The 225,127-nt window shown below is 43.2% G+C and overlaps 1 protein-coding gene across 9 annotated transcripts; it reads left to right on the top strand.

Moving 5' to 3' along the window:
* Positions 1 to 11,691: 11,691 nt before the first annotated feature.
* Positions 11,692 to 221,590, top strand: EVL (Enah/Vasp-like). Of its 9 annotated transcripts, XM_075926578.1 has the most exons (16): positions 11,692 to 12,085; positions 96,755 to 96,939; positions 134,378 to 134,546; positions 142,887 to 143,064; positions 192,091 to 192,154; positions 196,891 to 196,958; positions 200,868 to 201,755; positions 203,741 to 203,970; positions 205,030 to 205,151; positions 209,101 to 209,161; positions 211,541 to 211,604; positions 212,977 to 213,043; positions 213,150 to 213,209; positions 216,922 to 216,988; positions 218,388 to 218,445; positions 220,995 to 221,590. In XM_075926578.1, exons 3-16 carry the CDS (start codon positions 134,412 to 134,414, stop codon positions 221,030 to 221,032), a joined length of 2,100 nt encoding a protein of 699 aa, XP_075782693.1. In that variant the 5' UTR covers positions 11,692 to 12,085; positions 96,755 to 96,939; positions 134,378 to 134,411; the 3' UTR covers positions 221,033 to 221,590. The 9 variants fall into 9 exon arrangements, with proteins under 9 accessions (XP_075782693.1, XP_075782692.1, XP_075782696.1 ...); XM_075926577.1 differs by lacking the exon at positions 96,755 to 96,939; XM_075926575.1 differs by lacking the exons at positions 11,692 to 12,085; positions 96,755 to 96,939 and adding an exon at positions 52,533 to 52,718.
* Positions 221,591 to 225,127: the final 3,537 nt, after the last annotated feature.

The following is a 225,127-nucleotide window of genomic DNA, read 5'->3' as shown; positions in this document are numbered from 1 at the left end:
GACGTCGGATTGCTACTAATTTTTTTGGTGAAAACCGGCATAAAAAGCCATTTAACACATCTACCATTTCCACCTTTTCTGTTTTTGTCTTTCCCCCCACATTGGGTAATGGGTCTACCCTGTCTGTCCTTGGTCTTCCTCTTTCTACAAAAACATGAGAAGCAAGTTTCTTGTTATCCTTTATATCTCTAGCTAGTTTCATCTCATTTTGTGCCTTTGCCTTTCCAACTTTTGTCCTTACATGCTTGTGTTATTTTTTATATTAATCCTTTGTAATTTGACCTAGCTTCCACTTTTTGTAGGACTCTCTTTTGAATTTCATATAATTGAAGATCTCCTGATTAACCAGGGTGGTTTCTTGTCATAATGCCTATCTTTCACAAGCAGCAAGATAATGTGTACTGGTGTCCATAATAAAGTCTGTTTGAAAAACCGCCACCTCTCTCAAACTCTCTTTCTCCTTAGACTTACTTCCCATGGGATCTTACCTACCAACTCCTGAGTTTGCTAAAGTCTGTCTTCTTGAAATCCATTTATCTTTAGACAGCTGTTTTTCCTTCCTACCATTCCCTAGAATCATGAACTCTGTCATTTTATGATCATTTTCACCCAAGCTACCTTCCACTTTCAAATTCTCAAATAGTTCTTCCCTATTTGTCAAAATTAAATCTAGAACAGCCTCTCCTCTTATAGATTTCTCCAACTTCTGGGTGGGAGAAAAGGTCTCTGGTGCATTTCAGGAATTTGTTGGCTAAACTGTGCCCTACTGTATTATTTTTCCAACAGGTGACTGAGTAGTTGATGTCTCGTGTCACCACTAAAAGTGTTGTGATTTGGATAATTTTTTGGTTAGTTGTTTAAAAAGTAGCCTCAGCCACCTTTTCTTCCTGGTTAGATAGTCTACAGTAGACCCCCTACCATGACATCAGCTTTGGGTTTCTTTTGTCCCTTTTCTCCTTACCCAAAGACTTTCAACAAGTCTGTCTCTGATTTACATCTCAACCTCTACACATATATATTTCTCTGATGTACAATGCTACACCTCCTCCCTTTTCCTCTGCCTGTTCTTCCTGAGCAAACTGTACCCTTCTGTACCAATATTTTAGTCATACGTATTATCCCATCATGTCTCTGTGATGCCAACTGTCTCATAGTTGTGTTTATTCATTAGTAGTTCTAGTTCTTCATGTTTATTCCCATGTAGGAAGGTTGTCTAAGTGTAAACATATCATAGGGGTTCTTAAACTGATGGTCATGACCCCTCAGGGGATCTCAAAATTATCACTGTGAATTTTCAGTTGAGGACGTGCAGATACCACTGTGCATCGTGGGGGACACAGCCTACCCCTTATGCCATGGCTAATGAAACCCTATACTGGCCACCTGGACTCCAGCAGGGACCAATTTAATGGCCGCCTGAACTGGGCCCAGATTCAGGTGGAGTGCATCTTTGGCCGCATGAAGACACATTTCAGGTGCCTGCTGACCCACTTCGACGTGGGGGAGTACAGCATCCCCGAGGTAGTCGCACCATGTTATGGCCTCCACAATGTTGTGGAGAGGAAGGGGGAGGCTTTTCTCCTGGGCTACGTCCACACTGGCCCCTTTTCCAGAAGGGGCATGTTAATTTCAGCTATCGTAATAGGGAAATCCGCGGGGGATATTTAAATTCCAAAGTAGGAATAAGATCCTCCGGAAAAGGGCGCTTTTTCCGGAGGATCGGGGCCAGTGTAGACGCTCTTTTCCGGCTTTTCTAAAAGCCGGAAAAAAGCGGCGGACATATTTATTTAAATGCCGCGGGGGATATTTAAATCCCCCGCGGATTTCCCTATTACGATAGCTGAAATTAACATGCCCCTTCCGGAAAAGGGGCCAGTGTAGACGTAGCCCCCTGGTGTGGGAAGCAGACACTAGCCGGGAGGGATGAGTCTTCCAGCAGCCACGGACAGCTGCCTTCTGTCAGGCCCAGTAGGCCGGGGCGCGCATCCAGGAGGCCCTGAGGGAAAGGGTCTCTCAAGGACCCCAGTAACTCTCCCCAGGCCCTCCCCAGTAGGGGCTTTTGGCTTGCTGCCTTATCCATTCCCCACCACAACCCCTCCCTTAGCCCCTTCCCTGACCTCACGTTAAAAATACCTGTTTGATTTTTAACACAAGGAAGTCTGTATTGATATAACACTAAACAAAGGTGTGCACAGGGAGGGGTCTCATAACCTGGAGTGGGAAGGGGGCAACTAGATGCCCCACCTTGGGTGTGGGGACATTGTCAGAGTTGGGGCTGCGTGGGTCCAGGGACCACAGGGGAGTGGGCAAGAGTGAGGAGGGGCTGGCGCGGGGGAAAGGAGGGCATGGGCATCACCTGGGGAGGAAGCACAGGCATGACATGGGGGGCAGACAGAGGAGGAATGGGCATAGCAGAGGGGGCAGGAGGATGGAAGCCAGGAGCAGCGGCATCAGGCTGGTGTGCTAACATATGCGACATGACGGCACACATGTCACACCGCTGCATGAGCTGGTCCCATGCTGTGGTACCCTGTATGAAATGAATTTAGTGAATTCTCGCTAGATATGTGTACTCAAAAACTGCCATCTAATTGTAAGTCTTGCTGGCAATCTTGACATAATAGCCAGTGAGGGAGTAGGTCATGAAGACTCCCTCGTGGGATGGTTCCTCCAGGTAGGATTGAAGCATATGCCAGCAGGAAGAGTAGAGTGAGAAATGGTAGAACATTGTGTGCTGTCAACTCTACTCTGAACAAATAGATTTTTCAACTTAGCGCATTTCACAAGCACTAAAGACAAAAAAGAAAATATTAAAAAAGAAAAGTCCAATAAGCAGGCCCTTTCTTTTAGCAGGGTCTCTCTTTTCACTGTGTATTCTGTACAGTGACTTGTATGTATTATTAATAACGTGTGCCCCTCAAGTTAGGCTACTAATCAGAACAGAGTTTTGAAGAACTGTAAATTGGGCCATCCTGCTCATATTGGGATCCTATTTGCACTGTTGTAGAGGGAGATTTTCAATAGTCCCAATTCCTGTTGCATTTCAATGGGACTTGGGTGTCTAGCTCTTAGGACACATCTACACTGCAATTAGATACTTAGAACAGGCCCAGGCCAGCTGATTTGGACTTGCAGGGCTATTGAATTGCAAGGTGGGAGGGTCCCAGAGCATGGGCTGTAGTCTGAGCTAGAATGTCCATGCTGCAATTAAACAGCCCCTTAGCCCAAGCTCTGCAAGAATCAGCCGGCAAAGGCCAGACACAGGTGTCTAATTGCAGTGTAGTCATATCCTTAGAGTCCTTTGAAAATCTCAGCTATAGATACCAGTTTTCAAAAGCCTGTTTTTTTAGCCTGAAGCACTTAAGTCCTGATTTTCAGAAGAGCTCCCTCACATTTAGGCATCTTTACAAGTAGCCAGATTTCTACTAGGAACTGCCTGGTACTGAACAATTCTGAAAATCTAGCCACCAATGTAGGTACCTCACTGAGAGCTGAACTTCTTGTGAAACTCTCTCTGACAGGTTTAACTAGAATAAAATAGTCATTCCAAGAGAGAACAAACCTACTGTTCCGTGGGATTTGACTGTCAAGGACTACACAAGCTGCATTGTTCCACGCTGGCTGAAGGCTTCCTCACCAGGCTGTTGGACGTTATTGTCAGAAGGCAGAGTTAAAATATTGGCTTTGTTTCCCAGCTGTGTTAGATTACTGTAATCTATCTGTCCTTTGCATTGCTGTCTCACTCAGACATTTTCAATATGGACTTTCATTCTGGCAATAACCTGAAGAGCATACACTGATACAAGCATAATTTACTTGGCTGTTTGTTCACTGTTCCCGTTTTTTGTCAAAACAGATGTCATTGTTTTTAATATGGGCTCTTTCCTTCCTTGCCCAGGCTCTCCTCTAGATACAGCTTTCAGTGAAATCTTCTGGATGATGACAATGTGTTTCCATAGAAATTATTGTTCTGTCACAAATTCAAGCATTGTGGTCTCACAATAGTACCTAAATGAGCAGAAGGTATGCTCTACGAGACTCTGGATGGACCACTCTCTGAGTAGCTGGAAAGAAAGTGACTGGAGGCTCAGTTTAAGTACAAGTTTCCTCTGGCATTTCCAGTTCCTGTTTAGAAAAGCAGAGGAGCCACATGAAGTACACTCCAAACTATGTGTGAAAAAACAAGCACAGCACCTCCTCTGTATCCAGTAAGCTTGGACTGGCTTCTGATTGGGAAACCTGTTTTCCCATGTGGTTATTAGCCACATCCCCAGCCTGGTTCAGCTCTGCTTGACCTGCCAGCTGGGATCTTGAAAAGCACTGCTAGGATTTAATGTAAAACAATTAATAAACCATAGCTCAGTTGATACCTCTTCCTTTGGAAACAACAGAGATGCAGCCCCCTGGCACAGAGGCCCCAATCATTTGCATACCCCTTGTTCACATGTACACCGGCTTTGGTTAGTCTCCAACATACATGGGCCTCAGTCACATGTTGAAACCCCATTTTTTTTCAAGGAAAATGGTTATTTATAGAAAGAAGAACCGTGTTTGTCCAATGCATTTTCCTACCTTCTGATATGAAAACGTCTCTGGGAATGCTGCTGGACCTGTGGGTGTCTTAGCAATACAGCTGGTCAGAAGTGTGCATGATGCACCTACAATTACCAGTTTGGTGTCTTACAAAATGAATTTCTACATTCCCATAGTTTAATGATGAGTGTGAGCTGCCCTGCTTTCATCTCCTTTTCCTTGAGTTATGTGTAAAAATCTTTAAAGGAAGCCATCAGTGGCCTTGGATAAGTAAGTCTCAGACTCACACCAAGTTGGTTTCCTTCCAAGTCCCTGAAAGACTTTGCATCTTGAGCTTTTTTAATGATTATAACCAGGGCTCGCCAAGTGGCGGCAAGCCTCGCTTGCCAGCTGCACGGTTCTGCACGCTGCGCATGTGCAGATCTCGCTGTGCGGCTGTACCGGCTTGTAATCTACTCGCCACGCGCGAGTAGATTACACTAATTGTCGAGCCCTGATTATACCAAACTGGGAGGGGTTGCGACTAATCTGGAGGATAGGGTCATAATTCAAAATGACCTGGACAAATTGGAGAAATGGTCTGAGATAAACAGGATGAAGTTTAATAAAGATAAATGCAAAGTGCTCCACTTAGGAAGGAACAATCAGTTTCATACATATAGATTATTCCCCTTTATTCGTCTCTGGTGAGGCCACACCTGGAGTATTGTGTCCAGTTCTGGGCCCCCCACTATAGAAAGGATGTGGATGCATTGGAGAAGGTCCAGCAGAAGGCAACCAAAATGATTAGGAAGCTGGAGCGCGTGACCTTTGAGGAGAGACTGAGGGATTTGGGTTTGTTTAGTCTGCAGAAGAGAAGAGTGAGGGGGGATTTGATAGCAGCCTTCAACTTCCTGAAGGGAGGTTCCAAAGAGGCTGGATAAAGGCTGTTCACAGTCGTGAGGGATGGCAGAACAAGGAGCAATGGGCTCAAGTTACAGTGGGGGAGGTCTAGGTTGGATATTAGGAAAAACTATTTCACTAGGAGGGTGGTGAAGTACTAGAATGGGTTACATAGAGAGGGGGAGGAATCTCCATCCCTAAGTCCCTGCTTGACAAAGCCCTGGCTGGGTTGATTTAGTTGGGATTGGTCCTGCCTTGGGCAGGGGGCTGGACTTGATGACCTCCTGAGGTCTCTTCCAGCCCTATGATTCTATGTTTGTCTTGTTTTTCCCCTCTTATTATTTTTGTCTTTTCTTGTTCCCATTTGTTCCCATCAGGCCCCTTCCCTTCTCCTTTCTTTTACTCTCTATTCCCATTATTTAATCCCATTTTTTCCAGTTTTGTTTTTCCTCTAACCTTACCACTCTTCTACTTTCTGCCTCGATGACGATTATCCCTTCCTCACCAATAGCAGGCTGTGTTAGTAAGGGACTCTCTAGGCTTCCGTTTTCCTCTTTGGCTACAGCTCCTGTCCCATCTCATTTTACTGCAGCACAGGTCTGCTTGTGAGTCTGCACTATGCTTAGTGTTTGGCCCACTTTAACACTAGCCTGTAGGCCCCCTGTTTCTCATTAGTCAAATCTTCCAGACTATTGCAAGGCAGGGGCAGGACCTTAGCTGTTGCCATGAGATAATACAGCAGAAATCAGTGAGAATGCAACTGCTAGTGGAGGTACAGCAAGACCAGCATAAATCTGTGGTGATGCATGCTGTAAATGGGCCTAAATCCAATCCTCACATTGAAATACCATTTCATTTGGGGAAAGCTTGGATATGACTGCATCTAAACTTTGTGGCTTCCCCACTCTATATTGAGCCAAGGCAAAACCCCTGCACTTTATATCCTCCCGTAGCTTTAGGGAAGTTTGGAGTCAAACTCTGCCATTCAGTAGAGCATTTCTTAGACATAAATATCTAAACATGACTTGGAGCACTGCCACATCTTCCCCATCCAGGCCAAGCCATTTCCTAGCTGGAAGGTGTTCTGAAGACATACTGTAGTGAAGTAATGTCCAACACCCTTTGGCAAAATTCTTCAGAGGAAGTACGCAAATCCACATGATGGGAAAACCTGACATCTCTGAAAAGAATCAGGCTTTATACAAGAGTGTGAGCCTAAGGAAAACATGGAAGCTTCATGTCACAGGGTTTACTTACTCCTGTGATGCCCCTTGTTTCTGTTTCTGGGGATTAGCTCTGCCTGATCTAATATGCCATGGCCCCATTTGCTCACTAGGAATCACAGTGCTTTTCTTCCTGCTTTGGCCCTTGGGCCGGGTTATTATCCAGTGTTCTCCTTCTGGGGTAAACAAGTTGTACACAGCCAGCCTGCCTGTGTGCCATCTCAGGCAGTCTTCTGTAAGTCCTGGCCTGTGCCAGTTTCCCTGAGCTTCTTACTACGCACTTAATTTGTATAATGGAGGCTGCCGCTTTTTTTTTTTAAATGGGGCTTTTCGGAAAAAAAAATCTCGACAGTTTAGACAGGGCATTTTCGACAGAAATGCCCCGTTTTGAAAGATCCTGTACTCATGTTTTGCCATCATTTTTTGAGGAGTACAGGATCTTTCTAAACAGGGCATTTCTGTCAAAAATGCCCCGTCTAAACTGCTGGGGTTTTTTCGAAAAGCCCCATTTCAAAAAAAGTGGCAGCCGCCATTATGCAATTGAAGTGTGGGATATATAAATCCTGGCTTCATTTGCATTTTTGATACATCTAATTTACATCCCTCTGCCGACACAGGGGTGTAGTTTAGACGTTCTCAGCGTGTCAGATGTGGAAGGGGTTATTAGTGCTCTGGTCCTTGTGAGAAAAGATTACATCCAAACCACTGGGCTTCTAAGAGCATTTCTACACTAGGAAATTATTTCCAAATAACTTATTCTGAATAATAACTCCCCAAGAAGTGAAAAAATAGATTGACAGAGCCAAATAAAGTACCTAGACATGAACTACTTCAAGACAGACCCAAAAGAGAAAAATAACAGAATTCCACTTATTACATATAGTCCACAGCTCAAACCCCTCCAATGCATTATACACAATCTGTATTCCAACTTGGAAAATGATCCCTCACTCGCAGACGCCTTGGGAGAAAAGACTATTCTCACTTACAGACAACCTCTCCCCCCAACCTGAAATGAATTCTTTCCAGTAACCCTGCTCCACAACCACATCATAAGCATCCAGGAACCCAGCCCTGCAATCAGCCATGGTGCCAACTCTGCCCACATAGCTATAAAAGTGAATTCATTACTGGAGCCAACAACATAAACCACCAAATCAGGGGATCATTGAGCTGCACATCCAGTAATTTGATATATGCCATCAAATGCCAGCAATGCCTCACTGCAATATATATTGGACAAACTGGACAGTCCCTACAGAAAAGAATCAATGGACACAAATCAGATATCCGTAAAGGGAACATACAGAAACCTGTCGGGGAACACTTCAATCTACCTAATCATTCTTTAAAAGATCTCCAGGTGTCTGTCTTGTCACAAACCAGTTCTACTAGTCAAATACACAGGGAGGCATTGGAATTACAATTCATCCACAAATTCAATTCTCACTCTGATCATCATCTCCTCAGTCTGGACAATGGATGCCTGGGACAATACCAAACTAACATTTAATAAAGGTGCCAACAGCTCTCTATGAGGATTCTTGTGTTAGTTCCCTTTGATCCTTATCTGCTTCCTTTTAACTATCCAATCTTCAGATCCTTATAGGCACCAGCTCTGCCTACTTGTTTTTCCCTTTGATATTTTCATTCCCTCTGCTCCTTGTTTCCCGCCCTGTCTCCCCTATTTATTTTGGGTCTGCAAATCCTAAACTCATAACTCATCTGAAGAAGTGGGCTGTGCCCACGAAAGCTCATGATACCATCTACATGTTTTGTTAGTCTCTAAAGTGCTACCAGACCTTTTGTTGTTTTTTAAGTTTCCTTTGAATAGCATGTCCACACTACAGGGAAGCCTCAAAATTAGTCTGAGGCAGGCTCCCTTGATGTGGACGCACTACCTCGACTTAGAGCTGCAAGAAGCACTGAGAAGTAATTAAAGGTTGAACCTCGCTGGTCCTGAACAAGGAGATTTGCCAGACCAGGGGAGGTCCCTTCCCTCCTGGCCCGTACTGATGCCGAGTTAGGGCTCCAGCCTGCCCTTGCTACTGCCCCAGCCGGGATCTCTAGATACTACGGGCCCCGCTGCTGCTGGAGCTGGAGCACCATGACCGGAGCTCCACAGCCATCTGGCTCTGCAGCTGGGCCTGCAGCTCAACAACCACTTGGCTCTGCGGCCAGGGCCAGAGCTTCCATGCGCTGCTGGAGCTCCCTTCTATGCTGCATGTTGCCTCCCCCACACATACACACACTGGGCTCCCGGATGAGTTGATGGTGCCTCCGTGGTACTCCTGGCCCACTGCCAGACTTCCCTGATCCTGGGCTCTGACACACAGGCAGAATGGGATTGGGAGGTGGGGGAAGGGAAGCGATTAGTCGACCTGACTACCTGATAAGCATATGCTTATAGGATAGTCAACTACTCCCTTACATCCCTAATCTGTACTTTGAATGACTCTAGAGCAGGGCTACTCAGCTTTGGAAGCTCCAGGGACCACAATGATACTCGCAGCACATGCCGAGGGCCGCAACTTGAGTGTGGTTGCAAATATATGCAAATAGTTTCTTTCACACTGACGAGTATGAATACAAAGAGTAAGGCAAGAGTACACAACATTCAGGCCCCATTTAAGTCAGTTCTGCTGATATTAATAAAATGCAATGTTTACCTGATTTCCACCCATATGACAGAACTTTTAATGAGCAATGACAGTTCAGGAATTTAACTACTAAAATGCATATCAACAGAAGACCATTATATTGATTACTTTTTTGTTTTGGCTCCCACTCATGGGCTGTGTGTTGAGCCCCAAGTAAACCCAAACTGCACCATGGGCTGTAAGCAAACGGGCCATGAGTAGCCATGCTCTAGGGAGTAGTTATTTCAAAATAGCAGCAGTGGAGCATCCATGCTATTGCTATTTTGAAATAAATAAGCATTATTCCTCCTGGGAAGCAGGAGTAAGTATTTTGAAATAACCAGCCCATTATTATGGAATAACAGGGTTGATAGCGTGGATGCTCCACTTGTTGTTAAAAAACTTCCTAGTGTAGACCAGGACTAAGAGAAAACCCTGAACCAAGACCTCTTACATAGACTGGGCCCAAAATACAAGATTGAGCCCCATGACAAAGATATTGCATGGGATGGATCTAAGTGAAGGTTGCTTTGTGGTTTCCAGTGGACCAGGATTTGACTTGTAATGTAAGATGCTAATTTGTAGTCTGCAGCATGAGAAACCTAAAAGGTAGGTTGTGCGTTTATGGCAATACATGAAATGCCAGTGGAAGGGGGTGGAGGTTATACAAGAATCTTATCACATGAAAATATTTGATCATTGTGTCCCCTTTCTGCAGTTCTATATCACCGTTCATCCCAGAGTCTCAAACCCTGATGCTGTTAATCTCACATCACCTTAGAGAGTAGGTAATGTATACATGTTATAGTTGGGGAAACTCAGGCATTGAAAGGTTGCAATCTGACTCTGGGTAATATCTAATAAGAGCTAAGATTTGAAGCCAGGAACCCTAACATCCCACCAATGGCATACAGTCTGTCCTCATGTACAACTGTATGGCTGTGTCTACACTGGTGCGATCTTGTGCAAAAGCGGCCGCTCTTGCGCAAAATCTTGCTGCCTGTCTACCCTGACCGCATGTTCTTGCGCAAGTAAACTGACGTTCTAATGTATGAAATAGGGCTTCTTGCGCCAGAACTCTGACGCTCCCGCTCAGGAATAAGCCCTTTTGCGCAACTGTTCTTGTGCAAGAGGCCAGTGTAGACAGGTAACATGAATTTCTTGTGCAAGAAAGCCCTATGGTTAAAATGGCCATCAGAGCTTTCTTGCGTAAGAGAGCATCTACACTAGATGCTCTTGTGCAAAAGCACATGCCAGTGTAGACGCTCTCTTCTGGAAGAGTTTTTGCAGAAGAACTCTTCCGCAAAAGGGTTTTGCGTGAGAACACACCAGTGTAGATGTAGCCTTATGTGAATAGATGTATCATTATTTTGGCAAGCATCTCCTGTAGACTTTTGTTTAAAGAAATTATTTTATTTTAAAATACAAATTAACCTCACATAGAATTACAATTGTATTAATAGTTCAGAAGAAATTAAAATTGCCATGAAACTCTATACATTAATAAATGTCTTTATTCTCTTGTACTATCTGCCATAGACCCATATGGCGCACAGGCTGCTTAATGACCAGTGCTTTGAAGGGTTTTCTACAGATAAGCCAAAGAAAATAGGCTTTATTTTTTTCTCATCATTTCTAGATAAGCTTATTACCTTCCAGGAACCTCCTCACCCCCACATGATTTTGATGAGTTAATGCAGGTAAATATAACGGAAGGGGCACCTTTGAGTATCATGGCTTATTTCTGACAGGTTCTTCTCTTTCTTATTCAAGTAAATGTGTTTGTGCTTTCTTGGGACTCTCTAGGAGAGGACTATGTAAATAATCAAGGGAAGATAATTCTCACTTTCCAATTGTTAAAGTTACACATTTCTGACAAATTGTGTGAATGTAAGGGTTTACTTTGGAATAAATAAATAGGACTATTGGTCATTTCCAATGGTTTCTTATTTATTAAGCTGGTCCTCCAGTCTTTAACGCACAACAACAGCTGTTACTTCATAGGGTACCTTATTAGCCTCTGAACACCTAAATGAAATCTGAAAAATAGCAATTACCAGCAGCCAATGAGAGCACAAGCCCCAGCACCAGTGTAAAATGCATACAGCGTTCTTACACTATCGTGTGTGCATGATGTTGTAGATCCAGATTGTTGTGTGTGGAGGGGGGTGCATGTTGTGTGTGTGTGTGTGTGGATCATCCTATCTGTGTACATGTTTACGATGGTGTCTGTAAGCATACTCTGTTGTCTGCATGCCTGGATTATTTGGGAGGTACATAACCAGGGGGCAGGGGTGTTTGTGTCCCGGCTGCGTGCGCCTTCTCTGCTCCTGTGTGCCTGCTCTCCTGCGCACGGCTTGGCTGGCTGCCGTGGGAAAAGCCGAGCTCGGCGCGGGGCTGGCGGAAGTGTTTCTCAGCAGCAGTGGGCAGCAGAGCTCCGCCGGCTTTGTGTGCTGGGTCCCTCTCTCACACGCGCCCGGGGAGCGCGGAAGATGGCAGGGCCCCGGGAACAGCTGTCAGCCGCCGCGGACCATCCCCACAGCTAGCGCCCTCGGCACAGGAAGATGCGCTGGCAGGGGCCGCGGGACCAGAGCAGGAGCCCAGCCAGGCGAGCGAGCCGCGGAGCCGCAGGGAGCCCCCGCCCCGCTTCTGGCAGCCGATGCAGCAGCAGCCGCCGCGCCTCCCTGGCTTTCAGCGCGCTCGGGGGGGCCCTGCATTGATCAGCCGGCCGCGGCGCGCCGGACACACGGACAAACTTCCCGGGGGCGGGCGGACGGAGCGAGTCCCCTGAACCGCAGGGAAGATGAGGTGAGCGCGGCCGGGGCCCGGCGATGGATCCTCCGCCCGGCGGGACCCAGCAGCCGCGGGCTCGCGTGGGGAGGCGGCCCCGCGGCCGATCGACAGGGCAGCAGCGTCCCGTCCGGCGAGCTCCCCCGCTCGGTTGCCGGGCGCGTGTTTCCCAAGGGCCGGGTGTTCCTGGCCCCGCGGCGCTGCCATGGCTGCCTGGGTCCTCCCACCTGGCTGCCGGCGCGGCTCTCCGGGCGGGTCTGGGCTCGCCGCGCCGCCTTCCCCGCCCCCGGACGCGCACCTGGCTGGGGGCGGACGGGCTGCCGGATCCACGCGGGTCAATTCGTTGGATTTATGGAGCAGGGGGCGGGGTTGCGGGGGCGTTGTGCTGGGCGAGTCCTCGGGGGGCTGGATCCCCCCCAAACCTCCCGGGTAACACAGCTGCTTCCACTCACTGCACTGGCCTGGCTCAGTGTGCGCAGGGGGAGGGGCAGCGCCCCCTTGCCCCCGTTTGGGGCTGGATTTCCAGCGGATGCCTTTTTTGTTGTGGCTGGTTAGCTGGCAGCCTCTCCAGGGGTGGTGGGATTCGGTGCCCCTTGGGGGGAGGACATTAAACTGCGCCTCCTGGTCCTTCCCCGGATAGGTAATTCTAGTGGGTGGAGACATGTTTGGCATGTTGGCCTGTCGTGACTTGAAATCCGTAGGAGGGATTATGTCAGTGGCTATAAAAGGCAGCAGGCAGGTTTGAAATTAGTTCTGCAGCGCAGAGCCGGGTATCTCCAAGGCTGATGTTGTTTGGGTAGCACACTCCCTGCAGCTTCTGCCAGTCTCCTCTTCCCTGGCCCTTGGGCTGTGGGCCAGCATGTAAGGTTGTAATAGGTTCAGGGGAGCAGAGAAGGTGTTCCCCTTGCAAGGTTTCAGTGTAGATCCATCCAGATCATTCAAAGGCCACCTTCTAGCAGTGGGCCTGGTTGCTGTAGGGATGTCCAGGGCAGTTTGGCTATCATGGCTCTTAGGAGCAGCCAGCATAGATTGCATGTAATCAGACCAGAGCTGGAAGGAAGGAAGTCATCTATTTCTGGACCATAATTTCCCGCCTCTGCTGCAGACAGTGCAGGACTTCGATCCCCTTGTAAATGTCTCAAAGCAACATGGGTTTCCCTGCCTCTCTGCCCCCAACCATTGCTGGTTCCTTCCTTCCACTTCATCATCTTTGTAAAGCACACTGGCTGCCTCAGGAATAGAAAGAAATCACAGTCAAAGACCAAATTTGTCTTTTGTTCTATATCTTTGGTGACTTATTAGCAATTCAGAAGTATTGCAAGAAGAAAGACAGTAGAATTTGAAAAACCTTAGAGCACTCCTGATTTCATATTGTCTGTCTTTAAAACTTTTTTTCTTTGGGGCAGAAATTTGTTTTGCCTTCTCAAGTGGGTAATTTGATTTTGAATTTTTAAAGGAGTCCATTGTAGGGATGTTAAATTGCATTTAATCAGCTCATCGACTACTCAATTAGTCAGTAAGGGGGGAAACTGCAGAGCCACAATGGCTAACCTCGCTGCGGGTCTGCTTTTTAAATGTATTAAGACCTGCCAAGCTTTTAATAGTAGGAGAATCAGGCATAGTAGGAGAATCAGGCACGAGCTGGGAATCAGCTGATTCCCGGCTGGTGCTTGGTCCCAGATGCTGCACCTCTGCTTTTTAAATGTATTAAGAGTCTGGTGGATTCCTGTGGATTCCTGGCTAGTGCCCAGTCCCCTTGCTATGCCTCTGCCTCCCTGACCTGCCTGTGGAGACAGTGCTGGGGGGAACCGGCTTTTAAGCTGGCTCCCTCCAGCACCAGCTCCTGCTCCCCTGCCTTGCTGCCTCTCTTTGATAGAGGCAGCAGAGGAGTGGGGAGCGACTGGTTGAGTCACTAATTGACTACCCGATAAGTATATGCTTATTGGGTAGTCAACTAGTCGCTTACATCCCTAGTCCATTGTTGACGTTTTGCATACAAATCACTTTAACACATACCATAGATATTAGTTCAATATACATGCTGAGCTGGTTAAATCTGATAGATAGAACCTTGCTAGTAAATGTGTGCTTTCAAAATGGAAGGAAAGCACACTTAAAATACAGTTAAGTATAAAATTCTCTAATAATATAGGTTGTATGACTTCAAGAGATCCTGACAGATTATGCAATCATTTAATAAAAAACCTTCTTAAAATATTTTTCTGTATGTGTGTATTTATTGCTTTTCAATGGGGAATAATCACACTACCTTGCTTTGCACTGTTTGAAGTATAACTTTAATTGTATATAAATTTTTCCATCATGTCTCCAGTTTTGTGTCTCTTTTGAAAGAGATGAGTTTGAACATCGTAATGTATGAGTAGCAAGCATGTTGTGTGTCATGATTGACCTATTAGAACTTATTTTCTCATGGTTGGTTAAAAGTGCTTTGAGATCCTCCAAAGATGCTATATAATTGCAATGTATTATTGTTACTTATTAGTACTTAAAGATAAGAAATATTACATCACGCTCTACAGGGAATACTGCTAGTTATTTAACAGCAGATTTTATTTATTTTTGCAAGCATCATGTAGTTCTATCATTTTACAGAAATATATCTATAAACATAGTATTTTCATGTTCTGGCAGTCTCTACATAGTTTCCTGCCTAAAGGATGTTCCGATGTGATTATCTGGCTAATCCTATAGTTGACACAATTTGTATCGACTAGACAGTTAGTTGATAAGCGCCTCTGCAGAGCCGTAGCGATAGTAGCTCCTGAGGAGCCGACTTGAGCCGGGACTGAGCAGTCCTGGCTCGTGCTGGCGCCAGAGCCACCTGCACTGTGGCTCTGCATTTTAAATTTAGTAAGAGTCTCTGGGCTCTTACTGCATTTAAAATGCAGAGGCGCAGTGATCAGTGCAAGCCGAGACTGCTGGTGCCAGAGCAGCCCTTGTTCATGGTGGCCAGGGTTGGCTGCGGATAGAAGCTGTTCAGGCAGCAGCCCCTGCCCATGGGCTCTGGCTGCCACAAACGGGTTGCTTGGCGGCAACAGCCCTTGTCTGCAGGAAAGCTTAGCTCCTGCTGGGACCCCTTTGGACAAGGGCTACTTTGCAGCAGCTTCCTCTTCCTCCCCCCTCATGCTACCTCTCATAAAGGTAGCAGGGGGGCAGGCAGCACCCCAGAGATGGTGCTGGAGGGGACTGGCTTTTAAGCTGACGCCCCCCAGCACTGACTCCTGTCCCTTCCTTGCTGCCTCTTATAGAGACAGCAAAGGGGGGTGGTGGTGCAGAGAGTATAGGGTGAGTGAGGACTGCTTGAGTCCCTGTTTGCCCCTTGCTCCCTGTGGCACTTCTGCTTTTGAAATGTACAAGAGCTTACTGGGCTCTTGTACATTTCAGAAGCAGAAGCACTGTCAGTGGGAACCAGCGCAAGCTGGGACTGAAGCCATCTCTGCATGTGCCATTTCCCGCTGTGCCTCTGCCTCCCCTGTTCCCCACAGAGACAGCGCTGTGGGGAACCAGCTTTACCGGTTCCACCCAGCACCAACTCCTGCTCCCTGCCCCTTGTTGCCTTTCTCTGATAGAGGCAGCAAGGGGTAGGGCAAGCAACTAGTCAAGTCAACTATTTGATGAGCATTTTCTTATTGGATAATCGACTAGCTGCTTACATCCCTATTCCTGCCTATTAATTTCCTGTATGGCTTTAAAACACCTTGGCTATGTCTACACTGAAGGCTTTTTGCACAAGAGTTCTTGTGCAAAAAGTTCTTGCACAAAAGCGCAACCACACTGCCATGTGCTTTTGCTCAAGAGCGTCCATGGCAGTGTGAACGCTCTTTTGCGCAAGAAAGCTCTGATGGCCATTTTAGCCATGGGGGTTTCTTGAGCAAGAGACCCATGTTCCCGTCCAAACTAGCCTTTCTGCACAAGAGCTCTTGCGCAAAAAGACTTATTCCTCGTAGGGACAGGAGTAACTCTTGCGCAAAAAGCCCTCTCTTCTGACAATCTACTGTAAACTTTCTTGTGCAAGAATAGGCAAGTTTTTGCGTAAGAGTGGTCGTTCTTGCGCAAGAAGCCTGTAGCGTACACATAGCCCTTGTGTGTAAGAGGCATCCACAGCAGCAATACATGGATTCTATAACATTTTGAGGTGGGTCTGTGAAACAATTATTCACTTTTGCCCTCCCTTCCAAATAGCTAGCTTATATATCCACCTCTATCATGCCACTGTACACACAGCTGCCTACACCCTATACACCAGTTGATAGGGCTAGCCCTGTCAGCCTTCATAATTAGTTTTATCCAAAAATGGGAACTGAGAAGCTGGACCTTCGTTTAACAGTGAGGTTGAGTTAGCTATTGGAACACACTGCTGAGGGAAGTGGTAGACCTGTCGTCACTTGAATTCCTCAAATCAGGACTAGATGCCTTTCTGGAAGGCACATGCACGTTAGTCAAGAAAAAGTTATTAGCTGCAGTACGGAGGTAACTGGCTGAAATTCTGTGACTTGTTTTAGGAGGTCAAACTACATGATCTACAGATTTCTTTTGGCCTTGAAATCTATGAATATCTCCAGAGTTCTTTGCAGGCTTATGTTCAGTCTATGTATAGAGGAAAACTTAAAAAAAGTGCCTGGAAGATGCCATATCTAGGTACAGAGCTCAAAGTGAAATAACATGAAATAAAACAAACTATTCACCCTGTAGTGATGGCTTCTAGCCACAGGGCCATTCACGTGGCCTGGCCACCCCTTTGTCATGATGGAGGGGTGGCCAGGCCAAATTTGAGTGAGTGGCATTCTGATCTATTGACTGAAATCTCACTGTTTCTCCACCCTTGCCAAGGGCTTGGTACCCTGGGAAGTGGAAGGGGGAAGGGTTGTAGCCATGCTCTAGGGCAGACCCCTTCCCCCAATAAAACAAAATAACACGACATTCTGAAAAATAAAAAAAATACCACAGGGCTCTATCTGTTTGCATTGCTAATGTGAAGGGATGAAATCAACCCACTGCCCTGGGACAAATGGAGCCAAATATGCCTACTGTAACTATGTGCAGTGGTAATACAGAGCTTTTTAACCCAGTAGTTTTGATTTAAAGACTTTTGTAAGCAAAGTCTTTAATTTGTTGCGATTATCCCAGCATTTCAATTATCTGAGTGCCCTCTCATTTCTACTCATTTAGCAGGTCACGTGGCAGCATATTTACTTGCTAGCACTTTTAGTTTGTCATGGAGAAAATTGGCACTGCACATGCAGCTTCATCTGTAATGTTTGCTTTATTTATTTATATGTTTATTGTCAATTCCTTTCTGTTTTCCTTACATGACAATCAGGATTATAATTACCGAAAAGCCACGTGTGCTGGTCTTTGTATAGCATCTCATTTTTAATTGCCTTATTTGATCCAACCAGCAGGTCCTTCTAGTCTTTTCTCTGTCAGTGTCTAGCTTGTACCCCAGGCTTCAAAGGAAGGAGCAAAAAACCCCAAAGTGGGTAACTGTGTAACAACCTGCCTGTAGAATAAGTTTCTTCTATCCCAATTCATTAATAATTGACTTAACCTCCAGAGCATGAGGTATGTAGCTTTTCCAAACGTAGTTTTAATCATATTTACAGTAACTGGGGTGTTCTCACTGTCTATATAAACAGATCTCCCTCCTTTTTTTTTTTTTTTTTTTTTTTGAAGTCTTGTTAAGGTTTTTACTTCAATATCTTGTGAAAAATTAATTCCACTAGCTAATGATGAGCGTGGGTGAGTGGCAGACAGTGGTATTTTCTTTTTATTAGTTTTAGATTTGCTTCCTTTCAGTTTAATAGCATGTTCTCTTATTAGAGTAAGGATGAGCAAAAGAGCAAAAACTTTTCTATGCTTGTTTTTCTTCCCCCTCCTCTCTTCTCTAAATTAAATACTTCTAGTCTTTTAAATCTCTCTTTACATAGTCTCCCTCCCATACTACTAATTATTTACATAGCTTGTCTCTGAAATCCTATTTCTGACATAACCTTTTTTTGAACTACCATGTTCAGAACTGAACACTGTTTCAAGTGGCAATATAACACTGTTGGATGTACTGGTATTATCATATTTCATTCCATTCCTTATACACCATAATGTGGTTTTTTTTTTTTTTTGCTTAACTGCTGCTGCTTACTGTGCAGTGTTTGTAGTAGAGTTGCCCATGGCTTTTTTGGAGTTGTTAGTGAATGTAGATTGTGTTATCAACGACTAAAATTATTTCTTCCATTGTTCACTGCTTTGCACTTATTAATATTGAATTTCATCTGCCATCATGTTACTGGTTGACCTGGCTTTATTCAGTCCTGCTGGAGTTCCTCACAGTTTTCTCTAGTTCCGACTAACTTTAATAAGGTTATGTCAGTTGTGTTTCCAGATCATGAATGAACATTTTAAACAACACTGGCTCTGGCCCAGAATCTTGGCATATCAGTTAATACTGTGCCACAAAGAAAGTTCACTATTTTCTCCTCTTAGGCTGTGTCCAGACTCAGGGGTTTTTTCGGGAAAAGTAGCCTTTTTCCGAAAAAACTTCACCTGCGTCTAGACTGCAGCCGCATTCTTTCGAAATTAAATCGAAAGAACGCGGCTTTTCTTTCGACGGCGGTAAACCTCATTTCACGAGGAAGAACGCCTTCTTTTGAAAGTGCTTCTTTCGAAAGAAGGCGTTCTTGAATGTAAATAGGGCTTCTTCGAAAGAGAGCATCCAGACTCACTGGATGCTTTCTTTCGAAAAAGCGGCTTGCTCTTTCGAAAGTTCCGCGTGCAGTCTAGACGCTCTCTTTCGAAAGAGGCTTGCAGTCTAGACATAGCCTTAGTTTTTGTTCCATGACTTTATAGTACCTCTCTCCCTTTCTGATATTTAATTTGCCTTAATAGCCTCTTGAGAGGAACCTTGTCAAGAGGAAGAATTTTCAACCCATTCTCTTATTCTCTATTTAGTTTCATGCTCAAAGAATTCTAGCAGGCCAGAGGGACATGGTTCTCCTTTTGCAGAAACTGCTGTTAGTCCTATCACATGGTGATCACCCAGATGTTTTATAATCCTATTTTTAGTTGTTGCTTCAGCTGGTTTCCTTGTTAGTGAAATAGGTCTTGTCCTTCCTAGATCACTCCCTAGTGGTCCAGCAGATGGATTGATTCTCTTGCAGATTTCCTGCTTTTGGTATACATAAGAGATTTCTTGTTGTTTGGCCTTTTCTTTAACTATTTGTTCTTCAGATTCTACCTTGACTCTTGTAATTTACATCATACACCTTGCCTATTGTAGCTGCTTCACTGTGGTTAGTTTTCCATTTTTGAAAGTATTCTCGTTTGGCTCTTGAACCTTGCCACTTAGTTATTTTTCCATTTCTTGTTTTCTTGCTTGCTGCTCTTGGTACTATTTCTGTGTGCTGGCGGCTGTGTGTGATAAACAGTATTGAACTTCAGTTTTTGTCTAAAGTCTGAAGTATTTAGGGAATTTATTAAGCTCCTTCCAAATGAAATGGATTCTCCTTAAGGGTGAGCCCACAAATTAACTACAAAAAATTCATTCCTGAATCTATTTCTGAGGAAATCCTGGTAACAACCTGATGATTCCTTCAGCAATTGGGATATGAAGATAAACATTCAGCTCTCCAATTTACTATTCCGGTTCCTTTGATCAGAGCTTTAGAAAATTTAGGTTGTACCTCAGTGTCAGTCTTCATTGGTGTAGATCTGATTTCCATGGTCTCCACTCACTTAAGCATTGGCTTTATACCTGTAGGAGTAGTTTGAGTTCTGAAAGATGTCCAGTATTTTCTTTGAAATCATTTCAGAGCTGCCAGTGATCCATAAATCTTTTCTCTTATCCCACCCCACACCTAGGAGCTCAAGGGTACCCGAGGTAAGGTTGAAGTAACTGCCATTGTTTCCTTGCCTGAGCTGACACATAGGCCAGGTAAATAAATACTCCTTGTCCTTTCTCTTACCCCTAAACAGATTTAATCAACAATCATCTGCCCATGATTTACATTTCATCTACTCTCCTGATCTAATGTGTTATAATGGAGGTAGTAGCTAGCTCCACTCTAGCTCAGAGCTCCATAGAGATGTCTAAGCTATTCATTGACAAAGCTCCCCACTTCCACTCCCCTGCTGAAGTTTTAGAAACTTACTTACTAATAAAAACACAGTTCTCTTAGGAACCACAAGCATGACCTAGTGAAGAACAAATCAATCTGATAGCTTTCTTTAATAGGATAACGAGTCTTGTGGATAAGGGAGAAGCGGTGGATGTGGTGTACCTAGACTTTAGTAAGGCATTTGATATGGTCTCGCATGATATTCTTATCAATAAACTAGGTAAATACAACTTAGATGGGGCTACTATAAGGAGGGTGCATAACTGGCTGGATAACCGTACTCAGAGAGTAGTTATTAATGGTTCACAATCCTGCTGGAAAGGCATAACAAGTAGGGTTCCGCAGGGGTCTGTTTTGGGACCGGCTCTGTTCAATATCTTCATCAACGATTTAGATATTGGTATAGAAAGTACGCTTATTAAGTTTGCAGATGATACCAAGCTGGGAGGGGTTGCGACTAATCTGGAGGGTAGGGTCATAATTCAAAATGTCCTGGACAAACTGGAGAAATGGTCTGAGGTAAATAGGATGAAGTTTAATAAAGACAAATGCAAAGTGCTCCACTTAGGAAGGAACGATCAATTTCATACATACAGAATGGGAAGCGACTGTCTAAGAAGGAGTACGGCAGAAAGGGATCTAGGGGTTATAGTGGACCACAAGTTTAATATGAGTCAGCAGTGTGATGCTGTTGCAAAGAAAGCAAACATGATTCTGGGATGCATTAACAGGTGTGTTGTGAGCAAGACACGAGAAGTCATTCTTCCTCTCTACTCTGCGTTGGTTAGGCCTCAGTTGGAGTATTGTGTCCAGTTCTGGGCATCACATTTCAAGAAAGATGTGGAGAAGTTGGAGAGGGTCCAGAGAAGAGCAATGAGAATGATTAAAGGTCTAGAGAAGATGACCTATGAGGGAAAGCTGAAGGAATTGGGTTTGTTTAGTTTAGAAAAGAGAAGATTGAGGGGGGGACATGATAGCCGTTTTCAGGTATCTAAAAGAGTGTCATAAGGAGGAGGGAGAAAACTTGTTCATCTTGGCCTCTGAGGATAGAACAAGAAGCAATGGGCTTAAACTGTAGCAAGGGAGGTTTAGGTTGGACATTAGGAAAATGTTCCTAACTGTCAGGGTAGTTAAACACGGAATAAATTGCCCAGGGAGGTTAAATCTCCATCTGTGGAGATATTTAAGAGTAGGTTAGATAAATGTCTATCAGGGATGGTCTAGACAGTATTTGGTTCTGCCATGAGGGCAGGGGACTGGACTCGATGACCTCTCGAAGTCCCTTCCAGTCCTAGTATTCTATGATTCTATGATCTGAGTCTGGGTGTGTGGAAATCTTACTGGGAATAATATGACACTGTGACACATAATCATAAATATAAATATCACGAGACTCACAATTCATTATATGCTCACTGCCAGAAACTAGAAGTGGGTGGAAAAATGTGGTTGTTTTGTGTTGGGAACACCCTCTTGCCCCCTGCATACATGGATTTTGCCATTCACAGTGATCTCAAGAACATATCCCTGCAACTGGTGCGGGGTTCCTGGGTGTCTTCACTATTGATACTTGGGTGTTGGCCTAAACACTGCTCCTGTCCTCTCACACAGCCCAATGGCTATGTCTGCACTGCCCCCTCTTGTGCAAAAAAAATGCAAATGAGGCGAAGCATGGAATATTGCCATGCCTCATTTGCATAATTAATTAGGCTCCGTTTTTGCACAAGAAGCTTTTGCACAAAAAGGAGCTGTCTACACAAATCCTTTTTGTGCAAAAGACCCCTCCTGCGCAAGACCTATTCTTCCTCTTTTTTTCAGGAAGAATGGCTCTTGTGCAAAAACGGAGCCTAATAAATTACGCAAACGAGGCATGGCGATATTCCACGCTTCACCTCATTTGCATATTTTTTTTGCACAAGAAGGGGCAGGGTAGATATAGCCGAAGTGTTTGGAAGTTGCTTTCATGTAGGCCACTGACCACGCAGTGAGGAATGGACACAAGCTAAATCACTTGAATGTTGATAGACTTCCCAAAGATTTGTGTCCAGAAGGGCAGACTAAATCTCCCACAGTTCACTTGCAAATAAAGTGTCTCAACTTACTGCCACGCCTGAAACCATGTGCTACACCCCCAGAAGCGCCAGTGGCACAGCTGGGGCAGTGCAGCACCTGTAAGGTTTTGGTTTTCCATTGTGGCCATTCACACCCTGCTGGGTGCTGATCACTTCTTTGAAGCAAAATGCAGGACAATGTAGTCCTACATTGTCCTGCATTTTGCTTCAACTACCCCAGACTAACACGGCTACATTTCTATCACTTCTTTAGCTCTGTTACCCTATCGGCAGAATGAGCATGATGCATCTTAACACTTCATCAGTAGGTACTATTAGTTAGGTCCAAATCCAGGAAAGGATTTAAGCACAGCAGTAATTGGAACCTCAATGTTTGCAAAGTATTTTGAGGATGAAAAGACACACATGCTGAGTTTTATAATATTTTGTATTCCCTGCACTCCATGCCCCTCTCTCTCTGTCTGTCCTTCCTTCTCCCATGTGCTCTTCTATCCCTCCTTGTCAGAGTCTCTGTTCCTTTCTTCCCCTGACTCTCATGCCTCTGTACCCCACTACTGCCCCAGTAATAAACAAACCTAAAAAAGAATGAGAGAATGAAAGTATACAGCTACGCTTGAGCTAGGAGATGTGATTTTCAGTGCTGCTCTTATTAGCATTCTAAAATAATAGCTTAACCAGTGCTTGCGTGGGTACTAGTGCACTAAAAATAGTAGTGTAGTAAGCGTAGCCCAGGTGATGGCTCAGGCTAACCCTCCTCCCCCTCCCAGTACATGTATCTGCTGGTCCCCTGGGCACATACCCTGGTGGCTAGCCCAAGCTGCCACTCAAATTACCCATGCTACCTTACTGTTTTTAGCATACTAATAAGAGCGGAGCTTGCACAGGTACATCTCTGTGAGCTGGGAATTGCATCTCCAAGCTCAAAGCATAGATATACCCTAAGACAACAGGGATCATAAATACCTCAATACCTTTTTATTGGCTTGCCCTCCCCTTTTCCTTCAGCCTTTGACAGCTTGTCTTTATTTTTAATTGTTGGGCACTAACAGCGTGGCATGTGTATAAATAGCTTCTAGGACAGTTGGGCCCCGATCCTGCCTGGGAACTGCCACAATATACAGTATAAATAAAGAATGAATACTGAATTCTGCTATAGAAATAAGTAGTTCCAGGGGGTAGCTGAGTTAGACTGTATAGGATAAACTTAAAAAAACAACCAATAGTCTGGTAGCACTTTATAGACTAACAAAACATGTAGATGGAATTATGAGCTTTCGTGGGTAGAGCCCACTTCTTCAGATGACCGGAGTATTGGATGTCCAGGACCAAGATAAAGAGGGGAGAAGGGAGGAGGGTGGAAGAAGGAAAAAATGGGAGGGTGGGGGACCAAAAAGAGGCAGTGTGTAAAAATAGCAAGGGGAAAGCGGAGCTGGAATGCAATAGGAAAAACAAATAGTTTCTAAGTACCTAAAGGCTGGATAGTCAAAAGAGGCAGATAAGAACCATTAATTAGCAAACAACAAATGGTCAGGTAGCACTTAAAGACTGAGAAAACATGTAGATGATATCCTGAGATTCTACATAGACAAAGAACCATTGTTTTCTTTATTGTTTGGTAGGTTGATAATGACCCAGCCATCCAGTATCTTTATTCAGTCCATGGGTGTGAGAATCGAATTTGTGAATGAGTTGTAGTTCCAGGCCTTCCCTGTCTGTTTGGCTTGTGGAATTGGTTTGTAACAAAACAGCTACTTGAAGACCTGTTAATGAATGCTCAGGGAGATTAAAGATAGAAATGTAGCCGTGTTAGTCTGGGGTAGTTGAAGCAAAATGCAGGACAATGTAGCACTTTAAAGACTAACAAGATGGTTTATTTTAATTGTATCCTTTGGTATATATGGTTGTGACTACTTTCTTCCACTATTTGATCTGAGGAAGTGGGTCTGGCCCACGAAAGCTCATCATCTAATAAACCATCTTGTTAGTCTTTAAAGTGCTACATTGTCCTGCATTTTGCTTCAGGGAGATTAAAGTGTTCTTCAACAGGTTTTTCTATGTTCCCTTCACGGATATCTGATTTGTGTCCATTGATTCTTTCCCGTAGGGACTGTTCAGTTTGTCCAATATATATTGCAGTGGGGCATTGCTGGAATTTGATGGCATAGATCAAATTATTGGATGTGCAGTTAAATGAACCTCTGATTTGGTTGGTGGCTTATGTGGTTGGCTCCAGTAATGAATTCACTTGTATAGATATATGGACAGAGTTGGCACCGCCCAACCATGGCTGATTGCAGGGCTGGGTTCCTGGATGTTTATGATGTAGTTGTGTAGCATGGTTACTGGAAAGAATTTGTTTCAGGTTGGGGGGTTGTCTGTAAGTGAAAATGGGTCTTTCCCCCAAGGCCTCTGAGTGAGGGATCATTTTCCAAGATTGGTTGTAGATTGCGGATAATGCGTTGGAGGGGTTTGACTTGTGGACTGTAGGTAATGACAAGTGGAATTCTGTTGTTTTCTCTGTTGGGTCTGTCTTAAAGTAGTTCGTGTGTGGGTACTTTTTTGGCTCTATCAGTCTGTTTTTTCACTTCTCCAGGTGGATATTTCAGTTTTAGGTATGCTCTATAAAGATCCTGTAGGTGTTTGTCTGTCTCTGTGGGATTGGAGCAAATCCGGTTGTATCTTAGGGCTTGGCTGTATACAGTAGACTGAGAAATTGTCTGGGATAGAAGCTGAAGGCATGATGGTGAGTGTAGCAGTCGGTGGGTTCCTGGTATAGCGTGTCTATGTAGAATCTCATGATACCACATACGTGCTTTGTAGGTCTTTAAGTGCTACCTGACCATTTGTTGTTTGCTAATTAATGGCTCTTATCTGCCTCTTTTGACTATCCAGCCTTTAGATATTTGTTTTTTCCTATTACATTCCAGCCCACTTTCCCCTTACTGTTTTTTACCCACTGCCTCTTCTTGCTCGCCCCCCCCCGCCCCCCCGTTTTTTACTTCTTCCACCCCTCTCCCTTCTCCTCTATTTTTTTTGGTCCTGGACATCCAACACTGGTCATCTGAAGAAGTGGGCTGTGCCCACAAAAGCTCATGATACCAGCTACATGTTTTGTTAGTCTATAAAGTGCTACCAGACCATTTTTTTGTTTTTTTAAGTTTATAGAAATAAGTATTTTGGGTTTGTTTATTTATAGTTCAGTTTTATTTGGTTAATTGATTTCAGTTTTAGTGTAGTGCTAAAGTTTCTACTTACCTATCTCATACAGTAGTTTTCAAACTTTTTTTACCCCTCATGGCCCAGTTGAAGAAAATTATTGATGCCTGTAACCCAACATAATTCTATTTTTTGACTAGAGTGTGGGCTCTGAGGGGGCTCCGGCCTTAATCCTACACCATAATCTCCTGCCTAGCTCTGTGTTCTCTCTAATCTTTTCTATCCATGTGTGGATTTTTTCCATTCATGTGTGGAATACATTTTTAATCTGTAGAGAGGCAAGTGCAAATGTGCACCACTAGTAGAAGGAAAAAACCTATCTGTGAGCAGTATTTGAATCTCTCCTTAGCGTTCACACAAGTGCACAGTTTACAGAGAACATTACTTGGGGCATAGGCTTACCTCTGGCAGCTCCTAGTCTGTGGCACTGCAGTGGTGCTAATGCAGGCTTCCTGCCTCTCCTGGTACCCCAGACTGTGCTGTGCCCCAGAAGCAGTCATTAGCAGGTCCGGCTCCTAGGTGGAGACACACAAGTGGCTCTGTGCACTGCTCTTCCCCACCTAGCTCTCACTGGCTGGTTCCCAGGCAGTGGAAATGTAGGGCCAAGGCAAGGGCAGTGCATGGAGCCCTGTGGCCCCTCAGTTCAGGAGCAGGACCAGCTGGTTGCTGCTTCTGGTGTGCAGCGCGGTCCACAGCACCAGCACAGGCAGGAAGCCTGCCTTAGCACCATTGCTGGTCACTTTACAGCAAAGCAACCCAGTGCCTGACATACTGGGTTGTGACCCATAGTTTGAAAACCACTGATCTAATAACGTAATTGGGATAATTTTAGTAACCTACCATGACTTTACTGTATTATGATTTTGCTTGAAAGCTGCAATTTTGTTTATATGCTAATCTCTATCTAGACAGATGGCATCTTCTGGGTTGATTCAGATGTACTCCTGATCTCAAAAAACATTGTCTTAAGAAACAAAAGTTTATGGGCCACTAAATAAACTGTGCTTGCTTTCCTTAGGCAACTAGTCCCATTGAAGAATGTGTAACCCAATCAAGTAAATCAAATAGAAATTGGCATGTCACAAATGCATAACATTTACTTTAGAGTTTTAAATGTAGCCTGGATACAGAGTCACTTTCTTTTTCCCATCTTTGTGGCTTTTTCATTTTCCTCAAGATAAGAACGGTCTGTGATTGAATAAATGAATTGAATAAATGGATTGAAGAGTTGGGTAGCTTCTTTGTAGCTTCTGTTAAGCATAGTACTTCAGGAACATTAGCTGAAATGCTCCTTTTGCAGGCAGTTACAGAAATAGTGGCTCCCAAATAGCCCACACCCTGCCTCAGTAACCTTGTATGGCAGTAAGCATCCTCCCTTTTTCTCGTGCAATGGGGTGAAAGCAAACTTTTAAACTAGAACACTGGCTAATGGGTTTTGTATTCAGACTGAAGACTGAGGAAAGCAAGATATAAACATCAGCTGTTCTTGATCACACCTGTTTGTGAGTAGATTATCAACATGACAAACTTCCCTCACTCCCAGATGAAATGTTTTCACATGGAGGAAACATTTTAAGGAAGCATTTAAAAGTTATTTTAATTAAAAAGAAAAGAAAAGAGGAAATTCTGTCATCCAGAGAGTTTGGAGAGTAGGAATGTGTGCATGTGGCTGTAACAGAGTGGAGATTAGTGTGTCAGATATAGATTAAGAGCCAAACTGTGCCTTAGGATATGTGTATAAAACTCCCATTGAAGTCCAAAGGGATTAAGCATATGTACTGGATTCCAGAGCAATATGTACTTAGCCAAATGGGAAAGTGAAGAGGCTTTCTGGAGTCTGAATTGCTAGCAAGGCTCTAGCAGCATCTGTCACCCTGACTGCGTGTTCTGATGTGAAATATTAAATACTGCAAAAGTACCTATGGAGGTGTTACAGAGACACCATACGAAGACCTCGAATCACCAGCAGTCAAACTAAATCACACCCTTCTTTCTTCACAACCCTTGTCAGATTTGGGCTCTGGTGGAGTCTGGAGCCTTCAACTCTTTGCTGATTTGAACTGCTCCAACATAGAATAAGATTGGTAAAGCCCTGCAAATCCATGGATATCTGCTTTATATTTGCAGATATTTGCATGTGCAGATGTCAGTGCAACTACCTGAAGCTCGTTCTTGCGGATACAGATGTGGATGCACATTTTGTATTTGTGCAGGACTTTGAAGACTGGAGGCAGCAAAGGGGCTGACTGATGCCAGGCAATAAGATCCTGAACCTGCAAACACCCACCCACTAGGGTTGCCAGGTGTCCGATTTTGAACCAGACAGTCCAGTATCTGAGCTTTCTGTTCGGGAAACAAATTGAAGAAATATAAATGAGAAAATATTAATGTCCGGTATTTTCTAAATAAGATGTAATGTAGATTGTGATGTAATGTCAAGTGTGTCTGGTATTTTTGTTGAAACCATCTGGCAAGGCTACCACTCACATGCTTAAGTTTATTACAGTGGGAAGTTTAATTGAAGTCAATGAGTGAAGCTTATGCTTAAGAGTTTGCAAGATTGGGGACTAATGCAGGAGATGAAAATACTGTTCTGAACTCAATATACCTGAATTAAAAAACAAAACTGCTACAAATATTTTTCTTTGAATTTACTGGGATATGTTAAAGAACATGACTCAGTAGGGGAAATTTATATAATCTAAGGGAAAGAACACTACATTTATTCTTGATGTGCTACCCAACTCCTCAGTCCACCTCAGCTACTATCCAGGACGCACCCTGAATTATATTTTCATGTTGTTCATAGATCCTGGCTGTACACTGCTATCTGAACTCACTGGGCAATGAATAAACATATACCCCTGCATGTACACCTTGTTTCTTATGGGACATTGCTGCCCAAAGTCAAACTCAGGGAATATGTGACTATTCCTGTCCCAAGGGCCTTGGAAAAGAGTAGATAACCTGGTTGTGTAACGGTGGGTTGTTATTTATACTGCATCTTGGTTATGTATTGTGCTTTACAAGGTGTTCTGAGAGGGTTACAATCTGGCATTAAAGCAACGTCGTAACAAATGGGTAAAAGGAGCAGTAAATAAAGGAACCGGATATGTTCCTAGTAAGATATAGTTTCTTGCACTGAACAAGAAATGAGAGGTTGCATCATGGATTTCTAATTACACATGAACCTCCAGGAACACCTGTGGTACAGATCCTGGCAGGCAGAAAAGGAAGCGGCTGTGTGCAGAACCGCTCCTCCTCCCACTCCCTCCAATTGGGGGAACAAACGTGTGGCAACCTGCTTCCCCTGAGGCTTTTTCCCACCACTCCTATAGTGGCGGGGGATGATACCCAGAAGTGTGAAGACATGTCTTCTCCCTTCACCCCCCGGGAGTTGGGTGCCAGCTAATCACCCCACCCTCATCCCTCTCACGTCCAGATCCCACAGCACCTCTCTTGCCTGGCAAATTTTTTATTCCGGCATATCCTGTTTCCAAGGATTGCTGGATTAAAGAGGTTCAAGAGTCTTTCCTTTTTTAAATATATAATAGATTTAAGGAAGTAACTAGTTATGGTACAGCAGAGAGTCACTCACTAGGCCTCACAGAAGTGAACAAGGAGGGGTATTCATGACCAAGTGATGGGCAGTCGGGGGTTAGGCCAGGTCCAATAGCAGGAGGTCAGATGCTAAGCCCATGGACCAGAGGGCAAACCAAAGTCAGGTGTCAGGAGGCAGGTGGGGTCAGGTTACCAGATCAGCAGTAGGAGCAAGTGTGTTGGGGAAAGTCGTCCAAAGCAGAGAGCACCCAGCTGCATGGGCAGCTCCCTGTTCCTATGCTTTGTTTAGAACAACATTTCTCAAAATGTGGTCAGTGTAGCCACATGTGGCCACCAGGGTCTTTTCTTGGGCCACAGCCTCCTGGGTTGAGATGGGGAGGCAAAGTAGTGCCCTCTTCCCCCTCCCTGTTGCTCCTGGATGTACCACACTGGTGTTGGTTGCTGGAGCCAGTAGAAGGGTTTGGGCCATCACCTGGAGCACAAAGCAATAGGAGCAGGCAGCTAGTGAGTTCCCCTCCTCCCTGCGGTGGTGGGGCTCAGGCTTTCGGCTTCATCTCTGAGCTCGTGGGGTAGAAAGCTCTGGCCATGGGGCTTTGGGTTTTAGCCCTGGGCTCTCACTTCACAACAGCAGGCTCCAGGGTTTGTCCACAGGGGCTTTGGGTTTCATCCCTGGACCCCATCCTCCCACCATGGGGTTTGGGCTGTGGCCATGGGGATTTGGGCTCCGTCCCTGGACCCCATCCTCCAGCTGTGGGCATTTGGGCTCTGGCCACAGGGCTTCAGGCCCCCACTATCTTACCCACCCCTGAACCCTTATCTCTCCTGGCTCCCACTTCTTCACCCAACCCTCCATTCAGGCTGAATTTGTCCCCAGGCTTAGCAGGGCTGATTAAGTCTGCTGTGAAAAGCGATATTTGTTTGTATGTTAATATTCCTTTTCAAAACAGACTTGCTGGCCAGCAGTAAATAAGTTACTATGATTTGGACACATGTATGTAAATTTTTGTTTTCCTAAAGCTAATTAAGTATTTTAGGCACAAGTGAGAGCAGCCACCAATAACGTGTCCTGTGAACCCCTGGTTTGGAACTTTGTGAATCCATCGGGACACCCAGCATTCTGCCAATCAGTTTCCAGGGCTGGGGTCCTCTATTAGAATTCAGCTTCTGTTCTGACGAAAGTTTGTAGGTCACTGGGTGGCAAGTTAGAGCTTACTAGCTCCGAAGAACCCTGTGCAAAGCCAGATCAGTGCCTCCGAGGGTGGGAGCGGAGGAGAAAGGGGAAAAATGACCCGGTATTGGACCAGTTTCATGACTGCCCTAAGTGACAGGGGAGCTGCTTCACTGTCTGAGGATGAGAAACACAGTCAGGGTCATAGATCTGTGCCAAGTTGAAGTCCCCTAATTTTGTTCCTTGAACAAACAGGAAGGTGTAACTAAGAGACACCAAAATAGGTTGCTTGTGTTGAACCAGGGGCCCTCTCCCTTGTCTAAAGAAGAGGTAGTCAATTATTTTATCAAGGTCCGAATTTCTTGCTCAAAGTATAGTCAAAGTCCAGACTCCAGAGAAAATAATAGTAGTACAGGCAGTCCCCGACTTACGCGGATCCGACTTATGTCGGATCCGCAGTTACGAACGGGGCTCGCCCTGGAGGACATGGACTGCGGGACCTCGCGGTCCTGCCGCCCGTGTACTCCGGGGCTTTCTCCGCGTCTCCCTGGTCTGCAGACCAGGAAGACGCGGAGCAAAGCCACGGAGGGGCTCGGGCAGCGAGGCAGCCCAGGCGCGCCTGGGCTGCTCCGCTGCCGGCTTCCCCAAGGCTTTGCTAAGCCTTGGGGGAAGCCGGCAGCGGGACAGCCCAGACGCCCCGCGGCTGTCCCGCTGCTGGCGTCCTCAGAGGCTTTGCTCCCCGTCTCCCTGGTCTGCTGGTCTCCAGCAGACCAGGGAGACGGGGAGCAAAGCCACGGAGGACCCAGGCGGCGGGACCGCGGTGCATCTCGGTCCGCCGCCCGCGTCTTCCTGGTCTGCTGGAGTGCGGGGGGCGCAGCTAGTACGCCCCCCCCAGCAGACTAGGCTTTTCTCCAGACGCCTGTGGCAGAGCAGCTGGGGCGCTGCCGGTTGGTCCCACAGCGCCGCTCTGGGCGCTACTGGACCAACCCGGCAGCACCCCAGCTGCTGGTCAGTTTCAGCAGCGGCTGAATCAGGACGCCTGGGGCAGAGCAGATTGGGTGCTGCTGGGTTGGTCCAGTAGCGCCGAGGAGCGGCGCTACTGGAGCAACCCAACAGCACCCCAGCTGCTCTGCCCCAGGCGTCCCCAAGTCAGCTGCTGCTGAAACTGACCAGCGCTGACTACAGGAAGCCCAGGGCAGAGTTGCTCTGCCCCGGGCTTCCTGTAGTCAGCCGCTGGTCAGTTTCAGCAGCGGCTGAATCTGGACGCCAGTTCCGACTTACATACAGATTCAACTTAGGAACAAACCTACAGTCCCTATCTTGTACGTAACCCGGGGACTGCCTGTAGTAGTAGTAAGTAAATAAAAGATTTTAGGGACAATGAAAAAGTGTCTAGTGGTCTGTAGTTGGCCCGCGGTCTGCCTATTGACTACTTTGTCTTAAAGTAGGGATGTGAATGGTTAACTGGTAAGCCGCACCCTTAGTAGGTAAGACTTACCAGTGAAGATTAACCGGTGGGGGTTAACCTCTGTACATGACTCTGGGATACCATAAGCAGGGCTGCTCCAGCAAAGTGTGAAATCTGTGCTGGATACTGGTTGTATAACTGATGGTTTTTAAGCACTGCCTCCGTTCTGGAAGGAGAGAACATGGAAAGAATTGTTTGTAGTGTGTATGGCTGAAGGCCTAAATTTTCTAAAGGAGCTAGTTTCGGGTACAATCAATTTGTCAGTATCTATTTGAGACACTATCAGGTCACAGATTGTTTTGAGTGGATAAAGTCCTTTGTAACAATTGCTGGAAAGCCACAGATCTTGGCTCCACTCCCAGGCAATTTATTCTGCTAACATTTGGTCAGATGATGGAAACCTTTCTGCCTCTTCTTGTATGGGCACCAATGAGAAAAGCCAGTCATTGTAGATGCTATATATAAATAGCTCCCAGATGCTTTGTAGAAACACCCTAGCAGTAAGGTCAGTCCCTGCCATTGTGGTCCATGAATACTTATTTAACTGCTAATTTAATTCAGAGGTCAGATTGACAAATCAATTTGAAGAGAATTAGATGTGTAGACATGCACAAGGCTTCCAACCTCAGGTGCTAAACAGTGTCTTGGTTTTTTTTGTTTGTTTTTAATTTAATGTATTCTCATTATTTGCTTCAGCACCTTGTTCTTGATATTAGTCTGTTCTTTTCGTCTCCATCTCATGTTGGCCAAGAGCTGTGTCTGCAAATCCAATTACGGTCTGATCCTGTGAACTTTTTGAGCAGAACTCCCATGGCCATTGCTCACAAAGTGGTAGTATGGGAAGTCCTGCAAACTCCAAGTGTGAAGATTCTGCATTGACTAAACACACAAACGAGAGCAGAGCATTCCCTGAGAGAGCTTAAAAATTAGTGATGTCATTAGCTTCTAGAGGCGATAGTCCAAATGTGATTCTCTTGGAAGCCTGGCCTACGCCTCCCTGTGAGTGAGGTGGGGCAAGAGGGTTGAGGACAAAATCTTAGTGAAATTGAGTACCATAGAACAAACATGTACATTAGGAGGATGCTTTTCTGAACTTGCACCACTGACAATTGGAAGTGACTCTGTGAAAGTCAGTAAAGCATATGCAGTGTAAATAAGGTGCGAATTAGTCTATAGACTGAATACATATGAAAAGTGCATTTCACATTTATCTTCTGTTGGAAGTGAGCCCTTATGATTACTTTGTGGTATTAAAACCTGGACAGTTATAGTGCTGCTTTTTTATTTTGTTTTATTTTTTACAGTGCAGGTGTTTCAAATATGGATTAGTAACCTGTTATTTTTAAAAATAGTCATACCAAATGCTTCCTCTGTTTCTAGGATTTTGTTTTTCAGTACATCTCATGATAATGTCCCATTAAGATTTCTTAGGATATTATCAACATTGAAGCATTGAGAAATGAAGATTTCCAATTGCTAATTCCAATTTCCAATTTTTTCAGTAGACTTAAATTAGTTTTAATAAAGCTGAAAAACAAGAGGAAAAATTTTATATGCAGGGAATCGGCTGATCCCATAACTGAACTCAACAGAGCACACAGACCCTGAGAGAGAGTGTCCAAACCTTACCCCGGGGAATGAATTCTTTTGTATCTCAAGCCACTATCAGCAAACTTGGCTATTCCTGGGGGTTTCTCCACAATTTCATTTGTCCTAGTTTCCTGCAGCCCAGTAGGATCAAATATTTGTCCTGTGTATAGCTCACCTAGGCTACAGAGTCAATAGAATCTAAGGCAGTTTCTAACCCTTTTGATTGGAAAGATAATCTTCCAAATTTAATGGCTGTATTGCTCAGTGGGTGATGACTTTTTCAGTGTGAAGAGAGCCTAAAACAATGGCAGCTAATGGCTGTCCGAAACCCATAGGTAACAACATCTAAGACAGCAGAGACTCTGGTTGAGCCAGACAACCTGTCACCCACAGAAATAATTATTATTGAAATTTGGAGTAGGTTCAGAAAACTAGAAGAACGATTCAAGGTCTGAAAGCATGCCTTATAATGAGAGCTCAATCTGTTGATCTTAACAAATACCTACATTTAGAGGAACAAACTCTACTGACATAAGCACTTACATCAATATGTAAGGTAATGCACATCGGGAAAAATAACCCCAACTATACATACAGTATGATGGGGGCTAATTTGGCTATGACAAATCAGGAAAGAGATCTTGGAGTTATCGTGAATAGTTCTCTGAAAACTTCCACACAGTGTGCAGCAGCGGTCAAAAAGACAAATAGGATGCTAGGAATTATTAAGAAATTATTAAGAAATTATTAAGAAAGGGATAGAAAATAAGACACAGAGTATCTTACTGCCCCTGTATAAAACTATGGTATACCCACATCTTGAATACTGTGTACAGATGTGGTCTCCTCACCTCAAAAAAGATATTTTGGCCTTGGAAAGGGTTCAGAAAAGGGCAACTGAAATGATTAAGGATTTGGAACGGGTCCCATATGAAGAGAGGTTAAAGTGACTGGGACTTTTCAGTTTAGAAAAGAGGAGACTGAGGGGGGATATGATAGAGGTATATAAAATCATGAGTAGTGTGGAGAGGGCGAATAAAGAAAAGTTATTTATTAGTTCCCATAATAGAAGAACTAGAGGACACCAAATGAAATTAATGGGTAGCAGGTTTTAAACTAATAAAAGAAAGTTCTTCTTCATATAGCATGTAGTCAACCTGTGGAACTCCTTGCCAGAGGAAGCTGTGAAAGCTAGGACTATAACAGAGTTTAAAGAGAAGCTAGATAATTTCATGGAGGTTAGGTCCATAAAAGGAGGTTAGAAATGGTGTCCCTGGCCTCTGTTCGTCAGAGGCTGGAGAAGGATGGCAGGAGACAAATCGCTTGATCATTGTCTTCGGTCCACCCTCTCTGGGGCACCTGGTGCTGGCCACTGTCGGCAGACAGGCTACTGGGCTAGATGGACCTTTGGTTTGACCTAGTACGGCCGTTCTTATGTTCTTACGTTATGTAATATGTACTACAGATCCACACCTAAGGAGTTGTGCCACTTGAACTATATCTGTTTCTAATGTATGTAATTAAAACAGTGTAAACCAAGTCAAAGAGAAGGTTCAACATTGACTTCATGATCCATAAGTGCCTGTACGGGAAGGTGATGTCTGATACTGAAGAGATTTCTGCCTAACAGAAAATAATATAACCAGATCTAATGTCTGGAAATGGAAGACAGATGAATTCAAACTCTAAATAAAGTGCAATATTTAACCATAAGGGTAGATAACCATAGAAATGTTTTACCAAGGGCATGTGGCAGTTTTGTCATCACTTGAAATCTTTTAAAATGAGACTGGATAGCTTTCTAAAAGATATGAACTAGTTCAGACACAAGTTATGGGCTTGATGCAGGAATTATTGGGTGAAATTCTGTGTTTTCTGTGTGGAAGGTCAGTCCAGGTAAATTATTCCTTCTGGTCTTTTGAAATCAATGCATCAATAATCATAGTTAATATAATTTTACTCTTTAATATCTTCTGACTAGTTACCACCAGTGTTTTGGTCCACTCCACACAGTGTGTACAGGTTCTCTTACCTAGTTTTGTTTGTTTTTCCATTTTATCTTCCTTTTATCCTCCGTGATGTACTGGTGATTTGGCCTTATGCATACAGTAATTCAAAGTGCAACAGAAATACAAATACAAAATACAAAGATAAATCTGTGAATGGCACAGACGTTTTTTCCCCAAGAATAGTTACTTCCATTTTTGTACTTCAAAATTGTCCGTGTTGGATAACTGTAAGAGTTTCTAATCAAAAGCACCCCTTTAGGGGTACATCTACACTACAGCGTTATTTCGAAATATCTAATTTCGAAATAGTTAATTCAAAATAAGATATTTCGAAATAACACGTCTACAGACAAAATGCATTTCAAAATAGCATTTTGCTATTTCGAAATAGCGCGTCCACACTGAGTGGATGCTGAATCTCATTTAAGGCCGGTCGGAACCAGTTCAAGCAGGGCATCAGGTCAGGAGTTATTTGTGTGGCTGCTGCCTGAGGTTATCTGAGGCCTGTGCTTAAAGGGACTCCCCCCGGACAGCCGGTTCTCAGGTTTCCCTGCTTGCTTGCTTACCTTGATGTGGGTGGGACAAGCAAAGCATTTTTGTCTCTGTGTGCTCTGGTTTCCCTCACTCGGGACACCACAGCACTCGGCAACATGGAGCCAGAGCTGCCCCGGGCACTCTGGTGCTTCTCTTGGATGCGTTGCTGTGAGCCTGGCTGCACTTTCTGCAGGCTGCAATCCGGGAGGTCCATCGGGGGGCTGTCAGTATCCAGGAGGCCCCGCGGGAGAGCTTCCATCCTGAGGAGCACTAACAGTCTTCATGGTCTGCCCCACTCATGCCTCATTCCTCCCTCACGTCCTTCCACTTACCCCTCCCTAGCCCCACTTCCTGATGTCAAATAAAATACATGTGTTTTCATGAACACAAACTCTCTTTATTTAACAAAACTGTGGGGAGGGGGTTAATGAAACTCTGGTGAGACTGGGGAAAGGAGGCAGGGGAAGAGAGGAGAGAGGGGAGGAGGAAACCTGGGAGGAGGGAGCTGGAAGGGGGAAGCAAGGGGAACAAGGGGGAGGGGAAGCTCAGGGTTGGGGGTCTCGCCTGGCCAACTGTCTACCAGCACCGCAGGTGCAGGGGCCTTGGTGTCCCCAGGGGGATGGGGAGGGGGTGGAGGGAGAGTGGGAGGAGGAGAAAAAGTGAGAGGAGGAGCGGTAGCTGGTGGGGCAGCAGGCGCTGGAGCGGCAGGAGGTGGCACGCTCTGCACCAGGGTCTGCAGGTGTTGGCAGATGGCATGGCCCTGGGCAAGCTGCTCCCACCGGAGCTGCAGGTCGTCTTGCACCCATTGCTGGAGGGTGCGGTGCAGGGCTTGCAGTGCCCCCAGGTGCTGCTGTTGGTACCCCTCCATTGCACGGGTGGTCCTGCGGAGCCTTTGGGTGCAGGAGCATGTCTCGGGCGGGGTGATGTACCTTGCACGCACAGCTGGTGCGGCTGTGGAGAAACAAGAGAAGTGGTCAGTTATCCCTGGGGACACAGTGGGTGAAGCCCAGCCCCCTCTGCAAGGTGAGGATGACCGTGCCCTGCACCATCAGAGCTGCTGTGCTTGCACAGAGGCCATGTTCGGAATGTCCTGCTATCCCTGGGAATGGGAGCTGCCCCGAGACTGCACCCATGCCCCTGTGCTGTGTACAGTGTGGGTGGGTGGGGGAGCGAGGATATGTCCCCTGCCTCTATGTAGAGGGAGGGTGTCCTGCTGTGTCCCATCCCGGAGTCAGGAGAATGTCATGCCTCCCCACACACGCATGTGGTTACCAGTGTAAGGCCCCTGTGTGGCAGCCAGCTGGGGCCACATACCCGGGGCGGCATAGCACATGCTTGTACATGCGCACGTTGCTGCGTGATCCGTGGACAGGAAGGCCCACACGCACAGTCCCTGGTTTCCGCCCCTCTCTCCCCCCCCCGCATAAGGGGACAGTGATGGCACTCTCCTGTTGTTGCCTCCCTGGCCTCGGATGACACCGGCGACAGGTCCGCTGGGGCGGCTTGGGGGGTCCTGGCTGCTTAGCACGCGCGGTCTGGTCTGCTGAGGCTCCTGGCTCTCTTCCTCCTCCTCCTCAATGCTCTGGTCAGGGCTCTCTGCCCCAGGGTTGACGACCACCTGGGGGGTACAGACTGTCCTGCCCCCCAGGATGCGGACCAGGGCGTTGAAATAGGGGCAGCTTGGTGTGTGTGCACCTGGTTGGGAGCTGCCCCCTGTGGCCTTTGCATATGCCTGCTGAAGCTCTTTTATTTTCATCCGCACCTGCTCCTGGGTGAGAACGTGGCCTCTGCTGGCCATGCTGGCAGCTATCCTGCCATAGACAGCGGCATTCCTCCATCTAGTGCGGAGATCATGGACATTGGAGGATTCCCTCAAACCTGAATGAGGTCCATGATCTCCGCGCTGGACCAGGAAGACGCCCGCCTTTTCTGGCACCTGTCAGGCTCCTGGGAGCTGGAAGACTGCTCCTGGGGAGCGGTGGAGGGCTGGCTGCCAGTGGCTTGCTGGATCATATTGGGGCCACTGGGTCAGCGGCAGGACAGACTGTTTGTTGGGCTGGCAGGCTTGGAGCTGGCACAGGCACTGTGGCCAGACTCTACCCCTTTAAGGGCTCCAGGGATGGGGGGAGGGAGAGGAGTTTTCTTGGTTGAGGCCAGAGTGGCCAGCAGGGCACCCTGGGAAGTGCTGGAGGCCATCTATTTCGAAATAAGCATCTACACAGCGCTTATTTCGAAATAGGAATTTCAAAATGGGCATTATTCCTCATGGAATGAGGTTTACCAATTTGGAATTAAGCCCTCCGCTATTTTGAATTAATTTTGAAATAGTGGTTGGCTTGCGTAGACGCTAGTAAAGTTATTTTGAAATAACTTTGCTGTGTAGACATACCCTAAGATTTTATCAATACAGTAAACTTCCAATAATCTGGCACCTTTAGGACCCAGGAGGTGCTGGATTATCAGATATGCTGGACTATCAGAAGGGGGGCTATGAGGAGTCTGGGGTGGGGTGGGGGGATGCTACCCCAGACCCCCTTATAGCCCTCCCTTCTGATAGTCCGGCTCTGCCCCAGGAGTCCCTGATTCAGCCGCTGCTGGTCAGTTTCAGCAGCGGCTGAATCGGGGACGCCTGCAGCAGAGCAGCTGGAGTGCTGCCGGGTTGGTCCATTAGTGCTGACCCTTGGTGCCGCGAGACCAACCCGTCAGCACCCCAGCTGCTCTTGGGGACACGGGTTGGTCCTGCAGCGCTGCTCCTCGGCGCTACTGGACCAACCCGGCAGCACCCCAGCTTCTCTGCCCCAGGTGTCCCCAAGTCAGCCGCTGCGGAAACTGATCAGCGGCTGACTCCAGAAAGTCAGCCCTGGTCAGTTTCAGCAGCGGCTGAATGGGGACGCCTGGGACAGAGCAGCTGGGGCGCTGCTGGGTTGGTCTGGTAGCGCCAAACCTCGGCGCTGCGGGGACCAACCCAGCAGCACCCCAGCTTCTCTGTCCCAGGTGTACTCAAGTCAGCTGCTGCTGAAACTGACCAGCGGCTGATTCGAGGAAGCTGGGGCAGAGCAGCTCTGTCTCGGGCTTCCTGGAGTCAGCCGCTGGTCAATTTCAGCAGCGGCTGAATCCAGGACAGCTGGGGTGCTGCCGGGTTGGTCCTGCAGCCCCGAGGGGCAGCGCTACTGGACCACCCGGCAGCACTCCAGCTGTTCTGCCCCCTGCTTCCCGGATTCAGCGCTGGTCAGTTTTAGCAGCGGCTGAATCGGGGAAGCTGGGGGCAGAGAAATTCCAATGGTCCGGCTGCCCGGAGCACTTCCAGGTTCCTGATGGTGCCAGACCATCAGGAGTGCCAGACCGTCAGATGCCGGACCATTGGAGTTTTACTGTATTAAGAAAAATTGCTATTAAAAATCATATGTATACACTTTTATTAGAAGAACATACAAATATGAGAAATTACAACAATTTCTCACAATATTTAGTAAGATTTAATAGAAATAGAATTATATTATTATCCGAAACAGTAATTTTGAAAGACTCTATCTATACAGTTGTGATGATATAAATTGTACATGTGATTTAGTTAAGGCCTTTACAAATATGAAGGAAAGTATAGAAATATTAGCCCTATAAATATGCACATGCATAATTTTAAATAAGTAATCTAGTTTGCACTACTCACCTGAGTAAAATTGCATAGGAGATGCAGTTTTTGCAGGATCATAGACGAGCTTGGTTTTGATCTCTCACTGGTATAATTCAGGGGTAAGTGAATGGAATCAGTGGTGCTGGGACCGAGTATGCGTTAGTTTTGTTATCTGGAAAGCAGCTCTGTAATTTTGCATATGAGGGACTTCTCAGCATTATCTTAAAGATAATGTATAAATACAACTTAAATGTATCAAAATGATACAGCAGCCTTGGTAGTGGTGGTGGTGGTGGTTAGAGATGGGGAAGCCAAGGCTGAGTAAATAAAGAACTTTGTTCCAAATTTAACATGAATCAGAATTCCGATACTAAAGCTATGGGGCTTGTAAGCACACAGTGTGAAGATTTTGAAACAGATTTAGGAGCGTCATGATCCTAGATCCCCGTGGAAATCTCTTCCCATGATCAGTGGTGTCCAAACTTTTCTCGTCCCGTCCCCACCCCTTACAAATAATGAAATGTGTCTGCACACCTCCCCCTCCAATTACTACACGCTTTGCCTCTCAGAGGGGGAAAACTGGGTTTGGGGGAGTAGCTAGGAGTTAGAGGTGGAGTTGGCCTGAGAGAGAATGAGAGCAGAGCAGGGTGGAGTGAAACTGTGGCTGAAGCTGGAGTTGGGCTGGGTGGTGTTGCCTTCCCACTTCCTGTGGTGGCTGGCCCACGCCCCACTGAGTGCCCCCCTTATGTTCTAAGGGCGTGTCCCACAGCTGGCGACCAACGGTTTTAATTTTGCAGACTATACGCTTCCTGACATCAAGTAGGTAGGAAAAATGCCAAAATACTGAACAAAAGGCTGGTCTCACTAGCTGGGAAGTTCAAAAAATCTTATAGGACTTCCAGCCCAATTTGATTTGAAACCAGCCCATCTCACCCCATTGCATATCAGCAAGTCAGACATTTATAAACAATATGATTCTTCATTAGGCGATGATGATTAGTAAGACTTTGAAGAAGAGCTGTTTAAACTTATCACCTTGTAGGAAAAGTTGCTCCGAAGTTGGCTGTCACCACAAAATACTTTCGCTCTGAAACAATTTCCTTTATATGTGTCTTCAGTAAAGAAGACCCAGTGTTTGGATCATGATGGTTAACAGGAGATGTTCACACCTCCACATCAGCTTTGTGTTCACACCTCCACATCAGCTGCTAGAAGTAGGCCATATCCTCCCTAACTGAATTGATCTCGTTATCTCTGGCCTTCCTCTTGATTGGTACTCCTTTCTTTTCATTTGCCTGTATATTTATACCTGCCTCTGGAATTTCCACTACATGCATCTGACGAAGTGGGTCTTTGCCCACGAAAGCTTATGCTCCAATACATCTGTTAGTCTATAAGGTGCCACAGGACTTCTTTTTCATGCAGATTCAGACTAATACATCTGCCTTTCTGATATGAGTTAAATAATTAATTATGATAGAGTGCTTTGGACATGGAATGCAAGCATGGATACAAGGGCGAAGGTGAACTGCAAAGTGATGAAAAAATGGGCTTGTGAACTTTTTTTGTTGCTTGATTATATGTGAAAACTACCTATTGTTTCTCTGTTTGTTTAATATATTAAAAAATCAGATCCTGTCTGTGATCAACACAGGCCTACTGAGATTTAAAATTGAGCACTTTGGAGGGCAAATGATTTTTTAGTCTAATTTGTGTGTTTGTTTAACCTGCATTTAACTCCAATGCTTAATGTGCAGCTGTGGACAGGATGCCTTTGTTAAGGTTTCAACACCTCTCTTCCCTAATGTGTGTGAATTGATGGTAGTACATTGAAGACTTCCACCTTTCCTTTCAAATAACACCAGGACAGAGCAGATGTGGCAATTTTTCTTTATATTAAAAAAATGAATAAAAAAAGGGAAAGAACCACAGTTTAAAAGGAAACCATTTATAGGTCATTCCATACTTGTATATCAGTTTTGGCATGTGACATCTTGGGGCTACTGCCATTTCTTTTTGATACTTGACTTTGAAAGAAGTTCATAGTGCTGGCAAAAAACCACATCCATTTCCTCTGGCAACCTCTTTCACAGCTCTTCTGATATATTGATGACCATGATGGTCTTTGTAGAAGAGAGGGATGAAGTCTCAAAGTTGTATTCTAATCCTACTGAAATTCTTCCGTCCCTGCTTGAGCTGTAGAGTGTCCTTTGTACATGTGCACTGTGGCAGTTACAAAATTCTAAAGCCAGATTTTGACTAGCATTGTGCGCCTGTGCTTGGAGTCGGTACCTTCTCTCTTGAGCCTTCCCCTTACATCCTTGTCTTCATGCCGCTCAGGGAGCACAGTTGATGTTTTCTCCATTTGCATCAAGGGATACAGATCACCACAAAGGGAAGACCCTGATCAGGACCCTGATCCTGCCCCCAGCCCCTGTTCTTGCAGAGGAATCTCAGAAACAGCCAGGTATTCGGGGGAGCAGACTGCCCTGTATCTCAGAGGAACCCTCATGATCATCTAGTCCAGTGGCTACCAACCAGTGATTGGGATCTACTGCTAGATCTTGGAGCCTCTGACAGGTGATATCAACTGGTTTGGCCAAGAGGCTCTCAAGTGCCGGCAGTTCAGCTACCCCTTCCCCCCACTGCTGTGCATCTCCTGCCCTTTGGCTTAGAGCTGCCCTTCCCCCTGGGAGCCTCTTGCTTTCTGTGCAGGGCAGGGGAGGGGGAGTGCTATGTCAGGGTGCCCCCATCCCACTCTGTTTCCTTTCTCCCCAGAGAGAGAGGGGGCACAGCAGGATTTGGGATGGAGTTTGCTGGCTGCTTTAGGGAGAGGGCCAGGGCAGGGGGGGAGCCTGCCTTAGCCCCACTGCATCACCACCCTGGAGCCACCAGCAGTGCCCAGCTGGAGCCCACTTCCCAAACTCTTATCCTAGTCATGAACCCCCTCCTGCAGCCCAAGCCCTTGTCCTAGCCCCAAGCCCCCCTGCATCCAAACGCCATCCCAGAGTCTGCACCTAGAACTCCCTCCTACATCCCAACTGCCTGCCCCAAGAACAGCTCAGAGCCCGTCTCATACTCCAGATCCCTTAATCCAACCCTCTGCCCCAGCCTGTTGAAAGTGAGTGAGGATGGGCAAGAGAGGGAGGATGGAGTGAGCAGGAGCGAGCCTTGGAGAAGGGGTAGGAAGGAGGCAGGGCAAGGGAATTTATATTTGAGGTAGATCTTGAATTGCACCTAAATTCAAAAAGTGATCTTGTGCTCAAAAAGGTTGGAAACCACTGATCTAGTCTGACCTTTTCCACATTGCAGGCCAGAGAATCTCACCCACCAACTCCAGTAACTCAGACAGAAATTAGGGGTCTATTACAGAAGTCCTCAAATCATTGTTTAGAAGACTTCAAGTTACAGAGAATCCACAACTTACTCTCTCATAAAGATGCAAGTGACCTTGCCTCATGCTGCAGAGGAAGGTGAAACTGTCCAGAGTCTCTGTCACTCTGACCCGGGCAAAAATTCCTGACCCCAAATATAACAGCAGTGGGTTAGACTCTAAGTATGTGGGCAGGAACTACCAGCCAGACATCTGGGAAAGAATTCGCTGTAGTAACTCAGGGTACGTCTAGATTACATGCCTCTGCCAACAGGCATATAAAATAGGCTACCCAACATAGTCAATGAAGTGGGGATTTAAATATCCACGGATTCATTAAAATTAAAATGGCCACCATGATGTGCCAGCTCAGCTGATCGTCGGCACAGCACGCGAGTCAAGACGCGGATCAGTTGACAAGGGAAGCCTTTGTCGACCGCTCCTGTAAACCTCGCTTCACGAGGCATAAGGGAGCAGTCAACAAAGGCTTCCCTTGTCGACTGATTCACGTCTTGACTCGCGCTGTGCTGACGATCAGCTGAGCCGCCACAGCGCAGTGGCCATTTTTATTTTAATGAATCTGGGGATATTTAAATCCCCGCTTCATTGACTATGTCGGGTAGCCTATTTTATATGCCTGTTGGCAGAGGTATGTAATCTAAACATACCCTCAGAGCCCTCCCCATTTAGTGTTCCATCACTGGCTGTTGGAGATGTTTACTGCTAGCAGCCATGGATCAGCGGTGTGTCATTTTAGGCAATCTCATGATACTATCCTCTCCATAGACTTATCAAGCTCTGTCTTGAAGCCAGTTAGGTTCCCTCCCCCCCAAATCCTCCTCGGAAAACTGTTCAGAACTTTATTCCTCTGATGGTTAGAAACCTTTGTGTGATTTCAAGCCTAAGCTTGTTGATGGCTAGTTTATAGCCATTTGTTCTTATGTCCGCTTTGGACCTTAAATAATTCCTCTCCCATCCTGGCATTTATCCCTCTGTATTTATGGAGAGCAATTATATCTCCCATCATCCTTCTTTTGTTTGTGCTAAATAAGCCAACCTCTTTTGGTCTCCTCTCATAAGGTAGGTTTTCCATTCCTTGTATTCTCCTAATAGCCCTTCTCTGAACCTGTTCCAGTTGAAATTCATCTTTCATAAACATTGTGGACCAGAATTGCATGTAGTACCCCAGATGTGGTCTCCCCACTGCCTTGTATAATAATGCTTCCCTGACTCTATTGGAAACACCTTGCCTGATGCACCCTTGAATTGCATTAGCCTTTTTCATAGCTTCATCATATAGTGGCTCATCGACATCCTATGATCAACCCAGATCTTTCTCCTCCTCTGTCACTTCCAACTATGGTGCAGTCTATGGTCTCTTCCTGTTCATTGGGGAGCTCTAGAAGATATAGTGCCTATAGGGTGATGCACTACATATTGTAAGCCAGAGGCTAAACAGCATGACATGGCCCTAAACTTTCATAGATCCAGTAATGGAGACCACTGATTTCACTTACCTTTCTGCAAAGTTATCTGACACACAGAGCTCAAAGACAATCTTCCTAGCAGATGAGTAACAGAAATTAAAACTTTCATAAACTTCCCCTGCTCAATATTTTGCTGATTGAAGTAAATACTGGTCTCAGATCTCCAAAGCATTGGGTTTTGCTGTTGATGTTGATTTATAATAAATAATTCCACAGTGTGTTCTTGTCAGGAAATGGCACTGATATCTTTTGTGTCAGTTATCAGGCAAAAATTATTTCTGAATATAAAAGATCCCTGGTAGTGAGGCTGTAGATATCTTAACTAAAGCACTACCACATCATATTGAAGGGCAAAAACACCCTTAAATCTAGCAGTGTAATGATTTCAGGCCATCTGCAAAGAAAAAGAGTATATAACTTTCCAATATAAAAGGTCTGATACAACTAGTACTCTATGATGGATGATTGTGATATATAGAGAGAGTGGGTGAAATTCACTCCCTTTCACAGAGCCAGTCTAAAGCATATCTCCCATTCCAGTTCCACTTAGAGCTCACCAGGGGCTTAAGTGGGTCATTGGCTTTGTGTTAGAGAAACATAGAATCACAGAATTCTAGGACTGGAAGTGACCTTGGGAGTCATTGAGTCCAAGCAGGACCAAAGAGAATCCTAGAATCCTAGGGATGGATCACCTAACAAATCAAATTGCACTCTTGTTTACAACTCTGCAGTTTCATTGACAGCAATGGGATTTCATTGGTGTAAATGAAAGTAGAATTAAGCACTAAGAAAAAATACTTTGTAATTGAAAAGTTAATTTCTCAAGTGCATGCTGCATCCTACCATGCCATTAGGGAATTCAGTACTAAATACCTAAGGTTTGTTCTTCTTCCTATGTTTATTCAGGTAGATGTCAAGGAATGCATGGCAATCTTTTCATAGGGTAAGACTAATTCATGTGCTGACACTGAGATAATGACACTGAGATTTAATAGGCATTAATATGCTCAGCTGTGTGTGGGAAGTTGCTTAGTACATGTTGGCTGCCACTTTTGACTGTAAACACTCCACCATGTAATTAAATGCTTTAGAAGATCCTCTGGGCCATGTGGTTACTTGAAAACTATTGCAGATATCCAGAGTATTTTTGGTGTCATGTGAATAACCTTCTTTGTATTCATATAACAGCTTTTAAATACATGTCCAGTGTTTACCCACCTTTGCGTGGCACATTTTCAGTATGTCAAACAGATTTTCGGCATCCATTGAAGCAGCATGGCTACTGGTGGTATCCATATATTCTTTTAATTTGTGCTGAATATTCATTTGGTGGTGATTATATTACAATATCAACCTTCCCTCCGCCAAAAAAAAAGTTGGCTTACCTTTTTATGGCTAGTTTGAGGGACGTTTCCATGGTAAATTGACATCTGTGGTTCATTTTATTTACTCACATAGTGCCGTTCTGTCTGCTGTTCAGTTTTCAAATAGGTTATTAGGATACTAATCAGAAGTGGTATAACTACTACAAGATATTATGGGTGTTTTCTTCTGAATTTTGATGTGGCATACTTCTTAATTGCTAGGGCAACTTTTATGCTGTATGAGTCAAATTAAACTTTATTGCTTTAAAAAGCTGTTGTTTAGCATTTTAAAAAAAATCTAGGAATAAATAATACATTACAGCCTTTGATTTCAAATTCATGCCATCCTGTATCTTTTCTTGGTATGGATTTTATAGTACATTAAATCATTTTCTGTATTCAGGCAAAAATCCAGGTCAGGCATATAATTTGAAGGTTTTGATCATATAGTAGTGTTTCAAACAACATGTCTGAAAACCATGAATCTTGTTAATTTTTGGTGAGGCAATAATGTGAAAGCATTGGTTTCCTCATTGCATTGACATTCAGAGCAAATGCCTTCCCTTTATTACTGTTTTGCCATCTCATGTCTATTTAAGCTGTCTGCTCTTTGGGGCAGGAACCATGTCTGTCTAGATATTTATATGGCATCCAGCACAATGGGGCTCCAAAACAGTCTGAGTTCTTTGAGCACGACCCCAAATGTAAATGATAAAGAATGTAATTGATTGTGGTCAACTTTCTGTTTTAATGCATTGCTTTAAAAGTGAATCAGTTCTATGTGAAGTGGTATCAGATTCTTCAATAACTCCAGTGGTTAGAAAGACACTGGGAATTGTGTTCTTTCTACCTGGTCCCTCCACTCTTCAAAGATGAAGTATTAAAGCAAATGGAAGTGTTGAAAGCAAGTCCACTTTGGTGCTGTGATGTGTTCCTGCTGTGTGCTCAATAGTACTTTGGATTCTAGCTCAGTGTTTGAGCATTGGCCTGCTTAAACCCAGGCTTGTGAGTTCAGTCCTTGAGGGGGACATTTAGGGATCTGGGGCAAATCTGTCAGGGATGGTACTTGGTTCTGCTGTGACAGCAGGGGACTGGGCTCCATGACCTTTCAAGGTCTCTTCCAGTTCTAGGAGATAGGTACTGTATATCTCCATTCATTTTAGGACAAGTGAGCTGGAGGAGGAGAAAACATGCTCATTAATGCACTACGGCTATGTTATCTTTTTCACAGACCAGTTGTGTTTACGTTTAATACTGAAAGCGTTTAAAGTGCATGTCTGTGTGTGTCTGTCTGAGTAATCTGTCACGAGAAATACTCATGCAACCTTCCTGCAGTAGTGCAGGTGGTGGAGCTGGGTCCTGTGAATTTGTATCCTTTTGCCATCTGAGCAATTTTCTCCTTTTTGACCCTGCCCCCACCCTCCAATTCAAGCTTCTTTTGCCAGAATAACCTCCATGCTGGTCAAAACTAAGACCACAGAAAGAGGGAAATGAGGAATTTCTCAGTCAAGAGAGTCATTCAGATGAACAAGAATAGTTTTCTTGTCTCATCACACCATGTCACTACCGCATGACAAAACATGTTATAAATACCATAGCTGCAAATGGAACATGTGATTTAATTTCTTTTCTCCTTCAGTAGCTGGAGGTTTGATGATTGTTGTAACTAGTACCATACTATTGACTCAATACTGTCACCAAAGGTGCATAAATGCCATCATTCAGTAAAGTCTCTAGCGCTATTGGAATTGTTTCAGGTATTCTCCCAATATCTCTCTATTTTAATTTGCTAAACCCAGGAAAGACTGTTGAACTCAAAGTAAGCCCTACTGATGGAAATCTTTAAGCAATATTCTTGGTTGTTGTCTAACCCTTGTGCAGAAAAGATAGTGCTGATAAAATGTATCAATACTACTCAATGTGCTTCCTTGTCTTTATTTTCCTCTCCATTTCCACTCTGTGTTTGCTTCTTCTCCATCTGAAATTAATTCTGGGCCATTCCACCAAGTTCCTTTTTCGAAATGATAAAATCCACATCACCAAAACGATAACCCCAGCCAATGACAGATGCAAACATAATGGACTTCTTTCCCCCTGCCTAGATAAATAGGCACTTTATGCAAATGTTTCAATCTTGTGTGATAAGACCAATGAGCATTTGGATTGGTATGGCAGCACTGGGAACTTGAGTCAACAGAGTGACTGCTCAGGCAAAGAGACTGCTCCTTCTCAGAGGCCATGAGGTATTTAGCCGCCATGGAAGCCTCCTTTGCCCCGGAACACCACAGGGAGGGTGGGTGGCAAGGCTCCTAGCCCCCGAGCATCAAGGTGAGGGCAGGCAGCGCCCAGTCCAAGCCTCCCCAGTAATGTTCCCGCTAATCTTTTCCATCAATGTGCAGACTTTTTACATCCACGTGCGGGATAAATTTTTATGTGCACCAAGGCATGTACATGTGCACCGATGTACATGTATGCCACCTGTAAAAACAAAAACCCAGCTGTGGGCGCTCTGCTAACCTGCTGGGCAGCATTTAAATTTCTTTTGAGCAGCCACGTAAGTACCCAGCTTAGAGGGAACACTATTCCCAGCCCCAGAGCACAGGGAGAGTGGGCGACGTGCAGCCCCAGTGTCTGCAGCCTCACAATGGCCAAAGCCCAAGGGGCAGCAACACTCCACCCCAAAACGCCTACTGCTTCAGCACTGCTGTTGGCAGGAGCCCTGCCGAAGCAATAGGTGTTTTGGAGGTGGGCGGGGCCATGCCTGGCTATTTGGGAAGGCATTGCCTTCCCCCCTTATACCCACCACCCATGCACATTCTTATACAAAGGTCTTGTCCACACTAACCCCCACCATCGATCTAATCTAGGTGGCTTCAGCTATGCAAGGAGCAGCATAGCTGAAGTTAATGTACTTACCACAGCGTCTTCTGTGCAGGAAGATCAGCAGGGGCTGCTCTCCTTTCGACTCTAGCTATACTTCTCACCATGGTGGAGTACCAGAGTCGACTCAGGGAGAGCACTCAGAGAGCGATTTATTGCATTTAAGTAGACACTCTAAAGTTTGATCACTGCAGCATCAATCCACTGCATAGTGGAGACGAGCCCTGCGTAGATGGCTAACACAAGGCCTTTATACAACTTGTTCCCATTTAAGGGGGGGGGGGTGTGAGTGTGAGTGAGAGAGAGAGAGAGAGAGAGAGAATGAAAATGAATTTCCTCCACAGCCTCTAGCAAAATGCCCCTTTAATCATTTTCTCCTGTTTGTGAAGATTTCCAACAGAAATGACAGATTTTGTCATGTGAAAACCTGTCTAGTAGGAACTAGACTGAGACCACCAACTGTTTTTAAGCCACTGAACTGCTGTCAAATGGTAATTAATTATAGTAACTAGAATGGCTCTAACATGGGCCAGATAAGAAGTGCAAAGTGAAAGGCTGGGTTTACCATTACTTAACTGTCCAGTCACTGACATACATTTATGTTCTAGTTTGTATGTTTCTGTTCCATAGTAGCAGTTTTTGGTGCAATGTGTGTCTTTTCCCCCAAGTGATTTGAGCTAGGTACCCAAGCAGAAAATGAATGATTTTGTCATTGAATGATTCTTTGTTTTTTGGTGATTCTGATGTACATGACTCTTAATTGTCTCCTTTTGACACATTGACGCACTAGCTCAGAACATGAGAAGTTGCAACACTTGCATCTTTATTCCATCTTTATGATGTGCTGTATGATTGTTGCAGGGTCTTCCAATTTAATTAGGAGGCCTCTGGCAGGATTATTCCATTCACGTTTAAATCTTGTATGATGATGGCATTGGATCAATAAGGCTTTGGCATTTCTTTGCCCCTTTATGTCTTCATTAGATATTTCAGTCATACAAGTTCTGTCAGGAAATCACATGCTGATCTTCATTCATGTGAACATTGTGACGTTCTCTATATTGTCCAATCGAATAGGAGTCTTAATATCAGAAATTACACCATTAATTCCCTCATAGGCTAACAACCATGCAGTGGAGAAAAACACTGGACAAAAATTAAGTTTTTAGTTTCTCAGTAAGATCTTTCAGCATTTGGCCTTTAGTAATTGTAAATGCTTTCTGAAAGCCATTACTTTCTGCAGACTTCAGAGCGGCTATTGATAAGGGTGTTATGGTTTGAACACCTGACAGTTTCTTTAGTTTAGAAGGAGTTGCAACAATCAGAAGGCATGGCAGCGGTTCAGTGAATGCAAATGCAAGGTGAATGGATTTGTTTTTAACTAGTGTACTATTTAAAGAGGGTATAAAAAAATCCAAATATTGCACACACAGACAACCTCTGTCGGAACTTAGCCAGTCTTCAGTCAGGTCGGGGTGGACTAAAAGGAGGACAAAAGAGAGTGTTTCACATTTTCTTCCCTTATTACTGTGGGACTCTCCAGACTTAATCTTGACTCTCAGGGTGAAATCCTGGCCTTAGCGAAGTCAGTAGCAAATTTCTTTATCTTTAGTGTCGTCAGAATTTCACCCTCAGCGCTAATATCTCTTGTACAGACAGTCCCTGGGTTACGTACAAGATAGGGACTGTAGGTTTGTTCTTAAGTTGAATTTGTATGTAAGTCGGAACTGGCGTCCAGATTCAGCCGCTGCTGAAACTGACCAGCGGCTGACTACAGGAAGCCCGAGGCAGAGTTGCTCTGCCCTGGGCTTCCTGGAATCAGCCGCTGATCAGTTTCAACAGAGGCTGAATCTGGATGCCTGGGACAGACCAACCCGGCAGCACCCCAGCTGCTCTACCCCAGGCGTCCCCAAGTCAGCCGCTGTTGAAACTGATCAGCGGCTGATTCCAGGAAGCCCGGGGCAGAGCAACTCTGCCTCGGGCTTCCTGTAGTCAGCCGCTGGTCAGTTTCAGCAGCGGCTGACTTGGGGATGCCTGGGGCAGAGCAGCTGGGGTGCTGCCGGGTTGGTTCAGTAGCGCCGAGGAGCGGTGCTGCGGGACCAACTAGCTGTGCCCCCCCCCACCAGCAGACCAGGGAGACGCGGGACCGCCGAGACGCGCTGCGGTCCTGCCCGCATCCTCCGTGGCTTTGCTCCGCATCTCCCTGGTCTCCCCTGTAGACCAGGGAGACGTGGAGCAAAGATGTGGAGAACACGGGCGGCGGGACCGCAGCGTAAGTCGGGGACTGCCTGTACATTCATTGGACCCTCTCTTGAAGAAGCAAGGTGGTTTTCTGATGTCTTTGTTCCTCTTTCCCCTGATAGTCTGGAACTCTTCTTCTTTTTTTAAATAGGATACTCAGAAGCGCCTACTTTTAATTTCACCTCTCCATTTTAATGAGGATAAGGAATACTCTGGTGGCCAAATTCACCCTTCATTTACATCAGGCATTGGATGGTGTAACTAAGATTAGAAAGTGGCCAGTTATATTTTTCTATTAGTACAATATGCATTTATTCCTTTTTTCCCCATAACGTATTGCCTTTTAAACAACTGAGGCAATGCTACCAAAATGCAATGTTCTCACTGTTCAAAAAAATGTTCTTGGCCTAAATGAATTCAATACATATTTTCTTTGTCTCCAGTGTCACGTCTTTCCCCTGAGTGCCTTTTTCCTCTCCCACCAGCCTCTCTGCTCTCCAACACATTTCTAGGATTCAGAGTTAGGATTGTTGGAATCTTCAATGAAATGTCCTGGGGAACAAGGTGGCTGCTTTACTTAAATGACTATTTTATGACATAGTCCTACATTTTTTTGCACTCCCAAAATGTCACTGAGGACAATAGAACAGGGAACATGGATTTATGCTCTTAGTGATTTCTTTGTTATTTTTCCCAGACATGTTTATAAAACACAAAGTCTCTAAAACCTCTCTGGGTTGTTTTGGAAGAACATATGCTTTTACTTTTGAAGTATTCTAGGAATGTTGCTCTGGTGTCTGTCTTACTCCAGTGTTCTGATTGTTTGTTTTTCCGTATCTACATACAGTACATGTAACTTTTTTGGCCTTTGTAACCTGAGCTTGAGTTCTCTTCTGTGTCCCTGTTGTTTCTTGTCATATACCACTTTGGTAACTTCCTACCTTTGCTCTTTGAAGCATGGTTTTTAATCATGAGGCATGCAAGGAAGTCCTTTTATTCACATTTTAAAGAAGCTTCCCATGTGATTGAATCCCTGTCTTTGCCTTAGAACTTTCCATGTTGCTTCGGAGATTGCATTGCTCTGTTGCTAGGCAGCTGAAGCATCTTCAATTCCATGCCACAATTTGTGAAATTCTTAACTTATCTCATTCTTATTTCCCTTCTTTTATTTTGAAATAGGACTATTTGGCTTTCATCCCTCTTCATTCAGTTGCACTGATGTGATTTGTTAGCATTAACCCCTTGAATTCCTAAGAGCCACATAAGCAGGGGCAGGTATAATGTGATAGCAAAGAAATCAGGAATAGCTTACAGTAGGTGATGACATCTTATAGATAAATTAGTTAATGTGTTTCGGTACCCATGAAAAGGATGGATTATGGCTGTAATCTTTTGAAATGTTGACAGTTTGTGTGAATAAAAACACTACCTGATATTAAAGTATCACTGCAAAGTAAGAGAGTCAGTTTAGTCTACCAGGTTGTAACATTAATACCATATTCTGGTCTGTTTCTTCCTTATCCTCTATATTAATTTAGTGTTTTATGTTTTTTAAATATGAACAATAATTTAACTGCTGAGCCTGTCATGTGTAGTATTGGACTTATTTGGCTTGAATAATAAAGATACCAGCCTTGAATTCTTGGAGTGTACTGCATTAATCAGACTTGCAGGAATGATCACATGGTACTCTATGCCTTTCCCTGTTAGCTGCTGCTTGTCAGCAGCTGGCTGAGCTGTAGGCTGCAGGCCAGTATCTGCATACCCTTTCTCTTCAGAATATTTCAAATAGACTGCCTCTCAATTATGCATTTTGCTGCAGTTTGACAAACTAAATGGTTCTCCTGCACGTTAAGAAGATTATTTTAAATTTCAGAGAATTTGTCTAGTTACTAGGCCATGTATGCATTTGAAGAATTCAGGTAGGCTCTCTATTTTATACATCAGTGTGCTTGGTTTTTGTTCTCACCAGGTTTTTGCTGTGTAATGTCAGACAGCTCCACAGTTAGTTCTCCAAAATGTAAACGTTTCTTGCATTTTAAAATATCTACCCTGTGCATTAGGCGAAGTGTGTAGAAGGATGAGCTGCAGGTAAATGATCGCTAACTGCATGATGAAGAGTAAAGCTGGATAATTGATTATATCTTGCACAGATTTTATAGACATGTAGCCAGAAGCTGCAAGTACAGTATAGAGTTATAAAACAGAAAGTGTTCTGCTGAAAAGGATCTTTGCTATTTTTGGTTCATGAGAACCTGACAGATGCTTCTAAAGAATGCTGATTATGATAGTTAAGGGGAAATATTGATGCTTAGATCATAGCTAGGATTAGATTTTTGTGCTGCAGTACAGTCTATATGCTTGATTTTCATAATCCTGTAGCTGCAGAATTTCATATGTTATTTCTAAATGTGATTCATGTGGTTAGATTGGGTTGCAAACATTTGAACAGCTGTACTTGCTAAAGTACAAAATTAGCACCTTTTTATTTAATATTAGTGCTGCTCAATATTGGCTTGTATCTCCCTTCCCTTTATAACTCTGTCCCTATGCAGATTCCTGGTCTATTTAAAAAAGGTTTTTGAAGATAGCTGAAATACAACAGACAGACATTCTAATATGATTAATGTTTTTTCACCTGCACCAAAATTGTACTCTATGAAAAATTCTGATCTTCATTGGGCCTTTCACTTTGTTTTAAGGTTTATTCACTGTATCTTGTAGGTCATGTTATAATATTGGCTAAATAAAAATGGTGATAGTATCATGACAACATCAAGATAATCTCTTGGTATATTTTCTATTCTATATGCCATTTCTATAATATAATCTTGAAAAAATCCCTTTGATTTATTTAGTTGTAAAAAGGATGGTTTAACTTAAGTATGTAACTAGACATAAAGGATACACAGTCAGTACCTGATTTTTTTTTCCTATTAAACTTTTTTTAATGCCAGACAAAATATTGATTACATTTTGTTAATCGGTGCTTTGCCAGATGAGGGGTGTGTGCATACACATAGTCTGATGCTGAGAAGTAGTACAAATGAGTAACTGGAAAAATAATAATAATAATAATAATAAACTACCATATTCTAGGATGCGGCCATATATGATGAAGTACAGATTAAGCAGAATTTATACTGCTTATGAAATGCCATAGGTTACTGCCTCAATAAAAATATTTTACTGGAATACTTTGTAATGCTGTGTAACTGCAGTTGTCATAGGATTGTCAAGAGATGCTCACAAATCTTTATGTAGCCAATTGTTGGTAATAAGTTAAATTGCAAACAGGCACACAGCCTACTATATCATTATTTGATTTGGTAGTTCTTTATATTGCACCCAAGAGTTAAACACATTATTAATACAGCCATATTCTGATCAGATTTGTCACTAGAAAACAAATTAATTTGAAAAGTGTACTTAAATAGATCTAGCTAATTTCCAATGGAGGCCCCATTCATGGGAAGACAAGGAAGACATTTACTTAGTTCTGCAGCAGAGAGGTTCAGATTCAGGTCTATACCCTTCATCAGGCTTGTGAATGTACTATACTAGCCTTCCCCTCTGAGGCTTGCTTTGAAAATTACATTGAACTTTATATGCATGGACTACCGGTGCATTCCAAAATCCTCCAAGCTGACAGGACTGCGGCATTCTTCTAGTCACATTTAGAATTACATTTATTTGATTAGGCATTTCAATGGTATTCCATTAAAGTTCTATCTTCCTTGATGGTCTTCTTCGTGAGTTTATTATTCACTCATATTCCTATAGCTGTATTTGCTTGTGATGGGATCACTGTGTATCTCTCAAACTAAAAAGGGCTGGTCTGTTTCAATATTTAGATGGAGGATCTATACCTAGGCGCTCTAAGCTATGTAGCTGATGATTCAGTAGGTGCTGCTGCTCCCCGAATTAAAGATTTAGTATGATGTTAAGGGCAGTATGCTGTTGAAGGTGCCATCTTTTTGGCTAAAATAAAGCACTGAAGTCATGGCCTTTACTCGGGACCTGACTTCCATTTACAAAGTAGGTGCTCACTTGCATGCACCAAAACATACATCCAGTTTAATGCTCAGATTTGTCCATGTATAAATTTAGATCAGTGTCTCTCTAGCCAAGTGTGAGCTCACCTTCCCTTTGTGCATGCCTGTACAATTGTGCACATGCAAAACAGAATTTCTGTAGTTGACATCTACATTCCAACTTGACATGGGCCCTAAGGAATCCATAACTCTCTCTGAGAAGGTGCACAGCCATGGTGCCTTGGACAAATTCCAGATACAGTAGTGATTACATTCTGGATCCCCAAGTTCCCTCTGCAGTTTCAATTTGATGTAGTGACCTTCACTTCCTGGGCCAAATGGTTTGGTATTATTAAGCAGCTGCTGGTTTCTCTGCAGAAGCATCTCACTTCTGCATGGGATGAAGAAAGCAGCCCTGGTGGGCTGTTTATAAAGCAATTATTTGTAAAGCACTCTGGGATGAAAAGCACTAGATAAATATAGCTAGTGTGGTTGAGTGGATGAGCCAAGAGTAGAACCTCAGAGGAAACAAAGGAGCTAAGGTCCACTGTGAATTTAATTCCATGTGCTAGCCAAGGGGAGTTTTTTTCCTGACAGGACATTACCCTCTCGGCCAGGGGTTCTCAAACTTTGTGATACTGTGACCCCCCTCTAAGTTGCTACCCACAGTTTGAGAAACATGGCTCTAGGCAATGTTTTTTTTCTTTTTAACTGAGAGTCACAGAAACTTAAACAGCAAGGTCCTCAGTCTGTGATGTCATTGGACTTTTGCCTCATGACATCAGCTGAGGATCTGGTCCCTTATATTTACTAAGTCTGGTCTATCTACGTTCAGTAGCTTACCATTCATTTTATATGTAAAATGAAGTAAGTTTTCTCACCAGCTGGATTTTCTCAACCTCTCACTTCACTGTGCTAGGTTGTTGTGCTTTATGTTAAGAGAAGAGGATGTGCTTTTGGCCAAGAATGCACTATACTTTTATGTCCAATTCAGATCCGTCTTTGTAGCAACAGAAAGCTTTGTTAAAAAGAGTGCAGATTTTCCTCTTGTTGCATGAAGTATATTAGCATGGGATATTACTTAGCATACTCCCTAATGAACTAGTGTCTGTGTGTTTCTAATGCACCTTCACCGTCACATTTCAGTATTTTTAGCTCTGAACTTTCTACTCCCCTATGCACTGAGCAAAACTAGTAACAATACACAAAGGAAAATTTTAGTCTCCTCCAAGAAAATGGCAAATATGGTTGTTCTTTCAAAAACTAATATGCATTTTGAAACAGAATGAGACTATATTTTGTGCACATATAGCACTTATCTTAGGATCTCAACGTGCTCAGAAACATTAATAAAGATTTATAATAACTCTCTGGAGAAGATATTATGTCACTTCTATAGATGGACAAACTGAGGTACAGAGTGATTAAGTGTCTTACCAAAGGCTGCACAAATGAATTTTGTTGTAAAATTGGAATAGGATCCAGGAGTCCTCATTCCCAGTCCTCTGCTTTAATCACTTTCAAATTTAAAATATAAATGCCCCAAAGTAGAAGAGAATTCACTATTTTGAGTACTGTACTGTTTAACCAAAGCAAACTCCAGTGCTATATTTACTTGTTGGCTGCAGTTTTCCTATGCTATTAGCAGCATTTCAACTACCTCTGGTTGGCAGCTTCAGTGGAGTAAGTTTAATAAAGAATAAATTAAAGTTGTTTGTCTTACTTTGTGAAGATAGAAATGATATTGAAATTTGAAGTGGAGCAGGTAGATAAATGTTCAGAAAGGAATAATAGAAAGATCTCCAGGCAGATAAATACAAGTGTTCTAGGTGGTTGAGGGCTTACTTTTCCAAATGTGACGAGTGACAGTGGAAACATCAATCATTAATAATTGACATTAATAATTATCAAGAGATAGCAAAGGCTGATACGTTCTTTGAACTTCTCCTTTCTAAGGGCACGTCTACACATCAGGGCAAAAGTCAAATCAATCTACACAACTTCAGCTACGTCAATTGTAGGGATGTGAATGACTAGTCGACTAGTTACTTCCCCCTCCCCCTTGCTGCCTAAGAAAGCGACAGCAAGGGTGGGGAAGGCAGGGGTACTTCAAAGTGGCAGCACCACATAGAGCCTGGGGCCAGACCCTGGGCTCCATGCAGTGCTGCTGCTTTGAAACACTACGTGCAGCCCAGGGCCAGCTGGGGTGACCCCAGGCTGCACGCAGCATTTCAAAGTGGCAGTGCCGCGTGGAGCCTGGGATCAGTGGGGGAGTCCCCAGCTGACCTCGGGTTCCATGCAGCACTGCCACTTTGAACTGCTGTGGGGAGCACAGGGCCAGCAGGGGACTCCCCACGGGCCCTGTACTCCCCATAGCACTTTCGCCTAGAGCTGTTGCTACACTTCAAAGGTGGAGGTGCCCTATCGACGAATCGAATAGTCAATGCAAATTACATCGACTATTTGATTAGTCAGTTATGCAAAATTTAGCATCCCTAGTCAATTGTATAGCTTAAGTTGAAATAGCGTAATTTGGCTTTTGACACTGTCTACACAACAGGAAGTCTTCCATTACTCCTTGTGAAATGAGGGTTACAGGAGTTGGAGTAAGAAGTCCTCCAGCTCAATATTATTTTGAAATAATGGCTTGCTGTGTTGATGTGCTCTTTATTATTTCAAAATAACGTTATTCTGAAATAATGCTGCTATGTCGACATACAGTAAGAATGTAATTTTTGAGTGTAGCAGTGGTATTGTAATTGTTAAGGATGGCTGAAGCAACTCATTCTGAATCTAAGGGATTGTGATTTCACAGGTAAAATGAAGGGACTAGTGGGAAAAATTTATGAAGTGGGAGTAGTTCTTGTCTGACAAGAAAACAAGGAAGTTTAGGAAAGTAAGGCAATAAAACTGATGAGGTGAAATGGTGTTAAAACAGATAAAGCAGGAGAGAATGTTTAAAACAGAGTGTCGAGGGTTTTGCAGATTCAGATGCTATTTCTGAGCAACATTTGACAGACAGTCTCTCAAATGGATGTAACGTGCAGCACTGAATTTACTGCAATTGCAACATCACAAACAAAACTTTTGTGAGCTATTTAACCAATAGCAATTAAGAATTTTTGCGAGCTGAAGTTTAAAACAGACATTTCTATGGCAGTGGACCAAATCCAGTTATTGTAGAGATGGTGCTTTTGTTCTGAGTCCTTAGTGGCTTAAACCTTCCAACAGACCAACCAGTGCCCTAGTTTTTATTCCTTCTTTACAAAGAGGGAAATTAAATGTAAAAACTCACATAAATGTAATGTCAAGGTTGAAGATTTTAATTGCACATCAGAGTAAGAAAATCCAGTTATAATTCCATAGCAAATGTAACTCTGCCACATTATGTATCTCGAAGTCAGTAAGAGAAAACGGCGCATGTGCATAAAGAGGCTAACTTACGGTTGCTGTGAAAACCATTCCACTGACTCCTGCATCTTGTGACATTAAATCTCAGTTTTAGTGTTACAATTAACTTAAGGCCAAATTCTATGGGTTCTCCTGAAGGAAAACTTCCATTGCAGTCAAAAAGTGGAAGCCAATCAGAATTTTGCTCAAGTAAGTCCTATAAAATGTGGCCCTCCAGAGTTTTATATTTAACTGTGTGAATGTTTAAATCATTTAAAAAATATGTGAAACCTTTCTTTTGGATAGCCAATACAGTTATTCAGTCATTCTACCAGCATATAGCTCCTGAGAAAATGTTAATTCCTCATGGGAATGTTGAATTCCCTTCCATCAGCTGATTAGTGTATCAGTGAAAGTTTTCAGCTACATACATAATATTTTCTTGATTTGTCATTGGCTTAGCAATTTGATGTTTGAAGAAAAGGACTTGCATTTTTTCTAAGGAGAAGTAGCATGAGAGAGCATTCCTGGTGTACATATGACTGAATACACTTGCTGAGAAATGAAGATAGATATAGTCATGAGGATAATATATTACTGGCAGGATGTAATAATTCTCTTAAACTTTATCCCAGTGATAAAGGTACTGGGCAGTATGCTTGTTTAGGAATATTTTTATTAGGGAGTATACAATTCCTATGAATAGGATGGAATCCCCTTATCCTAGAGATCCAAATACTAAATATGTCCACCTACGGTATGTCTAGACTACATGGCTCCATCGACAGAGCCATGTAAACTGGTTTACCCGGCATTGGCAAAGAAGCGGGGATTTAAATAATCCCCGCTTCATTAAAATAAACATGGCTGCCGCACTGTGCTGACGATCAGCTGATCCGGCACAGCACGGCAGTCTAGACGTGAATCTGTCGGCTGGGGAAGCCTTTGCCAACCGATCCCTTATGCCTTATGAAACAAGGCTTAAAGGATCGGTCAGCAAAGACTTCCCCAGCCGACAGAACCGCATCTAGACTGCTGCGCTGTGCCGGATCAGCTGATCGTCGGCACAGCGTGGCGGCCATGTTTATTTTAATGAAGCAGGGATTATTTAAATTATTTAAATCCCCGCTTCATTGACTATGCCGGGTAAACTAGTTTACATGGCTCCATCAATGGAGCCATGTAGTCTAGACATACCCCTATAGTGTAGTTACAGAGAGGTAGCCATGCTACTCTGATCTTGGTAAAACAAAAAAGCAGTCATGTAGCACTTTAAAGACTAACAAAATAGTTTATTAGGTGATGAGCGTTTGTGGGGCAGACCCACTTCTTCAGATCATATTCTGAAAGTGAGTAGGCATGACCATTTTATAACAGAGGGATACAGTGAAAGAAAGTAAAACATCTATAGTGTGTTTGTGTAGTATCTAATGCACTGTGGCTCCAATCCTTACTGGGACATCCGAGAGCTACTACAATATTAATACTTTGAATGGATAGATATTTCAGTGGTGGGAGGGTTGCTATAGGTTCTACTAGTCTTCCAGCTATCTGGTCCTTGGAGAATATTTATCAAGTGTCCGTATTGTAATAGCCATGAACAAAATTTGACAGTCTGTAGGCAAGACCCAGCTGCTTGAGTCTTGCAAGACTAATATGTGTTATCAGAGATGTATGGAAACGTATGTCTGACTTTTAAATAAAAAGAAGACCCTGAATCCTATCTTTCTTGTAAGGAAGGAAGCACCTTAATCTACATAATGCAGTGATTTTTTAAAAGCCCATCCGTATCCAAGAGGGAAGGATGCACCACTCTTAGCCTGATCTGCCTTTGCACATCCTTGTATTAAAATTCAATAAAGTTTTGAAAAAGTTTGGTTAAGATACCTCCCCCCCACACACACACAACCCCTTTCCATTAATTCTTACATGTAGTGACATATCCTTTTGGATGAAGTACTGGTTTCCCGTCTGGTCCAGCGTCACTAGGACCTAATAGGCCCTGAACAAGAGAATTTGCCAGACCAGGGAAGTCTCCTGCCACCAGCCCCCTAGACCATCATCCGCTGCTGGTAGGCTGCCCCTGCAGGCAACCCTGCGTCACCCTTCCCCCACCCCCCCCCCACACACCTGGCTGGGATGCTTGCTCGGCTAGTGCTGGCTCCCTGGGCAGCACAGGCTCCAGCTTCTACTGTGGGGCTCGGTTCTTATGCAGCCAGGAGCATTCGCGGGGCTGGGACTGCATGGGGCCGGAGGTCAGAGCCCCAGCTGGGGAAAGCCACGCAGCTCCGACCTTGGGGCCCTGCCCAGCTGGGGGAAGGCATGGGGCTCTGGTCCTGTCCCTGCATAGCTCCAGCCCAGCCTCACGCAGCTGGGGGAAACTGCAGGGGTCTAAGTCCGGTCTGGCGTTCCTGGGGCTGCTGTCGGGCTACAGTCCTGGTCCCGCGCAGCTCCCAGCTGGGCTGCCGACTCTCATGTTCCACTTGCCTCACCCTCCTGCCCTTAGGCTCCTGGACTCTGCTCCAGGAGCATCTGTGGTCCTGCCAGAGCACAGATGTTGCCGGACCAGAGTGTCCCGGATTTTGGAGGTACAGCCTGTAGCATTGCATCTTCTTCAAGAGGTAGTCAGTTTCTCCCCCTCCTGCCCCAACTCCAGCAATTCATCTTTAAGGCAGGCCAGTTACCCACTTACTTGTTCCAGAAAAGTGTGGTCAAGTATACCTGCTGCAGGATCTCCTGTTTCCAACACCTGTGACACATATGTATTGTACTTTGTAGCTTCACTACAACTTACTCTTCACAGCCTGACCTGAGAATCTTTCTCCTGACTTCAGTGATTGGATTGGTTCCATACTCCTTATCTTGTTCTTAATAAAGTCAATGTAAGATCCTGTTGATATCAATGGGAGCAGGAATATGGAGCCCAATCCAAAGTCAGAGCATGGATGATCCACGCTTTTCTCCCGTCTCGTAAGAAGAGTGGTTGATTGTTGCATATGCCTAAACAAAAACTGAATAAGTACCTCACAATTTGTCACCAGAGACATTAAATTTAAGAGACATATTTGCAGTTGGGAAAACCATACCTTATGAGCACTGCATCAATATACGGGGAGAGGGGAGAAATACATGGTAGTAATGTCAGAAAAGGAATAACAGGAAGAATAATTTGTGTATGGCTATCTCACCTTCCATATGAAAGCCTCAGAATACTTTACATACATTAATGCTGTGGTTCCCAATCTTTTTGATACTGGGGACCAGTAAATCCATTCACAAGCTTTTGGAGGACCGGTAACATTTATTTTCATATTTGCATATTTATTAAGCAAATGATGAATATGCAAATAATTGTGACTGGCCCTACCGGTTCAGCGGGTTGTTCCACCCTCCCTCCTGGCCCCAATCCTGGCCGCTTTATCAGCTGGCGCCGGCTCTCCTGGCTGTGTCCGGTGCTGGGCGTTCTGCATTGGTGCGCACGGCCTTCTCCCTGGGTCCTAGCTGGATCTAGCCCCATCGCTTGGGAGCATGCCCGGCAGAGACACCACAGCAGCAGGCTCTCTTCCCAACAGGGCCGTGCTACCGCGCTCGGCAGTGCGGGATGCTGCTAACCCGTCACACGAATTAATAGGATCATGTGTGATAATTTTTCTAAGGGCCAGTATTTTTTTTTCTAAGGACCAGTACTGGGCCGTGGACCACACTTTGGGAAATGCTGCATTAATGAATTAAGCTCACAATATCCCTTTGAGGCTGGTGTACATAACTATGGGAAGACAGAGGTTCAGGGAGGGACTTAATCCAAGTCACACAAAAGAAAAACCTGTAGCAGAACCCAGAATAGAATCCAGATAGGGTGACCAGATGTCCTGATTATTTAGGGACAGTCCAGATATTTAGGACTTTGTCTTGTATAGGCACCTATTTCCCCCATCCTGACTTTTCACACTTGCTGTCTGGTCACCCTAAATCAAAATCACTTGTCTGTCCTCTCCTTTAAACACAAGAGGTATCACTAACCTGTGTGCAGTAACAAATCCCAGCACAGGGAGGCAGAATGGTGCAGTTATTGTAGCGAATGGGGTGGGAGTCAGGCGTTTTGGGTTCTAGTCCCAAAGCTAGCACCCCCTTGCTATGCGACCTTGACCTCAGCTGTCAGAAGGGTCTAATAGCAATACTTATTTTACAGGGTTATTGAGAAGCTTCATTAATGTTTGTAAAGAGATTTGTGAGAGTCAGAAAAGAGATACCTTGTAGAGGAAGTGGATTGTTGTTTTATTAAAATATTAATTAGCATGAAGCAAGGTGAGGAGCAGGCAGGACCTGTGGAAAATCACATTTAAAACCAAACAAAAGAGGAAAAGCCGATGACCCTCCACTCAGAGACTAATTTATTAAAGTCCGAGACTAAAGGGTTACTGCCTCTTCAAAAGGACACGTGCGGCTACAGACTGGTGAAGAGCTGCACAGCTAAGCTGTAGCTGAAGGACTTCAACCACATCACACATCAGGGTTAGAGAGCTCAGGCTTTGATCTAAATTCTGGACCAAAGTGCACTCTTACATTACAGGCCATGTTTTCTACTGAAGTCAAGGGAGTTGTGCCCGATGGTGGCAGTGCTTACTTTGGCTCTACTCTTCAGTTAATGGGAAGCACTTGGTGGGAGAGGAAAATGTGACCTCTTGTATATTGCAAAGTTATTGGATAAATATCCAGGTATGGATAGCACCTATACCAGGTGATCTATACAACCACATAAAACAAAAACAGATACATTGTTCTTTTTGGAGAGGAGGCAACACTGGGAGGTAAAAAGTAAGAATTCCAGGGATGCAAGGGCTTTAACGCCCCCCCCCCCCCATTTCCTGCCAGTCTAGGCAATAATGAGAGTGAAGTCTCCCTCTACAAATAGGGAAGCAGAAAACTCCTCTTTGGGAAAAGAGGAGGAAGGAACATGGAGCATAAACTTTCCAAAGTGCCTTGACTCCAGATGGTGTGTTTCTCAGACTGCAGTGCTGAGTAATGTTAATATTTAAGGGTATCAAGGATTCCTGAAAGACAGCAGCCCAAAGTAAGCAATCATTAGAACAGACCAGAGGATAATGATGCTGTGTTATGGCAACTTTCAAGGTTTTGTAATTTGGTTAATTCTGCATTGGAACAAAAATTAACTCTTTTTGAATGTTCCCATAAAAATGGAATTGGGCCATAGCGGAACTGGCACTAGCACCCAGGAGGCAACATACAGCTGCTGAGTCAGCCCCGCTGTGCCAATGGTTCTCTCCCGTATGGCTTCCCTCTGCTTCCTTGACATTTTCTGCGTGGCAGCACAAGGATTCTAGGAAGTAGGGGTGTTTTCTGCAGGCTCACAGTCATTCAGCATCCCTCCCGCAAGTAAGATCTGAGCTTTTTGACTGTGAATGTGGGGGGGGGGGGGGGGGAAGCATAGCTTGGTGGGTTGGGCACTGGCCTATTGGAGACCAAAGTTTAAGTCCTTGCTCTGCCTAATTCCAAGCAGAGTTTTTCATCCCATGTCACTTGGAATCAGACGGAGCAAGGATTTGAAGCAAGGTCTCCCATGTTCATGCCCTATCTAGCAGTCATGAGGCTATGAGAAAGTCCTGCTCTTTTAGCTGAAACTGAGCCATCACCATGAAATCTTTCAGCTTTGACAAAACAGCATATTTCAACTAACTTTAATTTAGTCAAAATTGTTCTGACTAGCTCTAGCAATCACTCCCTTGCTGCTTTTTGGCTGGAGACTGTTTATAGAAGGCAGAGTTAGCAGGGCTGAAGAGTATGGCTATGTCTACACTGCCCCCATTTTGCTCAAAAAAATGTAAATGAGGCGAAGCGTGGAATATTGCTGCACCTCATTTGCATAATTAATTAGGCTCAGTTTCTGCGCAAAAACCCCTCTTGTGCAAGAGCTGTTCTTCCGCATTTTTTTAGGAAGAACAGCTCTTGTGGCGGAGGGGTTTTTTGGGCAAAACCGGAGCCTCTATTAATTATGCAAATGAGGCACTTTGATAGTCCACGCCTCACCTCATTTGCATATTTTTGGCGCTAACCGGGGGCAGTGTAGACATAGCCTAACAGTTAACACAGAAGCTTCAGGGGGTAGCCAAGTTAGTCTGTACAGGATAAACTTAAAAAATAACAAATGGTATGGTAGCAGTTTATAGACTAACAAAACATGTACAGCCGGTCCCTGGCTTGTGAACCGAGTTACGTACCAAACACTAGGTCGTAACTCGATCTCTTCGTAAGTTGGATTAAATTCACTTACATTATGGCTGCGCTATTTGTAAGTGTGGATTTCGTTTGTAACTCAGGTTCCGGCTGTTTAGGAGGTTGGTCGTAAATACAAACGGTCATAAGTCGATGTGTTCGTAACTCAGGGACCGGCTGTAGATGATAAGCTTTCGTGGGCACAGCCCTCTTCTTCAGATGACTGGAGTTTTTAACACAGTTCAGGTTCAAGAGTATCTATCTTTCTGTCTAGGCTCTTATTTGGCTTCATATTATCTGGGATTCAAGTGAAACTTTTATTTTTACAGGAGGACAAAAAAACAAAAAACAAACAAACAACCTAAGGACCAGATTTTTCAGAAGTCGACCTAACACTTCAGGTTAGGTGTTTTGGTAGGCATGGCCAGACTTTCAAAAGCTGCCCTGCACCTAATTTCTGCTGCTGTTCTCTGTAGGAGCAGCTGAATGCTAAGCACTAAATCTAGCCATCATATTTAGGAGCCTAACTTGGAGTTGAATAGTCTAGTTCTTTTTGAGAATATGGCCCAATTGTGAGCGCTAAACATTTTTTTTTAAAAAGAATCTGGCTCTAAACATGTCTCTGTCTAGAAGGAGCAGGTGAGGTAGAGTCTTAGGCTGCAGAAAATAGGCCAAAATGTAGAAAGTGCTTAAAATTGCAGAATTTGCTGTTTTGTTGCCTCTTATTTTTCTAATCTGTCCAGTTATAGGTTATTTGTAAGTAAATAAGATTATAGAAGAGTGCACTTGTGAGAAAACACTATAACTTGGCATGCAGATCTTACAGTTTCCTGCTAATTATTTTTTATGGTGAGCAAAATGTTTGGCGGGGTTGGGATTTGTTTTGTTTTAAATATAATTTTTTTTTATACTTCTTGTTTTAGGTGATAACCTGCTGTTAGTAGTAAATGGTCGATTAAAACATTTTCTGATACCAAAACAAGGCAGGGCTACTGTCAAGAAGGTCCACCTTAACTCCTAGAAAAATTAGCTTCAGGTGAATGCAATGTACTGTGTATGACCTTGTCACCATGAAAAGCTTCCGGCAGTAGCATCTATGCCTAAACTTGCGTGTGAACAACAGTTACAGCACCTCTTGGGAATAAATAAATGTATGTCCCAGTTATGCCAAGTGATTGCAGCATCAATACATGTGCTTTGAAAACAAAGCATACAGCTCAACCTTAATCATACGCTAGAGCAAAAGAAACAAGCCCTGCAAGCCAAATGAGCGCTGAAATGTTATGACATTATAAATGCAGTATAGTACCATTGGACACATCATCCCCATGTGGACATTGGGCAATCTGATTGCAAGGGGCAGCCTGATTACAAGGACAGCGTATAATATATACTTGATGTCACAGGGAGAAAAAACCCCAATTGTCAGACTGGAAAAAGATGTGTCAAAACATAAAGATGAAACATCAAAGATTTTTCTTGCAAGTTGTGTATATTACTAGCACTGGGTAATAAATTCACTGAACCAGATTGTTGGCTGTTGTAAATCAGAGTAGCTCTATTGAATTCACTTTAGCTGTTCCAGTTTTCATCAGCTAAGGACTGAATGCATTGCATCTATCTCCGAATTCTCTTTGTTTAATGATCTGCTTATGAGGGGCAATGTAAAAGAAGGAGCAAAAGGAAAACTCAAAAATAGGGTAAAAAGTGGTGCAGGGAGTAAAGAGAGTTCAACTTGTATACAGAGAGATGGCATGTGTGTGGTGGTGGTGTGAGGGGCGGAAGATGAGGGGGAATTCCACCAATAAATAATACCATGGGCTACATTATTGACTGGCACAACTTCACAGAGCTCCATCGTATCAGTCTTTCAGTGGTGCCATCCTGGTTTACACCAGCTGATAGTCTGGCCCATTGTTATAGATCATGTTACACTGAAGGGGAAAGAAACTGAAACTTGGGGCCTGATTCAGAGGGAGACTAAGCACCCACTGAAGTCAGTGGTCCCAATTGCACTTTACAGTGGTCTCTTATGCTGCTTCAGGTGGCAAAAAGAGGATTTTGTTGGCATCTGCAGAATATCCTAATACAGGGCGATTCTCTCTGTCTATCAAAGAACCAGGATAATGGTCCTATACCAGCCCCATTTCCCTGTCCCTGGCATAAGGGGTATGACAGAGGAGGTGGGACATGGAAAGAGTTAGCTAATCTCTGTTGGCATAACTGCTCAGAAGGCCACTGCAAGCCAACACAATTTAGTGCATCCTTGAGGCTGCTCTAAATTGCAATGGGGCAGAAATTGGGGAACTGCAAAGGGTAAAGTCAGGTCCATTTTCCAGGGTCCTGTCCTGCATCCAAACAGGGAAGGAGTAAAGCAAGACCTTGCCATCTATGGTTTCACCTATTCATGGTGTGCTGCACTGCACCGGCACAAGCACATGATACAGCAGGCTGACACCTTCTCAGTTCATTCTAGTAAAAAAATTACAATCACTAAAGTAATGCCTAGCCTTAATTTTGGCACCAAAAAGAAAAGCAAGTGATGCAGACAGTGTTTAAGCAGCTAAGAAGTGGGGTAAGGAGATTACTTTAAACCAAACCATCGAAATTATTGGATAAGCTTGCACGTGATCGGAATGCGGCCTCAGTAGCTAGAATGTATGGCATTAAGGAGTTCTACTGTGTGTTTTATTTTTAAAAAAAAGCAAAACATAAGGAACTTGCTGCAGGTGCGCCAGCTTGCACGAAGGTGTCATTAGTGAGTCGTGATCCCATAAGTGAAAAAAAGGAAGAAGCATTAAGCATTTGAATTGATGACATGGCTCAGAAATGAGCACCCATGAATGGTAATTTGAGAAAATGCTTTAAGCTTGTGGAATCATTTTGTGCAAGGATCATGTGGTGAAGGGGGTAGTCATGACAGTGCAGTGTCATTCACCGCAAGCAGGGGGTAGTTTGACAAATTTAAAAAGCGGTACAGTGTACGTAATGTGCAGTTAAGGGGGGGATCACCGTCAGCAGACCATAAAGCACCACGGGATTATCTCTTGCAATTTCCCATCACACTGTTCCTTTGTGAACTAGGGATGTGAATGAGTAATTGACTAGTTAATTAACTGATAAGCCTAGGCTTATCGGTTAATCAAGTCGACTATTTGTATTCCCCTCTCCCCCTGCTTGCTGCCTCTGTATCAGAGGTGGTGAGCGGGGGGAGAGAGCAGGAACTGGTGCTGGGAGGGGCCAGCTTAAAGGCCAGTTTCCCCCCCAGCACTTGCTCTGTGGTGCTGCCTGCCCCCCCTTCATACAGCGGTTGGGGGGCTGGGCCAGGAGAGGCTTCCGCAAAGCAGTCTCTGTCCACAGCAAGCTGCTGCCTTGGGACAGCTTCCCTTGTCCTCCTCCCCTCAAGCAGCCTCTGGCTGTGGGGAGTTCGGACCCCTTGTGGACAGGGACTGCTGCCACCCTGCGCTGTTGCTTCTGTATTGGAGGCAGCAGCGCGGGGCAGCAGGCAGCCGGTCTGTGAGAGGAGCTGGCTTTTGGACTGGCTCCCGTCTGGCACCTCACGCTGCTGCCTCTGACAGAGCATCAGCAGCACGAGGTGGCAGAGGTCTCCCAGGGAGTGGGGCTGGATTGCACTGGCTGCCGGCCCCACCCCTGTGGACCATCGAGTAGTCGACTAACCACTAAGAATTCATGCAGTTATTCGACTATTCAATTAACTGATAGCTAACATCCTTATTGTGAACCCACCCCTGCTAACTCCCCCCTTCCATCCTGGAGGAACTATAAGATTTGCCGGGAGTGAGTTCAAAGAACTGTTTTGGGTGATTTGTTTTGAAGTTGTTTGTTGACTATACAGTATTATCTTTGTGTTCGAGTTTGGTTGGAGATCAACTGCTTTGAAGTTAAAGTTGTTTGTTTGACTGAAACAGCAGGCAATTAAAGGCTTGTTTTGGACAGTGTGTTGTTTTTGTGTCACAACCCCGTCCCCCATATTCACAGATTTTGGCATTTGTGGGTATCTCTAGAACATAGCCCTGTGAATATGGAGGGCTTCCTGTATTGCAAAATGAGGCTTAGTGAGTGTAGTGGGTGCCCAGCACTTCTGAGGATTTAAGAACGATGATTGTTTGGAAACTCCCAAGGGAATTGCTCTGGAAAGAAAGCCATTTATGAAACTAGAACCCACTCAATGCCTGTGTACGACAGCAACTTAAGGGAGAAGGGATGTCATGTCCTTTTGAGAGAAGATCTGTACAGCATAAACAGGCATGGGGATTTCAGGTAAGCATGCTCAAGCCCCAAATACTGCATGCTTAACCTGGTGGAAAAAAGCGGTTAAGAAGAGTTGACAAACCAGCGTAATTCCTCCATTGCTGTGCTGTAGTATAGGAAGTCACATGCATACTGCAGCTAGGCACTCTTGCTAGCTAGATGAAGAAGACGAGCAGGAAAGCTGTACTCCAGAGCTCTCTGTATCCAGCGGATTAACCAGAGATTTCCTCAACTGCATGATGTGCTCAGCTGCAGAAGCATTAAATAAAAAAATCAGAAACTCTATTAAGACTGCTCAGCGGGGCGGATAGAGGGCAGGGCGAGCGGGGCGGCTGCCCTGGGCCCCGTGTTTCAAGAAGCCCCATGCATGTGCCATGGCGCCATCGCGCATGTGTGTGGCGCCACCGCGCATGCGCCGTGTCAAAGGAGTGGGAGGGCCCCACGAAATTGTGCTGCCCTGGGCCCCGCAAAATCCTCATCTGCCCCTGCTGCTCAGTGAAACCAATACTAGACCACAACCAATGAATAAAGCAATGCTTAGGTGTGGCTGGGCATGGAAAACTCTGGGAAGAGGTGCTGTTCGTCACCTTAGGCCCTGCTTCTCTGTAAGAGCAAACTCGGAAAGGCAGTAGTGAAGATGGAGGGCTAGAGTCTTAGCAGCTGGGAATAGGCACAGATCCATGGACTTTGCTGGAGCTACCACCATTACATGGACAGAAGTTCTGGCCCACAATCATTAACATTTACTCTAGACCAGAGAAACCTTGGTTAACAGAACCTCTGTTATAGGTCTGGTCACACTGAGAAAGTCTAGTCAGATTATTTAGTCTGCAGACTTGAGAGACACGTGCTCCTTGACAGTGGGGTAAATATCAGAATGACACTTGGCAAGGGACTGAGAGTTTGTCTTGGATACCCAGGTTATTTGCAGACACTGCCAGACATAATGTTTGAGTGACCACATGCTAACAGTGACCCCCGTGCTTCAAAACACAAGCACTCAAACTTGGTAGCAGTTGGTCAGATGTTCTTGCTTACTCAGAATAATATTGCAGTGGAAGTGGATTACTTGCAAGTCTGAGGGGCACAAGTCCTTATGATGGTGTGTGAGGGTCTTCATAAAGAATCATAGAACACTAGAACTGGAAGGGACCTCGAGAGGTCATCGAGTTCAGTCCCCTGCCCTCATGGCAGGACCCAGTACCATCTAGATGATCCCTGATAGATGTCTATCTAACCTGCTCTTAAATATCTCCAAAAGTGGAGATTCCACAACCTCCCTAGCAACTTATTCTAGCGTTTAACCACTCTGACAGGAAGTTTTTCGTAATGTCCAACCTAAACCTCCCTTGCTGCAGTGTAAGCCCATTGCTTCTTGTCCTATCCTCAGAGGCTAAGGAGAACAATTTTTCTCCCTCCTCCTTGTGACACCCTCTTAGATACCTGAAAACCTCTATCATGTCCCCTCTCAATCTTCTCCTTTCCAAACTAAACAAGCCCAATTCTTTCAGTCTTCCTTCATAAGTCATGTTCTCTAGACCTTTATTCATTCTTGTTGCTCTTCTCTGGACCTTTTCCAATTTCTTCACATCTTTCTTGAAATGTGGTGCCCAGAACTGGATGCAGTATTCCAATTGAAGCCTAATCAGCGCAGAGTAGAGCGGAAGAATGACTTCTCGTGTCTTGCTCACAACATTCCTGTTGTGAAAGAATTGTGAAATGACCTTAGCAGCTGGGGGACAGATTAGAATCCACACGTTACACTATATGTGGAATCGGTCTAATGAAAAACAGCCTTTGTAGCTTTCAATGGAATATTTTTTATAATGGTAGGTAGGTAGGCTCTGCTGTGCTTGCATAGCTGTGTAAGCGCTCTGTGCCAATGATTCAGCGCATTTCATTCACCGAAAGGTTTTACTCACTCTCTCTTCACTGAACTTTCATTCCTTTTCTCTCCTCTGCCTCTCTCCCTCCCCCGATAATTTCTATCCTTACGCCCTACTCCCCCCCCCCCTCCTTTCTATCAATAGCTACGCTTTTCCCCTCAGGCCTGGGAGGACACACTGCTAGAGGCTGTGCAAGCATAATGCACTTTATTCCTTCTCTCTAAGTGACTGTGGGATACATATCCCAGTCCTGTTTGGTATAGAATGCCCATGCGGGATGCTGAGCACCTTGAATGTTGAACAAAATGAGCGGGAGTTGAGAGCGTGCATTGCTTCACAGGAGATGCTCGGTGCCTTGTTGTCTTATGCACACTGTTGTTTTTTTCTCTCGATGCATTGACACAGAGAATAGTACACAGAGTAATAGCATTTACCTAGAGCTTTTAATTCATAGCCCTGAAAGCAGGAGGGTATCGTTATCTGTATTGCAAAGATGAAGAAATGAGGACTGAGAGTGTGACTACCATCACTGCCGGTGCTGGCAAGAGAACCAAGAGATGATATCCTGGCTCCTCCAAAGTCAGTGACAAAACTCCTATTGACTTCAGTGGGGTCAGACTTTCAATTCAGGTTCCCTAGCCCAGTGATTCTCAACCAGCGGTGCGTTTGCCCCCTGTGAATATGCAAAAGTCATCCAGGGAGGGGTTACGTCTAGATGTTTGCCTGCTTTTACAGCAAGCTACATAAAAAGCATTAGTGAAGTTAGTACAAATGAAAATTTCATACAAAGACTTGTTTATACTGCTGCTATATTTCTAGCAGATTTGGCCAACATTAAGTCAGTTAAGTTGTAACATCAACTGTAATTCAGTTAAGTTGTGATTTTTTTTTAATAAAAGGAAAATGTATATGCTTTATTAAAATGCTTGTATTTTTTCAAAAATAATGTTTTATGAAGTTAATTTTTATTTCATACTTCTTTTAAAAAGGGATTGTTAGTATTTTTCCACTGAATTACTTTTAATAATTTTTATAATGGGAATTCCATCAAGTGTGGGTTTTTTTGTTCACCCCATGAACTCTTATCATTCGCTATGCTTTAACAAAGAAGGGATATAGTCAATTTGGTTTCCAAGAACATTTTCTTCTAATTTTCAAAACTTAAGTACTGAGTTGGCTGTGCAAAAACAGAGCACTACTCCAAATTTTTCTGTTTTAGCTTTTCTGTAAGGTTGATTGAGAAACAATTCTGTTCCAGGTTCATCCTATTTTTCTAAATCATCTTGGTTCAGTCTCTTTCAACATTCACTCAATTTTGAGGATTATACTTGCTTTGGTGATTCTTTCTCATTTCTGTTTGGTTTTATGAGAAGCAATCCAATTCCGGGAACATGTGTTTTCCTGGCACAGCCAACCCCTTACACTGCTTTAAATTATGACAAGAGGAAGCTGTATGCCGAATTTGTTGATCTTAGATCTGACTGTTTAGGAGAAATTATTGATCAGACAGACAAACTCTCTAAAATATATACAGCCTCTCTCCGAGTTACGAACGAGTTATGGACCAAACACTTGGCTGTAACTAGATCTGTTTGTAACTGGGACCCCATTGAGTTACATGCGACCACGCTGTTCGTAAGCGCGGGTTGCGTTCGTGACTCGGGGACCGCCTTTACGACCGCTCCATGGAAGCTTTGGTCGTAAGTGCGAATGGTCATAACTCGACCGTTTGCAACTTGGGGAGCGGCTGTAGTAGATGCACTGAAATGTAAGTACTATATTTATATTCCAATTGATTTATTTTATAATTATAGATTTAAATAAAGCAATTTGTCTGGAATAGTGTCTTTTGAGACTTGAATTTTTAAATATGATTTTGTAAGCAAGTACTTTTTAAGTGAGATGTAACTTGGGGGTACGCAAGAACGATCAAACTCCTGAAAGGAATATAGTGGTCTGGAAAAATTGAGATACTGCCCTAGCCCCTTGGATTGCATTGCCTCCATGAGGTACACTCATACAGTGACAGGGATACATACACATAATAATACAGTGTAATTATGTTCCCATGTTCCCCAGCCTCAGTTAGCTCAGAGATCAAATGCCCTTCAGTTTGTCTCAACCCAAGTCTCTTCAGACAGTACTTGTAGAAGCTGCTGACAGTTTTTATTAGGAAAAAAATATCAACAGGTCTAGCTCTGAGTGATACCCATTGTATTCTTGTGTGACTGTATGTCTACATTTCTGTCTACTGCTGTAAGTGAATCCATTTCCCTGATTACAACATGCTGTATCCTAAGCTGTGTGACCATTTTCCACACTTGATTATATGTTGATAGGGTGGCAAAAGTGTAAGATGAAGGCAGAGGGATTTGGTTTCCTTTTTCCAATCCAAGTTGTTGTGTACAGTGACAAATGTGGTTTCTAGACTGGAATTATTAATGGATTAGTCCATTAGACTTGGCAAAGGCCAGCAGATTTGCTATGTTGCTGAAATTCAAAATCTATTTGTCTGTACTTACTGGTAGAGTGCTTTTAAAAAAATCAACCCAACCCCCAAATATCTTTCTCATCACTTCTCAGCAGACAGAAAGAAATAAATGAAAGTGCATGAATACATGCTTTAATGCAGGTAACTGCAAAGATGGGATCTTGGTCGGTTTGCAAAGCATCTGAAAACAATATGTGAAACTGTGAGGAAATATGGATAGGAACATTAAGGATGAGTAATCCAGAGTAGTAGCCTATCGCTATGTATTCAGGTCTACATAAAAGAAAAATTACAAGGTGGTTTATTCCTGTAAACTCAATGGATAGTAATACTTCTGTATACATAAGTTAATAGCTCTTTGGACTTCATTAGCTACTCCAACCAAGAATTCCAGAGCATTTTAAAGACATGAATGAATTTAAACTCTCAGTATCCCTGTGGGAGTGTTTTTATGGCTACTTCACATTTAATGGAAAAAATTAGATAAGTGCCTTGCCCACGATGTCAAGTTAGTAGAAGTACAAGGATTATAAATTATAGTTCTAGATTCCTCCAAGGGACTAGACTGTACTTCTAACACCTGGGCTGGAATGTCTTGGTTTGGGTTAAAATTTCAGGCCAACCTTTTTGGAAGGGCACAACCCAGTTCTTCAGATGTGTGGAGCAAGAGGCACATGATACCATCTATATTTTTTGTTAATCTCGAAGGTGCTACAGGACCACTTGTTTTTTTAGGATAGGTAGTGAACACACATTTTAAGGGTATTTAACCCACATTCTAAGGGACCATTCCAGGTGAAGTAGCCCATTAATATCTCTGCACTCATGAAACAAAAAGTGGGGATTGGCAGATTACAATTCTTGTTAGCTACTTCTGTGAAACAATTTGTTCCACCTTGAATGTAGCTGAGAGACTCTGGGTTTTGTTCAACATCTTCAATCATGGTATGGATGATGGGATGGATTGTCCTCTCAGAAAGTCTGCAGATGATGCTACGCTGTGGGAAGAGTTAGATTCACTAGAAAGTAGGGATAGGGTCCAGAGTGACCTAAACAAATTAGGGTATTGGGCTAAAAGAAATCTGATGAGGTTCAACAAAGACCAGTGCAGAGTCCTGTACTTAGGACAGAAAAATCCCATGCACTGCTAGAGTCTGGGGACCGATTGTCTAAACAGTAGCTCTGCAGAAAAGGGCCTGGGCATTACAATGGGTGAGAAGCTGGACATGAGTCAACAGTGTGTCCTTTGTTGCCAAGAAGGCTAATGTCATTTTGGGCTGCATTAGTAGTAATATTGACAACAGAAAGAGGGAAATGATTATAGTCCTCTATCTGGCTCTCCATATCAGGAGTATTGCATCTAGTTTTGGGTCCCTCACTATAAAAAGGATGAGGACAAGTTTGGACAGTCCAGCAGAGGGCAACAAAAATGACTGGGGTACATGACTTGAGAGACTGAGAAACTGGACTTATTTAGTCTGCAGAAAAGAAGAATGAGGAGGGATTTGATAGCAGCCTTCAACTGCCTGAAGCGGGGGGGAGGGTTCCAAAAAGGGTGTAGCTAGGCTGTTCTCAGTGGTGGCGGATGACGGAATAAGGAGCAGTGGTCTCAAGATGCAGTGGGAAAGATCTGGCTTGTATAGAGAAAAATCTATTTCACTAGGAGGGTAGTGAAGCACAGAAATGGGTTGCCTAGGGAAGTGGTGGAATCTCTGTATCCTTAGAGGTTTTTAAGGTCAGTCTTGACAAAGCTCTGGCTGGGATGATTTAGCTGGTGTTGGTCCTCCTTTAAGTATGGGGTTGGACTAGATGACTTATTGAGATCTTTTCCTACCCTAGTCTTCTATGATTCTGTGTCTACACCTCAACTAGACACTCATGGCACTGACCCATGCCAGCCAACTCGGGCTTACAGGGGACTGCAAAGCTGTTTCATTGCTGTGTAGACTTCTGTGTCCTACCTCCTGGGATCCTCCCATCTTACAGGGTCCTAGAGCCTGGCTCTAGTCCAGGCCCAGAAATCTACGCTGCAGCGAAATAGCCCCACAAGCTGAGTCGGCTGTCATGAGCCAGAATTCACTAGCTGCGTATTAGTGCACACGTGCAGTTAAATAACCATGTAACTGCTAAAAAGCAAAGCGATTATATGCACTGTGGGCTCAGGTGCGGGGTCCAGGGCTGCTGCTGGCCTCACTCTGCCTCCTAGGGAGCAGGACCAGCAGAGGCTATTGCCAGCTGTGCTCCCGGTGAGGCGTTGCTGTGGGCTCTGCAGCTGGGGCACCAGAGTGTAATCTGCAGGGGGTAGTGGGAGGCCAGCTGGGCCCAGGCTGCCATGGACAGGGGCTGCTCTGGCAGGCCCTGCAGGACTGGAGCAGCCGCCTTCCTGGAGCAGGCAGGGAGCTATTCCGTCCCCTGTGGTTAACTGGAACCAGTGAGCCTCGAGGCTTATGGGTTAACCGATTATCCTTTTACATCCCTACTATGCACTGTCAGGCAGACGAGTATGTAAATCACACGTTCTTATCATTGCTGTGCTGACATCTTCATTGCAATCATAAAATACTAGTTGTGCCAACCCTTCAGCGAGAGAACTTCTTACATTTGAATATTCCTCTTGTCATGGGGGTTACCATACATCTGTTTTTCCTGGATATGTTCTCCTTTTCGGTCCTTCAGTCTCTGGCTGGCTGGCTTTATTAAATATCTAAAAATGTCCAGGATTTTGCCCTGCTCGTTCTTTCTCAAATGCCGCCTGCCCCGAGTGTTACCGTTGAGCTGGGAGCCCGGAGCCCCACAGAGGAGCCCGCCATCTGGTGAGCTGCCTCGGCGAGTGAGGGGGAAGCATGAAACCCCCTGGAGCTCCCTCCCACAGGCCTTCTCCCCTGCCACAGACTCCGCTTTCCTGAGCTCCATGCCCCTCATCTGACCCAGCCCCTTTGCATGGCCCTCCCTAAGCAAATCTGGGCTCATCCCTGACACCCCTTTGGCTCCTCACCACTCACCGTGGTTGCCACACGTGGCCATCCCCGGCCCTTACTCATGAACCGCCCCTTCTGACTACTGACACCTCACTTCTCCTGACTGCCTTCAGGCCCCTGACTCCTCCCTACATGCAACTGATCCCTTTCTGACCTTTCCTCCAACTCACCTGTCCCCTTCCAGTCTGCTTCTCTCTCAACCTACCCCCGAAAGCCCTTTGCCTCCAATTATTCATCCCACTTTTCCAAACATTGCTCTTCAAGTCCACTCCAGACTGGCCCAGCCAGTCCCCCATGCTTTTCCTTCAGCCTGACTCTACTCAGCACTTCTAATCCTGACTTCCTTTCTGTCTCCCTAAATACCAAATAATCCTTAAACCCGTGTTTCCCCAAATTTGACCATATCTGTTCCAAAACCTGGACCTTGTTTTTAACAGACCCAATAACCTAACTGGTCCTTCTTCTAAAATCAGTAACCACCCTCTCAAATCTTCCTGGAAATCAGCCCTCTCCTCATTGAATTTGATGTAGTGGTGAAATTCCTTCACCTTCTGGATTATCCTCCTGGGTGACTGAAGAAACTTTTGCAGCTATTGCTTCCTCATTTTTTTTTTTTTTTTTTGCCTGAATATTTTTCTGAGTGGCATATAGGATGAAAGGACATTTTGGATGTTTGATTCCACCGTTTGGATACTGTAGAAGCAAAGGGGAAATGCCCTAGAGGAATTGAGCTCCACCTAATTGAGGAAATCAATTATTTGCCAATTTCGTTGGAATTGCTAAAAAGATAACACAAGACTGACACTAAGTTTATATCCAAATTCAGGGAAGATTGAAAGGGGCTGAAAAAGAAGTCTTCAACAAAATCTAAACTTGGAATTTCCATTGCTTTCCTTTTGACTTCATCTCCCCTGCCTTCCAAGTTATAAACTAGTTTTGTGGAATTCAGAACTGGAGAATTAAAGTAGTAGAGTGACCTCTCTTGTGGATCCCAAGATTAATCAGGCTTTGTGGAAAAAAACTTCAGAAAGGACTCGAGGTAATGGATTTGAAATTTACTTTTTACTTGTTTCTTTTCTATACTCATGTTGTATACTCACTGTTACTCATTGAACATGCTCACGGTGTATTAATGTATTTTATATAGTATATATAAACATTAATGCAACGTGAGTTGATAGATACTGATACAGATACACTCCCTCTCAAAAGTGTCCTCTATTTTGAAAGTTCATATATGGTAACCCTAGTCAGCTAAGTCAAACGGGGAAAATTAACTACACAAAGAAATGTGACTTGTAGTAAAAGCCATCATCTATTTGACCTAGTTCAAAAGAAGGCACTTGTTTAAAGCAGCTGGCTAAGTAAGCAGATGTTCTAGCTGAGGTTAATCCAGTCATAAAACAGCATACAGCAGCCAAAAACTCTCCATTTAAAATGAATGACCACTTAAAAAAATTATGTAGTAGCAAGCATATTGTACCTTATATGGCAGGTATTTTGCTTCTAGAAATAAATGTACCTGAGACACTGAACAGTGTTCTGCAGCATCATAATTTCAAAAAGAAAAGGTCTTGTATTGTCCCTATTTGTCAGGGGTGGCCCGTGACTATAGGCTGAGTTGGCCGTTGCCTGGGGTGCTGCCTTCAACAGGGCGCCCGGGGCATCCGATGATGTCACGGGGCACCCAATGATGACGTCACTCCATTGACAGCCATGCAGGCGGGGGTGCCGATCGCGCGTTCTGCCTGGGGCGCCAGCTGCCGCAGCCCGCCTCAGGCCACTCCTGCTACTCGTAGAATAAAAGGTGCATCTTGTCTTAGCAGATTTAGATTCTCTGTGGTGAATCTGCTTTTTAGATTGTATAGGTGAAGTGTCAGCCAGCTGAAAGTGTATTTTACAAGTAGGTAAGAAGGTATGTTCATTCACAGAGGTGGGAGGGCAGAAAAATGATGCAAGGAGATAAAGAATAAATTACAAGCACACAGCAGTGAAGACCCTTCTGCTGTTAGAGGGTCTGTGAAGACAAACCCTTATACCATCATGGTGTCCAGTTGAATTCAGTGTTCTCATGTGAGCAAACCCCATTTGAGAACCAGGTTCTTAGTGTTCTGTATTTTAAATACATGGCTGTGAATTAGTGCCCAGCAAAGAGTGAAAATTGTTTTTCTTTCTCTTTTTCACCCCCGATAAAGTGGCAGAAATATTCATTGTCATCTCAGTGTATTTCTCTGAGACCAGGTCTATAATAGACCTGGCTTATGGTATGCATTTCCAGCTATGTAAATAATGTAGCTGGAGTCGACATATCTTAAGCTAAGCTTGGTGCCATCTTCGCACTAGGTGGCTCCTGTTGGCTTTTAGGAGTTCTGGTGCTGACTGGGGGCACCCTCAACATTCAATTTAGTGAGTCTTTACTAGACCTGTTAAATCAAACACCAGAAGATCAATCTCCTGCACTGTAAGTGCAGATGTGGTCTACGAGTTTATAGTGCTGGCCTTTGGGGGTCTGCAAGGCCCCTTGCTCACAGGCCCTGCTGGTTTTGGGAAACAACAAATTGTAAAACTAATCTGATCCTTCATTGTTTGCCATGATATGCTGGAAAATGCAAAGTGAATGCTAGTACTGAAAGTTTGGAACTCATGGGTGTCTGGGTTTTTTTTAGGGGGGAAGCAATTATTCATTTTATTTTTTTCTTTGTAGAAATAAAAAGGGGGCATATCTAGACACTTGTGGCAGGTGTGGCCTGAAGCTTAAGCCTCATCATCTTTCTGCTTTCATTTCCCCAGCTGTAAAACAGAGAATAGAGTGTATGTCTATCACAAAAGATTGTGATAGTTTATTCGTTGAGTGTTTATTCATTGAGTGTATGTTACACTCACTAGAACAAAAAAAGTCTAGTAGGTGAGGTCATTAATCAATAGCTGACTTTTAATCTGTCTTCTTATTTGAAGAAGCTAACTTTGAGGAAGATCCTTGTAGTTAGCTTGTTGAGGCCTCTGGAGAGAGCAAGGAATGATTTTCAGCAGGAACCTTTCCTTCAGCTGGAAGAATTGAGGTAAAAAAAAATGGATTTGGATGACGATGTTTTACACTCTAGTTAGAACAGTGAGAGGAGCAGTCTTGTTTTCTCCTGTTTCCTGAGAGATAGGATAATGACCGATTCTAAAAGGAGGCAGTGTGGTGCAATGCATGAACGTAGATACTTAGAATCTAGTTCTGGCTTTGCCACGGAGCAGGTCATTTCACCTCTCTGTGCCTCACTTTTCCCATCTGTAAAATGGAGATAATGATCCTGACGACCTTTATAAAGTGCTTCAAGATCTACTGATGAAAAGTGCTATAGAAGAGGCAGATGTTGTTCTTAAAATCTGCTCTGGTTTAAACCCCAGTGGTGTTTGTTCACAGAGCCGCCCCATCCATGTAGGGTTTCCAGATGGTTTCAACAAAAATGCTGGACACACTTGACATTACATCGCAATCTACATTACATCTTATTTAGAAAATACTGGACATTTATATTTTCTCAATTTGTTTCCCGAACAGAAAGCTCAAATATTGGACTGACAGGTTCAAAACCGGGCACTTGGCAACCCTGTATCCATGGGATGATTCGGAGCAGCTGAGCCAGGCCCTGCAGCCACCCCCATCCTCAAACTGTCCTGTGGTCACTGTACATGTTGCCTCTACCTCATCCACAGAATCCAGAGTGGCTTGAGGGATTACTGGGAGGGCCCCTGGGGTCAGGTTTCCCCCTGAAATCACTGGGCTGGGAAGAGGCGGTGGGAGTGTGGCTTTGAGGAAGGGGTGGAGAGGGGTGGGGCAGAGCAGGGTGAGAAGAGGTGGGGGAGGGCAGGCCTTGGGCAGATGCGGGGGTTGTCCCACAACCCCTAAGGACGGCTCTATTTGTTTAGAAGGCATTTCACTGACTATTTTCTCTTACGTTAACATATCGTATTGCATCTGACTTCCCAAAATAGCTCTTTTGTGTTGGCCAGGGGAGCTTATACATTTATTCATATTTAGCCTGATTGCCAGGAAAATACTTAACACTGCTTTCTTCGAATATAAAGCTTTCTGTTCCTAGATATCTTGAAACATTACATGCTACTCTCAGGGAAAATGTATCCTGAGGTACTTGTTTTAAAACTTCTGCCTTAGAAAATGATAATTCTTGTTGAGGGTCCCATTAGTCTCCTCTGAGGTCTGATAGGTAGGCAAATACATGAATCATGTGAAATCTTGTTTGTCTCCACAAGTTTGGAAACCTATTTTTAATCAATCTGCTGTATTCTGCACTCTCAGGATTGAGATAAAATAATGACAGCTATATAATAATTAAAATAAAAAGCATCTCCAGATAAAATGATCCAGGAAAACAAATTCTCCTTTAGTCTCTTGTGGATCTACATCCATAGAATCATAGAGCTGAAAGAGTCCTCAGGAGGTCATCAAGTCCAGTTCCCTGCCTAAGGCAGGACAAATCCCAACTAAATCAACCCAGCCAGGGCCCTCTCAAGCTGAGACTTAAAAACCTCCAGGGATGGAGATTCCACCACCTCCCTAGGTAACCCATTCCAGTACTTCACCACTGTCCTAGTGAAATAGTTTTTCCTGATGTCCAAACTAGACCTCTCCCACTGTAACTTGAGACCATTGCTCCTTGTTCTGCCATCCGTCACTACTATGTACAGCCTCTCTCCATCCTCTTTGGAACCTCCCTTAGGGACATTGAAGGCTGCTATTAAATCCCCCCTCACTCTTCTCTTCTGCAGACTAAACAGACCCAAATCCCTCAGTCTCTTCTCATAGGTCATGCACTACAGCCCCCTAATCATTTTGGTCGCCCTCTGCTGGACCTTGTCCAATGCGTCCACATCCTTTCTATAGTGGGGGGCCTAGAAATGGACACACTACTCCAGGTGTGGCCTCACCAGAGCCAAATAAAGGGCAATAATCACTTCTCTAGATCTGCTGGCAACGCTCTTCCTAATGCAACCTAATATGCCATTAGACTTCTTGGCTATAAGGGCACACTGTTGACTCATATCCAGCTTCTCATCCCCTGTAATCCCCAGATCTTTTTCTGCAGAACTGCTACTTAGCTAGTTGAGCCCTAGCCTGTAACAATGCTTGGGATTCTTCCGTCCCAAGTGCAGGACACTACACTTGTCCTTGTTGAACCTCATCAGATTTCTTTTGGCCAATCCTCTAATCTATTTAGGTCACTTTGGATCCTATCCCTGCCTTCCAATGTATCCACCTCTCCCCCTAGCTTAGTGTCATGCACAAACTTGCTGAGGGTGCAATCCATCCCCTCATCCAGGTCATTAATAAAAATGTTGAACAAAACCAGCCCTAGAACTGATCCTTGAAGACAGACGCAAAGAAAGCATTGAGTACTTCAGCTTTTCCTACATCATCTGTCAGTAAGTTACCTCCCTCATCCAGTAAGGTCCCCACATCCTCTCTGATCACTCTCTTATTGTTAACATGCCTGGAGAAACCTGTCTTGTTACTCTTCACATCCCTTGCTAGCTGCCATTCCAATTGCACTTTCACCTTCCTGATAACTCCCCTGCATTCTTGAAAAATATATTTATACTCCTCCCTTGTCATCTGTCCAAGTTTCCACTTCTGCCACAAGGAAGACATGTAAGCTTCCTTTTTGTGTTTAAGCTTACATGTCCCCGGTAAGCCAGTCTGGTCACCTACCATATTTGCTTTTCTTGCTGTGCATTGGGAATGGTTTCTTCCTGAGCCTTTAATAAGGCTTCTTTAAAATACTGCCAGCTCTCCTGGACTCCTTTCCCCATCATGTAAGCATCCCAAGGAATCCTGCCCATCAATTCTCTGAGGGAGTCAAAGTCTGCTTTTCTGAAGTCCAGGGTGTGTATTTTCTTTCTTTCTTCCTTTGGTCAGGATCTTGAAATCTACCATCTCATGATTACTGCTTCCCAGGTTGTCACCCACCTCTACTTCCCCTACTAGTTCCTCCCTGTTTGTGAGCAGCAGGTCAAGCTGCGCATGGCCCTGGTCAGTTCCTTCAACACTTGTACCAAGAAGTTATCTCCAACATTCTCCAAAACCTTCCTGGATTGTCTGTGTACTGCTGTATTGGTCTCCCAACAGATGTCAGGGTGATTCAAGTCCCTCATAAGAACCAGGGCCTGCGATCTAGAAGCTTCTCTCAGTTGTCTGAAGAAAGCCTCATCTACCTCATCCACCTGATCCGGTGGTCTATAGCAGACACCAACCACAACATCACCCCTGTTGCTTCCACCTCTAAACTTTACCCATAGATTCTCAACAGGCTTTTCACCCTCTATATATTGGAGCTCCGAGCAATCATACTGCTATCTTACATACTGTGCAACTCCTCCTGCTTTTCTCCCCTTCCTGTTCTTCCTGAACAATTTATACCCTTCCATGACAGTGCTCCAGTCATGCGAGTCATCCCACTAAGTCTCCGTTATTCCAATCAAATCATAGTTCTTTGACTGGGCCAGGGCTTTTAATTCTTCCTGTTTGTTTCCCAGGCTTCTCGCATTTGTGTACAAACACCTTAGATAACCCGTTGCTCATCCTACTTTCTTCATTTGAGTCAGGGGTCCTCCTTTGTTGCTCGTTCCTCTTTGTGTTTCTTTCTGGTAGCCAACTTCCTCACTTACTTCAGGGCTTTGGTCACCATCTCCCAACCAACTTAGTTTAAAGCCTTCCTCACTAGGTTTGCAAGCCTGCTCACAAAGATTCTCTTTCCTCTCTTGGTTAGGTGGATCCCATCTCTTCCTAGAAATCCCTGTGCCTGGAACAGTATCCGATGGTCGAAGAAACCAAAGCCCTCTCTGACACTACCTGCACTACCACGCTTTTACTTCCTCAATTCGATGATCCCTACCTTTTCCTTCAACCGGAAGGATGGATGAGAACACCACTTGCGCTTCAAATTCCTTGATCCTTTTTCCCAGCACTACATAATCTGCAGTGACCCACTCAAGGTCATTTTTGGCCGTATCGTTAGTTCCTACATGGAGAAGCAGGAAGGGGTAGTGAATGTGAGGTCCCGGGAAGCAGCACACTTCTCGAGATTGCAGGTCTGGACGGCAGATGGATGACTCAGTCCCTTTTAGGAGAGAGTCCCCGACCACCACCACCCGTCTTCTTCTTTTGGGGGTGGTGGTTGTGGAACCCCTATCCCTAGGACTATGTATCCCATGCCTTCTGGTAGATGGTGCTCCCTTCTGATTTCTTCCCTGAGATTTCTTCCCTGCCAAAGCATTCTCCACTGCAGTGCTTGTGGAGAGAGCCTGAAAGCAGATACTTACCTCTACAGGAATGGTGAATACCTGAGTTGGCTTTCTTCTTCTTCTAGAGGTTACAAGCTGCCAGTTCTCTTCCTTGTCCTATACTGCCTTCACTGGCTCTTCAGCCTGCTGTGCCTGCAGGATTAAATGCTGCCTTATATCGAGGAAGTATTCATCCTCTCTGATGGAACCCAGTCACAGGGTCATGAAATAATAGACTAAGGTTTTCATAAACAGGTGTACAACGGCTTCTAAGTTCTTTCTTAGGAAAGATTCCCATGGATTTCAGCCCGTCTTGCATTGTATGGGTAAATTGTTGCTTGCTATTCCCCATGTATCTGTATTCTCAAAGGATAATAGTGCCACTGATTTTAACATTTGATTATTGTATGTCTGCTGATGCAACTTTCGTAGCTCACCATCAGCTGAGCCAGAAAAATGAGTGTGGTGTCAACCGCATCCTGTTAGCTATAATTATTGTTTATAAATAGGCTTTTATGTGATGTCCATCACTTTAACGTCTGAGTATTTACAGTGCAAAGTCCCCACTCTCACAAGTTGTCTTTCTGAAGTCATGAATGATGCCAGAAAAGCGAGCAGGATTGGGTTCCATTTCTCTCCAGTTCAGTTCAGAGCAGGGGAAATCCCATGTGCTTAACCTGAAGAATGTGCTTAGTTCTCATTAACTTTACTGGGACTTAGGCAGGGGCTCAGTCTCAGATTTTTAAGTGTGTGTAGCAGAGGTGGGCAATAATTTTTGGTGGGGGACTGCTCCAAGATACTGGAAAGTGGTCAAGGGCCGCACATTTCTGCGGAGGAGATGCGGAGTCTCGGGTAGAGGGGGGTGCAGAAGGGTGCACTGGGTAAGGGACAAAAGGGCAGGAGACGGTGTGAGGTCTGAGAGGGAGTTTGGGTGAAGGAGGTAGTTGTGACCTGGGTTTGGGGGTGTAGGGTCAGGGAGGGAGTAGGGGTGGAGGAGAGGATTCTGGCCTGGGGGAGGGACTCTAGGAGGAGGTGCAAAGTTTGGGGGAGAATTGTGACCTGGGAGAAGGGGAAAAGGGGGTGCAGACTGCTGAGGGTTTGGGTGTGACCTGGGTCAAAGGATTGGGGTTCAGGGTCTGGGAGGGTGTAGGGGAGTATTCTGGCCGCGGGATAGAAAGGGGTACAGGATCTGGGAGAGAGTTGTGATATGGGGTAGGAGGGTGCAAAGGGTTTGGACAGTGACCTGGGAGAGGGAGTTGGGTGTTGGAGGGGCAGGGGTGCCAGAGGCAGGCTCTGACTGGGAGGTGCTTACCTAAGCTAGCAGCCCTGCAGCACCCCAATGGCAGGCTGGGCTCCCTGCCTGCTGTAGCCCCAGATTAATTTAAACTGTAGGCTGTTCCCTCCATATGGCTTTCAGCTCCTGGAGGGAAAAGGGGCTTGTACTGTCCCCATCCCCCAGGCCAATCTTTCAGCTCCTATAGGAACAGAGGCTTGGGCTGGGGAACGGGAGATCACATGAAGCCACCCCCTCCCTGCAGAACAGAGAGCTGCACAGTCTGCGCTTTAAACCATGGCAGCTGCATGCCTGAGGGTCCCGGCACAGTGGTCCGTGAGCTGCATCCTGTGGCGTGGTGGGCCGGATCCTGTCCCAGGGCCATGTTTTGCCCAGCCCTGGTGTGTAGGCATTGTAGTGCTCAGTGTTTCATCATCTAACTGACGACAGAGCTTACATCAAATTTTCAGAAGGGATTTGGGCATTTGTAACGAACAGTCACTTGGATGTTGGCTCCTAATCCCTTTTGAAAATGAGATTTACGCTCATATATTAGTTAGACATGTGATGCTTTATTCAGCAACATCTACATGCTTTAAACATTTAGGCCTAAGCAATTTGTTGAATTGGGGATTTAACCAAACGCTTAAAGTTAGGCATGTGCTTGAGTGTCTTGTTGACTAATTCAGGGCCTTATTCCTTACATCAGACTAGAATATGAATTGATTTCCAATGATCTAAGAGAGAAAATTCAAGGAATGCTAGTCTGATTTCTGTTATCTGCCACAAGAGTAGCTAAGATACATTTAGACACGGGACAGACACATTTAAAAGTATCCATACAGTCCATGGTGTACACAGTCTTAAGTAGTTTGGTTTAACTTCAACAGCTCCATCTGAAATAGCAGCAGACTTGTAAGTAAGAAAGAACCCATGGGATTTCCAATCCTATGGAGAATAGGCAGGAGGACGATGAATGGGCAGATGTTACAAAAAAGTTGCTTGCAGAAAAATAAAGCTAATAGGACTCATGATGGAAGTAGAGCCTATGTCCCTATATGGCATTTCAACTAGGCACTTAGATCTGGAAAGGTAATATGAAACTGATGCACTTGGCAAATGGACTGTAAAGGTCTATCTCTAATGCAATTGCAATGTTTTTTTCTCCAGTATTAGTTACTTTTGATTGGATTTGCTCAGTGTATTAGACCAAAATACAGTCTATATTTAACACAGTTTTTTCCTGAACAGCGAAGTTATAGAGTGTCCATTTCTATGGTGTTTTATGTCATGATCACATATGTCATGCAGTGTCATATCCTAAAGATATCAATAGTCTGTTCTTTCCCCTGTGATGTGCCTTCAAGGCTTTTATCAGAAAAGATTCTGTTCTTTTAAGTATTCCCGAGATGTTTCTATTGGAAACTGGGTGCAGATGGGAGCAGCATCTCATGATCTGAATGGTATATCATATGAAGGCAAAAGACACAAAACAGTGTGTTACAATTTCTTCTACCTGAATATACAGTACAGGAAATTCTTTCCTGCCTTTTAGTCAGCATTCAAGATATTTTCAAGGATATCCCTGTTTGGATAGCTAGAATCTATGCCCCTGAAATTGATGGTGTTATTTTAAAGGGCCAGGATTTAAGAAAAAGAATATTTGTATTTTTAAATAATGATTACACGTTTTTTAATGTGGGTTGACTGGGCCTATGTACAACTAATCAGGCGTTGTCTTTCCTTGAGTGCGGATCTTGTTTAAAATCTCTGCCTCACACAGGAGGAATTGATCAAAAAGTGCAACTAACCGTTTAACCCTAGAGCCTGAAAGGACCATGTGTCCAGGTGCTACCAAATTTTAATTTTTTTGTAATTAAGCCAATCGCAATCCATCAGTGAATTTTATCAGAATTGTTGATTTTGATTCCTGTCTCTGCTTGTACTAAACTTTGTTCCGGATGATTGTTTGAGAGAGTTGCATGATGCAAGTGATTTAGCTTCCCCTTAAGAAATGTGTTGGGTGAGTTGTAGATCATGGAAAAGACTCTTTATTTGAGTTTTGGTCAGCTGCAGCATCTAGGAAATTGTGAATTAACAGGGAAGTGGAAGCTAGAAACCAGCAGCGCTGTAAATCAGTTTTTGATCCAGCTTTTATTGGTGAGAGAAACAAGCTTTGGAGCCACACAGAGCTCTTCTTCAGGGCTGGGAAAAGAATTCCCAGCCCTGAAGAGCAAAATGCAAGATGGAACAAATTGTTTAGGCTGACTTAATTAGCTTCATTAACACTGCTCCTGCAATTGACAGGAAACGTCTTTTGCTGTTATATATGTATTCTTGATTCTGTTATTTCCACTCCAACCCATCTGATGAAGTGGGTTTTAGCCACGAAAGCTCATGACCATATCTGTTTGTAAGTCTCTAAGGTGCTACAGGACTGCACACTGTTTTTAAAGTTACAGATTAACACGGCTACCCCGCTGAGACTTTTTAGGATAAATAGCACATATTGTAAGGTACCATTCAAGGCAGAGTGACCCATGCCAATCTCTGCTAATTACTTATGTAAACAATCTATTCCATCTTGCATTTTGCTCTGTTGCTGGGAGTTCCTTTCCCAGACCTGAAGCAGAGTTCTTTATGGCTTGAAAGCTTGTCTCTGTCACCAACAAAGTTGATACAATAAAATATATTACCTCACTCACTTTGTCTTGCTAATATTTTCTTGTATCATGGAATACAGATATAAGTGAAATTAATGCATGCAGCAACTTAGAAGTGTTTCATAGGCTAGACTGCACTCTAAAATAGAAAAAAGATACTCAACTTGCGCTACACAAATTGTGTGTCTTTTTTTTTATTTAATTTCGAAAGAGGCTGTTTTATAAATGTTGGCGTGTCTACACGGTGCCAGATTTTGAAATAAAGTGCTCCTTGGAGTCATTCCTCATTCTTCGTAGAACGAGGTTTACAGGGATGGCGAAAGAGCATGTCTGTTATTTCGAAAAAAAAAATCGGAATAGCAGATGTGTTCATTGAATGTGGTGTCACTATTTCAGGATACTCCTGGTATCCTGAAATAGCAATGCAGTCTAGACGTAACCATAGAGACTAAATGCTTTGTTCTAAGACTAATATTGATTTTGAGCAAAACTAAGGCTGTGTCTGTGGCACTGCCGTACTGATGCAGCCATGAGAGCACTTCTTTAGCCATTCTGTAATGAAAGGAGAGAGCTCTCCTGTTGGCATAGTTGAACCATCCCCACTGAGCACTGGTAGGCAAGTCAGCGGGAGAAGTTCTCCTACCGACATAGCGCTGTGCACACTTATACCAGCGTAACTTTGTCAGAGTTGTGGATTTTTTTTCACACTCCTGAGTAACGTAAGTTTTGCTAATGTAAGTGGTAGTGTAGACATGACTTAACATACATGTGAACTGGTTTGGTCCCCAGCTATGTTCTTGTCCATTTTTAACTAATGCTTGCAGTCTTGGCATGAGCTGGCATCTGGCCTGTAAGTGTCACACCCACTGCTTGACACGTGGAAGTCTAGTAAAATAGTCCACTACACTCTCTTCCTTAGTTCCTATGGGTTACGGAGTTTGTACATTGTTTTGAAGAATTTTGCTCATTGTGAGTTTGGCTAGTCCATCCAAATAACAGGCAGCCTTAATGGGAAATCACTTGAACCTCTAGGTCACTATAAGTGGGACTTTCATTTCTTCAAAATCTCTTTCTGAACAGCAGTTTGCATTTCTAGTAGGAAGTGACTTTCTGCTAAAATAACTAGAAGGCAGGGCTCTGTTTTGCTAAGCACCTTACATACACATTTCATTGCTCCAGAGAAAACAGACAAATAATTGTTGCCTGCTATACAATCACATAGTCCCATAAAGGCCCTGTAGTCCAATGTTTCTGCATAAGGAAAGATTGGGTTTTGTGTACAGGGATGCTTGCTGGGGAGGAACACAAGAGCTAGTTTAAACCAAGAACAAAGAACTGCTAAAATCTTCAGCACTTCCTTGTTCATATGCAAAGCATGTTTCTTGAACCCAGATTCCCCAAGTAAGAACACATAGCAGATAGCACATCAGTGAAGAAACCATTTAATTAAAAACAATCATGCACATGCAGTCTGTCCCCTTGAGACAGGAACAGAGAGAAGACCCACTTGATATATGTTATCTCTGTTTTATTGCTTTAATTGTGGAAGGCAGTTGGATACCACAATTACGACCAGCATTTAATAATCAAAACAGAACAGCGTTTGCCTCCTGTGTGAGGGGGGGAAAACCCACTTTGTGCAGCATCAAATGCATTTTGAGAAGGCCTTAGAAAAGACCATACATGGAGAAGGAAATTAAAAGTTTTATAGCATGGGATACACAGCTCAGGTGGGAATGTGCTCAATTGAGTTATACAATTAATTGTGTGTGTGTGTGTGTGTGTGTGTGTGTGTTAGTGTTAGAACAGTGGTTCTCAAACTGTGGGTCAGAACTCCAAAGTGTGTCACAGACCCATTTTTATGGGATCACCAGGTCTGGCTTACACTTGCTGGGATCTGGGGGCTTCAGCCCCGTCTGTCAGGGCTAAGGTGACAGGCCCCCTTCCTGGGACTAACAAAAATTATTAAAGGTCTTGACAACATGACCTATGAGAGAAATTGGAAAAAATTGGATTTTTTTAGCTTGGAGAAAAAAAGACTGAGTTGGGGACATGATAATAATTTTCAAGTACATTAAAGGTTACAAGGAAGAGGGTGAAAAATTGTTCTCCTTAGCCTCTGATGATAAAACAAGGAGCATTGGACTTGAATGGCAGAAAGGGGGTTTTAGGTTGGACATTAGGAAAATCTCCCTGTCAAGGTAGTTAAGCACTGGATCAAAATGCCTAGAGAGGTTGTGGAATCTCCACCATTGAAGATTTTTTAAGAACAGGTTAGACAAACACCTGTAAGGAATGGTCTAGGTCAGTGATACTTAGACCTCAGGAACCAAATTAGCAGCCAACATTATCCAAAAGAGTCACAGTATTATGAATGACAGGGGAAATAGAGTAAGTGTGTGTGTGTGTGTGTGTGTGTGTGTGTGTGTGTGTGTGCAAATTCTTACAGTAAATAAGCTAATAATTTAGGGCAAGTTTATAACTTAATTAGTAAACTACATTTTAATTTATCAGGATGCTTTTACTAACTCTGGTTGGTTGACAATTAAAGCACAGTGATTTAATATTACAGTATATTCTGCAGACTCATAAGGGATACATTAAAGAGTCACTTGTGGCTTGATCCACCATCTTGAGTATCACTAGTCTGTTAATACTTAGTCCTGCCTTGAGTGCTGGGTACTGGACTAGATGACCTTATTGAGGTTCTTTGTAGTCCTACACTTTTATGATTCTGTGATCATAGTGGAAAAGAGCTGGGATTTATTGGGAATTTGTGCCATGGGAACAGAGCATAAAATCTCCAAGGAATGCAAAGAATGAGGAGAAATGTGTGGGGTTGTCTATTCAATTCCCAGAACTTATGAGTTGTTCACTGCTACTGCCCTATTACAAACAGGAAGCCACAAATCCAAACTCACACGCGCACGCACACACACGAACACAGAGAATTAACTTACAAATGAGTGGCAATAATTCTCCTCTAAACTGAATATAAAAATAAGAATCAGAGAGGTAGCCATGTTAGTCTGTATCTACAAAAACAGTAAGGATTCCATGGCACCTTAAAGACTAAGATTTATCTGGGCATAAGCTTTCATGTGCAAAACCCCACTTCATTATGAAGGCTTATGCCCAGATAAATCTTAGTCTTTAAGGTGCCACAGAACTCACTGTTGTTATAAAAAAGATGTTCTATTTGATTGGGCTGCATTAGTTTTTTTTCATATTCTCTATGTATTTACCTCAAAATTCCTAAACGGTTCAAAGCATTTTAGATGTAATGATATAAATCGCAGAGGGATTAGTAAACAGTAATGTGTGTTGTTTAACCTTGTACCTTAGCAAATTGCCAAACCTCCAGTGAAATCTGGTAGCTGAAGAATTTGTGTAAACAATCAGTGGGGTAGCCATGTTAGTCTATAACTGAAAAACTAAAAAACAACAAATAGTTCTGCAGCACTTTTTTGTTAGTGTCTAAGGTACTGCAGAACTATTTGTTGTTTAAGTGTGTAAGGAATGACATAGACTTGACTTCAGACATGGAACACAAAATCCTCATAGCATTTCAAGGGGGAGATCTGCATTTGTAGGGAGACCAGTGCACAGGATTCCCTCCATGGGATCTTAATGAGATCCGATTTTGCCCTTAAGTTTTTTTTTTTTAACAAATAAATGAAGAGCCCTGTAGAGCCTCAGTGGTTTTTCTCAAGTTTCTCCATCCCTTTTTACAGTCAGAGCAGTGTTTTAATGTCTTTCAGTGCAAGTCTTTGAAAATAAAATTACTGCTGCTAAAGATTTTTTTCAAGAAAATTAAAAAAACGGCAGCAGCAATGCAATGAGCACAACAATTATGTATTTAACGATCATTACTAAAGTCAGGATGGAGGAATGCAAACATTAAACCTATGTTTACTTTATTACCTTTCACTTTCAACTTCTGGTTATCTGTTTGTTTTCTCATATAGACACTGTAAAGGATCCGCGCATGATTGTGGAATCAGTTTATAGCTACAGATATAATCTAAAACATTTTAATGGTAATGACATGTATGAATCATGTTGTATTACATGGGAAATAGCGTGATGATTTGACAATTTGTCACCATCAGGAAGGCGATCAGAGTTGTGTTTTACAATTCTTTCAGACATTTTATACAGCAGCTTTTTAAAAATGCTGTTTTCTCAGTGTGGCATATTTGCTATTACTGCCACACTAATTCAAACAAAGAAAAATATAGGCCCAAATTTCACACTGATTTATACTCCACTCAACTTCAGTGAAATCAAGGTAGTCAGTACACAGTTTGACCTAGCATTTTCATTGTAAAGTATAGGTCAGAAGAATATTTTAACCTAACTGGCATTTGAAAATTATTTTCAAAAATCAGTATTCTGTTCTCCCTAAAATTAATGGAATATTTTCAGCACTTTAAAAAAAATGTTGATTGCTTCTTACTTGCGAGGGGAATGTATCTAGCTTTCTCTCAGGAATAGTGTTACAAATATACTGTGGCCCACATTATCCTTGTTAAAACAATGAGGAATCCTATGGCACGTTAGAGACAGGACCCCTGGTTGTTTTTGCAGATACAGGCTAACATGGCTACCCCTCTGAGATAATCTGTATTATCATGCTGATATCTTTGGTGTTACACCAGGGTTGAACTTGTTTCTATGTGTATTAGGTCATATGTGCATGGAAATATAAGCGGGCTGGTGTAGTGACTTTGCACATGCCCGAAAGCTTGCTGGCAGCAAAGAAACAGATGGTAGAAGTTAATTGCCCTGATTCTGTCTTCAGAAAGTCACAGGAAGACCAATTCAAGCATCCTCCAGAATTGTCATTGCAGAGGTGAGCATGAGGCATATCTGTGTAGTCTTCTTGCAACTGAATATATCAAGTCAACAGTCCACACATATAGCCATCACTCTTACATATTATTTCTACTCTTAGTAGGAATGGGATGAGTGCAGATACCAAGGAGGGCATGATAACACTTCTCTTTCACTGTACAGGTTTCTTTCTCCCGTTCTAATATTTCAGTAAACACAACTGTTCATGGTAGGAATTCATTGCTACAATAAAAGTCAGATACACCACAGCTCTACTCCTTTTTGTCATATGGCCCAACAACGTAAAGCCAAACCAAGTTGAAACTGATAGTCTAAGAAAAACTGAAAAGCAAACCTTGTAGATTAAAGAACAGAGATATACATCTACTTCTACAGCAACCTCAACTTGAAAGCTAGAGCAACCAAATATTGCTGCTGCTTCCAATGAATTATCATAAGAATAGTTATTGTCTTTCTTTGCTTCTTCATCCTTTTTTTTCCAGTGCCTGGCACCCCTGAACTGTGTGCCAAAAACACTTTCTGCTTTGTTAGTGCCACATGTGCTTTGGCATAGTTGGCATTCTCCTTGTGGAGATTATAGGCATCAATTTCCAGGCACTCTGAGCATCTACAACACCACCCTGGGAACTGAAACTTCAGTCAGTTCCTGAATGAATTGGGTTTCTGAGTGGTAGCACACAGCCAGACCCTTAAGCATCAGTCATAGAAAGATGTTATCAGAATTGGAGTCAGCATTCTTTTACAAATCTGGAATTTCCTTACTTCATTCACATTACCATATTCAGGGCTGTCCTTAGGATTTTTCGGACCCCATGCAGTACTATTAGACTGGTGCCCCTATGTCCGATGGTAGCCGGCAGGGGATGACAATTTTTTAGAGATGTGATTTTATAGTTTTCAGCAACACACTAATGAAATATTTTTAAAATAAATTTTAAACTGAGGTCCTGTAGACCAGCAGTAAATTTAGAGATTGACAGGGGTTGGCAAATGCCTGTTAAATGGCTTGATTACCACTTGAACGTCTCTTACACAGGTTCCACTAATAGCTCTGGCAGGCTTTTTTACTTTTAAGTTAACTAGATCCTCTCCAGAGGGAGCAAAGCCACAGAACAGGGATAGGAAAAGGTAGGTGGGTGGACATAAAGAAATTAAGACCCAGTGGTGCACCAAATCATTGGGTGCCCTACACAACTATGTATTCTGCACATGGATTAGAGACATAAAATCCTGTTTTAATTAGTTAACTGTTGAAATGTTATGGGCTAGAGTGGGTGCTACTGGAAGAGCCTCCCCAGGTACCCGTTAACCATTAAGGGTGATGCTTACTAAGTAACTGGTTTATCATTCGTAGTACAGATGAGGACAGCTCTGACTGCATTCAACTAGTACCCATATTTGATAGCCGGAAAGTGTTATTGATGCCTTTTATTTTCTATGGTGAAAACTTCCTCCTCTTTTGATGGTGAATGAGAAGAGTTCTTCCTGCAGTATGTCTTCTGAAAATAGTTAAGGCTTGAGCATTTGAATTTCTAATCTTGGCCCAAGCCAGCCCTGAAAGTAGAAGAACATAATGCATCAAGAGTATCCATTTGTGCACATTTATGGTCAGATCCTCCACTGGTGGAAAATAGCTTGCTAGGTTAGCACATGCAAATATGGGCATCTGGTATTCTAGGTGGGGGAAGGCTTTGCCTTCCCAAACTGCCAGGCAGAGCCCCGCCTGCATTCCACCCCAGAATGCCTGCTGTAGGTGTTCGGGGGGGGGGGGGGGAGGAGGAGGCGCAGCGCATTGCTGCCCCCAGCACTTGCACTTCCCTGTGCTCTGGGGGCCGGACAGGCTCATGCCACACGGCCTTCTCCCACCCTAGTGCTCTGGGATCCAGGGAGGCTTGGGGCAGCTCCGGCCACACAATCTCTTCCTTCGCCAGTGCTGGGGCACACGCACTCTTCCCCTCCCCATTGTGGGGAGGATGCTCCCCTGCCTCCTCCGCTCCCCATGGCACAGGCGGGGCCTCAGCGGAGGGTCAGGGCTGTAGGTGGAGCTGGGGGCTTGCCTCCCTCAGTCCTGGCTGCACTCATCACCCATGCATGCAAAATATATTGTCCGTAGATAAAGCTTGGAGACCTTTTGAAATTTTTGGCCTGGAATGTCTCTTACCCTGTGTAAACGTCTCGGGCCCTGGGGGTTGCGCCCCCCCCCCCCCCCGTTCTTTTATGTGGGTCCCACCACCTTCACCCACTCGGCGGACATGAGAGTCGGGTCTGCTGTAAGTCCTGGTTCCTGCTGTGCCCGCCTCGCCGATCGCGCAGGGCCGGTTGCAAGTGAAGGGGAGATGGGGGTCCGGGCCCTCCCTCTCTCACGGACCCCAGCCCAGGGCCCTAAGGATGCGGACTCTGCGTGGTCCATTCCGGTCCAGCTGGTGGGGCATCCCGCTGTAACACGCCAGCCCACGGGCTATTTAGGGAGCCCTGTCCTGGGCTGCTTCCTCTCCCTTTACCTAGTCCTCTTCTCCCCCGGTGTCCCTGACGCTCGCCGTGCCTCCACATGTGCCTGCCGGGTGGTCAAGACCCCACTCCGTCTCCTCCCCCCTTTGCTGGAGGTCTGCGACCCTTTTTAAGTCCAGGCACCGGGGTGTTACATCACACCCTGAGCACTGTGCATCTCCGGCTCCTCCCCGCCCCCTCCATCTCCTAACCGCCTGGGAGCACGTTGCGCACTCTCCCTTGCAGCTTCCCCTCGGCCCGCACCAGGAGGTAAGTGAGTCAGGGACGCTCCGCTCTGCCCCTGGGGGGGGGGCCGACTCACCACGCCGGCTCCTTTCCTGTCGGGCCGCGCCACACCCTGATATTTTGTTCATCAAATACCAACCCTAGTTCACAAAGGAGTCTAGCTCTGAGTGATGATAACCCTAGAATATTTAAATAAGTCCTAACCCAGAACAAGAACTCGGTCACTCAGAGCTTCTCCACGTAACTCAATATGTGGCAGGTCATGTATTCATGATGAAGGCTAGGCCTTCTCCAGTCCCATTAGGCTGGTTTGTTTCTCTTAGCATATTTTATAGAGAGCCTATCAGTTTCTGGCCTGGTCTGTACTTGAAATGTATATTAGCCTATCTATGTCGGTCAGAGTCTGAAAAAAATATCCTCTAGTGATATAACTATGCTAGTGCAGATGCAGCTATACTGACAGAAGAGTATAGCTAGTGTCATTTGAGAGGTGTTCTGATACCACCTGATTGAACTTTCTGTTGGCACACACACTGCCTCTGCACTGGGGGCTATGGCATATCAGCGCAGATATAGCTATGCCAGCATGTGTGCCTTAGTGTAGACATGCTTCAGAGAGATAACTGTGTTAGTCTGTTTCAGCAAAAATTATGTTTCACGAGGCATAAAGGATCTGCCGATGAAGGGTTCTGGGGTTGGCAGATCCCCGTCTAGACTGCTGGGCTGTGCCGACAATCAGCTGATCGGCACAGCGTGGTGGCCATTTTGATTAAAATGAAGTGGTGATTATTTAAATTTCCGCTTCATTTCCCTTTGCCATCCTGCCTAATCTACGAGTGTTTCTCTTGTGTGGTGTGTAGCTGGTGGTGAGCATTTGCATCAGGACGTTAACTCTAGAAAAGACTCCAAAGAGGGGTGATAGAAACTCCATCTCTAGGGACATTTAAAATTAAGAGCTCCCTGAACTGGTAGATTTTCAGATGGAAATCATAATAGAGGTGAGTGCTGCTGCTAGACATAGCATGTGACTGAGTGTGTGTCTATATCACACAGCTTTTAGAGACAGGGCCATGTTGATACAGCCGTGTCACTAAAAGTCAGACAGCATAAATGCTCTTTGTTGGTACTTTTGCCAACAAAAAATATGTCCATCCACTACCAGCAATGTCTGCTTTGTGGGTAAGAGAGGGCTCCTGTTGACAAGGCACTATGTACAATAGTACTAGCCATGGCAAAGCTTTTTTTCATTGCGGGAAGGAGAGTTAAACATCTGTGAATGACAAAAGCTTTGTCGCTCAATTGCTAGTGTAGACACTGCCTGAGCACAAATTTGTCTGAACGAATGGCTTGGATCTGAAACTTCAAACTCTGCCCTCCCAACCTGAACCCAAATATAGATTTGGCTCCAAAGCTTGCATATGATCCTGCCTTTATAACTAAGCCAATCAAACACTTGCAAACTTTGTGAATAGTGATTGTTGATATGAAATCCCAATCTTAGGTTTAGGTCCATTAACTCTTCTGAGGGAGCCTTGCCACTAGGGGGAAGAGGTAGGCTGAGGAGCATTGCAGAAGAGAAAGCATGCTATGCACACAGCTTGGGAAATGTGGGGCTGACACCAGATTCCTTGTTAGAGTTCTGAGATTCTGTAAGCAGTTCCACTGCCCCCATGCAGCCATTCTTCCCCACATTCAGTAATTCTGATAAACCTTGCAAAGATTTTCAATGACTGTTAGTCCCACAATTTTGGTATGACAATGAAAGGTGTTACCATGATTATTCCAGAAACCACAGCCAAGATATTTTAACCACAAAAAAGTATAGTAATAAATTAATTTACATGTAATTACATTTATTTACAGCAGCCTTGAGTTCTGCAGTGCACAGCTTCTTAGTCTTCAACGGCTTCCCTTGAAAGCAGCAGTAGCGCTGGCTCCAAAGACATCTAATCCTCAATCCTATTTGGAGAAAAATTGTTTAATAGCAGTTACTGGAAAGGCAATTGCAAGAGTGGCCTGCACAGAGGGAAATAAAAGAAATAAAACATGTAAGTTAGTAACAATTAATGTTGAAAACTTGTTGACCAAATTCCTAAATTCACTTGAGCCTCATAGAATCCTAGAACTGGAAGGGACCTTGAGAGATCATCAAGTCCTGTGCCCTGCCCTCATGGCAGGACCAAGCACCATCTAGATCATCCCTGATAGGGGATCTATCTAACCTGCTCTTAAATATCTCCAGAGATGGAGATTCCACAGCCTCCCTAGGTGATGAAGAGCTTGATTCTCCATTCCCTTGTGTGGTAATTTTATCCTTGTGCAAAGTGGATATAAAACACTATCACATCAGCTTTTTACACCCACTTTAAAATGGCAATACAAGCTGTAGAGTAGCAGAGATGGAGGCCTAAAGATTCTTCTGCCATGAAGCTTTGTAAAGACACCAAGATTTTCAATCTTCCTAGCAAAAATAATTTTCCACAGTGCTTAATTTGGGCACCTTGGTGTAGTGTGGCATTTCCTCCATGGTGCCATTGTGATCGACAGACTGCAATCATAGCTCTGGATCACTTATTTAACAGAAGATGTCCAACAGGTCAGAGCAGCCATGCCACAACAGCACTGGATGGGGAAACAGAAACACTTCTAATACCTAGAATGTAGATGTTTGTTTTTCAGAGACCCTTTCAAGCTATTTATGTCCTAAATCTGTCGTACCTTTCAAGTTGCGTTTTGAAATGGGAATTCTGCTCTTTATTCTACCTGTGCCTGGGTCTTGAGAGGGTGTTGGACACATGAGGTTCTGCTACCCAAGGAGAGTCTGAGAGAAAACCCTTGTGCTATCTGGCAGGATTCAGGCAGGAAAGAAAAGGGGTTTAGGAGCTGAAGTGATCAGGCAGTGGTGTGCATCAGGCAGTGGTGTGTATGGCAGAAAGGAAGCTCAGAACAAGGTCTTGGTGTTTGTGCTCTAGAAAGGAAGAACTTTTATTCTGGAGCTGTTTATCTTGGCACTGGGGAGAAATGTGTGCCTGAAAGAGCTCTGCTGTGACACCACTCTTGTGGAGTGTTGTTTTTTAGATTAAGAATTCTATTAATTACGTCCTGTCCACATGCTAAAGAAAACTGCAGGTGCCATGATCCTGCCATGTGGACCATATTTGTCTCCTCTTTAGAGACTGCTCTTTAAAAATATTCACAGCATTGGGGAAAGTGATCTTAACTTGCCCTTCCACGGGAGGGTGTTTTTAAAAGATGTTTACATCCTCCTTCCTTTCTGCTGTTAAAGTGCTCTGTTCTTTCCCTTCAGAATGCTTATGGCCTTGGAACACTAATGCATGTTCATTCATTCTATAAACAGCTGCTGTTTGGCCCCACCTCCAATTTCCTGGTCTCACAACTCTTTGGGGCCATCCTCTCAAAACACAGGAGATGAATGACTCCTGTTAAATCAGTGGGACTCCAGGTACATTTTTGCATTCTCCCCTGCCATCCTCTGTGTGTGCAAGGAGCTCTCCAAATCACCACTTTGTCCTTTAAATCCCTTAAACTGTCTGATGCTATGACAACCTGCTTTGCCCACAGCTAAGCAATGTACCCAGAGGCCTCTCATTGCTGCCTTTTGATCTTCCCCTCCCCTCATCATAACTGTTGGTCGTTTCCACCTATTCTCTCCCACCTTGCATTTAGATTGTTACATCCTTGGGGTAAAGTGGCAGCTTTTTGTATAGTGCTTTTGTATAGTGCTTATGCTTAGCACAGTATGGAGCCTGGTCTCTGATTAGAGTTCTTAGTATTTTTATTGAAGGAGAAACTAAGTGTAACTAGTAATAAATCCTGAGAGATTAATATAGCTGTTTTGACTAGGGATGTAGTAGTATAGTTGATTAACCAATAAGCAAAAGCTTATAGGTTTAATGCTATATAGACTACATGCATCCCCTTTCTCCTCCCCTTCCCCCCCCCCCCTACGCTTGCCAGTACATTTTTTTAGCAGGCTGGCCAGCAGCCCAGCTCAGTCCCAGCTTGCACTGGGTCCTGGAACTACCCCCGCTGTGGCCCGCATTTTAAAGTGTATTAGGAGCCAGGCAGGCAGGCAGTCTGGCTTAGTGCTGGGTCCAGGAGCTCAGACCCCTCCCCCAGACAGGAGCTGCCTGGGGACTATAGACTAGTTGACTAACCGACAAGAATTCAAGAGGTTAATCGACTATTGAATTAACCGATATTTATCATCCCTAGTTTTGACCTGATTCACTTCTCATGCAAGTGTAAATCACAAAGGACTCTACCAAAGTTAGTGGAGTTCTACCCCTCTAAGGCAGACAGGAGAAGAGAATCAGACCTCCTATTTTCAAGCCACTCTAATTGTCACACTGGCCCCTGAAAATCCTGCCTTTTGGATGCAACAGTCCTTTGGGGTTACTTGCTGTTAGTTTAGTGATCAATAGAAGGTCACATAGTTACTGTGCTAGGGGGAACAGACCAGTCAGTTCCATCACTCCATGGAAGCATGGGTGCTGGAACTAGGGGTGCTGAGGTTATATACAGGTTGGTTCAGTGGCTCTCACTATAAAAATGGTGCCAGCACCGCTGCATGGAAGTGAAAGTTTCACTGCATGGAAGTGAAAGTTTCATTACGGTACAGCTGTGCTTCCTTATCCCTCGGCTTTAAGATCTTCTAGCTATGCTCTATATTCCATATATCTGTTTTGAGTTCTCTGATCCCCATCCCCTAACAGCTCTCAGCTTCCACCCAGCCCCTAGCCACCCAATATTTCCCTCATATCTCCTCATGAACCCTGCTCTCCAAAACTTCTTCTCTGAGCTACCCAACCATGGGCACCCCAACAATCCTATCTACTCCTCCAGCCATCTCTCACCTAGCTAGCCTCTAGAAGCCCTGTCAATACCTCACAAACTTTTTCCCTCATAGATGGGCTTAAGGTTTTCTCATCACCCTGCATATTCATATATCTATTTGGTTTCTCTGCGGGCAGCAAGGAATTTTTCACAGAGACGTGTGCCCTTTGGGAGGGAGTGCTGTCGATGCATTGAACCTATCACCTTAAGAGACTTTTGGGAAGCTAATATTTACTGTGTCACATACCTCGTCAGTGAATCCAAGGGAAAACAGCTGGAGTTTCAGGGACATTCTGGAGGTACAAAATCTGTAGTGGATTTCCAAAACTCTTTAGAGTTTAGGGACCTCACAGTGATGTCAGGAATGCAGGATTGGGCCCCAGGAGAGAATCACAGAAACACCACCTATTGAAACAAAACAGATTAGCTACTATCCATGTGCAATGGTAAACACACTCAGTAAGCATGAAGTAGATCGGCACTGGAAAGAGAATATTCTGCAATAACTTTATTTAATTTTGACTTGTACATTTGAAGTGCCCATTTGTCACCCTGGGTACTTAAACTCTGCTTAAAACATTCAATAGCAAATGTATCCATCAAGGGAATAAAATAAAATACAATAAAACGAGCTGCATATTTATAAATGGCCAGCAGTAATTGGTTTCATGCTTAGGTCTGGTCTGTCTGACATGCATCACTACACTAACCCGTACACTCTGAATACTCGTGGTCATTTTTAAAAATTGTTTTCTTTGTTCTAAACCCAATGGTAAAGAACATTGTTTACATTTATCCACCCTAAAATTGGACTGTATCTAAGGTGGGAGGAATTGCTACACTCAGCAGCATAAATTGAGTTCCTGTATTGCGGGTTGGTCTTGCTGAATGATCTGTCTGTGGTTTTGGTTATCAGTAAAATAAATTACACTCTGAATCGATGAGCACTTGAATATTTAAAGGCCACAGGGTGCAATGTGGGGATGCTGTGATCTTTAGAAGGACTGACAGCTTTCCCTCTGGCTATTTACATGTCTGCTTTGTATGACATAAATGTCAGAATTGCTACTAGCTAATTAGAGCAGTAGGTCAACCACTGTCTTTCTGTGTATAGGAGCCTGGGCCATTAGTGACATTAAAGAGAGCTCTTTTGCTGATTTTTCATTTTGTACTAGAACTGACTTAAAATGTTGCATTTCAGAGTGTGGCATCACTGAGTATAGCAAAAAGGGCTCCTATAGGGGATTGCACTGTAAAAGACAGTTCTTCCACCCTCTATCCCCATTTCTGAAAATGTGAACAATAATGTATGGACCTGCTGTGATAATTACAGGCCTTTGCATGGCCCTTAGGTTTGACCTACATGGGCGAAGAGCATTGATTCATTTTGGTTCCAAAGCAAAATGTACATTCAAAATGACAGTTTAAGCAATAGCAGCATTATGGATCCCAAGACCTATATAGATAGACAAACTTGATTTCCTTTCAACTTACTGAAGGTTTAGTCTAGCTGTTTCTAACTATTTTCTGATAATTTACAAGCAAACTAAAATTGCCATAATTCTATTCTGGTCTTGTATTGGAGAAATTGATTTGGTGGTTTTGGTTTTTTAGTTGTAGTTTTTTCCATTTAAAATTCAAGGGTGCTCCTTGAATGTATAAAATATGTGATCGCTGTTTTCAGTTTTAAACCATTATTTTTCTGATGGTTTCTTTAGGGTTTTTTCCAATGTTAGTACAGTGTTCGTCTTCATAAGTGAAATGGCAAGTGAAGTTAGGGGAACAGACCGCAAATTATGTAAAGCCAGCTTCAGCTTTTAACTAGGGATGTTAAATCCTGTTTAATTGGCTAACCGGTTAAACATATTGTTTAACCAATTAAAGGGGGTGAGCAGAGGACTGCTCCAGCTGGTTAATCTTAACCAGTAAGCATCACTCCTTAAGAAGATCATTCTACTTAACCCAATGTCTTGAGTTGCAGCTACAGATTAAGGACACCAGGAGCAGCTTCTGATACAGAGACTTTTGGCCTGTGTAATGGTTCATCCATTGGCTGCTCCATACACCACCCCTCCAGTTTGAGAGACAGCAAAGCTCTGTGGCAGACAGCATGTGGGGAGGCCTGCAGCCACTGAGTGGCTTCTTTGTGGCATGCCCACCTTTGCAGTAGAACTGTAGCATTTCCACTTAGGCCTCATTTGGGAGCTTAGATGCCTACACTAGGAATGTGAAGGAGAATGGGATGGCAGCAACCTTTGATGAACAGCAGTTTTCCCCAAGACTTAGCCCATTCATATTAGCTGTTTGCCGCAAAGTAACCTTCTCCTGCATGTAGCTCAGGGTGCTCTGACTCATGTTCATGCACTCTAGCGGCTTATTGCTTTCCTGATATCCCCCCCCCTTATACTTACATATACTATTCATTTCAGTGTTATGCTTGGGAAAAAATTAACCCTGATCCTCTGTGTGTGTGGGGGGGGAGGGGGTTGCTAAAGTCACAAGCAGTGTCATAAAAGAGGGATCTTCATTTCCCTTCCTGCCTCTCCATCCGCCCCCAAGCTAGCACTTTTCTGCAGTGCTGATTCTGTAGAAATTGAAAATCATATGAAGAGATGTTTTCCATTTATAGGAAAGATTCATGGCTTGCTGCTGTGTTCTTTTATGTGCATGGTGATTGTCATTCCATGGAAAATGAAAGCTCTTTATTCCCCCAGACGTATGGTATAGTTGCAGATTTACGTTGCCCTTTTTGGAAAAGATGGGCTGATCCTGCCAAATTAGCTGTGGCGGATGTGCGGGCAGGGGCTGCTCTTCAATGGGAATGGAATTAAAACCACTGCTCTCATCTCCAATGGGAACTGCATCTACATGTTCAGTCTGAGATTTTCAAAGAAGTCTAAGGGTATGTCTACACTACAGCACTAATTCTAACTAACTTAATTCAAATTAGTTAATTCGAACTAAGCTAATTCGAACTAGTGCATCTAGACCTAAAAACTAGTTCGAATTAGCGTTTTGCTAATTCGAACTAGCATGTCCACATTGAGTGGACCCTAAACCGAGGTTAAGGATGGCCGGAAGCAGTGCCGGCAGGGCATCAGATTAGGACTTAGAGCGTGGAAATGCTGTCTCAGGCTAGCCGAGGGCTGTGCTTAAAGGGACCCGACCGCCACCCCGGACAGACAGTTCTCAGGGTTCCCCGCTTGCTTGTCTACCTCGATGAGGGACAGCTAAGCAGTCCTGTCTTGGAGTGCTCTGAGTGCCCACACTCGGCACATCACAGCACTCGGCCATCAGCCCGGCTGCACTTGCTGCAGGCTGCCATCCGGGGGAGTCAATTGGGGGGCTGCAGGAGAGCTTCCACCCTGAGGAGCCCGCAGAGCCACCCCAGTCCTCCCCATCGGGGGCTCGTACCCCACTCCTCCCTCACCTCCTTCCACTTACCCTTCCCTAGCCCCCCTTCCTGATGTACAAAATAAAGGACACGTGTGCTCAAAAATAGAAACTCTCTTTATTTAACAAAACTGGGGGGGGGGGGTTAACCTCTGGGGAGACTGGGAAAAGGAGGTGGGAGAGGGGAAGAGAGAGGGTGGGAGAGGGGAAGGGGAAACCTGGGAGGAGGGAGCTGGAAGGGGGAAGCCAGGGGAAGAAGGAGGAGGGGAAGTATCAAACTATGGTATGCCATATCTTCAGTACTGTATACAGATGTGGTCTTCTTACCCCAGAAAAGATGTTTTGGCCTTGGAAAAAGTTCAGAAAATGGCAACAAAAATGATCAGGGGTTTGGAACAGGTCCCATATGTCCCATATGAAGAGAGGCTAAAGAGACTGGGACTTTTCAGCTTAGAAAAGACGAGACTGAGGGGGGATATGATAGAGGTCTATGAAAGCATGAGTGGTGTAGAGAGGGTGCATAAAGAAAAGTTCTTCATTAGTTCCCATAATAGAAGGACTAGAGAACACCAAATAAAATGAATGGGTAGCAGGCTTCAAACTAATAACAGAAAGTTCTTCTTCACAAAGCAAATAGTCAACCTGTGGAACTCCTTGCTGCAGGAGGCTGTAAAGGCTAGAACTAGAACAGAGTTTAAAGAGAAGTTAGATAAAGTCATGGAGGTTGGGTCCATGGAGTGCTATTAGCTAGGGGGTAGAAATGGTGTCCCTGGCCTCTGTTTGTGGAAGGCTGGAGATGGATGGCACAAGACAAATGGCTTGGTCATTGTCTTCGGTCCATCCCCTCCAGGGTACCTAGTGTGGGCCGCTGTCGGCAGACAGGCTACTGGGCTAGACGGACCTTTGGTCTGACCCAGTATGGCCGTTCTTATGTTTTTATGTTCTAAGCTCAGGGCTCAGGGTCGGGGGTCTCACTGGACCACCTTGATTTTCATGCAGACCTGCTCCTGGGTGGCCAGGCTGGCAGCTATCCTGCCCTAGACGGCCACTTTCCTGTGCGTAGGGCGGAGGTCGTGGATGAGGTCCACGATGTCCGCACTAGACCAGGCGGGTGCCCGCCTCTTGCAGCCCCAGGCAGGATGCTGGGAGTGGCCAGACTGGTCCCGGGAAGAGGCGGAGGGCTGGGTGGCAGCGGGTGGCTGGCTCGTGCCGTGCCAGGTGCAGGGTCTGTTGGCTTGGTGCTGGCAGGCTTGCACCTGGCACTGGCACCATAGCTAGACCGTGTCCCTTTAAGGGCTCCGGGGCCGGGAGGGGGGCAGACAAGTTTCCCTGGTGGTGCCCAGAGTGGCCACCAGGGCAAGCTGGGGAGGGCTAGCCTCCCACTAGTTCGAATTAAGTGGCTACACAGCCCTTAATTCGAACTACTTAATTCAAACTAGGTGTTAGTCCTCGTAGAATGAGGTTTACCTAGTTCGAATTAAGCGCTCCACTAGTTCGAATTAAGTTCGAACTAGCGGTTTGTATGTGTAGCGCCTATTAAAGTTAATTCGAACTAACATCTGTTAGTTTGAATTAACTTTGTACTGCAGACGTTAGGCCCCAAACTCCCAATGAATGTCAAAGGGGTTGGAGCACCTAAACCCCATTGGCCTTTTTGAAAATCCCAACCACACAATAAAGGCTTCTCTGCACACTACTCTGAAACAACTGCATCTGGTTTAACTCAGACCATTCATTATTCTCTGCAGGTCTGTGTCTGGACACTTTTACTTCAGTATTAGTATCATGATTTGATTTGATTTCAGGCAATACAAAACATTGCTCTTAATTTGGATTTTGTGCTTATTCACAGGCTTGCTCCAAAATAACATAAAGGTGTGAATTAAAACGGGCTTCATTATTTTGGTGCCAGTTTGTGTGTAGAACAGCCCTTAGGAGGAGAAGCATGCAAGAGGCAAAGATTATAATCAGCTTCTTGATGTATCCCATCAAATGGCAATATTTCTTTCTGGGCCAGAGTGCAGTGAGCATTTACTCATGTGAGTGAATAACTAAGGGCTTCACAGTCACCATTAAGTAGGTCATCTTCACAATAGTTCCCACCCACTAAAACAGAATTGCACAGCTGGCTATGTGCATCACTGTTTTCTTTTCACATCCTTCTCACTACCCACCCAGTAGCATTCCATCCCTCTGAATTATTGTAAAGCTACTATGGGAAATGCAGTGCCAGCCTAGGCGGATCTGTGAGACTGGCTGGTATTCTGCTTCTTGATTGTACAGGCAGATTTTGTACAGCAATTACATTTCTAATTTCTCTAGTGCCTGTAGCAAGGTACCATTAGAAATACTGATATGCAGTGTAGTTGTAGACCTGAATATTAGAGAGACAAGGTTTTTAAGTCTCGGCTTGACAAAGCCCTGGCTGGGTTGATTTAGTTGGAATTGGTCCTGCCTTGGGCAGTGGAGGCTGGACTTGATGACCTCCTGAGGTCTCTTCCAGCTCTATGATTCTATAAGGTGTGTAGGCGAATATCTTTTATGGGACCAACTCTTTCTCCAGTGGAATTGGTCCCATAAAAGATACTGCTCTCTCCCCTGGTCTCTATCAATATAGCTGCACCTGCATTGAGGAAGTGGGGGGGGCGGATATAACAACTTTGATGTACATTGTAATGGACTGCACTGCTGGGGGCAAGGACTGTCTAGACATAGCTGGGAGTATGCTTTGTGGGGCACAAACTTACAGGCAAATGCTGGAGGTCCTCCGAGCACAAGGCCACAATAAGAATTAGCGTGGGGTGAATTACCATTAAAATACTCCTAGACTTGACACATGAAGGAGGGTGCTTTTCATAGGCTGGCAGGATGGCACAGTGGCTTAAGCTAGTTACAATGAAGGCTCATCATTGGATGTTTTTAACTCATGGCTCCACTGAAATCAAGAGGAGCAAGATCAAGTTCTCAGCACCTGTGGTGGCTCCACTACTCGATCATAAAGGTGATCAGCCACCACTGGGGCTCCTCCAGTCTAAGAATAAGTCTGAAGTCTCAAAGAGTTTAATAAAACAACAGCAAGCTTTATTGTTAGTTTTATTTGAAAATTGTGTGAATGTAATTCTAAAATCGAGTGACTGACTGAGAGCAGTGGGCCCATATAATACATCTGAATAACTTCGGTTTTGAGTTTCTCTTTTTGTGGAGAAGAGGGGATTGTTGAAGACCCACTTTTTTAAACAACTGTGCTGGTCAACTGATCAATTGGCACTGGTACACAGCACTATACAGGTGGGACATGGGAGGCCATAAGCAATCTTGAAAACAACTTGAGATGTCAGTTCTGAACCTACACATTCCATGTAAAACTAAGGTACAAAGGTCCACAAAAGATATCCTAGGGAAAATAAGAGATTCCATGAACTGCTTAATGCAGAGTTATAAGCTGGAAAACATTCCACACTCAAAGCTAAGATAATCTTCAGTGTGAGGGAGGAAAGTTGTTTTTTCCCCTCCATTTATCATGTATTTCACAAAGGTGTTCTCAAAATCCACTGCCTGATTTCCAGCAATGGTTGTATTATTAAGTAAATAAGGGCCATTGTTTGGGTGTTAGAATCCAGTCATTCTAAAATGAGAAAGAGATGAAACAGAGAAGAGAAGGAAGACAGAAATATCGAAGAGAAAAGGCTTATGGCAAAAATGCAGACAATACTTTAGAAAAAGGGTCATTTGAAACTAATGCTCTCTAACCCAGTTCCACCGCCTGTCATGAGACTGCAAGCTGGATTTTTAAAGGGAGTTTCAGAGGTCAGTGTTTTATCCATTAAGCTGTAACTGCCTAAACTGAGAGTGCTGCCCAAGAGACGATACAAACTCTTGCCTGATTTGTATTTTGTTTGCACGTTGGGGAGTTGGCTTTAACAGACCAAATAACAATAAGACATTCCTCAGATGATAACAGACCAATTATAAAGTTCACCAAATGTTTCATGCAGTCTCTTTAGTTTGGGTAGCTTCATTGGGAAGCATCAATAACCCAATTCAGACCTAAGCAGTGGAGTAATAACACGTGAGAGAATATCAATTCAGTCAGCCTTTCAAAAACCTGTTTCTAACTTAAGAGTCTAATTATAATTTGGCTTTGGACTCTTAATTTCTAAGTGGCTTTTTATTTGTTTGAGTTGAGAAGTGCTGTTGTCTGCATTTGAACAAAAAAAATCTACCTTCCCCACCTACTTAGACTGTGACTCAGCATATCTTCAGAAGCATTTAGGCAGTTTTAACATTTTGGCTTAAAAAGCTGAATTGAGAGCTGTTTAGCCATGGATGATGTAGAACTCATACATGAGTGTATATCTTGGTATCCTATTGGGTTGCCTCTGTCACATCCTATTCACACTCCCAATTCAGTTTCTTAAGGGAGAGCAAAGGTTTAAAAGTCAGCGTCTGAGTGATATGAGTTAGGGGGCCTTTACACTAGAATACTATGCTGAAAGTGGTTCTTGGTCTGCCCATTGCTGCTGCAAAAGAGTGAGAAGGATGCTCAAAGAGTCATGGCAACGTTAGAAGCAAGTCAGGCAAATAAAATTGTAAAATATTTCAATACAATCAATTAATGGGGCCTAATCATTTCTTGCTGTGAACCTGGTGTGGTTGTTGACACATGGGCAAAGTGGGCAGATGCTGATTTTGCAAATCCTACCATTCCCAATATTTGGTAGCATCTTACAACTCTTTTGCAGAGGATAATACGACTGCTTTGGCTCAGAATGTTGAGTGAACATTTTGTTTAATCCTGTTCCTACAAGCTATAGGCCTGATTCTACACACACACACTTGTTTGTGTAGAATTAGGTAATATTTTTCACAGCTGGTGTATATCTGCATGCACCAAGGCCAGACTCAAAGCCCACTGAACTGTCAGCAGTGCCAGATTTATGCACATGCTAAATAAACTACATCTTAGGGCCTCCGATTATAAGCGGTTCTAAAAAAAATAAGTATTAGTTTTTCTTTACATCTTCACTTATGTAGCGGTATATATGCAAATATAAAACTTTGTTTCCTTTTTCATTGTCATATTCTTATGATGATTCTGTGGGGCCTCTTAAACGTGAAACATCTTAAGGCTTCAGCATGTCTTAATTTAGCACTGCCTGTGGGAATGTTTCAGTTTAGTTTTGTGCATTTGGGATCAGGCTCCAATTGCCCAGAGCTACTCACTTTTGTTTTGCTAATTTACTGGGGAGTTTTGTGTTTACTTGTTATGAAACACAGAAAAGTGGCAGAATTTCAGCAGTTGCACGTTTACCTGAATGCACACGTGTTTTAACATCCCTACCCTTTACACAATACATGAATCTTACACATTAAATAAAACATGATATGCAGGTTGTGCTGTTCAGAAGTTTTGCTTCTGGTGATGGATAGCATTGGCAGTAAGTTTTATTTAAAAATGAGCAACTATAAAACTTTCTGTAAGAGGTTCCTAGTCTGATTTTCTGTGATAGTGAAATTAATACCTTTCTTAGGTATTTAAAATTCAAAAATAGATAGAATCTCTTTAAAATAAAAGGAAGGAAGGAATTAACATATAAAGTGTGTCTTTCCTTTTCCATGTGTGACAATCTCTCTACTGAGATAAAAGGAAGTGTACAGGGTAGAAGTGAAAGTAACTGTTCTAGACCAGATGTCCATTGACAGTCGGTATTTGGCTCACTGTAGGTGAGAATCTCACTTCCATACACCTATAATTAGAAATGAGTATAAGCCAACATTCAGACCATTAGTAGCTGCTCTTTAAACCTAGATCGTTGTCTTCCTTTTACATGAAATGTTCTAAGGGAGAAAATTAAGTAAACCTCTTACAGAAATTCAAAGCAACAGTACAGAGCCAGACATAAAACACTCTGTACATTCTCAACATCTAATTCGAAAAGTCAGGAAAAAGAATCAGACGTAAGCCAAAGCCCAATGAAGCGAATGGGAGATTTTGTTGACTTCAGTTGGTTTTGGATCAGAACCCTAGTGTATGGTTGTTTCTAAATAGAAATATGGAGCCTACGCATTTTTATCCTTAACTTCCAAGCTCCTACACTTGGAACTGCAATTGGCTATAATGCCAGTTCTGACAGACAGTTTGGACTCTTTCTTTGTATCACTGGCTAATGTGTAAATGGCAATGTTTGTTTTATATCAACTGTAAAACATCTCAGGCAATCAGAATCCCAAGTCCTTTCATATTTTCAGGGGAACATTTTCTGTATCATATTAAACAAACTGCCATTACATTGTGGGGCTCCAGTTGTTATGAAATTGCTGATTAGTGGTTATTAAATTAGCTGACTTCAACATAAATGACATATTCTTTACATGAAGTGGGAGATTATGTATCTCCATGTGGTCTATGAATTCTTCCATTGCTGCTTAGTGTGGGGTCTTGGCTCACATGAAACAAGCTATTTGTGCCATCAAACAAAATGGGCTGACCCTGTGAAAGCTGATAAGGCCTACTCCTGTAGTGAAGATGGTGAGAGTTTTGTTGACGACATGTACAATGGCGCTCCATTGGGCCTTTCATTAAGTCTTTACTTAGTGGATTTAGAAAACTTTTTTTTCAGGATGTATAGTGGGTTTCCATGTTGAAGTGATTAGAGAAGAAAAAGGCCACCTACAACATATTTTCATCCCGGCTGGACAAAGATCAAAGGCAGCAAATGCATTTTTGATTATTTAACTAGGTGTTGTTTATAATGCTGTAAGGTTGGGAGAAGGAATGGGAATTTTGGGGTGTAAAAAGAGAGACATTTGTTAAAAGTGTTACTAATAGTCTCTGGATTATATTGATTATCTCAAATATCCTTCCTGACAATATATTTGTTGTAACTGAAGCCCCCATTTCTCTCCAAGTGCACAGCTATTCCCTGCAGAGTTCCTCCAGAACTGGAGATTGCAAGTATGTCCCCATTCTGCAGAGAGGAACTCTCCATGCATTTTGCTGTTGCCTCTGGGCACTGGTTGTGCCTGTCCCACCATTTAGTCGTGAGGGATGAACAATGCACAGAGAGAGACCTCCACCTGCCTTTTCCTGGCTTTGCCCCCATGTCCCCACTATATGCTAGTTTTGTGAGTGTGTGTCATACCTTGTCCACCTCTCTCTATCCTGCCCGGTCTTGTGCAATGGGACTGTGAATCATGTTGTTGTCTTCTTGTCCCCTGCGAATCATGCCAGGCAATGAAATTCAAGGATGAATATGGTTCTTTGTGAAGGTTTGATCTAAAGAGCGCCACTTTCCTTATAATACTGCATTCGGAAGAGGGGGTTAGGTGTTGAAGCCTGCTCCTACACAACCGGCAGCAGGGCTATAGCTCAGTCCTATCTCTGTTGATTTGCATTCCTGTGGGGTGCCCTCTCCACAGTTTCACAATTGTAGATGTTATTTTCTGACATGCTTGGTGATCAGAGGATTTTTTTTCTGTTAACCATTTATTTCAGCTAATATTTTCCATGATAGGTTGGGCTCTACCAAATTTACAGCCATGAAAAAAGTATCATGGACCATGAAATCTGATCTTTTGTGTGCTTTTACCCTATACTGTACAGATTTCATAGAGGAGACCAGCATACCTCAATCCCACCTCCATCAGCATAGAAGTAAGGGTGGCAATACCACACCATGCAACCCTTACTCATGTGCTGCTGCCTTCAGAGTTGGGCAGTTGGAGAGTGGTGACAGCTGACCGAGGGCCCAACTCTGAAGGCAGCAGTGCAGAAACTTAGGGTGGCAATAGCACAGCATGCCGTCCTTACTACTATGCTGCTGCTGGCGGCGGCTTTGCCTTTATAGCTGTGGTCCTGGCCAGCAGCAGCAGAGAATCAAGGGAATAAGGATATCAGTACAACAACCCACACAAGCTGGTGACCCTCACAAGCTTTTTTTATGGTCAGGACACCTGCAGTTACAACACTGTGAAATTTTTGATTCAAATAGCTGAAATAATGACATTTTGATTTTTTTTTCATAACCGTATGATCATGAAATTGACCAGAATGGCCCATGAATTTGCTAGGGCCATAATGATATGCACTCAATTTTTATGATTAGGGGTTTGGAACGGGTGCCATGAGAAGAGAGATTAAGAAGACTAGGACTTTTCGGCTTAGAAAAGAGGAGACTAAAAGGGGGAGGGGATATGATAGAGGTCTATAAAATCATGACTGGTGTTGAGAAAGAAAATAAAAGAAAAGTAATTTATTTGTTCCCATAACAAGAACTAATGGTCACCAAATGAAATGAATAGGTAGTAGATTTAAAACAAACAAAAGGAAGTATTTCTTCATACAATGTACAGTCAACCTGTGAAACTCCTTGCCAGAGGATGTTGTGAAGACCAGGACTTTAACAGGGTTCCAAAAAGGAGCTAGATAAATACATCGAGGGTAGATCCATCAATGGCTATTAGCCAGGATGAGTAGGAATGGTGTCCCTAGCCTCTGTTTGTCAGTAGCTGGCAATGGGCAATAGGGGATGGACCGCTTGTTGGTTTCCTGTTTTGTTCATTCCTTCTGGGGCATCTGGCATTGGCCACTGTCAGAAGACAGGTTACTGACCTAGATGGACCTTGGTCTGACCCAGTATGATTGTTCTTATGTTCTTATTGCTTTACAGCTCCCTTTAAAATGAAATGATGGTTCTATGCAACGTGGGAAGACTAGAGCCCTAAAAGATTGTGCATTTTTACATATAGGACTAATGGTTAGTGGACAAAGAATTTTTGACCCATCAGCACATGTAATGGATGCAAATCTGGTAAAATGGTCTTATCATACTATATATTTTAGAAATGTGTGTCTGTCCGTCAGTGTGTGAGTTCATTTATTCAAGGACTCCTCCAAAATGGTAAGAGATTAAGACCGCCAAATTTGGTATGCAGCTTGCTCTTATAACATAAAGCGTTGGCAGGAGAGACCGTTATACTGCAGAATAACCATAGGGGACAGCAAGGGGACAGAGATAGGGACTAGGACAACAATAACCCCATTGGGCCAGCAGGGAGCAGAGGTGGAGAAAAGGGCGGATATCTATTATGTGTTTCAGAGAATCTGTCTGTTGTGTGTGTTTGTCTGTGTGTCTGTCCCCCAGCTGGGAGACATGCACCCCTTCTCCAGTAGTGCCTGCTGCAGCTGCAATATTCATGGATAGATGCTTTTCACCGGGCCCCCAGAGGGAAGCGGGGCTGTGTTTTCCCCTCTCCTTAGGGCAGCCTGCATAGTGAACCCCTCAGTCCCACTCCAGATTTAAATGAAGAAAAACAAAACTTATTTGAGTTAAGGACATAAGCAATGCTGAGTAATTCTTCTGGTATTCTTATATAATACAAACAGCTGTGAATTGAATTTTGCAAATCTGGATTTATCATAAAATCATAGTGTTGGAAAAGACCTCAGGAGGTCGTGGAGCCCAGCCTTCTGCCCAAAGCAGGACTAACCCCAACTAAATCATCCCAGCCAGGGCTTTGTCGCATATTTACAGTTTTTTTCTTACTGATTTTTCGAAGTTTATTAGTGTGTTATTTCAGTAGTGCATTCTAATGCCTATTAATCATGCTCTCTGTAAATGAAAAGTCATTAGTTTATGTAAATACTTCCTTTACATAGAACTTTGTAGTGTTTACTTATTGTAATGGGTTTCTTTTTAAGGTAATATAATAAACCTAAATATGAAACAGCAAATGTACATGTATAAAAAGTAATTCAGATTGTCTGTCTGAAATATTGTGTTAATTATTGAAAAATCATGTTTTCAGCTTGTCTGCTTTCAATAGCTTGTAGACAGTAAAGTTTATTTTGGATGATTGAGTAAAGAGTCTTGTTGTTCATTCAAACCCATGACATCTTATAGTGCTTCTTTTCATTCGTAAGGATGAAAGGTTTTCATGTCTTGACGTGATGTATCATTTTGAGGCTCAGTCAGTGATCTATCTGTTTCAATCGATAGCTCCTAGACCTGAGAGCATATTATACATGTCATCCAAAAATCATGCATGCCTTGCTCATGCACCTTTCTTTCAAAAGGAGCACAAATACAGTACCTCGTCCACCTTATAATAGTATCCCTCAGTTAATATATTCTGTAGGCGTGATGGTAAAAAGGGTCCAGTGATATTTACACCACTGCAGTTAAGGGCTGGCTCTTCCATGCAATAAATTCTGATCTTCCTGCAGAGATCTAAACCAACTGTTTTAGCCCTGTGTTTATTTAGCACTCAGTCCTTGTTGGGTCCCTATACACCCATGGTGTCCAACCAGTTCTGAAACAGTAGCCGTTATAGTGGCTACTGCTATAGCAAATTAGCTAACCTCAACTAGCCACACTCAACTGGCTAAATAGCCACATGTGGCTCGCGGCTAGCATGTTGGACACCATGGCCATAAATCTGCATTCCTGTTTGTACTTTGTCCCAAGATGATATATTCTTCAACAAACTCGTTTTCTAGTCCAAACCTATCAAGGCATTTTAGCACCACTGGGAGTCAGCAGTGGGTTTTATTCCATGGGCTGTCACTACTGTGTGACTGTGGACAAATTACTTAAGGCCTGTTTTTGTTGTTGCTAATGGGTTTTTTTGTTTGCTTGTTTGTTGTTTGTATGAGGAACTGAACACCTACAACTTCAGCTGAAGTTAGCTTGGCACCTTGGAAAATCACACTTTCCAAGTGTAGCTATGGTCAGAAAAAACTGCTTTCCATTACTCAATGGACCCAGTGACTATGTATATTAAGAGACAAAACTGTTTATTTTTAGCAGGAAATTAAATGAAGACTCTTTCCCTCTAATCCCAGGCACTGGCAGATGGCTTAAAATAACTTTGCTGGGAACCAGGCCTTGCCTGTAGGATGAGAGAGATGGAAAAAAGGTGGATTAGAGCCATCTTTGTTCCAGTCCCCTCCTGGCTTATATTGAGTTCAGCATAGGCACTTTGGTGACTTTGGCACAGTTGTTTTGTGATTTGGGTCACTAATTAATTTAGACACACATTTTTGAACCATGCCCCTTCTCCCCCTAGAACATACAGTGGAATGCAGTTCATGCAGTGACAAATTTTATAGCAATGATATGAACTATGTTTACTTTTGAGGAGCTTCTACTTGTTTCTAAATTGAATAAATGTTCTTAAATTTTTGACCAACAGGATTTTCAGTTTAGACCAGGGCTGGGCAAAGTATGATCTGTGGGCCGGATTCGGCCCAACAAGCCATGGGCTCCGGCCTGCGAGAGACCCAGCAGGCTGCCTGCCTACCCCACCCCTCAGTGAGGCCGGCTGCTGCAGGGCCATGTGTTTCTGTGAATGTTGTTGTTGTTGTTCGTCCATTGTATTCGAAGAGGACCTTGACATCTAACGGGTTGTGGACTGTCCACGGTGTGTCCGCAAATGGCTGATAAGGCTGATACGGGCACGGAATGTTCTGCCACATGTCGGGCAGACGTGTGGGCACCACTGTTGCAGCTTTTGCAACTCTGGCTTTACAGAGTGCTCGCTTCTCTTGTGCTATGGTTGTCCTTCTGGCTTCAGATGTTTGACAGCCTTGGTAGATCAGCATGTGCCATGTCGATCGGTCTTGTGCCAGGGTCTCCCAGGAGGTGGTGTCAATATCCAGGGACTTGAGAGAGGCTTTAAGCGTATCTTTGTATCGCTTCTTTTGCCCCCGTGCGATTGCTTCCCTTGAAACAGCTCACCATAGAAGAGCTGTTTAGGGATGCGATGATCTGGCATCCTTGCAACATGGCCTGCCCAGCGTGTCTGGGCTTTCATCAGCAGGGTGTAAACTGACGGCAGGCTTGCTCTAGGAAGGACTTCTGTGTCTGGCACCTTATCCTGCCACCGGATCCTCAGAAGTCTGTGGAGGTAAATCGTGTGGAAGTGGTTCAGTTGCCTAGCGTGCCTCCTGTGTACAGTCCAAGTCTCACTGGCGTACATCAGGGTAGTTAACACTACTGCTCGATAGACTTTAAGCTTTGTAGCAAGGCTTATTCCACGGTGGTCCCACACTTTGGTCAGCAGTCTGCCGAATGCAGAGCTTGCCTTGGCGACTCTGCAGTTGACCTCGATGTCAATTGTCACTGCACGGGAGAGGGTGCTGCCAAGATATGTAAATTGGTCCACTGCTTGCAGCTTTTGTCCCTTCACTGTGATGGTGGGCTCTTGATGTTGAGCTTTCGGAGCTGGCTGGTGCATCACTTCGGTTTTCTTTGTGTTGATGAGAAGGCTGAAGTTGTCGCATGCTGCTGCGAATTTGTCCATGCTGGCTTGCATTTCCTGCTCTGATCCAGCATTCAGGGCGCAGTCGTCAGCAAAAAGGAGGTCTCGTAGCAGTCTCCTTTATCTTGGTGACAGCCTGGAGTCTTCGCAGGTTAAACAGTTTCCCATCGGTCCTGTATCTCAGTCTGATTCCCAAGGAACTGTTCTGGAAGGCGTCTGACAGCATGGCTGAAAACATTATGCTGAACAGGGTCGGTGCCAGCACGCACCCTTGCTTGACGCCGTTTGTGACGGGAAAGGCCTCTGAAGCTTCTCCATCGTCCAGAACACGAGCCATCATGCCGTCATGGAACTGACGTACCATCAGGATCTGATGTACCATCAGAATCTGTCAGGGCACCCAAACTTCGACATGATGCGCCACAGACCTTCACGACTGACAGTGTCAAAAGCCTTGGTGAGATCCACGAAGATGGTGTACAGTTCACGATTCTGCTCTTGACACTTCTCTTGGAGCTGTCGGGCTGCGAAGATCATATCCACTGTGCCACGCTCTTTGCGGAAGCCGCACTGTGTCTCGGGTAATAAACCCTGTTCCAGGTTGTCAATCAGGCGATTCAGCAACACTCGTGCAAGGATCTTACCTGCGATGGAAAGCAGTGATATTCCTCTATGATTATCGCAAACTTGTCGATTTCCTTTCCTCTTGTAGAGGTGTACGATGGACGCGTCTTTCAGTTCCTGAGGAATAGATCCTTGATTCCAGAAGGACTGGATCAGCTGAGTGAGTTTGTCGACAAGCACTGCACCACCACCCTTATAGACTTCCGCTGGGATCGCATCAGATCCTGGGGCCTTGCCACTGGACAGCTGGCTGATGGCCTGTAAGGTTTCAGTCTCTGATGGTGAGACATCCAGGCTGTGGTTGATATCCGCCTGGGGCATTCTATCAATCGCCTCGTTATTGATGGAAGATGGGCGGTTCAGTACGGATTGGAAGTGCTCAGCCCAACGCTGTAAAATCAGAGTCTTCTCAGTAATGAGAGTTGTACCATCTGAGTCCAGTAGAGGGGAACTCCCTGAGGGCTGAGGTCCGTACAAGGATCTAAGGACTTCGTAGAACCGTTTGGCATCGTTTCTATCAGCAAACTTCTGGATTTCATCTGCTTTGGCACTCAACCAGGAGTCCTGCATCTTGCAAAGCTTGCTCTGTGCGATCCTGCGAATGTTGTTGAAGGCATTTTTCTTAGCTGTTGACGACGGGTCATTCTGATGAGCACGGTGAAGGCGATGCTTTGCGAATACTGTGAATACTGAGAGCCTGAAGGGAGGGGGCAAAGGCTTCTCACGCTGTCCTTGCCCCCAATAGCTTCCATTGGCCAGTTTCTGGCCAATAGCAGCTGCCTATTTGCAGGACAGGCAACATGTGAAGTGCCCCTCCCTTCATATCCCCTGGGCTCACATGGCCCCTGTAGCTGCTGTGAGCAGTACAGGGGCATGGAAGGCAGGGACCCTGATTAAGGAACTTGCTGGGCAGCTGGCTGGGAGCCACCCAGATAAGGTCTCCCAGCCAGAGCCTGCCTCTGGCACCAAAGTCCCTCCTTCCCCCAACTCTCTATCCCCTCCTGCACTCCTACCCTATGTAACTCAAACCTTATCTTCCCAGACACTGCATCCCCTCCTATGCCCCTCCTCAAGTCAAAACCCCCTCCCAGACCTGGCACCCTAATCTGCTATCCCGGGTCACAGACCAAAACCCTGAATTCCCCCCCCCCCCCCCCCCACACACACACTCCTGCCCCAGGTCATAAACCCCTCCCAGACCCTGTAATCCAGGGGTGGACAAAGGGGCCTCCGTGGTCTGGATCTGGCCCACCAAGCCCTTTGATCCAGCCCATGGCCACTCTGCTGCTTTCCTGCCTCCAGGTCAATAGAGAGCTGGGGATGGGGGAGCGCACGAAGTCTCCTCTCCCCCAGGGTGCGCAGCACCAGAGGCACCAGGCACTTTTTAATACATTTAAAAGGCAGAGCTGCAGTGGGGTTAGCTCCTGGGAGCTAACACCGCTGCAGCTCTGCAGTTCCCCTTTATCAGCTAATCAAGCAGTCGATGGAAATTCCATCAATTACTCGATTAGCTGATTACCCACTTTTAAAACCCTACCGTTGGCTGTGGAGCTCTATTCCCAGCCAATGGGAGTTGTGGGAAGTGGCGCGGATTGGGCATCGCTTCCCACAGCTCCCACTGGCCAGGAACAGCAATCTGCAGCCAATAGGGGCTGCAATCACCAGTACTTGTGGAGGCGCAGGTGAATACAGCAGGAGCAGCCCACCGGAGACTATCCCTAGCAGACTGGATCCAGCCCGTGGGCCAGTATTTGTCCTCCCCAGCCTTACCAAGTTTATAACCCAGACATTGCAGCATTGTGCTAGTATAATGCATGAGAATCAGAAAATGAAACTCAATAGACATTGACTGAAAATAAATGTGAAACTGTGTAAATTATTTTAATTGTTCTGTTGGCTAACGTGCAGAAAATAATCAAAATAAATGGCGAAAAAGAACAGCTATATTCTATACATGTTCTTACGGCAGTGAATAAGAGCCAGGGAAGCATTATTGTGCTAGGCACTGTACAAACACAGAATAGTATATGGCCCATTCCCTGAAGAGCTTACAGTTTAAATATATAAGATGGGCACCAGGTGGGGAAGGGATAGAACACACAAGCAAAGTGAACAATGCGATGACATCATGTTGCTATTTTGGCAGGGCAGGTTTACTTAAGAGGGGAACAATTTAATGTAAAGAGACAGGAGGAGAAAGGGATAAGAAGATAGGAAGCACAGTGAAGTGAATATGAGGTGAAGAGACTGAAAAAGATGGGAGAGAGCAGATTGCAGCAAACAGCCAATGAGGTCAGATCAAAGAAAGTCCAATAAAAAATGTGGGTGTAATAATCTGTTATTAGAGACACGGGTTGGGCCATAAAAACCACACTTCATATACTACACTCTTCATATACTAATCTAGTTGTACAAGTGTCCTTTGCTGAACTTGGTGACAGAAACACCTGCTGCAGTGAGGCATTTATACACAGAAGCTTAGTCTATACTTGAAATTGAACAACAAAAACATTTGTGTTCACGGATGCTTAAAAAAACCTCTCCCTGGCCCCACCCCAAATGACAAAAGTTTTGCTGGGGCAAGTGTAAATGGTGCTTTATCAGCAGGAATGCTCTTCAGCCAACAAAGCGAAAGCTAGCTCCAATGAGTGAAAGTTTTTTGTCAGCAAAAGTGCTGAGAAACAGCATTTACAGCACATGTGCTGACTTCTAGTGACCAGGCTTTGTTGACACAGCCTTGTCAATAAAAGCTGTGTAGTGTAGACATATCCTAAGTAGCTGATATCTCATGCTATGCTGACTTGGTTGTTTAAATCTCATGTATTTGTTGCACACCTTAGGCAGCTGAGTGGACTGGAACAACTCTGCTGGGGACCCAGGGCTAGTAGATCTTGTGGGAGCCCCCTAAGTTCTGAGGTAGGGCCAAAAATGAGGGGTTCAGTGTGAGGGAGGGGGCTGCTGGGGAGCAGGGTTTGGGTGTGGGCAGGAGGTAGAGTGCAGAAGTTGGTTGGGGGTGCAAATCTGGCCAGGAGTTAGGGTGCTAAAGTAGGGTGAGGGAGGGGGTCTGAGCAGGAGATCAAGTGCAGGAGCAGGGTGGGGGTACAGAGACTGAGTGGGAGAAAGATTGCAGGAGGGGACAGGGGATTGGAGCACTTAACTGTAGCAGCTCCTGCGGGGTGGGGGACGGGTAGTGATGCCGCATGGACCTGTGCTTGCAGGCACTGCCCCTCTCCGCTCCCATTTGCTGCAGACTCCAAAGTGCTGAATTCCACAGTCACCCTCCATGTACTGTTCGTACTCATGTTGGTTACATACTGACATAGTGATAATGCCAAGGATGTCTGCTGTGTTCCCTATGAGCTTTAAAGCCCTTTGGAGCAGTACAGTTTGTAGTCATGATTTATAAAGTTACCCTGACACAATGCCAGAATTATCCAGAAGAGGGGGAAAGCTGATCAGAATATGTAGGCAAGGTAAAGTTTAGTTTTATGAGGCTGTGTCTGTGTAGAGCAGGGGAATAATTCATTAGCAATATGACACTATGGGTTGTGCATATCTTGCAGGAATTGCTCTGTGAGTCTATCATGGAATTTGAAATTTTGCAGTTGGCTGAGACACATCTCCTGATGTTTTACTGCAATCACAATTTGGGACAGTTCAACTGTTTTTTAAAATCAGTTCTGTGATATCAAGACAAAATAAATTATAATAAAATGAAAACGTCATGAAATAGCTCATTCTTTATTGTCATCTAGAAGCACTTTTGTTTCTTTGCTCTTGACACTCCCAAAAGTCAGCTTCATTTTTTAAAAGTTTCTGGAGTGTTACCTGGGATAGTACTTATATCAGGACAGATTCTCTGCTGCTTTTTGCAGGAGGGAAAAGGAAGAGGTGGCTGACTCCAACCTTTGCCCTCTCTGAATTTTGAGCTGGCTGAGGGCCTGCTTGGTTCCTAGTGCAACTTAGACCATCCTAGGTTACCCACCCAGCACTAAATAAGTACTATTCAACATGAATAAGGGTGCTTTGATTATAGACTCTTTGGAGCAGATAAGGTCCACCAGTACAAATGGTGACTTTCCTTGCCTTCACTGATGGTTAGCACTTACATTCTCAGTGCTGACATTAGAGGCAGCCCTCAGTACAGGCAGTCCCCGGGTTACGTACAAGATAGGGACTGTAGGTTTGTTCTTAAGTTGAATTTGTATGTAAGTCGGAACTGGTACATATTGTAGGGGAAACTCTAGCCAAACATTTCTCCAGAGCTCAGTTTTATTCTCCCACACCTCACTTCCCTCAGTCCTTTATTCTCAAGCTGAGGTGTCTGCTGAGAAAAGCTGCTCCGCGTCTCCCTGGTCTGCTTGGGGGGACGCTAGCTTCGCATCTCCCTGGTCTGCTGGGGGGAAGCAGCTAGTGCGGGGTTGCCTCACCCCGTTTGTAAGTAGGGATCCGATGTAAGTCGGATCCATGTAACCCGGGGACTGCCTGTATAGACAAGGTCTCTGTGTTTTGTACAAAACCAAGAACACTGACTGTGTTGACAAATGATAGTAATTCTGTTGTCACTGAACCCATGTCATGAAAAACTAATTAAATGCTTTAAATATCAACTATCAGTGAAACAAATGGCAGTTGATCTGATCCTAATCTGTTTTCTTGGTCTTGGATTATTTCTTCTTTTCATCTTTTTATATTGAACAAGATTTATTTCTTTCTCTCTCTTTTTTTTTAAACCAAGTGTTATTTCCTGCTCTCTTTTTTTGGTAAAGCTTCCGTTTTCCTGTTTGGTTATAACTTTATGCATAGACAGTCATGCTGCATTACTGCCAAGTTTATGTTCCTCTCCATAAATTGGAGGAACAGAATTATCTGATTTAGCACAAATTACGTGTGACAGATTGATAATACATTGTTCCTGAATCTTTTCCTAAATTCTTTCCTCAATGGCAAGCTGGTAAGTACCTGGGGATTCTACTGTGAATATATAAGGATGTTGTTGAACAAAACTCATAATGGTATAATATAAAGAATAGCATGTCCTATTTAACAACACAAAAGGGTTGTGTTTCAGTTACGAATGAATAATTCAATTTTTGTGGTAATAATTGCTTTGATTTAGCTTCCAGTACTGTACTTGATTCACTGGGCCAAATTCATCTCTGGTGCAAGTAAAATTATTTCAGTGGAGTTATCAGAGATTCATTTGTCCCATTGAGAACAGTGGAAATCAGAGGTTCCCATTGAAGGATCGAGACCATATATAGTTTGTTGTGTTATGTTTCCTTATTTATGTGTCTGTGTCCTCATTAGTAGTGTTATGTTTGTAATTTGCATATGTTTGAACTTTTGAAAACCTTTTGTTTAAAATGTTCTACTAACATACTCAAGTGGCTTGAGAGTGTTTGAAAGCATTAGTTGGTGTCTACAAATCTGCATTTTCCGTTCACTGTGGTTTCTGATGGTGCATGTTGTCTCAGTATTTTCCAAAATACTTGTTCTTATTTCTGTAAAAAGGGAAGTAGTTCACATTAGTGTAATGGCCTGATCTCATATGTCTTATATCCTAGCATGTGTAATGGACTAATTGAGTCTGTCGGTTTTTCCTCTGCATTTACCATACTCATACATACTTCTCAAAACTTGGTGTATGTAGTGGAGGTTGTTTGCAAGATGGCTTGTAGGACGCTATAAAATGCCACACTTTATTACAGGAAGAAACAGTGAGTGGATTAAAGTGTTAATAGATTAGGAAACTGCTGTAGAAGGCGAAGGAGCATACATTGCTTAAAAAGCTTGAAGGTCAAGGGAAAGCTTCCGGTTTGGAGTGTGGCATGTTCTTTTCTATGTGACTGTTTTGATAGGAATGGTGTTTTTTAATCTTCAAATTGCTGAGTATGAAATGCCTTTTGTACAACAGCTGTTTATTTTTTAAGATGCTGAGCTGACATGTTTCCAAGTGGAGTTTGCCTTGAAACACTTTTCCCTTAAATTAATTGTTCTATTTCGCAAGAATGTATCAGTACAGGAAACAGACGAGTTAAAATGAATCCACCATTTAGTACCCAAAATCTTCGCAGTATAAACTCACTGTGGGGGTCAGAGTCTGCTGTCAGTTTCATTGGTATAATACAGAACAACTCCATCAGCCCTGATCTGATTCTCTAGGGACTGGCAACTCATAGGTCATTTATGTGTAGGTACCAGACACTTATCAAATCAGAATTCTCTGTTCATTCACACAAGGGGCACAACAGGATAGAATTGGTAGGAGATTACTATCAGACCTCCATGAATCAAATGTTATTCCATGGTGTCTCTTTATATATGTTATTCTTCCATCCCTGGTTATCTGTAATTTGCTGCATCAAAACACTTTGGGTATGTCTACACTGCACAGAAATTTCAGAAGTATCCCAAAATAGCTATCTCCGTCTGTTGCAGCAGCCCATTATTTCAAAATAGATTTAACGGGCAACTTATTCCGACATCCCGGTAACTCTCATTCCATGAGGGTTAGTGGCACTTCAGAATAGCAAGTTATTTCGTAATACACTGGAAATTGGCGCTATTTCAAAATACACTGGAAATTGCGTAGCTTATTTCGAACTAAGGGTGCTATGTAGACACACCCTTATACATGACAGTGAGATTCACAAATGTGAGCCTTTCTTATTGAGCATGGCTACACAATCTGAATTTTCACATTGAAGTAACTAATCCCCCGAAGTCCTGCCTTATCAGGACTGGACTCTCAAGAGGAAAACGTGGATTCTCTGTGACTTTTCTCTTCTTTGGTGTCCAATTCACAAGTCTGGGATGTATGTGCTCACACAATGCAGTTGCTGAATGTAGTGTGGTAAAGATTGCTGTAATTTTTGTTAGTGTATCTTTGGATTTACAATATTTTATAAAGACATTGGAGTTTTACCAAAGAAACAATTTAAGGCCCAGGCTTTGAATGGCTATAGGCAGGTGCACAGTATGAATGGATACTCCCCCTTTGACAGCTCATCCAAGGCCCAGCCACATTTATAGTTCCTCCAAGCATATCAAAGGAGGTGGAGAGGAGCCTGGTGCATGGCTTCCCTTCTGTGCACAAGACTTCAGAATGCATTAGAGAAGGGAGAATAAAAGGTGGCATCACCTGAGCAGATCCTTCTATGCATTGTGTGATGGACAGGGGATAGGAGACTGCGTTTCCCTCACTGAGCAGCCCTTTAGTCGGGCCAGTGGCTAAATACAACAGTTTTGATCAAGGGAGTTTTCTACTTTTTCTACTGCTGCTCTAATGCAGGGGTAGAGTCCAGCTTCACTTGGTTTCTGGTGGAGGATCTTCCAGAAGTGATACTGACTTCAGATGGGAGCTACGGTAGACTCTATGGTAGGAAAGATTAATGACCTAGCCAGTCACATGTGTCAAGATGCCAGATGTGGAAAGTGTTTTCTTGTAGTAACTTGACTGAATGCTTTTTCACACTGTAGTTTCTAAAGGCTACCAGTATTTTAAGCTCCATTTGAATAGGTAGTTTGGCTAAAAACTGCAAATAGAGTGCCATTCCATTTCTTTAAATCTTAAATATAATTAAAGAAACATTTTCCCCACCCTAATCATTACTTCATTTGGTGTGATGAAAATAATTGAAATAATTCTTTTTAGCAGATTAGTCCATTACTTTGCAGCTGACCGCTTGTGCTGCAGGAAAGTGGTCTGCAGCTTTGTGTCTTTTTTAACCTTTGAGGTTAATGTTCTTATATCAAGCTAATCATACTTCTTGTTATATACGATTTCTTATGCATGTAGGTTTTTTAAAGCTAATGTTGGCTGAAGTATATCTGCATGTTAAGCTAGCCATTTCTTGCACGGCAGGTTTAACCACATAAATGTGACTTCCTGTAAGAAGTGTGATATGTTAAAAACATATTATAGGGGTTTTTTGTAATGTTTCATTATGAAGTGGATTTGTTGCAGGTAGAACAAGTCCTTGATCAAGCAAATAACTTCTGATATCAATAACAATCAGATTGGTGAGAAGAAAAGTAGTTCAAACCTGGATGGAATTATGTAGTTCTAGTGTTCTTAGACTGGATATCTGGGCTTTATCTCCCCTGTGTACCAGTTAGCATGACAGCTCCAGCTGGGTTTGGCACCTGAGAGTACAAACCATATGACATGAAAACAAAAAGGTTAGGAAAAAGTTCACTAACTAGCAGTTTGCAACTTCAAAGAACTTTACCAGTGGCACCTTAGTTAATGAAAATAACTAAGGATATGTCTACACTAGCCCCCTCATTCGAACTAGGGAAGCTAATGTAGGCATTCGAAATTGCAAATGAAGCCCGGGATTTAAATATCCCGGGCTTCATTTGCATCTTCCCGGGCGCCGCCATTTTTAAATCCCCCTTAATCCGAACTCCGTGCCCGCAGATACACGCGGCACGGAGTAGGTCGTTCGAATTAGGATCCACGAGGAGTAACGGTAGTTCGAATTAGAGATCCTAATTTGAACGACCTACTCCATGCCACGTGTAGCTGCGGGCACGGAGTTCGGACTAAGGGACATTTAAAAATGGCGGCTCCCGGGAAGATGCAAATGAAGCCCGGGATATTTAAATCCTGGGCTTCATTTGCAACTTCGAATGCCTACATTAGCCTCCCTAGTTTGAACTAGGGGGCTAGTGTAGACATACCCTAAGTGATCACTAGATTCCTCATTTTAAAAAGAGTGAGGCATATTCTCTGCTTTTGTGAAATGTCAAGTCAGTGGAGTTACAACCATTCCCACCAGCTGAGGATCTGCCTCAGGAAACCGAGATAGTTTCGGGTAAAGGTGAGAGCCAGTATGGACTTCCATGGTACTGCTCACATGCTCTAGTACTATAGTTCCAGGGTCCCTGTAATCTTTTGTGGGAATGAGTTCCATGGTCCAATAAAGGCTGTGATAAGTTGTCATGGTAACAGAGCAAGCTGTGCTGAAACTCCTTTTAATCCTCAAGTGCACATCTCCTGGGTGGACTTATGTGGTCCTAGTGTTCTTAGTCTGGATATCTGGGCTCCATCCCCCCTGTGAACCAGTTAGTATGACAGCCCCCACTGGGTTTGGCACCTCAGAGCCTCTGAGCAGTTGCTGATTAAAGTGACTCAAAAACAACTTTTAAAAGCCAGAGATTGTTTATTTACCCAGAAGTACACAGCAAGCAGATAAAGGGGCTAAAACAACAGAAGGCCTCTCCACCTGGTCTTACCTAACTGTATTCTTTGCTCTCAAGCTCTACTAAGTTCCACTCAGTCCTGCTTCTGAGCTTGGAGAGAAGGACACCCCTGCAGCATTCTCTCATTGTCTCTGAGAAAGAGGCAGCTCCAGCCGCTGCTGCCTACTCATCTCTCTTCCTTTCTATGCAGGTGTCTTAAATGGTATAGGGCTCCTTTGATCTCACCTTCCAGCCTGGGAAAAGTACCCCTGCTATCCTAGTTGGAGCCCAGCAGATGAGCTTTTTCCATTTTGTAGCTTAATGACAGTTCCCTCATGATACCTTATCTCTCCCATCCTTTCATTTCCTTTTTGTTTCCCTTTAACAGCCTCCTTCATTGCCACGCAATCATTCAGTAAAATATCTCACAGGTACATTGAAGTGCAGCTGATATTCATAAAAAATAATAGATACTGCCCTCAATCTCCACATAAGCATTTTATATTCTTTCTTTACATATCTTTGGTAACATTTACAGTGAGTATTGTTCTAACTGCTGCTATTAAGGATATGGTCCATTAGAAAGGGCACTGAACTGGAAGTCAAGAGATATGGGTTGTGATTATTATTAGTTGTCTTCCTTATGATAGTTTTTAGGAGCCAAGGAGGAACAAGGCTCCATTGTGCTAGACACTGTACAAACAAAGAATAAGAGACGGAAGAGCTTACCACCTAAGGGCTTGTCTTCTCTGCAGTATTAACTCAAGGAAATTCAAGTGTTGCCTCTAACTCAACTGTCAGGTTACTACCCATTCTTTATTTCTTTATCTTTTATTTCTTTGATTTGTCCCTTAAGGTGAAATGTATTAAAACCAATAAGTACCATTTTAAACCTTAATTTGAAGCCTATAATAACTGCATTGTATGTCTATGGGCAGTAGAAATATTCACTTAAGAGAAATATACATTTCAAGAGAAAGTGCTTCCCTAAAACGTCCCTTACAATAAAGCATTCTTTTATTTTTACAATGGTTTTCTTTATTTTCATCCGATAAAGGTGCTTATGTTATTGCCATTCACAGTTCTCTCCCTCAAGTTAGGTGGTGCTTTAAACTCAAGGTAGCTGGCCCCAGAAGAGGTTGGGGTTGCTGCTCCCATGTGACTGATAGTTGAGCTAGTAATGCAATGGGAATTCAAGCTTCTCTGTGCTGTTAATTCAATCATTCAGTGCAGCTGCTCTCCCTTAAGTGTCAGAGATCTGACCATGGGCAATTGGTATAGTGATTGGATCAAGAGCTGGTAGCCAGGAATAGGAGCCCAGGATCATATAGCTCAGCGATTCCCAACCTTTTTCCAGATGGAGACCCATTTTGACAATTCAGGAAGACTCGGTGACCCAAGGCAATTGAAAAACAGGGGAAGGAGGAGAGGCAGAGCCACCTGGGGAGACACTTGGCAACCCTGTTGAAATGTAATGGCGACCCATATTTGGGTCCCGACCCATAGGTTGGGAAACCCTGATATAGCTGGAGTCGGAGACCAGATGCCAGAGCCAAGTGTCAGGGCTGAAGTCTGAGCTGATGTTTAAAGCCAGGTCACTTGGAGTATGGCAAGGTAGTGGAACAGCTGGGTGAGGGGCAGGAGTGGAGCTGGAATGAGCCTAGGAACAAGTAGATGCAGTAGCAAATGCAACCATGGGCAGCTTGTGCAGCCACTCAGGAGAGATTAAAATGCCACCCAGTTGATTAGCAGAGCACCCACAGCTAGGTTTTTTGTTTCTACTAGTGAGTGGTTCATATGTGTACTTGTCTCTGTACACATAACATTTAGTCTGCACATGGATGGAAAAAATCCACACGTGGATGGAAGAGATTAGAGGGACCATTGGTGAATACTTTGAGCTGCCATTGGCCTCACACCATTGCTGGGCTTAAGAGCATACCTGTTGGTTCTTCCAACTAATCGCGTGGCTTGGTTAATCAGGTGATTCTGCTACAAGCTAACTCTTGTTCCGCTCTCAATTCTCTGTTGATCACTAAGTAGATGGAAGTAGGTGGTTTCAGATTCAGCTACAAGCCTTAATTCATGACATCAAACTAGGCCAATTCAAGAAGTTAACTTGAGTGTGGCTAATTCAAGCTAACTCTTCAGTGAAGACGAGGCCAAAGTAGACAAGACAGACAAGTGAACAGTGCACTGGCAGCAAATATCATATTCTGCATTTTTGTGAGATGGGGATTTAAATCTTTCAAGGAGGAGTTATGTGAGGAGGGGAATCTGTTCCTGGCCTATCACTGACCTTTACCTTCCTATACCTCCAGTCCTCCAGTGTTAACGATGATAATTATATTCCCCATTCTGAAGTGCTTTGAGATCTCTGGATGAAAAGTGTAGCTGACCTGGCTTAACTGGTGTCCATAAATGCTTTTGTTGAAATAATTGTGTTATTTTTGTATTAAATTAAATATTATTGTTAAAAACAGTTCAGCACAGTAGTTATTGAAATAACCATATATTTTGGAGATTAATTTTTCCTTGTTACTGTTTTTTAAATAGAAAAGGATAATCTGAGCCTAAGTAATTCTGAGATTAAATTATTTCCTTTTCAAGATTGTCCCTTTAAAAAACACTACAGTTTTGTACAGTAATGACCTAATACACTACAGTATCTCTAATAAAAGTTGCAGAGGTTTAGACCATTACATAGAATAGAAGAAAGTATTTTTATTCAGCCATGATCCTTAAGAGAAATGCATTTGATTGACTCAGCTCAGTGCATAGTAAATTATGGCTCTGCGTTAAAACCACAACTGAAGGGCAGAACTACACAAAATGGAATGAAATGACTTCCCCAAAGGATAATGCATGTTGGAGACAAACTCATTTTGCCTTCTCAAATTCTTCCCTGTGAATCAATAAAACATTTTATTTTTCAGCTTTCTCAAAAAGTGACATATTTCACATGCATTTTTGCTGCCATTGATGTTTTCTGGGTTATTGCTTTTTTTTAATTGTGAAGGGTAATTCTACAATAGCCAGACTTCAGATTAACAGTTAAAACCATGGCATCAATAAAATATGTTCAGTGGATTTCATTAATGTTACATCTCAAGGAAACAGCCATGCCATTAAAATAGTTTTTATTACTGCCCCTAGAATTCTTTTGTTCTTTCGTCTTAGATGGCATTTTATAAAGTGGCTTTGCAAATATGTTCTGTTGTTGCTTTACTGATGCGAAAGTACTCAGATTTTAAGTAAGTGTAGGCCATGTTCTGATAACCTTACTCAAGTTGAATAATTTGACAAATATGGCAATTTCCTGCAATATCCTTGGGAAACTTTATTGAATTAACTTTTGATGCCCTTTACTGTAATATATAGAAGCTTAATGAACAAATGAGACCTTTGAAATTAGTATTTCTTGAGTAGTAAGAAGCTACTATCCAGTGTTCTCTCTAATTTTTGTATGTCCATGTGCGGAAACATATCACCTATCCTACAGTAGGGAAGATGCTACCATTGTTGGCAAATGAACTTTTATCCTTCATTGTTCCAGACTACATGTGTTGATTTTCAGGAAAGTCTAAATATTTATTCCCCATGTAGTTATTTACAGACTGTAGCCAAGTCACCTCATAACAAACAGAAGGTTAAGCTACCCAGAGCTGTCAGCCACAAGACAAAAAAGCCAGATAAGTTCATCATAATTGTGTTTATAACATTGTAACAAATATGAAATTACTCACAGGAAAAAACTTTTATTAACAAAAAGTAACATGTTTTCAGAAACAAAAACTATAGGACGTAGCCATAAATCTAGAGGAAGCTGACCATTTTTTTAAACATAAATTAAACATGAAATTTACTGCTATTTGTCAGATTTATCATTTCACTTGCAAATAATAAAAAATAAGCATTAGGCATATAAATCCCAGCAGAGGGAAACAAACTGCTGTGCAGTGAGCCAAGAAGAATATGAGACTGAGACTTCAGTGACACTAGCTATCATTTAGGAATCTTAAGTAGATAAGCAGTGAATGGCCATGCTGCTTTTACATAGCGGGGTCTACTAGCATGGGCTATGCAGAGACGTGCATTTGCTTTAACTTTTGAATAAGTTGGTTATCTTGTATGTTATAGAGCTTTATTATGTCAGAGACATACTGTGCTTGGAAGGCAGTAGTTCAGGAATGGCTAACTATGGATAATATAACGGTTCAGTTTCAAACTGATGTCTTAGTGGGAAAAGACCAATTTAATTGGATGTCTCTAGTCTGGTCCAAAATTATATTCCAGTGTATGGGAAACCTTAAAATGTGTGTGAGAGCTCTGAGAAGGTCAGTTGAAGAATTATCCATTTTTATTAGGTTAATCACACAACTATTCAAAACTAGTCTGGACAACATGTGTGGTCTGTTGTGCTGTAACATATTGTATTTACTGTTACTATAGTGTACAAGTCAGAGGTCTCCTAAGCATGTATGGCTTTGACATTAGGCTCATGTTTTATCTTGTTTTAGCCTCCTCATGTTCACTCAACTCTGAGGGAACTCCAGGCTGGCAATAGACTGTTAATGTTAATGAAATGTAATATAATTAAAAAATCAATCTGACAATTAATTGCATTTTGAGTGTTTTGTGTAATGAAATAGCATAATGGATCTGCCACAGAATATTCTGCTCTCAGTAATCGTATTTTTAGATGCATAAGGAAATTTATGTAAAAGTTTCAAAGCAGCTCCATGACTAAATACAAATGCTGATATGAACCATAGTGTCCTAAGAGAGAAAGAGCATAGGCTATTCATAGTCATATGACAGAAGGAGTTAGTATTTGCCTGCAGTGCAATCCCCTACCTCACGACAAGAGCAGCACTATATGGCCCAGAAAAATAGCTGGGGAAACTTCCCTGGTAGTTCCATGAGACTGTCATTTTTTGGTTTAGGTTTAAAACAATGTAATGACCCATTCCAGTTTCCATTGAGATGAGTAAAAAGACTCCTTTTGATTTCAGTGGGAATTGGATTGGACACCTTGGTATTTGGAAATAACTATAGCAGCAGAAAGGGTAAAGTAAAGAGAAAACAGATTTTAGGAGTATAGAAGTGCTCCTTAGCTCAAGGTAAGAGGCTGTAGGCTAGAATCAGATTGTAAAGTTTGCAAGACAATGAAGGACTTTGCAAAGAGTAAATTTTCCTTGTATTGTGTCACTTGTTTTATGTTGCTTTCTGTTATTTTACGTAGAGGCCATGTAATCAGCCTAATCCTGTTCCTATAGAAGCTAATGGTTAAAAATGCCCAGTGATTTAGGGGGAAGTAGAAATGGGGCCTGATACTTTGTGTTATAGGAGAATTAATTAAAATGCCTCTGCTAATATATCTGATGTGGGGAAATGGTCCTTTAATGCTCCTGCCCACCTTTATGAAGAACAGTGCAAACATTTCAGATTTGGTTTAGTCACACAATGTCAAAGTCAGAGCTGTGTGGAGGGCAGAAGTTACATTTCATGGAGGATTTTGCAGTTTTGAAATTTAGCTTTATTCCAAATCCGAATGAAAACCAAAAATTGATACATTGTTTGTTAAATAATACAAATAAATTCATTTTTGAAAAAGCATAATGTTTTGACATAATTGTTTTGTTTTTAACATCTTAAAATGTGTTTCTTATACTATATAGCATATAATATAGAACAAACTTTCAAAATGAAAACTCTTTTCCTAAAGAATAAATCAAAATATTTCAATCTGAAAAGGTCAAAACTGTATTTTTTCAGTCTTATCCAAACTTTTCTCCCTAGTTTTCTTCCAAAAGGAAATTCCAGAAAATCTACTTGATTTTTAATTTGGATGGAATATGGTTTGGTCAAAGTGTCTCTGACCAACTCTCATAAATATAAATAAGGGTGCAGATGTGCAACAGACATTGTGAAGGACACTGCATTTGGCTGCAGAAATCGGATGTGCTTTACTCTGTGGCTTGTTGTTGATGTCCTAAACACTCAGTGACTCCAGGGAGAGTTGCTTACGGGAATGTTCAGCAGGTACTCGGCCCTGACTTGGTTTGGCCTGTAGTTAATCAAACAGCTGTTTTTTGTTTGTTTTTTGTTTTTCAAAAGCAAACATCATTATAATGAGAAAGCGGGGTGGGAGCAGGCCCATGAGCTCAATTTTGTAGCATGAACTACTGTATCCTAGAAACATCAGAAATTGAATTATGCTTCTCAGAAATATCCCTCAAACAACTGATGTTTTACGATTACTCTGCCAAGTGTTTTGGCCATTTGTTGTTGCTGTGCCTAAAGGCCCTAAGGGGATTTTGGCTTCATTGTACTGTGGTGGAAAAAATACATTCCCTGTCTCATGCAACAAGACAACAAACTTGTGGATGTACCTGCGCATATCCCTTATAAAACCTATATATACATAAAGAATTTTTACATTAAGGCTGCACAAGCGACTTCTCCTATATGCTCCAGTAACACATCCTACTGATTTTCATTCAGTGAAGTAATAACAGCGCATTATTCTGGATTTCTTAGCTTTAGGATATGGATTGTCTGCCAACATAGTGAGTGCTGTCTAACTGTCTCTGTCTATCTATCATACTTATCTGCATCGCATCTGAACATCTCCCACAAGTAGCAATGACAACAATGTCTCTCTGTTCCTACTTTGATGGCACGAAAAGGAATTGGGGGGTTTACCAGCTATTGTTTGTTTCTTTTCCTGTTTTTTTTTAAAGCTTAATGAGATGGCCCTTCAGGTGTTACTGCTTTTCATTGGATAGTTGGAAATGCTTTACCATCCCTCCTCCCAAACTAAGAAAGAGAGCAGGTATGAAGTGGCCTGTAGGTATAAAATTATTAGGGTTGTCATTAGCTCAGGACTTACACCAGACCTACACCATAACAATGTCATCTTTAAAAAAAAAAATACTGTAGGTCTGATTCTGCACTGCTTATTCATGCAAATTGCCTGTTTTGTGCAGGATGAGGGTCCAGGCCTTGGATCACAGAAATGTTGAGTGTTTACCCATTTCTTGGGAGCATAGTCCTAGCGCTGGTCTACACCAGGGAGTTATTTTGGAAAAACTCCCTTTGTTTCGAAATAACAAGTGGAGCATCCACACTACTGAGCCTGTTATTTCAAAATACTGGGCTGGATATTTCAAAATAATAACTCCTGCTTTCCACGAGGAATAACACTTATTTCGAACTAGTTATTTTGAAATAATGGTAGTGAGAACACTCCACTGCTGCCATTTCAAAATAACTGTTCCCCAGAGTCATTCAGATTAATTACTTCCCAGTGCTTGCTGGGGGTCTAAGGTGAGGTAGCACGTCCGCATTAAGGGAGCTAATTTTGAGGCTTCCCTGTAGCATGGACACACTATTTTGAAGTCGTTATTTTGGGAGTTCTTATTCCTCTGGCAGCCAGGGGCCCACCAAGCCGGTTGTTCCGGTCTGTGGCCGCCCTGCTGCTCTCCCACCCCTAGGACAGTTGAGACCTGCGGATAGAGTAGCGCAAGAAGTCTCCTCCCCCCACCAGGGGCATGTGGCACCAAGAGTGAACAGCTGGTGGTTCTCTCTAGGCAGCAGAGGGAGAAGGGGGCAAAGACTTCAGGCTCTCCCCTGCTCTCAAGCCAATCAGGATCTGTAGGCGGGGGAGCACAGAAGTGTCCTGGCCCCACCCCCTTCCACCCGAGGCTCCGCCTCTTCTAGTCCAGGGCCACTTCAGATATTTGGGAAGTGGCCCCCTTCTATAATAATTGCCCACCCCTGCCCTAGTGTCTGCAACTGCTAGGAATTCGAGATAGCAATAGTTGAAATACTGGTTGACAGTCCAAAAATGTCAGTGATGGATGTTGAGTAATATGTCCTGTGTTTGTATGACCTCAGCTTATACCCAATGATAGCTGTTTCATCTGAAAGATGTTGTTGTTTTTTTTTAATCTGAAGGAGTGCACCGTTTGTCTGACAAAGCTGCTGTTCCAAGAATAAATTTAAGTGGGAGGAAGATAATAAATGCATGTGAAATTGCAGAATAAAAATAAACATTTACAGTAATTACCTTATCATGATTATGCATTTTAACAAGAAACTTATATGCTTATAACTGCAAACGCACATGAGTATTCATAGGTACTGAAACTAGGGATGCTGCCGCATACAGGATTTATAGTTTGGTCCAATGGCTGTCAGCATACCTTCTATACAAATTGTTTCAGCAGCTGTACTAATACTAAAAAATATAGGGTGCCGTCTTAAATAAAGTTCAGAAAAAGATGACCGCTGTTGGAAATGTTCCAACTATAGTTCCCCAAAATATGCAAGAATTAATGTAGTCATTGTCTACATTTAATTAAAATCTTTCTTCACATCTCTAACCCAGACTGAAAATAATTGAAAGATGTGAATCTCCATATTCCGATTTTTTTTAATGTAATCTTGCTTTCTGTAGCATTTTGGGCTGCTTCGGAGAAGTGATTATATTTCAGTAACTAAACTACTTGATCTTTCCTTCTTTGCTATTAAGCTGAAATAAAACTGTTTTTAAAGAGCCTGTGTATCTTCCACAGTGTATTCTGGGACTTCTAAATGCGTCATCAGGTCTAAATATTACAGACATTAACTGGATTAGTGTAATTGATTTCTTCAGTTTACCTAACAGGGCTTTTGGTTTGAGGGTGCTTTTGTTTCTAGTTTAAATTGTGTGTCCAAACTTTACTGCAGTTTATTTGCCAGAGCTTCAACATAATAATTTCAAAGCAGACATGAAAGGCGTCATTTTTCAAGAGGTGCATATTAAATGGAGTATGAATGCTTTTGGTTTCCTTTCTTTAAGTGTTTGCAAGTTAAGTTTCCACTTAGGTCCTAATATTGGTGTGCAAGATGAAAATAAAATTCAAGTAAAGTACACACTGAAGTGTGTATGTGTGTGTGTGTGAGTGTGTGTGCGCGTGCGCATGTTTGCACACACAGTTAACCATTAAACCATTAATTTGGTAGACAGTGTAATATGCCAGCCTTCTGAGGGTTAATAGACCAGATGTGTAATATACGGTTTAAATATATTTGATAACTGTGCTTTCCTCAGAATAATTTTCAGCAAATCACACATTTACTGTGTTTTATGCTTATGTTACTTTTGTTCTCCAGTGAACAGAGTATTTGCCAAGCCCGGGCTTCAGTTATGGTCTATGATGATACCAGTAAGAAATGGGTGCCAATAAAGCCGGGACAGCAGGGATTCAGCAGAATCAACATATACCACAACACTGCCAGTAACACCTTTAGAGTAGTTGGCGTGAAACTACAAGATCAGCAAGTGAGTAACTATGTCTTTTGTGTCCTTATTCTTTGATCGCTAAAGATGTTATCAGTTGTATAATTAATGCTACTCCTACAAAGGGTATGTAAATTAATATTCTGTTCCATACACCTGTGTTCTTTGTGATTTCTTGATCCAGAACTGTACCTCTATTTATTATATTTTCTCTGTACTTTACATGAGAGAGAAATCTCATTAAATATTAGGTATGGAAGATTGTGTGTGTTTTGTGCTCCATTTTATCTATCTCTTTTTATCACTGAAGGCTTTGCTCCATACTACTTCCAAATTACTCTTTGCTGCCCCGTCTGTGGTACAGACTTTTAGCATTCCTGCCACATAAAAGACCACTCACTCTCCTTGTGATTCCCACTTTCTCATGATGAGTAACTTAGTTGCCATATTGCATTTTAAAAACTTAGCCACATACTCTGATCTCATTTACCATGGCATAAATAGAACTATGTAGGATTCACAACTAAGGAACTGAGGTCATACTCTGATTCCTAGTCATTGGTTGTCTGTATGGTATGGGGACACTGTTAGCAGCAGTGTCATGTGTGTCAGTCTAAGTGTGATAGCATTTGTTCACAGGAGCTATAAATAAACGTCTCATTCTGAATGTAATCCTTAAAAAACAACTAATAGTCTTGCAGCACCTTAGAGACTAACAAAACATGTAGATGGTATCATGAGCTTTGGTGGGCACAATCCACTTCTTCAGAGGAACTATTACTGAATGTAATAGTCACATTTAACTGTTAAATCTATGAATTAGTCCCATTTTACATTTTAGAACAAGGCTCTGGAAGTCGGGAGTCTCTGGTTCTGTTTCTAGCCCTTTCATTCACTCATGTGATTTACGGCATATACTTAACTTCTCTGGCTGTGTCTACACTGGGCCACTTATTCCGGAAAAGCAGTCGCTTTTCCGGAATAACTTGCCAGCTGTCTACTCTGGCAGCTTGCTTTTCCGGAAAAGCAATGACGATCTACTGTAAAATTGTCAGTGCTTTTCCGAAAAACTATGCTGCTCCCGTTCGGGCAAAAGTCCTTTTCCGGAAAAACTATTCCGGAAAAGGGCCAGTGTAGACAGCACAGTAGTCTTTTCCGCAAAAAAGCCCCGATCGCGAAAATGATGATTGGGGCTTTTTTGCGGAAAAGCGCGTCTACATTGGCCACAGACACTTTTCCAGAAACAGTGCTTTTCCAGAAAAGCATCCTGCCAATGTAGACGCGCTTTTTCCGGAAATACTTATTGCGGAAAAGCGCGTCTACATTGGCCACGGACACTTTTCCGGAAACAGTGCTTTTCCAGAAAAGCATCCTGCCAATGTAGACGCGCTTTTTCCGGAAATACTTATAACGGAAAACTGTTCCGTTTTAAGCATTTCCAGAAAAGGGTGCCAGTGTAGACGTAGCCTCTGTGTCTCAGTTTCTGCCTTTTGTAAAATGTAATGATGCTTACTACAGTACTCTGCTTTGCTTTGAAAAACAATCTGTGAATGAAAAATGCAATATGTTTTAATCACTATGTATTGCTGTACATTCTGATGCTTTTACCACCTTCATGCCTTTCAAAGGGAAAGCAAATAATTTTTCAGAAATATAGTATGTTGGTTTTCAACCATTTAAAGTGTACTTTTGAAATTGCTAAAATATTTTTCATCTCTATTTTTATCCTTTTTTGGTCAGCAAAGATGTTATAAATATACATAAAGATGAAGTACATGAAGTTGTTGAGTTTATTAGTAACAAGATCAGATATTTTCGTTTATGCTTTGGTATCAGTGACTGATATCAGGATGGCTGTGGAATAATGAATATTCATGAACTTCTACCTATCCCAGTAAAGGAAGCACAAATCACTGTTTCACATGGGCCCCACATAAATAATAGTTGTTGTATTTTTTATATTCATTTTTTCCTGCAATTGTATGATGTCTGTTTTTTTCTCTACTACTTATTTATAAGCCAGAGGGTGTTCTTAATCAGACTATAACAATTTAAATTTGAAATTTTGTCAGTGGTGCTTTAAATGTGTCAGTTCTGCTTTAGCTATTGGATTGGATTGCAAATGTAAGTACGTATGAAGTAAATAAGTAGGCACAAGTCATCACTGAAAACATCTGAATTCAGGAGGAAATAAAAATGAGAATATAAAATCCATACTTCTCTACTGATTTGGGATGTTCAAGCACTTGAAAACTAACAAACAAAAAACCTGTGAAGTTACCTGGAATTAGTCTAAAATCACTCTAGAAAATAAAAAAGTTGTAAGAGAAAATACTAATGTAAACGTTATAATACATTTTTGTAATAATCACACTATCCATTGGACCTAACATAAACTGAGCTATGAGACCGGCACGTACAAAATAATTTCCAAGTTTTTCAGGTTCAGAATTTAAACTACTTCTCATTAGTCCCAACTCTAATTACATCTTCTGTAATGGTTTATTACTGCAAAACAAAAATAGCTAACTAGTTGCATTTAACAACAACAACAAAAAGGCATCCAGTGCAAATTGTTCTCTGTTAAAACCAATTCATGCACACTCATACTGACTTCAATAGAGGCCCATTGAAATGTGAGGGTTTGTTAAAGGAAACTTTTTAACCAGCAAAGCATGTTTTCTGAAAATGGGCAGATCCTTGGCTAGTGTAAATAGGCATAAAATAAAATTACTGGAGCTAAGCCGATTTATACCAATCAAGGATCTGGCCCCAAATCCCTAGCACAGGATTGCTGCAGAGAGTCAATTTAAACTTGTATTGCCTACTGATTGGCAGGATGAGATAGAAAGAGATTAGTATAATCTACATGACCTCACCTTTGTTTGCTTTTAATGTCTTCTGTTTAATTTTCTACTTACTCTAGATGTCTGAGAATCTTTCTTTTTAATTTGCATTCTCAGTCTTCTGTTGCATTTTCTGCTGCATGCAGGTTTTTCCCTTTCTTGTCTTTCTCTAGCTGCTTTTGCTTCTGGTCTTTTTTCTGGTTTTCATTTAACGATATTTACAGATGTTTGGACCTCATTTTCCCTACTTTTCAATCTCTGTTTGACCTTTTCTCTAATTGGTCACCACTCCTCTAAAACGTTCTATCCCACTAATGTGGTTTTTAAGATGATGTTGAGAGTGATCAAATGTAAATCTAATAACTGGAAATCTTCATAAGGCTGTTTTATAAATCTCATTTATGGGCCTCATTGGCATGCTTCACTGTGTGTTTCTCAGATGCAATGGCTAAGTACTTATTAATGGCATAGTGCAAATGAAGTATCTGTTTCCCCTGCACAGACGCACGCATCTGTGTAGACTCATACCAACCTGGTCAGCAGCCCCCACAAAGCAGCAGAAATACAGGCTGAGGTACTTTTCAAGCTGTGGCTACCAGCACTTTAACCACTTCCATTTTGTTAGTCATTCTTCTTCGAATATTTGTTTGCAGAATTCAGCTGCTTTTAGTTGAATTCAGAGGTATGAATGAATGATTCTTAAGTGAGGAATTTTAATATCAAGTGATAAGGCCTCAGGAGGAGCTAATTATTGAGATGCATTTGGCAGGGTTGTGCTGAAAAAATAAACAAAGCAAGGCAAAAGTAAATCACAGTGGTCTTGAGGAATAACATACTGCCCCAAACTAGCAAATTAATATAAAAATGGGCCCTTGGAGAAGGTGGGACTTTTCAGAGTTGATCACTGCAAGTGTAGACCAGAATTGAAGTTTGTTACCCTGACAACATCCTTGGGTTATAAGCTTGTAACGTTTTTGAAAATGTTGGATCAAATCCATCCCTGATGACTACAGGGAAGCAGACGTAGATCGTGACCCTAACCTTTGTATTGTACAATTGAAAATCAAATCGAGGGTGAAGGTTTTTTAAAAAAAAGAAAGCCCATCAGCAACACAGTTGAAAGATCCAAATATACATAACATGTGCTTTTTCAGCTTGAAGTAAAGAACAGATTCAGTGTTCTGAGTCAATTAAAGAAAACAAAGACAGCAATACTCTGTGGGAAAATATCAGAGAGGTGCCATCTAGAAAGTACAGTGACAGTCATAAAAGTTAAAAAAAATCTAAAGAGGAAGAATAGATTAACCTGGGCAACAATGGAAAAGAGAAATAGTAAAAAGAAGGGGGGAAAATCCCATTAATGCGAAGATGTCTGAAGAGACAAGCAATTGGCTAAAAGAATACTGAGTTCTAGAGAGAGAAGTAAAAAAGAGGAGTGGTAGAGTGGACAGATTTCAGAGGTAGCCATGTTAGTCTGTTTCAGCAAAAACAAGGAGTCTGTTGGCACCTTAAAGATTTACAATTTTATTATGATATAAGCTTTTGTGAGCTGCAACTCACTTCATCAGACTCATGAAATGAAAGACTAAGGAAACCACAGAGATGGGAGTGTTACATTAAAGCTAATTCAATCAGAGTAGATATGGATAAAAAATGAAAATACCTAAAGTGGAAAATGACTTATAGTAATGAGTGAGCCATTCCCAATCCCTCTTCAGACCATTCTGATGGTATCAAATTTGCATATGAATTCCAGCTCAGCAGTTTCATGTTGCAGCCTGTTTTTGAAGGTGAGTTTTGTTTTGTTTTTGTTTTGTTTTTGCTTGAGGATGGAAACTTTCAAGTCTGTGTTCCAGGGAGGTTAAAATGTTCTCCCACTGATTTTTGTATGTTACCATCCTTGATGTCTGATTTGTGTCCATTTATTTTGCTACATAGAGAGTCCAGTTTGTCCAACATACATGGCATAGAGACATTGCAGGCAAATGATGTCATATATCTCATTTCTTATTTACCTGCACATCTACTAATGTGATATGTGCCATTGTGTGACAGCAATACCTTTCTGCCATGTTTTTTGAAAATCAGAAATTCTGAGTAGAGCAAATGAACCTAAAGCATCAAACAGGGTAAGAAGACAACAGTTATCACAATTGAGGTTTCCTTTAAAGATGCTATCCACTTCCACATCAGAAGAGAACATGGACCCCACATGGGAAGAGAAAATGGGACAACCTAGAGAAACATTGTGCAGAACTGAGAGAGAAGCCAAATCCATCAACATGGCAGTTGGATGTCTGAGCAGACCAGCACAAGACTGATATAAATGGCAGAAATTGATGAATGCCCGGTGTACCTGAGAGTGCCAGAAGTTAAAGAAGAAAGAAAAGACTATCCAATATGAAGATAGCACTGTCTGTTTCCAAAGAACTGGCTCCTATTGTTTATGCTGTAGTTAAACCTGGAGTGAATTTTCACCGCAGGATTGCAAACACTTCAGAAGAAAGATTCAGAACAGACCTTTCTGCTTATATTTGGTATTATTATTATAAATGCAGAAGACACAAATGGTCTCGTCTGATTACTGAATATATTGTAGATTGTTAATTAATTAAGTGAGGCTGGAGATAGAGTTAACAGATTTACAATCTCTGCTGGTATCTCAGAGGTGGATGCATATTTGTGATCTGCATCTAGGACAATTAGGCCCCAATCCTGCCCTCCTGGATCAATAGAATGAGATGTCTCTTCCTAAACACAGCTCACCTGCCACCCACTAATGAGTTAGATATTTCAGGTGAATCGAACCAAATTTTCAAAAGGGCAGCATCCCTTATGTGGGCAAAGTTTTTACCTACAGAATTAATGCCTGTAATTGCAACACACTGGTACAGATCTTAGCAACAGAGCATAAGTATGAGTCAGACACCTAGGCTCCATCTACACTGCATTATTTTTGCGGAATAGGAAATGCAAATTAAGTGCTCATTAACATTTCTCACATTCTCATTTGCATATTCTCTTCCGATCCTTTTTGCGGAAAAAAACGCAGTGTAGTCGGGCCATTTTGCATAAAAAAACCTTTTGTGCACGAAAAAAAGAGGAATAAGGGGTTTTTTTTGTAAAAATGGCCCCCTCTACACTGCGTTTTTTCCTGCAAAAAGGATCGGAAGAGAATATGCAAATGAGAGCTCAAGAAATGCTAATGAGCACTTTATTTATATTTCCTCTTCCACAAAAACCTGACAATTTAGACGGAGCCCTCGAGCTGCAGATACTTTAATTTGAGGCTTCTTCTAGGTTAACCATAGTATCCTTTTCTATATGTCCTTGCTGCACAAGCCACTTGGGGGTTATTTAATTATCTGACACCATAGTGCTATTTCCCAGTGGACCTTCCTGATGGGTGGGCTGCCAAAACTTCGCAGCTTTCTGCACCCTTTGTCTTCATTTCTCATTCCTGTCTAAACACTTCTGCTCATGCTGTCCCTTGCACTTGTTATAGTCACCCAGACAGTGTGCTGCAAGCCTTCTCCTCCTACTCCTGCAAGTCAGGTCTTACCACTCAATGATGGATCTGATTCACATAGGACCTAAATAAAACTTCACTAAAGAACGACTTCAGTTGACTTCAGTGTGCTTTCGAATCAGATTATGCCTGAGGCTTGGTTTTGTCTGTTGTAAAACTAGAGTCAAAACAACCCCTACTGTAAAAGTCAGCTATGAACATCAAACCTAGATCTGCAATACTTGAACACTTGGAATTGTTCTTATCCAGGATATAGTTGCAGCTTCTCTCTCCCCTGAACCCAGCAGTTTGTAAAGAGACAACCTCCACCAGCCACACTGTTATTTTAATGACACTATATATCTGTGCAACTTTGGACCATGTACTCTTCAGAATGGGAGTTTTTGTTTTGTCCCTTATAGGTTACCTGTCATAAAGTGCCCGTGTAGCTAGCTGGTGAGAGTGCATTATAGTTGTCCTTCTGTTGTCAGTCCACAAATATCTGAGTCTGGTACAGCTTGAGTTAGCTCAGGCTATAGCAGCTCAGGCTGTAGCAGCTCATGCTTCTAGCTTTGGAAGTTTCCAGTTCTGTCTGTGGGATGTCAGCTAAGATGGTCACCAGGATAATATGGCTACAAAGTTTACTAATTAGACAGTTGCAAATAATTTTAATTTGTTTCTGAGCACAGATGCCTTTTTATTTCTGTAGCCTTGAGTGGCAGCTGAAGAATGTGCAGCAAGGCAGCAGGTGGAAGTCCTCCAGTATTATCTATCTCTGAGTCCTCCAGTATTATCTATGTCAGTCTAATTCTAGACAAAACAATTCCCCCTCTTGAAAAACTGATAGTAACTCAGAGCATGGGGGAGGAGCAAATCAGCTCTCTGTCATCTCCTCAAACATTTAGGCTTTGCCTACACTACCAAGTTTTGTCTCCACAAACTGCCTTTTGGTGACAAAACAGTGAGCTCATACACTAAGAAATGTAACTTTAGTCGGGAAAAGCACCCAATTTTGGTGACCAAAAACTTCTGCTCCTATGAGAGACTTTTTTTTCTTTTCCACTCCTTTTACTGTCAACAGAACCAGTGTTCAAAAGAATTGGCTTCTGTTGGTATCCCACAATGCCTGCCCAGATGGCTGAGCTCAGTGTTTTGGTCTCTGCTGCCCTGCAGGCATGCATCCCTCCCAAAGCTCTGAGAAATATTTGACTGATCAATGAGCTGCTTCTTTTGGGGAACAAACAAAGAACAAATCATAGGAACGCTCCTGTTCTGCCCTGCACTAGGAACATGGCAGCAGGCAGGTGGCTGTTGCAGAGCAAGAGGGATGGACACTGAGCTGCTTCGAGGTTCCTCAGCATGTAGTGCTCACAGAGCTACTCTTGATGCTGCTCCCAGCAGCTGAGAGTGCTGTGGGAGAACTGGGAGGGAATCCCAGGAAGCACAGGGATCAGCTTTGCCTTCCCATAATACTGCACTGTGGAAGGCATACTCACAGTGCATTGCTCATACTGTCAATGTTGGTGCCCCCAATGTGGACATGATCTGTTAACAGAGCAAATGTGAACACCCTCTGGTGATTTTTGTTTTGTCAACTTGGGTGTGACGTAAGTTTTGTCAACAATACTTGGTAGTGAAAGCATATCCTACACCATTTGTGGCAGGGGTTGGTGCCAATAAATGAGTTGCTTCCTTTTTCTAACCACGGTGGATGATTGCTCCCTAACAGGTGTCAGCAACTGCTGGTGCTAAGTCAAACACTTATCTGAAATGTGCACAGCTGTGTGGTAGAGCTTTTGAGGGAGGCTTGAGCAGGTAGCAGATTATTCAGGTGGAGTCCGTGTACCTGAACACTGAATGGAACAATTCTAAATCTCCTCTGCAGATATGTATCTAGGAATTAAAACTCCCACTTGCTTATCTTTTTGTCTATATATTTTTCCATTGCAGACCTGAACTGATGCTTACCTTTTCTTTCCTGGTAGAGAGTTGAATATATGTAACCTTCCTCTATCTGTGAAATTGCAGGTAGTGATAAATTATTCAATTGTGAAAGGTCTGAAGTATAATCAAGCAACACCTACCTTTCATCAGTGGCGCGATGCACGGCAAGTCTACGGCTTGAACTTCGCAAGCAAGGAAGAGGCTACCACATTCTCCAATGCAATGTTGTTTGCACTGAATATCATGAATTCACAGGATGGAGGTATGAGAAACCACTTCCCTCTGCTCTTTTATTATGAATCACTCTGCTAGCCCGTGGTGCTTGCTGTCTGCATTTACATACCTCAATCCTATAATGCAGGTATGCCTGCTATCTGTGCCATGCCAAAACAAATAAGCAGAAAGGTATAATTTAGTTTCCTTCATATGTGGAACGCGGAGTTTGTATTTCTTCCAAGTGTCTTATCTGTCATTTACAAACACTGACTACATTGGCTGAAGTGCCTAGTATAAAGGTACATACATGTACAGCTTGTGGCTTCTGGTTATAGGACATAGTAAGGACCAAAGATTTAAACTTTACCTTTGACTTTTGCTGTTATGAGTAAATTACTGTCTGCAGTTCAGGCTTATTGTGGAAAATAATTGCTTAATGAATTGAAAAGATGGCTGGCGGTGTCTTGCCAAAAGCACAGACTAGGGGCTCTATTATTGCCCAATAGCAGTCACTTTCATAATCCAAGAGATTTTAAGATTCTTGCATAAACTTACAACTTTTGATCTATAGTATGTGAGTCAAATTCTGTGCTTAGTAATGTAGCTGTTCCCTCACTAAAGTGCTCGGGCTAGCTGAGCGTAGAAGGTAACTCTAAACTCAGAGCAGTGTCACATTCCTCTCCTAATGACCCTCTGGAGCATCTGGAAGTATGTCTTTTTACTTTACGCCACTTTTTTTAGCTAATATTTCCTTCCAGTTTTTATCTTTCAGATAGAATGGCAAATTTAAAAAAAGCAACAGAAAACAAGAAAGTTTTCCCTAAATGCCACGCTATATCTCTGAAGGATCAGGGTAGGGTGTACATTCTGCCTTTTTCAGCCTAAGGGTAATGGAGGGCTCTGCTACAGATGGAGACACTAGAAGGAATTCTGACTGACTCAGCACTTCTTCCTCCACCCCCAGCCAAGCTCACCTTTTCAGGTCCTGTCACAATTAGATTCTGAACATCTCCAGAACTATACTTTATGTTATATACATATGCAGCCCTTCAATTCAAAGAAGGGCAAAGTGTGAAGCATTATTTAGGTCACCTCACATGATAACATCTCAACCCAATTAGACGATGTTTTAGCAACTGAAGGCTGTAATGATGAACTGTTGGATTTAGCTGACTTTCTATGATGAACCTGGTTTCCCTCCAGAACATCCTCAACTTTTCATCTGAAGTGTTTTATGCTTGTTGTCTAGCCAGAGATCAGGGTATTTGCAAAGGATGTCATTGTTTAAAGAAGGTGCCTTGCAGACAGGAGAGTTTCAAAAATGAGAGGTTTTTGCTTTGGTTATTTAACTTTAATATATCTTAAAATGATTCTGACCAAAAACTCCAAAATTGTGTTCTAAGCTAGTTGTCCTCACTGAGGACTAGTGTGTCTGTTAGCAATGCATATTTTAACAAAGAAACTGATCATGAATATATTTAACAAACTTTGAAACCATAAACTCTGTCTGAGGCCAAATTCTTAGCTGGGCTTCCCAAATTCTACCTTGGACACACAGAATTGTGAGCCTATCTATTTATAGGCACAAACACAGCCTGCACACTTTAAAATCTCTATCACCTACATGTTGCACAAATGTTAGTTTTTGCATGTGGTAAATAGATTTTTCAGTAGTATGAAAACATAGACTTTAGTGGTGTCAATGTGTACGTGCAGGGGTTTCTCACTGTAGGAGGCAGGAGTGCAGTGTGCACATAAAATTTTCACTCACACAGGTGAAGGCCAGGAACTCAAATTCAGGCCCAGAATCTTTACTGCAAAGTAGAGGTTCTTTTTGGATCTAAACATAACACATAGAGAGAAAGTAAGCATAGTACATCTGTGGATGTGCTATTTTTAATGTTTGCTTGCTTCGTATATCAGCTTATGACACTGTTGTTTTGGTGCCAGCAAGGCCCGTTGTAGTTTGTGCAAGATTTTGGCATCAGCTACTACCACCCTGCTAGTTTGAACACCCTCCTGAATAGACTACAATTAATCTTGAAGACATGTAAAGAGAAACTGAGATATATCATGCCACCAGCAGATGCCTAGCCAGTTTATTTTAACTGGGGCAAAATTTTAGAAAAGACAAAGCTGAAAATGTGCCCTCCAAGTGGTGATGGTTCCTCCAAGTGCCTCATTAATTATTTTATTTAGAAATCACGGCAGTCAGAGTTTTTCAGCAGTGAAAGTAAACTTTTTATGCAGTGCTAGCTTTTGAAGAAATGAGGAGAAATGTCAAATAAATAAATAGACATGGACTACAAGGGAAAAATATGTTTGAATTCCCCCCAGTCTCTTCACCTGTGTATGCCATGGGGCTGTTACCTTCAGAGAAGCACCAGGATATATACAAAGGATTGTGCAGTAATGGAATTTTAAAATTCCATAGGGCTTGCCTTGTTGTGCAGAGCGAATGTCATTGTATGACAATTAATTTCTGTGGGAGCTACAATCATAGATGAAGTTAGCCTGAGAAGAGTGGTTATTCCAACAGTGCTAGGCTAGACTTTCAGTACATAGGGGACAACACATGGCTGCACTGCCGCAGGAGGGGAATCGAAGAATGAGGGCAGGTCTACACTACAGGGAAAGGATGATCTGAGGTACGCAATTTGAGTGACGCTAGTAGTATAACTGGGTATGTCTAGACTACATCCCTCTGTCAGCAGAGGGATGTAAATTAGACATACCGAAATTGCTAATGAAGCGTGCAACAAGGTTTACTGGATCGGTCGGAAAAGGCTTTCCTTGTCAACCGATCCCCATCTAGACTGCTGCTTTTTGCCGGCAAATTGCTGTGGCGGCAAAAAGCCGCCATTTTTATTCTAATGAAACGCGGGATATTTAAATCCCTGCTTCATTAGCAATTTCAGTATGTCTAATTTACATCCCTCTGGTGACAGAGGGATGTGGTCTAGATATAAAAGCGACGAGGAGTCCTGTGGCACCTTATAGACTAACTGAAGTGTAGGAGCATAAGCTTTCGAGGGCAAAGACCCACTTCGTCAGATGCATGTAGTGGAAATTTCCAGAGGCAGGTATAAATATGCAGGCCAGGATCAGGCTGGAGATGACAAGGTGGATCCAATCAAGGAGGATGAGGCCCACTTCTAGCAGCTGATCTGGAGGTGTGAATTCTAAGAGAGCAGAAGCTGCTTTTGTAGTTAGCAAGCCATTAACAGTCTTTGTTTAATCCAGAGCTGATTGTGTCAAACTTGAAGATGAACTGTAGCTCAGCAGTTTCTCTTTGAAGTCTGGTCCTGAAGTTTTTTTGCTGCAGGATGGCTACTTTTAGATCTGCAATTGTGTGTCCAGGAAGATTGAAGTGTTCCCCTACAGGTTTTTGTATGTTGCCATTTCTAATATCAGATTTGTGTCCATTGATTCTTTTACGTAGGGACTGTCCAGTTTGGCCGATGTATATAGCAGTGGGGCATTGTTGGCACATGATGGCATATATTACGTTGGTAGATGTGCAGGAGAATGTACCAGTGACAGTATGGCTGATCTGGTTAGGTCCTGTGATGGTGTTGCTGGTGTATATATGTGGGCAGAGTTGGCACCGAAGTTTGTTTCAAGGATTGGTTCCTGAGTTCGAGTTATTATGGTGCGGTGTGTAGTTGCTGGTGAGAATATGCTTCAGGTTGGCAGGTTGTCTGTGGGCAAGGACCGGCCTACCTCCCAAGGCCTGTTAAAGCGAGGGATCATTGTCCAGGATGGGTTGTAGATCACTAATGATGCGTTGGAGAGGTTTTAGCTGGGGACTGTAGGTGATGGCCAGTGGTGTTCTGTTGGTTTCTTTCTTGGGCTTGTCCCATAGCAGGAGGCTTCTGGGTACATGTCTAGATATACCCACTCAGATTGCTGAAGCTAAGATCTACTTATCAGGTCAACAGAAGAAACTTTTCCGTTGACTCCCCTCACTCATCTCATTCTGGTGAAGTACCAGAGTCAACAGGAGAGTGATTGGCAGACAATTTATCGTGCCTATACTAGTATAGACACAACAACTCAACCCCCGCTGGATTGATTACTGTCCCATTGATCTGGCACATAGTGAAGACCTGGCCTCACATGGCCCTTCCCTCCTCATGTCTCGCTCTGGAGACAAGTGAATTGTCTGATTTATTTTACAAAGCTAGAGAATCAACAAGATATTTATATTTTTGAACTTAAATTCTACCTCCACCATGTGCATGGAGAGTCTAGTGGATGGAGCGTGTATTAGAGAGGATTGATTGACTGGCACAGTTAATCAGGCTGTCCCGGAGCATAGAGGGGCAGCCTTGAGGAAGTCACAAGAGCTAGAATGGGTCAAAGGGAGTGAATAGGGAATAACTTTCACTGTAGAAAGCAGTTTACTTCTCTTACGTGTATATATAATATTGTGTGAAGCATGTAGGAGAGCCGTCTGGCACAGATCAGCACATATCACAGAGATGGCTACAACTCAGGTTACCAATAAGCTTTGCATGGGGGACATGTTTTGGCAATGAGTAGGGATGTTCCTTATTCCTTTTTTTTTATTAGGAGCTCTGTTGGCAGCACTTTTTCATCATTCCGTGGAGATCATTTTGCATCTACTTCTCCAGCGCCCTTTCCCCCAGGCTGGATCCCAGGGAGTTTTCAGAATTTAGGTTCCTTTTCATTCCCTCCTCTTTTCAGCATGGCTGCTCTTCCTCTGGTTCTGCACTCTAGTCTGGGAATGGCTGCATTTCACTGGCAATGGAAGTGTATAGAAGATAAAGCACTTTGGGATCCCGGAGAAGAAGTGTGATAGCAATACAAGATATTAATTTCTCAGTCTCTATGTACATTGGCAAAAGTGCAGTATATGACATAAAATCTCTTCCATTCATCTAAGTATTTTTGATGCACTGATCAGTAGGGCTCTGCAGATCTGCATATATCCACTTTTTATTTGTGGGCAGTGCTTTTTTTGTGATGGGACTGCCTCGTACACAGTACTGGCACCTCTAGTCAGAGCTCAACAACCTTTCCCCTTGGAGTACCAGCACTTTTTTTTTTTTTAACAAAAAAAGTACTGTCTATGGGTATCCGCATCCGTGGATATTCATGGTTCATTTTTGCAGATATGGGTGCAGATGACGGTACAAATTTTGTATCTAGAACTCTTCAAACGTGCAGATATCCGAACGAATATCCACGGCTCATTTTTGCAAATGCCGATGCAGATACAAATCGTGTATCCTTGCAGGGCTTTTCCAGTGAGTATGGTGCATTGTGAACATGAACGAAAGGGGATGCAGGTGTGTCATAGGGTGGCCAGGCCCTGTGGACAGACAGAGCTTTGCACCCCCAAAATGAGAGCAGGTGAGTCCAATCCAGCCAATTAAAAATGACTTGGCTGCACCTGAGTCTATTTAGGGCTGCTAGTGGGCAGCTGGAGGCAGGATTGCTTGAGACAGACTGTGCCTGGGGACCAAAAGCTACACTAGAGTGGAAGGTCCTGTGAAGGATCTCCTGGAGCAGCTACTCAGAGCAGGGGTGGGCAGTAATTTTTGGTAGGGGGCCACTCTAAGATTTTGGTAAATGGTTAAGGGCTACACTTTTCTTTGGAGGTGCGGGATCTGGGACAGAGGTTGGGTGCTGAAGGGAACTTGGGGTTGGGGGTTGGGATGCAGGAGAGGGTGTGGTGTCTGAGAGGGAGCTGGAATGAAGGAAGGGAATTGTGACCTGGGGCAGGGGATTAAGGTTCAGTGGCCGGGAGGGGGAATGAGTGCAGGAAAGGATTCTGTCTTGGGGGAAGCAAGTAAGAGCGGGTGCAGGATCTAGGAGGGAGTTGTGACCTGGGGCAGAGGAGTGCAGAGAGTTTGGGTGGAGCAGGAGGGGTGGTGGGGCTGTGAGTTGGGGCATAGGAAGGGTGGGGTGCCAGAGACTGGCTCTGGCTGTGTGTTGCTTAGCTAGGTGGCTCCTGGCCAGCAGCCCAGCAGGACCCTCAGGCAGGCTTCCTGCCTGCCAGAAGCCCGAGACTGCTCAAGCGGCTGGTTGTTCCATGTGGCTCTGTGTACCGTGTGTGTGGCAAGACTTTGTGTGCTGCGCCTGTTCCAGCACAATCTCAGTTCCCATTGGCCAGTGGAGATGTGTGCCTTTTCCCTGCATAAGAACCTTTATGCTATGTCTCTCTTACCCCATGATTTGACCTAATATTAATAGAACTAGATTTTAAATATCAATGAAACCATTTGTGGCGTATGTGGGGGGAGAGGGGGAAGAAGTGTTGTGCTCTAAACATTCCCTCTCTAGCTAATCCAAACTGTAGGAGTTGGCTAAAGCAGAAGCAGAGGGAAGCTGATTAATCTGGTGTTACCTTGGCTCAAGGTAAGTGAAAGGCAGGATGTAAAAAAATGGTATAAATAGTGAAACTGTAGCTGAAGAATCCTTTTATGCTCTAGTGCTCTAAATGTTATCATGATTTTCACGTCAGGGAACGTTAGAGTGTCAGCTTAATTTTTCTGCTGTTGAAAAGTGGACATCATTTACTTAGTTCAGTTAACCATGGTGGAAAGTTTGCACCTGTGTGTTAACAACTCTCCATTTTGGGGCAATAGTGTTGTTTAATAGAAGTTCAGGACATTTTTTCCTGACCAACTCCTTGCCACTTTCCACAGGACTCCTGCCTTATTGCTCTTTTGACAGGCAACAGCAACAAGGGTACTGGAGCTCATCTAGAACAAAGGATTTCTCATACTCTTTGAAGAGCATAACAAATCTAACGGTTCTGTAGTCCCTTATTGATGTTTCTGCTGCATGGTGCGAAAACTACTTCAGGAAGGAAATTGAGCAGGAAGAAGAAAAAGTGTAGAGAGAGCTGAAGCATGTGGAAAGAAAAAGGAGAGTGCTGCATGTGAGATTATCACCATTACCCTGTTTACATTCCAGAGAGGTATACAAACTAGTTACATTCCCAGAGTTCAGGGACAAAAAATACTTTCCCCTCAGCTTTTCCACTAGCTCTGATAAGTAACTGAGGGTATGTCTACACTACCCTCCTAGTTCGAACGAGGAGGGTAATGTAGGCATACCGCACTTGCAAATGAAGCCTGGGATTTGAATTTCCCGGGCTTCATTTGCATAAGCGGGGCTCCGCCATTTTTAAAACCCCGCTGGTTCGAACCCTGTGCAGCGCGCCTACACGGGGCATGAACTAGGTAGTTCGAACTAGGCTTCCTAATTCGAACTACCGTTACTCCTCGTGGAATGAGGAGTAACGGTAGTTCGAACTAGGAAGCCCAGTTCGAACTACCTAGTTCGTGCCCCGTGTAGCCGCGCTGCACGGGGTTCGAACCAGCGGGGTTTTAAAAATGGCGGCTCCCCGCTTATGCAAATGAAGCCCGGGAAATTCAAATCCCGGGCTTCATTTGCAAGTGTGGTATGCCTACATTACCCCGCTAGTTCGAACTAGCGGGGTAGTGTAGACATACCCAAAAGTATTTGAAGAGCATGAGGATTAGGGATGTTAAATTTCAATTAAGTAATCGAATAGTCGGTGGGATTCCATTGACTATTTGATTAGTTGATAAGGACTAGAGTGGCGCTCCACCTTTGAAATGTACACTATTGAAAAGTTGCGTGGAGCCCAGGGCCAGCGGGGAGTCCCCACTGGCCCTGGGCTCCATGCGGTGTTCCAACTTTGACATGTACAAGAGCCTCTGCTGGGGCTCTTGTACATTTCAAAGCGGAAGCGTCGCATGGAACCTGGGAACGGCCTGGGGCTTTTAAGCTGGCTCCCCCAGAACCCCTTCCTTTTCCCTTCCCTTGCTGCCTCTTTCTGATCGAGGAATGAGGAATTCCGTGTGCAGCCCGGGGCCAGCAGGAAGTCCCACTGACTCTGGCACCCACGTGCAGCCCAGCTTTGAAATGCCACGCAGAGCTGGCATCAGCTGGGGACTGCCCAGCTGATCCCGGGCTCCATGCACAGCGCCACACAGTTGATCTCTGGCTCAGCTGTGTGGTGCTGCCCCTTTGAAATGCCACCTTGGCATTTCAAAGCAGCAGCACCACAAAGCTGAGCCTGGGCTCAGCTGTGTGGAGCTGCTGCTTTCAAGTACTCCCTCTCCCCCTCCCCCGCTTTGCTACCTCTATCTGATAGAGGCAGCAAGGGAGTGGGGAATCGACTGACTGATCAGCATTTACTTATCGGATAGTCGACTAGTCTTTAACACAGTTGTGGGTAATAATTTTTGCCTGGGGGCCACTTCAAAAATTTTTGAAGTAGCCTTGGGCCACCCCAGAAGGGTGGGGCCTAAACAGGAAGGGGCGGGACTACCCAAGCCCAGACCATGATTGGGGTGGGGGAGTCCCTTTGCCCCCCTTCCCACTAGGCACCCATGCCCTGGAAGAGGCTTGGCATGCTCCCCCATCCCCTAGGCCAATCAGGGCCTGGGAGCGGGGGAGCACGGGAAGCCTCCTCCCTGCAGGGCCAGGGCAGGGAGAAGGAAGCTTCACACAGTTCCCCTGCTCCCAGGCTCTGATTGTCCTGAGGGCGGGGGAGTGCGCAAAGCTTCCTCTGCTCTCCCGCCCCCAAGCCAATTAAGGCCTGGGCGCGGGGGAGCAACAGAGCCTCCGTGGGCTGGATCCACCTGCGTGGCAGGCCGGATCCGGCCTGTGGAGGCCCTTTTGCCCATCCTTGCTTTAACTTCCCTAATTTGGACCCCACTGTTGTCATGGGCCTGCATGCGCATGGCATGTCCTGCTTGCCTCCTACTTGTGCCCCTGCCTGAGTTACTCCTGTGTGTTTGGTGCCAAGCTCCAGGTAGCAACATGAAGGGGTTCAGCCAACCTTCCCCTTTCCCTTGTGCAGGCACAAAGTCCCAGTCTCAATCTTACCTCTTTCAGACAGAAATAATGTCTATATGTAGGGGGAGACCAGAGGCTTTAGGGTCTGATTCTGCAACCATCACTCATGCTGAGTAACATGTGTAATGACTATAAAATCAGGCTTCTAGACTGGTATCTTTAAAGGAGACTAGGAGAGTTAGGCACTGAAATACTATTGAAACTCATTTGGCTCTGGCTGCCCAGCTCCCTTAGGGGCCTTTGAAACTTTGTGTTACTGTTCAGTTGATTCTCTGATAAGTCTCATTTCTGGTGTTTGCTACATTATGGTTGGAATTCTCACCTGTCTCTTTAAAAATGTACAGCATAGGCAAAACAAATGAATCCCTGGTGAAACTAGCATGCTTCTCTTTCCTTTCTCTGTGGGTTTAATCTGGTGTGTTTCAGCACTACCATTATGGCTTAGTGGTAATAGACTGTGCAATGTTTGTCTGTTTATTTGACGTCTGTTTTGTTTCAGAGAAAGCGAAACTGTTCCTTGAAATAGTTTTTTATTTTAAAAATCCTTCAGTTTTATGTTCACTTGCTTAGCAGCCTTATTTAAATGTCTTGATAATCAGTATCCTTTCCTGGCTCTATAAAAATATGACTCATTTCATAAAGTACAAAAATGAGTTTACCAGGACAGGCATTTTATTTTTATCTTTTTTCTTTGGCCCTAGAGTGTCAAATGTACTTTCATTCAAAGTGGAGCCATGTTCTATTTAAATCTGTTCAATATATACATAGTTCCCCTCCCCCTTTTATTTGTATTTATATTTTAAAGTCTTTTAAAACTAAAAATGTGCAATGAAAATGTTGTGAAGCTGCTGTCACAACTTAAATGAGAGGAAAACAATTAAAAAATGTTAATAACAGTGAATTTATATGCAGTGTGGTTGTAGTCATGTTGGCCCAGGAGATGAGAGACACAACGTGTATTCTGGGATCAACTCCACTACAACCACAGCACATACAAATTCATTATGTTGTCAATCACGTTTTGAGGTAATATTTTTTATTCAACCATCTTCTGTTGGTGGAAGTTTTCAGGCTTTGCGGAGCTCTTCCTCAGGTATGCAAAAGATAATAAGTGTCCAAGGTCAATGAGAGGTGGGTCAGATGGATACGTTTAAGGGGTTCACACATGCTGTGTAGGAGATCACTTAAAATGAAATAGTAAGTAAAAGGTTAGCAGGCAGTTGGGTGCAGGCAAGGGGTTGCATAGGGCCATAAATCCAAGATCTCTGTTAAGTGCATGGTTTTTTCAGGGAGTCATACATTGACACATGCAGGCCCACGTTTTCAATGATCCTCAACAAATTCTTCTGGAACAGTTAGTGCACATGCAAATGTGTTGTTCATTGTGCACACATCAAGTGTTTACTTCTCTGGCTACCAAATCTCTACAAGCAGATGGCTCTTTGCACAGTCAAATAGACTATTTTTTGTTGCTTTTCCCTCTCCTCAAAAAAAAAAAAAAAAAAAAAGCCTGAAAATTTTAAGAACAAAGTTGAAGAAGCCTATTGAAAATTTGTTCTGTGTAATCAAAATAAAAGTGACAGTGTTGTGAGCTGTCTTTAATCCTGCTTTGATTAGGTACTTTAGCCACTGGACAAAAAACAATGTCTTTGGCAAACTTGAGTTCAGTACAAGATGTGTTCTCAGTCAAAACACTCCCTGCTCGAGAGGACAGAGTCAACTAGTGACATTAGCAATGATGCACTGAAGAGTTATGGCCCAACTATGCAGCCCTCTCTTACAACAGACTCAATTGAGAGGAAAATCTCCTGTTTGACTCCAACAGTGCTGAATGAATCACCATATGCTGCCTCTGCATAGCAGCTTCTACACCTGGCTGTTATCCATAGAGAGGTCACAAAAATTCTATTAATTGCCTTCCTATGTGGAGAAAGAGAGGCTCCCTCTGTGTTCTCATACATCTTCATACTCTGCCACATCAAGCATCCCAGCTTGCCTGCTGCATGACGTTCCAGAAACCAGGCTTATTTTCCTGAGGCAAATATTCCCCTAATTTCTCTTGTACAGTCCCAGCAAAATTCTCTCCGTTTTTTTGCCTGACAGACATAGATTCTGATTCTACCTCTTCAGCGTCCATTTTAGATATAAGCATGCAAGTGGATGATGAAACTGGAAGTAAAACTCTTCTTAAACCCTTAATGATGCTGCTTCTTTGACTTAGGTAGATTTGCAAATGGCAACTCATCCTGACATCTGCATTAGCAGTGTAGGTAAAGGTCTTTCCCCAAGGGTTTCTAATCCAATTAGTTTTGTTAGCAGATATTTTCTATTATTATTTTAACGAGAAATAGATCCTCTTGGCAAATCACCGCAAGCTTAAGAGCACTAAGTGGTAAAGTTACAACCAAAGCACAATGCCTCTGTACAGAAGTGCACATTAAAATCTAACAGGAATTTAGAGTTTTTGTGGTAATGTGCCATTATGAATAGAGCCCTGGATTGGCACGAAAGAGACTTGGTTCTGTTCTACCATTGTCCTTTCTGTGCCTCAGTTTTCCTACCAGTAAAGTGGGGATAATGGTATTGATTTCCTTTGCAAAGTGCCTGGGAGTGACTCTGTGGAGTATATAATGCAGATCATCTCAGATTTATACAATAGTTAAATTGTTATGAATATTCCTCCAAAGAGTGCAGTGTTAATTGACATATGTAAATGATAATTGAGTGTTAGAATGTAATTTAACAAGCTGCCCTGAGTAAGGGCCTTGCCTGTCTACCTGTGCTGTCCCTAAAGTGGATCAGGGAATGAATTGTGACTCTGAGAATCAGTTCATTTCCTGATTTCCCTCTAGCTTTTGGGAGGGAAGTAATCCATTAATGGTCTCTGCCAGTGGCATACTTCTTGTGTTTTTGCCATGGCTCAGCTGTGCTGACTGGCACATGTAAGAGAGATGGAGCAAAATCAATGCAACTTCTGCTCTTGAGTCATTTGCATTATTTTGAAAATCCCACCCCAAAGCTGCAATGATACAAAACTACAAGAGAACCCTTATATTTAAATAACCTGGAACATCATACTGCAGGAATGTAAAATGTGACAGACCAAAAAAACCTTTCAAAGCTATTCTAGTTAGTGTGACCACTGGTTTAACTTAATTCACAATCTGTAGAATAAAAATAAGGCCCCAAATATAAAATTGAGATTTTGGAAAATCAAGCCCATGCACATACTATCATGGTATAGGGATCATGAGAAAAAAATTGAAAGGGAAATTTGAATGGTTTTATAGAAAAGTAAGAGGTGAAAATATTCAGTTTGTATAAAGAGAGAAAAAAATCTATATGGTAAGAGCATCTAATATTGCTTACAAGAATCTGGCAAAGTATAGAGATTTAAATAGTTGAATGGAAAAAGTACTAAAACTCTGAAAAGAAGGGGAAATAGCATCTGTAATCCAGTACATTATTTTCATCTCCGTTTTCAGCCTCTGTGAAAAAAGAGCAGAGCTCAGATACCCATGAGAAATATGTTCTTAAAGGAAGGGGGAGGAAGCCACAGTTTGTACCCAGCAAACCGAAGAGTGTCACATATCAGGAAATCGTAAGCAAAATCCTGGTGGTGTTGAAGCCAGTAGGTATTTTTCCATTGGCTTCATTAGGAACAGATTTCACCCCATGTTTTGGGGAATGGAAGCAGCAGAACAGCTCTAGAACAAATTCAAACAACTTGTGTCCAGAGATGTCTCAGTGTTAGAGGATTGTTAATAGACAATAAAAAGGTAAAATGGCCAGTCTTTATTTTGAAAGGTTGTGTCTACACTTGCACCCTCTTTCAAGAGAGGGATGCAAATGAAGACATTCAGAATTGCAAATGAAGCCGGGATTTAAATATCCCATGCTTCATTTGCATATTCACGTTATGACGCTATTTCGAAATAGCGCTATTTCGAAATAACAGATGCTGTTAAGATGCAATTATTTCGAGAGAGAACTTTTATCTCGAAATAACCTTTATTCCTCATACAATGAGGTTTACCAATTATTTCGAAATAGCTCCATAATGCAAATATGCAAATGAAGCATAGGATATTTAAATCCCAGCTTCATTTGCAATTTTGAATGTCTTCATTTGCATCCCTCTCTCGAAAAAGGGTGCAAGTGTAGATATACCCTGGACTTTTTGCTTACTAAATTATACTATTCTTAGACAAATTATATTATTTTAAGCCAACAAAGATGAATAATCTTTCCAGATAGACTTCTGCAAGTAAAGAATTCCCCTTGCAAAAAAATTCCCAGATTATTCTTTGTTTACAGCTCAACATAAAATATCATTATTGTCCTCAGTTACTCTCTTGAATTTTGCATTTTGAATTCGTCTGTGAAAGTTTTTTGAAGCAAAACATTTTTGACGGAGGTCCAAATTCATAGGCTCATGTATTCTATACCATGTTGGCAAGTGTGATGGACCGGGCCGTGTCTGGGCACAGCTGAAGGCGTCCGCTCAGGGCGAATTGCTCAAATCCGGGGCTCCTTACAGCCCCCCCTGACTGGTGACCTCTCCAAATAGGCCACGAACCAGTCTCACAGAGCGCTTCAGCTGCCTGCCTGAAGCCTCCCGAGCAAAACCCCTCCGACACCCCAGCAATATCCGTGCCCCAGATGGTCCCGGGCCTCATACACAGGTGGGGGGGGGGAGGGTCCTAGCACCCAATCCCACCTACCCCGAACAAGTTCTGTCCGGTTCCAAGAAACCAGCCACAGATCCCTGGTCAATTTACCCTCTGGACCTTACCCACAAATCACGCTGGGCCAATCCTTTAGAATCTATATCTAAAGGTTTATTATTACAGGAAAGAAAAGCATGAGAGTAAGGTTATTAAAGTACAGTATGTTACATGCACCGAATCTCCCAGTTCTCGATGCAGGCTCTAGCAGAGATGTTACAGCTGCTGGTTTAAAAGTTCTTATTGCACATCCTAAGATCAGGATGGGTTCACAGGTCTTCCGGGCTCTTCAATCCCTGCAGTGCTGCCTCTGGGATGAAGTGCTGAGCTGAGAACAAAATGGCATCGACCACATGGCCTCTTTATACTCCTTCCTGGCCTCTTCTAGTATGTAGCAGGTCACCTGGTCCTCAGCCTCTCTGTGTTCCCTGCTGGCTGCTCTCAGGACAGCCCCCATTCTTTGGGTGTGTCTTTCGCCCATTGAGAACCATTGTTCCACAGGTAATTAGCATGTCCACAGGCTCCACAGGCTCGGCCCTGCCCAATGCTTAACCACATGCAGGGAAATCTTCAGTTTCCACACAGATTAAAGATCTACACACAGAGACATTATATACTCACATAAACAGTGTACACAGGATCAGAAAACAACAAGCTCCCATTCAATACCCCACATGGCTCCCTTTCATACAGATTTCTGGGGCCAACACCCCCACCTAGGGGTGCAGCAGCGATCTGGCTGCTTCCCTCCAATTCGGTAACGTGACAGCAAGATACAGATTTGTATCCACTGAAGATAAAAAAAAATGTAAACAAAAATCTTGGTCACCTAACAATCACTGGCAAAAATATCCTTTCAATAGAATCCTTTCCAAACCCTATTGAAGTCCATGAAATGCCTTTCCTTGACTTCACTGGATAAGGATCCTAGGGAAAGCTCAAATCTTGGAACTCAAAACCAGAAATGGAATATTCTTTTATTTAACCAGTGAGGTACAGTCAATGTCAAATTTCCACTGAGTTCAGTAGGTCCAGGATTTCACCCAAAGAATTAAGTCTGAAGTCTACTAAACAAAATTCCACAACCTCAGGATTTGGCCCATATATCTGATTTTCAGAACTGTTGAGTACCTATAGACCTTGGTATGACCTAACTGATGTGCTTTGTTTGGCCTTCATAGCCCCACATATAATGTAAGAAGTTGCATTTGTTTTCCTCTACATTTGTTTGACTTTTTGGGCTCCCTCTTATGGTTAATTTAACACCTGAAAATTAAAAAGTACAAGCAGTCCTGTAGCACCTTACAGACTAACAAATGTATTATATCACTATAATATTATATTTTAAAATATTATTATAACATTATTATATCAAAATTAGTGTGTTTGTGTATCTTTGCAAATATAAAATACAATTCCAAATATGAATTACATTAGGAACACAGCAATATAATGGGGAAATATAAAGCAATTAAATAAGCCCACCTTTCATATATGGGCACCAAAATGTCCAATCCTGGGGACACTGAGGAATAGTTTGGTGGTCAAGAAATGCAGTGCTGGTCCTTAAACCAGCAGTTTGGGCCAGTCTGGTCCAATTTTATAATACTGTAGGTCAAATCTTAGGGAAAAGTAGTAAAGTTCTAGTACCAGATCGTCTCCATGATTTATGCTGATTTATACCATTTGACTTTCTGGCTGCTGGTATACTAAGAGGTGTTAGTTAAGAAATTATATTAACAGAATGGAGTTTGTATTGCTAGAGTAGGTCCAATCAAACAGCCTCATAAGCCATGGAGTAGGTTCTGCTTTTCACTCTGTAAGCATTCAGAACACTGAGTAAAGGAGAGAGTGTCTGCTAGTATTTATAGTAACAGTTTCAATTTATCTTCTAAGGCTATGTCTAGACTGCAAAGAAAAGTTGGAAAAGATACGCAAATTGCGCTTCGCAATTTGCATATGATTTTCCACTTTTTTTTCGGGGGGGGGGGGGGGGGGCGGGGGACTTTTCCAAAGTTTGGCCTGTCTACACAGGGCCAAATTTCAGAAAAACCTCCTCTTTCAGAACATCCCTTATTCCTCATACAATGAGGAATACAGGGATGGTGAAAGAATGTGTCCGCTTTTTCGGAAATTCTTCCAAAAAAGCAGACACGTTCCTTGGACGCGGCAGAGCTTGTTCTGGGATACCAGAGGTATCCCAGAAAAAGCTCTGCAGTGCAGGCGTAGCCTCTGTAGTGTAGACATAGCCTTAGGCAGAGGCAGGGACATAAGAATTTTCATAGTTGGAGACTCCAATAAATCTGTATACAATGTATATTACTCTATATGGGAATGTGCTCTAGCGTTCAGCTGGTGAGCCATTTATGCTCTGAAGCATGTACATTTTATTTTAGTTAATATATTGACAGATATTTTTCAAACACCTGTGTAATCATTCTTTGGAAAACCAGGCATGGTGAACTTGCCCCACTTAGCCAAAAGTGCACAAATCATAGATGCCACTGGAGAAATGTGCTGAGCATGCCCAGCGTGAAAGTAATTAGCTGTGCTAAACACAATGCCAAATGTATGTGTTGGAGTGCTGATGGTTGGGGCTCAGTATGAGTGACGTTCACTCATCAGTAGGAGTCTCAGTAGCCCTTGTTTCAGAACACAGGCTGTAGTTATTCCTGGGGGAAATCTGCACCACAGCATGTGTCTATAATTCACTTGCATGCCACACATATATTTAATTTTTTTCCAGAAAATATCTTCTGCTGAACAGTTGTTGCAGTTCCATCTTTTACCCTCCAGAGGGCACAGTGGCATTAGCACAGAGCAGCAGCAGAAAATAACTTCTGTAGTTCTACCTTTTATCCACAGAGGATGCTGTGGTGCTAGAATGCCGCAGCTGTTCTTGGCCAGCCTCAGCTACTGTGGGGGGTGGGGTGGGGGTGGGAAGACCCTGCCTTCTTCTCAGTGCCTGTTGGGCCAGGTCAGGAGACTGGCTATGGGGAGACCGAGAGCATGGGACTGGTGGGGGTCAGAGGCTCATAAGGGTTAGTGGGAGAGGACTGACTGGGGTGGGAGGTGAATGGAAGAGAGGTGCAGGGCCCCACCGGGAGGGAGATGCAGGGCCCCATGCTGGGAGGGGAGGGAGTGCAGGGCTACAGGGGAAAGAGAGGTGGTTGAGTGCAGGCACAAAACATGGAGGTGAGGGACAGAGACACATGAAGATGAGGGAAGGAAGGTGGCTGAGAAGATGTTGGGCCACATGATGACAGGGGGAGGAAGAACACGTGTCTGAATGGGAGAGGATAGGGGTCAGCCAGGGTTGGGATGTTCTCTAACAATCCACCTCCACCCCCCAAACAGTATTTTCCATATTTTTCCCCACTCCTATTCAACAACCCTTCAAGTTCACACCCAGACTCCTTCAAGCAATTACTTCCCTCTCCCTCAGCTGCTCTGTTATTCCTGATTCACCCATGCCTTTGCACTGCTTCTGAGTGGCACAGGAAATACAGTTCTGTATTGTAGGTTAGATGAATTATTACTCAGAGTTCTATATTAGTATGCTTAGTAAGGAATCTATTTCTCAAAAAATGTTTTGCAAATCTGTTATGTTGTCTGTATTGTTAGACATACTTGGTGACAGTTATTTTGAAATAAATTACCAAAATAATTGAAATGGGTAAGATTTTATTGTATTGTTTTGACAAATATGCAGAATTTTTCAGATTTTTAAAATATTGTTTTCAGAGTTTTTAATTTTTTGGTGCAGAATTTTTAAATTTTTAAAACAGAATTCCCCCTGGAGTACATATTGTAACAGGCTGTGCAGCTGCCCTGCCTTTAGGTTTGACAGTGGATTCTTGCCCCACCAGCGCATTTATGTGCACGTGGTCCTTTTACTCTGGTTTTGTGCAGGGCTCCAGGGAGAACAAAGAGAACCAAGGGACTTGGTGGATTTCACTTACCTGAGGCCCCTGGTGGCATTCTGCAAACTGGCAGAAAGCTCCTGTGAGGAAACTGACAGCAGCTGGTTAATGATGCTTTCAGAAAACAAGCCCCCATTAACAAGTGATGGAGGGAAAAACCCAATAGCTCTGATATAAAAATCATAAGGAAACTCAAATGAAGGTGATGTGCTTCCTGAGTTGGAACAGGAGGGAATACAAGACAAGGGAGCCTGACTTTTTATATGTGCTAGTTCTTGAAATATCATGGGACTCCATGGGGATGCATTTTTCTTGCTTTCATAGAGTGTCTTGTGATATTGTGTTAGCAAAGCAATTTGCTAAGAATAATTTTAAATGGTTTGCAGTAAGAGCTGTATGTTGTATTATTAATAATGCTTGCATGGACAATACAGATTTTAGTGTGTGTAGCATACAAATATAAAGTCACTGAGTCGAGAAATGAGCATATATCAAACACATTGGGAGATGCAGAAAAGAGCGCAAACTTGAAATGTTTTGATTTGTTGTCCTGATCCCACTCTCCTTTAAAAGCTATTTGAATCGCTAGTGGGGAAGAGGTATGTGGAAAGGAGCGGATGTGTCAGTGTTTTAATGAGCAGTTCTGCACATGTTCATAAACTGCAGGTTCTAGGGTGACCATATTTCCCACAGACAAAATGAAACACCCCAGCCACTTGCTTGAGGACCCTTCCGATGTTGTGGGCAGCTCCTGGAACCCTGTGCCCACCACTCTGGCAGGCTCTTACCTATTGCTGGAACCCTAAGAAGCCCCTGCAGGAGGCTGTTGCTCAAGCCGGGTGGGAGCCCCACATGCTGGAATGCTGATTTCTTCCCCATCCTGGCCCCCTCCCTGTGTGGGGCCTGGCATCTCCACTTGCCCCCTCTGCATTGCAAACACACACTTAAAAAAAAACCAAAGTGAGTATTTGTCCTGTTTGCTTTTGCCAGCTGTTGAAGTCAGCAAGAGCAAATGGGACAAATGTCTCCTTTGCAGGAGGTTGCGGGAGGAAGGGGGGAGGGAGTTGGGAGACATTGGACAGGCATAACAAAGGGACTATCTCAGCCAAAATGGGAGATAAGGTCATCCTAGCACATACTGTCTTCTCACATGCACAAAGGGGTATGCTGAAGCTCCGGGACAGGTTCAGTAGATTACTGCTAGAGATGGGCTCAAAATTCAGATATTTTGATCGGCAGTGATGGTTATCTGAACTTTCCTAAAATGTTCAAATTCAGGATTTGGGTTTGGCCTGTTCTGGAGACAGAGTGCAGCGCTTCAGTTCAGATCCAGAATGCAGGTGTAAGCTTTCCAAGATGTGGAGCAGAAGACATTGTTACTCCACTGTCATGTGTTGGAACATCATCCCTGAGCACCCCTAAGGGAATGAATGGGCAGCATTCAGCCTGTTCCTTAGTTTGTACTATGGCTTCTTTCAATGCTATTGGGACTTCTATTACAACATACCATTGTCTTCTAGCATATTGATTTGTTCAGGTGAAATGTTTCAATGTTACTATGTTTCTAAATAGTTCTTGAATTTACTGTGCATTGAATTATACTGTTTGTTTTTCTGTCCAGCAAGGCCTAATGTGCAAGGAAAGCATTCTTGTACATAATTTACTGACAAAAACATCTAAACAAATTCAACAGTGTAGAAATAAATCCTAAGTGATTAGCTTGTTGGACTCATCTTACATCAGTGCAGCTCATGTCCATAAAACCTGTCTAGTAGCCAATCTACTTGCACATTCCAGTTTTCTTAAGAATTTACTCAAACATGGGAAGGTGTTTTTGCGTCTTTGCTTGTGCCGTTAGTGTAAAAGGGTCCATGGGATTAGAACCCAGGTCCGTAGAGCCTGGGTTAGTTTCTGCCTTCCATTAGGAGGCCATGTAGGGTGTGTCTACGCAGCAGCATTATTCCAAAATGCAAGCATCTACACAGCAATTCCATTATTTTGAAATAAATTCAAAATAACGGAGGGCTTATTCCAACTTCTGTAAACCTCATTCCATGAGGAATAACACCTATTCAGAAATAGCTATTTCAGAATGGATGTAGTGTGGATGGTCCCCTATTGCTATTTTGAAATAGCTCCTCCCAAGGCCATTCAGACTAATTACTCCCCAGTGCCTCCTGGGGCTCTAAATCGAGGTAGCACATCCACATTAGGGAAGCCTGCCTCGGACTAATTGTGAGGTTTCCCTGTAGTGTAGATGTGGTATTTCAAAATAAGCTATTTCAGAGTATTTCTTCCAGTGTAAACTTACCTGTAGTGTCACCTCCAAGGAGCACTTTGGAGGTAAAGCACTGCAGGAACCACCTCCCAAAGTTCCAGAGTGACAGCACCCTGCAGCCTTTTGACTGCCCGAGTGCCTTATTTAACCTTGGAGGGTGGCCCAGGAAGTTGTCTGGGCCGTGGGTTTCTGCCTTGCTGTGACCCAAGTCTGCACCTATTTTTGTGGTCTTCTGTGCCTGACCCCAACCTGACATTGGCTCCTGGATCCAACCTGGAAGCTATTCTGATCGCTGTCCCCTGTCTGACTCTGACTCTTGCTTGTCAATCCCAGCTCTAGTGATGCCAGTCCCTGCTCACTGATGACCACCTCATGGCCACCTTTGACTGATGGACACCAGCCTAGCTGTGATTTCTTGATCAGACTGGCTATACCCTAGTCTCTTTATATCTGGTCAGGTTGTGGACTTGTCTACAAGTATTTCATTCCTCTTCTGAATAAGCCTTGTGGATGAATACCAAGCCCTTGTACATTACACAGTAGATGCATCAAACATGATTCAAGGGCATATGTGTAGTTACATATGGACACTAAAATTCCTGATATTTATAGACAATTACTTGCTGTCTATTTTTTCCATTGACATGATCCTCAATCAACAGTGGGCAAAAAAATTTGCAGGGGTCCACTAAAAGAATGTTGGTAAGTGGTCATGGGCTACACTTCTCTGGTATATTAATGGAGGGGATGTGGTGTGTGGGATGGAGTTTGGATGCTGGAAGAGGTTGTAACCTGGACAGAGGTGTAAGAGGAGTGCAAGGCCTGGGAAGAGTTTTTAGCTGCAGGAGGGAGTTCTGACTTGGGGCAGAGAGTTGGGGTGCAGAAAGGGATGCCAGGTGTAGGCTGGGGCCCTTTTCGGTGGCACAGTGGGGTTGCTCAGGCAGGCAGGCAGGCTGCCTGCATGCCATATGGTCCCATGCCTCTCAAAGCTGCCAGCTGCTGCTGCCAAGTGTGTCTCTGCACACCCCTTAGGGGGAGAGGGGCAGCGGGTCTTTGCACACTGCCCACACCTGCAAGCACCACTCTCACAGCTCCCATTGGCTGCTTTCCATCCAATGCTTAACTTCAGAACCTAGAAAAGTTAAGGGAGTAAATAATTAAGCAACCAGCTCACAAACATCTGGAAGTTAATAAGGTGATAAATAACAGTGAGCCTGGATTTGTCAAGAATGAATAGTCAGACCAATCTAATAGTGTTCTTTGACAAGGTAACAAGCCTTGTGGATAGGGGAAGCAGTAGGTGTGCTATTTCTTGACTTCTGTAAGGACTTTGATACTGTCTCACATGACCTATTCAGAAACAAACTAGGGAGATACAATCTAGATGGAGCTACTGTAAAATGGGTACATAACAGTTTGGAAAACTGTTTCCAGAGAGTAATTATCAGTAGTGACCAGTCAAGTTGGAAAGGCATAATCAAGAGGGGGCCACATACCAGTTCTAGGTCCGGTTCTATTCAATATTTAAATAACGACATAGAAAGTACTCTTATAAAGTTAGTGGATGATCCCAAGTTGTGAGGGGTTGCAAGTATGTTGTAGGATACAATTAAAATTCAAAGTGATTTGGACAAACTGAAGAAATGAGATTAGATTAAAATAAGATTAAATTCAATAAGGACAAATACAAAGTACTCAATTTAGGAAGGAACAAACAGTTGCACAAGTGAAGAATGGGAAATGACTGCCTAGGAAGTTGTATTGCAGAAAGGGATCTGGAAGTCATAGTAAATCACATGCTAAATATGAGTAAACAATTTAACACTGTAGCAAAAAAAGCAAAAAGCATTCTGGGATATATTAGCTAGGAGTGTTGTAAGCAAGACATGAGAAGTAATTCTGCTCTACTCCTTGCTAATAAAGCCTCAACTGAAGTACTGTGCCTGGTTCCAGACACCATACTTCAAGAAAGATGTGGACAAATTGAAGTCCAAAGGAGAGCAACAAAAATGATTAAAGGTCTAGAAAATATGCCCCATAAGGGAAGATTGAAAAAATGGGGTTTGTGTAGTCTGAAGAAGAGAAGACTGAGGGGACATGATATGTTTTCAACTACATAAAAGGTTGCCATAAGAAGGAGGGAGAAAAATTGTTCTTGTTAACCTGTGAAGACAGGACAAGTAGTAATGGGCTTAAATTGCAGCGAAGGTACATAGGAACGGTCATACTGGGTCAGAACAAAGATCCATCTAGCCCAGTATCCTGTCTGCCAACAGTGGCTAATACCAGATGCCCCAGAGGAAGGGATCACAACAGGTAATCCTCACGTGATCCCTCCCCTGTCACCCACCTCCAGAGAAACAGAGGCTAAGGACACCATTCCTACCCATCTAGGCTAATAGCCATTGATGGACTTAACCTCCATGAATCTATCTAGCTCTTTTTGAACCCCGTTAAACTTCTAGCCTTCACCACATCCTCTGGCAAGGAGTTCCATAGGTTGACTGTGCGCTGGGTGAAGAAAAACTTCCTTTTGTTTGTTTTAGACCTGTTGTCTATTAATTTCATTTGGTGACCCTTAGTTCTTATATTGTGGGAATAAGTAAATAAATTTTCCTTATTCACTTTTCTACACCAGTCATGATTTTATAAACCTCTGTCATATCCCACCTTAGTCTCCTCTTTTGTAAACTGAAAAATCCAAGTCTTTTTAATCTCTGTTCATTTGGGACCTGTTCCAAACCCCTTATCATTTTTGTTGCCCTTTTCTGAACCTTTTCCATTGCTAACATATCTTTTTTGAGATGAGGCGACCACATCTGTATGCAGTATTCAAGATATGGGCGTACCATGGTATTATATATAGGCAATAAGAAACTTTGCCTTATACTCTGTCCTTTTTTTTAATGACTCCTAACATTCTGTTTGCTTTTTTGACTGCCACTGCACACTGAGTGGATGTTTTCAAAGAACTATCCACAATGACTCCAAGATCTTTGGTAGTTTAGGGTATGTCTACACTAGCCCCCTAGTTCGAACTAGGGAGGCTAATGTAGGCATTCGAAGTTGCAAATCAAACCCGGGATTTAAATATCCCGTGCTTGATTTGCATCTTCCCGGCCGGTCGCCATTTTTTGAAATTTACAAGTCTGGACTAACTGCCCGCATCTACACACGGCAGGGACCCAGTAGTTCGAATTAAAGCCCTAGTTTGAACTACCTGTTAAACCTCATTCCAGGAGGAATAACAGGTAGTTCGAACTATGGCTTTATTTCGAACTACCGGGTCCCTGCCGCGTGTAGACACGGGCAGTTAGTCTGAACTTGTAAATTTCAAAAAATGGTGACCGTCCGGGGAGATGCAAATCAAGCGCGGGATATTTAAATCCTGGACTTGATTGCAACTTCGAATGCCTGCATTAGCCTCCCTGGTTCGAACTAGGGGGCTAGTGTAGACATACCCTTAGATGATAGTTTAGGTAGTTTAGATTGGACATTAGGAAAATTTTCCAAACCATCAGGGTAGTTGTGCATTGGAATAAATTGCCTAGGGAGATTGTGGAATCTCTGCATTAGAGATTTTTAAGAGCAGGTGGGTCAGGGATGGTCTATATAATATTCTTCTTCAAGTAATTGTTGATGACAATTCCAAGTAGGTGTGTTTGCCCAGTCGTCAGAAGATTTTTTTCCCCTAGCAGTACCAGTCAGTCAGTTGTGGAGCCCCCTGGAGTGGTGCTGTCATGATGCTCTATATCTATGTAGTCCATTGCAACTCTCTTCCCATTCAGTTCCTTCTTGCTAGAAGACTCTGTCCAAGGGGATGTGGGTAGAACTGCATGTTTTCTGAAAAGTCTGGACAGACACAAGCTTTATAAAAAAAAAAAAAAAAAAAAAAACCTTTGAATTTGTGTAATAGTGCCACCTAGTGACTCTTGCCTTAACAGTACCCTGCTTTAATGAGTGACCTCATTGTTATTAAAGGTAATTTTTAAAGATAAGATTTGATTATGGCTCATGAGATAACTCCAGTTCCATAAATAGGAATTTTCACAACAAACATTATCTGCCTTCACACTGCATAATGAAAATCACCATTCCCTCTCTTGTATTTCATGACATTTACTTTATTTTTATCATCTGCAATTAGGATTCAGTCACTTTTCTTCAGTCGGGTCTAGATCTACCACCCACCCACCAAGTGGTTAGGTATTCTGAGGCAAGCCTCTCAGACTCACCTGTTTTAAAGCTGTTTTAGTGTATATAAATATTTATTGGGGGCGAGACTAGACTTTCCCTCCACCTAGCCACGTGCCTTAACCAGCAAGCTAGAGAGTTATCCTCACATGCTCTCTTTGGCCCGATGATCGTTTATATAAAGTGGACAGATTTTACACGCAAGAGCCACTCCAGAATACCCAATAACCTGTTGACAGATCTCAGTTTAGGTCCAAATTAGACAGAACAGAAATTCTGACCTGGCTGTCTAACACAGTGGGTGAATGCTCTAAACCCTGAGCTATTGGTCACAAACACACATACACATTTACTCTCTCTCTCTCTCTTTTCCCCATCTCCATCTTCCCACCCACATGCCTAGATCAAGTCTCTCAGGCAAGAGAGGTGGGGAATGCCTAGTTTGTTGAATCTTTCCAGGTCTTAAGCATGAGCTAGTGGTGCTGCACTGTTTGGTGGCATCGTGCTTTTGCGCGTGTCACAGCAGGAACTCAGGGTATGTCTAGACTACATGCCTCTGCCTTTAAATAATCGCTGCTTCATTTAAATGTAAATGGCTGCCGCGCTGAGCGGACGCTCTGTGGTCGACATCAAAGGCATTTGTCGACCTCCCAGGTATGCCCCATCCCAGGAGGTATACCTGGGAGGTCGACAAATGCCTTTGATGTCGACCGCGGAGCATCCAGACTACCGCGCTGAGCCGACAAACAGCTGATCAGCTCAGCGCGGCAGCCATTTACATTTAAATGAAGCGGTGATTATTTAAATAGCCGCTTCATTTTCCTATGCCGGGTAGTCTAATCTACATTCCTCTGTCGCCAGAGGCATGTAGTCTAGACGTACCCTTAAGTGCCATGGGGACTGCAGAAACTTAGTTACCTAGGGAAATTAGGGTTAGGCAGCCTCTGAGTGGGGACTTTGAGAATGTCAGTGGTGTCTAAATGTTGGACTTAAGTGGCTAACTGCCACTTTATGTGCTGAGATCCCTCTGTTTCTTCCCTTCCTTCCTTGCTGCCTCATAGTGGCAGCAAAGCGGGGGGAGCGAGTAGTCGATACGCCACTCAAATACCCAATAAGCATATGCTTATCGGGTACTCAACTACTCACTAACATCCCTAATATAAATAGATGTCACACTAGCTCTGTATAAGGAACACATGCCCATTTCACACGGACTGCTTGTTTGGAAATAAACGTCTAGTAATTCTTACTGAAAAATGGGAAGATCCTTAATACTGTTAACTCATTCATTGTAAAAGACGGGCCCTACGTTTGCCTTTTCCCAACCGTCCGGGACCTCCCCTGATCTCCATGAGTTTTCAAAAATAATGACCAATGGCTCTGAAATGACATCTGCGAACTCCCTTAGCGCCCTCGGATGCATTATATCCAATCCCATGGAATTCTGTATGTCCAGCTTTTCTAAATAGTTCTTAACCTGTTCTTTCTCCACCGAGGGCTGCCCACCTCCTTCCCATACCGTGTTGCCTGGTGCTGTAGTCTGGGAGCTGACCTTGTCTGTAAAGACAGAGGCAAAAAAAAAGCACTGAATACTTAAGCTATTCCCACATCATCTGTCACTAGGTTACCTTGCTTGTCCAGTAAGCGTCCCACACCATCCGAGACCACCTTCTTATTGCTAACATGCCTGTAGAAACCTTTCCTGTTTCCCTTCACATCCCTTACTAGCTATAATTCCAATTACGCTTTGACCTTCCTGATTCCCCCTCTGCACGTTCGGGCAATATATATATATATATACACCTCTCTAGTCATCTGTCCAAGTTTCCTCTTTTTGTAAGCTTCCTTTTTGTGTTTAAGCTTGCCAAGGATTTCACTACTAAGCCAAGCTGGTCGCCTACCATATTTGCTTTTCTTACTGCTCATATTTGCTTTTCTTACTTACTTCCCTTATAAGATGTGCATGCAAGGCTGTTACTGTTCTAGGTCTTATTACCCAGCCTCTATGTATTGTTACTAAGATTTGAATGGCAGCAGGTAACTGAAGTGATTTGCATTGGGGACAATAAACAGTGATGATATGGCAGGAGTCAAACTGTGCTAGGTTTGCAGACTCTGTGTTAAAGGAGTGAATGTTCCTTAATAGCAAATAGTAAGGGCTATGAGCACAATTTGGATTGAACAGCGTAGGTAGGCCTGAAAAACCTGCCTTCCTCCTGTCCAGCCCAGTCAGATTCTCTGTTTGGGTCAAGATACGAGAGAAATCTGCTGCCAACTCTCCTCCAACTCTCCTCCCCCCCGCACCACCACACTCCTTCCTTATCCAGATGAAAGAAACCCGGCCCACTCCATATCATTCAAGTCAGCCAGAGAAAGAGGCCCTGGTTGCTCCCTACTCTCCATGGGTATGTCTACACTACCCCGCTAGTTCGAACTAGGAGGGTAATGTAGGCATACCGCACTTGCAAATGAAGCCCGGGATTTGAATTTCCCGGGCTTCATTTGCAAGTGCGGTATGCCTACATTACCCTCCTAGTTCGAACTAGTGGGGTAGTGTAGACATACTCCATCTCTGGCTACTGCTTTCCCTGAGCCAGATGGGAGATGCCCTATCACATGGCCTCTTTTTCCTCTCCTAATACAGAGGTGGGCAAAGGGGCTTTTGTGGGCCAGATCCAGCCCCCTAAGCTGGTGGATCCAGCCAGCAGCCACCCTGCCACTCTCCCCACCCCCACGCACTCCCCCTGTGCAATGTCTCTTCACCCCCCGCCAAGGGCACGCGGTGGCTAGAAAGCAATGCCGGCTGTTTTAAAACAGCTGGTGATTTTCTCTGGGTGAGGGGAGCAGGAGAAGTCTCCTGGCCCACCCCTTCCACCCAAGGCCCTTCCCCTTCCGGGGCGGCCTGCGGCCACTTCAGTAATATCCCCCCTTTAAAAATTATTGCCCACCCCTGTCCTAATAGTACCAAATTTCCTCCCCCTTATTTGCTGCATCCCACTGCTAATCCCATTTCTGACTAAGGATAGATTCTCCCTCCCAATCTTGCCCCGTTACTATCCTCTCTTCCTCACAGTTGAATCTTTAGAGGCACTATCACCAGGGAAAAATTCTTGAGGCCTTTCCCTTTTAAGATGCTAGGACACGGGACGCTGGCACTATAGAGTCACTGTGAATTAGGGATGTTTAATTTAGATTAATTGGGTAATCAAATAGTCGATGCAAGTCGCATCAACTATTTGATTAGTAAGAAAGGGCGCCTCTGACTTTTAAATGTAGCAACAGCCCTGGGGCTGTTGCTATACTTCAAAGGCGAAAGCACTGCGGGGAGCACAGGGCCAGAGGGGGACTCAAGCAGTCCCCTGCTGGCTCCTGTGCTCTCTGCATTGTTTCAAAGTGGCAGGTTCCACGTGGAGCCCAGCGTCAGGCTCCATGCGGTGTTTCAAAGTGGCAGCACAACGAGCCCGGGGCCAGCAGGGGGCGGTCCCCAGCTGACACCAGGCGCTACATGGCACTGCCGCTTTGAAACACCACATGTAGCCCGGGGCCAGCTGGGAAGGTTCCAGCTGGCCCCAGGCTACACGCAGTGTTTCAAAGCGGCAGTGCAATGTGGAGCCCAGGGTCTGGCCTCGGGTTCCACGCAATGCTGCCACTTTGAAGCATCCCCTTCTTCCCTCCTCCCCCTCCCCCATGCTGCCTCTTTTGATAGAGGCAGCAAGAAGGGGGAGAGCGATTAGTAGACTAGTGTGTTGCCTATCTGATCAGCATTTGCTTATAGGTTATTTGACTAGTCTTTCACATCCCTTCTGTGAATGTATAAAAATATCTTTGTATTGTATTGTATTGAAGAAACACAGAGTTACTGCAAAGAAAAACAAAGTTTAGCTCCTATTGTTTAAGAATGATCACAATACTGAACAGATTAACTGAATAATAATGACATAAATATGTGATTGGAAGCAGAATACTATCCGTGCAATATTGTCTTTTATTAGCAATTCTGCTGAGCAAAAGATGGCAGGGGGAAGAAGGAGGAGAGTGAGTACCTGTAAAACAAATTGACCTGTAGTCAGTACCTCTGTTGTTGTTAGAGCCAATAACAGTGTTATCATCCTGCTACTGACCTGTGTCATATTTGAACCCTTGCCCTGGTAATGAAAGGTAATGTATCTGTTTACCAGTCTCTAAACAGTGCAATCCTGAAACTTCACATCACATCACATCACATGCTGTTAATTAGCATTATGATGTTTTACTAGTGAAAGTAAATCTTTGGATTACAACTGAACAAATGTTGCTTAACTATCCTGTGAATATTCATTCAGATTTTTAAGTGAACTTTGGTTCAACTCTAGTCATTTCCCTTGTTGTGCTTCCCTGCTATGTGTAGTCTAGTAAATGAGTTTGCTTTCAGGTGTATTTGCTGAGGAGTGAGCTTTAAGTAAAAATTGCAGAATGTTTGCAGAAAGCAAACTTAGAATTGGTAATGACAAGTATTCCTATCGGAATTCTCATGCCAAGAATTATGCTGGTCTAATCATGGAACAGGTCACATGGTATGTTTCTATGTGTCTAATCAAAACAGCTCAGATCAGATATTTTCAGTGAACTATTCACATACAAGTTCCAGAGCAAGAACTGGTTAAAGATCATTTGTTTGCAAAAACCCTTCAGTGAAAAAAATTCAGTAACAAGTTAGTATAAAAAAATAATTTGCTCTCAGACAGTTTGCACACAGAAAAATATTAAACTCGCTGAATGAATGATAGATTTAAAACTATTTCCCCAACTTTAGTATTAATTTTCTTTTAAAAGTGTGTTGTATTAAAAAACAAGGCAAAAGTATCCAGTGACCTTGCTGTGCCTCTGATGTGGGTTTAGAAGGGCTATGTTATTCTTGTAGTAATGCCAGATTTTTTTTGTTTGTTTTTTAAATTTTTGTGATTTGTACTAACATTCCTCTAAAAATGGTTTAAAAAAAAACTCTTCAATGAATGCTAGTCACTAAAGAATTAAAAAGCCCAATCCAGCCACTGAATTCAGAAAATAGCCCTAAATGCATTAGTGAATTTAAGCTTTCATGGGCAAAGACCCACTTTGTCAGATGCAAATGGGTCTTTGCCCACGAAAGCTTATGCACTAATAAATCTGTTAGTCTATAAGGTATCACAGGACTCCTCGTCACTTTTGCAGATTCAGACTAACACGGCTACCCCTCTGATAGTGAATTTAAGAATCAATTTGCTAAAAGAAATTAACTGTGTTATTACAGTTCACTGTATATTGTTGTACAAAAGACTTCTGGTTTCAAAATAATGTCAGACAGTTGTTTTGTTTTTTCCTAAGAAACTCGCTGGAGATTCTCAGGGAGCTCTTTTGTATTGGTTTCTATAGATCAGATGCTAAATAATATTTAGATTCAGAATATTTAGAATAAACCTTTGCAGTTAGTGTTTCATTTTAGTGTTGCTCTGTTTTAATTGAAACTAGTGTTACCACGGGCACACTGCTATTTCACTTCTTGTAGTTAACACGTATTTTTTCTCCTTACCCTGACTCAGACAGGACCTTTTAACCCTACTGTATATCACATTGACAAGTGACATGCGATGCTGGTTATGGGTAGGCCAGGACTGATCTCGAAGACTCATCTCCTGTTTCAGTCTCTTCAAAGTCTGCCTAATCTACTACATATATGGTCTAGAAGGGCTTGCATTCGTTTTTACTGTCACCGAGTTTCTGATTGGAGGACTTTAGGTCAAAAATATCCCAAGGATTCTTAGGGTGCGTAACTGTACTTCAGATAAGGGTTTTTTCCCCTTTCCTTGGGGAGTTTCTCTACACACAGGATTTCCCTGATTATAACGAGAGATTGATTCAGTCAGTGTTTAACTACGAAACTCTTCCTGATGTATCATTTGGATACATTATCCTCTACGTATAATGTGGAAATCAGTCCAAAGGATTGTTTAAGCTGTCTCTCTTTGTATTGCAACTTGGGACATAATTTTATTTCTCTAAAATGCCAGTCTGTCGGGCTCGGCAGGGTCATCTCAACGGAGTGAGATGGGCCACAATCAGCCTGAGTATGCACGGTAAGTAGAATCTTAATGTTAATTAAGATGATTGCAAGGCAGTCAATGCCATACCGTGACATCAGTGTTTCAGGCAGAACTTTTCATTGCAAAAACTGACGAGCAAGACAGCCTTCAATGGATTTTGTTGTTTTTATTTTTAATTATTTTTATTTATGAGATAAGAAAATACTTATAAATGGAATATATTATGTAGCTGCTTGGTTAAAGCAGATATTTAGTATTTTTTTTTTTAAAAATAGAACATTTATTTCACATTATTTGGAAGAAATTAACTAAGGCTAAATGCAGCCACAGAATGTTATTCTGTGGTACTGATTGGAATGATTTTTCTTCACTCTTCTACATCAGTTTTTGCATAGTTTGATTCTGGTTCTTCTTGGATTGTTTTTTACAGTGGAGTAACCGCATTGACTTAGTAGAACTATTCTTGATTTGCTTCTCTGTAAATGAGGCCAGAACGCAGCCCTTTGAGACTAGCTGTGATTGTAAAATACTATTTATTGATTGATTGGTTGACCTCTTGAGTAATAAGAATAACATGAAATCGACAGTTTGATCTAAATCTGGTATGGACGATTATTCAGCCTTTCCCAACGCAAATGGACTGCTCCCTGAAGGGTCCTCTGATTTAAAGCCACACCAAGAGGCTTTACTGTAGCTTCTATCTCAGCTGACTTCTTTGGTCACCTCCACTTTTTTATAATAGATATGCCAAACAGCTTTACGGAGCCACTCTAGGACTAATCAACGGGGGAAAAGAAGGCAGAGGTATAATTTTACATATTTTATTTTGCACTTATAGAAGCCATTCTTTCTTGAAAGCTGTCAGCAGGGGGATAGAACACCTTACCACTGAAGTGTAAAAAAGCCTCAGAGGGGTAGCCATGTTAGTCTGTAACTTTAAAAACAAGTAGTCCTGTGGCACCTTAGAGACTAACATATAAATATAGTTTCATGAGCTTTCGTGGGCAAAACCCTCTTCTGGAGATGAGCTTGAGTGGAGAAAAATGTCTTGTCTTGTCGAGCATTCCAGGGAGTTGAATGCACTACTAAAAGAAACCCTTTTAGGCAAAGGATATACATTTATGGTTGTAACATACTCTAAGCTATACTGTTAGTATAGAGCTGGTCACATATAGCATGTAATGCAGATTGTTCAGGGTATTAGAAGTGAAATATGGAGCTCTTCTTTTCTGGTTCAGATTTCAGCCATGATCAGTAGTGAGCAAAAGTCATTGTTACTGGGCCCATGTATACATCCCAAAGCCACTTCGTGGTTAACTCTGCAGAGCGACCTAGGGCTGACGGTTTGCATATAGACCTAGCTTCTCACATTCAGAGGGAAAGATTAAGGCACATGGGTTGGTCACTAGGTGTAAGCATATTGTGCAACTGCCCAAATCATACTGTTTCTGTGGGCAAAGAGTACTTTGGTCTCCAGCGCTGTCAGCCTACCATCTTTCACGAAACTATAAGAATAGGAGGAGAATTAAAATAATGAATTTGGCTTGTTTTGCTAAGTATATGCATATAGCTGTAGATAGATACATTAAACACTCTTTTTGCAAAAAAAAAAAAAAAAGAAGAAGTATGTCACTTTGTGCTATTTATTGTATAACAAACTTTGTTACTAAATTATTTCTTGTGAGTGGAGGAAAACTAAAAAACTATTCCTCCCTCTCTCTCTCAAATATCCACGCTCTGCATATTATAATTTGTTAGTGTTTAAAGTGTAAAAAAAAAAACCAACCCCAAATAATGCAACAACACATATGGAATTGTAAAATGTGTATGCAGCTAGAGCAGGAAGTTCTGTTAAAAAAAAATCTCAAGAAAATACATCCAATCCACATTGAAGTGCCTTATTTCTCTTTACCTACAGTGCGTCTTCAAACATTTACACATTTGATTAACTCTAAGTATGTGCAAAGTCCCATTATAGGCAAGCACATGAGTTCATTGTTTGTAGGACTGAACACTTTGTGAACAGAGCCTGTGCCTGATACAGTGTATTTGAACTGCACATATTGAGGGATCTGTAAGCTGAGCACTTTGCCATTTCTGGGTGGGGGTGGGGGGGCAGAGAAAACAACGCAAATTTTTAAAAAAAAGTCATGGAGTCAGTCCCTCAGCTGCTGCAAATAAGCTCTGCTGGGTAGGGTTGCCAGATGGTTTCAACAAAAATACCGGACACGCTTGACATTACATCACAATCTACATTCTATCTTATTTAGAAAATACTGGACATTTATATTTTCTCAATTTGTTTCCCGAACACAAAGCTCAAATACTGGACTGTTTGGTTCAAAACCAGACACCTGGCAATCCCAATGCTGTGGGTCAAAGAAGCAGTGTTGATTTTCACCAGCAGTGGATGCCCATGATGGGAGTGGAAATGTAAAATTTTCTACCTACGGAAAGAAACTGGAAAAGTCATTTAAAGTTAGTGTCCCAGCCAGAACTCTTTCTGCTATAGTACATATTTATCTTACTTTTCACTGCATAAGGACTAAATAAATATCCATTAGCAAAAAGATACCTGAATGTGAAGGGGATCACTATACATCAACTCAATAAAAAGATATAATTCAGTGTACATCAAAGCAGTCTCAGAAGCACTTGCTATGTTTGAAGATCAGATGTTGGCTTAAAAAAAAGCATAACATCCGTCACTGTAATTTATATCTCTAACTTTGTGGGTGTTGGGATAGTGAGATGATTTTAACAGTTTTTCTTGTGTTAATAATTTGGATGCTTCCTGAGAAAGAAAGGAATTTTATTATTTATGCAACACTGTGGATAAAGAGAAATAAAAATGACAGGCACCATCCCGAGCTTCATTTTCATTTGCATAAAGCGGTCATTTATTACTTTTTCCTCCTTTGAAATGTCAGCTCTCCAAAATCTAGTTTAAAAAGTTATACATGAAGAAAAATAAATATGCAGGGCAATGAGGAATGGATGCAAAATTTGGAGGGAAAAAAAAGACATTTTTAGGCCATTCTTGTCTAAATTTGACAACACAGCTCTGCATTGAAATGTTCTCTGTGCCCCATGCCTGAACTGCCTGCACAGATGTGGTTCAGCAAGCAGATAGGAGCTCCTCTACTCGTCAGTGAGCCAGCTGTTAGTGCAGATGACTATGCTCAATTTCAGGTCATTTGATAAGTAGGACAAGCGGACATGTTTTGCGGTTCAGGCAGGGTGACAGACTGACAACACCAGAGTTATGAGCATCTCAGATGTGTTAAGTTGACTCAGGAGATGAACTTAACTCTTCCTTCACCAGAGACTCACTGGGGCTTTGTCTACACTGCAAGTTTTTGTGGCAGAAAATATGCCAATAAGGGACTCATTAGCATGAGTTGCGATGTCATTAGCATATTTTCTGCCAATTCTTTTTGTGTAAGGGATTTTTGCACAAAAAGAAGCAGTGTAGCCGCTTCCGTTTTGTGCAAAAAAACCGTGCCGCAAAAACTTGCAGTGTAGGCAAAGCCAAGGAGTAGGAAACAGTGTTTGTGGCTTGCACTTGCTTCGTGTGGTTTGCTGTAAGGTATGTTTGACGCAAGAATGGCGTAGCATTTTGTCGCTTGTCTTAGCTGACTTGTCTGCCCCTGCACTGACGACAGCATTGGGAGTGCTTTTCACCACATAGTGTTTTCATGCTGTTGGCTCTGCAATGGTCTCATCAGCTGTTTCTCAAGTATAAATCAGCTGGGTTCAGAGAAGGGCTTGGTTTCCAAAATGATGAAGTTTTTGCACTATAGGGACGAACTCAAGGAGAATCCTCAGGTTCCCTCAATAATTGGTAAGCCGGGAGCAGGTAGATAATACAAAGAGCACACAAAAAATGGGAAGGAGCAGCTTGTCATTAGGATCATGTTGGTGCTAGAAGGTGGTGTCTGTGGGGAGCTCTAGAATAAAAAAACCATTGGGGAATGAAAACTGTTGCATAGAGTTTTCATGTTTATATGCACTGTGTCAACTAGCACTAATTACAGGGATCTGCCGCCAGATAACAATAATTCCTCCAAGATTTAAATGATTGAATGGTGTAGAAATATATCTCGGCCACACCTCAAAACTGCCTTTCTTTCCATTACTCAGGAAGGCAACACTGGTACTCAGAGAAGAGCAGGATCCAGCAAAGCACACACACTGGCTCACCGTAAACCGAAAGGGAAGGGGACTGATTGTTGCAGACTTGCTCTTTCCCAACACAGAGTCTCCCTGCCCTCTGCTTTCAGGGGTCCTTACTTCTTTCTCTTGGGTTTCCTCACTTTATAGAGGAGCCATCTTGCTTTTGTGACTCAGTGCAATTGCTGTATGGCACTATAAATCCATATTCCAGGGGTTTCAAACTCAATTTGCCTTACAGCCAGTGCCAGTATTCAGATCCTCCTAGTGGGCTGGTGGCAACCCCTCTGGCAGGGCTCTGGGGAGACAAGTGTCTCCACGCGTTTCCCCCCTCCATGTGTTTCCCCAGTGTAGCCACTCAAGCTCAGACCCAGGGACTCAGGTGGGAAGTCATGGCCATGCTGCTATTTTTAGTGCACAAGTCTGCCTGCCCAGGCTGTAAGGCTCACTCCTAGGTGCAGTGTAGACCCACTCAGAGTAAATATTGTGCAGAACCTCCTCCCACAAATGATCTATTAATTTCTAGAGGAATCCTTTCTGGGGGATCTGCCTCACTGGCATATGGAAGGGATGATGAAAGAAGAACCAAAAGAGAGATCACATGGGGATTTTAAACCATACATATTTAAATCTAAATTCAGCATGGCAGCTGTTAAACTAGTGGTCCCTTGTGTAATGCCACTGAGGTCAGTGGAGTGATATCAAAGGAAGTTTGACCACATACGTGCATGGTCATTTTCACCGGTATATATTTGGCTTCTCTTGTTCACAAACTCTTAATTTATTAAAATGAATTGCACATGAATAAGTCAATAAAGCTTGGAGCAAGGTGGTCCAAGTGCATGCAGTTTTTGCAGTACTATTTCAGCTGTGTTTCTTCTCACTGTCCAGACAGTATGTCAGACAATGAAGTCTAGCATTCAAACATTCTGATAGGTTAGGAAGGCGTTCTGATTAAATATTTAAATGGAGAGGCCCACTTCCCTGACACAGTGGTGTATTGATTACACTTGGTGTAACCTGGCCTGTAGGTAAGTGCTGCTCATGAGAAAGTTGCATAGAGGATTGTTCTAAAGCAGGCACTGCCAATACTATGGTCAGCAGGGAATGGATTTGTCATTGCTTCTGCCTCTGCCACTGTGACTGCATCATCCTTTGCAGAATGTCTTGTAGGTGATGAAATCTTTTCAATCTGCCGTACCTTGCATGCCTCTTTCTGAAGTGAACTGCTGCTGGAGGGGGGAGAGGTACTTCTTCAAATTGTATAGGTTTGACCCAAGTGCATTTTAAAATGGGAACATTCTGCACTTCCTATGGCTAAGAGTTTATATGCTTTAAATTGTATTTGATTGGTTGCTTGTCTTTTGTTTTGCTGATTGCAGTAGATTGGTTCTAAAGTGCTGAGTTGTTAACAATATTTGATGGAATCAGCTGGACCCTTACATTGGCCAGGGCTGTTAAACAAGGAGAAATCATTAGTGTAGAGTGTATAAGAACTCTTATAATCACGTTGGGTTGTTCCTTCCTTTCCTCTTTTATTTACTGCATTAAAATATCCAATTGCTCATGTACCAATGAAATTAGAGTGCCAAAGGATGATGCACAACAATGTCTTATACAGCTGTAACTCTTATGTAACCTATACCAGCTGTAACTCTGTCTACACTGCAATAAAAGAGGGGTCAGCTGTCTTGGGCAAAGGGCTCAAGCTTCAGGGCTATAAAATTGCAGTATATAAACGTTCAGGCTTGGGTGGGAGCTTGGGCTCTGAGTCCTCTGGACTTCATTGAGAGTTGAGAGAGTGGCCCATTTGGCTGTAGAAATTCAAACCATTTACGGAATGTATGTATAGTGAGGGGAAGTTCCTGTCTCCAATTACAGCAATGGAAGTTTTACCTTTAACTTCAGCATAAGCTGGATCCTAACTTTGCATTCTTTTTTCCTATTTTTATTTTTAAATAAGCGGCAGCTGTTTGTTTTTTCTTATCTTGGAATAATAATTTGCTCATGGTGCACTTATAAGGCACGCTCAACTTTACATGTGTAATTTCTGGATATACTTCAATATAAGGCTATATTCCTGCACTAGCTCAGATCTCTGCACATGTCAGTATGGTCCATTGACTTCAGGAGGAGTCTAGGCAGGTATCTGTGTTCGCTGATCCTAATGCAGAATTATGATTAAAGTCTGGTCAGAAATTGTCCAGTGTCTTTCCACAAATGAAAGTTAACTGTATCTTTTTTCACTGCACTCTTATTAATTTTGCATTGCAGTATTGTATTTGTATTGAACTTGGGCCTCATTGTACACACTAAGGGTATGGCTATACTGTTGCGCTATTTTGGGATACTTCCGGTATCCTGAAATAGCTATTCCGCATCTTTTAAGCAAGCCCATTATTTTGAAATATAATGTGCTCTCTTTTCCAACATTCCTGTAAACCTCATTCCACGAGGATTAAAGGGCATTTTGGAATAGCAGTTTATTTTGAAATTACGAAATAAGCTATTTTGAAATTAACTTGAAATAAGATATGCAATTTGCATAGCTCAAATTGCATCGCTTATTTTGAGCTAAGGATGCAGTGTAGATGCACCCTCTGAGACTAGTCCTGCCCTTAGGAGTTTACAGCTTCAGTAGACAAGACCAACAGTGGTTAGGAAGGGAAATGGAGGCTCAGAGAAGTGGGGTGACTCACAGAAGGTCACATGAGAGGCCAGTGAGTAAGCCATGAGTAGCATGCTGGTCTCCTGATTCCTAAGCCAGTGCCCCATCCACGAGAGCACAGTGCCTCTGATAGGTAATATAGCCCCACAATGCTTCTCTCTGTAAGTGTTATACATCTTAGTGTATCTTAAACAGACCTAGAGAGGTGGTCTATCACTGGTGTTTATAAACTGCAGATTAACCAAAATATAAATTCTGAATGCCTGTCCTTGGTATAACTCCATAGGCTTTATTAGAATTACACACTCACTCACTCACCACTTTATTGCAGCTGACATTTGTCACATGTCACATTTATGTTACACAAGAGGAAGTTAGTCACACAGGGCTTGGCCCTGAACTCATCGAAGCCAGTGGTAAAGCTGCTACTGATGCAGAATTAGGCTGTAACTACAGTTTTCTTTTCTTAGCCACTTTGGACCATTTGACTCCTGCTGCTGCTGCTCCTCTTAACACCATTTATACACTACATCAGTCTGGCCCATTCTTACCAATGCAAAATAAAGACTTCACATATGCACTTTGTCTATGCAATTACATAACAAAATGATTTAAGTAAAACATTAAGGGTCACAAGCTGTCTGTAAGACAGCCCTCAGTGAGGGGTGGGGCAGAGATGCCCTCCCCAGCTGACACTCCTCTATTTGTTGTGCCTCAGGGAGGCAAATCCTGCGGCTCGGGAAAAGTGTGGTTGCTGAGCCAAGACATGATGTACATTTCCCTGAATGGAGCAGGCTCCATGGGCCTCAGTGCCATGGGATGTGGGCCACGAGCTTCTGTTGCTCCTCAGCCACTTTGGAAAGTCTTGTGCTAGACTTACCTATGCCTTGGGAGCTTTGATTGGACCAGTCCTACATATAGAGGAAAGGAAGGCCAGGCACTGAGTGTCGCCAGCTTTCTAGATTTAATTGCACGTTTTGCAATATTTATTGTTTTTCTTAAATCAAATGCAGGAGAAACTCAACTTGTATTTAAGAAAAAAGTTTCTAGCATTCCTCATGGCAGGAAAGCTGCGTGGATAACATGAACCTTAAAGGCTCAAAAGCCAAAAGAGAAATGCAAACCATCAAAATACTCTTTTTTAAAAAGCTCACAAGTTTTACTCCAGTTTCATGATTGTGGGGCCTGGCTCATGATTTCTGAACTCTGTAGGTTTATGTTACTAGATTCTTGTGCTGCCTTCTGTGGATGTTTGTGAAGCCAGACCCAGTGCAGCCCTAGCCCCAGAATTAATTAACCAGAGCAGAGTGGCTTTGTTTTTTAAAAGAAGAAGGTCTTCTGTGGGCTAAGCACTCACAATCTATGGTTTAATAAACTTCTCTGTGGAACTTTTGAGGGTCCTGCTATAAATGTAACATTTAACTGATTGAGGCGGTTATGTTCCATAAAACCGGAAACAAGGGCATATAAATGTTATAAATGTAGCAAAGTTTCAGCCTCTCTTCCTAGCGGGAAGGAGCTGCTAACTGTTGTTTTGCTGCACAGTGTTCCCATAGCAGGTGGCAAGCCTGGATTAGCCTGTATTTCATTAGAACATAATTGAACAGTTGCTGAATTATTTGTTTCTAGCTCAGGGCTTTCCACAGCAAAATAATACTCCTGGGATGCTCCAGTTCCACCTCTTCATGAATGCTGTGTTTTCTGCCTTCATCTCACTGTTGCCTCACTGTTTCACAGCTTATGCAGACCAGGGGCCAGATATTGTTACCACATACCGGTGTAAGTCCCTTTTATTTCAGTAGACCTACTCCTTTATGAGCACAGGATCAGGCCCTGGCCCATTTCATAAAGGGCTGTGTCTATACAGTGGGTCTCAAATACAATAATATACAGGCAGTCCCCGGGTTACGTACAAGATAGGGACTGTAGGTTTGTTCTTAAGTTGAATTTGTATGTAAGTCAGAACTGGTACATATTGTAGGGGAAACTCTAGCCAAACATTTCTCCAGAGCTCAGTTTTATTCTCCCACACCTCACTTCCCTCAGTCCTTTATTCTCAAGCTGAGGTGTCTGCTGAGAAAAGCCGCTCCACGTCTCCCTGGTCTAATGGGGGGGGGGCGCTAGCTTCGCGTCTCCCTGGTCTGTTGGGGGGAAGCAGCTAGTGCGGGGTTGCCTCACCCCGTTTGTAAGTAGGGATCTGATGTAACTTGGATCCATGTAACCCGGGGACTGCCTGTACAGTGACACATTCTTTCGCAATGTAATGGAGAGAAAAATTGTGTTTCTTAATACCAGTTCTTCTGGGGGAGGTTAGTGTCACATGGAAAAGGAGCAGAACCAGCAAAACAATTTGGTCTTCTGCAGAGGGGAAAATATTTATTTCATTTGCACTGTTGTATATCCAGAGCCACTCCATTGACTTCAGGAACTGGAAGCACTCCAGACTTGTACCAGTTTGATAGCATAGTCTTCTTCTGTATTCTTTGCAGGATTATTTTAGCTGCTTGACATTTATGTGAGAGAGAACCCTCCCTGATACTGACTGAACTCGGCTAGGATAAAGTGGGCTTTAACAATGCCCCTAATAGGTTAAATATGAATATGGTCTCTTTTGTCACAGGGCACCTACATCTGTTTAGTTTCAAATTCTGGTTTGCCATAGAAGCATCTTGATTGTGTCCAGAGCAAACAAAATTCACGTGTGCCCTCATGATTATCTCTTCTACTGAGCTAAATAAACCACTACTGTATAGGACTATCACTCCTATGCCAGGGCAATGACTAATAATTGTTTTAATCCCTACCTCGCTGTGTGTGTGATCTATCACAACTGATTTTAAATTCATTAATTAATAACTCTGGCAGTTGAGAACTCTAGGCCAATAACTTGCTGGTATGTTTTCTAGTATTGTAGATTCCTCTTTTGAATATCTAGCATTGCTTTTGCAAGTCATGCCCAATATTCTTTGAGCTTTTAACTCATTAGGGGCCATATTTTCAAGCAGTGGATCCCTCCTTGCACCTGCTGGGTTTGTTTGGTTTTTTTAAATAAAGCTGTACACACATTTGTGTGTGCAGAAGCTACATTTGTGCTTGAAAAGGATGCAAATTAGTGGTTAGAGTGTGGGACTGTCAGCCAGGCCTGCATGCTTGTATTCGCAGCTTTGTCACTGCCTTAGGCCTTGTCTAGATGAAAAAATCACCCAGGTGTAACTTAAATCAGATGTTATGGTGATTAAATTGATGCAAACGTTTCTATGGACCCTCTTATTTCAAGTTCAAATGGGCTTACTTTGGTTTAGCTTCAACGGATTTCTCGTCAGCTTAAGTTAAACCCGAAGTAAGTCTGCTTTAAATGAAAAGAGTATCCACACAACCTTTTGCACTTGTTTAACTGAATGAGTTTAAAATCACAACTGTCATTAAACTGGGACAAATTTTCTTGAGTAAATGAGGTCTTAACATAAATTTATGTACGTCATTTAACATTTTCTGCTTCACAGGATTGCTGAAGCTTAATTAACACTTAAGTGCTTTGTCATCCTGAGAGAAAAAGTGCCACAGACATATAGATGATGACATTGTACTATTTATTCAATATGAAAAGTGCTCTATTGAATCAAGTTCTATCCTGTTATTTAAAAGCAATTCGGGAAACACATCCTCAATACAGTATTTGTTTTAATGTGTCTAAGTATAACTTTATTTAGGGGTCTTCTTTTTATTATTTAAATCAAAGTTCTAGGTGCCCTATGACATTATTAATATTACAACAAATCCCAACATCATTACAGTTATTCAGAATGGAACTCTGCCAGCCAGCCACCTACAAAAAGCTTCTTTTCAGATGTCTTTTTGCAGCACACCTGCAAGGTTGCCAAACTGAACTGTTTCCAGTCCAGTGGGGAACAGGATCTAGAATCCCATTCCTCACTCTGGATCTGGTCCAGAGAATATGTTGCCAGCCACCGCCTCTCTTTTCTAATGAGCGGAATCCCACTCAGGCACCCTTGAATGGTAAGGCTGTCCCCAGGTAAGCCATCCCCAGGCCACTTAGGACTTACTAGGTCATTACCAACATCTTGACCTCCACTCAGAGACTGAAGGGAAGCGAGTATTGGTCCCAAAGGTTCTCACTCAAGATGCAGGGCACAGTAAATGAGCCATTGTGTCCTGCGACAGCTTCAATCTCCAAGTGGTTTTAAGGAGTATTTCCAGGCAGAGTACACAATCATCTAATCTGGAAGTAACACAGTAAAAATGGCATAGTCCACATCTGAAAGAAAAGGTTGCAACCTCCTGACTAGATCATTGCTATTGTCAAACAGCAGATTGGGTCTAAAAGCATCCCTGGGTTGTGAATCCTAGTAACTAAAGGCTTGTTTCCATTGCACCGGGGATCTACGCTGCAGTGATCGATCCACTGGCCATTGATTTATCGCGTCTACTTAGGCCTTGTCTACACTAAATGGAAGATACTGCTGCTGCGATGAATCTTCTGGAATTAAGACTCGCTAAATTGAACTCAGAGGATGCCACCACTGGCGTCAATGTTCCCACTTTTGCGAGGAGTAAGGGAAGCCAACAAGGATGTTTGTTCCCATTGGCCTCCCCCTCTGGGGATGCTGCCAAGCTTGGTTTATTGTAAGCCAACTCAAGCTACATATTCTATGGGTTTAGTGTGTATCTCCAAGAGCTCTCCCATTGACGCTGGTACTCCACCAGGACGAGAAGAGTAGCCAGTCCCCTGTACTCACGACAGGACCAAGCACCGTCTCTCGATCATATCTGATAGATCAATGGGATTTCCATCGACTACTTGATTAGACTATAAGGGTGCCTCCACTTTTGAACCATAGCAAGAGCCCTGCTGGGCTCTTACTATAGTACAAAAATGGAAGCACAGCAGGGAGCATGGGTCTTCCTTTTGAAATGTACAAGAGCCCCATTGGGGCTCTTGTACATTTCAAAAGGAAGACCGGCAGGGAGCGGGTGCCTGCTGGCCATCTCCCCTGCTGGCCTGTGCTCCCTGCAGTGCCTGAGCCTTTCAAAAGCAGAATTGCAGCAAAAGTGGCACAAGCAGAGACTGCTTCAGTCCCCGCTTGCACCGTTTCCTGCTGTGCCTCTACTTCCCCTGCCCTCCGCAGAGACGGTGCCGGAGGGAACCGGCTTTTTAGCCGGTTCCCTCCAGCACCAGCTCCTGCTCTCCCCCTTGCTTCCTTTCTTTGATAGAGGCAGCAAAGGGGAGGAAGCAACTAGTCGCATCACTAGTCGGCTAGTTTCTTACATCCCTAGTCAAAACAATAACGATATCTCTCCCCGTCCAATGGCAAAGTGCTGTGGTGATGGAATAGCCAGGTTTTACTGACAAAGTTCAACAAAAGTTTAAAAGAAACTGGCAAATATACACAGTAAGATCCACAGTCAGAGTAACCTTCGTAACAGTATCATACAACAGAGAGTTCCCATTTGGGTCCTGTTAGTTCAGTCAGGGAAAAGGCAGAAGCTGTACAAAAGGTGACGGAGCAGCATCAGCACCAGGATGTTGCATTTAGCTAGATTAGTACTAGGCTAGAGGCAGTGCTGCTGGGACTATCAATGTCACATAGATCCAAGACAGGTGATGAAGGAACCAGCCAGTTTCAGGAACTGATGTGGAAACAGCAAATGTTTCCTGGCCCAGAAAACATTGTGGATAATTGTCATCAAATGAAAAGTGGAACATAACTAACATGGAAAATTTCTAGTGTCTGTACACCCAAAAATAGGCCTAGAGCCGAGTCACAAGAGGTTCATAGAAAATGCAATAAATTATTACAAAGCAAAGAGGCATGGAAACATCAGACACCAACAATACATCTCCTGAATTAATTGATAGAAATGTAGCTTGTAACAGCTATGAAACTGAAACAACTTAGGAGATGAAGGGTATCCCCTGATTATTGTATTCAGTACACCGGTCCCCTGGGGTTAGTCCCAAAAGCTGTCAGGGTAGGAGGAAAGTCGCATTGCAATTTGAGAGGGATGTTTATATAGGGATGCCATTACCAGCTGCATTCATTGCTGGTGTCTGCTCGTGTTTAGAAAGCAAATAAAAATGTGAGCAGTTAAATGAAGATTGCTCCATTTATTAAAAAATACTCTCAGTTCAAGCAGTTTTCTGATCTGCGTCCCACTTCATATGCACATATGAAATCAGGCTGTTGCTAAAATGTTCCCTTCATGTAATATTTGTGTGAGCATTAGTAAATCACATTACAAAACAAAAACAAACCCAGAGAGGAGGAGAGCACTAGATCAGTGTGAGACTCCACCATTGGGATCATAAGACTTGAAGCAAAACTTAGACAGAATGACACCATTTCCCAATATAATCCAGACAAGTTTACCAGAAACTTAGCCCAGGTTTGAAAGCCATTTGGAAAACCTGGTTTAAATATTGGGTTTTGAACAAAATTGGATGATTTTTTTTGTCAGTTTTGCAATGAAGGTTTCTCATTACCCTAGAAAACAGCCATTTCTGTTTATATAATGAGATCAGAGCTGGAATGCCTAAGGAATTATTTGGTGATGCTTGTATATAATCCTCTTAATGGAGGTGGAAGGGAAGTGGAGGGTAACAAGCTGAATTAGTATATTCCACCATCATGGTCTGCGGCAGTGGGTGTGGATGCAGGGACAACAGAAGACTTAGAGTCTTAAGAGCCCCAGATATCTAGTTATCCCAAGATAGTCTCTGTGAAGGTTTTTCCTTCATCTCTCATCCGGACCACTGCCTACCCCCACTGGAATCCATGCTGCCATTGGCTATGATGGACCCTGTGTCTAGCTATGTGGCAAGTATTAATGCTGGTTCTAGCTAAAGATGTTAAAATGCATTTAATTAAGTAATTAAGTAAAATTTCAGAGGTTACATGTGGGGAAGGGGCTCCCCCATACCCTGCACGTACTAGCTCCCACTTGCCCCCCATGCTACTGACCCTGATACAGAGGCAGCAGCACGGAGGGAAGGGAAGCAGGCAGCTCCCTAGTCAGGCGCTGGTTCACATGGAGAGCCAACTGTTAAGCTGGCTCCCCATACACACCGGGAGCCTGCATGTAACCGTGAAGGTTAACCAATGAGCCCAGGTTCACAGTTACACTTTCACATCCCTAGCTCTAGCTGCATTATCCTGCCACATATTTTAATAGAATTCAGCAGACATTTTGTTTTTCAGATGAGAGGAGACCAATAAGCTAACCAGTGCAATTTTCACTGCTAATCATCCCTCCCTCTTGCCACGCATTCAGTGGGCTATATGGAATTCTGGCAGAGGCTGGGAGAGTTTTGCCAATCCATGTTTCCTCTGTGCATGGCCTCAGCATGGAGTGTTATGTGGTTTTATTCCCACCCACCCATCCATGCAGAGGAGCATAGGGAATTAAGTCATTACGTGCTGATTCTTTGTTGCTGTCATATTATACATCCCAGTTGTCGAGTCAGTTCCATGCTACCACCTCAAAAATGTAATTCTTTTAAAAAATTCAATAACATCAAGCACACTTTATTTTATTTAAAGTAGCTTGAGGGGGATATTGGGTCTAACACAAACATTTGTGCAGAAGAGAAATGAACTGTGCAGCAAAAGGAGTAAAAGTTTATGTTGGAAAACATTAAAACAGCAGAGGATCTTTTTCTCTCTGAGGATTTTTATACATAATCTTGAAGTGCAGGGATTTATATCTGAGAATTTAACTCTGCTTTGCAGAGACATTCTAAGACATTCAAGAATTGTCACAATATTCCAAAACATCTGACAGAGAACGAATGGAACTTTTTGAGCTACCTGGCACTGTACACTGAGCATCCGAATGCCATCTGGCCCTTTAATTGATTATACGTGTAAACACCACATCACCTTTGTTGAAGATGTGTGTGTGAAAGAGAATTCTAAGTCCTGATTTATTTCTTCCCATTTGATATTTTCTTTTGCAAGTGTGGAAAAGGCCATTTCTTAAGATGTTGCAGAAAATGTGTCAATTTCAACAGATAAGCATTTTTAATAAGGACCAAAGTGTCATCTTCATTTTAAGCACACTACTCACTGTTAGCAAATAAAAGAAAGCAAGATGTTAATTAATACTCTTAAATTAGGATTTTAAATAAGTGACCCTGTTATATGTAAAAAATAATATAAGAGGTATCAATGGACAGAACAGAGATATATAGATCCCTGATCAAGGAAATTAAATCAAATTATATTTAATATAATGAAAAAAGATAGTGAAAGATTTTTTAAAACCTGGCCACTTTTTTTTCATCACAAGTATGTGACAGCTAATGACTTGTGACCCCATTGGATCTTTGAGAGGTTACAAGGCAAGCTTCATTCAGATATTGTGTATAAAAGTGCTTTTATTAGCTATAAGGGAGCATACAATATGAATATTCATCATAAGATAAACTTAAAAAACAACCAATAGTCTGGTAGCACTTTAAAGACTAACAAAACATGTAGATGGTATCATGAGCTTTTGTGGGCACAGCCCACTTCAGGTGACCAGAGTGTTGGCTGTCCGCTCTGGTCATCTGAAGAAGTAGGCTATGCCCACAAAAGCTCATGATACTATCTACATGTTTTGTTAGTCTTTACAGTGCTACCAGACTATTTGTTGTTTTTTCAGTTTATCCTGTACAGACTAATTCGGCCACTCCCTGAAGCATAATAAGATAGGCATGGCAAAAAAAAAACATGAGGCCTAAGAGTGCCTACTAGTTATAGTAGTTACAATTTTCTTAATGTAAGAAGCATAAAGACTTAGACCACTACTCTAGGTCACTTGTGCTAGGTGTATCCCTGGGAGTACGCAGAAGTCTGCCAGGAGGTATGTCAACTCATATAGATATTTGCTTAGTTTTATGACAAGCTACACAAACACTAGCAAATTCAGTACAAGCTAAAATTTCATGCAGTGATTTGTTTATACTGCTCTATATACTATACACTGAAATGTAAGCACAATATTTATATTGCTATTGATTTATTTTATAATTATATGGCAAAAATTAGAAAGTAGGCAATTTTCAATAATCGTGTGCTGTGACACTTGTATTTTTATATCTGATTTTGAAAGCAAGTAGTGTTTAAGTAAGGTGAAACTTGGGCAGCCATAAGACAAATCAGATTCTTGAAGAGGTATGATAGTCTATAAAGGTAAAGAGCCACTGAGATAGGATTATAGTATTTAGCAAAAAGCGCCCATTTGTGGGCACTTTTTGTGGGCAAGGTGTTGATGCTAATGCAAATATATTAATGCATGTAGCGTATAGCAACAACCGGAAACCCTATTTATGGTTACCTGAAAAGCCACATATGGACAGGGGCTAAGACTTAGTTAACTGTGGTCACCGGTACGGGTGTTAAAGTTTAACTGTTTAACCATTTAATCCATATGCTGAAGCTGATAAGGTTACTTAAATACAGGCAGTCCCCGGGTTACATGGATCCGACTTACATCGGATCCCTACTTACAAACGGGGTGAGGCAACCCCACACTAGCTGCTTCCCCCCAGCAGACCAGAGAGACACGAAGCTAGCACCCCCCCCTCCCCCCCAGCAGGCCAGGGAGACGTGGAGTGGCTTTTCTCAGCAGACACCTCAGCTTGAGAATAAAAGACTGAACCAAGTGAGGTGTGGGAGAATAAAACTGAGCTCTGGAGAAATGTTTGGCTAGAGTTTCCCCTACAATATGTACCAGTTACGACTTACATACAAATTCAACTTAAGAACAAACCTACAGTCCCTATCTTGTACGTAACCCGGGGACTGCCTGTAATTAAACTCACTGGCTGGGACCCTGGCACAAGCCAAGAGTGGGGAGCAGGGCCGGCTACCATGGTGAGGCTATCAGCCTACTGAGAGCAGGGCCGACAGCCATGGTGAGTAGGGCTGGGAGCCTGTCAGGAGTGGGGCCAGCAGCCATGGCAGAGTTCGGGAGCCTTCTGGGAGCCTGGGATTGGGGCCAGCTGCCGTACCTTGGAGAGGAGCGGTGACCTTTTCTTCACCTACTGCTGCATCCCCTAAAACGCTTAACCGTGTTCCTGACAGAATTTTAATCAGTTACATAGTCAATGTTTTTCTATATTTTTACATCCCCAGTGACTGGTATGTAAATGTATGAATTAAGAGATATGACACTTGATGATTATCAGTGGGTTTATCCTATTATGATGTCCTCCTCTTTTGTGTCCAAAGTGAATCGCCAGGGATGACAAACAATGACAAAAGCCATAGTATGGTCATGGTGGGCATCTTCACTTAGCTTGTTACTTCATATGGTTCCCATAAGGTTGTACGTATAAGAACAATGTGAGGTTGTAAGAATGAACAACGCAGTAAACCACTTTACTGTCCTTACCTGAGTCTTATATTTACATGTATTAATTTTTCTGATTTCAATTATATTTGTATTAAATAATGCTCATAAATTTTTTGTGTGCGCTTCACCAAACCATTCTCTTCATTAACTCAGTGTGTCTGCCTGAATAAAGACAGGTTACTTATAACATGTGCAAATTGCACTCTAAAATTATCCCAGGTTATAGGTTGCAGTTGATGTAATTATGACCGCAACCCTGCAAACACGCACGTGCATAACTAAAAACATGAGTCTAAGTTAAGCATGTGTGTTTGCAGAATTGTATACTTCTTAGTACCTATCTGATATGCAGGTAGAATTAACTTGCTAGATGTTCATCTGGCAGAAAATTTCAACCCAACCTCCAAACTGGATTGCTCCAAACCTGTTGTAGAAGAATTTTTTGTAACCTGTTTCTTTAAAATCTGAAACTTATGCAAAATTACACCGAGACTAAAAAAAGAAATTGGCTTCTTATGTAGGGGGGGCGTTTTTCGGTAAGATCTGATCTGGATTTCTTCTGCATTACAAATGTACATGTTAGCCAAACTGGGCATGTTATTTAGTGTTCATTTCAGAAGATTCTTGCTGATCTACCAGATTAATGCAGTGTTTTTTGCTAACCATTTCTGGGGATCCTGATTCGGTTTGTACTCATGGCAATCAGTTATTTCTGCTGTCTCACCCTTACACTTTCTCTCAGGCTTGCACGCACATTGGCACTTAGCCTGAACATGCATGTGTTCTCGTTCATTTTGCCAGCTGCAGTATAGCAGTTAGCGTGATAGTATGGTTTTTCCCAAGTGAAATTTCCTTGTTAGTAATACTGTCAAATCTTGCAGCACTCTTCAAGTTGGAGTCCTGTTAGTTGATGAGGGATATGAGGGCTTTTAAAAATGTACCCATAACCCCTAGAACGTCTGCAACCAAATAAATGTTTAATTAAACATATAATAGATGTGAACATAAGAACATATAATAGATGTGTGTGTTTATATTTAGAGAAGACATATGCATTTATTGTAGATGGGTCCAAACCAAAGCCTGGATCTAAAATCACCAGCATCTTAGAGTTAGAGGGAAATTTGTCCTTTTATTTGTATAAATTAATAAAAGCTGTTGAGGCTGCCGTTATGAATAGTGAGGATTAGAGAACAGGGAAGTAAAGCTGAACAACCCTCTCAGGGCAAATTGCTCTCTCTGGTTCATACGGTCACTCTCCTGTCCTCCGGAATCTATCACCATTCAGTATTTATTTTGCACACTGGATCTCAGCAGAAGTTCCACACATAGAACTTGTACAGTGTATTCACCAAAGGCTAGATTGAAAACATCCTGATCCAACCAAGCCTGATTTAAATTCTACAGAGACTAAAACTTTGCATTTTAGTAATATGCTTGACAGCTGTACCACATCATCCTTTCAAATGTTGCAGGTCTGCAAATCTTCATTCTAGCATAATTGCATTATGTTGTCTACAGTTATCACCAGTGCCTATGAATTACTTAATATGGCTGTTCCTATATGCTGGTATTGGATCTGTCTCTCTCTCTCTCTCAATAGAATGGAAGTAATTTACTACACTAGCTCAGCATCTGATTCAATGTGTGTTAAAAAAAATTAAAATAATAAATAAAGGATAGAAAACATGTTCCTTGAATCATTTCAGCTTTGATCTCTCTTAACACTTCTGTACGAGTCTGTGAACAGCACTGTGTTTCAGAAATGGTAACAATGTTGTCACCGCATTTGTTTTACTAATTATAATTTGTTGTATTTTGCATAGGTCCAACTACCCAGCGCCAGGTTCAGAATGGACCCTCTCCAGATGAAATGGAAGTGCAGAGAAGGTAAGAAACAAAATTTGAAAACAATGTGTTAGATTCAAATTATTTTATATTTTTAAAAAATGACCCATGCTAGTTTATAATAGTTAAGGCCCCAATCATACAGTTGTTAGCCATGGGTCTCTGTGATGGCACAGAGGTCTGCTTGTGTATATCCATTTGCAAAATTTGGGCTTGATTTGTTTACATTCAGGTGGATGGTGCCTGTAATTAGTCAGACTCAACAGTCTAGTTTCCCACAGGTAGGTAGGTAGGTTGTGTATTTGTTTGTTACAGGTTTATCAAAAAATGTAGCATTAGGAAATATACTCTGTCTTCAGCACACAAATTGAACTGTGCATATCTCCAAGGGGAGAATCTCTATTGTCCCATGTACACCCTGGTTTCCCTAACAGAACCATTCCTGACTTTACAACATTGGAGTATCTGTGTGTGTGTGATTTATGCACAAAGAAACACGTGCCTTCACACACATTTAAAGGAAAAGCCTTCTAGTGGCTCATTATTATACTTTAAAAATCACTCGCCAAACTGCTTTAATCAGTACTTGGCACACTTAGTATTGATAATTTTATATTCTGAGTATTGTTATTCTGAAAATACCTGATGAGTTCAAAGTACCGGTATTTAGTTTTATTAAATTAACGTGATTTTATATTATGCAAGTCAATGTATATAAATCAGGACATCTTTGCTAATTGACACCATTTTTTCCACATAAAACTTTTTAGCTGTTTTTACAGCTACTTTCTGTCATGATCCTGGCTTATATGTAATGATTTTCAGTTACTAATTAGTAAAGAACTCAAACCATTTTTTTCAATTAAAAGGCAAGAATAAGATATACTGATGTCCAGAGATTCAGATAATATGAAATTTAAAAGTAATTTGCATCGTGTTTTCTTGTGCTATTTTCTTAAGATTATCAAGAGAGCTTTTTATGAGACTGAGTTCAAACCAGCACTCTTCTCTTACCTGTTCACTATCACCAGTGAAACTAACAGCAAAAAACTCTGCAAGTGTAGACATAGCCTAAGGCCTTGTATACACTTAAGTTTTACCAGCATAATTATGTCAGTAAGAGTAAAAGCCCTAGTATGGATGTAGTAACACTGGTGTAAGGCGCTTTAAACCAGCATATCTCATTTTATTTAATTGAACCCAGTAGATGAACTTTTATACTGGTATATATGTATCTATACTATGGAAGAATTCTGGCTTCACATATATCAGCATAGTGAGAACAGCTAAAGGCCTAACTGCAGGTCTAGTAGTTTGAAAATGTTGTTCTAAACTTTCGAGTGAGCAGGTAAATGAAGATGAGAAAAACAATGCAAAATGCATTTGTTTAAAAGATTTTCTTTCACAATTTTAAATATAGCATAGATTATTTTCTAAAATCACAGAGTTCAATCTGGCCACTCCTACTCATACTGAGTTTGACCATACTGAATAGGACCATACTCCATCAGTAGCCCTTAGTAGATACATAAGGCCCCATCCTGCAAATCTTTACTCACATAAATAATCTTTACTTAGTTCCATTGATGTAAATGTGACAATTTATGTGTGTGAGTTCTGTTCACACAAGTGAATGTTTATAAGAGTTCTCCCTTAGCACATGTAGGGTGTATAGTTGCCAAGAGACAGCCAGGACCAGCCTGAAATTCAGATGTCTGTGTTGGGTTCCTTCTTTGGGGAAGGTACACAAACTTTCAGTTCCCAGCCAGGCCAGGCTTCCCCTACAGCAGAGGGAACTGTTGGGGAGAGAATGTTCTGCTAGATTTTTGCACATTAGCCCAACTCTGGAACCACACTCGGCCATGCAACATACTGCCCACGTTCCATCTTTGGCACTTTTATTGCATTTGCTCTACATTTTCAAGAGAAAAAAATAGATGTCAGTTTAGCATTTTGTGTAGGGCCTCAGCTCTTTGTTCTGATTCAGCTCCTTCTGCTTATAAGTAACAAGCTGTTCAGGAAGAGAAAAATGTGTAGATAATGCTTTGTGTTTTCATGTCTACAATAGCAGTATCAGAAGTGCAGCTGACGCAGGTGCCTCAGATGCACATTATATACCTACAAAGAATAGCAGGAGATTGTAGGTGGAAAAAAAGATACAGATCCTGACTTAATGTAAATTCTGAGAGCTCTACTAAAGACTGTGTTGGTACAACAATTTCAACCAGCTAAGGGTATTCTCCAGGATGTTTTATTACACACCAACAGTATAATTTTCGTGTGTCCTTACTGGCCTTTCAAAAATTGCACTGCTGCACACAATATATAACTTGTGACTTTATACAGAGGAGTGACATGCCATGTCTCTATTGTGAATCTAGTGCAAGACTGATCACTGCATAATGAATAATCCTAATTATGAATGTGCCAATCCACGGCTGTTGAATTGGAGCCTAAAATGTAGCAACGTCTGTCATGCAAATTAAAAGCCTTTAACTTTATTTGTACATACCTTAACATAATTTTTCTGGACAAAAAATTACATGTAGTAAAAATCACAAGTTCTACAGTACATCAAATATATGCATTTAAAATGCAATGAATATAAAATATAACCAGGAAAACCTATTTAAAGCTTTCACTGCCTATTAATTCATTATAGGCACAGCTTTAGTTAAGGTTACACAGTTGTCCATAGAATTAGTCTAGAGTCCCATGGAAAATATAGTACTTGATTATGTAGTTAAAGACAGTATCATAATGCATATGCACAAGAGGACCAAATTAAGATTCCGCAGACAACAGTAATTCTGGAATTTCCTGACTTTTGAGTGCTTGACTTTGCAAATATAACATTACTTTCTATGTGTAATAAGATAAATATAATTTCTTTCCACAATGTGAGTCCGATCCAAGTGTAGTTGAAATATATAGTTCATATCCATATAGACTGGGGTTCTCAAGCATCATTGCACCACGACCCCCTTTGACAACAAAAATTACAACACAACCCCAGAGAGAGGAGAGAAAGCATGAGTTACCAAGGGCTTCATCTCCAGGCAGGGGGCCTGTAATCTGAGCCCTACCACTCAGGGCTGAAGACAGGCAGCCCCAGGCAATGGGACTTTTTGGCCCTACGCCCCAGAAAGTGTGAGTCAGCCCTGGTGATTCCATTGAAATGGGATCACAATCCATTTGGGGGTCTCGACCTGCAGTTTGAGAATCACTGATGTGGATTCAGAAATAGCTGTTATTTTAGGTATAGTTGTTCAGCTTTTTAGTTAACTGAAGAAAAGTCAAATAGAGTTTCTTGGTTGTAACAGTGAACACTAGTTCTTCAGGGCTGTTCGTGTGAAAGAGACGCCCTCTAGTGGGAAATTTGGAGCACAGCATGCCTTAGTAAAATGGAGAATATTTTTGGAATGCTTTATTATACCATTGATATAATAGGTTGCTTTTATATCATGTATTCCCAACCAAGAGCCCAACCCTGCAAAGCTTTACATACAAAGGTATTAATATTAACACTTTCCTCATGATCATACTTCTGTTAAAAACTCAACAGAGTAATTTTTTGATCATTGCTTTTTGAGGCAGCCAAGACATATTGGTTCTCTTGACCATAGCAGTAACTGAGGCCAAAATTTGGCTCATGGTATTTAACGTGTTATAAGATCGTTCTGTTAACCGGGTGTCCAATACTTTTTTTACTTGCAAAATTCTGATTGTAATAAAGGAATTTATTATACAGCTTTGTGAAGCAGTTGGCTATGCACAATCAACCACTAAATACAAATCAAATTTCCTTAAATTCTTATAAGTACTGCCATTCCTGATGCCCTATATCATCACAGCATTTAAGCATGTGCTTAACTTCAGCATGTTAGAGACCCCATTGACTTAAGTGGAACTCCTCATATGCTTAAAGTTAAGTACTGTATATACTTGAGAGCTGTGCTGGATTGAGATCTGAGGGTATGTCTAGACTGCATCCCTCTGTTGGCAGAGAGATGCAGAGCAGCGAGAGCTACTTGCCAGCCCTGCATCGCGCCTGCACCAGACTGGCACTGCACATGTGTGCAGCACCAGTGAATGGGGCGCACAGAGCGACTGGCTGAAATCTACTCGCCATAGTCTAGAGGGGGATCTGTCGAGAAACAAAGCCTTTTTCGATAGATCCTGTAAACCTTGCAGGAGGCATAAGGGATCTGTCGAAAAAGGCTTTCTTTCTCGACAGATCCCCCTCTAGACTGCCACTTTTTGCTGACAAAGTGCTGAGTTGGCAAAACGTGGTGGCCATTTTTATGCAAATTAGCACAGGATATTTAAATCCCTGCCTCATTTGCAATGTCGACCTGCCTAATCTGCATCCCTCTGCCGACAGAAGGATGCAGTCTAGACATACCCTGAGACACTTCAGTTCTCTCTGGTTTAAAGTTCATTGGCTGTTTTATATTTTAATTTCCACTATAGAATTATCATATGAATTACAAACTTTTGTGACAAGCATTTGCAATATACTCCAAGTACAGGGCCCTAATCTGATCTCACTTTCGCTTTTGTAAATCAAGAGAAACTCCGCTGAAGTCAGCGTGGAGTTATACCAGTGTAAATGAGATCAGAACTCACCTCTGCTCTTTTGGGCTAGTCTTTATGTCTTTAATGGGCTGATTAATACCCCCAGATGTAAACGCTGACTTTTCCCATCTCTGTATATAGAATATTTTCTAAAAAGAGTAAAAAATAAAACCGGAATGTTTTAAAAACCATTATTTTAGGCAAGTGATGGAGCAGCAGCAGCAGCAGCAACGCCAGGAATCTCTGGAAAGAAGAATCTCTACCACAGGCATGTATCAGACAATGAAATGTATCTCTAAACAATGCAAACATAATCCTCTGCCTGCTTGTTTCCTCTAGCTGATGTTGGTTTTCGTGTGTTACTGCAGAAACAACTGGCCTGCTAAATATAACTAAAATTATTCTGGAATTTCAAAGCATTTTCAATTAGAGACATAAGCTAATGGATTGGAACATGGCTGCATTCAGATTTGACTCGAAGTTTAAGGTCCAAGTCTTCAGAGCACGCAGGACAACTCAGACACAGGATATAAAGGTGGATTTAAGCAAAGCTCTGTGCTTTCCTAGTTATGAGACTGGCGTAAGACTGAGCAATATGAATTCTGCTCAGAATTATGCTTCTGACAACAGTGCCAAGTTGTTTGGGTGCAGAAAAGGCCTTGTCACACTTTCTACACAGCCACAGGAAGGGTGGGTAGCATAGAAACCACTTTACAGGGTCTATGGCACAACCATAGGATCCCCCTATGTCAGGGGTTCCCAAACTTTTTTGACATGGGGACCAGTAAATCCATTCACGAGCTTTTGGAAGACCAGTAACATTCATTTGTGTCTTTGCATATGCATTAAGCAAATGATGAATATTCAAATAAGTTGTTTCTGGTCCTCCCAACGCCCCAAGTGCCAGCTTTACCAAAGTTTTTGATATGGTTACCCACAATATTCTTGCTGGCAAGTTAAGAGAATATGGATTGGATAAATGGAGTGTAAGATGGATAGAAAGCTGGCTAGACCAGGGTTTCCCAAACCTGACTGGTCCCAGATGAGGGATTTTTTTGGATCAGGGGAGGTCATTTCAGGGCTCCTGGTTCCCCCACTCCCCGCTAGGCTTCTTTGTACCTCCCTCCCCTGCAACCCAACTGAGCTGCCCACCCCCCCTTGTTCCCTGCACCTCCCCCAGAACCATCCCCACAATCCAAGGGAGCGCAGCACCAGTTCCCTGCAGCCCCTCACAGCCCAGCTGAGCTGCCCTTCTGTTCCCTATGCCTTCCCCCATACACCTCAGCTCAGTTGAGCCCCACACTGGTTCCCTGAATGCCTCCCCCACAGCACAGCTGAGCCCCGTTTCCCTGCACCTCTCCCCAAGCCTCGCAAAACTGCTGAACCCAGCTCTGATTTCCTGTCCGTCCCCCCCTTAAGTCTAGCCCTGGGTTCCCGGCACCTCCCTCCTCCTGCAGCCCAGGTGAGCCCAGTGCCCCACACCTCCCCCCCCCCAGTCCAGCCCGGCGCTCCCCCTAGCATCAGAGGAGTAGCGAAGATGTTATGCGCCCGGGGGCAAAAGCAAAATTTGTGTCCTGAACCTGGCACGTGGCTGAGCCAGACCCTGAGAGGAAGGGGGGAGCTTGTATTGTATCCTCCCCCACCCCCTCCAGTTTGGGGCAGGCCCCCACATGCACTATCCACAACAGCACATGGAAGGAATCGATCCCCTCAGTAAAGCCAACTCCTTTAGAATTGAGATTATCCAGCACGAGTTGAGGTAGAGAGAACACTGTGTGCACATGTCTGATATATTTTTACCAAAACTGCTACCTGCCCAACTTGCCAAAGAGGAAAGGAAACAGGGAGGCCAACAGGAATGGTTTGGAGCAGTGTGTCTCACCTTTTTTTTTTTTTATAAAGTACCCCCCTTTAAAAAAATTATCAGTACCCCCAGCACAGTTTTCAGACACTCCATTTTTTTTTCTACCATTGAAACACATTTGTTTAAACAACTTAATCATAGCTGGGTGGGTGATGAAATTTTTGGGTGTAAAAAGTTCAAAAATAATAAAGCACTGAATAGCTTAAACCAAAAATTCAGTTTTCTCCAAATTTCAGTTGTGTCGATGTACCCCCCAAACTTCTCTTGAGTACCCCTATGGGTATTCATACTACTGGTTGAGAAACAGTGGTTTAGAGCAGTGTTTTTCAACTTTTTAAATGAAGTACCTACAAAATTATAAGTATCCCCAATGCACCCACCCCTCTCCCAGATCCAGGCATCCCCAGTCCCCCTGCTCCAACCTAATGCTCCTTCTGCCCCAGAACACCCTCCCCCACTCTAATCCAATGCCCATCCCCCAGAGCCAGGCACCCCCAGCTTCCCTGCCCTAGCCCAATCCCTCTCCCCCTTCTGCAGAGCCGGGCAGGGTAACCCTACCTTTACAGTAGCTGCTCCTGCTGCTTGGTCCTGCCTCGGACGCTTGATTGCACAGGTGGCCAGACAGCGCTCCTGTAATGTAGAAAGCTGATACCTTATAGGAAGGTGCTACTGGTAGCATTTTCTTATCTGTACGACTGTAAGGAAATGCTCCTATAGGAAACTACTATCAGAAGTAGCACAATCCTACAGGGAGCATTTCCATACAGACCAGGTTCACGGCTTGGCACAACTCATGGTGCTGTGCGCTCTGCTCCCCCCCCCCCAGCCCGGTGCCCCCCTAGCGTGGTGCCCGAGGGGGCAACTGTCCCCCCACTATGCCTCTGTGCCAGGAGCCTGGAACATCTGGCTGCATCCTCCACCCAGCCTGCTCCAGGACTTGGGGGACCCAGCGCCGCACACATACTCCAGAAGCCCGGAGCACCCCGGCAACCATGCTGAGGCCCAGTATTTTTTTCCCACGGCCTGGTACCAGGCTGCGGCCCATAGTCTGGGAAACGCTGCCTTATGTAAAGGTGAACTGCCTGTGCCTGACTTTTCCCGCTTTCCCTGAGGTGTACATAAGAACATAAGAATGGCTGTACTGGGTCAGACCAAAGGTCCATCTAGCCCAGTAGCCTGTCTGCTGACAGTGGCCAGCGCTAAGTGCCCCAGAGGGAGTGGACCGAAGACAACGATCAAGCAATTTGTCTCGTGCCATCCCTCTCCAGCCTCTGACAAAAAGAGGCCAGAGACACCATTTCTATCCCCTGGCTAATAGCCTTTTATGGACCTAACCTCCATGAAATTATCTAGCTTCTCTTTAAACTCTGTTATAGTCCTAGCCTTCACAGCCACCTCTGGCAAGGAGTTCCACAGGTTGACTATGCGCTATGTGAAGAAGAACTTTCTGTGAGATTCCCTTAGATGGGGTAATGAAATGAGAAGGCTCGGGTAAGCTTAGTGGGAAAGTATTTACTGAATGGATTGAAAGTATTTTCTAATATATTATCAGGTTGCTAAGAGGTAAGGTGGGTAGAAAGGTTTGTGGCTGCAAATCTGGCTTTGGCTTCTGTGAAAGATGAAGCCAGAAATTTTTGTTTTGTGAATCTGGAAAAGAAGATTAATTTTTAAATTTAAACTCAGCACTTTTTAAATTTAAAAGCAGCTCAGTTATGTTCACAGAAAAGCTAACCAGTGACAGTTATACTGCATTACCCCCCACAGCTTTGAACTCCTCCTATGGGCTCACGCATCTGAGTGCCGAGTCAGTTAAACTGTCAGTTGGGGTCAGTTAAAACAAACAAAACCCTGGTTCTGCTTCTGCGAGGAACCTTGATGCAGGCGTAATAAGTGAGCCAGTGGCATTTTCTGCTGAACACCCTGTACCATGTATGGAGGAATCTCCATGCTGCACACAACTTGTGTGCCTGGCTGTATGTTCAAAGTGCCATTTGTCACTGTCCTTGGAATAAAGTGAATGTGTGTAATTTTGACTCAAGGTGACTTGTAGGGTTAGAGGAAACTTTACAAAAATCAAACCAAAATCTCTAGTCACTGCTGTACATGTCACTGCTTTGAATTAAAGGAAGGAACAACTCTTGATTTGCTGGGGTCATCTGGACATCACTAAAATCATGACTGCACCATCCATTTTTTTATTTTCGGCTTTCATTTACTTTTTAATTCCTTGTCTCCTAACCATTCTGTCTTGTTTTCATTCCTTGCTGTATTGCCCGTTTTATTCTTTTCACTTTTCTTTTTCTATTCTTTTAGTTTCTACCCTTCAGATAAAAGTGTCTTCTTCCCCCTCCCACTGCCAGTCTCCTCCTCCTGACTACAGTAACTACAATGCTTCTACTTCTGCTGGTGCTGCCCCTCCACCGCCATCTTATGCAAACATTATCTCTTCAGCATCTACCATCCCTGATTCCAGTAGTATAACCTCTTTCAAACCCTCTAACAGAGCCAGAGAATTCCCACTGCTTCGTCACAGACATTCTGCCTCCGAACTCTCACCCTCCCCAGGTTCCTTCTCCTCTCCGGTATGGCCAAACCATAGGACTGTAGCACAAAGCATCAAACAGATCTCTTTGTCCCCACCACCTGAGCCTCCTTCCCATTTTCCATTTGCACACCACCAGCCGGTTAGACGTTCCTCTCTTTCACACTCTCCTCAGTCTTCCTGTTCTGTAACCACTACATGCCCCATGCAGAAGGGTTTTATCCCACAGCCGCATATTCCAGAGGTCCTTCCTGTGATTCCTGTCCAGAATGGCAGAATCAGGGGATCTACAGATATAACAGTCCAAGAAGCCTCTGCAAATGTACCTCAGATAGGTCTGAATGGGCAGTCCAAAGACCCCCCAACCACACAAATTCCTTTAAACTCCTCTAGAACCCAAGTAAAATGTGTGGATGGGTTTTTCTTCTCATATTTAGAAACTGTACCCATCTCTCAGCTACCAGTTATAGCCAGCCGTGCTGGTTCCTTTCCCCAGGCTTCTTTTCAGTCCTCCCAATCTTCACCTCATTCTACAAAGCAATTGTACCAGGCCATGTCACACTTTGTTTCATTACCTCCCCCTTCTGCTGCTGTATCTGAGGTGAATATGTCTAAGAAGACCCCTCCTTTCATGACTTCATCAACCATTTCCCACTTAAGTAAGTACTTGTTTTGAACTAGTTATAACCTTTAAAAGAGCTTTAGATTTGACCTGATCGTTCAGAAAGCCCACTTTGCTCTGTCCCTGGAACAATATGTGGGGAAAAACTCTTAAGTAATCAGACAAATGCTATGGCACCAGATAGTTCAGACAAATATGAAAAATGTATAGAGGAATGTATTAGTGCTGTAATTGGTGATGGACGGGACAAAAAATCTCATCCCCAAAGGCTCCAATCTTTGGGGAGAGAGTGTTTTCGTAGTCTGAGGCCAGATCTACTCTAGAAACTTTTGCAAATATAGTAATGCCAGTTAGGAATGTAATATTTGTAATGTTTTTTCCTACTGATGAAAGTCTTAGCATAGATGCAGAACATTTTTATTTTTATGCATTTAAATATTGTTACTCCATCTCTCTATTTAAAATATTCAAGGCGGCTTACAAAAATTTTTAAATACAATACAAATATATATAAACATTTAAAATAGTGCTCTTGCCAGTATGGCTGGTTTCATATGGGGAACCATTATAAGCTGTACCTGCAAAAACACTCTTTCATCTATGTAAGTAGCATCTACCAGGGTAGCTGAACCACCAGACCTTTTCTAGTGTAGACTAATCCTGCATTTGGATCTGTATTTTGCATATAGATCTGTAATTTGCATATTACCTGTATTGCTAACATAACTAGATTAGAACAGGCCTGTGCGGTGCCTGTTCAAAATCCAGACCAGGTTTGGTAAGCTGGACCCATCTCTGTATATAAACACACTGTACTTAAATTGATGTACCTAAAAAACTTAGGAAACATTTGTATATTTCTTCCACTGACAAATTTCCTGCTCCACATATTTCAGCTGCCTCTGTTGGGTCAGACTCTCAACTGGTGCAGATCACTGTACGTCCATTTTCGTTGACACACTTATTCTAGATTACACCAGCGGAGAAGCGTGCCTGATATTTTTTAGTCTGGTCAATTTATAATTAAATTAGTTTTCAGCAGGCGTGAGCCTGGCCTCTAATTTTGCGTGTGTAGATTTGCACCTACAATTCCCCGTACTCACTATGAATTGGTAGTTATCTCTATTGTGGGCCCAAATAGGTAAGAAGTTAGCTGATGTACTGTACCTACAGTTCATTGCTGGAGCAGCACTGTGAGCCTAGTTATTAGCAGAAGCATCATTCCCAGAATGTTAGAGGTTATCTCTGACCACAGTGATGGGTGACGTTATTTAAAAAAATGAAATAGAAAAACAGGACTTAATCTCTGAATATCACTCCCAAATTTCTCTCTCAGCCAATAAAAGCCCTCTTTCAAATTAATGTTTGTTGCCCAATTGAGTTTGTAATTGAATAGCCACAGAAGCCTTTGAGGAGATGGAGTAATTAATGAGATACTCACTCTGTCCTGTTATAAATAGGAGACATATACCAGGGGCATTAACCTATTCTAATCAGTGCATTGAATGACACTTCTACTTGCAGTAGCCTCTGTTGAAGTACAGTGTGGCTAAAATTAAACACATTATTCATTAGTTCATTCAAATTTAATTAAATGGAAATTGAATGGAAATATATAACTAAAGCCCAGGACTTTATTTAAAAAGTGGACATTGATGTTCGCAAAGGTTATTGGTAACATTTATTTATCTGCAACTGAAAAGTTAAAATATAACTTATAAGCTAACACGAAGTGTACTCAGTGTTGAGACAGAACAGTTGCCTGATGAGAGGAAGAGATAGGTGGCATTTACATATCACAAGGGTTTTACATAAGGACATGGGTGCCGTTGATAACTAAAAGGCAGATGTTATGCAATTGACATACTCACAGTGTATCATTCCTCTAATTGTATGGTAACCCTTGCAGTGATCACTCATCAGACCTTCATTCACCCAGTTGTCAGTGACAAGCGAACAGGTTGTGTATGTGAGATGGGGGAGAACGTTCTTTATTGTCATCTAATCTTCTGTATATTTCAGGTCCCATCCTTCCACCTGGTCATCCTTCCACTGCTGCCACAATCCCTGCTTCATCCAGTGGGCCCCCACCTCCGCCGCCTCCGCCAGTACCTCCGCCTCCTACAGGCGCAGCACCACCACCCCCACCTCCGCTGCCAGCTGGTGGAGGACATGGAGGTAGCATTGACGACGGGTCAGTGTCAGGACTAGCAGCAGCCCTGGCTGGTGCCAAACTCAGGAGAGTACAACGGGTAAGGACCATGGCACTGTGGTTTTCAGTCTGGCCTTCACTGGAGAATGAGGAATGCTTGACCTAGTTTTATTTAGTCTTCTGCAGATCTGTTTTATGGATAGTCAGCAAGGGTAACAAAACCCAGTGAAATGTGGTTTAAAGTGGCCTTTCCGTAGACCACATAAAGGCAGTTGTTTGTACAGGCTGTTATGGAAAGGAAGACTGAAAAGATATGTGCTGGAATTCCTGGCTCTCTCGAATTCAATCAAAACTCCCATTGACATCAGTGGATCCAAGAGCTCACTCTTAAGAGTCAAATTTTCAAATACATGAGGTGCATAGTTGCCTATCTGATTATATACGCAATACCTGCAGGTGCATATGCAGAGGCTATTTTATGATTGTTTGAACTTGCCTTTTCCTGAGCTGCACATGCAGTGTGGCTGGGCCTTTAAAGGGGCCATTTGTCCATTAGAAATAATCCTTAAAGCAGAGTTTTATGTTTGGGTAATTTTCATGAAGAAATTTTCCAATTGATTTTTTTTTTCCTGACTTTTTACAGTAGTTCACACTTTGATCCTCCCTGCTCAGTGAAGATTAACTAGCAGGTGCCTGCATCGATTTCATATGACTAAGACGTAATTGGTTTCTCTTCAACGTATCCTGTAGAACACTCACTAGTATTATGCTATCAACCATGATGATAAGCAGTTAAAACTACACTACACTTGTCAAATAAAGCCTTGATTGTGCAGCCCATGTGTGAGTAGGTACTTCTGAGAGTAATCAGGGTTGCATAATCTCACCAGAAAATCAGAAGTATTTTGTTGCCATTTTCATCATTTGCTCAGGTATTTACAAAATCCACAGTGTGGTTTCCCAATCCTAGCATGTGAATTAACGACTGGGTTTGACCCAAATTACATTTGCTTCCATTCCGACCCATTGTGCTTCCTGCCTCTGACTGCACGCTGCAGTCATAGTGTTTTGCTCCTAGTGATTATCTAAGCTAGTCAAAAAGGGCAGGTGCTTACAGTAAATTCCTCTGGTGATTTGAAATGTCAATTTGTGTCTTAAGCCAGAAGATGGTTCAGGAGGTTCCAGCCCCAGTGGGGCCTCAAAGAGCGATGCCAATCGAACAAGTAGTGGAGGAGGAGGAGGAGGACTAATGGAAGAAATGAATAAATTACTGGCAAAAAGGTTTGTACTTCATCCTAAAGTAGACACTGGAACAAGTGCCGCAGCAGACCATGGAACAATATGCTTTCAGGAGCTGCTAGCAATTGGGCAGCTCTGATGCCTCTCTGAAATGTGCAGATCTCCATGGGACATAGTATTGTGGAAGCTCAAGAGATCAGGTTCACAGCCTGCTGTGCTGCTGTTCTGATGTGGGTGTTATTTGCTGGGCCCCATTTTTTTGACATCGCAATAGCATAGGTACTGCCCAGCAGCAATAGTATCAGGCTAGCTTGAGCTGCTCTTGTTGATCCAGCCAGTCCTGTGGGAGCAAGAGCCTTAGGAGTTACTGGGTTTTCTCTCTGACTTTGCTGGTTTACAGTCTATGAAAGCTGCTGTGTTCTGAGGAAATGGAGCTTTAACAGAACCCCAAACAGATAATTATTGCATATTGGTAGCCTTTGAGGTAGGAAAATAAAATGTCACCGTACGTATGACCCGGCATATTCACTGCGATGCCAGGGTAAGCAGGTGCCTTGATGAGTCTGCACAGGATTGAAAGCAAAGTCCCCCCATAGTAGCACATGGTGCTTCATGCTCCCTGGATTCCCAAAAAATAACTTCCCAGATCAATGCAGTGTGGGGGGCATTAATATTTGTTATTAGCAATGGCATAGGAGTATTTACTGGGTAGTGATGGCAGTACAGCATGCATTCTGTGAATTTTAGGTGTCACTGCAGCTTCTGTATGTTACTGGAGATTAAATTGTACTGCCATTGCATGAAGAACATAGACAAGGCTGCCCGGAAGCAGCTGCCCAGTTCTGAGTGTGCTGGCCAGTTTAACCAGCAAAGCTCACCTCACCCAGAAGACTCTCAAGACTTAAGCACATTCTGCCCTCAGTTACGCCTGTGCAATCCTATAGAAGTCACAGGGTCTGGAAAAGGTGCCGTGTGGATATAGCTGCACTGCAATTAAACACCGGACTCAGGGTCACGAGTCTAAACTGCAGTTTAAGGAATCCTGCCTGAACCTGGACATCTCTACAGCAGTTTTATAGCCCTGCAATCTGAACCCCATGAGCCCAAGTCAGATGACACGAGCCAACCGCTGGTGTTTATTTGTAGTGTAGACGTACCCAGAGTGTCACACGGTGGGACAGACTGTTTAGCATAAATAGTGGACACACATTGCAAGAGACCATTCAGTGTGAACAGTTAATAATTCTGCAGTCAAAGGCCAAACTAACAATGCTCCAGTCGGTGGGTTACGGATTATTGTGATAAACCATAAATCCAGTGCCTTTATTAATAGAGACGTTTTAGTGTCTGGCAAAGTTATATTTTGAAGGTGGTGTTCAGGTTTCCTTTGAGGAAAAGGACTAAGATCAGTGAAGTGACTGCTTTGTGGAAAGTGGTACAGCGTTTTTGTCTTGTATCATTTTTTCTGAGAGAGAGAATAACTTACCGTGTCTCTCAACTATCATGGAACTCACACTGCTACAAGAACACTGCAAACAATCCATCAAACTGAGCTTCACTTGAGGACATCTTTGGCTCACTTCTGCTGGTCACATGAAGAGGGTGAATGTTTGGAAATGGAGGTGAGGGGTAAAGAGTGAGGGAAAAGGGTTGAAGATGCAGTGGGCTTTGAAGATGCTGGTGCAAATTAGAAGTGACTCCATTCATGGCAATAGTTAAACTGATATAAAATATAATGTGAACAGAAGTAGGGTGAGTGTTTTTCTTAGGATTAATAAACTGATGTTTGCACAGCACTTTGGAAATCTAAAGCACTATGTAAATGCGAGGAATTATGCAGATGATTAAATGAAAACCACCAACAATCCACACTTGTCTCAATCTTGGTGCTGGGCTCTGCAGAGGATAGAAAAGTGTTAAGTTTTCTCAAGTGCTTTTAGACTCTAAGCAGAGTTTGAGAGTCAAAGGTGCAAACTCCCACTTCTCATGAATCACATTATCATTGTGGCTAATGTACTAAAAAGGAAGAGTAGAAACTGAACTATACTTGCTTTCTTTTGAGCTGCGTTGTGATTTGTAAGACTCTCTAGGTGCATCAACTCTGGTGCACCATCCTCAGCCATCACAGGCTGAGTTGTACCTTCTGCAGGCAAAGGACTGGAAAGAAACTCTTCCTCCTCAGGCAGGCTGCTGCTGCTGCCAGGCACAGATAGATGAGAAACAGTCTCTCCTTTGTCCCAGCGTCCCTGGCTGATCTCAGACCCACACCTGGAAACTGAGACAGCTTCTTTCACAGGCACATTGCCACTCCCAGCAGACAAACTGCCAGTCTCCACACTCGGTGTCTGAGCACACTGACCTCCCTCAAACAAATCATTTTCAGTTAGTTCAAGTTCAGTTTCACAAGCTTCACCCTCAAGAACTTTATCTTTTTCCTCAGTAAGAACTTCACCCGGGCCATCAACTGCAATCTGCTCCGGAGAAATGTTTTCCTGATCACTGAATTCTTCCTGCCCTGCTTTCAATTCCAGATTCACTTCTGAGACTTTAGGCAGGCACTCAGAAACCTCATTCACAGACACACTACTCTCCTGCACAGACACACAGCTCTCTCTCCCAGGCAAATCTTCAGAGAAACTCTTCCCTAAGTCACAGTAAGACTGGCTAGACACAGACCAATTGCTCAGAGTCACACATGCACTGGCTCTGAGGAAAAAAACACCAAAAAGCTGCCACTATCTAGTGATTTCACCCTAAAAAAACAGGAGGGAACACTTGAATTCCTTCCTCGGGGGTATCCCAAGCTCTTTTGCCCCAAAAGAGCTGGAAAAAGGAAAAGAGAGAAACAAGTAGCTGACCACCCAGTCTTAGACACACACAGAGACCCCTGTTACTTTCCAGGACAAAAGAATCAAATCATCACCTTAAAGTGATTTTTTATTAACAAAAGATACACTTGATAAAGCATATTTGATTGCTAGGCGTTACAGAGCGACTTAAGTAAAACAAATTAAAACACAGAGAAAATCTCTAGGGACAACTCTTAGATAGTGAAGGAGGTAGGGGAGGCATGGAGTCACACAGAGAAGTTCAAAATAAATCACAAAAATAAAGACAAATATCCTAATCGCAACTAAATACATGTTTCCCTCTACTCATGATCTGTGCTGATCCATACTTCAAGGTCCAGTTACTCCCATGTCCTATATTTCTCATAGGCATGGTAATACTGCTCCCTACCTCTGCTCTCTCCAGCCCTTATTTAGAATACACAAAGGAAGAGCAAACCAGGTAACTAATCCAATTCAAATTTCAGCACTGTATCCCCATTGGTTCTTCTGGCCCCCTGCTAACACCTGGCTAGCTACCTGGGTTTAACCCTTTCGTCACCGAGTGCTGCCCTGTACTCCTCCTATCCATCACAGGGGGTAATCTACACTTCACCCAGCCCTGCATCTCCATGCTCACATGTAGACCCTGGGGCCTACAGATTAAGCTCTGAGGGTCAGGATTGGGAGATGCAAAATGTACATTGAGAGTCCATTCTGTGTATGGATTATAGGGGGGAAATAATCTTGCTCAATGTTAAAACATTCATCAGAGTAGCCTGTGTGCCAGTTCTTTGCATTATAGAAGCAGCCCTATCCCTCTTAGTTGCTCAGTGCCATGTACAGTTGGATTCCATCCCTTCTTTCTTCCTTTCTCTTACCCCTGTTCCTTTAAACTGTACAACCCTGTACCTTTGTATGGAGCCCAGACTCAAAATATCGATCCCTTGCCTGAAGAGCCTGCCTCAGAGAGGACTAGTCTGGATTCTTCACCATTGATCAAATCTAGTGCAGCCAACTTATTCAGTCTTCTGCTAAAGAAGTTACACAGCAGTAAAAGATTACCCCCACCAAGCCATGACTTGGTATTTTATAATGACAATGGAAGCTTTGTGCAGAAAAGGGTTGACTTTGTCCTACTTTCTTTTTACCCTGGTGCAAAGGAGGAAAGCAGCGTCACAGTCAGACAAGCCAGCTGACAAAAAGGAAGAGGAAAGCCAAAACGTAAGTGAAATGCTCACCAGCATTGTGTGCCTGCAAAGCAAAAAGGGGTTTTCTATACTAGCTGTTGTACTGAAATCACTTGAAGGCTGGAAGCACCTTACTTATCCACTTCACACACAATCAAATGACTAGTAAAGGTTTTTACATTCAATCAAACACAAACTAAATTCAATTGAAACAAGAATCCCCTTCTTATTCACAGACCAGATATTGTCTAAACCACATCAGTGGTTGCCTCTTTACACTGTGCTCATTTAGGTTGAAGAGGCTTCACCTTATTTATCCCTCAGCCCAAAAGGAAAATACCCTAGTGGAAATCCAATTAGTATCTCATCTCAGATCAGTTCCAGATATTTTAGTTTAAGCTTGCTGCATCCCTGGGCCCCAGACATGAGCAGAACTGACTTGTTTCATCCATCATACATGATGGCTTTGCAAAGTAGATTACTTACTTTCGCAGTAAACCAGTGCATTGCAGATGCCAGATTACGTTTAAACCTGGTTTCTAATGGGGAAGGGGACTTTAACCACTGAGCTGTTCAGAAGCTGCAGTGTATCTTTGTAATGTATGCCATACCATTAGGTGTCCATTTGTTTGTTTGGTGGCTCAATCAATAAGAATTTTGGGTTTATGGCAGGACTAGTAGTTTCAGTGCACACCTGTCTGAACCATTCTGTCCGTGTGCTGGATATTTCAGTTTGTCCCCTCAAAGATTAAATGAGGGCTTTGATTTTGATTGCATTTTAAAGTGAACTTTAGGGCAGTCCCAGAGCTAGCTTTCCTCTAGGTAACTCAGATGGCAATAGCAGCGAAGCCGTGGCAGCATGGACTAGCAGTTCGAGGTGGCCTTGTACACCCCAAGCTGTCGTGGCTTCACTGCCATTGTCATTTCAGTTAGCTAGATCAAAGCTAGCGGGGCATTTCTACATATGCTGCAGGCACCTCTCTCTCCCTCTCATTGAGTGTAGACATTCCCTAGAGGCACCATGGCTAGGCGGACAGGAGTAGTGCCGTCCCCACTTCCATGCAATCCTTTGCCTCTCTGCTGAGGCTGCTGGGCCTATAGGCTCTGTTGCTTCTGGCCTATGTCTTGTACCTTTAAGGCAGAACCCCGCGCTGTGGAAGTTCGCTGAAAGCCTGGAGGCATCATGCCACAGGCACACGGCTGCTACAGCTTCAGAGAGCACCACCCTCAAAGACAAAGCACTACCTGCTCCCTTCTCCTCTTTGGGACATGTTTCTATGACTTCCCAGCCTGTTTGGAAGGGCTGGCTGCAGTTGCAGTGCTGAGGGTGCTTGTACTCCCATCAGTGTGAGGGCTTCCATTGCGTGCAGCTCCTAGCTAGGTGAGCAGGACCTGTATGTTCATCCTCTCTGCTCACAGCTTTTCCTTAAGCTGGGGTTTGAACCATTTGCCTAGCAATGAAAGGCACAGTTACGCAGACTCTGCTCTCCTACTGTCTGCTTTGCTATTAACTCATATTCTACTCAGAACTTGAGTTTAGTCACATTGTAATGGGCCTGCTTTTGGTGTGATGGATCTGGAATTCACCCATGGGCTGTATAACAGTAACAACTTTGCAATACCTTAATGGTTGTTTTGTACTTTCTATCATGCTTAATGCAAAACCCAGCAGCCACTCAAACTGACTGATTGCTTTTTTCATTTGAGCAGATGTGTTCAGTGCTTTTTCATAGGGAGCTCTTAAATAATATTTACAGGTCAGATACATTAGGCTGGATTCTGCTCTTGGTTACTGTTATATAATTGACTTCAGCCCGGTTTCGGGAAGAAATATTTAATGTCTTAGTTAGGATAGCTAAATAAACTGAAACTGCTAGTGGAGAGATTGGTCTGAATCCTGTTCTCGCTTACTCCTATGCAATCCAGCTGAATCAGAGGAATTATGTAGGGAGAACAGACCAGAACTTGGTCCTGTATTTCTCCAGCAATACAGACACTGTCTGAACTAGGAGATTGATTAACTCAAGGAACGGGCAACGGCAGCCAATTCTTTTCAGTCACAAGCATGAGTCGAGCCCAAGTGAGTCGGTAGCATTGGGTCATTGTTATAATTTGCCGTGGGTTTAGTGAGCTGAGTGGGTGGACTTCAGTTGAGATCCTAGTAGAAAAGATTAAAAAGAAAACACCACTCATCCAAATGTCCCCCTTTGTGGAGCGACTGGAGTTTAAATGAACTAGGGAGTGATCTACCATCTCATCAAGAGGTGGTCCCCTCAAGCCAGCGGTGAGGCACATGGGCAGGAAGCTTGCACTGATACTGCTTGTGCTATGGATAAAGGGAGAGCATCCATCAGTGACTATTCGCCTGAAAAATGTTGTTTAAATTTAGAAGCCTGTATTTTTCTTTTTTTAGGAAGATGCTAGCACCTCGCCTTCACCAGTCACACGAGGCCCTAGCCAACAGCAGAATTCTGCAGGTATTAAATCTGATTATTAGCACTCTTCATCTTCTCCTTAACTCAGTGAAACGTTGTACCATTGGAATCTGGCTTCGTTATCTTGGCTAGGAGTAGGGGGGATTTAGTAACAGAACATCAACAAATATTTTTGTTATAATTGAGCAATAGCAGGTGAATATGAATTTTCTTCTCAGAGCAGTATAAAGACCCAACAGTCAAGCTAGGTTTGTGGACTCAGATTCTCAAACACCCTGAAATCAGTGAGAGTTAGGACCCTAAATACTTTGGGAATATGGCTTGTGCTGCATACGCTTTGTTAGGGGAGTTAAGGGGAGCTGCACTGATTTATACCAGCTGCGGAGCCAGTCCAAATGTTTCCCTCCCTTAACACAGTTGCTACTCACAATGGGCATGATTCTACAAGGTGCTGTGCCAGATGAAGGGAATTAGAGAAGCTTGGCATTTAAAAGAACTGAGCCCTTAACATAATGTGGGTTTCAGTGATGAAGTTGAGAACAAAAGATTAAATAACAGATCATTTACAAGACATGCAGATATAAACTGGTGATGGTCTTGGGCTTCGTAAGCCCTAACAGAAAACCCTTCCAATAAACTGCACCGTTATGGCTTACCTACATTTACAATACAGCAAAGTGAGCTGCGCCTCTGTAGCACTTCAGTGGAAATGCTTCCTATGCTGACAGGAGGGCTTCGCCTGTCCACATAGTTACTCCACCTCCCAAAGAGTAGTAGCTAGTTTTTGATAGGAGAATTCTCCCACCAACATAGCGCTGTCCGTACAGGAGAATTCTCCTATCAACATAGCACTGTCTCTCTGTGGCCGTGTCCAGACTCAGGGGTTTTTTCGGGAAAAGTAGCCTTTTCCCGAAAAAACTTCCCCTGCGTCCAGACTCAAGCCGCGTTCTTTCGAAATTATTTCGAAAGAACGCGGCTTTTCTTTCGATGGCGGTAAACCTCATTTCACGAGGAAGAACGCCTTCCTTCGAAAGTTCCTCTTTCGAAGGAAGGCGTTCTTCAATGTAAAGAGGCTGTCTTCGAAAGAGAGCATCCAGACTCGCTGGGTGCTCTCTTTCGAAAAAGCGGATTTTTCTTTCGAAAGATCCGCCTGCAGTCTAGACGCGATCTTTCGAAAGATGCTCTTTCGAAAGATGCTTTCGAAAGAGCATCTTTCGAAAGAAGCCTGCAGTCTAGACATAGCGTGTGTGTGTGTGTGTGTGTGTGTGTGTGTGTGTGTGTGTGTGTGTGTGTGTGTGTGTGTGTGTGTGTGTGTGTATGTATATATAAGAAAATAAAGAAAAACAGTTTCATGTTTTTATTGTGCAGGGATAAAAAGCAGAGCAAATAGTAATTCTTCATTCTTACTTCTCAGACCCTGGGAAGAAGCCATGGGAAAGAAGCAATTCTGTTGAAAAGCCTGTATCTTCATTACTCTCTAGGTGAGCTGCTCAGGTTACCGTTTAGAATAGTGGCACAGTCTGGACTGTAAGCATGCTGTCTACACGACGTGCTCAATTCATGTCTTATTTCATTCCATTGCCATAGAAATTCATCAGTGAAGAGTCCTGAAGCTAAGAGCCCCATACAATCCCAACTACCTTCTAGGTACTGAAAAATGATCTGCCTTAACTGTCACAGCTTGTCCTTTGGGAAATTGTGTCATTGTTAGTGCAGCAACTAACATTCATTTGTCCTTGTCGTGTCTTTCCTCCGCCTGTTGTGATTTGCTGTCGTCTGCTGCTTTACCAACTGAGCCAGAGTCTGGTTATGAGTGAGCTGTGTGTGAATTTGCCACACCTGATATCAAAGGAAGTTTGACTCAGGGAGTGAGGGGTAGTGCCATGAAACTGCCCTGTGATTTCTACCCCTTGGCCAGCATTCAAACAAACATATCACTGAAGTCAATGGGACTTAAGTACATGCTTCAGATTAAGTGATATTTATGTGCTTTCCTAAATTGGGGCCCTGTCTCTTGTTGTCTGAGTGAATGGGGAGCACATTGTACCACAGGGAAGACAAAGGCTGGCCTGATGGGTCTCTTTGTTACCTAGCAGCCAGCTAGGTCTTGTTGACCCCTCCTCAACAAGTCTTGCAGGGTGATCCTTCCTGCCAGGAATAGCATGTGTTGCCCAGTGTCCGAGGACACTCACAAGCAGAACCCATCTAGGAATCTGTACCCAGCAGAGGAGAAATTATTTTTCTAATAAGGAGCATGTGCAGCAAGGAGTGGGGAAGAAAGAATGAAGTGGAGTGCAGCCTCGGAGCTTCTAGAGAGGGCACCCAGCAAAAGAGGACATAGGAATGGTCTGCTATTGGTAGGTGGGAAAATCAAAGGGAGGAGTCCAACAAAGCTTGTCTATCCAAATTACAAGCACAATATGCTGTTGGTTGCAGATATTGAAAGGTTCAAGTGTGACATTGGAAAGTGAGAAAGAAGCTGCTTTTCCAGTCAGTCCATACCACAATGTGGCTATCCTATAGAGCCCTGAGTGGTGTTGGGACAAGTTAGGGGTTGGAGGTGGGACATAAGTGCTTGTAACAAACACTTTTCCTTATTTGACACTGTTCCTTTGTGCTACGGTGTTGTTAACATATAGAAAAATACAAGTGGGTGATGGCAGATGTCTGTGGGTACTGTATTAAAGAGCAGGGTCAAATCCTGCACCCCATTTCATTCAGTGGGTTTGCAGGTGTAACGAAATCGTTACAGGTGTAACGAAAATCAAAATTTGGCTGCTTGGGCCTATGCCAGATCCACCACACAATGTCTTTAAAGATGTGCCAGTTGCCATTAGATACAGATGATCAGAGTATTCCCTGTCCTTGCAAATGCTGAGCTGAAGCTTGTTTTCACGTGGTAACTGCTTTAAGACCACTGCTGTTTGGAGGCCGTTCACTGGGAAGCGCATTCATGTTCCGTTCAAGTTCTAGCAGAAGACTAGTACTCTGCTTGTTCTCTTACTCACACACTTTGGGGGAGGGATTTCCAAAAGCACTCCCTGTTGGCCTTGCTCTGCTCCCATTGAAGTCAGTGGGAGTTTGATCGCAACCACAGTTAAACCACCACTAAGTCCCTTCAGAAACCCCTACTCATCACCTTTCTGATACCTCATTTGAGCAGCATAAGGATCAGGATTGAGGAAACACGAAGGGCTTGGTTGTGCAGCTCTTTTTTGCGCTAAAGTCCCACTGGAATCAATGCAAGGCTGGCCTCAGAGAGATCTTGTGCCGAAAGATGGTAGCGGCACTGTTCTCATTGGGCATAGGCCATTTGATCTCTTTCTAAAACACTTTGTAGTCACAGATTTCAAAAAAAGGTTCATAGCCTCTGCTGGCTATTTTAACAAAGAAAGCTTCTTGAAACGCCAGCATTCTCAGTGACACACGCTGTGGTGCCCTTGGCGATAAAAAAGAGAGAGGGCTCAGGTGTAGTAATACAAACCTGAAGTCTGGGATTCTGGGCCAAGAAACACAGCTTGTGTGGCTGCAGCCTTCCTGCTCAGCCTGCCTAAGGCTGGGTTTAGCAATGGGATGGATTGCTGACTCTATTCAGTAAAATGGTTAAGTGGAGCAAACATCACTTTTTGGGGGGTTTACCATTGTTTTAGTAGTGGAGGGAAGACGAAGACTTCATTTTCAAATGTTTGAGTCAGCCATTGGTCCTGCAAACCTCCAGCACCTCGGATACTAACTACACAGTGCTGTTTGTTGTAGCTCGATGGTCCAAGGCTATTAGGGTATGGCTACACTAGCCACCCTAGTTCGAACGAGGGTGGCTAATGTAATCATTCAAACTTGCAAATGAAGCCCAGGATTTAAATATCCCGGGCTTCATTTGCATGTTCCCGGGCGCCGCCATTTTTAAATGCCCGGTAGCTCGAACTACCTGCCCGCGGCTACAGGCAGCATGGGCTAGGTAGTTCGAATTAACACTCTTAATTTGAACTACCGTTACTCCTCCTACTCCTGCAATGAGGAGTAACAGTAGTTCAAATTAAGAGTGTTAATTCGAACTACCTAGCCCATGCCGCGTGTAGCCGCGGGCAGGTAGCTCGAGCTACTGGGCATTTAAAAATGGCGGCGCCTGGGAACATGCAAATGAAGCACGGGATATTTAAATCCCGGGCTTCATTTGCAAGTTCGAATGACTACATTAGCCACCCTAGTTTGAACTTGGGTGGCTAGTGTAGCCATACCCTTAGAGAGACAAGGTGAGTGAGGGAACATCTTATACTGGACCAAATTCTAGGGAGACAAACTTCTGAGCTTTCACAAAGCTTTTTTTCAGGCCTGAACACCAAATAGGTTTCCCAGCTCTGAAAGGAGCTCTGTGTAAGCTGAAACGCTTGTCTCTTTCACCAAGTTAAGTTGGTCCAATAAAAGATATTTATCTCACACGCCTTGTCACTGTAAATAATTAACAGCCATAAAGAACGCACTTTAAAGTAGCCACAGAACTATCTAGAATGTAATATTAGTGACCAGAACTCTTTGGACAAAGTCTTGTGATTTAACTCAAACCTCAGCCTCTCTGCTGCATTTGAAGATTAGAAAACAAGACCGTTTGCTGTATGGTAGTGATCAGCTGCAGTCTGCGCTCTCAGTACAGTATAGTGTCGCTTGCTTCGCAAGACATGCTTGCTGCCAATACTCCAGCATGCCACAAGAGGGAGTAGTGGAACAGGTGAAAAGTGAACCTACTCCAGAGCTGAGTGTTGGGATTTCATCTTGGTCAGGGTTTTCAATCTTTTTCTTTGATGCCCTCCCCTGCCCGGTATGCTATAAAAACTCCAGTGCCCCTCCGTTGCAGGAGGGGGCTTGGTGCTCTGCACTTCAGCCAGGCAAACTGGGGCTTCTGCCCTGTGGGGGCACCAGAGCTCAGAGCTTTAGACCAGGAACCACTCCTGGTTTCAGCTCTGCAGGGGAGGGGGGAAGCCCCGGCTCAGGGCTTCAGCCCTGGGGCTCCATTCCCAGCTTCAGTCCCACAACAGGCTTCAGATCTACTGGGACTCGGGCACCCAGCTATAACCACTTGGCTCTGCTCCTGGCTTCAGATCCACTAGGGGTTGGGGCTCCCTGTGGTTCTGCTCCCAGTTTCAGCCCTGCATTTTAGGTGCAGGGCCCCACAATCCCTGAAATCCACCCGAGGTCCTAGTGGGCTGGGGACCCCGGTTGAGAAGTGCTGCGTGGGTGGGTGTTGTGCCGCAAGAGACTATTAACATGCTTTAACCATAACGACTCTACCAAAAACCACCTGGCTTAGTAACCATTGCAGAGAATTGATTTGCTTCTTTATCCTTTGTTTCCATTTCTCAAGGATGAAGCCCGTGAGCAGCAGCAATGACGTGGCTATGGATGCCTTAGATTTTGATCGAATGAAACAAGTGAGTAGGTTTTTTGAGCTTAGGAAATTTGAAATGGGAAGCTGTTTTTCTCCTTTGTTTTTGTCATACACAAAGGGCAACTGTTCAAGCTAAATGAAGATACCAGTGTGGACACAAGAACAAATGGATATAAGCTGGCTATTGGGAAGTTTAGACTCGAAATTAGGCGAAGGTTTCTAACCATCAGAGGAGTGAAGTTCTGGAACAGCCTTCCAAGGGAAGTAGTGGGGGCAAAAGACCTATCTGGCTTCAAGATTAAGCTAGATGGGTTTATGAAGGGGATGAATGATGAGATAACATGATCTTGGCAATTAATTGACCTTTTACTATCAGTGGTAAATAGGCCAATGGTGGGAAGATAGGAGTTACTATAGAGAACTTTTTTCTGGGTGTCTGGTTGGTGAGTCTTGCCCTCATGCTCAGGATTCAGCTGATCGCCATATTTGGGGTCAGGAAGGAATTTTCCTCCAGGGTAGATTGGCTGAGGCCCTGGAGGTTTTTGGGCATGGGTCACTTGCGGGAGGATTCTCTGCATCTTGGGGTCTTTAAACCATCGTTTGAGGACTTCAGTATCTGAGATACAGGTGAGAGGATTATTCTAGCAGTGGGTGGGTGAGATTCTGTGGCCTGCGTTGTGCAGGGGGTCAGACTAGATGATCATAATGGTCCCTTCTGACCCTAAAGTCTATGAGTAGGGGTACGTCTAGACTACATGCATCTGGCGACAGAGGCATGTAGATTAGGCTACCCGGCATAGGAAAATGAAGCGGCGATTTAAATAATAGCCGCTTCATTTAAATTTAAATGGCTGCCACGCTGAGCCGATCAGCTGTTTGTCAGCTCAGCGCGGTAGTCTGGACGCTCCGCGGTCAACATCAAAGGCATTTGTCGACCTCCCAGGTAAACCTCATCCCAGGAGGCATACCTGGGAAGTCGACAAATGCCTTTGATGTCGACCGCGGAGCGTCCAGACTACCGCGCTGAGCTGACAAACAGCTGATCGGCTCAGCACGGCAGCCATTTACATTTAAATGAAGTGGTGATTATTTAAATCGCTGCTTCATTTTCCTATGCCGGGTAGCCTAATCTACATGCCTCTGTCGCCAGATGTATGTAGTCTAGATGTAACCTAAGATAGTAACATCACTTTTTGCCTTTTTGTTTGCCCAGACTTACAATACTCCTGTTATGGAGGAGATCAGGGTAGATCATTGTGGTTTCCTGAAGCTTAGAGGGGAACAGTCCCACTGTTATTGGATCAAAATGCTAGTGTAGCTATGCCACCCCCTGGTACATCAGCAAGCACAGGACTTGGGCTCTTTGGTTATCATTTTTATGGACCAGCCAGGAAAGGAGGACATGGAATTCTGAACACACATCTTTTGTTTTGTCTCATCAGGAAATACTGGAGGAAGTTGTAAGAGAGTTACACAAAGTGAAAGAAGAGATAATTGATGGTAAGAAATAGAAAAATAATTGATTTTGATCAATTTGGTCCTGAGAGATTTTGCTTAAATTCAACACATGAGAAAATAGAAGCTGCCGAGAATTCCTCAGAAAGTACTTTTATAACTATAGGTTGAACTTCTCTAGTCTGGCACCCTCAGGACCTGATCTGTGCCGAACCAGAGAATCTGCCGAACCACAGGAGGTCAGTATTATCGAGCAGCATTACCAACACTTCCACTGCTTACTGGCCTCTTAGAAGATATTTAGAGGCAATATTAGAGCTAAATAATAGCATAGAACACTGAGAGCCAGGACTGGTGGCTGTAAATAAACTTTATGAGATTACGGGAAACTTGGCCATACCCCAAATAAGTGGACATCCAGCTAATTAAAAATCATGCTGGACCATGGATGGTGCCAGACTAGAGAGGACTGGACTAGAGAGGTTCAACCTGTACTTTCCAAGAAGCTCTTAGTTAAAATATATGTTTGTTATATGTAGATATGAAATAGGTATGACCAGCATGGGTGTGACCATTGCTCAGAGGCTGGCGTGGAACCACGTGAGACAGAAGTACCTATCGGTACTGAGTTTTGATCACTCGGTTGCATTTTTACATGCCTTATTTGTGTATGCCCTGTTTCAAAGCTTGAATGCAAGGCATGCAGTCTGGATCCTTTCAGCAGTTTTGCTTTGCCTTTTGGGGATGGCATAACTATTACCTGTCATCCTGATTTCAGTCAACTGTGTATATCAGAGCTTCAAGTAAGGGATTTTTACCAGCAGGACAAAGACTACACTCTTTCGTGCATACCTAACTGAGATGCTCAAAACCCAGCATTGGTTTACATGCAGACTGGAAAGAAGGAAGTTCTGTTGTCCTTGGTCTTTCAGTGACTATGCTATGTGATGAATTCTCACCTGTGGTAAATACAGTAGGGTACCTCGCATATAACACAACTGAATTGCTTCACCTGTGTGTGTAGCTTTGTTCATTCAGCAAGTTTTGCCCTACCTTAAACAAACTAGATTCTGATACTGGCTACTCTGTTAGCAAAGAAAACACCCATAGCTTGGTACTGTTCCAGGGACAAAAGATATTGATTATACAGCAATAAAAACACTCTACTACAGAATTGCTGGGATCATTGGACTTGTTGCTCGGCAGCTGAAAGGACGCAAAAATAAATGTTATTTTAAGTATTTACAACTTCATCCCCTAACTTACTGTATGAATATTATTAATGATAGGTGGTACCATAGCAGAGTATTGATGTATCAGGGTGGTGGTGCTCAGAAGTCCCCACAACATATCTAGAAAATTGTATAGTACCTTAGGCTGTGTCCAGACTCAAGGGTTTTTTCGAAAAAAGTAGCCTTTTTTTGAAAAAACTTCACTTGCGTCTAGACAACAGCCGCGTTCTTTCGAAATTAAATTGAAAGAATGCGGCTTTTCTTTCAACGGCGGTAAACCTAATTTCACGAGGAAGAACACCTTTTTTCGAAAGTGCTTTTTCAAAAAAAGACATTCTTGAATGCAAACAGGGTGTTTTCGAAAGAGAGCATCCAGACTGCCTGGGTGCTTTCTTTCGAAAAAGCAGCTTGCTTTTTCGAAAGTACTGATTGCAGTCTAGACACTCTTTTTCGAAAGAGGCTTTTTCGAAAGATTCTTTCGAAAAAGCCTCTTTTGAAAGAGGCTTGCAGTCTAGACGTAGCCTTACATTGGGACCACATCTCCTTCCCAACAGCTGCAGTGATCAGAAGCTAAATCTGAGATTTGTCTCATAAAGCTTGTGTTTTTATAACCATATTCTAGCAAAATACAGTTTTCTAGCATGGTTTTGAAACTACATAAAAAGAATACTAATTTCTCTAGAATGTGACTGTCGGTAGGAAGTTGTAAGACTTTCCATGGATCTCAGCACCAGCATAGAGCGAACAGCGTGGTGCAGTTGTTAGGTAGAGGAAAGGGAATCTGAACTATTTGGCTCTGATCTCACCTGGCTGTATGACCTACCTACACTATTATACTTACCCTGTACATGTGTACTCACAAGAGCAGAGTGAGGCTTAACTTATAAAGTGCTGAACAGTTTTCAAGAAATGTGACCGTTGTTTTACGTGTGTATTTGTACCATATTTTTTCAATGCATTTTTAACAATACCCTGATTTATTTTACTAAGATTTGTGGTTCCGGGGCAACATACATGTTGGTGTAAGGCAGCCTAATTGTGCTGCTATTGAAATCAATGGGAGCAGGAGTAGGCACAAGTTGTGCAATTTGGGTGACACGGGCAAATTTTAATAGGAAAAGCAACAATTAGACGTGGATAGGAAAATACAAAACAGAACAGCTCTTTTACACACAATTTCTTACTTTTGTTTGTCTCCAGCTGCAATTCCATGGGCCCTTCTGCCCTCTTTGCTATGCAAGTTACTCTCCCCCTCGTGCCAATGTAAAACTTACACCACCTGTGCCTTTGTCTCAGAGTATTTATTTACCACCTGTTACTGGGAGTAGTTGTCTGAATTAACCTTTTGATTTGGTTTTCCAGCCATAAGGCAGGAGTTGAGTAGAATCAGTACAACATAATGACTGCACAGCATCTGCGAGGTACTAAGGATGCTAGGAAGATTGGATCATTTCTAAGTGTATCAAGGTCATGCAAGATGGTGAAAGAGGACACCTGCACTGTCTTTGTTCTTAAACCCTTTTTATTAGCAGACTGAGCACACTTTGAAGCTTGCTGCTGCCTTGGATTTGCTTCATTTTAAAAGTCTTAAAGAAAATATTAAATTTTAAATTTCTGGATTTTTTAGATTTCATCTGACACTGCACATGAGATTTGTCAGCCTTTTTTGTATTTTGTATTTGCTTATTTAAATGTATTATGTTTCTTTTTAGTAGTAGTAAGAAAACATGTGAACCATTTGCTTTTAATAGATGATTTCAAAGTAATTTTACTGGTAGTCTGCAATGTAAATGAAGACCCTTTGCCAACAGAAATGTATTGTGGCATCACCAGAAGAAACAGAGACATGTTAGTTGTCAGCCGACAAGTTCTTTGACTCAGAGTTATCACAATATTAAAACAGTACGTCAGTGCACCACAGTATCTGTGTTCATATTGGTAATAAACTGTTGATTGTCCACACGGCCCTGCCTTTGGTTTTGTTCATTAGTAGTTCTAGCTTTGTGCTTTAATTTCACTGGGATGCTGTGGTGTGTTTTCTTGGTGGCTCTGGTGAGAACGTAAGAGGAAGGCTGACAACGTGTTGTGAACTGTTACGTGACATTCATTTTTAATAAAATGAGAAGGAGTGGCCCATCACTGCAGCATTAGCCAGCATGTCAGAGGCTGGCCAAGTAGGCAACTCATTACCTGCTCTCCTTCCCTGAGCACTCACAGGAGTGCAAAGCCAGCTGTGCAGCAAAGGTCTAGGTGGGAAACAACTGGCTGTGAGCCTCACCTTCCTGTAGCAACTGCAGTATGGGCTCTTATCCCTGCCCTCTGTCCACATTGAGCAGGGCCAGACTGCAACAAGGCTATTAGAATCTAGAAATATGGTACCCCAGAATCTGTCACACCCTGCAAACTCGTGTTGGCATCAGTGACATTTGCTGATCTGTACTTGGTCCCATTGTCCCGCTGCTCCAGTCTCCACTCTCTCCACTCAGTCCTTTCTGCCTTCCTTCCCTCCCTCCCACCAAAAAACCCAGGTCATGACTTAACATTTGTAAAGCATATTTTGTTTTGTTTCTGAAGGTCGCAGCGTGCTCAGAGCAAGGGTGGTGACAGCATTAATAGCTGCTGCAGCCCTTGTCCACATTGACAGTGGTGGTGCAGCTTTCCTGGTGTGCGAAACGTTTCTCATGATTGTGCATATGGCCCTGCTTCAAGCAAGGCCTTGGGGGAGGGGCTGCCTTTAGACAACATTTCAATGGAAACTGGGTATTTCAGCCTCTGCGTTGTCACACCACAATCCCAGTGGCAACATTAGAACAGGGTGCTTGACCTGTATTTTCTCAGTATATCCACTCAGCTCTAACTACTTGTGCTATAAATAGGGGCCATTCTTTCAGCTGACTTAGTTCTGTATACAATTTACATACACAGAATCCTTGCTCTATTCTCCTGCTCTTGATCATTTTGTCTGGTGTGAAAGAAATCAAACAGTTTCAGCTCAATTAAAACTCTTGTTTTCTATCCCCAGCTGCTACTGAAGCAGTAATTCCTGCCATTAGCTTTTTAGCAGCACATATCACTTGGATTGTACAAATATCTTAGGGTATGTCTACACTACCCCGCTAGTTCGAACTAGCGGGGTAATGTAGGCATACCGCACTTGCAAATGAAGCCCGGGATTTGAATTTCCCGGGCTTCATTTGCATAAGCCGGGAGCCGCCATTTTTAAAACCCCGCTGGTTCGAACCCCGTGCAGCGCGGCTACACGGGGCACGAACTAGGTAGTTCGAACTAGGCTTCCTAGTTCGAACTACCGTTACTCCTCGTGAAATGAGTTCGTGAAATGAGGAGTAACGGTAGTTCGAATTAGGAAGCCTAGTTCGAACTACCTAGTTCGTGCCCCATGTAGCCGCGCTGCGCAGGGTTCGAACCAGCGGGGTTTTAAAAATGGCTTATGCAAATGAAGCCCGGGAAATTCAAATCCCGGGCTTCATTTGCAAGTGCGGTATGCCTACATTACCCCGCTAGTTCGAACTAGGAGGGTAGTGTAGACATACCCTTATTTCATCAGTGACGTCTAGTCAGATGGTCCCAAGGATGAAGAATATTTTAGTTAGACTGGCAGCATTGAGACAAATAATTAGGCCAACAGCTAGTATAACAAAGGACAACTTGATCAATAGTAATCAAAGACAACCAGGAAGTTAGGAGAGGGTAAAGTTGCCTTTTAAAGTTACAAGATTACTTAGGGTACGTCTAGACTGGTGTGTTTTTCTGGGATACTAGAGGTATCCTGGAAAAACTCCGCCGCGTCCAGAGAACGGATTTGCTCTTCCGCCTTTTTTTTGTAAAAAAGCAAACACACTCTTTTGGGGAGTCCTGTATACCTTATTCTATGAAGAATAAAGGCTCCTCCAAAAGAGGAGGCTTTTCCACCATTTAGCCTCATCGCTTCCAGAAAAGCTATCGGAAAAAGCAAAGCAATTTGCTTTGCTTTTTCCGACAAATGACTGAAGTCTAGACCTAGCCTTAGAGATGCAGTTATTAAGTCTCTCAGGCAGGGTTGAGAAATCTTTTGGGTTGGCTTATATACCATAGATTGAACCCACAATGGAAGGACGGGTATGTTTAGCAATAGCAGAAGTTTAAACATTTATGCACAATGTTTTTTCTGCACAAATGTTGCACAGTAAGGTTACATCTCCACTGGCAGCTTCTTGTGCAAGAACAGCTGTTCTTGCGCAAAAACTTGTCAGGTGTCTACACTGCACGCGCATTCTTGTGCAAGTAAATTTACAGCGTCTAAAAACAGGGCTTTCTTCTGGCAGAGTTATTCCTCCCCCACGTGGAATAAGCCCTCTTGCGCAAGAGGACAGGCAACATGAATTTCTTGCTCAAGAAACCCCTATGGCTAAATTGGCCATCTGAGCTTTCTTGCACAAGAGAGCATCTACACTGCCATAGACGCTCTTGCGCAAAAACACATGCCAGTGTAGACGTGCTCTTGTGGAAGACTTTTTGCTCAAGAACTCTTCCGCAAAACAGTTCTTGCACAAAAAGCTGCCAGTATAGACGTAGCCTAAGGTAATATTAGTGCTTAGACTTTAGCTAGTCTGATAGTGCTGAATTCTTTTCATTTTAATTTAAGTGCAGTTTTCCTGTAAGATAGTAAGTGTTAATTCAGACTATCAGAAACTCTTTTTCTTCATTTGCTCCTCAAAGAGAATTGGAGTTTATGGGGGTTATTTCTAATTACTGTACATTATCTCTGGAAAGCCTGTGGCTGCTGGAACATGGTTCTGCTCTCACTTAGGCTGTGTCTAGACTACATGCCTCTGTCGGCAGAGGCATGTAGATTAGACACATAGGCAAAGGCAAATGAAGCTGCGATTTAAATGATTGCAGCTTCATTTAAATTTACATGGCTGCCGCGCTGAGCCGACAAACAGCTGATCGGCTGTTTGTCCGCTCAGCGCGCTAGTCTGGACGCTCCCCTGCTGACATCAAAGCCCTTTGTCGGCAGCCCCGTTATTCCTCATGGGATGAGGTTTACCGGGGCTGACAACAAAGGGCTTTGATGTCGGCAGGGGAGCGTCCAGACTAGCGCGCTGAGCGGACAAACAGCCGATCAGCTGTTTGTCGGCTCCGCGCAGCAGCCATGTAAATTTAAATGAAGCCGCGATCATTTAAATCGCGGCTTCATTTGACTTTGCCAAAACAACAAATCTACATGGCTCCGTTGACGGAGCCATGTAGTTTAGACGTACCCTTATAAATGACACTTATTCAATAGATACCCTGTATATATGGAGTCATGCTTGCTAACATTACCAACAGGAGGTTAGCTCTGTAGAGCTAACAGAGAATGAATGAGCTAGGTTTCATTCTGATCCCTGTTCAGCAGCCCCAGTTCTAATGTCTCAAGGGGAGTTTGCATGGCCAATTATTAAGCAATTTTCCATCAAGGTGGAAAATTGATCTGGCATGAATGGGAAATGAAG

This window comes from Pelodiscus sinensis, chromosome 4, assembly GCF_049634645.1.
Source record: "Pelodiscus sinensis isolate JC-2024 chromosome 4, ASM4963464v1, whole genome shotgun sequence".
Classification (NCBI taxonomy): domain Eukaryota; kingdom Metazoa; phylum Chordata; order Testudines; family Trionychidae; genus Pelodiscus; species Pelodiscus sinensis.
This window is presented reverse-complemented; position numbering and strand designations above follow the sequence as displayed.

Bases quoted from the DNA above. Each gene is read 5' to 3' on its own strand.
- EVL (XM_075926575.1), top strand. From the start codon at position 52,696: ATGTATGCATTTGAAGAATTCAG. The intron at 201,756-203,740 runs GTAAGTACTTGT...TGTATATTTCAG, and splicing joins ATCAACCATTTCCCACTTAA to GTCCCATCCTTCCACCTGGT. The intron at 203,971-205,029 runs GTAAGGACCATG...TTGTGTCTTAAG, and splicing joins AACTCAGGAGAGTACAACGG to CCAGAAGATGGTTCAGGAGG.